Source organism: Echiichthys vipera (genome assembly GCF_963691815.1).
Source record: "Echiichthys vipera genome assembly, chromosome: 10".
Lineage (NCBI taxonomy): Eukaryota > Metazoa > Chordata > Actinopteri > Perciformes > Trachinidae > Echiichthys > Echiichthys vipera.
Window position 1 is genome coordinate 9,854,270 of NC_139835.1, and position 209,464 is coordinate 10,063,733.

A 209,464-nucleotide genomic window follows, 5' to 3' on the forward strand; every position below is an offset into this window, starting at 1 on the left:
AACGCTGAGCTGTAGTCTATGAAAAGCAGATATCAGATGTATAGGACCCACTTTGAAAACTTGCCCTAACTTTGGAGTTAATTTGGAGACTTGTATTTAGCCTCCTTCCTGGCATGGCATTGCTGGTAATATTGAATTCCTTAGAACTTCTAGTGTAGATTGCAATACTGAGTCCACTACAGTCTCTGAAAGACAACAAATTGTCAGAGAACGCTGGTGTCCTCGATGAGTGGAAGAAGTTGCATAATCTGCAGAAATAATCCAGCCATGAAAGAGTTAAGCAAGATGCCCTGCCCCCTCTTGCCATTAAACTGCAGACGTGTAGTCAAGGGAAGCTTTCAAGTAAGAAACAACATGTATTTTTCTCTCTCTGCTTTCATCTATTGATCTCTTCCTTTAAAATTGTAAATATCTTTGTACTTCCATGTTTGAGACTGCTGCCTGATTAACTCTGTAACTGACTGTAACCTCAGGGACATTTTTCTATTTGTCCTCACTTCAGGAAGTAAATTATTTCTGGCAGTAGTGCGTGTGTGTTCAGACTGAAAACTGCAGCAGGCTTATAACAAGGTGCAAGATAAGAAAGAAATTCTATAGAAGGTCAAAGAGGCTAAAGGAAAGGAAACAAAACGAAGGCAAAGAAGACAGGAGACTGAACGAAAATAAAGACCAAGGAGCAGAGGTAGGGAGAGAAACAGAAAAAAAAACAATCATGACATACCGGCTGTTTGAGGGGAAGAATCATGCCTCCATCTACCAAAAGTATCGCTTTACACCTCCAGAGGAGCTCAAGAACATTATTCTTCAATACCTTGATAAAAAGGTATGCCAAATACACTGTACCCTATGGTACATTATGTTATCATTGCGTCCATTCTCACTATTTGATGCAAAAATCTGAGACATTCAACATATTGATAAAAACTATTGCATGTCACCATTAGAATGGACAGCCACATATGCTAGCAGTGGATCTGGGATGTGGGACAGGTCAGAATTCCCGGCTATTGGCGCCGCACTTCCAGGAAGTGGTGGGCATTGATATCAGTGAGTGTCAACTGGAGGAGGCCAGAACTGTGCCAGGGTACCCTAACATCACATACAGGTAGGAGTGTGTGATATGTTCTATGTTTGTGCATGTAATTACCATTTGAAAATAAAGAATGAAGTTGAAATTCTAATTTTCCACAAGTATTTGGAGTTACAAGCCAGGTTAGGTTAGGTAATATTCTTTAATGTCCCTAAGGGAATGATCGTTTTCACACAAGTCAGTTCTTGTCAAGGCAGCATACATTTGAAAAGACACATGGACATTACACAAGGTTCTGGTCTGTTGCACCTGCAGGGAGGGGACAGCAGAGGAGCTGCCTTTTCCAGATGGCTCTGTAGATTTGCTGACAGCAGCGTCAGCAGCCCACTGGTTTGATCAGTCCAGGTTCCTGGTTGAGGCAAGTCGGGTTTTGAAACCCCGAGGTTGTGTGGCTCTGCTGTGCTTCACTTCTGCTAACATCAGACTCCACTACCAGGACTGTGGAGAAAGACTAAGTCACATTTATAAAGAGGTGGGTGCAGACTTAACCTGTTAAACCTGATCAGTAGGAGGAAGAAGTCCCCCCAGGGGAAATTTTACAACTTTTAGAAACTAAGGGAGAACTCACATTTGGCCCAGATGATCCATGCCTAGTTCTGCATGATCTTCCCTGTTCTGTTGATAAAAAAAAGAAAAGGTAATCTAATGAGCATGCCCGTAAAGTAAACCCCTGCAAAATACAGTCTATGCTCCACACAGGGAGAGTGTTTAGAAGCATTGTGACGGCCCATCCCACCTTTACCCACATCTGACAAGGCTCTGGACCTTGTCTTGCCACTGAGAGAATTTACAATGTAGATGTAGACAGTATATTGCCAAGTAAACAAAGTACAGTAACTAATACTTGTTGTGTCATAATTTCCAAGAAGGAAACTCACCTCCTCAAACTCATCTGTGCCTGCCCTGTTTTTAATGAGAGAGAGAGACAGAACAGGGTTTGACATTGATTGTGCTGAGTACTGGGGTACAGCAACATCACTTTGACAAACCACATGCAGAACTGCAGTACAAGTAGAACCGCAATTTGTTAATTTCATTTATGATGAGGTGTATATCATTTTGGAGCATAAGGGCATTTTGAGCATCAAACACTTAATTTCCTGCCCTCTGGTGAATTTTTATGCACAAGTTTGTGGCTTTTCTACAAAAAGAATAAATCTCTAGGCAGTTGCAATTCCCCTTTAATATCTATCAGCAACATTGGACTTACCATAGTAATGCCTATATTCTGCTGTAAAATAGCCAAACATATCTTCTGGAATATATGGCACTAATAGTTTTGTTTCTGTGTACTTGCACACATTCAATATACTATCTATTTATAAAAAAAAAAATCTAATTATTTAAATTTTTTTTATTGCGACTGCTGCTAGTACTATTATCTAACAAGATATCAACAGCAATATGAAATTAATAAAGCCTCCTGCATCACCTGTTTGACTTGTACTCAGCATCTTAAATAATGAAACGAGCGAATGAAACGCCAACTGTGCTCTATCCTTGCTTTTCCATTTGTATTATATATATATTGTATATAGACAAAATATACATGCAATAAAAATGAAATTCATAATGGAACATTTATATACAATCACTTCCAGGTGCGGCAGATGCTGTCAGCTTACGCCAGCAGTAGAGTGGCTCTAAATGAGAGTAAGCTGGAAGAGCTTTACTTAGCCATCCCTTTTCCTGACAAAGAGAGGTAACTACCACACAAACCTAAACACACCCCTATGAAATACAATACCATTTTTCTGCTGTCCCTACAAACACACATGCGGTACTAAGTTGTATGACTGTTGTTAGTCAAAGACAGGGTAGTAACATATGACGTTATTGGCCTATTGTCTTGACATAATGCTTAATGTAAAATTATGTCAAAGATTGTGTTATTATAACAGTATTGTTTAATTATCTTTATAGTCAATGTTATAAAACATCAATATAATGATACAACAGGATTGAGCGTATTCCAGAGAAGATGTCAATTTCAGTGAGGAACCTGGTGGGTTTCATTGAGTCCTGGTCCATGTTCCAAAGTTACAAGATGAAAGATCCCCAGACTGCTGAAGACCTGCTGCTAAATACTCAGAAGAGGTAACCTAGCCTGACACACACACACACACACACACACACACACAAACACACACACACACACACACACACACACACACACACACACACACACACACACACACACACACACACACACACACACACATTCTTGTAAATCTCTCTTTGTGAGGACACTCACTGACATAATGCTTCCCTAGCCCCTTACCCTAACCTTAATGATCACAACTAAATGCCTAGCCCCGACCCTTAATCTTAATCCTAACCTAAACCTAATTCAGACCTGAACCTTAAAACCAAGTCTTAATCCGCTTTGAAAAAGTGAGGACAGACCAACATGTCCTCACTTTGGACACTCTAAAATTGGTCCTTACAAAGACCGTTTTACAAATAAACACACACACACACACACACACACACACACACACACACACACACACACACACACACACACACACACACACACACACACACACACACACACACACACACATTCTTGTAAATCTCTCTTTGTGAGGACACTCACTGACATAATGCTTCCCTAGCCCCTTACCCTAACCTTAATGATCACAACTAAATGCCTAGCCCCGACCCTTAATCTTAATCCTAACCTAAACCTAATTCAGACCTGAACCTTAAAACCAAGTCTTAATCCGCTTTGAAAAAGTGAGGACAGACCAACATGTCCTCACTTTGGACACTCTAAAATTGGTCCTTACAAAGACCGTTTTACAAATAAACACACACACACACACACACACACACACACACACACACACACACACACACACACACACACACACACACACACACACACACACACTAACCCTAACCCTAACCCTTCGCTGTATGTTCCCTCTCTCTATCTCCCATTTTCACGCACATGCACATGTTCACCCAATAGCACACGCACACGCACGCACGCACGCACGCACACACACACACACACACACACACACATAATTTGTAATTTATTATAATATAAATAATCTGTAATTATAATAAATAATAATAAATATAATAATAATAAATAAAATATATATTCTTCATTTATTCTTCATTCTTGTGAATATTATCTGTGAATTTTTTTCTTTGTTGCTCCACTGAGTACTGGGCTGAATATTGATCATTTACAATCACTGCACTGCTTTACAGGTTTCTGGAGGAGATGGGAGTCATGTCTCCTGACACTGAAATAGAGCAGGAACTGGAATATTACTGTGTCCTGGCTTCAAAACCACAATAATCAACAGTGTTGTGGGGGTTAGATGTTGCAATTTATTGTTATTTGTGAACTTCAAAATGTTTAATTATTGATGCATAAAGGAGTGTGCTTATTGTATGTAGACATTTCTAAATAAACCATTTAGAACTTGTTTTCCCATTGGTTGGCTTGTGTAATTTGGAGTGTATGTTTCAGCTAACAAAACCTTTGACCAGACTTACAATATAATCTTTAACAGCATCTACTAAAGACTTTATATGTAACCTTTATACCAGGGGTGGGCAATTCCGGTCCTGGAGAGCCACTGTCTTGCATGTTTTAGGTTTCTCCCTACCCTAACACACCTGAGTCTAACAATAATCAAACTGTGACGAGCATCAGCTGCTTGAAAACGAGCACATCATTAGAATCAGGTGTGTAAGAGCAGAGAGAAACCTAAAACATGCAGGACAGTGGCTCTCCAGGACCGAAATTGCCTACCCCTGCTCTATACCGTACTGTAATTTGTTTCTTAAATTTTTATTTGGCAGTGACACTCAAAGCGTCTCCCAAGAGACCAGCTGATCCCTAACAGCCTTACATGCACTGAGAAGTTACATAACTGGACACTACTTTGAAATATAACCTACCTAACAGTGTTGTTTCACAGAAGGGATGCTAAAATACTTTGTCAAGTGAGAAGTCAAGTTTCAAAACATATGTTAGTGACCCATTTACTTGTTCTAAATGTTTCTCTAGTATAAACATATACTGTAGTTATCTTTTCAATAACAGATAATGAGAAATGTAATGAGTACATGAATGTTCTAGCACTCAATCCATTTTGGGCAATTTTGGAGAAAAAAGATACTCAATTGCGTGGGTTTTGAGCTGTAGTGTTAAAACTTTAACTGATTATACCTATTATCCTATTTTAAGTGCTGGTGTCACATTTCTACAATTCTGACAATGAGTAACAAAGAGCCCTTGGGTTAAAGACTATGAGATTCTGAAATACAGGATATCAGTCAGCAGATTCAGATGGAGGAGCGTCGCACACAGGATGATATTATAGTAACACTCTTGTTCACATACCATCCGAACATCATCCTCATCTCCAGGGCTTTCGAGTGGTTCCAACAGAAGTGCATACCATCACTTAAGCTGACCCTTGTTAACAAAGACCTTTGCACTTGACCTTGATTTTCATTAATTATATTTATTTATTATTTTTATCAATTACATTTGAAACATTGCATTGTTGTACAAAGTATGCACAGAAAAAAGGTTGTAACTACATTTGCCAAATCTTGTAAAAACAAATCATTTGGAGCTGTACCTTTAAAGGGCTTCATTGTTAAACATACCACGCACCAGTGGAACCTCCCTGTTCCCAGACACCCCACCGTTTCCCCCTTTTGTTTTTGAATGTGGGGGTCGTATCTGACTGCCAGCAGAAAGGAAGAGGCTACACAAACTTTTCAATATGAAAGTTAGATCCTCTTATACAGTAAAAAGCGTAAGATATAATAGACTGCTATAAACTCTTTTTAAATTTGTGCCGGACTAGCTGTTGAAAGAGGGCTCAACTAGCTATGGCTTACCGTCTGTTTGAAGGCAAGCAGCATGCTTCTTCCTACTGGAAGTACAGGATCTCTCCATCAGATCATCTAATACAAGAGGTGCTTGACTTCCTGGAAAAACGGGTAAGTGCAACCCTGTAAATGGAGAAGTTGTATTTGGTTGTGTAATTAATTTAAAGAAGGAATGATTACCATTGCCAGTGGATAATATAACCACTAACAGTATTAACTAATAGCACGTAATTTATAACACGCTGCATTTTTATCAGAAAGGACATCCCTTTGAGCTGGCAGTGGATGTGGGGTGCGGCTCAGGGCAGGGCACAGTGCTGCTAGCCAAACACTTTGCCTCTGTGGTGGGGACAGATGTTAGTCCTGCACAGGTGGAAATTGCTTTGCGGCATGGTAAAGAGCCAAACATCACTTATAGGTAAGCATGAACCTACCAAGAGTCACAATTAATCTTTTGTTTGACTCAAGTCTGAAAACAAACGTTTTACAGAGGAAAAGGGAAACGCATGGATGCATTCTGAAAGGCACTTAGAAGGATATATTTTATTTTCAACATAATTGTCTTTCCCTGGCTAAAGCAAATGAGAGAGTGAGATCAAGTAAGCCTTAAATTGTGAGTAATATTGTTAGTAATGTTATTAAAAGGAAAAATATACAATTAACATTGCATCATTTGTTCAGCTCTCAATATCCGGTAAGCAGCTTTCTTGAATCTTGGCCAGAGCCGGAACAATGGGACCCTTGTCTGGTGAAAATCGGAAATGTAATTAGACCTATACAATGGAAGAAATGTTCTGTCAGGACAGGACAGTGAGAGCCCCGTAGCACATGTGATGTGCCACACAGGGTTGGTTATAGGTACTATATATGAAAGAAATCTTCCAAAACCGGTTTTAGAAGTTATGGATTCTATTAAACTCTTTTGCCCATTACGTAGTTTTTTTCTACGTATACGCATCAGTAGGTTTGTATGATATTTTATGAAAACATAGCGCTTTTATGATAATTCACCTAATTTCCTTCTGTGCTCTGGATGCAACTTGAATATGTGGATTACAAATGAATGACAGTGTATTAGATTTCATAGGCATATCTTAAAAACTAAGAATGAGGAGAGCCTGATTTTCTTTAACTAAAAGTCACATACAATTAATCTGTAAATCTCAATGCAATAGTTGGCAATGAGTTGGAGGAATTGTACAAGAGGTTGTAGATGCTTTGACTGAGCCAATTGCCCCTGTGAGATAGGATACGATGACCATGCTGTGATTTGGAATTGCATTTTCTGTTATATGTTGTACATCTGAAACTGTGTTTAATGTGCCGCTGCTGTCTCTGCCAGAACATTCTAGTTAAGGAGATTGTTTAAATCTCCATAAGGCTTTTCCTGATTAATTAAATCCTAAATAAAAAAATAAAAGAAATCATTTTAAAAGTGATGCTTTAATATGAATTTGAAATTCATACCAACTACTGGAGAAGATATGCAAATAAATCACAGTTCAGTTAACAATCACTCCCCAGGGTTCAATACATAAATAATCATGAAATAAATATGTACGTTAATGAATAGTGTAAAATGTAAAAATTAAGAGAATTTGAGAAATCATACAATAAACTATACTCATTATAAAATGTTATTTCAAGTAGGGGACAGTAGGGGGCCCAGAGGGCTGATAATGTGGATGGTAGAGCCCCACCTGACTCCGCGCACTTCCATTGCAAGTGACGCACATCATTCAGTGATGAACACTGACCTATAGAATAGCTGCTTAGTTTTGGCTCTAGATTATGATTAGACTATGAATTTTCAGAAATCAAAAATATGCTTCTGAATACATTTGAGGCGAGCAATAGGAAATGAAGTAACATAATCACAAGAGTTCAAGAGTTCCAAAGTGGCCATTGACACTGGTTCATCCAGCTGCCTCGCCAGGCTGTGCTGTTTTTTGGTGCTGTGAGCACTTGATATAAAAGGGATTCGACAATTCAAGAGCTGGTGCCGGAAAAACTCCTAACTTTGATCCTTTATACAGAGGTTAGAAGTTTTGCCTTCATTGTTCCACCTCTAGACAGTGTGCGGCAGAGGAGCTGCCATTTGCTGACAGCTCTGTGGACTTGATGACAGCCATGTCTGCCTTCCATTGGTTCGACCGACAGCGCTTTCTCCAGGAGGCCCACAGGGTCCTGAAGCCCCATGGCTGCTTGGCTCTGCTCAACTACACTATTGACATGGAGCTCAGCTACCCTGACTGCTGCTCCCAAACACTCAACCAAGTCTGCAAAGAGGTGCTTACACATATATCCACCTGCGAAGTTATTGTGAATGTGCACTGATACACCCTCAACATAATGTAAAGAGATAGATTTAAGGCTGTTTGGCAATAAAGAACAGGTGTAATAAAATTAAAGATGACTCTGTTCTAAGTGTCCCAGTAAAGCTACAAACATACGTCTTGGATGATCCAATCAGAAGTGGTCACGCAAGATGCACATGGAGAAACATTCTAATGCCAGACATCAGGGTTTTCCGTAACACGTTACAGCTTAGGCAGCTGCCTAATCAACACACGCATGCCGCCTTAACTAACGTCTTCCAAAATATACTAAAAAATATAAAGCATGCGTCCTTACGGACTGTCGTGTCACATCAACACTGTCTCTCCACTCTTATTCATAGAATGTGTGGAACAAGCTGTAAAATATGCCCCTGAAAAACAGGTATATGTCCCCTGCACCATGGACTACTAATGTGTTTAACAAAGAGCGATCACCGTCACTTTGAAGTGGGTGCATCCAGCTTCACGTAAACAAACCGAGCTGTGAACCTATTTGACAGTCTGTTTAAAGTGTAGTTTAATTAACAATGGTCGTGTACCGATAAATATTAAGCTCAATTCAGTTCAATTCAATCCAATTCAGCTCGTGAGTAACGTTTTTTTGTAACTGCAGTTAGCTCTCAGATACCTAGCTACCGTTAGCACCTCTTCTGCTTCTTCTTCTCCTCTGGTAAGACACGACTGCATTGCATTGTGGTGTAAAGGAGTACAATGTACATCGTATGTACACTCAAAAGACTTGTGTACAGCCTGCATGAGAATCAGTATAAATGGTCCACCTGTGAAAGAGTTTAGTTCAGTTGTTCTTCGTTAAACCAAGCAGGATAGTCTGTAGCGATACTCCATGTCAGCTTTGCCATAAGTAGTGACTGACTACCTTTGCACATGTTTTGCACTTTCTTTAGTTAAAATTGCACAAATTCTTCTTGTTTCAGTTGTTGTTTAGCACTTTATTTGTTTATATTTGTGTTGTTCTTGTTCCATTTGTTATTTTGAAAAGCTCATTATTAATGTATTACAATATTTTTTATTATTATGTAATATTTAGTGTCTAATAAATAATTATTCAATGTAGTACCCTCCCACCACCTTAACTAACACATTTTCTGCAGGAAACCCTGCACATACTTAGTTCTGTCCACTTGTCATCCGATCACCCAAGACGTATGTTAATGCCAGGTAGGGTAGTAAGCCAGCATGAATAATACCAGGACCCCGGAACTGCCGTTATTCATTTTTATAATTTCCACCCATTTTTACTGTGACATGTCAAACTGTCTGCTGGGAAAACAGCCTACTATGCAGATGTGTTTGTGTTTGTATACATTTATATATGAAAAAACAGGTGCTTAATATGTTATTATCTTTTCACACTGAGAAAAAAGCAGTAAACTTGTTATAAAAGTTGAAAACAAACGACAATCACATTTCAACATCAGATAGGCATTTATAAGGAAAAGACATTTTAACACATAAACTGTATCTCCTCTTTGGCATCACCACTTGCCTCAAACGCCTTTCCATAAAGTCCAAATTAGGTCGTTTTTTCAGTTCCGTTGGTGTGAGGGATATGTACTGGCTGGCATCATCATCACACACATCCTTACATCACACTCTAGTGGATTTTCTGTCCAGAACAATTAATGGCCTTCAATAAAAAATAAACAATAGCACCACCTTGTGGATATTTTTGATAAATTAACACAGAGTGGTTAGAGTATCTCAATTGCCCTCAGTTAGGTTGCATATATATATTTTTCAACAAAACATTGTTGATGTCAGACACCATTAAAGTGTTAAAGTATAAACTTCAAAATATAGCTAAAAATATACATTAACTCTTGATAGATAATACATACACTTATAAAACTGTTTAATACTTTCATGGCTGAAGTGAACACATCAGTGAGTAAAACATATCTGGTCCATGAAATGTCATGCCATTATTATAGTGATGAACAATCTCATGACTACCTGTCTCTTGGTTTACCAGTTTTATGCAGCCTTGCAGTCTTACCGCAGTCCCCACCTTGGTCCCAGCTCTATCCAGTTATACCGGGAAGCCTATGAATCTATCCCTTACCCTGACAAGGAGTGGTGAGAGCATGATTTTGTTGTTGTTGTATGTTTTGTTTAGGGAGAAGAAAAACAAATCAATGGTATATGGGCTGTGTGTAAATGTACATTTGGTACATATGACTTTATTTAAAAAAGGAATGTATTGCAGGCAAGAATGTGTGTGGGTCAAAAGGCCCATGCCTCTGTCTGGCTACATCGGGTTGGTGGAGTCTTTCTCAAGCTATCAGGCTCTGCTGAGAGATGACCCGAAGAAAGCCACCACACTCTCCCAGGACATCTGTCAAAGGTATATGTCCAATGGCAGCATAAATACAGTGCAGTAGACATACATGCACAACACACACACTTGACAATGCTCTGTAAAAATATTTATAACCAGTGCACACATGATCATATATCCATATACTGATTAGATATTTTTACTGGATGTTTCACGGATCCTTAAAACTGACAGTAAGGATTTTGCCAATATGTTGTCCCAGACTACATGCTCTGACTGTATGAAAATACACTGTCTCCTCAGGCTGATGTCCATAATGAGGGTGACCTCCGCGGAGACAGAGGTGGTGGTGGCTGTGAACTATTTTTATCTTCTGGCCTGCAAACCACAGGAAGCCTGACAGCTGCCGTACTCACAGTTTCAACAAAGTCACAAAGAAACTTGTGCTAACCTTGAGTCTTTTCTCAACATTTCTGTGTTTCAAGTTTTATGTTGAACTAGGCCTAAACACAGGATGTTAGTGTGTGTGTTAGATTTTTGTTAGCCTACTTATGTAGATATAAGCTTGAACTTTATGTTTTGCATACACATGACATTTATCCAAAATAAATAGTTTGGCATTTTTGAGAAATACTCTTATGTACTTTCTTGTTGAGGGTCAGATAAGAAGATTGATGCCACTCTTATGTATGCTACCAGTTAGCTTAGCTTAGCACAAAACGGAAATGGGGAAAACAACTAGCTTGGAACAAATTATATATTTCTTTCACTCCGGTTTTTAATAACTGAGATGTGTGAATCAGTGTGCTCTAGAGGTGCTGGTAGGCAACATAAGTTAAGCTAAGCTAGCCAGCTGCTGGCTCCAGGGTACTGTACCTATGTTCCCCGCTTTGTATGTGAGGGTCCGATGTTCCCCGGCCTGTTATTTCTTTTCCACAATCTATGCCGAATTCCACGGCAAATAGGCTTATGTAGACCCTAATACTACCCCCTAACCCTGACCCTAACCGTAACAGTAAAAAGTAAATCAGCGAAGGCATAGGCTTATGCGACTGGGGAACACAGGGATGACCCCTGCTCCAGCTTCAAATTTACAATACAGATCTATAGAGAGTAGAGTGGTATTGATGGTGGTGATAGTGGTATTGATCTTCTTGTTAACTCTGAGCAAGAAAGCTTTCAGTAAATACCTATCTATTGCTTTAAAAACAACACCAAGGAAAGATGATCAGCTGTTTCTAAACATGCATGAATATACTTTTCAATATCTGCATCTAGCACTCCTCTGCCTCTCTTTTTAGGGAGCTGCTGACACTGCACTTATGTTAACATCATAAAGTAATTTGGTAAATTACACAGAAGATCAGTAACAGTAACTACACTTAATTTGTAAATGATCTGCTATGTGTCATTGGTCATTTTTTTCAGTTACTTTATGAACAAAGTTTATGTGTATTTTGAGAGGTTGTTTTACAAAATAACACTAGGGGGAGACATTTAATCAAAAGTGATTCTATATCTATACAACACTGACACTACATTGTGTTGATGTCAGAGATGAAACAAAAACCGTCTCCTTTCTGCTCCAGAGAAAAGTCAGGCTGAGAAGTCTTCGGACACTTGTCAGGCTTGAAGGTCTCATCAGAACCTGAGCTCCTTTTTAGTCAGTCTTGAATTGTAAATCCTCAGGCTGCCCTTCTGATTCCTATGAGTCTTGTCATCTAACACAGTCACACACCTGTGAATCTTGAAATACGTTAAGAGACATTTGCTACAAACCAATTTCAGTGTTGTTGGCGTGCAGAAGTGTTCAGCTTTCAGTTGTGCTATTGGTAGCCGATGGCATGACTTGAGGCCATGACCCGACTCTGACTACTGCAGGTGTTCTGAATGAACATGTTTGTATGGTAGCACAGAAGCGGGGAACTGCAAGTCAGGTTTAAAACGTTTTGCCTTGGGCTATTTCGTCTTCCATTTTTGGCCATCCTCTGCTGTAAGGCCTTCATAGTCATACCACACAATTCTTCTGTAACTGTGTCCTTGTGTGTGTGATCATTTCTTTGGTGAAATAGGTTCTCAAAAAGGGTGAATTTTGCGGCTTGTCCCTATCGGGGGTCGCGGGGGGCTGGAGCCGATCCCAGCTGACATCGGGCGTAAGGTGGGGTACACCCTGGACAGGACACCAGTCTATCACAGGGCACACAGAGACAAACAGAACCAGAAACCCTCTCTCTGTGAGGCAACAGTGCTAACCACCACACCACTGTGCCGCTAATGCAGTGTAGTGTACCACATATTGGTATAATAGTGCAAATGATGTGTCTGTCACTGAGTACCAAGAAGCATCTTCAGTGTGATTCCGTTATGGGCTGAGTGGACACTTAAAGTTTAATTCCGACGCAAAATCATCCCATGGTCTTTTTTGGCACTTACGTACAGCAAATAAGCCATCGAGGCAACTATTAACGGAGAAATAGGGCAGAGTCGCTAACAGCCGCTAAAAGCCGGACGTAAACACACAAACATTAGCTCGGGGCAGTACAGTGAAGGCATTAAAACAGACTTTTTTTAACAACTAACACTGCTCAAAATAACCCCAAACCTCTGCAGTAGCATGATACAAGTCCCTACACCTAAAACGAAGCATCAACAATGTAGTCAGTGAACCCGGAGTTTATTAAAAGAGTGTTTTGAAAGACTTTGAAACTGGGTACCAGCTCCTCTCGTAGTAAAGTCCATTCAAGTCAATTACCAAAATGCAATCGAAAAGGAAGTAGCCCATTGATGCTTTGTTTTATGTATAGGGATACATATCAAGCTTCTGCAGAGGTTTGGTTAAAAAAAGACATTTTAAAGCCTTCACCGTACTGCCCCAAGCTAATCAGTGTTAGCCACGTCCGACTGTTAGCGGCTGTTAGCAACTTTCCCAGATTTCTCCATTAATAGTTTATACAGTAGAAAAAATGTCTCAATGGCTAATTTGATTATGTAAGTGCCGAAAAAGACCATTGGATACTTTTTTGCCTGAATTACACTTTAAAGGTTGCAGATACATATTTCAATCAGTATAGCTTACTAATAAACTGAATCAGTGTCTGATTATATTTTTTCAATATTAAAATGAACTACATGATAGTTTCTATTTTAATGGAAAATCATCACAAATTGAAAGTGAGGTCATATACAGCAGCTCCAAGTTTTTATTTGAAAAAAACCCAAACAAAACGTTGAACCATCTGGTGAATCCGAGCCTTCCTCTCTATCTGTTGTTGTAGCTGTAGGAGTACAAAGCTCCATTCAGCTTTAAAATTGTGCTGTTGATGAAATTATTGATGGAAAATATTCAGATCCCTTCGCACCACACGCTCACGCTTACCACACATGATATGATCCTCCCAATAATACAGCGCATCAGTGTTTATCACACGCACGCACGCACGCATGCACGCACGCACAAACACACACATACACACACACACGCACACACACACACACACACACACACACACAAACACACAAAATCATTGGTCATCGTGCTTATACGTTTATTGAGTATTTATTGTGTATGCAGTATGACAAAAAGGGATAATTCAGGAGTCACACTAAACCCAAAGTTCACCACAAAGTCACTTCAAACAGAACTTCTTTCCATCACTCATATTTGAGTATACAAATATGAGTTAAAAGTCATTTGCAAACTCATTTGTATAAGTCACGAGAAATGTCTTTCCCTCCTCCTCCCATATTCAAATCAAACAGAAGTTAGTGCTCAAGATAGTTTTGGTACGTGTGTCTGAGAAAATGTTTACATAACATTTCTCTGGGACTGAAGAAGATGGACTGCCTAATCGCGTCAATGATGCCAGCCTGAGACAGTGACTCACACTTTTACTCTACTCTGGTTGTGTTCAAATACTGCAGCGTGAGTTGGACTGACTTCAGAGCTGCTCTGTCAAGCAGAGAGTATGTCTGGTGTGTCTGCTGTACAGATGTTCTCAGCCCACCATGTGAGTAACACTACTCACTGGATCGCTGTTAAAACTCAAATACATACTTGACTAGGCCTACTGCGGACATTTTCATGTGAAAGACATAAAAAGTTATAATTCCAAGTCTTTCTTAATTCTAAAGCAGGTCTGGGTAATATTCTGGGTAAAGTATCAAAATACTCAATCAACAAAGAAATGTGCACAGTCTGTATTCAGAAATTGTCTTTAAACGAGCCAACGTGACTTTTGTAAAGTTGTGATGTCACAACTTTAACACATATAGGCAGAAGGTGCTGCAACGGTGTCGTTAAAGTAATAGCGCAGATGCAGAAGACCCATGCAGAGACAGACCCATTCGCGCAAGTCCCAGGCAGTGTGAGTACAAACGGGCCTGGCCAGCAGGGGGAGAGGGAGGGGGGGACAAGTACCCTAAAGCACAGGGCACGGTACTGATGGACAGTGTGAGTGCGCCCTAAAATGTCGTGTTACAGACAGGTATATTCAGACAGACAGTATGATAATAACATAGATTAATGTGTTTTTTTTAACATTAAAGCATGTAAACATGTCCCAGTAGAAATCCAAAATCCAAATATGAACCTGATAATGATCAGAATATTTAACCTGACTCTGAAGTACTACATCAACTGATTTTTAGCACACAAGTAAAATAATGATTGAAATTGAAAAACAGCTGTGAACGCTAACCCTCAAACACAGGGCACACACATGCACACGTGCACGCACAATACTTGTTGTCCTTGTTTTTGTCATTATGTGTGTTGTATTTGATGTTCTGTATTATAACGTGTTTGTACTGTTTTTAACTTTGTCTGTGTAACTTTTAGTAAAGGCCTAACCAGGGAAAGGGATTGCAAATTAGTTTTGACTAGAAACCTGTATGCATGGCATCTATTTTATATTTTATATGAAACAATGTACAATGTATTTGTCCCTGCTCAATAAACTTCAAATAATAATAAATAATATTAACCACTCACATCAAAACCTGTGACGCTGATGAGAGCAACACATGGAAAACCAAACAGAACAGCCGACACAGTTTCCACCAACAAAAGCCTTCAGAGCCGTTCTCTGGTGTTCTTTTAAGAAGAAAAATTCGCTAGATTGGACAACACGGATGAAATGGCAGCATCGATGTTGACACCTGCTTCCTTCGATGCGAGCCGCCATTCTGTCTGAATCACAACAGTCGTTTCTCTGCTACGTCACATCTATAAAACCCCGCCCGGCGCTCCTGATTGGCCTGACCATTTTTTTCGGACCCTGAAATCACTCTGCTATGGATCCATCCCAGATGGATGAGTGGAGCTAGGCGGAGTCAAGACAGAAGCAAGGCGAAACAAAAGTCATCTGGTGAGAGTCAGGTTACAGAATATGGGACGTTTAATTAAACCATGTGTCAACGAAAGAATATGACAGAAGTGTATTATCCTCATATCATACAATTTTTGCATTAAGAAAGCAAATGTATAAATTTTCAATGAAATGTTTTCACCATTTGGAGTGCACTGTATTCCACAACAAGAGGCAACAAGAGACACAAAGGGGGCATGATTCAATACATGAGTCATGTGATGATATAAGCTTTGTTGAGCCTGTGACTCTTGGTACTTGCATACATTGCACATCACAGCAGATTTCCACATGCCTGAGGACAATTCAACAATGTATTGCCATCAACTTTTTCTTTTCTGTCAGTGCCCTATTGCTATCAAGTTACACACTCTATTTCTGTATCTCAGCTAGGCAATTTACATAATGGGACCCTGAGGAGCCATTCATCTAGCAGCTGTCCTGTAATGTGTTAGTATACTAACTACTATAGTAGTGTCTTTTTGTGACCTGACAAACTTGGTAGATGTTATCCTGACACACTAAACTAAGCGACTTACCCTCCAAGAAGCAACTGTGGCAGTTAATTTAACTCTGCTCAAGTTAGTGTAAAACAAAACCCAGCATATGATGATGATATTTGTTATTAATTATTAGTTTTCTGCAATTTATTTCAAATCGAGCAAAGCCCTATTTGACTTGTTTTAACAGCTTATAGCAACAGTGCAGCACAAGTAAAGCAAACACACAGTTAAAACAGGATGTGTAGTATAATGACATCTTGTTGAAGCAGATATTTTATTCCCCCTTAAACTGAGTAGACACTACTCACGGTCTGATCTAATTGACAGTCAGATGTTTTAATGTGCATTACTGGTATACCACTGATTATTTAAGAAAATACACGTAACAAGTGTTGTAAGTGAAATATTGACTCTCCAATTCTCTGTGGAAATTATACAAATTAGAACCAAAAAATTGCATTTCAGCTAATTAGCTCAACATCTATTAGATGGATTGCCTTGACAGCTTATAGAGATTTGTGGTGCACGGCGGATGAATCCTATGACGTTGTTGATCCCCTGAGTTTTAATGATCAGGTCATAAATTGTTCACTACATTGCTTTATGAACAAATACATGTCTCTCATCTCATCTCTCATCTCATCCTCAACCGCCTATCCGGGGTCGGTCGGGGGGCAGCAGCTTTAGCAGGGGACCCCAAACTTCCCTTTCCCGGATAGACTGTCCGGCCGGTAGTACATGTGACCGTTAAAAGCGTCAGCATTTTACGCTATTTTTTTCTGCAGTATTTTGAGTAGAGCACCCTTAAAGTGAAAATCCGGCGTAAGGGTATTTTCCAGCAAATACACTCATCAAATAAGCCATCAAGACAATAGTTTACGTGTAACAACTATTAACGGAGATATCCAGGAGAGATGCTAACAGTTGCTAACAGTCGTTAATTGCAGAATGCGGCTAACACTGGTTAGCTCGGGGCAGCGCGGTGAAGGCATTAAAACGGCTTTTTTTAACCACTAATACGGCTCAACATAACACCAATCTTTACAGAGAAAACAAAGCACCAATGGGCTCCTTCCTTTTGGATTGCATTTGGTGATCGACTAGAATGGACTTTACTATGAGAGGAGCTGGTACCGGGACCAGTTGTCTTTTAAAACACTCTTTTTGATAAACTCTGGGTTCACTAACTACGTCGTTGGTGCTTTGTTTTATGTGTAAGGACTCTTATCATGCTACTGCAGAGGTTTGGTGTTATTTTGAGCAGTATTAATGGTTAAAAAAGGCGCTTTAATGTGTTCACCTTAATGCCCCGAGCTAATCATTGTTGGCCACGTCCGGCTGTTACCAACTCTCCTGGGTATCACTGTTAATAGTTTCTACACAAAAAAAATTGTCTCGATGGCTTATTTGATGAGTGTATTTGCTGAAAAAGACCCTGGGATGATGTTATGCCGGAATTTCCCTTTAACTAAGAGAATGAACATGGTAAAAAAATCTATATATATCTTCTAAACTTGAGCATGCTGGCTTTGTCATTGTCAAGTTTGCATGGTGGTGTTAGCAAAACACTGCCCCGCCTGGGGTCATCCCATCCCAAGGGCGACATATCTAATGTCTTTTGAATGGTAAAATCTGTTCAGCCACTGTGGAGATATCAGTGTCTAAAGTAAAGTCAACTGTCTGTCAGCAAATTTGATATACATGGTTTCAAAGAGTATCATCGGTATGCTACATTTGACTTTGGGAAAACAATCATCGCTGCAAACATAAAACTCTTTGAAATGTCTCTTTAAAGTGTCACGTTAAGATATTGAGCTGGAGAACATAAGACTCTGTGAAAAAAGTATTACCCTGTGCCTAATCAGCTACACAGGGCTGCTAGCATGGCTTCTTGTTTAAATAATGTGCTTTATGCTACTGCCAGGAGAACCGTCATCATTGTTGCCCTGAGATGCAGCATTATCAATGTTTGTCAAAAACTTAGTAAATGTGCTTTTTTCAAACACTTGCTAAAATGGGTTTACAGCTGATTTCCTTGTTTATCTAATTACTTAAAAATTTGCAGGAAAAAGAAAAGGCAACCATCAAACATGCAGAAAAAATACTATTTTGTCTTTCAACTTCATTATTCATATCCTGTGGTTTTAGAGCTGAAAATGGTTAACAACATGATTAATTACCTTGCAATTAGGGATAAGTCAACATGTTAACGTAAGTTTGATGTTAAAATAAGTGTGAGTTTACTGTATGTATGTAAAGAGTGTAACCAAATGACCTCTGATTTCTTCAAGTTACTGATTGGACAATAAATATTGCATGACCCATTCATCCATCCAGTGAATGTCATGGACGGGAAGTGAGACCACTTAATTACCCTCAAGACAATCCAAACCATGGATTGTACATAACACACAAGCAGGAGACAAATCCTAGTATTTCTATATCCGGCATGCAGACCGTAGATGTTTTTGGCTTTAGGTGAACATTTTCCAAGTCACAGTTTTTCTGCAGGCATCAAAAGTTAAAAGCTAATTTCACGTTCCAGTTTTCAAGAACTGTCCAAAAAGATAAACAGAAGTCTGAAATTTATCCTCCGTCACTTAATTACCCCCTCTGGGTGCAGAAGAACCCCAAACGTCTTCTCATCCCCCTCTTTATGCTGTTGTTGAGCTTGAAGACCAGAAGTGACAGAAATATTTTATTTCAAAGTGAATGCCTTCATCTTCAGCACTGGATTTTCTCTGCACTGTGTCATCTGAGGAGAGGGTGGAAAGTTTAATTTGTTGATACCGGAATTACGTTCAGAAGAGTGTCCTCCCTGGCGCAAACTCTTGATCCCATCTGGATTTCTGACCTTCTGTTCTGTTCCTCCTCTCTTCCTCCTGACACAGCTTCACCTCTCCTCACTCAATGCTGATTGTTTATCTTTCCATTGTTTCCACTTTAATCTGCGCAACTTTTTTCAATATTCAGCTGATCAAAATTGTATTTGAAGAGTTTATTCGGCTGTTCTCTTCTATTTTGTTACAACTCTGCGACATAGTAATACCACTCTCCTATAAATGAATACAGATGTATGCTCTGTCCTTAGTCGGCATCCAAAGAATAACAAAAGCAATGTGTGAAGCACAGCACGAGAAGAGGAGTGAGTGAGGGGCAAATCCTTTGGCATAAGAGTATCACAGAAAGCCTGATGGCAAACACCTGTCTAAACAGATGTAGATGAAATACAATATAATCATCCGCTCCAAGATTAATAGACTCCTCTTTTAAAAAAACAAAAAACAAAAATAACCCTTCATCTAACCCGGCAGGTCAGTCAGAGCATGTTCTTGTTTACAGTGACATCTCCCATGCCCCAAGTCCATAACAACTGGCTGAGTGAATCACTTTTGTCCAAATACTTTGGGGTGAATTGGGTTTGCTCCAGGAACCCAATGAGCTGTTCTGTCAAACAGTAAGTCTCAGTTTTCCATTTTGCAAATGGTGTTGTTCTCATTTTCTCAATTTACTGTAGTTCTCGTGTGAATTGTGGATTATTTTCCAGTTCTTTTTATTGATTGGGTGTAATTGGCAAAGCAAAATTACACAAATACATAAATGATTAACAAAAGTAAATAAATTAAAATAAAATAAAAATAATTTAGTATGAAGTTGTTATCTTGAACCCTGTTCACAGAAAGTCATTGTAAAACCTGTGAAAAAAATAAAAATATTAATTCTGACTTAATATGTTTTTTTTTATGGAAAAAAAACCTTTAATTCTCTACCCCTCAAAACGCCCCGTGGGTTTATTTATTTATTTTTTTTAATTTATGGCTTTTAATGAAGATTATACAGATTCAACCTTTAAGGCCATAACTACCGTGGCCCTGAAGTGCAAATAACTATAAAACACAACGCCAAATAGGAAAGCACAACGCCAAATCCAAAACCACAACGACAAATCCTAAAAACAAAACAACATTAACTTCTTCCGGAAAGGGTAGGTCTCTCCAATCAGAGGATGGACCCTCCTGATTGGACAGACGGACTGTCTGTCTTTTAACAGGAAGGAGAGATGGAAACCCGCTGCAGCTGTACGTTAGGGCGCTCTCTGATTTTCCCGGTGATATGACGGGTTTCAGGGTGAGATATTGAAGCCGACACGACACACATGTGAGGCAGACAGCTGGCGCACCTCCTTTGGTGCAGCAGCTTCGTCAGCCTCCGGTGCTGCTGACGCCTCCGGTGCAGCTGGCGCCCCCGGTGGGAGGGATGGTCATGGCCATGAAGATTCAGCTGGACGAAAACATGAACTGTGCATCGTAAGTTTAATTTTTTATGTTTGTCAGTGTCCACATGAACCAGCATAAGTGTTTCAGTCATAAGAACCGAAGTGTGGTTAGTACTCCTGCTGTAAAGCAGCCGAAACACACCAGCTAACAAGCTAACTGTATTGTTAGCCCGCATTAGCGGTTAGCATTGGATTTTATCAAACCTATTGTTACAAGTTAATCCGGCAAAATCTGTAACATCAGTTCGCTAATGTTAAAACCCTGAAGTGTAGTTACAGAGCGTTAGTTTGAGAGTATGTTTGCACAGTTAATGTATTTATAATTTACGGTTGTAAGGACTGTTATTGCCTGGGCCCAGACAGCCCACAGACAGTTAAACGGAGCTATCAGGCACGTAACGTTAACAGCGATGGTGGTGTGTTAATGTCAGTTTCTAAGTTTAATGGAGAGACTGTCGGTAACGTTCATGTAGGGACAGATGCACCTACAGTTACAGAGCTGTTAGTGTTGTAGATTCAGAACAAAAACATGTGCATTTACTCTGCACTATGCATTTTACCAGAGAACCGTGCTGCCTGCCCTTTCCACATCCCGCCAAAACATCACTGGGGACAGTTGGACAGCCTGTCTCTCAGACATTTGCAGTTTAACACAGGAAATCAGTGTGAAAGTTTACAGCTTAAGATTATTATTCGTCAAGAAAAAGTCAGACCAAAGTCTAAAATTCATATGAATAAAAAAATGTTGCAAGATGTTTGATTTTACCTTTGTCACTATTCACGTTTGCATATTTTACTAGGTTGAGAAAAAAATGTTGCATATATCTCATGATTGTCTATGTATTTTGATCAATTAAAACATTTTTCTAATAATAAAATAGTTAATTTAGGATCGTACAAATCTAATAAGCGCTTTCTAGTTACAGAGGAGCGTGGACCAGGGCAGCTACTCGGCTATCTGCTGTCCTGCGTTTAACACGCAGCTAGTGTTTTTGCTGAAGTACTTCCCACATAGTCCAATATACTCATCCTGATGTTTAGGTTGGTTGACAACATATCATCTGTCACGCAGCACGGATGCCCTGCATCAAAAATAATCCTTAATAATAGCGAAAGTATCTTCGCAAATACTCATGCTTTAAAAATAGGCTCTTTTCCGGGTTTTCCATCTCTCCTTCCTGTTAAAAGACAGACAGTCCTTCTGTCCAATCAGTAGGGTCCATCCTCTGATCAGCGAGGCCTACCCTTTCCGGTCGAAGTTAATGTTGTTGTGTTTTACGATTTGTCGTTGTGGTTTCAGATTTGGCGTTGTGGTTTCCGATTTGGCGTTGTGCTTTAGGATTTGTTGTTTTGTTTTACGATATGTTGGAGTGCTTTCGGATTTGCTGTTGCGTTTTTCTATTTGCTGTTGTGATTTGCCCCTCAGGGCCACTGTACATAGCCTACTAAAACGTATTAATTGGAGATAAATAACATAAATAATTATGTTAATATATGCTACAACACGAAAGTTAAAAATATCCAGTCAGCATCAGCAGATGTAGTGCCTGTGTGTTCTTTTTCATTCCTCAAACCGTCTTCTTCTCAGCGGAACTGTTTATCTGCAGCCATGTCTACACGGACAACAATAACAAACGGCATTCACTGCGCTTCCGTTGCCCATGACACCGGAGCGAAGTTCTGACAGCTGATTCTCCAGTCAGTTTATATTCACTCCGAGCCCCCAAATAATCACTTTTGGATAGATTTACAGTCGGAAGCGCCTCATATAACACCCGGCTGGAGTCACAGACAGCGCCTTAAACAGAGGAGGCTGATTATGGTGTAGCACGGAGCGCTAGCTCTGAGACAGCAGGTAAAAAAACACACACGCTAACACCAACTAGCATAGATACTTCATTAACAATGTCCGTGCGTCTTCACTAATTGAACTAAGTGACATGTGCGAGAAATAAAGCCTGAGCTGAGGCTGGTTTGAAGCCTGGATACTGTGTCTTGTAGCTAGCTGTGACTAGCAGCGTTAGCTGTTTAAACCACTGGTTAACAAGTATTTAGCATTAATCAAAATCACAATCAAAATCAGAACCAACTTTTTTGTCAAGCATGGAAGCAGGTTACATACCAGGAATTTGTCCTGGTGATTTTTGCACAGCGGATACAAAAATACCAATATACAAATATACTCAGAAGCACAGAAAGAATACAAATCATTTAGCAAGAAAAACTGAGTAAAGACATTAAAATATCATATATACAGAATATACATTAATGTAGCCTTTATTCTTCTTGAGGTCTTGTCTTTAGACACACACTTGCTTGGCTTTGAGTTGCATAATTTAGCTGGACTCCTGTTTTATTGAACTAGTTAACTCACTCCATGCAGTATGCTCCCAGTTTATAATCATCCATGATTATTGCAAATATGCTCGATACTTTAAAATGATGTGTGCCTGTGTGGTAGACCAGGGGCACTTGGTGTAATAAGTGTTGCACAACAAGTAGTCAGAAATGTGGGCGTGTTTGTTTGCTAGCCCGTTGTATAAACCTGGATTTATTTTCTCTGTCAGCTCTGTTGTGTGCTCATGCTGCCTGGCCCTGTCCATACCCCTGCAGTGCTTTGACTAACATCCACGTAGTCTGTATCAGTGAGCAGCACCGGGCTGCAGTGACTGACAGCTGAGGCAGGTGGGCATTGAGTCAGACTCAGTGACACATTTTCTGGGCTTGCTTGATACCTGATACCTTCACTCTCTGCTGCTGCTGCTCCCCAAATGAGCTCCCCTAGTGATGCCAGTGGACTGCCTCCAAAGAGGTTAAAAGACCTGGGCAAACTTGAAGAATTGCAAAACCGTAAACAAGTAATAGTGGGCTTAGCACAGAACTCTAGGGGAAAGAGAACATTTTCAAAACAACAGAAGGGATCAGTGTTGATCATCAGGACTGAAACATTTTACATTAAGTGAGTGATGCAAGCAGTGTGTCAACATAGTTGTTAAGCTGTACGGATGTTGCGGCACCAGGCAAGTTGATTGCAAATGTCTTTAAAAATTGGAAATTTGCTCAAAGTTGCTTTTAATACTTATTTATTGGTCGTGTTTGAGGTTGACAGTGTATTCTGTTTGTTTTTAAATTTTCAGTTAGGTCACCATGATCTGTATTAAATTCTAGAATAGTGAGGGGGAAAAACAACAACTTCTGAATTATTCAATTTTAGGCAATTTGACTGTACAAGCTTTGATTTGATTTGACATTATCTTTGCCAGTTTTTCATCATATTGAACTACAACGGTTCTGATATAAAACTTGACTACTGCACCTCCTCTTGGCTCAGTTTTCAGGCTTAATAATACTATTTATTCTCTCACCATGATGCATTTTTTATGTATTGAGCTGTTTTACAGAATGTATTTGTATGATTTGTCGTTGCCCAGGGCCAACACAGTTGCAAGAGGTCTTATTGCCTTTCATATACTGCAGCTTTAAGTTGCCCCAGGAAATTAGTAAACAACAGCAAAGGCAGAAACCCACTCAGGTGGATTACTGTGGCATGGCATCAATAGTTACAGGAAGGCGTGTTTACAAAGAGTGAATGCTCTCATCTCTGAGTTTACCAATGTCATGCCACAGATGATGGCTTCCTGCTGCAGCTTTGATAGGAAATTTGGCAGAGGCATGGCGTCTAAGTATTCTTTTGGCTTCCTATTACTTTGCTGTTACAGTCAGTCTGTTTAATGTAATTTAGCAAAGGCAAATTAGCACTCATACTACCAGAAGATTTGTTATAATTGTATCTGTGGGTCCCCCTCTGTCTTGTGCAACCACTTATTTTAGATCATTAAAGTAGAGTGGAAAAGATGAGATGTGTTTTTTATCTTTTAGTTATGAACTTCCCTGTAAAGCTCCCTGTTGCATAAGGCCCCATTACTGAATAGTCACTATTAAAATAAAACACAGCAGTTATTGTATGACCATGAATGTTTTAAGCAGATGGTCAAAATTAAATTTATTTCAAACCTTATTTGTTGTAGAAACTAAGCTTTTGTGTCAAGGAAAGTTCCAGAAGCTGTGCTATTTAATTACAGTTTCCTGCAGGTCGCCTGAACACTATAATTAGACAACTTTTGGCCCTACACGTCTTTACGAAACAGATAATCTAATTTCAATTGGCTTCTCTAATCGATGTCAAGCACTCCATTATGCCACCATCATTAAATTGTGTCATAGATTATTGCTATAGTATAGGAATTAACAGACTTAAACCTGATCATTCCCCTGTCTCATTTCATCCATTAAATACCTGCCATTTCTGTCCTTGGCTACAAGCAGACTCAGAATATAGCCTAACAGGTCACCAGTCTACCATAGGACTGGCAACCATAGCAGACATCTAGACAGCCATTCACATTTTTAAAACGATGATTATAAACATTTTTGCATTTATTTCTATATTTTGCATTGACTCATATATTCTATATGGTGTATGTAATTGTCAGGCTTTTGAGCAGCAGTGCAGCAAAGTGCAGCGGGGGGCAGACCAAGGAAGATCACAGCAGCGTAGCCATGCTTACGTTGGCCAGTAAGCTGAAGAGGGATGATGGAGGAAAGCCTGGCCGTGCCTCTGGAGCCTCCGACTCCACCCACAGGGTGTCCATCAGGGACCGCCTCCTTACCAAAGGTACCTACAGGTCATCGTCTATGTCGTCCATTATGTATAATGTCAGTTGGAGCAAAACAGACAAGCTAAATATGTGAGGACTGAAATTGTAGCCCAGGAAATTGTTTCTTGGCTGCTTTCTTGTTTATTTCAGAAATTTGAATTTGTTCTTGCCCCTCTTCATCCATGGACTTCTCCTTCTATTTCTTTTCCTTTGTTTCTACCTCCCTCCTGTCATCGCTCCCTATTTCTCTGTCCATAATTTTGCTTCTGGCACCTTGGTTTTTATTTATAGGTTCCAATTGTTGCCTTGAGATGCAGCTTCCAGACATCAGCCTCCCCTCTCCTCCTTTAAAGTTCAGATGGTTGTCCATGTCCTCAGTTTTTGTTATTCCCTTTCACTCATCTCTTACTCACACACCTTACTCTCATCTGTCTTTGTTTTGCAGTGCAACATCAGAGTGACTTATTGTTTCTCTCTCATAGGCTACGTTCACTCTGCAAGCCTTAGTATTCAATTTCAAATTTATTGCTTGGATCCCCTTTTTTTGGGGGGGGGGGGGGGGGGGGGGGGGGCTTGTGACCATATGACAACGAGTATGGGGAGAGAGAGAGTCAAATCTTTAATTCTGAGTTTTTGTGGAGCAACGGTTCCTTTATCTGTACAGAGGCAAGTATGGATGCGGAGTCGGAGCCAGGAGTGGTGGGATTGTGACGTGAATGACTCCGACTTGTGCAGAATTGTGATGTATGACGTCGATTCAGCATAACACAAAGGTCAAATTAATTCTGATATGACTGTTCGTATATGACATTGCAAAAAAACCCCAGACCTGCAACTGATTTAGGACAACATTTAAAAGTGGCCGATTACATGTCAAGTTCTGCTGTCTACACCAATCTCTGTCACCTATGACTACGACTACAGAAAAAAATCCGATTTGGGGCATTTTGGCCAGCAGTCTGACCGTAGCCTAGTTTCTTTTGCTTTGTGAAAGTTTTTTCTGTGATCGTCATCATTACGGAATTACTATGGATTGATGATCACAAGGGTGAATATTTCTAAATGAGCTGACATGGGACCGGCACTTTATAAAACTCTCTTTGATGACATCTTTTTATTGCCTATCATTCCTGTTCTTGCCAGGACTGTTTTATTACCATGGTCTGTTCCACAAATCAAATCCTACTGATCATTACTCTTCAGAGAACTTCAATTCTATGCAAAATAACTAAATGATGATGTAGTGTTTGTCGAATAAAACATCTACCACTGGGAGTATACAGAAAAAGGGCAAAGCAGCTGGTGGACACAAGTGGACTATGGAGAATAGTACTTGTTCTGGAAGAGTCAGTTGTTGGTCTCATTGGGCAAAACGGTAACTCCCTGCTCCGAGGGTCCGGTTAAGTAGCTGACCCTATACTTTGACCTCCATGAGAAGGGTCTGAATACTGTAGTTGAAGTGAGCGAATATTTGTACAGATTTCTTTTCTATTTAGGTTTTTAATTTTCTTTTAAAGACGAAATCAGCTAAGTGTGCGCTTTGAGCATTTCTTCCGCTCTCTGCCATGATTCCTTCTTGCTGCAAGTTTCCAGTGGCGTATGAGTTTGACGTCAGTGTTTTGCAATGCACAACAGGCTGGAGGCAACGAATGTGACTTTTCAAATGCAACTGGTTCTCCATCCCTACTTGATCGTCTTTTGTTTTTCCCCCGCTACATTGTCGTATGCAGGTACAACTTGCATATCAGACATCAGGCTATATTTTTATACAGACTTATTTAAAAAGTATGAAAGTAGCAGCTCTCTGTGTTGATCGGTGTGCTCACATGGCACACCAATCAAATATTCTCCAAAAACAGGCAACATTCTAACGTTTTCAGTTGTGTAGAATGCATTTTTAAGGGCCTTCGCCGTTAGATATAAAACATGACACAAGGGAAATTTTCATCTTTGTCCTTTTTTCCCCCTTCACATTGTTCACCAAGAAAAGAGTTGAGCCATTGATTTGATCACACATTCCTTCCTTCCTCCCTCCATGTCTCTGTGACTTATTGAAACTGACGATGTTTCAATGAAATGTTAGCTGTTGACTATCCTATTATGTACGATAACGTTAACTCGTCCATATCTGACTCAAAGTAACTGACATAGTTGACAACTTTTCCTGAAACGGTTCCATCAAACTGACGATGTTTCACTCATAATGTTAACTATTTATATACTTATTTGGTCATACACATGTAATTTTAACCGGTTTATTCTTTGTAGCATTTTTTGTCGTCAGCTTATTTTGGTTGTAACAATCTAGTAAAGCTAACCTTATGTAATGGTAATGGACTTGTACTTATATAGCTTCTTTCTAGTCTTCTGACTACTCATGGCGCTTTCACACTACTTGTCACACAGACATTCACACTGATGGCAGTGGACATCTACATACCATCTAATCTAATCATTCACACCACATTTACACACCCATGCGCAGCACGGGGAGCAATTCGGGGTTCAGTGTCTTGCCCATCATTTCAGCTAAATCCCCTCACTCAACACAACAACGACAAGAAATTCACAGCTGGTCTAGTGAGTGTGCCACTAATATGGGGCATGGACAAGCTGTGGATACACGTACACACTGACCAAACTTCGTCAAACACAGACTGAACATGTTCAATCAGTCTAACATCTCCAAACAATTCCAAAACAAGGACTGACCGCCATGACGCACACAAACACCTGTTTGTCTGTGTTTTGGAGAATATTTGTTTTATGTGCCTTGGGATGGTATGTGGCTCTCTGTCTTTACCCTCTTTTCTGCTCCCTTATCCATGATTCTTTTTTTCTCTCAACAGAAGTTGCAGAACTTGAATCCCATCTCCCTAGTAAGTATGCTATACACCTCCATACATAATCCCATTCAGTTAGTCAGGTTCTCTCTGAGTTGTATTCAGGTTAGCCAGATCACTCAGCTCTTCCACATACATGTTTGCTGTGTTAAGCCAGAAATAATCCATGCTCTTCTTTAAGTATTAACACATGCGCTTTGAGCCCTTGAGCCCAACTTTTCATGCTTGTTTTACTTCTGGCCTCAGGAGATTTTGGTTAAAACAGATACCCAACTACTATTTAGTTCTGGCTTTTATTTGAGAATTATTTTCTGGTTATTGTTATGCATGAGTGTTGAATGAATTATGGTTGCTTTGGCTGAACTCAGCGTGCCTGTTGTTGTTTTTGTTTTGATGAGTTCACCCTCGCAGCTGAGAATCATGAAAGCCACAGATGTAAACAGTGTAGCACATAGTGTTGACAAGAACTTAACAACGCTGACCGGTCTGCTTGAAAATATGTAGTGTACGTATGATATCATACAAACCTGTTGATGTGAATACGTTGCCTACATCCCTTAAATAAGACACATGATAATTCAGAAATGGTAATCTCCACCAGGGGTTCCCAAACATCTTTAGCTCAAGTCCCAAAAGAGGAATCTGATGTCTCCCCGAGACCCAAATTTATAAAAATCCCTCATGAAATCACAGGTTTGAGAATGAGGGAATTACAGAAGTCACATCCAGCGTTACCTTAGCCAGACAGCATGAACACATTTTTTACCTGAAATAAGGTTCATGAGAAGAGAGAGACCAGGCGGTTAAACTGCCCTGCACACGGCTACTGAGACAAACATATCTGCTTAGCAAAAATTAACTCTCCTCTTCTATTTTAATTAGGACAATCAACACTTCATTTTACTCTGCTGATTGGCGACCCAATAAAACTGGTTCCTTGACCTGTATGTTTGCTGCACACTGCAGCCTGATCTGCACTTATAAATCTGAAATGCATTCCAGACAAATACTCTCAGTGGCCCTCATTTATCAATCTTGCGTGAAAACGGGCGCAGATCTGAGCGCACAATTGGTCGTAGGACAGGACACACGTGTGATTATGAAACATTCTTATCTGAGCAAGCGTACGAATGAGCGGGCCTCCGACACACAGATCTGCATCCGACACACAGATCGGCATCCTGACATCCGAGATGGAGCAAAATAAAGATGTGCTTTATGGCAGTCTTAAGAGTGGAATAAAAGGGGCCCATAAAAACGCTGTATGGAAAAGAATAACGGAGGCAGTCAACCCGTGTGCGTGTGCGCACTGCTGAACCTGCACTCCTGCTCTGTAGCTGGGTTTGCCAGCGGGGTTATTAGGTATTGCGTTATAGGATAACCTTTGACACCTAGAAGAACTATAACAAGATGTTAATCATCTGATACCTTGTTTGATTTAATGCAATTTAATGAGGGTAGCCACTTACCGAGGAGATGACTTTGGCTCTGCAGTGCGCATTCCTGCAGCCGCGCGCCAACACAGTCATTCATTCATTCATCTTCAACCGCTTGTCCCTGTCGGGGTCGTGGGGGGCTGCAGCCGAGCTATTTTGAAATATAAAAGAATCGCTTACACGATCTCAGACCTGACGTGAGATTTGATCGTAGCTCCCGCTCACGTCCAAATTGATAAATGCCGAAGTTTGCCAGGAAATGGTGGTACGCACGTTTTTCTGCCGTAGGTTTGTTGATAAATGAGGGCCACTAGCACTGGGGCTGTTTGACTACAACCTCTGGGAACTGAGGTGAACAAGGACTCTGCACTGTTAAAGAAAGCTCTCATGACTATTGTGCTCATCCAAACCATGCTTCATTACCAACAACAATGATAAAATATGGTCCTGTGAAAAGTATTGATTTTCAAGAGGCTTCAACACTATCCTTTATTGAAACCTGGCTTCATGCCGTGGATCTGGACTTGCTGTCTGATGGATTTTCACTGTAATGGGCAGAAAGAAACTCAGGAAAAAGGAGGAGGGGATCTGTTGATATATACTCCTGAATGAGCAGTGGTGCTGTAAAACCACACACAAGGGCCTCATGGACGAACCACTCGTTGAACAGATCTGTTCTTAAATTCCGTGTACAAGACTTTTAAGAACAAAGCCTACAAGTGATTTGAGGGAATTTTGTGGCTTTCACACATTTTCTCTTATTTAGATGTTTCTCTTAGGTGTGAAAAGGGCTGCATGCAACTAACTATTATTTTCATTATTTATTTATCTGCTGATTCTTTTCTAGATTAACCATTTGAAAAATGTCCACCCCAGTGTCTCAAAGTCCATGGTCTTGGTCCAAGGTCTCGGTGATGTCTTCATACCCAAATACATTCCGTTTAATATGCTATAAAACAAAGAAAATCAGGCAAAAATGAATTTAAGGATTAATGTATTTTGAAAATAGTTTGCGATTTATTTCGATTTTCAACTGATCATTGTGGTACATTACAGACAGTCCACTGCAGAATAAAACACAACGTACATGATGATAAGAATGTAAAGGTTAAAGCATATTAAGCCTTTGTTGCAAAAAATAAAAAATACATCATTATAATAAACTTAATCAAAAATGTATATCCTGTAAACCGTCCTTATCGTCCTTTCAAAACATTATCACAGACGTACACATACCATAAACACACATTTTTATACTTATATTGTCAATTTACACTTTAATGTGCTGTTGTATGATGTTATTCACTGATGTCTGATTATTGTTGGGACATGTGATGCTCAGGCCAAGATGGCATAGATGATCGGTGAGCTTGATGAGTTTGAAGACTAATTAACTTTCAGATTTCATAAAATGATCATCAGTTGTTTGTAGAGTGCTATATTTGATATGTTTTGCATGTAGCCCGCAGTAGATTATCTGCTCTGCCTGACTAAAAGCGGTTGAACTGTTGCATTTCATTAAGTGTTTCCTTGACATTCATTGCAGTCATTACCACTAATATGTTTTAGAAGTCACAATATGTGCAAAAGCCTTGTGCATCTAGAGTCTGATTCTACACAGAACAAAACAAGAAAGGGTTATTCAATGAAAACAGCTGAATTGATGTTAAGTTTGACTTAAAACCGCTCCAACATGAATATAAAAAAAACATTCACCCATGTGATGTCAACTGTCTTGAGCGCAGTACATGTCCTTGAACACCAGGGGGAAACGTGGTGCCACAGGGAGTACCAAGATATAAAACCCTGCAGTCTGTGTGGATGAAATGAACATACTGTGGCTCAGGAAGGATTTAATAAAAAAATAATATATTATTGATGTTAATGCCATGGCACGAAGCCAAGTCATTAAAAAGTAATGGTAGTCCTTCTAGCTGCTTTTGGCTTTAACCTTTGACTGTAATGTCTAACAACTTTTCCCTCATTTGTTCCTGTTCAGGTACATGCAAAGCCAGTTTCCCAGATGAGGACAAGCTGCATCATTTTCAGCTGGCAGTGTCTCCTGGTAAGAGAAAAGTCATTCATCTGTCCCCTTTCCTTACATGACTAACTGCTTTAATTAGTTCATAACTGCTTTGTTATTGGGATATCATGTTGGTTTCCAGCCTTGTGCACTTATTGTAACAGCGTTGTTGGTTGCTTATTATGTTGGTGGGCTCTGAATTTATGGTTGTTTTATATTTAAGAACATTTAAAATCAGACTCAAACTTAGGATTGTGATTTTATTAACCACTTATCAAAGCCTAAGTAAATGCAGATACTAATTGATAAAGAAGCCCAATTAAAGGGGGCAAAGGGCAAAAATGCCCCAATAAGTCTCAGAATGTGCCTGAAATGTGATCAATGGGCAAAAAATGCCCATAATATTAACTGATAATATTTTCAGACTGCTGTTATTTTCAGGTGATTCATAAGATAAACACGAGATCTGTGTCCGCACGCATACAATTACGCATGGAGCTGCCGTTGCTCACTCCACTACCCAGTGAAACCTTCACTGTGTCTGTGTGTCATGGTGGGGAGTGCTATTCTTAGCTTAAGCTAACCCGACATGTTCACGGAAGTAGTAGCTAAATCTCTCCATAGAAAAAATCTTTTTTCAGCTGATATCTAGGCTATAACAAGATTAAGCTAGCAAAGCAGTTTAGTGTTTGAGAAACTTCACGATTGTCTTCAAGCTAACGTTAGCTTAAGTTGACGGGTGACTCAATGGGCAGTAGAAATGATCTCTATTGCATAAATCTGTCCTTTGGAAAAAATATATTTTCCAGTATCTTAGTTGAAACGCGATTGAACTAGCAAAGCAGTTTAGTGTTTATATTTGTTGTATTTATTCAGTTTGATTAACTTCACAATGTGTACAAGCTACGCTAACACTAGGCTAAGCTCGTTATAACTAACAGGGCAGCAACGGGCTAAATTAAATCAAGATAGTACGTTCCATAGCAACCGCCGGCCAGGAGGGCCTGTTTCTTTTTTAAGAACAAAGCTTTATGGATGATTTTTGTCAATAGAAACAGTTTAAATTGAAATATGCCCTTCACTTTAATATTGCCATACTTGGAAAGTTTTATAAAAGCAATCATAATCTGTGTCCGGCAGAACAACGCCCCCTTAGCAGTGATATAATCCCAACATACCACTGCCTGTCGTGAGCAATTGCTCAAGTATACCCTTGAAATGGCACTCCAGTCCTCTCTGTATTCCATTACTGTGGCACAGTACAATATGCTGGCTCAGCAGTGTGCTCAGTACAAACCTGTGGGACTACCCAAGTCTCTGGAGGCTCTCTTGCCTCTCACCTCCTGCTCTCTATTTGTCATACACACTTTTTCTTGGTCTTCAAGCCCAATGTCACCTTCTCATTATCACAGAGAAAACAGGCCAAAGGGACAAAGGACAAAAGGAAGAGACAGGTAATTGAGTAGTGAAATCAAAGTAAACTATATAACTCTACAGGTACAAGTCCATCCCATAGATTTTGTCATTACCCTATTATCTTGTGCGTCTTATCTTATCCTATCTGGTACATTTGTTACGAGAAAGTTGTCAGAAGTCACTGCACCAATTTTTGCCAAGTATGATGTTTTGATATTTTGATGTTTTAGTAAGTGGTGGATTCATTTAAAGTTTTCAAACTATTCAAAGCCTTGTGTGTGTAAGTGCAAGAAAGTATATGTGAGCGTGTGTGTGTGTATGTGTGTGCGCGTGTGTGTGCGTTTGTGTGTGCGCGCCTGTGCGTGTGTGTGCGCATGTGTGCTTGTGTGCGCATGTGTGTTTGTGTGCGTGTGTGCGTGTGTGTGCGTGTGTGTGTGCGCGCCTGTGCGTGTGTGTGCGTGTGCGCATGTGTGCTTGTGTGCGCATGTGTGTTTGTGTGCGTCTGTGCGTGTGTGTGTGTGTGTGTGTGCGTGTGTGCGTGTGTGTGTGTGTGTGTGATTCATCTGTCTCCCTGCCAACCGAGAAGGCACTGCAACTTAGTTTTCACAAAGCTTTTTGTAAGCAAAATCTGCAGACAAAAGCAAAGATCAGCAATTAGAGACACTATATGGTGTCATGTTCTTTAAGAGGAGTTGTTAAGGAGATTGAGTTCTCAGAGAACAGACTTGCTCAATTATTCAGAACCTCTGGCTCTCCTGACGTACACCTCCCACGTACACACACCTCCCCCCCTTTTCCCTGCCTTTCACTTTTTTCTTTTAGTGTTTTTGTTTCTCCCCTTGTTAAATTTTGTTATTTTTCTGTTCTCTTCCTCTTCCCTGCTCTCTCTGTTTTCCCTCCACTAAAAGATAGGCAATCTGGTGTTTTAACACAGAGGTCATTTTAAGTCTATGGCCAAGGGACCATGTATTGAATTAGATCTAATACAGTACATTATCAAATGGCAGTGTCAGATCCAAAGTACTACTGGGCAGATCAAGTAGTGAGTGAACATACTGTTCTGTGGAAAGACTAATCAGGTAACTACATTTCTTGAGATGTTTTAAAATATATAAAATAAAATCCAAGCATTAGATGTAAGGAAAAAGTACCACCTCAAGTCATGGTTTTGTATGTCTCTGCTAGACGTAAGATGCAGGTGTCTAATTGTTCTATTATCCTCAAACTGTGCTGTCAAATTTCCTTTCAGAAGTTTAGACAATTGGTTAGACATTATACACACAGAAGCTTTCATTTTCACTGCAGGGACGTGGTCAGGGAAATTTGAAATGCAAAGGGAACTTGCCGCAGGATGCAGGTTGTCCTATATCTCTTATATCCAAACCTGCGTAAGGTAAAATCATCTTGACTCATGTGTAGACTTTCTAGCTCCAGGCTTACGTAAGTGCTTCTTTTCTGTTCTTTTCTTTTGTCTTTTGTGATTGTTTCAGTTTTTGTTATCTTCAGTGTCTCTCATGGGAATTGCTGTAGCTCTGTTTATTCTGCATGAGCTCATTTATGCCGTATTTTAAGCTTTTCATTGACTACGGTCGGCCCCCCAAAAAAACCCTAAGGCCCATGTTTTAATGGGTCCAGCAGCCACAAAACCAACTGCTTCACGAAATCTGTCAAAAACAGAACAAATCCACATGCCCAACTTTTTGGTAATCGGGGAAAACATGCTCAAACTTTTGTGCTAAAACTGATATCCTTTAGTCCCGTTCAATGGTTTTAACTTAGTCCTACGCTCAGATTTGTGACCAAATTACAAACGAGCTCTGCTGGCATGGTGCAATTCGCATCATGTCCCCCCTTCCTGCACCCTCTCCCCGATACCTCCCCTCGCCTAAACCAGAGGAAGTAAGTGAGAACATGCCTGACAGAGAATCTCCAGTTGTGTGCTGCATGTGTGAAAGAGACAGGCCGGATCCTCCTGTCATTGTCCAGGGTTCATATTGTAAACGTCATTACATCTTGTCAGCAACACTTTTTATTTTGCTTTATTGGATGCATGTGGTGCAATATTCATCCAGGCGATGAATTCACACTGCACTTGTTTTTCATATTTTCAGTTCTAAGCTGCTTTTTATTGTCTTTCTGAGACATAACTTAAATAACATCACCTCAATTGAAGACTAAAGGAATAAAAACACATTGGCTTGTTGCTGAGTGCAGATTATTTCCCGTGGCCTTTGTTTGTTTTTATTATTACACGACGTCTTATCAAAAAGTATTTTTACCAACATGAATCCAACATTTATTTTGATACATAAAAACAATTATTAGTGAAATCAGTCATCTTTTTCAAGCTCAGGTCAGTTGAAGGTCTCTTTCATTACTCTTTTTAGTTTAGTTTCCTCTTCCCATGCAAACAGTTCTGTGCCGTGACCTCGTAGCTCCAGACCCCCGTGTCTCTACGGAATGGGGGCAGCAAGAACACTCCCGGGCAAACACATTCTCACATGTTATTGTTTGGATTATTACAAATACAGTCAATTTGCATTGTCTTTTTGTTTCAGCTCTGCACTTTCTCTGCTTGATTTGCATATGAATAATTGATGTATTGTTGTGCATATTGCTGCCGAAACCTGCAAACTTTTAGTTTCTTTGAGTGGTTTGAGTGAAGAATGCTGAGGCCATACTTTGTTTGTGTTAAAAAAAAAAGTACATTTATGGAAAAAAGTATAGTTCAGTAAGTTTTTTTTCCAACACACAATGACCCATTAAAAGCATGTTGTTATTCTCTAACAGACCTTTCGGAGTCCTTTTGGATATGTCTGTAACACCTTGGGTGAGTTTTTTGTCCTGTTTGCTCAGAGGTTGTCAAGTTCAGTCTTCTGTTTACAGCTATTGTCATGTCTGGGTTTGACTCGTTTCATAGTTTGGCCTTGTGAACGCCCACACTGGAGATGTTTTTTGCTTTTGTTTGTGTCAGATCCCTCTCTAAAATTCAGGGACACTTCCTTTGATCTACGTATGTATACGTATGTATAATAAAAATCACTCTTTTTTGTTTTTCCATTAGTAAAAGTTGTGGATAGTACCTGCTACCTGTAGTATTTTTAGTAAGGTTCGAGGTTCCAAGTGAGCTCAGCAATATAAGGTGGTTTCTCAACTCATGTGCAGGAGACGGGAGAAAAGGACACTTTTAAAAGTTACTACTGATGAAAACACAACATTTTCTGAGTTTGGTACTTCATTATAAACCACTTTATTGTAAAGATTTTAAAGGAAATGTATCTTTCCACTTTTTTTTAGTCAGCAAACTTTGCGACGGAAGAAGAGTACAACATATCCGTCATTCAAAGTAAGTTTTATGAAACTAAAAATAAGGTTATTGTCTACTGGCAGACCTCTGTGCCGACACCCCTACCTTTTGACGGACAACTGCGGCATACAGAACCCATTCCAGAGTGATAAGAGCAGGAACAAAAACACACACCACCAAAAGTTTGAAAGTAACATCCACAAAGTAGCAGAAGAATCACTCTCAATGGTTTCTGTGACATGTTAAATACTTCATAGTAATGATGTTTAAAAATACAAAAACGGCCCAAATCTCAGAGCTGCCATAGAGCTGAAACCCTGAAAAGCAACACCACTGAAGACACACCTTCAACAGGTAGCAGCTGCAGTGGAAATGGAAACCCCTGCCTTGCTGGCGTGCCACGTCTAGTTGTATCATGCGGTGGAAAAAAGCCATAACAAATTTTTATAAAGAATCTATTTTCCCAGAAGATAAGGAGTGTGATTTTTAGGTTTCGTATAGTCGTCATTGACTATAAAGTATGGATTTAGTCTGTGACATCACCCATTAGTTTCTGAAGAGCCAAAATTAATCTCAGTGTGGATGGGACCATCTTTGCAGTGCCTGATGCCGCTGACTTGTGGCAAATTCTGAAATGGACAAAGAGGGGGAGCTGAGGTGAGTTTGAATGAAGCCTACAGTTTCCTCTGATCTGACCTACCTGTCACTCATATAAAGCCATGCCCTTAGCCTTTATATAAGCAATTCAAACAGGTGAGTTGTATGAAAATCCCCCCGTACAGTTTTCATGATCAGGGAAATCACAGTTCTTGGGGCCAAAACCATTACAAAATAAAGTTGGGCATTTTAGCATGGGGAATGACTCGCTTCTGGAGCCAGTCTTAAGTGGCCATTTTAGGAATCGCAGAGGTTGCCACTTAGTATTTATATAGGCCCAGTTGTCTCAGTAAGACTGATTGTTCCAGTATACTGAAGACAAACATGAATTATTCATGACCTCTGACGGTCGCTGTGACTCGGTGGATGCTCTCTGTCTTCTGCTATTCTTTTCCTCTTTCAGTTTGTTTCTCTTTGTGTCCTTTTTTCTGTCCATCCATCCCTTGATTTTGATGCGTAGCTGTTTCTTTATCCTCCTTTCTGCTTGACAGTTGTTCAAGCTTTATCTCTCTTTCACACAGTGTTTCTCTCCTCTCTCTTCTCATTTATAATACAGGAGAGACTGTTTGTGCTGTCTAATTAAAGTGTACCTCTATCTTTGTTGTAGTGAATGGAATCTGGGGGAGGGTTAGATTAGTGAGGCCCTATCTCAAATTGCTCTGTGTTTGAGTACTCAGACAGGGTTAGGGAGTCAGCGTGAGACGCTGCCTTTGTGCCAGTTTTGAATGTAACAACACTGAAAACAACAACCTTTTCCTCTGAAACATGATTTTAAGTGTTATTGCAATATTGAAATAACTGAGGTATTTTTGGGGGAAATTCGTATTGCATTATTTTGTAAGATGTAAAGAACATTCCCCCCCAGACCATGCGCAACTGCTGGGTGTTTTTAGATAAAATGGGCAGAACTGGATACTGGCTGCTCAGCGCACATACCTGTTGGATCAAATGCCTCTCAAAGAATTGAGATCAATCAGAAGTTCTCATGAGTATCAGTACCTGTGTAAAGTCTAACAAGCTCTGCAGTATTTCTTTCTGTCCAAATCTGACTCTTTTATCCTCCTCTTATCCCTGAAAGTGCTGTAGCCATTTTAAGCCATTTTAAGTTGCAGCGGTGTGAACTGACCCATCTAGTTGTGAATCTAGCCGGCAGCTGGTTTTAGAAGGAGAGAGAGAGAGAGGTTGTTTCATCACAACTGGAAATGCAACTGTTGCAAGTATCTCAACATCTTATAATGCTACAAATGATATCCAGCCGTAGCTCAATTACCCAGGGCCCCCCTGCAGAGTCCAACCATGAGGCCCCTCGCACAGACCAACACAGGCCGACCACTCACTTTCCATATTTAAGTTTATGTGCCTACGTTACATTTACATTTGCAATGAATATTCTTATGGAAATAAATGTCATAGGAGTGCTGTTTAATTAGTGTCCATATTCATTTGTGTCAATATTTGGCCATGTCTCTTCAGCAACTTTAGGTTCATTAAACTCAAATGGCTTATTTCTATTAGCGCTAGCCCATACAGACATTACAGAACATACATCTTTTTCAAAAGTTATTCAGAACATTGCACATACAATCATAAAGAAAATTAATAATTTAGGCAGGGCTTGAGGCTATATCAGGACAGGCAGGCAATGAATACAGTAGGCTTTACATCACAATCAGCATTTTTTTCAATTAGCATTTTTCTTCTCCGCTTTCATATCCCTTTCATTTTTGTTGTGTCTGCTTTTTTAAATTCTACAAACTAACGTGTATGTACATGTATGGGCACGAGCGAGTGCACGTGTATGAGCACAAGCATTGACAGTGGTCCTGATGTCTGTATACGTCTGTTCCTCGTGCCGGACATTTAAAAACATGCAGCTGAGCGGTTCACGTGGTTTGATGCGGAGGTGTTTAGAGTGTTTACAGCAGATTAGGTCAGATGAAATGTTCAAAAACAGTCTGACAAAACTAAATGTCCGAGGGGTGATGATGTATAAGCAACAAGCAGTCAAGGGGGAAGAGGGAGGATTATGCTAAAGCACGGCACGGGCCATGTTATATACTCACTTTGTGTATGTTGTGTAGACACACGATAACGAGGCAGACATTGCACAGAACTTGCTTTTACTGCTCCTAGGCATGCGTACACACAGAACTACAGGGTACAGCGAGGGACACACAGGTAAGCAGCTACTGAAGCCCAAAGTCAAACACAGCTACGAAAAAAAGCCTGAAAAGTCAGAGGTTAGAACTGAAGTACAGAGAGGCGTTGCTATGGAGACGATAAACCGCCTGGCCTCATCTCCTTGGTCTGAACGGGCAGGCTGCAAGTAGCTGCAAGTTTCAACTCAACTTGTTGCAAATCTTTGGTCTTAACTGGGCTATGTGGCCCCATAAGATGACAGCAGAACCCAAAATGTTATTCCACTAATTAAAGATCCTGAACAAAATAAATTAAAAGGCTACATGTGGGGAGGGATGGGAATAGTGGGTTGCATTGATTGTACAGCTAACAAAGGTGTACTGTATATATATATATATATATGCTATATATAAACTGGTCAAGAAATATCACTGCACTTGTGTACTGTATATGGATGATCTTGCATGTTTTCTGCATGCATTTGTGATGTAGGCTTGTAGGTGAGTGTTTGTTCGTGTGTACTGAAGTGTACCATTGCGAGATGAAAAGGGAGGATTAAGAAAGAAAGTAGTTTCCCCACTTGGATTAGTGTGTCAACCTGTTCTTCTAAAACCAGTGTTACATTTTCCACAGTGTAGTTCGACTGAAAGGTCACACATTAGGCCTTTACTCCCCTGATATTTCAACCTAAATTGAGATTGGGATTGGTCCACTCATTTACACTCCTGTTGCAGATTCATTGATCTTGGCTGAGCTGGTCGATCTCCTTTAACAACCTCCTTTGAGACCACAGGCATGGGAGAGCTCAAGCTGAGTTTAACCTGGCTCAGCGTTTGCTCTCAGTGCAATATCATCTGGCAGCATTTAGCTAATAAAATATATGTCCACATTCTGGATAAATTACTTTGTAGGTAGTTATAAAACAGGTTTCTCAAATCAAATAGTCTGATTGGTTCATAGCTCTGATATAATAACCTACAAACATACAAGGGCCATGATGTCATACTTCCTTTGCACAGTTACGCTGAGATAAAAAAAAATGTCACCTTGCCACAAGAGATTATACAAACAGCCCTTTCAGACAGGGAACTGAAGCTGCTCTCTTCAAAGCCACCAAACTCCTCACACAAACAGTCATTTTACCTCACAGAGCACAGGAGATGTACGTGTAGTGTTTGTGGTGGGAAGGAGGATTGGCTTTGTTTTTTTATCCATTCATTATCGTGTCAGACAGACCCCTGGAGGGAGTTCATCCTGTCAGCTTTAGAATACATAAGGTAACTGTACTCTCGCTGTGCAGTGACACTTGTGGACTATTTGTACAATTGAATGTGTGATTTGCTTATAGTTCTTGATTTAAAAAATGAAAATAGATATGTCAACTAGGGCTTGCTCTAAATGTTGGAAGTTTGGCCTAATAATACATATACGTATATATATTACCTTTATTTATTAATTTATTACCTTGATACTGTTTAAACGTGATTGTGTGTAATCGTGAAGCAGAGTGTCTCCGTACAATTCTCTGTTTTATCAGTGAAGCATGTGAAGAACTACACTGCAGACTGGAGTCTCTACTAACAGTGACAAACTGCATTTTAAAATGTTATGTTACATATGTAAAGTTTGAGATCACTTTTATTCTACAAGGTCATGATATGATGACATATCTAAACCCTGATTACTTGTGTATGATGATGATTAAAGGCCCTCTTTCCACAGAAAATTGTGAATTGATGTTCATCATAGAACACATAAAAAAGCCTTGTCCTCTTTCTTTCTTCTTTCATCTTCTTTCAGATGAGGGTTACTACCAGAGTGGAAGGTTTCAGTTTGAAATAGATGTTCCCGAAGCCTACAATATGGTGGTGAGTGGTCACGTTATTTTAAAGTTTTAGTCAGTCACCTCCAGATGTGGTTTGCTCTGTTCTGTAATGCTTTCAAACAATCAATTAGCTGCTAAAATTATGTGCATAGTGACATCAACATTTCCTTCCTCTTTAAAATGCATATAGGAATATTAAAGCACTGAGCTCTAACCTGGAGATAGATTGTTTTTAATTCTCTGTGTTAAAGGTCTGCAGTATACAGCATCTGTGTGTGTGTGTGCGTGTGCGTGTGCGTGTGCGTGTGCGTGTGTGTGTGTGTGTGCGCGCGCGCTTATCAGAGTCTTTTGTATGTATGCATTGTATTGTATCCTTTGTCTGAGTATTGTATCACACAAACACACACACTGTTTGCAGCCATCTTTGACAGTTTTATGACGCCTGCAACATAATTATAAATAATCAACATTCAATCATGAAAGGTTAATTTAGTCATAAAGTTGGGCCTACTGGTGATCAAGTAGACAATCCCTTCTCTGGCTAGATATTGGAGCAGAGCAGTGTGACCAGACACAAAGATTCAAAAGCATTCCGAATCAGTATATTACCTGTAATAAAGTCATGTAAAATCCTTATTAGGGTTAAATATAAATATAAATAAACAGTAAAAACGGTGCCAGGGGAATTGCTCTGCTTGTAATTATTGAGAGTAATTATGACAGAAAGTAAGTCTTAATAAACACATTCCCCTGCATGTTAGTCTACGCATCATATCAGTTGACAGAAGCAGTCTACAGCCTGGTTTAAAAACTTTCACAGAAGTCGTTTCTTTCACTCTCTAAATAGCTTTTCATCGATTTTTCTTCATACAAACAGGCTGTAGGTTAGGACTGTGGTGTAAATGGATTCAGCTGTCACACAATACAGAAAGTGCAGCAAGTCATAACTCAGAAATCAACATAAAAAACAGTTAGAAGGCCTTTTCCATTGGCACTTTTTGCAACACTGAGCCAAAGCCTTGCTGAATTGTGTTTCCCTTAACCAGTTTTAGGGCATTAAGACACACCACCTCTAATAACCGCAATAGCCGCAATAACGTCTGGCTAAAGTCAACTAGTTTTACACCCTTCTCCCCCTTTAGGAAGACTCAACTTGTGTCTGTGCAGCAGGACAGCAGACAGAAAGACGTTTTTTTAAAGTCTCTGTGTAGGGCTGAAATATTTACTCGAGTAACTCAATTACAAAAATGCATCAAGGCAAATTCTCTGCCTCGGACGTTATGCGGCCTGTCAGAGCAGGGATCATTGTTCCACACAGACCGTTTTTGCAGTTGCACATCACTATCTGGAAAAGGCAGAGAATAAGTTTGGGATCATTTCATACTTAAAAAAGAAGTCAAAAAGGTGCAATCTGTCCACTGCAAACTAGAAATGTTACCACAACAGCAGGACATCGATGATTTAGCGTCTGAGCCGAAAGCAGCTCGTTGTTAACGCCATTTCACTGAGCGCAGCTGTTCCGGTTCAAGGAGGGCGGTTGCAGGAAGTGATGTGTAACATTAGCTGTCCTTGTGAACGCCTCTATGTAGATTTTGCTGCTTCACAATAATAGCTTTTTAACAACAACATTAGGGGGGACTGTTATTGTGAAGAATGTATAGGAAATTCGATGTGTTTATCGACTGTTTTTGGTCCTGTTTTTTCGCACAGTGTCGAGCAAAAAGACAGTAAGTTCTTCACACCTCTGTTATTACTTTGGTTGAACCGAACCATGGAGGGTCTACCTCCCTGGTGTGGTTTGTTTGAGCACGTGAACGCAGCAATCACACTCGGGTGCAGACCAAAACAACCGGATGGATCCGAACAGACTCTAGAGAGCTCTCGACATTTTGTTTGTGGTAAGAGCGTGAGCTGGCCTGTATCCGACCCAACTACCCAGTGTACTCCACAAGTTTGGGCTAAACGACTGATGTTAAGCTATCCGTCACCTACTACGTCACCGGCAAAGCAGAGCAAAGAGAGATGGCTAGCTTAAAAGCAGTCAGATATACGTATGCACTAGTCCAGAACAAAGGACCTTCTCCCTGTATTTACACCCGTCTCAGACATATCTGACCAATAAGAGGAGGTTTGTGGTGATGCATTTTGAATTGCTTGGATTTTTCTCTGTGTTAAAATAAAACTAAACCAAGGGGAAACGCTCTACGTTTACAAACTCATGAACTTATTCCGACTAGAGCAAACCAACTGATATACTCATGCTCAAGTTGAATTGAAGGTTGAGAGCTGAATTGGAAATTGAAGGTCTGTATAGAAATGTAGAAACATGTAAGCTGGTAACTAATACTGTAGTTTCTTTAAATAGGTTATTGTATGGCCTTGTTGCATTTTATGGTGCTTCGTCTATTATTCATTACTGGAGTAGGTTTGATTGAAATGCTTTGAAAGTGTTTTACAAATGAGAATAAAAGGTAACCTTAGTGAGTCATTGAGGATCATATGTTGGTCTGATAATTATCAACCTGTTTTTTTGTAATTATATTGTTGTATTATAATTGAAGTAGCTTACAAAACTACAAGCATTTCAGTGGAAGTTATATAACTGTAGTAGTAGAAGTAAAATATTTGTATACTTACATAATGATAAAAACTTTATGTGGTATCTGATTTAATGTTGTGGACCTGAGGCCAAAGGTGCAGCCAGTAAGGCACTGGTTTTTTTGCAATAGCAGAAAAAGCACGAGTTAGCCCGTTTACACCTTCTGCACAGACCTATAATATTTAGTAGATATTGGTTATTACAAGTTTATCAAATAAATTATTTTTAATTAATTTATATAGTAAATACAAATGTCAAATGTAAAAATACTTGCTTTTCTCTCCAGCCTCCTAAAGTGAGATGTCTGACCAGAATATGGCATCCTAACATCACAGAGAATGGAGAGATCTGTTTGAGGTAATGCTGCTTACACCTCCATCATGACCCACTCATACAGCTCCTTCTCAAGTTGCCATATTTTATTATGTTGCATCATTGTTCTTGCTGCAAAGAAGTTGATGGAAGAAGCAAATAAAACGGCCACCTTTATACCCCTTTCACAATGAGAACACAGCCAGTGTTAAACCAGGGGTGATTTTGTGTTTGAAAGGGTTAACTTGTGTTGACTGACGCAGAGTCGATATCAAAGTGAAAGGCACATTACCAGGGTTGCTAAAAATCCGGATACTTAGCATGCTTAGTATATATTTTTTTTTTTACAAAACAAGGGTTGAACAAGGGTCAGGTAATTCAGTCTGACCCATGTCATTCATGTGAAAAAGGTATTGGATAACACTCAAATTGTTAATGAATATGTTTCTTTCTTCTTTTGTTTGTTACTTCAGCTTATTGCGGGAACACTCTATTGATGGCACAGGCTGGGCACCAACTAGAACATTAAAGGTAAATAAATGTCATTTATTTAAGAGAATGCCTTTATTAAAAAAAATGTTTCTCACTTTTAGAGCTGTGATATTTCAGGGAATTTTGACTAATGGGCCTTTTTTTTCTAGAACAGGAAAAGTCAGGGTGCTTGAAATCCTTGAAAATGCTTGATTTTTAATGTTGTATTTTCAAGGTTTAAAAAGTGCTTGAATTTTGGATAAAGTGCTTGAAGTTGTATCTGCATTTCTTTCACAACAAATAGCTTTAGAGTATAAATTTCCTTTCCTTCTGGTGTTATGAAACACAGTTGTAGTTATTCATAGCATAATACCATCTCTTCTAAAGTTTTTTTTTTTTAAAGTGAAATGATCCTTTTTTAATATATATGTATTTATAGAAATATGGAATTTACCACTGCTGTAAGGTGCTGGAAAAGCTTGAAAATGGACCTTGAATGTGCTTGAATTTGACCACGAAAACAGTGTACAAACCCTGAAAAGTAATTGTAGCTTGTATTCATGTTTCTTGGAAGGGATTGACTAACAGGACTCTACTCACTCTACATGATAGCAGTCTGTATTTCAACAATGTTTAGTTTCACAGTGAGGGTAAAAATATATTTACAGAACCTACAACCATTCTGTAGCTGAACAGACCTTTTTAATATTTCATAGTTGGCAAATAATCCACTCCAACATCAATGCACACTACTTTACTGTTTTCCAAATGTCTTCCAAATCAAACAACAAAATCCAAGAACAAAACACAGGCACATAATCGCCCCCACCCATGCCCTACAACCCACACAGCCTGAACCACAGAGAGAAAGGATTGGGACAATTCAAGAACCTATGGATTAATATGGTTTGTGTCAGTTTGCAACAATCCAGTGTCATGATAGACCAATTAATTGGATCAGTTAATGCCATCTTTAGATAATCTGCATTGGCTGATGTCTGCGCTCCAGAGGCCCATTTACAAAAACTGTCTGCAGGCAGCCTTGTCAGTGTCACTGCAGACGAATAAAACATTTATCAGATTTGTCATTTGAGATTGTAAGTAACTGTAACTGTGAAGGCTTTTAGGGGCCGTGCACACGACAATGGCTATGCGCTGCAAGTTATTGCCTGCAACTAAATACAGACTAACTATAGTCAATGCAGACAGGAACCGTGTTAAATAAACATGAAACACTAGTCTGATCCAATTGAGCTTTTATTTCTATGTTTTCTTTTTTGTCATTCATTGCTAGTTGGGGTAACCTATTCATCCTGTAATTATTCGCATTTGTTGTGTTAATGTGAGTAAATTTATCAAGAAATATAGCATCTGTTTAGGAAAATGCTTATAATTAGATGTTGTGAAGCAAGAAATACTGCTGAGGGCTTATTCAAGAAAAGGGATACCCGAATCTAGGCGTATTTCTTAATCAGCAGGGATGCGAGGACAGATCAACATTCCTATAAAAGAACTGCACTGAGATGCATTTGCACTTATACGTAAGTGTATGCATATTGTGTGCAGTTGCCTTTAGAACGGGCGGCTGTGGCTCAGTTGGTAGAGTGAGTTGGCCAATGTCCGAACTACTTGTGTCATGGTCGTTGCGTCCTTGGGCAAGACACTTCATCCACCTTTCCTCCGACCCACCTTGTATGACTGCTGTATGTTCGAGGAGATGGTTGGAGTAGGCGCTGATTAGCAGCCACGCTTCCGTCAGTCTGCCCCAGGGCAGCTGTGACTACTATCTTAGTTTACCACCACCATGTATGTCTGTGTGAATGAATGGAGCCTGGACTCTGTAAAGCGTACTGAGTACTGAGAAAAGCACTATATAAATCAATTCCATTATTATTTTTAGAACTTAAGGGGCAGGAATCTTTTTCAGAGGCATTGCATGGCCCTCCTACCTCCAGGACCAGATTTAATCATCCAGTAAATCCTCTTGGTACTTCTTTCTGGTGTTTTTTGCACACATTAGCAATAGCGTATTTTTCTGCTTTCAATAAAAAAATACATATTATGCTTCACCTTGTACAGAATGAAGAACATTTTCTATGTAATTGAAAATTGTCAAGCTAGATTAAGTTTGTTTTATCGCAATGTCATCATGACAAATTTAGTGTCTCCATTTCACTGAACACAGTATGTGTCTCTACATGATGTCAATTACACATTATACCAAGATGAAAGACCTTGCAATGAAAACATAGCTCCAACAAATTGTTTTGGTCACATCCACTGCTTACAGTGGTTGCATTTACAGACACTTGCAACAACTGGACCCTTTATGTATCATCTTTAATTTTGTCTCCCATGCTACATATCTGTATTTTGAACTAACTCAAGCATAATAAGTATCCAACAAAATTACAAACAGAATTCAGTTTTAATTATTTAGTAAACATTAGAAAGAGTTTTCAAAAGCCATAATTGTTTAAGTACAATGGTGGGGTACAGGTGACAAAGTAGTGTGTTAAGGCTCAAACATACTTTCCCCATTCAGTGAGGGCTGCTGACATGCACCAGTCACACCCACACATAAGCAGTTACATTCATACTCTATTGAGGTTCTGCACTTGCCTGCCATTCCATGCACATGCATTTTCCGACTACTGTTATTTTTTACCGTCCATAATTTGATAGAATATCCACTGTGGCTATACCACTGCTGTACAAGCATGTTTGTTTTTTTTAAATAACCAAGGCACTTCAACAAAAACCTTTATTTTGTGTAAAAGACAGTGAGCAAAAATAGAGACCACTTTCAGATATCTCCCAGTTATTGGTGTTAAACTGGCCCTTGGTGACAATTTACCTAACAGATGGCAAGCGGCTCTAAGGTGACTGAAACCCTGAGACAGCAGGTTGTCCAGATGAAGGCCAAAGAGATTACCCTCTCAGCCATCAGAGAGAGGTTGGACGTTCCAAGTCTATGATTACAAAAATATTGAAATTTTACAAGGACACAGATTAATTAAAATCCCTCAAAAAGGCTGGCCCCATGTAAAACAAGTGCAGGAGAGGACAGGATTATGTGAAGACTCTCAATGAGGAATCGGTTCAACACGGCAGCTGGAGTTGCTCGCCAGTTCAGTGCTGAAAAGGGCAAGGATCTGTCTCAGCACACAGTCTCTCGTCCCATAAGACAATTTGGACTGAAAGCCCACTCTGCAGTGACCAAACCTCTTTTCAGCAGGAAGAATAAAAAGACTAGACTTGCCTTTGCTGAGGAGCATGTTGTGTGGACAGAGGAGAACTGGTCCAGAGTAACTTCAGTGATAAGAGTACATTCAATTTATTTGTGTCTGATGGGAAACATTATGTTCGGGGTAGGACTGGAGAAAGACTGAACCCAAAGTGTGTAAAGAAGTCATTTGGAGAAGGAAGTTTCATGGTTTGGGGGATGTTTTCTGAAGCAGGAGTTGGGCCTCTTGTACAGCTACATCAGAATCAGAATCAGAAATACTTTAATAATCCCACAAAATTATTTTCGTTACAAAACTCCAGATAAACAAACAACAAATATTATACAGACAGCATATATACGAAAAACAGAATATAAATATATATATAACTATGTATAACTATATACAGTATATATACGGTATATATTAAATATCTAATTTAAATTTACAGAAATTAGTATTTATAGTAGTGAATTATATACAGGATCAAAAATACCAGACAAATGGTCAAAAGAACAGACTGTCTGGGAAGTAAACAGAACAGCAAGCTCTAGAGAACTTATGTGACTAATTAGTGTTTGCCCGGCTAGGCCAGCTAGTGAGTGAATGGTAAGCTTGCTAGCTACAGTAGTTCACCAACATGTAAGTAGTCACTATACGTTCTATCTATTTTACGTGAACAGCGGAACGTCACTTTAGATAGGCCTGTGAATGGCCTCATTTATCCAGGTCATCGTTATCCCCAAAGCAATTTCAGTCAAAAGCAACTGTACTTGGTTATTTGTCTAGGAAGACGTTTGACCTCTTATCCAAGAGGCTTCATCAGTTCATGTACGCATCTGACCAGACTGGGACTGATCAAACTATCTGGTGTGGAGATCCAGATATTTAACCTCTCACAAAGCAGATGATGTCACTGGAACCCTTTGTGCTCCAAGTGCCAACGACGACTGACAGTCGTTGGTGGGAAGTAGGTTTCAACTTCATTAGAGCCTACTCACACTGTCCTTTTGGCCGCGGCCAAAACCGTTTTTTCAGCTAAAGCCTAGTACCTTTAAGCAGTGTGAGTAGACCCGTTCCGCGCTCAACTGCGGCCAGCGGACCGTCCACGGCCCGCTTGAAAGAGGTGGGCTTTAGCGGAGCCGTTTGCACATGTACGAGCACGAGCGTGCGCACGTGTACGAGCACGAGCACGAGCCCTACGGCAGTATCGTTATGTCCGCCTGTTCGGACATGTAAATAGAAGGACGGACCATGCGCGGACATTTAACAACAACAACAATGGCGGTGAAAGGTTCACGTTGGTGTGGTGCGGAGGTGGAGTGTTTACTGCAGATTTGGTCGGATGAAAATATTCAAAAACAGTCGACAAGACGCACAAAAACTCCGAGGTCTATGGAACGATTTGTAAACAAAGCCACACACACGCGATCAATGCGTGTGACGTGTTACGGCGTGATGGCGTATGGACAGCAAGAAGCATTGGCCGGCCCTGGCAGTGTGAGTACAAACGGGGCTGGGGCGCGGGGGGGAGAGGGAGGGGGGACAAGTACCCTAAAGTCCGGGTCTCGGTCCGGGAGGACAGTGTGAGTACGCTCCTAGTGCTCTACTGAGTCTTAACGAAAGTCGTTGGGAGTCACATGAGGTCATTTGTGAACAGTTGTTCTTTGAGAATAGATTAATTGCTTTAGATATAAACTTTCAGCTCAATTATGATATGCTGGAGTGCATTTTTTTTCAGTATCTATTAAGGAATTAGTTTCTGCCTTAGCTGAGTTGAATCCTGGTCAGCATTTCTGTCCACAACAACAACAACAAAAAAAAACATACACGTTTTACTAGGGCTGATGGTGAGACAGCCTCAAGCCCTGCTGAACAGGCCAAGATCAATTTTCACACCAGGCATTCAGACATTCAAACAACAAGGTACAATGACCACTAAGGAGAATTGGTACAGTATAACTGAAGAAAGAATACAAAATGAACAATGGAAAAATTGCATGTGGTGTAAATATTTATGTGGTTGCATTCCTGGGAAAATTATATGCTTGTGCTTGTTTCTCATCACAGCCAAAACACGCTTATGTGGTTTACAGTGAAAGGTAGAATAGAGGAAATGGATGCTATAATAGCAACACACAATGAGCCTTCTATTGACTTAAAAAACCACACATCTAGATATTGATTACCGCTATGAAGAAACTTTCAAAGACCTTTCCACTATGTTCTGCCAAAACTAACAGCAGCATACAGGAGACCTCTCTTTATAGTATTCACATTTCATTCTCATATTATTTTGTCCTACTGTACAGTAGGTAGAAAGAAACACAATGGGGAAATCTTTCTTTTGTTTTCTTATACAACTTGTGCAGCCAATGTGGTGGTGGGTTGTGACAAGCATATAGATGCCATCACATCAGCTCTTCAAAGTCTGTAATCAAGCTGTGATTATATACTACGATTTGCAGTCGGAGCAGATGTGGTGTACATAAAAAGACACATTTTATCCCATATGGCTGTCCTTTCCTTTTTTTTTCTCTCTTACTCTGAAATGCCAATGGAGCCCCTCGAGTTATGTGGCCACACGAATACAGTGGGGGTACAAAGAGATAAAAATCTTCTCTTATAAATAATATTTTTTCAAACAATACTTTACTCTGAAATGCGCACAAATACCTTGTGGTTTTTTATAACAAAGTCCAGTCTCAGTTGCTTATTCTTGTTGATTTGAATCCTTCTCTAATACAGGCTTGATTTGATTAATGCACTGAAAGGAAAGCTTGCATACAGAATATGTGCTTATCTTTCTGTGTTTTTGTCCATTATATCAATGATAACCATGGAGCCCAGAGTCAGCACAAACTCTCAGGCATTGTAGCTTCAGTGTAATTGAAATGGATGCATTTGTACAACATTTCACTATACAGATACATGACTTAAAGCTGCTGTATCTCCCTACTGCAAAAGGGGAGAGGAGAAAGTGGAGATATTTTAAACTCCTCTGTGCTAATCTTCAAGACTCAATACATTACCATTACAACTTCATTGTTAGGGATTTGTCTCAGTGTGCTCATATAAACAGGCAACACATTCACAGCCTAATCTACACAAAAAAAAACACATAATATCTCCCCCAAACATCTTGTATAAAGTGAAAAAAAAAGTGCTAAATATACAAAGTGACAGTGGAAGCTGAAGCATTATAATAATAATAACTTTATTTGTAGATCACCTTTAAAAACAGCAGTTTACAAAGTGCTTTGACAATGTAAATCAAAATACACACACATACAGTATATATATATATATATATATATATATATATATATATATATATATATATATATATATATATATTATAAACAAAGCAGCAGTTGGCGATCTGAGCACAGAAGGTATGTTGTAGAGTTTGGGAATTGTTTAGTGATTTGATGGTTTTACAGTAGGTGCTGTTGAGGAAACGGGAAATCTTGGTTTTGATGGTCCTGAGTCTTTTCCCTGGTGGAAGAGGTGTGAAGAGGGTGAGCATGGTCCGTAGAGAGTAGAGGATTTTTAGACATTTCTGTTGTAAACAGGTTTCATGAATGTCATAGATCGGAGTTGGGTTGTTGTTAATGATTTTTTTTAGCTGGAGAGTAGCATTCCCATACCACACAGATAAATCCCAAACTTTTGAAGAGTCTCTGATGTGCTTCTTTCATGCGTGTGATGAAGTTGTTCCCTCTTTTCACCTCTACATCTTTGATGGACAGTTGTGAGCAGGCTTTTCTCTTTGTCTGCGAAAGTCAACCACAAGTTCTTTAGTTTTGCCGACATTGAGGATTAGATTGTGGTGTGAACACCAGTCAAGAAGACACATTACTTCATTTCTATATGCCAAGCCATCATCTTCTGAGATCAGTCCCACCAATGTTGTGTTGACAACACAAGTTGTTAGTGTAGACTGAATACAGGAGAGGTGACTGCACGCAACTTTAGGGGGGCACCCATGCTGATGTACTGTAGAATCTGTTGTTGATTTTAACTCTAATTAAGTCTATGTTCTGTTTTGAAGAAAGTCCAATATCCAGTAACTAACACCAAGCTGCCAAAGTTTGTTAAACAATTTTGTAAGAAGGATTGAGTTAAACATGGAGCATAGGACCCATGCACATGTAGCAGGGACTTCTAAATGCTGTAATATAGTGTGGAGACATAGAGACACAGCATCATCTACATACCTGTTTGCCCAATATGCAAATTGCTGGGGGTCAAGGCTTACCTTCCCGTATAAGTGCATATTATGCATTTTAAGATCTTCATTATTACAGAAGCAACATGTCTATAATCATTCAAGCAAGTGATATTGGACTTCTTTGAGTCCAGTATTATGACAACTGATTTAAAACATGCAGGTACTTTACATTCTTTAAGGGACCTGTTAAAGATATCAATAAAGACTGTAGCCAGTCCTTCAGCACAATGTTTTAGGGGGGCAGAGGATACCAGGTTAGGGCCTGCTGCTTACTTACTGCTCTGTCTGCGCAGCAGGTTCCGCACCTCAGACTCCTCAATAACAAAGGGAGGAGATGGGGAACTGACCTTTACCGGGTTAATTGTTTGGCTTTGGTGGATATGGAAATGGCAGTAGAACTCATTAAGGCTGTCAGGCAGCGCTGGGTCATCACAGACTACTGAGGCAGTGGTTTCTGTCTCTGTTCTAGCTTGCGCTTAGAGTCTGCTTTAGCTTTGTTGATAGCTCTTTCAAAATCATTTGTAGATGCCTTATACAGTTTCCTATTTTAACCCTTAAAGGTATCGTGCTTATTTTTCCATAATTGTTTAACCTCTTTAATGAACAATGGCTTGTTGTTACTGTAGATGGTCACAGACTTAAATGGTACACATATACACTGGAGATCAAAATTATCATCATTAGTCTATCACAGCTGTTATTACCACTACTCATTGATCATATTTACTACCATGATTTGTAATAGTCTATCACTCGATCTACCGGTCAATCTTCGTTCCTACCCTCACCTATGGTCATCAAAGCTGGGTCATGACCGAATGAACAAGGTTGCGGGTATAAGCGGCCGAAATGGGTTTTCTCAGGAGGGTGGCTGGAGTTTCCCTCAGAGATAGGGTGAGAAGTTCAGCCATCCGTACAGCAGTGGTATAGCCACAGTGGGTATTCGATCAAGTTCTACACATTAAAAAATAGCAGTGTTTCAGAATAAATCAAGTATTCATAATTTGTTCTCTAATCTCCAGTGTATTTTAATAACAGTTCTGGTGCAACATAGACGTTCTGCACCTTGAACATATAAATTGTAATGGCGTGATGCCTAATCCATAACTAATACACAGATTAAAAAAACTGCACTGTTTTGCAGCTTTGCAGCAACGCCCGGGAATCTTTGTTTTGCTATTGGGAGGTCATCCTTTTCCATCCCTGGCCTGTGGTCTGACAGTTGGTTGATGTTTGTTTGTTGTTCCTGGTCTGAGTTTAAATGCAGCCTATCATTGTTTACTCAAATGTAGATGTCAATGTGATCATATGCGTGAGAGCGGTTGGGTTTGGTTTCATGTGTGTGTCACCAAGAGTCCCTGAGTGCACCAAAATATGTGAGAAAAAGTAAGTGAAATTGCTGTGAGTCAGAAAGGATTGTGTTAGTTTTTGAGTGGGTGATGAAGTCCCTCTTTGCTTGTCACCACTCCACTTCAGCCCACACACACACGCACGCATGCACGCACACGCACACATACAGACAATGTATCACACAAAATACCTTTGCAATAATGGCTTTTATGGTAAATTCAACACAACGCACATTTGCAAAGTACAAAATTGTAATCAAATCAAATTTGCAATTTTGTTAATTTCAGTTTTGCTTTCTTGAGAAGATAAATGTAATTTGGATTTATTCTTTTTCTGTTTCTATCTAACTTTGTTAAACCACTGTATATATACCTATGAAACATGCTTTTAAGTCAAAATTGAAACAAGGTTGCACGGACTATTTGCTGCTGCATTAAAAGTATATGATAGTTCAATATTCCGATACAGCTCACCATGTTTCCATTGACTAAAATGTGGTAAATGGGATATGTAGACAACTTTGCTTAACAAGTTTTGATTTAGTAACATATAATTAACATGACTGATTCTGCTGTTGGTGTCTTCCTGATATTCCTATAAATGATCTTTATCCCCTGAACGTATGAAACATGGCCAATGCTAATTGACATGAAAAAACAATGAATTCACATTCGTTCTTCTCTCGTAGATAGGTTAAATGGCCTTTGCGACCTGTTTTGTTCTCCGTTTGCAACCTCTATTTCTTCTCATCTCTTTACTGGTGGATTACCACACTTATCTATAGCGCCGACTTCAGACAAAACCATGTTGTAGCCTAGTTTATTTGCTCTAAACCAGCTGACAAGAGTGTATTAGTGTTGTGTAGTGTGGTGCCTATTTGTATTTGAATTGTGTTCAAATTTGAATATTCATCATTAATGTTTTTTTCATTTGTTTTTTTCAGGACGTTGTCTGGGGATTGAACTCCTTGTTTACTGTAAGTTTTACTTTTTTTCACTTAATTAACACAGTTTTGTTTTTCGAAACTGAACTACCTAAAAAAACTAGTGGTGAGACACAATTAAAAAATCAATCTAATTAATCAGAGGCTTTGTATTTAATTAATCGTGATTAATCATATATCAATATTCGACACAAGTAGCAACATTTTTTCAATTTAAATGGATTTTAATATATGACTTTATATATTCTAAAAAATAAAACAGTACTTGGTACGGTATATTCAAGAAAAGTAGAAACCCAACATTGCAAAAATATTTAGAATAATATCCTTGGCATAAAATAAACAGTTTAACATAGAGTGCTTTTTCTCCCATGTTTTCAAAAACACAGAAACGAAAATAATCCATCAACTAATGACAGTCCCTCCTCAGAGCGTTGTCCTTGCTAACGTTAGCTGCAACATGTTCGGCATTGGGGTTGAGCGGAGGCTGAAGAGCTCCGGTGGGAGGTGAATTATTACACAGCCGTGCTCTTGTCCATGTTTTCACTTGGTCGTTTCTTAAGCCCAGTTCAGACCAAAGATTCGCAACGTCGCAGGTGAAAGTTGGAGCGGTGTGAACTGACGCGTCTCATTGAGAATCTAGCCGGCTGATGTCATCGCCAGCGATTCAACTTGTCAAATCGCCAGCGGCTGGTTATAGAATGTAACACACGTCAACTGTTTCAACAGCCGATCAAGTCTTAGCAAAGTCCGCTGGTCAAGTCACTTGCACTGTCCTTCCGTATCGGGCCCCAGGACGTTTCACGGCTAAAGTCTAGTTCGTTTGACCAGTGTGAGTGCTTGCCGGCCACGGACCATTTGGGAGAGGCGGGCTTTTGTAAAGCACGTTTGCACATGTACGAGCACGGGCGTGCGCACATGTACGAACGTCATTTCCTGTGCGCCTGTTCAGACATAGAAAAAAGGAGGGACCATGCACGGACATTTAAAACAATGGCGGCGAAAGGTTCACGTTGGTGTGATGCGGAGGTGGAGTGTTTACTGCAGATTTGGTCGGATGAAAATATTTAAAAACAGTCGGACAAGATGCACAACAACTCTGAGGTCTATGGAAAGATTTGTAAACAAAGCGACGTGTGTTACGTGTTACGGTGTGATGACATATAGACAGGCAAGAAGCATTCCGCCGAGGCCCAGGTAGTGTGAGTACAAACGGGCCTGGGGCGCGGGGGGAGAGGGAGGACAAGTACCCTAAAGCATGGGGCACAGTACGGATGGACAGTGTGAGTGCGCCCTTAGAGACTGTAAGCTCGCTGAAAAGGCTGTAATGAACGGAGGCTCAACGAGCGTGTGTGTGAGAGAGAGAGATGGTCGAGTGAGCAATACAATAAATAAGGTGAGCAGGCGCAGTGATCCAGAACAAAGCAGTGAATCAGGGAAATAAAACGGTATTTTCTCCTTTTCATCTCTATACAAATGCAGCTGTAGCGAGTATCACACTATCTCTCTCATTTATATTTTATAATGCTACAAATTATATCCAGCTACGAAAAAAGGCCTGAAAAGTCGGAGGTCAGAGCGGAAGTACAGAGAGGCGTTGCTATGGAGATGATAAACCGTCTCGTCTCGTCTCCTTGGTGTGAACGGGCAGGTTTCAGAACGTTACAGACCTGCACGTTGCAAGTAGTTGCAAGTTTCAACTCGTTGCGTTGCAACTCTTTGGTCTGAACTGAACTTTAGAACTCAAATGTCCGCCCACTTAACCCAGCAAAAACGTATCATTGCGCTTCTCATCGGTTTTAATTTCTCCTGTGTTGCGTCCTGTGCGTCAATATTATCGGTCGGGCGGGAACTTGTGCAATGAGCAACGTTCCGTACCGAGTGCAAAAATAAATTGTGTTTAATTGCGTTATAGGTTATTTCAGAGAATTTTTTCTGTAATTAATTAATTGTAATTAACACGTTAAAGTCCCAGCCCTAAAAAATACATTTTGAATTGTCATTACAGTGACCTGTCAAATGGTCAGCACATGAATAGTTCGCAGATTATGCAGATTTTAGAAAAATGTGTTCGTATGGACAGTTTTCCCTTAAATCTGTTCTTGAATAAGAACCATGACCAGAGATCACTCTCCTTTAGGTGGTTGGTTTATCCTCTGAGTAACTAAGTCCACGCTATTGAAGTTTGAAACTGGCTTAATGTATGTCGGTTACATCAAGCTCAGATTAGATGAACCAAAGCTAATGTTTATCTCTCTTTACAGTTGTAATAAGACCATAATTTATGAACACTTTGAGATGATAAAGAAATTAAAACAAGAAACACATTGTGGAAATGCATCCCAGTTTGTTCTGGGTATCCACTTGTGCCGGGTCTTGAGTTTGACAGTAAATGTTTCAGAACTTGTAAGATAACATCAGATATTGGGTTAAGTTTTTATGCTGTTTTTAAAAATGTTTTTTTATGTCTTTATGTAAAGCACATTGAGTTGCCTAGTAACCATGAAATGCGCTATATATATATAAAGATGGCTTTCCTTGCTTATGTTAAAATGTCGCCAAGTTTAATTGCTCTGAAGAATATTAAAATACAGGTATATGGAGGCTAAAAAGGATTTGTCTGTTAATATGAATGCAAACTTTTTTTAAATATATAATGGAATGGAGAAATTTGTTAAATTTTTAGACAATAAGACAATAAATCTTTTTTTTTATAAATTATTTTGAGATTGTGGATGTCCAAACCATTTACAGTGCCCATAGAACGTTATGATACCCTTTTGAAATAGTCACTTTTTTGTTTTACAGCCTGAAATGATAATACATTAAAAAAAAGATTTTTTTTTTTTTTCCAGTGTCATTTACACATTTCCTTACAACATCGGAGTGATTTTTTTTTTTTTATTAAAAAAAACAACTTTTGCTTTAATTACAGCCATCAGACTGTTTGGATTTATCTCTACCAGCTTTGTGCACCTAGACTGGGAAATATTTCCCCATTCGAGTTCAGTCAAATTCTGTGGTGAGCGGTGATGGACTACACTCTTCAAATCCATCCACAGATGTTCTGTAGGATTCAGGTCAGGTCTCTGACTGGGCCACTCTAGGACCTTCACCTTCCTGTCCTTTAGGCACTGTGTTGTTTTTATGGTGGTGCGTTTTGGATCGTTGTCATGCTGGAAAGTCCACCTGCCCATTTTCAAGTGTCTATAAGAAGGCTGCAGGATTTCCTTAAGAATTTGGGTGTTCTTTGCAGCATCCATTTTCCCTTCAGTCCTGACCAACTGTCCCTGCTGAAGAGAATCAAGCCCACAACATAATGCTGCTGCCACCACCATGCTTCACTGTAAGGGTGGTGTGTATTGGGTGGTGTGCTGTGTTTGTTTCCCGCCAAACACAGCACTTTGAGTTCAGGTCAAAAGGTTAAATTTTGGTCTCATATGGCCATATAACCCTTTACCACATGGCATCAGAATCTTCAATATGTTTTTTGGGATACCATAAATGATACTCAGTATGACATTTTTTCAGAAGAGGCTTCTTTCTTGCCACCCTGCCATACATGTACACCACAATTGATGTCAGGTGGAGGCCAATTAATTTGGTGTGTAATCTTGAAGGTGATACCTGAGAATGTTTATAATGGTTATTCCAAAGGTACTTTTCCAACCCTGCTATTCTAGTTTTTCATGTTTTATTAATTTTCAGAAATTTTAAAAAAACAAAAAAAATCCTGTGAATGTTGTGAGGCAAAATGTGTAAATCCCGCTGAAATTATTATTTTTTTAATTTTTTTTTTAATGTATTATCATTTCAGGCTGTAAAACAAAAAAAGTGACCATTTGAAAATGGTATGATGACTTTCTATAGGCACTGTAAGCAGCTGAAATTAATGTGATCATTTAGTTTAATGAAAAACACATGTATGAGTTCTTTTCTAGTGCAAGCTTGCATAAACATATCATCGATTGCCTTTTGACAGTATCAACACCCACACTACCCCGAAGTCATCACTGTGTCTATGATGATAATGGTGATGGTAATTTGAATTGATGCATGCTCATGCCCTAAATCATACCTCTTAATCAGGAAAAAAAACCTCTCAGGCTATCCTCCTTTTTATATCTCTAATAACACTGCATTTTGCCTTGCATGTTATGCATGGTATCTCTACAGCAACAGAATAATTATGATGTTTTGTTGTCACAGTTGCAGAATCCAGGGTGACATTGCAGACAACGAAAAGTGCTGAAGTGGGCAATATCTCCCTCAGCAGCTTTGTTTTATTGGCAAACAAAATGTGACCCACAGATAGAAGTATTGAACCATGCAAAGTTCTCTAATAAGATTACCAAACATTTGAGATCTTCTGGCTATGATCAGTCGCTTGTTTCATGATTGAGTCTCACACTTCAAATTCTGCCTTTTCTCTCTGCGTCCTTTTTCTTTACATCTTCTTTCTCTTTGCCTCTGCTCCAGGACCTGTTGAACTTTGATGACCCTTTGAACATCGATGCAGCAGAACATCATCTGAGAGACAAGGTGAGGTTTTACTGACACGCTCAAGGTGGTTGTATCTTTAACTCTGTTTCATCATCAAATAAGGTCAGTGCAGGCAGCGACTTTAGTCATTGACATGCAGACGATTCACTTCACTCCCATAGTGTCTCAGATATGCTTTTAGTCTTCATAATCATATTCATGGTTTCAGTTTGACAGCCTGCATAGAATATGTATTTTGACTTATAGCTGCAGCAAAAATGACATACAGTATAATAAATATATCTGCTTTCAGCGATGATTGTGTACAGTGGCGAAGGTAGTTTCTTTGACCAATTTTAAGGGCCATTGTTATAATTTGGCTAATTTACTGGTCTCCCTTGGAGGAACGCGCTGCGGCTGATGCTCTGCAGGCAGCGGGGAAAACTGTCTTACTCTGTGAATTAAGGCTTAATTTCGACCAAACAGTGAACAGTGGAAAGACTTAATATTTTGTTTGGTTTGCTGCTGCTGCATACACACCTGGGCGAATATATGGCCAATCGCCGCTTGGTGGGCTGATTCACTTTGCCATCATAATGTTTTTATTTCATAATTCAACACTGAATGGGTGACACTAATATTCAAGCCTATTTATAGCTAATTAATAGATCTTCTATGCTGCCAGGTTCAAGATGCGTGTGAATAATTCACCCAAATATACACCTAATAAATCCCTTCAAAGTCTTAGCTGCATATATCATGTCAGTCTGGACAGTTTGGATATAAATTGCTGGACTGGTTGGCGGAGGAATACAAGCACAAGGCAGTAATTCTAGTTTTAACACAGTGTTGACGTGTTACAATGAGCTGTTGAATGCCAGCCTTCCTCTAAGCAAAGCATATATTCTGGTTGTTACTAAGAGATAGGCACCCTGGCTAATTGATTCTTAACTTATTTTCCCCATTTCTCTCCCCATTTCCACTCTTCCAATGATTTTAATCTTGTGCATCAACTCTATTCCATTTAGTTCTTTATCAGTACATCAAGCAGTGTCAGAAATTGTGGAGAAACTGATGTTCTGAGTGTTTTGCTTACAGTAATTGCTTTCTTAGGATGCCAACCGAACTAATGTAACCTGGAGCCAGCTGACCAGGGTAATAGTTGTTAGTTGAGCAAGCTGAAAGCATTTTAAAGTACAACATTTAACCTTTGGCACTTTGCATGTACTCTTTCCCATGATGCATGGGGTATAACCCAGCAGTGCCTGATGATGGTTGCCATATGACCCCATTAAATGTGTATGTATGTGTGTGTGTGTGTGTGTGTGTGTGTGTGTGTGTGTGTGTGTGTGTGTGTGTGTGTGTGTGTGTGTGTGTGTGTGTGTGTGTGTGTGTGTGTGTGTGTGTGTGTGTGTGTGCTTGTATTGCTATCATTATGGGGACATCAATCTGTTTACACAGTCACGTCATGGGGACCTCTGACACCATGGGGACAAAAATTGAGGTCCCCACAAGGTAAAGCCTTTAAATGAATGCAGGAGCCATTCTGAAGGTGCCTGTGAAGTTTTTAGCTTTGGCCCATATATTATGTTTTTCCATCGGGACACACACACACACCTGCCCACTATCCCCCTCTAAAGGTCACCCTCCAGTACTGCACCCAGTTGTCCTCACACACACATCTTCCAAATATGGTAAGTACCGCCCCTTCCGTGTCCCCATTAAGAATGTTTGGAACATTCATAGTGTTAAGGTAACATTTGATAAGATAGATGGATAGATAGATAGATAGATAGATAGATAGATAGATAGATAGATAGATAGATAGATAGATAGATAGATAGATAGGGCAGAACCATTTCATAGAAAGGCTGCACACCAGAAAAACTACAGTGCTTTCTCTTGTTACTGATGTGTTTGTCACACATCCATGCATTGTAGCAAATAATCACACAAGCCTAAATGAAGAATGTAATATTCCACATCATAAACTGACTCAGAGCAAATGAAAGAACAAGGAAGGAACAGCAAAAAGCTCAATACTGAAGGCCAGAATGGAGCACATGGGTGACTGGATCCAGATCCATTCTATAACCCTATGACAACAACTCTATAGAGATCCAGCACAGCAATACTGGATTGCTATTATAATTAATTACAAACATGAATTATCCTGCTGTTTTAAATCTATAACAATATATTGTTCCATTTGAATAAAAATAATAAACATAGTGAATGCACAGACCAGCACAACAAAGGCAGCATAATTATGAATATGCTGTCACTCACCAATACTGGACTGCTGGATCTGTCGAACCAGACCAACACTGCACGCTGGCGCAATTCACTTCTATTCAAGGCATTCAGAACATGTCCTTGGTGCACACCGCAGTCTCGTGTCCGGTAGATTGGCAAACGTGAAATGTGGAGACTATGACAGCAGGTTTGCTATCCCCATTGTAGACTATTTCAGTAAATGTCCTTGACTCCTACTGCTACAATGCCTACTGCCATGGCATTCCTAATGCATAATAATATAATAGTAAACTTTATTTATATAGCGCTTTTTAAAAACAGAGTTTTACAAAGTGCTTTGACAAGACAATGCAAAATTTTTGGAAACAACAGATGTGAGGGAAGTAATGGAATAACATCATTAAAAACAGGAAAAAGAAAAAGAAATGGGTTACATAAAAAAAACAGGAACAACAATGTTGTCAACTCAGACGGTAGGAGCGAAGTAAAAGGAAGACGTCACATAAAAGCAAGCCTATAAAAATGTGTTTTAAGAAGAGATTTAAAAGAGGTTACTGATCCTGCAAGCCTTAGGCAGGGCGTTCCAAAGCCGAGGGGCCCTGATGGCAAAGGCACGATCACCTTTGGTTTTTAACCTCGACTTTGGAACGGTTAGAAGGGCCCTGCCCGAGGATCTAAGGCTGCGCGCTGTCTCATAAGGAGTTAAAATGTCTGTAATGTAACTCGGGGCCAGTTCGACAAGTGCTTTAAAAGTGATCAGTAAAATCTTAAATTCAATTCTAAAACGGACGGGGAGCCAATGAAGGGAGGCTAGAATAGGGGTAATGTGGTGTCGTCTGTTAAAACCGGTTAGAAGCCTAGCTGCAGAGTTTTGTATTTATTGGAGGCGAGAGAGTGATTTGTGGTTGATACCGGAGAGAAGGGAGTTACAGTAATCAGTAAATTTAAAGATGGCGCCGTGCTAGTGGCAGCCTATCGTAGCAGCTCCCGATACTTTGTACTTTTTACTAGGTTTTTGTCGTGTTTTTAGTGTGTTTTTTTATTTATTATCTGTACCCTGCGCTGTGGATATACACTGTCCACACATCAAGATGTCTATCATACGGTTTGGATATCTCTTAGTTAGCTTTTTCGTGCTTTGGTCTCTCCTGGTGACTGAAAGCCGTGCCTGCCCTACAGCCGGCATTGTTTACAGTCGCGACCAGCTGATCGCCCTGGGGCCCCAAAACCCCTTTGTCGGGGAGATACCCACAGTACCGAAGGAGCTAAGGAGGAGACGGCGAGGCTGCAGAGCAGGAGCTAAACGGAGGAGGAAGTTTAAACCCTGCATCCCTGCAGTTATTACTGGAAACGTAAGGTCCCTGGCAAATAAGATGGACGAACTGGAAGCGCTCGTCAGGACGCAGCGGGAATACAGAGAGTCCAGTATCATGTGTTTCACGGAAACGTGGCTACATGACCAGATACCGGACTCAAACGCCACCATCCCCGGCTTCCATACGGTCCGAGCCGACAGAGACACCGCCGCGAGCGGCAAGAAGAAAGGAGGAGGACTCACCGTGCTCGTTAACAACAGGTGGTGTCATCCCGGGCACATCTCCGTGAAAGACCGGTTTTGCAGCCCGGACATCGAGCTCATTGCCATCGGACTGCGTCCTTATTATCTGCCACGTGAGTTTACCAGCCTCATCGCCATTACTGTTTACATTCCGCCGTCTGGAAATGCCGACGCAGCGTGTGACGTAATCAGCACTGTGACCGCTGCATTACAGACGAAACACCCCGGAGCATTCGTCATCATCACAGGTCACTTCAACCACGTCTCTCTCTCTCATCCACTCTTCCAACGTTTCACCAGTTTGTCAAATGCACAACAAGGGACAATAAAACAATAGCTCTGCTGTATGCAAACGTTAAAGAGGCATACAGCTCCACTGCCCTCCCTCCCCTGGGAAGGTCAGACCACAACCTCGTCCTGCTTTCCCCATCATACATGCCTGTGGTTCAGCAGCAACCAGTGACACTAAGAACTGTGAGGAAATGGTCTCCTGAGGCCATAGAGTCACTGCAGGGTGCTCTAGAAGCCACTGACTGGTACGCACTGTACAAACCACACGGTGAGGACATTGATGGCATTACTGATTGCGTCTCTGATTACATTGGGTTCTGCATTGACAACACCATCTCCAGTAAAGAGGTCCGCTGTTACCCAAACAACAAACCATGGGTTACCAGCGACCTGAAGGCCCTACTCAACGAGAAAAAGAGGGCCTTCAGGTCAGGGGACCGTGCAGAGCTCAAGCGTGTACAGAGAGAATTCAAATACAGCATCAAGGAGAGTAAGGAAAACTACAGGAGGAAACACCAGGGACGTATGGAGGGGGATGAGTGAGATCACCGGCTTCCAGAGGAGAGGAGGAGGAACAGCAGAGGGAAATGAACAAAGTGCGAACGAGTTTAACCTGTTTTTCAACAGGTTTGACCCCAGCTCCCCCAATAGCCCCCCTGCTGCTCCTCCGAGCAACTACCTCTTCTCACAACCCCCCCACAGCTTTACACCAGCCCCACAACCCCACCCCAACCCCCGCAGCAGACACCAGGTTCCACCACCCCCAGCCCCCCTTACCCCACCCCCCACCTCCCTTCTGGCCCCCACCACAGTCCGTCTCACACCCCCCTCCCCCATGACCCTCGCACATCCCCCACTGCTACCATCCACCTCGCAGTCTGGTCTCAACATCACAGCCAGCCAGGTGAGGAGAGAACTGGAGAAGCTCAGCCAGAGATAAGCCGCCGCGCCGGACCGTATCAGCCCTCGCGTGCTGAAGGCCTGTGCCAGCCAGCTCTGCGGAGTTCTCCAGCACCTCTTCAACCTGAGCCTCCACCTTCAGAGAGTGCCAGTGCTGTGGAAAACATCCTGCCTTGTTCCAGTGCCCGAAAAAGGACATCCTGTGGCACTGGATGACTACAGGCCGATTGCACTGACCTCTCACATTATGAAGGTCATGGAGAGGCTGGTTCTTGCACACCTCAGACCCCTAGTGTGCCCATCACAGGACCCCCTACAATTTGCATATCAGCCCCATGTTGGGGTTGATGATGCTCTCATCTACCTGCTGCAGGAAGCCTACTCCTCCCTGGATAGACCCAACACTGCTGTCCGCGTCATGTTCTTTGACTTCTCCAGCGCCTTTAACACAATCCAGCGCAAGCTGTTGAAGGCCAAACTGGAGAACATGCGGGTGGATTCTCTTCTCGTCACATGGGTAAAGGACTATCTGACGGGCCGCAGTATGTGAGATTACGGAACTGTGTGTCTGTCCGCCTGATCAGTAACATTGGTGCCCCCCAGGGAACCGTGCTGTCGCCCTTCCTCTTCACCACCTACACTGCAGTTTTTAAGTACTGCACTGAGTCGTGTCATCTGCAGAAATTCTCTGATGACACGGCCATTGTGGGGCGTGTAGAGGGTGGAAGGGAGGACGAGTACAGGGACCTGGTCGGCAATTTTGTCAAGTGGTGTGAGGAGAACCACCTGCAGCTGAACGTGGCAAAGACAAAAGACATGGTGGTGGACTTTAGGAGGAACAAGCCCCCGCCCTCTCCAGTCTGCATTGGTGGGACGGACATCAACATTGTGGACTCCTACAAGTACCTGGGTGTGGTGCTGGATAATAAACTGGAGTGGACCACAAACACACAGGCAGTCTACAAGAAGGGCCTGAGCCGGCGTTACTTCCTGAGGAGGCTCAGGTCCTTTAATGTCTGCAACCGGATGCTTCAGATGTTTTATCAGTCTGTTGTCGCGAGCACCATTTTCTTCGCTGTGGTGTCACACTTGGTTGGACACCAAGATTTCGTGCAGTCGGTTTTATGTTTGCGGACAGTGGACCAAGGGCTTGGTGAAGAAGGCTGGTATGGTTTGGGGGGCCGAACAGTATTATTTCAGTTTTTGAGCTGTTAAGCTGTAAGAAATTTAGAGCCATCCAATGTTTGATGTCTGTGAGACAGTCTAAAACAGCAGCTAGGCTTCCAGGGTCACCGGGCCTCAGCGGGAAGTATATTTGTGTGTCGTCAGCATAACAGTGGAATGAAACATTGTGGTTTTGTATGATCTGGCCGAGTGGGAGCATATAAATACCGCAAGGTGATCCGCCCCGAGCGTGGGAGATGGAGGAAAGGAGAGGGCGGATGGACAGGTGTGAGTAATGGCAAATAGTCAATCGTGTGCATAACGCACCGCGTGCTGGAGTTTGGCAGCAAGCATGTTGCATCCCAACATGCTCAGGTGAAGTCCAACTTCTGTCTTTGCCCGTGAAGGGAACCCCTGTACTGTCACAACTGATAATCGGCCCCAGTTTGGATCCTCTGCCTTTGATGATTTACTGAGTGAATGTGGCATTAAGCACATTAAAACAAGCGTACAGTACAGACCAAAAGTTTGGACACACCTTCTAATTCAATGAATTTCCTTTCTTTTCATGACTATTGACATTGTAGATTCACACTGAAGGCATCAAAACTATGAATTAACACATGTGGAAATATGTACTTAACAAAAAAAGTGTAAAACAACTGAAAATACGCCTTATATTCTAGTTTCTTCAAAGTAGCCACCTTTTGCTCTGATTACTGCTTTGCACACACATTGCATTCTCTTGATGAGCTTCAAGAGGTAATCACCTGAAAAGGTTTTTACTTCACAGGTGTGCCCTGTCAGGTTTAATAAGTTGAATTTCTTGCCTTATAAATGGGGTTCGGACCATCAGTTGTGTTGTGCAGAAGTCAGGTGTATATACAGCTGATAGTCCTACTGATTAGACTGTTAGAAGTTGTATTATGGCAAGAAAAAAGCAGCTAAGTAAAGAAAAACGAGTGGCCATCATTATTTTAAGAAATGAAGGTCAGTCAGTCCGAAAAATTGGGAAAACTTTGAAAGTCACAAAAACCATCAAGCGCTACAAAAGAAACTGGCTCACATAAGGACCGCCCCAGGAAAGGAAGACCAAGAGTCACCTCTGCTGCGGAGGATGAGTTAATCCGAGTCACCAGCCTCAGAAATCGCAGGTTAACAGCAGCTCAGATTAGAGACCAGGTCAATGCCACACAGAGTTCTAGCAGCAGACACATCTCTAAAACAACTGTTAAGAGGAGACTGTGTGAATCAGGCCTTCATGGTAGAATAGCTGCTAGGAAACCACTGCTAAGGACAGGCAACAAGCAGAAGAGACTTGTTTGGGCTAAAGAACACAAGGAATGGACATTAGACCAGTGGAAATCTGTGCTTTGGTCTGATGAGTCCAAATTTGATATCTTTGGTACCAAACACCGTGTCTTTGTGCGAAGCAGAAAAGGTGAACGGATGGACTCTACATGCCTGGTTCCCACCGTGAAGCATGGAGGAGGAGGTGTGATGGTGTGGGGGTGCTTTGCTGATGACACTGTTGGGGATTTATTCAAAATTGAAGGCAAACTGAACCAGCATGGCTACCACAGCATCTTGCAGTGGAATGCTACTCCATCCGGTTTGCGTTTAGTTGGACCATCATTTATTTTTTAACAGGACAATGACCCCAAACACACCTCCAGGCTGTGTAAGGGCTATTTGACCAAGAAGGAGAGTGATGGGGTGCTGCGCCAGATGACCTGGCCTCCTAAGTTACCGGACCTGAACCCAATCGAGATGGTTTGAGGTGAGCTGGACCACAGAGTGAAGGCAAAAGGGCCAACAAGTGCTAAGCATCTCTGGGAACTCCTTCAAGACTGTTGGTAGACCATTTCAGGTGACTACCTCTTGAAGCTCATCAAGAGAATGCCAAGAGTGTGCGAAGCAGTGATCAAAGCAAAAAGGGGCTACTTGGTTCGTCTGCTTCTTGTTCCTGTACCTGCCTGCCTCTGTGTGTGTCTTGCATTTTGTGAAACAGCATCTGAAACGGCAAGCGTGTTGCGTCATTGCGTCACTTCCTGTTGTTGTGTTACTGACTGATAGCGTAACTTTACCGCTCCGTCTCGTGCGAGCAGATTATTGTTGTATTCCTTTCTGCAGCAACTGAGATCCCGCTTGTGTGATCGGGCACATGCTGGTCCACTAAGGCTTTCAACAATACTCTGTGTTTATAGCTTGGTCGCCGAGCTCGCTGCTGTTTGTAGCTCTCCTAGCTCTGCTGGCTAATCTAGCGTGTCCTAGCTTAGCCACTATCAGCTAGCGATGGCTACTCTCTTTCCCTCTCTTCCCCACTCAGCGACACACCCGCTGAGAAACCAACTCTGGTCATTGGCAGCTCCATATTACGAAACGTGAAGTTAGAGGCACCAGCGGCCAAAGTGAAATGCATCCCAGGGGCCAGAGCGTTCGACATTGAATCAAATTTAAAACTGCTGGCTTAAGCTAAACGTAAATACAGTAAAATCGTGCTACATGTCGACGGTAGTGACTCCCAGCTACGCCAGTCGGAAGTCACTAAGATTAATGTTGAGTCGGTGTGTAACTATGCCAAAACAATGTCGGACTCTTTTCTCTGGGCCCCTGCCAAACCTAACCAGTGATGACATGTTCAGCCGCATGTCATCATTCAACCGCTGGCTGTCAAGGTGGTGTCCAGCAAACGATGTGGGCTTTGTTGATAATTGGCGGACTTTCTGGGGAAAACCTGGTCTCATGAGGAGAGACGGCATCCATCCATGACCTGTAATTTTCTGCTGTTAAATTCAGATAAAAGGCCCGTCCTGTCTCAAAAAGATGCAGAAAAGCTAGTCCATGCATTTGTTACTTCCAGACTAGACTATTGTAACTCTCTATTATCAGGCTGCCCTAACAAGTCTCTAAAGGGTCTCCAGCTGGTCCAGAATGCTGCAGCACGTGTACTGACAGGAACTAAGAAAAGAGATCATATGACTCCTGTATTGGCCTCTCTGCACTGGCTCCCTGTAAAATCTAGAATAGAGTTACAGTTATGAGTTTAAAAACCTTCTCCTCACTTACAAAGTTGTTAATGATCAGGCACCATCATATCTCCAGGAGCTCATACTATAACCCAACTAGAGCACTACGCTCCCAGAATGCAGGATTACTTGTAGTTCCTTAAGTCTCCAAAAGCAGAATGGGAGCCAGAGCCTTCAGTTATTAAGCCCCTCTTCTGTGGAACCACTTTCCTGTTTTGGTCCGGGAGGCGGACACTCTCTCTACCTTTAAGAGTAGACTTAATGTAGCACTGCTACATACTATCCTTACCGTTAATCACTGCTGCTGTTGTCACTGGTAGTCACATTTCCATGAGCATTTCATCATTATTGCTGTAATACCTCTTTATGTACTTTAATTCCTGTCAACCATCCATTATGATTGTATACATTGTGATCTCGTTGATCTGCTCTGTACATGCGACATCTATTGCACGTCTGTCCGTCCTGGGAGAGGATCCCTCCTCTGTGGCTCTTCCTGAGGTTTCTTCCGCATTTTTTTTATCCCTGTTAAAAGGGCTATTTTTTGGGGCAAGTTTTTCCTCACTTAAATCGAGGGTCGAAGGACAAAGGGTGTCGTCTCTGTACAGATTGTAAAGCCCCCTGAGGCAAACTGTGATTTGTGATTTGTGTGGCTATACAAATAAAATTTGATTTGATTTGAAGAACCTAGAATATAAGACATATTTTCAGTTGTTTCACACTTTTTTGTTGAGTATATAATTCCACATGTGTTAATTCATAGTTTTGATGCCTTCGGTGTGAATCTACAGTTTTCATAGTCATGAAAATAAAACTCTTTGAATGAGAAGGTGTGTCCAAACTTTTGGTCTGTACTGTATATCACCCTCAGGCAAACAGGTGTGTGGAACACTGTGACAATGTTAAAATATATAATTCAAACAGAACAGGCTCCCTCGCAACCTGTGGTGACTGAAATGCTTCACAGCTACTGAGCTACACCCCATGCCACAACTAGAGAATCCCCTTTCCAGCTGCTCAGAGGACGCCAATGAGGACAAAGCTAAACAGCCTATAAGTATATGTTTAATTCTGAGGGTGCAGTATTTACTAAATGTTATAATGATGACATTAATTCCAGTAAGACTGTTTACAATATTGCAGATATGCTGGAAGTCATATTGTGAGGTGAATATACAAGTTACAAGTTATTGTTACTACTTGCACTCAGTTGACTGAGAAAGGAATGTTATTTGAGGAAAAGGGGAAATGGTTTACACCTTACATTAACTTTTTACAGCATAAGTAAGGAAAAATAAATTGCAAAAATATCTAGGGCTGCAGCTATCAATTATTTTAGTAATTGAGTAAACGAACGATCATTCTGGTGATTAATCGAGTAATCAGAAAAAAAATATTGCACGTTCTGCAATTTTTTCAATTTATTTAAGAACAATGGTATATACAAAAGACAAAATAAAATAGGTCTCTTAAATGAACAACTATAAATTGATTAAACAAACTACTTTTACTGTACTGTTTTTTTAAATTAATTTATCCCAAATATGGATATAGTACAAGGCTTTCTGATTGCTACTAAACAATTTCTTTGCACAACATAATATAGAAATGAGACTTTGAGTATAAAAACACAGAAAAAGAAATACATGACATATTTGAAAAGGAGTGAGCAGAAGCATAGCTTGCTAGCTCTCACCCCTTTGTCTAAAATGATATATATACATACATATACTGTTTAGACTTTACTTTTGCCTTTAACTTGCCTTAAATCCTAACTTCCGCTGGTGGACTTTTATTGTGAAATCGAAGAGGAAGTAGTCTCTACATTCAACCTGAGCTTGACGACTCACTCTCCATACACTACAAGACGAGTGGAAATCATTGGTACCTGGCGTGTTTAGTAAGTATTAAACATTTTACTGAAACGTAGCTATTATATTTGTGTATTTATTCGAACTATAGTCTTTTAAGTTTGAATGCTTTTAGCCAAGTAAAGCTAAAGATAGCATTAATTAGCAACTAACTAACTTTAGCATGTTTTTTTTAGCAAGCTAATTAGCAAGGCCCATTGTTTATGTGTAATGATTAACTTTAACTGTGCGTTCATTTTTCATGTAAATCATCTTAATATCAAATAACCAAGCTATATGTTAAGTGCAGGGACCAGTGCTTGAGAAGAGTTGTGTATTTCATCTTAAGTTTGTTCTTATTTATTTCACTAATTAATAGTGCTGTCAATTAAACGTGTTAATAATGGCGTTAAGGCAAACCCACTTTAACTCCGTCATCTTTTTTATCGCGAGATTAACGCTGTGTAGTTTTTGTCACATGCCATTTCAACATCTAGTGACGTTAGAGAACTACAACACCCACCGGATCTAGCTAGACCGGAAACAAAACAATAGCCACGCTGTTTGGGAGCAGCCAGGTAGCAGCCTCCATAGACATATATACATAGACGCCTCATTGAGTGGGTTGGCCCGCTGCTGCGATACGTCGACGTCGCCGCCATACTGGAGGAGGCAGATTCGCCCCATCAACTAATACAAGTCAAAGGAGGGAACTTTATAAAGCTGCTTCTACAAAGTGCTGTAAGTTAATGTCTCTCATTAGCACATTCACTTACACTTACGGATATATTCAGGGAACAGAGAGGAACAAAAAACAACGTCTGTAACGTTCTCTGAAGATTATAAACGTGAACTACTCCTCATGTGTTCAGTATACAGGTCCGCACCAAACCATTTTATAATGTTTTTATGAGTGTTTACAGCTGCTAATGTATGTAACGCTTTTACTATGATGATACATGATAGTTAAATATTGAATCTGTGTCTATAATACCCACATCCTGACATGTAAATGTGACATCTGTCTGCCACACTGTCAACTTGTTTCATTACGTTTAAGTTTAAATATGAAAAACTGACTTCGTAATATATGAATCAGAATCAGAAATACTTTATTGATGCCCGACGGGAAATTGCGGCATTACAGAAAATAGTACTACTAGGACTAACGTTACTACTGCAGCTTCTGCTGCTGCTGCTGATAATAATAATAATAATAATAATAATGATGAAAACTATATAGTGCATATTTATAATAGTAGACTGCTGCAACTTTACTTTTTTAAAACCATGAAATGTTATTGTATACATTATCATATGTTATAGTGTTCTGAAAAAAGCTCACTGCTGATGCAGTTTCTTATCTTGATTTGCAGACTTTAAGTTTTTGTCACCATGATTGTTATTATTAGTACGTGGATCATCAAAAAATACTGTATTTATAAAAACGACGTTGGTGTTTTTTATTTACACATATGCCATTTACATGTCAGGATATGGTTATGATAGACACAGATTCAATATTTAACTGTCATGTATCATCATAGTAACAGCGTTACATACATTAGCAGCTGTAAACACTCATAAAAACATTATAAAATGGTTTGGTGCGGACCTGTATACTGAACACATGAGGAGTAGTTCACGTTTATAATCTTCAGAGAACGTTACAGACGTTGTTTTTTGTTCCTCTCTGTTCCCTGAATATATCCGTACGTGTGTGAATGTGCTAATGAGAGACATTAACTTACAGCACTTTGTAGAAGCAGCTTTATAAAGTTCCCTCCATTGACTTGTATTAGTTCACGGGGCAAATCTGCCTCCTCCAATATGGCGGCGACGTCGACGTACGGTCCAACGCTCAATGAGGCGTCTATGTATATATGTCTATGGCAGCCTCGACACCCGTTTGAGTGTGAAAAGAAAAGCAAACAAAAAACAAAAATGGATGGCAAAGACACGATTTTGAACGGAAAGTTTTAATCGTTTGACAGCACAAGTAATTAACAAAAGTCACCATTTTATATCTTCAGTTTAGGCTTGACTTAACAGAAATTGAGTTGGAATAGCTCAGTTTAAAAGTTTATGTATGTCCTTTTTTATTAATTTCTCTTCAGTTTGACATGCCGCCCAGGCTCAGTCCTCTCGAAGATGCCTGCCAATATGTTGGTTTAAAGACCGACAAAACACAAAAACTGGAGGTGAAATTCATCAATGCAGTGAAAGGTAAGATGATGTCTTGTGTATGAATGAAAAAACACTCTCACATGTCGCAGGTGGTGCTAATTGAATGCTTGAAGAGAAGATTGGATTACTGGTAGGACATAATTTTGGGCTAAATGATGCGATGCAGTTAGGCTTTCTTTTGGTGTCTCTACTTTTATTACACACTAATTAAACTGAGGAAATTTTGCAGTGGATAGCTTGAGTAAGTAAGGATGTACCATTTTTATAGAAGCATCTGGTGAGCTCTGCTTCTGTCACCTCCACACTGACTCCACTGAGCATGGGGGGGGGGGGCGACGGATGAGTTTCTCTCACTTGTGAGCAACGAAGTCGCAGGTGATTAGAGTAATTTGTGGTAAGCAGTACAAGCAGTGCAAATCATTGAAGTAGCCGGCTGGACTTAATTGTGTAGTCAGCTACATGTCAGGCAGCTGGCACTTGTGGAAAGCCCTGCACTCTCTTTGGTCCTTGCTTGAACCAAGAAGTGGTTTGAGCTCCGCCATCTTTACAACTGTTTGATGTCTCGTATTTGTCCATAGAGGAGAGAGGAACAAAGATTGTAGTATATGATTTGGTTTCCTGTTTTGATCTAAATGTCCTATATTTTTCTGGCAGGACGTGGTTTGTTTGCAGTGGGTTCATTCTGCAAAGGAGACTTTGTGGTTGAATACAGGGGTGATTTGATAGATGGTGCTGAAGCTGACAGGAGAAGAAGAGTTTTCCACCCGTCATTTGCTGCATTTTTCTTTCTCTTCAAGTGGAGAGGGAAAGCATGGTGGTAAGATTTAAAATTGCACCTCATCTCTGGTATATTCTTTTATATACTTTGTATGAATTGTTGAATTTGATATAAGATTGCACAATCAGTATCTACCATTTAATATTGTGACACTGCGAGCTAAAGGAAATACATTGAATGTTTAAATATGGCAAAATGAAAAGAAATGTTATTACTTTTTAAGTAAGATTGTTTTTATTTTCCTCTTTCTCTTGTCCAAGTATTGATGCATCGCTAGAAGATGGTTCATTTTGCCGCCTAGTGAATGATGAACACAGACATCCAAATTGTCGTATGAAAAAAATTGAGGTGGAGAGAAAACCACACTTATGTCTTTTTGCTCTAAAAGACATAAAGGACGGTGAAGAAATAACGTATGACTACGGAGGCGATGACTACCCATGGAGAATGCAAGTATGTCTGATGACTACTATTTAAATGTGTTGAGTTTGAGAATGTCTCAGATTAACATTGTGTGTGAAGGTATCTGAATTTTGGACAGAATATTAGACTCAGACTCACTCATCCCCATTAAGCTTGTTGTATTGAAGATGTGTGACAGCAAACACAGGTTGACTCATTAGTCTGAAGTATAACAGTATAATTTTGAGATCTGTTTTCCTCTGAAGTCTGGTGTTTTGGCACGTGTTTAAGTTTATAGATCTTTAAGAACATGTATTTTTCTACTTGATTATGCAGTGTTGACATACATTGACCGAGAAATCTTCATATTTACATTGTTTTTTCCTTACAAATCATTGCAGATGACATTGTGTGCCATGGATACACGTCCTTAAATTGTGTTTTCCTTACAAATCATTGCAGATGACAGTGTGTGCCATGGATACTCATCCTGCAATGAGCTCCCATCCTGCTGTCATGTCTGAGAAACTGATGGAAGAAGCTTCATGTTCACACGACACTCCTCAACAGGTACATTAACCATCATCACTTGATGTTTACTTTTACAGCCTCTGTAAGTCTGGTTTTTGGCCATTAAATAAAGCAAATGAGCTCATTGTGAGGTTACTGTATTGTCAATCAGGTCTTCTAACAGTTGAGTCCAATGCCTCAACGAGTCCAAAGATAAAGGAACTTTTAAGATGGATGTGAACCTGTCTGGATAGTTTCCCTTGGCCCAATTCTTACTGTATTCTGGCACATTTACGATGTCCCCACAATGCACTTTTTATGTTACTATTAGTGTTAAATACGATCCAGAGATGCTTTGTCCCCACAAAGGATGACAACCTTTATGTTAAATGTCCCCATTAAGCTTGTTGTATTGAAGATGTGTGAAAGCAAACACAGGTTGACTCATTAGTCTGAAGTATTACAGTACAATTTTGAGATTTGTTTTCCTCTGAAGTCTGGTGTTTTGGCACGTGTTTAAGTTTATAGAACTTAAAGAACATGTATTTTTCTACTTGATTATGCAGTGTTGACATTACATTGACCGAGAGATCTTCATATTTACATTGTTTTTTCCTTACAAATCATTGCAGATGACATTGTGTGCCATGGATACCCATCCTTAAAATTTTTTTTCCTTACAAATCATTGCAGATGACAGTGTGTGCCATGGATAATCATCCTGCAAAGAGCTCCCATCCTGCTGTCATGTCTGTGAAACTGATGGAAGAAGCTTCATGTTCACACGACACTCCTCAACAGGTACATTAACCTTCATCACTTGATGTTTACTTTTACAGCCTCTGTAAGTCCGGCTTTGGCCATTAAATAAAGCAAATGAGCTCCTTGTGAGGTTACTGTATTGTCAATCAGGTCTTCTAACAGTTGAGTCCAATGCCTCAATGAGTCCAAAGATAAAGGAACTTTTAAGATGGATGTGAACCTGTCTGGATAGTTTCCCTTGGCCCAATTCTTACTGTATTCTGGCACATTTACGATGTCCCCACAATGCACTTTTTATGTTACTATTAGTGTTAAATATGATCCAGAGATGCTTTGTCCCCACAAAGGATGAAAACTTGGTGTGTTAAATGTCCCCATTAAGCTTGTTGTATTGAAGATGTGTGACAGCAAACACAGGATGACTCATTAGTCTGAAGTATTACAGTACAATTTTGAGATCTGTTTTCCTCTGAAGTCTGGTGTTTTGGCACGTGTTTAAGTTTATAGATCTTTAAGAACATGTATTTTTCTACTTGATTATTATGCAGTGTTGACATACATTGACCGAGAAATCTTCATATTTACATTGTTTTTTCCTTACAAATCATTGCAGATGACATTGTGTGCCATGGATACCCATCCTTAAATTTTTTTTCCTTACAAATCATTGCAGATGACAGTGTGTGCCATGGATAATCATCCTGCAATGAGCTCCCATCCTGCTGTCATGTCTGAGAAACTGATGGAAGAAGCTTCATGTTCACACGACACTCCTCAACAGGTACATTAACCTTCATCACTTGATGTTTACTTTTACAGCCTCTGTAAGTCTGGCTTTGGCCATTAAATAAAGCAAATGAGCTCATTGTGAGGTTACTGTATTGTCAATCAGGTCTTCTAACAGTTGAGTCCAATGCCTCAATGAGTCCAAAGATAAAGGAACTTTTAAGATGGATGTGAACCTGTCTGGATAGTTTCCCTTGGTCCAATTCTTACTGTATTCTGGCACATTTACGATGTCCCCACAATGCACTTTTTATGTTACTATTAGTGTTAAATACGATCCAGAGATGCTTTGTCCCCACAAAGGATGAAAACTTGGTGTGTTAAATGTCCCCATTAAGCTTGTTGTATTGAAGATGTGTGACAGCAAACACAGGATGACTCATTAGTCTGAAGTATTACAGTACAATTTTGAGATCTGTTTTCCTCTGAAGTCTGGTGTTTTGGCACGTGTTTAAGTTTATAGATCTTTAAGAACATGTATTTTTCTACTTGATTATGCAGTGTTGACATACATTGACCGAGAAATCTTCATATTTACATTGTTTTTTCCTTACAAATCATTGCAGATGACATTGTGTGCCATGGATACCCATCCTTAAATTGTGTTTTCCTTACATATCATTGCAGATGACAGTGTGTTCCATGGATAATCATCCTGCAAAGAGCTCCCATCCTGGTGTCATGTCTGTGAAACTAATGAAAGCAGCTTCATGTTCACACGACACTCCTCAACAGGTACATTCACCTTCATCACTTGTTGTTTACTTTTACAGCCTCTGTAAGTCTGGTTTTAGATATTAAATAAAGCAAATGAGCTCATTGTGAGGTTACTGTATTGTCAATCAGGTCTTCTAACATTTAAGTCCAATGCCTCAACGAGTCCAAAGATAAAGGAACTTTTAAGATGGATGTGAACCTGTCTGGATAGTTTCCCTTGGCCCAATTCTTACTGTATTCTGGCACATTTACGATGTCCCCACAATGCACTTTTTATGTTACTATTAGTGTTAAATACGATCCAGAGATGCTTTGTCCCCACAAAGGATGAAAACTTGGTGTGTTAAATGTCCCCGTTAAGCTTGTTGTATTGAAAATGTGTGAAAGCAAACACAGGTTGACTCATTAGTCTGAAGTATTACAGTAAAATTTTGAGATTTGTTTTCCTCTGAAGTCTGGTGTTTTGGCACATGTTTAAGTTCATATATCTACAAGAACATGTATTTTTCTACTTGATTATGCAGTGTTGACATACATTGACCGAGAAATCTTCATATTTACATTGTTTTTTCCTTACAAATCATTGCAGATGACATTGTGTGCCATGGATACACGTCCTTAAATTGTTTTTTCCTTACAAATCATTGCAGATGACAGTGTGTGCCATGGATAATCATCCTGCAAAGAGCTCCCATCCTGCTGTCATGTCTGAGAAACTGATGGAAGAAGCTTCATGTTCACACAACACACCTCAACAGGTACATTAACCTTCATCACTTGATGTTTACTTTTACAGCCTCTGTAAGTCTGGCTTTGGCCATTAAATAAAGCAAATGAGCTCATTGTGAGGTTACTGTATTGTCAATCAGGTCTTCTAACATTTAAGTCCAATGCCTCAACGAGTCCAAAGATAAAGGAACTTTTAAGATGGATGTGAACCTGTCTGGATAGTTTCCCTTGGTCCAATTCTTACTGTATTCTGGCACATTTACGATGTCCCCACAATGCACTTTTTATGTTACTATTAGTGTTAAATACGATCCAGAGATGCTTTGTCCCCACAAAGGATGACAACCTTTATGTTAAATGTCCCCATTAAGCTTGTTGTATTGAAGATGTGTGAAAGCAAACACAGGTTGACTCATTAGTCTGAAGTATTACAGTACAATTTTGAGATTTGTTTTCCTCTGAAGTCTGGTGTTTTGGCACATGTTTAAGTTTATAGATCTTTAAGAACATGTATTTTTCTACTTGATTATGCAGTGTTGACATTACATTGACCGAGAGATCTTCATATTTACATTGTTTTTTCCTTACAAATCATTGCAGATGACATTGTGTGCCATGGATAGCCATCCTTAAATTGTGTTTTCCTTACATATCATTGCAGATGACAGTGTGTGCCATGGATAATCATCCTGCAAAGAGCTCCCATCCTGGTGTCATGTCTGAGAAACTGATGGAAGAAGCTTCATGTTCACACGACACTCCTCAACAGGTACATTAACCTTCATCACTTGATGTTTACTTTTACAGCCTCTGTAAGTCTGGCTTTGGCCATTAAATAAAGCAAATGAGCTCATTGTGAGGTTACTGTATTGTCAATCAGGTCTTCTAACAGTTGAGTCCAATGCCTCAACGAGTCCAAAGATAAAGGAACTTTTAAGATGGATGTGAACCTGTCTGGATAGTTTCCCTTGGCCCAATTCTTACTGTATTCTGGCACATTTACGATGTCCCCACAATGCACTTTTTATGTTACTATTAGTGTTAAATACGATCCAGAGATGCTTTGTCCCCACAAAGGATGAAAACTTGGTGTGTTAAATGTCCCCATTAAGCTTGTTGTATTGAAAATGTGTGACAGCAAACACAGGTTGACTCATTAGTCTGAAGTATTACAGTAAAATTTTGAGATTTGTTTTCCTCTGAAGTCTGGTGTTTTGGCACGTGTTTAAGTTTAGAGATTCTTAAGAACATGTATGTATCTACTTGAATATTATGCAGTGTTGACATTACATTGAACTAGAGATCTTCATATTCATGTTGTTTTTTTCCTCACAAATCATTGCAGATGACATTGTGTGCCATGGATAATCATCCTGCAATGAGCTCCCATCCTGCTGTCATGTCAGAAACTGATGGAAGAAGCTTCATGTTCACACGACACTCCTCAACAGGTACATTAACCTTCATCACTTGATGTTTACTTTTAGCCTCTGTAAGTCTGGCTTTGGCCATTAAATAAAGCAAATGAGCTCATTGTGAGGTTACTGTATTGTCAATCAGGTCTTTTATGTAGATAGTGTCTGCCTCTCTGATCCATGGAGAGAGCTGGTTCTAAAGTAAAGGAGCCCAGTGACTAAAGGTTCTACCTCCCAGTCTTTTTTTAGAGATACTGGGAGTCACTAACAGACCTGCATTCTGGGAGCAAATTGCACTGACAGGACAGTAGGGAATGATGAAGTCTTTCAGATAAGGTACAGTATCTCAAAAACTAAAGCACTTTTGAGGGTCTTCCATCTGTCCTAGAATGTCATATGATCACAACTGGTGCCTCGGATGTAGGTTTATGTCAGCTGTAAACGGATAAACTGAGAGCTGAACACTGAACAAATCACTGAGGACAGATGCCTATATCAGCTATGATTAGCCTCATAATTTCACTTGTACTGTACTGATGCAGGACTTGGAACTTTAGCTTCTCCCTTATACTGTTACTTAAAACTTTATTTTTGTCTCCTTACAGGTAGAGCTCCACAGAAAAGAACACCATGGCAGGTGGCGGAGGTTAGGGCAGTAGAGAGGCAAATGAATCAGTTCATCCGATCTTGTACGGTACCATCAAAGAGAGACTGTGAGAAATGTTTGAGAGCTGAACCTGAAGCTCTCAGTAACAGAAACTGGCAGAACTTAAAATTTTATGTCTACAACAGGATTACAGCCTTAAAAAGGAAAATGCACCCCAAATAGTATGGCGAACACAAAGAAAATGGTTGTGGAGATGTTTAGTTTTTTCTTAGTCTTTTCTTCTGTCTGTGACTGATAACATCCACCCAGTTCCAGCTTTGTGGGAGTTGCCCTGTATTATTTGTTCTGTTCTGTAAAACTTTAAGGAGAAATCTGGTGTTAAATGGACTTGGGGTGTATTAAACATGATAATGAGTACGTGTTTCAATACCCCCAAGTCCATTTAACATTGGATTTCTCCTTTTAAAATGGAATTTCATGAAGCCAATTGTTCAGTCTGGCAGATAGTCTCTTAAAAGCTCAAGCCTTGAGGACACACGCAGAACTTGCGTGTGAATGTTTTTTTTTTTACACATAGTTTTACTGTCATTGCAGAATTATAATTTATGCAATGTAACCTATCGCTCTTTGACCTTGTGTCAATAAAAAAGTATGTTCAAAAAGTATGGTCAGTTGTGCAGATCATGTAACTTGGCAGTTATTTCAGGCTAGCGAGACCAAACACTAACTAAATTTATCAGGGTAGAGCAAAAACTTCACTTCCAGTGATCACTGGGACATTAAAGCTGCATATATGGAATCTGTGGTCAATTCTGGTAGTGGAAATGGTGGTAGATGGTGGAAATGTCCAGTAGTTGTGTCCCAATCTTCCCTGCTGTCTTAACCACGTTCTGGAGAGCCTATATGCCATTGAAATATAAAATTATTTCAATATAAATATGTCCCCACTAGTAACATATTAATCTGTGTGAAGTATGCAAATTTATGTTAATGTGGTCCCCTGTAAACAGGTTAACTAGTTTTTCCGGAAGTCCCCATAAAGCACACCAGGGACAGGTCTATACCCTTACTTCGACTTTTCTAAGATTTTAAGGCGTGTTTAGGCTCACTAACTAATGGCTACTTTACCTGATTTTTTTCACACTTGTAGAACCTCCAGAAAGGGTAGTCCCCACAAGTGATGATTGCAAAATTGGTCCCCACGAATTATGGAAACCAGTATGTGTGTGTGTGTGTGTGTGTGTGTGTGTGTGTGTGTGCGTGCGTGCACGTGTGCGTTGTGAGAGGGTAAGAAATGATTGCTGGTTTTTGGCAGAGGCTATGATTATTTAGGTAAGTCAATAGAAATTAAAATAAAAAATCAAAGGAATCATGGTTTTCATGTGTTTCCAACGCACTGTAGCGAATTGCCTGAATGTTCTCAGACAATTTAATGGTTAGGTTTGTATTGAAAGGTCAATCCCCACATGGATAAATTAATCAGTGTTAAAAGGCGTTAAAAACCTCCAGACAGAAGGATCACAATTATACAAGCAATAATCAGAGCCACAATGCATGTAATCAGTGTATTACACAATGAGCTACACTCGGTTCAGAAAATGTCTTTTAAATAATTGTCCAAAAGGTCGAAATAATGTTCCCCAATAGAAACAGTCCGAACTTTATATTTTCAAGCACAACAAACTAAAGAAAGAATTTCAGTTCAGCAACAATGTAGAGACAGAATTTACATGCTGCTGTGTAAATAAGATACATAACATAAAGCTGTTTAATTTGTTAACCAAGTACAAATTATAGAGCTGTTCTATAGGAAAATGATCCTTAAATGTTGTGATCTGACGCTATTGAGAAAATACAATTAGATAAAATTAACTTTACGTTCAAGGGGGCAGGGGGTGCCGTTTGGGGGGCGCAGCACTCCCCATAATATAATGGTGTAGACAACTACATTTATTGACTGCACCTGCATGGCGATAATTCCTATGCAGGTACTGTATATGAAAATGTAATGTCACGAATATCCTGGCCCAAATAATTGCTATTCACAATATTATCCCTATCATTTTAATATGTTTATAACTCTTCAAATGGCACTCAACATACTGGACAACAAGCAGTCTTAAACAAGGTAATCATAAAGCACAGAGAAGCCCGGTGGAAATGCTGTAGCATGTTCATCAATACAGCGTATTAAAGGATCAAGACTTCCATTTCTTGTTGTGGTTGGTACATATGCACAGCGATGTTGATTGTACATGCATCAAACACCTTCACTCATTCTTTTAATAGGCTACGTCAAATGAGATGATGAATTTTCTGTTAAACAAAATAAAGACGATCTGGACATATCCACTGTGGCTATACCACTTCTTTTTTTTTTTAAATAACCAAGGCACTTCAACAAAAACCTTTATTTTGTGAAGAAAAAAAAAATCAGTGAGCAAAATTAGAGAACAGTAACCACAGTGTCAAAAGAGAAGATTTTAACAATGTTTTCTCAGGGCTATAGGATTCAAAAATTAATAGAAGTGTAGAGGCTGTTGTTTTGAATGACTTCAGCACATCTGAGCCCACAGGACATCACTAGTTTCTCACACTGCTCTGGTTTGATCTTGGTCCATTTTTCTTTCAGTCTCTTTCACAGTTCAGTAACTGTAGTGGATTTCTTAGACATTACTTTGTTGCCAACGGGTTTCCAGAGATTCTCTATGGGGTAACTCTGTGGGTATAATGGTAAATGAATGACCAATTATTACATCAGACGTTACAGAACCTAGAAAGTCCTGCTTCTGATTTGACACCATCAACAAAACACTGGATGTTACATAAACACACCATACTGTATCTACATTCTTCAGCAAGAAAACATAATTAAGTTAATGTCAAAAGTACGGCATGAAATGGGCAATAGTACACAGTCCAAAACACTGCAAGTGGTGCTTAACAATCTTGATCTTCAGAACTACTGGTACAGTAGGATGTATGAAGACTATGTATGAAGAGTATTTTCAGTAAATCAAAGCTCTCAATAAATTCTACCTTAATTAACTTAATGGGATGTAATTCCTGTAGAAACAGGCTGATTGGCTGGAGCATTTGACAGGGTAGGATTAATTTGAATTATAAAATAGTCTCAGTCATGACAAGAAAAGCAATTTCACACAAAAAGCAAAATTGTTCAAATTGAATTGAATGACTTGATTTTGATTTTTACTAGGTGGCTCAGGCATCTAGTAAGGATGCCCCCTGGGCGCCTCCCTAGGGAGGTGTTCCAGGCACGTCCATCTGGGAGGAGGCCTCGGGGAAGACCCAGGACCAGGTGGGGAGATTATATCTCCACACTGGCCTGGGAACGCCTCGGTATCCCCCAGTTAGAGCTGGTTAATATGGCCCGGGAAAGGGAAGGTTGGGGTCCCCTGCTAGAGCTTTTGCCCCCGCAACCCGACCCCGGATAAGTGGTTAAAGATAAGATGAGATGAAGATGAGATGACTTGATTTTGCGTTATACCCCGAAATACTGAACCGATATCTTTTTATTGAAGATCGAAAAAATACTACTTCATTTTCAGTTTACAAAATGGAATCAGGGCAGGTTTTCCAAAGCAATTACAATTATTTTTACGTTACGTTTGCTGGCTACTTTGCTGCTGTTGTGGCTCTCTGGAGTCACAACAACTGAAAACATAAAATCATCCATCCATGACCCACTCCCACTGAGTCACAGCCTGCTGCAATCAACTTCAGCAGCTAGTGGGTGAGGCCGTGGGTGTGTGTCTCAGCACACTTGTTATTTGTAGATGTGGATGTGTGTCTTTGTGTGTGTTGAAGCTTTTGAAGTGGAACCTCTCCTGTGGCTGCTCTTTGAATACATTTGTTGGTTCAAGTGGCTGAAAGGAAGCATCCTCATTGGCAATTTAATATGCGTGTGTGTTTGCGTGTGCGTGTGAGTGTGCGTGTGGGTGTGGGTGTGCGTGTGTATTGTTAGCTGTTGGTGAATGTTGTACCATTGTTGGTTGTCAGTGGGTTTTTGTGTGTGCATGCAGGATGAATGGCACTAAAGTGGAATAGAATAATAGAAAGAGTCTGTAGTTCAGCATTAGCTGTGTACCTGTGTAATTATGAATTCTGAAATATTAATTGTTTCAGTCTTCATGAGACTGCTGACGTATACTAAGCTGTGAAATGTACATACCACTTTCACAGTTTGAAATCCACTGGAGCTATCTAGTAGTGCTAATAAGGCTTCTCCCTATTATCAAAATAATGTGTGAAAAATGGTAGCAGCTTCAAAACGATATCAGAAAACAAAAAACTAAGCAGAGAGACATTTTGCTTTCACTTTGTGATGATTAATTAGAATAGGAAGTTCAAGCACATGTGTGGAAGAACTCCAGAATAAATTGTTGCTTTACACCGTGTTACCCAGTATTAATTTGCCGTATGATATGAAATTGTCACATACCACCACACCGGTGCACGGCCACAAAGAGCACCGGGTATTGAGGGGGAACCCTTATTAACTGTGTGTAACTTTTAACACTACTGTCATTAACCCACAAATAACTCTCTTTAAAAGGGCACAGCAAGGCACAACAATTTATAACACAAATAATTGTATATAATACAAATGTATGATGAAGTAAGAGAGACCGGAGACACACCAGAATAACTTGTGCCTAAGAGTGGAGCTGTCTGCTATTCTGGCTAGTATCTGACGTTTTTGGTTTTAAAAAATTGAAGCCATTGTTGTTCCCGGGATGCTAACACTAGCAACTTACTCTGTCCCCTCAGCAGAAAGCATGTTGGAATACTGGAGAGTGAGATTATTGTGGTCTTCGGATATGAAGCTGTTAACTAGTAGCTCCAGAGAAACGGTGAAGCCAAAGGGTCAGACATCTCTTGGAGGCATTTGCATATGACAGGCAAAGCAAGCTGTGGAACGACATTACGAACACAATAACAATCTACTTACGCAAAGGACATGGTCTCCTGCTACTGGCAGTCGAGAGTGATGGGTTCGAGGTATGCTGGGGAGAAAATATTTAAGCCAAACTGCTTCTCAAAGTTTTACACCAGAGCAAGCTGGAAGCAGTCTCCCACTTTCCTACAACAACCTTAAAAAACAGTGCTATTCATTTTTGGTCATACGGCCCAGCACTACAGCAAGGTGGCTATACTGTACATACTACAGTATAGTACCAAAGGAAGAAGCAACATCATCAGCAAGTCACGCGAGATCTTGATTAAAAATAGAAAAAACTGTGTTCGCTGGTTACCTGTATAGTTTATTTTCTTGTTTTTCACTTCTAACAGTTTGTAGCCTCAGATATGTTTTGTAAGAGGTAATGAAACATGTCTCCAAATGTGTGCCAACCTAGTACATCCAGCCCTGTACATAGTTTGTTACAAGCAGTGAGATAATGATAATGACGCAGGGCTAAGGCATGGAAAATGTTCGAGACCACTCAATATTATATGCATCTTAGTGTCCAGAATTGATCAGTATACAACATTTAAAGAGTACAGGGAAATGTAACACCTCATTTTGGATTGTATCTGTTCTGTCAGTGTAACGTGGCAGCGAGGCAGCTAATGACAATAACGATAGGTCATCAGAGCAGCTCTTTTCTCTGCTGCTGTCTGTCTCAGTTTTGTTAGTGTGATAGCAACTTAACTGTCTTCTTAACTGTTGTGTTGTGAAGTGAGCTGCTGACGCAGGTGATGTTGAATGGGCTGTTAAAGATTTAACTTGTCGGCTATTATTTTCTGTAGTGATTAATTTGAAATTATTTTTCTTGTCTTGCTGTCAGTAAACCTGCCACTTGAATAGACAAGTAAAATACATTCCACAGGCGGAGGGCGATTGAAACACTTTACAAAATGAAAGTACTGAGTATTTTGTCATTTAATTAAGAACTTAATTGCAAAATGAACATAACAGCATGCACACAAATACAAAGTAATCAGATGAAAGCCATATATTGATTTTACTGTACTGGGGTACTCTTATGAGCAGAACTATTGGGTGTAGGCACGCAGGAATTGAGCAATAAAAATTAATCAATGAAAAAAATCCTGCACAATGCTGTTGAAAACCACTATTTGAACCAACATTTGGATTCCAAGTCGACCTTTGTAAATTATTTTCTACAATTAGTATCCATAGACGACCCTGTCCTGAACCATATGTTGTATTTGGTGGTAATGAAGCTTAAATGTTGGAGAAACTTGTGAGTGGAAGGTTTTATTGAACCGAGTGGTAATGTCAAGGGTAGTGGATAACAAAATCACATTCTTCAAGTTACATTCATTCAAATATTTCACATCAGATTTTCTGAGAAATTTGATTTAGTATTTGATTGTCATTATCAATATAGGTGATGAAACTTGTGAAAGGTTAAATACCTGGATCTCCACACCAGATAGTTGGACCATTCCCAGCCTGGTCAGATGCGTTCATGAACTGATGAAGCCTCTTGGAAGAGAGGTGAAACGTCTTCCTAGACAAACAACCAAGTCCAGTTGCTTTTTAACTGAAATTGCTTTGGGGGATTGTATATATAGGTTTGTATTTTTGCAGTCAATATAGACCGAATATAAATAAGACCCTCATTGCCAAAAGTCACTGTGGAATCTTAGAATATTTCAGCAATTCCTGCAATATTATCTATACATCTTCAGAGTAACTCAGGGCTCCAGAGTGCAAACAAAATTGTTGGGTCTCTGCCAAGTGCAACTCATTTTTTCATTGGTCGCAGCTGAAAGAGACGAGTTAATGGTTTCTATTGCATTTTGGCAAAAAGTGCAAGTGTTATCAGTCTATACACAGAGTAAACAAAGGACTGCTGGAATAAAACAGGAAAAAATGCGCTCAGTAAAGGAATGGAACAGCAGGTGATGTTGGGAGTCACACATACATGAGAAGGGGGGACAATCGTTCTTTGGGACGCAACAGAGGCAACAGTGCCTCAGTGAAAGCACCCTTAATCTCTTAGTAATTGTTCAGTATTAAACTGTCTGGGATCTTTTTCCAATATTTTTAGAGCTAAGGTTAACACCACATGGAGATCAGTTATTTAAATAAGAGTCTTATAGAGTTTAGTTTGAGTAACAGTTAAGACAGGGCTGAGCATTTTTACAATCCCACATTATAGTATATATATATATATATATATATATATATATATATATATATATAGTAGTAATTTTTTTCATTAAGTCTAATCCTATCATCCAGCACAGTTCCTATTTAGTCTGGGTAATTATACTATGAATTCCCGGAGCACTCACTTTAGTTTCTTTATTGTTATTGCTGAATGGATTTAAAAGAAAATCAGAGTTTGGAGTGGAAAACGTTGGCATCTGCTGAAGACCCCAGCAGACCTCATCAGAGTTACATGAAACCCACACCATTTTGAGGTAGAAATTTTTCTAGACCACAGCCAGCCATGACAGGTCTTTGACATTTTTACTAAATTCACTAAGACCTCAAAAAAAAAATCCTGAGTCAGCCCAAGTGTGAAAACACTTGGGACTGTTGAGTCTCCCTCCTGGCCTCCACACCACACCTTTGCATCCCTTGTCATCTCTTGTCATCACTCTCATCTCTATTCCAGTTTTTCTTCCTGTTCACATCTCTCTCCCTCTCCCTCTCTCTCTCTCTCTCCTCTCTCTCTCTCTCTCTCTCTCTCTCTCTCTCTCTCTCTCTCTCTCTCTCTCTCTCTCTCTCTCTCTCTCTCTCTCTTTTCATATTTCCCTTTGCAATCTGTTAACCTTATACATCCAGGGGCTTTCCGTTGCTTTTTTTTTTTTTGGTGGCATAGGGTTGTTACCATGGATATTGAGAGATGAGAGAAGAAACTTGAAACTGTAAATGAGGAGGTGTTTTTGTTGATGAAGTTGTTGTTAATGCCTTCAGCAGAACTGAATGCCTTCAGCAGAACTTCTGATGGACTGGAGAAATCACAGGGATTTTGACCTGAACTGCTGACAGCCTTTTTTCAACTGGATTACTTTACCTGATGAAAACATGGATTGTTTTTTCTTTGCTTTACTGACCTGAAAGCCGTGCAAAGGCATGTGGTGAGCTCACAACAAGTGATGTTACTATATGATGACTGTAGGATTCAAGGCGGCCATTTTTAGGTCATGCTAGCTCGATATGGTGAACATGTTAAGTCAACGTTAAGTGTGTGTGAGAACTTTACTGTTATGTTGATTTTCCTAGACTTAACTTTCTCTGTAGATTATAACGTTGCTGGCTGGATTTGTCTTGAGATATTGTAAAATGGGATTTAGGAGTGAAGACGAGCCCTTCCCGTCGTTAACATTTTGTATGTTTACACTGACAAATCAGCGGCTGCACGGTCACGTTAAACTAATATTAATAACTTTATTAAAACCTGAACACTACAAAGCATGTTTTCTGTTTAGCTAACATATCAATGCTGTTGAGAGCTAAGAATCAGCAATAACTTTGACTCAGAACTCAGCTATTACTAGGTAATGTTAGCTAACACTTAAGTTAGCTACCTAGCATAATTCACTAAGTTTTTGTAGTTTAAGTTAACCTATATATGTATACTCTCTATACTGATGTGTGGATGTGCTTCCAGCCTCCCTGGTCTCTTTGGTCCTTTTGGTAAAGCATAAGTGCTGCACAGCTGATAATATTGTTTCTGCCCATAGGTGACCATTGTAAATAATACCCAGGTAAGATGGTGGACAGTTATTTCATGAGTTATGATGTAATTTGCATCTATTGTTTTAATATCTATGGTTGTTACACTCATCCATCAAATGTATATTTGTTTATCTTTACTCCCTCTGGTGTCTGTGCACCCTGCAAACTTTCTACTCCCTCATTTTCACGACAATGGCATACTGTGGCATGCTGTGTGTCTATGTCAATGTTTAAGTCTAGTTGAGTTTATTGATGGATTTTCCCACAAACATTTACAGAAGCTTGCAAGAGACAGCTGGGTGGACAAAATATATGAGAAAGACAGAAAGATGGATGATAAGTGACAGTCAGACCTATATTCCATATTTACACATGGTTTCCATTTTACATAGCACAACTTGAGACAGGCAGATAGACAGAAAGTGGTATTCGATTGAGGCGGACCATGTTTTTCCCCTTTTTCCATATAGGTCGTTGGGGGGGGGGGGGGGGGGGTAACCACCAATAGGCACAAAATCAGTTTCTGGTATACAACATATAGTATATGGTAGTATAAGAACTGGTTTGTATCCCTTCACATCTTTAGACTCTTTATTGAACATTGCGTTGATTATCATGATGGTGCTCAGTCTTGAGATATAGGTTTTTGTCTGTGATGCATGCAGAATGGGTATTGCATTGCTAAAATGGAAATATTACATTGTATCTTCAATTACGTACTTTATGTGGATGCATGATAGCCATCAGGACGAACAAAATGTACATTGGAAGTTCAAAAATGCGTAATAGCTTTTTTGTGTGTGCATTTTAGCAGCGTGGTTCTAGGGATGGCTCTGTCTGTCTTTCTGTCTGTCTTTCTGTCTTTCTGTCTGTCTGTCTGTCTGTCTGTCTGTCGATGGATTGACATTGCCACTTTACTACAAACACAAACATTCATAGTGCCCGGTAGAATTCAAGTGACTATAGTGATCCTCTGACCTTTCCTCTAGTAAGTATTGACTCTTTTAGTGAAATATCTCAATAACTATTTGATGAATTTCCATTAAATTCGACATTCATGCACCCTCTGGTAAAATTACTGTTATGATGCTTCTAATTTCCATCGACTACCATAATCAGTTCAAAATCCCATACCATTCAGTTTATGAATAAATCCCTGTAAAACTAATGGAGTTCCCATCATACTCAACTGAACTTTGTGTTTAGTGCTATTTAGCACGGCAGCATGTTAACACCCTATATTAGGACTGGCGGAATATTGCATAAATATGGTCAAAACAATATTTACTATCCACGATAGTGACCCTTGTATTGTTTTCACCTTGTGAGCTTGTGTGTGTCCTTGTAGCAAGATTCTGGAGACACCTACTGTATTGGAAACTAGTACAGAAACAGTTTTGTGTGTTTTGCTAGGTGTTTATATCTCTGTATGCGGACCAATTTTGTCTCATAGATAGCGTTGCAACCATGTAAGACACGGCCACGACATGTTACAGTGTAGTTAAGATCAAAATGATGGCCAAGTTCGAAAATTGATGTGATCCAACCAAGGTAACTGAAATAGGGGGGCAGAAAGTTGGGAAGGGACCTTGGCCCCCCACTTTACGGCCCTGGCCTGATTACCATGCAAGGGGCAGTCAAAAAACTTTACTACAGTAAATAAAAAAGAATACAGTTTAAAGATGGGTGTCTTAGCAAGGGTAGGAGGGTAGAAAATAGGGATGGGGCAATTATTTAATTCACACAGCACAATACAAAAATAGACTTTATCATGTGGTTATTTCTTATAGACTTTATTTATTTATTCAATTACTAGAAAACGTGCTACATTGTGATATACGGTTACTGAGATATGAAATGACCTATATTGGTAGGGCTGTAAGATTTTATCGATTCAGCGATATAAATCGATGTTTTGGCCGCAAATATCGATACATTAAGTCCCCCCCTTTGAGTAGAGGCCTATGTAAAACAGTAATTCATGGCCGTGGTGGCCGATGTTGACTGCTATCCTCTCTGATCTCAGCGCATCAACTACCGGCACGCTGGGAGACTTGCTCCATTTGCTCCCTGTAGGCGCGCAGCCACAACACTCCGCACGCTCCCTGTAGGCGCGGCCACAACACTCCATACGCTCTTCTTCGTGGGTTTCTGAATCCTCTCGGCAACTGCTCGCCAAGCTCCGCTCTGATGTTGTTCTCAGTCGTTTCTGTCTGGTTAAATCTGTGGTTAAATCACCACATCAATGTCTCTTTCTACTCTAAAAAAAAAAAAGGTTGACAGAAAACCGTTAGTTCACCAGAAAATGGACAGAGAACTTTTTGTTTCCGTCACTGTGAAGCCTGTGTTTACTCTGCAGCCATATCGGTGTGAAAAGAGTACAAATATAATGCTAACTTCAACACCACTTTCCCACTAAACTGTAAAAAATACTCTGCATTTACTTTACATTCATTTTTGTCAGTACAGTTTTTGATGAATAAACTAATGTTTCACATGTGCTTGTAAGCCTGGTAAAGTAACTAGTTACTGAAGTAATCAGATCAATGTAGTGGAGTAAAAAGTAGAATATTTCCCCTGATTTGTAGTGGAGTAGAAGTATAAAGTAGCATGTAAATAAAATACTCAAGTGAAGGACTTCGTTTTATGTGTAGGGATACTTATCATGCTACTGCAGAGGTTTGGTGTTATTTTGAGCAATATTAGTGGTTAAAAAAAGTAATTTTAATGCCTTCACCATACTGGCCCAAGCTAATCAGTGTTAGCCACGTCCCAGCTGTTAGCGATTGTTAGCGGCTCTCCGGGATATCTCCGTTAATAGTTTATACAGGAAAAAAACTGTCTTGATCGTCTGTCTTGTAATTGCCAAAAGAGTTGACGCTGGAACTACACTTTAAGGGCGCACTCACACTGTCAATTCGTACCGTGCCCAAGCATTAGCACACGGAGATACCCACACAGTCTGAGCACCCCGTACCCACTGCTTTGCTTGCACTGTTTTTCTGCACTTGTGTTATTAAAATAGGGCCTAGAGACAGTGATCCCTCAGCAGCAATAAGGCCAATCCATCATCCTGCTGTGAACACATACTCAGATTGCTGTCATCACTGTTAAAGTTTTTATCACTGGGAGCTTTTCAGCATTCCTGTCTGTCGTCTTCCTGTCACACGCACACACACACACACACACACACACACACACACACACACACACACACACACACACACACACACACACACACACACACACACACACACACACACACACCATGCCTCTTTTCCCTGTCTCTCTCCCTCTCTCCCTCCTTCTCTTCCCTCTGACTCGTGGTCTTTCTCACGTTCTCTGCCTCTCACTCTTACACAGAAGCCCCAGTAGTACGTGCATGACTAGCTGACCTCTGGAGCTGTGGCGTAAATCAATGCGCTGATGTCAGTATGGGACACTTGTATGTGAAATTTCATGTTGGACAGCCGGACATGCCATTAAATGGCCCAGAACCCTGCTTTGATGGATGGGTGATAGGGTTAACAAGTCAAAAATGGGACAAGAGAGGGGTGCTAAGAAGGGGTGTTTGGCTGAGGAAGGAGGGTACGGACCACTAAACTAAACTAAATATGATGAACCTCTCTCTAGAGTACATGCAGCATACGATTGATTTAGTCACTAATATACTGCTTGAATCTGAAAGTAAATCTCTAGTTAAATTAATCCTCAATTGATGTGGGAAGGAATTAGCTACTTTGTGATGCCATACAGCCCGTCATGTTGTCTGGAATGACTTGATGATGCTGTGTGGAAAAAGGTATAACATGTAAAACTTTTTGGTTTCTCATTAGTCATATGAATGGACATAGTGTGCTTGACCTTCTGATAGGAGCAGTTCCACCCCACATTCAGAATCTATATGGATTTTTTTAGCAATTAACTTACAATGTATTAAGTTCCTGTGCAGTTTTGCTAAACTTTCTTGTACAGAAAGAATAAAGTACATACATTTGGAGAGCTGAAAGTGGCTGAAGCTCGCATTTACTGCCTACAGCCTTTGACCAACCCCAGGGTATTGTGTGTAGTGTAATGCATTTTTCCTGATGCATTAAAAAGACACTAGCAAACACAGTCAAATCAATAATGTCCTCATAAAGTGGAAGAGACACCTAAAGGCTTGAAATGATGGACAGAGCCAAGGAAACTGGAGGGCTGCCAGGAGAGGAAGGAGAGCAGAGGTCACACAGAGCTCCATCAGGCAAGATGTAACCAGTCGACCAGTCATTGTTTAAGAAAGTGACAGGTGGGGGAACATAGGATGCAGGAATAGATGTGGGCAGGGGATGGAAAGAAGCAAGAGAGCAAAACATGGGAAGGGGTGGACCAGAAGGCTTTTGGTCAAGGATAACAACTTCAACGTCAGACATCCTAAATAAGACATAATGTGGTTCTACTGTTTTCTTAACCAAAATTCTCATTTAAATCAGCTACAAAGGGCATAAGGCTTTATACTTTTGTATGGATAGACTTATTTAAAGTGTCTCAGACAAGCAAGTTATTTATGGGTAAATGGCTAGAAGTCATTATATTTGGTTAAATGAATACAATACGATCATTTGTATTTAATTACTCACCCCATGTAACCTTAAGTTCTTGAAGAAAACTTTTTGTGTGTCCATGGTGAACGAAGAATCCAAAAAACAAGAAAATACTTGATGAATTCAAGTCGAGATGGGCAGGACTCGATTTGGACGTCAGTATTCGTTCAACAAGTTATTTTAAGTTTGTTTTGACCATGAATAACAGTGCTGGGCTACCCCATGATTGAATTCTCTACATAACGTTAACTACAGCAGCTGTATGGGTAATCATCTCATCTAATGGTAAGTTAGCAGGTCAACGTTACGTTAGCTAACATTATTTGCAGCAATTTCATTAGACATAACACACATAAATGCTACTAAAAGGAACATGAATACAACTTTAATACATTGACTCATCTGTGAACATTATTTCACAAGTCACGTCAGATAGATTTCCATCGGCAATGGTGGTTGAAGACAACAACTCCCATGATCCCACGGTACTTTAAGATGTCATCAAAACAATTTGGACACTTTTCTTAGGTTAGATTTTTTTGGGAAGTGCTCTATAATAAGTGAATGCTAATACACACATATGGAAATTACTTAAAGTTGTACTCTGTAGGATTTCCATCTATTTAATTGCCTATTAAGTTAATATCTATTAAATATTTTGTTAAAACAATGACCATCATATGACCCTCTAATGAAAGCACTTCTACTTGCCTTTTTTGTAAAGTATTCACATCTGTTTGTCTGTGGCACCATGTTGGTGACGCTGCTGACAGCGTTTGGTCTGTCGGCCCAGATCGGCACCAACGGTTATGCTGCGTTCACTTGTAATCGGAAATCGGAAATTCCAACTTCTGAGACAGGCCTATATCAAGGGAAGAAGTGTAATAGGAAAATGTTTGTGTTTATGGATTTAAGAGGGTAACATATAGGGGACGGAGTGGAAGTAGAGAGGTGAATGTGTTTCAATAAAGTTTGCAAAAGAGCAAAAAAAAAAAAATACAATTGTCAAGACACATAGTGACCATGAACGTGGCAAGATGGAGGCTCTGAAAGAACAGGCTCGCCTGCAGTTACATGTTACCGCCACAGAGGCCGCTATAAACAACATATCTCAAATCTTATGGAGTACAACTTAAAGATGCCAGTCCTTGAACTAAAGTAACAGGGTTGTTCGTTCACCATAGGGGCATGTGAGAAAATCACATTTTTCTTCGAGAACTCAAGGAAATTTTGGGTGAGTAACTGATGCACAAATGATGGTTTTGAGGGTGAACTATGCCTTCATGTCTGTGTTGATGTGCTTTGTATTTATTGTGTTTTTTACATGGTATCATATTAGTTTGTGACACTTTCTTTCAGCTACTCACCTTCTATAAATGTTAGATAAAAGGCTTTTTCATCTAACACTTTTACTTCCTTTCCCTGTCACCAATCCAGGAGGACTTTCGAAATAAGGTTCAAGATTACATCAAGCACTACGCCAGATGATAGACGCATCGGCTACCTACATCAGCCTGCACCTACCAACAAAACTGCTCTACCTTGCCTCTGCTTATCTTGGCCAACTCCCTCCACATGTGTGAATCAACAGCTGACTCTATGACTTTTACCACTCCCCTCCTCTCGGCACTACAGCACTGCCCATGCCCTGCCGTTCACCAGATTGCAATAAACTCCACAATGCAATGAAAAAAAAAGGAAAAAAATCCGTGTCTGAGTAATGAATGCTTTAATTATCCTAATCGATTGAGTGTTGAGTGACCATGATGTCTGTTCATTGTGACGAGATCGCTGAATGTTGCCGCCTCCCTGAGGTGTCCCTGAGTCTGTCAGAAACGAGCCATGGCAACTACCAGGAAGGGATATGATGATTCACCGGCGCAACAAAAATAAATGAAAGGACATTCAGCTGTCAAAAAAATTGACGAATCAGGAGAAAGAATATCTGTTGCTATCAGTTCTCTGTTCCAGTGCCTGCTATTTTTGTGTCGCTAAGACAAATGCATGTGATTCACATTAACGCACAGTGTCACATCTTGTAGTAAAAGATATACATACACTGGTTTCTATACACTTGTCTATTATTCACACACACTTAAATTGGAAAGCCCGCTAGCCCCACTAGACAGCATGTGAATGACCGCCTCATCCAATTCTGTTGTCATTCTCCTCGCATGTGTGCACACACACACACATACACACACACACACACTCACACACTCACACACTCTCTCTCTCTCACATACAGACTTTTTGTTCATGTTTTCAGCTCCACTGGGATAAAGTATGACTACTTAAACTACAACCGTTTTCAGCTTCACTTCTCTTCTGTGCTCCAATTCCTCATCTCTTCACTTTCTTTTTTTTGTCTTTCCTCCATCTGTCTCTCTTGTTTCAAACAAACACACACACCTGTACCAACATGTACCTTTTGGGTGGAGAGGTTTATTCATACTTAGTGCAATCAGAATGGACTATGACAGTGACACATTTTTGCTGTGTGGTTGCTCTGAGTTTAGGGTACTGATTTCAATTAAATTGCACATCCATAACCAATAAACAGTGTAGGAACTGGTATCTCCTTTTCTACGTCAGGTTTGTTGGATAAAATGTTATTGAATGACAACGTGAAAGAGGTTGCATGTAGTAATGAACCTACAGAGAATTATCACCAGTATCTGCAGCTCCCCTGAGCTTAAACAATTTTTTTATAGATAGTTTCAGCTTATTATTTAGCTGTCCGACCCAAAACGTAGCTAAGTTGGTTAATTCTCAACACTTTCATGGAAGTGTTTCTGCAGACAGAAGGATTCTGTTGTAAGCTAAAGCTCTAAAAACCCAGTGTATGTTACCTGCTCAGCACCAAGCAGCAGACAGTCACACTGAGTGATTAGCTGGTGAACATAGTGGAACATTTAGCAGCTAAAGAGCCAGATATCATGTTGTGTATGTTCAGCATCATTGTTCTCTAGTTTTGGGGTTACAGTGGTATAACATGCCCACAAGTCCTACAAACTACCTTAAAACATAAATAAAGCTGAATGTCAGCACTTTAACCTCAGTTTTTGTTTCATATCATTGTTATTGTGCTGCTGACCAGAATAAAGCACATTTTACTGTCCCAAGACATTATAACTGCATTGTGAGCACCTTCTCATTCTGGTTGCTGTGGGAGATTACCCAAGTTTACATGTAGGTTGTGTCTCTGCAAGGACGGTACTCCATTCTCTCTTTCTCTGTGTGTGAATGGACTTTATAATGTCACTGTCAGGGTTTGAACCTCTAGTCAGTTGCAGAGGTTGATGAAAATCCAGTTAGGGGCGCAGTGTTGACGTAAAAAATTTATTCTGGGAGCAATAGAATAGAATAGAATAATATAGAAATACTTTATTGATCCAAGGCGCTGGTAGGGAGCTGTGGAGCGCCCTGTGGGTTTTGTTTCTATGACATCAATGTTAGCTAGATGGCTATCTAACTACGTTACCAAAGTGTTGACTACAGAGATAACAAGCTTACAATGCATTTATGAATAAAAGCAAAACACTTACCAGCAACGTTCAGTGCATTTACATGCACATCAGTAACCCGAAAATGGCCTTACCCTGGTTAAGGGAATGATCGGATTATTAAAGTTCCCCTCGTATACATGAAAGGGGGTTGAATGGGAATATAACTGAAAAGTAACTCGACCTCTGGTACAGCAGATGGCGCTCCGCCAACCTACAGCTGGACTAAATATGGCTTCTTTTCTGGTTCACCTTTGTCAAAATCACAAATGGCCGACTTTTGGACAGAATTACGACCTCGGTTCAAAGGTTAATCTCTATAGTTGTTTTTTTCACTTTGTTTTCAATTATGTTGCTTCCTGGTTTATTATATTTTTGGGTCAAAAGCCACCGCTGCAGAGTGGGGAGCATGCACAGATGAGAAACCCGATAATAATCTGGGTAAGATGCCAGAGAACTCCGGTTACCAAAGGAATTCTCTAGGTCTGTTAACCCGGATATGGTGTTTACACTGTGTTTGAGAAAATGGAGTATGCCCTTAACTCGGTTATAATTGGGTTTTTAAACTGCATGTAAACACACTGATTGAGTGTCTGACCAATCTGTCCATACAAATTGGCTTTTGTCTTTATTCTTTTTTGTCTTTGATGTAAAAAGGAGCTCCAGTGACAACACTTATCTAAAAAGTTTTACGCATACGTTCTCTCCTCATTATTAACAATTACCGTATTTTTCATATTATAAGTCGCAGTTTTTTTCATAGTTTGGCCGGGGGTGCTACTTATACTCTGGAGCGACTTATTTGTGAAATTATTAACACATTACCATAAAATATCAAATAATAGGCCGGGCTATTATTTATGTCAGTCACGTAAGAGACTAGGCGTATATCAGCAATCGTCACACACACGTCAACCAATCAAAATTGGGCGTGGGCGGGTCATGGCAGAAGTGCATTGTGAAAAAAAAGATGCTACCTGCTACTTGGAGTTGGCGGAGTTGTTCAGAAGTGACACTGAGGAAGAAGAGTTCATTGGATTTAGTGATTAGGATTGACAGAGTGTTTGGTAAACGTATAGTATGTTCTATATGTTATAGTGATTTGAATGACTCTTACCGTAATATGTTACGTTAACATACCAGGCACGTTCTCAGTTCGTTGTTTATGCGTCATATAACGTACACTTATTCAGCCTGTTGTTCTCTATTCTAGTTTTAGTTTAAATTGCCTTTCAAGATGAAATGTCTATTCTTGGTGTTGGATTTTATCAAATAAATTTCCCCAAAAAATGCGACTTATACTCCAGTGCGACTTATATATGTTTTTTTCCTTCTTTATTCTGCATTTTCGGCTGGTGCGACTTATACTCCGGAGCGACTTTTAATCCGAAAAATACAGTAAACAATTAAAAAACTACGCTAGCGCCCAGAATAAAACACTGTGGATGCAGGCCCTTAGATAGCATGCTAACTGGCTAGAAATCAGGCTAGCGAGGTAACATGATAATGTGTGAGCTTACTAGCTAGCTATTTAGCAATTGAGAGGTTTCCATTCGGTATGAGGGACTCATTTTCTTTTCAATAGGGGTATTGACATCCTTACAATGTGGAAGATATTGGAGATATCCGGTCTTTAAGTCTGACGTAACAGCCTTTCAAAACTTTGGGTCCAAGTGCTCTTGTCGAACAAAACAAACAACAATGGCGGAACCTGTGAACCTTTTATAATCACTTCTTTCCTCAGTGACACACCTTTTCATTGATAGGAAAGAGGTAGAACAACAAAAAAAGAGATAAAATTACAATTTCATCTTGTTTTAAAAAAAAAAAAAACTTGGATCTGGTTGAGCAATGAGTAACAGCACTGCGACACTAGAAATACAAGGCTTGGACCTGGAAACAGTACTTTGAAAGGATATTATGTCAGCAGGCGGGGGGCTCGGCTCTGGCAAGCATTGTTTATCCAGATTGAGTCCTATATTTGACCATCAACACTGCTCTCACTCCATTCAGCTTTGTGTTCAAACATCTGCATGAGGCAAAGTCTATTTGATCTGCCAGTGGTGCATTTTAGAAAGGATGTCAGAAAAGATTGAAAATGAATGTATGGGGTGTGTGTTAAATTTGAAATATGCTTGTTGAGCGTGCGTGTGCGTGTGCGTGTGTGTGTGTGTGTGTGTGTGAGAGATCAGTTAAAGTATGACCTGTTTAAATGATGTGACTTGGCTGTGGCTTGGTGGCAGAGTGGGTCGTCCTCTGTTCGAGAGATTGGTGGTTCGATCCCCATCTCCCCCCCACATGCCGAAGTGTCCTTGGGCAAGACACTGAACCCCGAATTGCTCCCCGTGCTGTGCATGGGTGTGTAAATGAGGTGTGAAAGGTTAGATCAAATTAGATGGTATGTAGATGTCCACTGCCATCAGTGTGAATGTCTGTGTGAATGGGTGAATGTGACAAACACTGTGAAAGCGCCTTGAGTAGTCAGATGACTAGAAAGGCGCTATATAAGTACAAGTCCATTTACCATTTACCATTTACTTGTCAGCATGCCCTGGTTCCCTCTTTCTCCTCTTTTTTGTTATTCTGGCCCAGGGTTCAACAGCTCAAAATATTATTATTATTTTCTAAGTGAAAGTAAACAGAACAGCAGACATCAGTGGCTTCTGCTCAAATAAAAGGACCTAAGAACATGATGAATACCAAGGATTTGCAAGCAAATGTGACTGTGGCCGCTCAACGGTATTTTCTAGCATACTTAAGCATCGTACTTAATCTCACCCTTTATATCCTGACTTGTCACATGTCCTTTAGTTTGACATTTTTTCCCACTGCTACAGGGAAATGTATCTGCTTGGGCTAACTCCATCTTTGGGCCACGGGAGAAGATTAACAATCTGTTCTTCTTCAAATCCTCAACATCTTCTTTCTCAGATTGAATATCCATTTTTTTAAGATATATTAAAGAGAATATAAATAGAACGCATGTGTCTTGTTTATTTCATTATGTTATGGTTATAACTGACAATCAGAGATGCAAGCTAAAAGTTTCAGTAAGTTATTAGAATTATAATTGCCAACCATGATTATGATCATTACCAAGTAATGTGCCAATTATTTTCTCTAGTAATCAGTTGGTTAGTAAAATGTTTAAAATAAAAGTTTAAAGGTCTCATGTTATGAAAAGTGAAATTTTCGTGGCTTGCCGATCCCCTGATGAAGGCCATGACTTGGCTAAAAGCTCCAGTTTTAATCTAGTAAGTGTACCTTGAGTTAAGATTTTTTAAGACCCATTATTATTATAATGATCTTTTTGGCTTTGTATGCCTTTATGCCTGTGTGTGTGTGTGTGTGTGTGTGTGTGTGTGTGTGTGTGTGTGTGTGTGTGTGTGTGTGTGTGTGTGTGTGTGTGTGTGTGTGTGTGTGTGTGTGTGTGTGTGTGTGTGTGTGTGTGTGTGTGTGTACTACTGACAGCTACAGCCAGGTAACGAGATGATTGAAAGCTATATGCATAATATTTCTGCAGTTCTTCAGATTTCTTAGTCACTACACACCTACCCGCTGAGCCAAAATACATTTTGAATGAAGTCTTCTTCGATTAGCTTTGATTCACTTAAAATATATATTCCCACTTCCGTTAACAGCTTTAATTGGGTAGAAGGTGAGAAAATAATGAGGTACAAAAATCATGTCCCTACAGAGTTCCTGTTGACCACACACCTGGCAGCTACATTAAGGAAAAGATGAATGGGTTTATAAGATGATCATTTTTCTCACAAATTGGCTGCAGGCAACACTGCTGGGAGCTACGTGATTGGTGGAGGAGGATAATGTCGAGACTTGAATCTATATGTGTGTTGTATTTGTCTTTCTTTCTTATTTAAAAGTAATGATATTGGATATGATAAAGTTTTTTGTTATGCTTTACTTACATTATATGAAATTAGTTTTTATTATGGAGAACAAAGAACATATATGGATTTAATGTAAAAATATATATATAAAAACACTATTGGACTAGAGTTAGAATAGATAAATACAACACACAAGTTCATCACCGAATAAACTAGAGACTATCTTGTGATGGGATCACACCAGCTGCGACTGCAGATTGGGCCAAGAGCATAAAACGGTGGGGCAATGGCCCCTTCCCTACTTCCTACCCCCCTACTTCCGCTTCCCTTGCTTGGGCCACACCCACCTATGAACTCGGCTTAATTTCTTAACGACCAACCTTTAAAGTTTTGTGAATGAATCTGGCATTGTACGACGCTATCACAGTGACAAAATCTGCCCACAGACGGTTATACAAACACCTAGCAAATTACTCAAATCTCTTCTACCACATTTTGCCATGATCTCTCTCTTCCTCTCCCTCTCCCTCACACACACACACACACACACACACACACACACACACACACACACACACACACACACACACACACACACACACACACACACACACACACACACACACACACACACACACACACACACACAAAATCACAAGGTGAAAACAACTTTCACGGCTGGTAAATAGCCCTGATTCTCTTGAGCTGCAGATTGAGGCTTCGTAAATTGGTCTAATTACAACTATCATCATTATGTCACTAGAATTGACCGTACTTAAGTACATTTATCTGGTTTACTCCTTTTTTTTTCTAATGACTCATCTCCTGAGTCATTTCCTCATATATTTATATTTATAGTTATGGTATCAATGTGTTGTTTCTTTAGGGCTGGAAGATCGTAGGATCATCAAGGGATGATGTTAACAGCAAAATACAAAGAAAAATCGTACTTGGGTGGATGCACATTTATTTGCAAGACCAAGAACTCTTGCCAACAGTTCACATCCTCATTTCCGCAGGTACACATGTAGTGAATCAAAAATCGGAATGTCTTTATTATACCAAGGTCCATTAAAACAAGTAAAACACTTTTGTAAAATGATCATGTTTTTTCATGCAGTCCGAGGATGGATTTTTTCAGTCTTAAATGAAGGTGTCTGTAATAATCATCACAGGCCAGGTTTGTATTGAAGAAATTACAAATTTTATTTTCTAGTAAAAATGACAAAAGAAAACACATATTAAGTTGATCGATCAGGTAAGCAAAGCTCTTTATAAAATGTTTTAAAATTAGCCAGTAAGTAGCAAATTGACAACTCACAACTGACCCACAACCAGCTCGCTGATGATGAGGTTACTGACACAAATCACACAATTCAGGTCGCGTTGTCGTGTGACAAAGCATGGGCCCGGACCCGAAATTAAAGCGTCCGAGATACGCAAGTAAAAAACATCTGACATGCTCACTGTTTAGACAGGGAGTAAGACATGGTCAGGCTTACAAAGTCGGAGACGATCACTCTGTGTAAACAACCAAGAATTTAAATTAAAGTGCGCTCTATCTTCCTCTGACCGCCCCCAACTATATAAAAAACGACTGCGCTGCAAAACAAAACTGTAAGGGCCCTGTAGGTCCCGTGGGCACATCGTAAAATGCAGCCCTCTACTCTGGTCAAATGTGTTCAATTGCAAGAAAAACAGAGTGCACAAATAGCTACACTAAACTCTGTAAGCTGTAAATTGCTGATAATGGAATGTCACACACTCAGATGCAGCCATTATAATCACTGACGGAAAAAAACACATATCTCCATATCCGCTGGTCAAAAACCTCATAAGTCCATTTGAGTTTGATTGTGGTTAAATATTTATTACATAAAGATATCTACCAATATATGAGTTTATTTTATTTCCTGAAAAATGACTGTTTTGGACATACAAGGTTCCCGCTCGACAGCGACGATATAATAAATAAGAATTTTAGAAAAGTCGCAGCTAAATGAACAGTAGTTCCATTGGTCTAGAGTTCAATTGATAGATAAAGTAGAATGACTCTTCTGCTCATCGTATCCTTAACTAGATTGAGATTCCTTTTTGAAATATTATTGAACTCTTATGGGATGGCCACAAACTCGTCACACTCAACAGGCCAATCATTTTCAAGAACCATCAGCAGTAGCAGTGAACTAGACAGTAGTTGACTACTTGTAGTAGTATTCTAAGGGTACGTCCACACGATCGAAAACAACCTTTTTTTTTACTCCTTCGTTCTTAAAAAGTTTTCCGTCCACACAGACTCGGCTCAAGAAATATCTGCGTCCACACGAAACCAGTGAAACCGGCTAAAGCGCTGTAATACACCTGCCAGGCCTGGATGTGGCACTGTAACTGCTGAGCAGAGGGTGCTGCTGTGTGCCCCTTTCCCGTCCCAAAGCACTCACAGGCGGGCACTATCTCACTCCTTTTTGTGAAATTCTTGGAAAGTTTATTTATAAAAAGCTACTAGCGACCAATTAAGCGACTTATTCAGACCATAAGGGAAAAGGGAGAAATATCTGGTCGGCCTAATTCTTTCACTTGCATGTTGCTCAGAGTCCAGTTCAGTCTATGTGTCTGTGGGTCCGTGTCTCTCACGCAGCAGCACTCTTGTTGTTATGTGACGCCGTGGGGGTTAGGGGGGGGGGGGGGGGGGGGAGGGTTTGACTGCATTGTTAACAAAGTTTGTGGTAAAGTTGTGCAATTACAGGAAAACGCGTCTTCGTGTGGATGAGCCCTGCAGATCCGTCGACAGTCTGTCCACAGCCATGTATGCTTGTGGAACCTGCTGACACCAGAGCTTGACACCAGCAAGGCAATCCCCACTGATGAAAAGATGATTGGAAAAATATAACACCCACGCTCTAGAATGGATGGAGATGGATGGAATAGCACTCACTGAATGCCTTGATAGGGGTCATGACCTGGCAAAATCGAAGTCTCTAAATAGAGAAAAATGGACATGGAGTACTGATGAAATCCTGTACAACTGAAACATGTGCAGCTGTGGATCAGTACAAACCATGTACCACCTGCTGGAATGGACTGATGTGCCCCTGTGTAGCCCAGAAGATCCCACCCACATCAGCTGTGGCCTGCACCAATATTGGCAGGAGACCGTCATTTGAGATTGCTATAGATTCAAAAGAAGACGTGGAACCAGTGTAGCAGCAAAGATAATCAGAGAACGTAAATGGTCTTTGTCACCATCATTATCTATTCTGACTAAACTGTGTGTGCATGTGTGTGTGATGGAGGATGGAGTAGGGTAATGGCTCACATCCGGAGTGCTTTCCTGTCTTCTTTTTAAAGTTTTCTGAAGTACACCACAAATTGGTGAACATTGTCAGCAGAACCATTATCTACCTGTACTTATCCTCCCACTTTCTGCTGACATGCAGATCAGGTTATTATTATGGCATATACCCTACTCCCAATTGTCTGTCTTTTCTTTCCTTTTTTCTTTTTTCCAATATGCAGTCGTTCCTCAGTGAGCTCTAAATTCATTCTTCTTTTCCTCCATGTCTCATATAATTACATGTTCATTTGATGTCTAGATCTATGGTTAACTTCAATACATTGCATCCTCTAAATATCTGTCTAAAATATAGCTACAAACAAATAGTGGATTAATGTGGGTATCTTGGGTGACTGTTTGGAGCAGCACAGGGAAATATGAAATATTATACTGTATGTCAAGTCATCCCTTAAGGCAGACAGTACAAGATTGTACAGGATTGATCAGATGTCAAATATTAATCTTTGTTTCTTAATTTATATGTTTATGTATATATATATATATATATATATATATACATACATATATGTGTGTGTGTGTTTTGTATGCAACTTCATCTCATCTGATTCTGTCCATTTCTAAGCAGCACCACATTTCTGCAACGCTTTACATACTTAATGGTTATGACCCAAATGTCACTCTGGAACTATCCATGCAGCGAGCACGCAAGTGAGATAATGTATAGGAATAATAGGGTACAGGTCAGAAATAGCAGGGCTCAGTGTCCATCACTGGGTTGATGTGTTCAAGTGGCAGCAATTTCAGAATGTGTTTGGGATTGAGGCCCTGGAGGTTAATTGCAGGGAGAACTCAGCCGGATATTGCTTAGAAAATTACCACATGAGCCATCTAACCATTAACAAACCCCCTAAAAAAAAAAAGATATAATAAAAGACTCAGACCTGACATGACCTTTATTATCAATTATTTTATCAATCGCAATCTGAAAGCGCCTGTTCTAATAAAACAGGGACAAGACTCTTTACAAAACAGAATAAAAGATCACAAACAACCTGGGTTTGAGGGTTTTACTTCAAAAATATAAATATATATTTATACATTTATACATAGGTTATAACATGAAATCACACACACGAAAATAACACAGAAAATGGATGGGCTATGGCAAAGCTATGGTATGGAACACTATTTGCGAAATCATACTTTTTTTTAAGGTTAACTTTAAAATCAAGTGGTCAGTGGTCACCAGATCTGCTCATTAAAGCTCATCTCCTTTGAAGAGGGGGAATCCAAGATGAAGGAGGTGTACTTCACAGCTCAAGAGCAGTTTCCAGGCGTTCATTCAAAATGTATTTTGGCCCTTGACAGTCTCTCGACTGTATCACTAGTATCACACCTTACAGAATAATATACAGTATGATGGCATGACACATGCATACAGACTAGGAAAAACTTAAACTATAATCCTCGATTTCTTCATGACAGCACTTATATTATCGTTTACCTTTACTATATTTGATGTCAGACAATTCAGAGTCCTTTCAAATTACACATTTTCCTCTCCAGGTTAATTCAATTCATGTTATTACACAATATACATTCCATTTAGTAGTTGTTTCAAAAACATACTAAAAATGAGTCTCTTGTTTCTACTTCAGATCAGACAAGGTGTCTGTGCTCAGGGTTATTAAAGGAGTTTCACAGATTTGCTGTGAGGAATGATGAGGAATCTCCTTGAGCAATAAAACTTGTCTCTCACTCGGAAGAGGAAGACGGTAAGAAGTGTGTCTTGTTCATAAACAAACTGGTTCATTTCACTTTTTGACAGTACATGTTCATTCAACTCAATTTTACTCTACTCAAAGAGGAGTCTCACAAGATGAGTTATTTATGAGCTGACGTCATTTTCTTCACTCTTTAATGAAAGATGTCAAATGTCTAATGTCAAAGGGTCATGAGCGTGAAGAAGGGAGGGGGATATCATAGGAGACCAAGGACAGAGAGGCTCAGTTCAGAGAGGCTCAGTTCAGTTTTGATAAGGCATTAGGGATTTCTGATCACACTGGCAGGGCTGTAATCACGAATAGTGTCCCCTGTCTTTGATGACGACATATAGGGCTATATTTCCTACTATTCCCTTAATAATTCCTGATCAATTTTGTGCGTGGATGTCATTGATGTTATTGTTTTGCAGTGTGCAACTTTCAGGAAAACATGCTGGCATTGATAAAAGGAATTGACAAACTCAGAGGCATATGATACCAGTTTGTTACTGGTTCCTAACTGGAACCGGTTTTTGATTCCCATCCCCAGTGACTCTACTGCAGTCCACTTTAGATGATAACACTGTGATTAACTCATAGACAACCAGTCAAATACAGTAAGTCTGTATATTTGTGTGAAATTACAGTAATCATATATTATAGAAAAGTTCTGTCTGTTTGAATGGTCGGGGACAGGTTAAAGCAGCTGTACTCAAAACTCTGGAACTGCCTCCACATGGCTCTCAGATCATTCCCCAATAGGATGAAATAACAACTTTTTGTCATGGTCACATTCAATGACATGATAAGTCAGCTGTACAGGCTATCAAACCAAACACCAGAGAAACCTGGATTATAGCACACAGAAGGAGAGTGACTTCATTCTCTGCTCAGGTTGCCATTACTCCACTATATCTTCACAAAGCATTTATTTGTTTGCTGCTATATTAATGCCCTGTATGTTGATTACTCTTCCTTTAAGCAAAGCCCCGTTCACATATGCATCTTTATGGTTTGTTCCTTTCACACACCGCCAATGTCCCACCTCAAGAGCCAGTAACATTCAGGGGAAAATGCTGTGTTGTGAAGGCCAGCAGGAACATTTCAGGGAGGGGCACTGTTGTATCCACTGACCCTGCATGTGTGAAAGGTTCTTTACCTGAAAACTTATCTATTATTCACCAGAACTATGTGTGAACGCTTAAGATAAATGCTTGAATCCATAGCTGTCAGATTATTGATTTATGTGTTTACAATGCATCATTATTGTGAAGAACACATGAAGGTGACACATTCAGTATCCATTAAACTCTGCATTGCATGGCTGACTTCATGTTTTTATTAAAGTGATGGCTTTGTGTCGTTCAGACAAAGGAGACTGTTCTATGAATGATCTGTATGGCTGACAGGAACTTTACAGAAAGAACGGTAGCACCGATGAATAACAGTGGTGAGTATGATAATAATTATGCCAAAGAAAAAACATGATTCCTTTCTCTCACAGCCTGCACCACTGTAGGACTTTTTAGACTTTGCAATTCAAGCCTCAAATACGGACCACCATGAGTGTACAGTATGGGGTTGAAATGCTAATCTGGTTACGATTGTGGTAGGAAAAGTTGCCAAAATCTTATAGGTCTGACCTGCCTGTATATAAAAGTGTTCAAGGTGCTTTATAAGACCAAAACAACGTTGAAAATTCAAATTGCCATTACATTTATGTTGCAAGGTGCATGTCAAAGAGGGATTTAATAATTGCTACAAAGTGTCTCCATCTATATTTTTGCATGTTCTGTGCCTATAAAATATGTAAGGGAAGAATGAACTTTAGAAGATAAAGCACATCTGAAGGCAGCAAAGCCTTTTTGTGAGAGTTTGTTTGAGAAACAAACAGCAACTTAATCTATTCTACATGATGAGTAGAGGGTACTACCCAACATCATTTCTGTCTCAGTTATTTGGTTTACTTTTTTAAGTATATAAATAAATAAACCTCTCATATTCTATAACCTCACAAACATATGCTAAAGCTTTTAACCATGCAAATCTAACTGTATTAATAACACATAGAACATGAATAATGTCTGTCAATGACTTTGCTTAAGGTTGAAATAGATGCAGTAAAAACTTATTGACAGTCAATAAAACCTAAAATAGGTAACGTTGAATCAGAACTTATAGACACCTCTTTTTGTTGTTTCCAGGTGTGTGCAATGAATGGGCAGATGTGTGCAGGCTCACACGTGTCTTGTGTATTTGACAGTGTGTCTCTAACAGAGAGCGCCTCTCTATTTCCTGTGTTCCGCTTCAAAAGCTGCCCACATGCTCATTCTAGCCGTGGGAGGCAATTCATTGTTCTGTGAGATTATCTTGGCAGGCTGCAAACAGTAATACATTTAGTCATGCCAACTTTTACAGAAGCAGAAACAATGAGAATATTACTGTAATTAAATAAAGCTCCATCTCCACTGTCATTGCTTTGTTAAACTGGAACAACGTTACTGTCAAATAAACATGCATTTCTTTTTTTCCTCCGAATTTTTTCTATTGAACTATGCAGACAAGTACACAAGAAAGAGTAGAACAGTTGTACAGTGTGTCTGCTTTAAGAACATGCATTTCTGACATGGACCTATAAGTGTTTGAGTGGTGGATGAGGTAGCGATCATTGGCATGCATTAATCACGCAGCGCCTTTTCATATGAATGCAAATCCGTTTCCTTTACATGGTGATGAAGAAGACAGAACCGTCAAATTGTTACATACACGTAAATAAGTGGAAAAAATAGTTCTTAATTTATTCCAACTTTAAAACATATACAGTCCTACTGTGAGCGTTTTACAGCATTATGCATATTTAACACATTATGAACGCCCACAGCAACATTATGCAGTATGTGTCCAAGGCATTCATACAGCAGCATTATGTACATTGACTTAGCTCTGTCAGCTGTCGCGTTGTTTAAATTTAAACTAATTCAAACAAATGAGATGAATCACAAACAGGATGAATCAGATGAGACTCGTCGCCAGCTTGGATGCTACATTTTTTGACGTCATCTTTCTTTTCTCGCACATAACACATCAGTATCTAGTAAACTGCAGCACATCAAAGATTCAGCTATGCATGGCTCAGTGAATGGATGTTCACTCAGGTTTAATAGAGGAAAATGTGAGTGAAGAAATCACATGAAAACAAGTGCACAATTGTTCATGCTATATCCTACAAATATCCACCAACACGAGCTATCGGTGCACATGTGCAAGCCCCTGCAGTGCAGAACCTGTTTCGGCAACAACACTGCTTGGTTAGAATTAGGTAAATAATAATTTTGGGTAAAATAACTATGTTTGTGCCATATGTACATGGCCTTAAGTTACATAAGTATGTACGTACATAAGTTTCTTAGCAAAAATAAGTTAAAAAAGGTCAGCCTTTCCTTTCACATGGGAAACGAACAGTGGCCTCCTGGATGAATATTCTCTTCAAAAGGTTTGTACGATATCTTACGAAACGTTATGCACAAAGATTCACAACTTACTCAGCAGTGACCACAATGGTTAAGTTTAGGCAACAAAACGAGTTGTTTAGGATTAGAAAAAAGGTTGTGGTTTTGCTTTGTACTTCTGGAACATGAACAGCCCCGCCAGGACACGAACCTCCTTTACCGAGTGAAAATCCTGTGTTTTGGTCATCCACCACTCAGACCTCCCTCCCTAGACCGAGCTTTGTGGTTTTATACTACGTCCTATGCTTTTAATACGTGGAATATACATAAAATAAACATGTGGAATAGGAATGAATGTGCATTACTTTTTGTAGTTACCGTATATGTACAAACAGTGAATGAGAACAGCCTGAGGTTATATCAGAAATGAAAGAGCGAGACATGAGAACTATTTCCACAAAGAAACCTGTATATGTTGCTGTCTGCTGCTTTCTACAGGGAAGGTTTCAAATGTTTGCTTGCAAAAAAGTTTCCTTCTACTTGGTGAGGATATTGCAATCAGTAGAGATCATGGTTTGGAGAGAAAATGAACTGCTGGTGAAGTCACAAGAGGTAGACTTGAGCAATTTAGACAGTGCAGAGAGAATATGTGGTGGACGGGATGGTGGAAGGACATATTAGCATTAAGGCTTTGTTTCCAGTTTTTTCTCCATGGACTATACCTTTACTAGGTTTCTGACTTCAATACATAAATAACAGATTTCTGGAGTTTTATTGAGAAAAAAAAACAGATTTCTTGTAGATGTGTTTTACGCTTGTCCTTTTCCTGCTTCTTACTTAATCAGCTCACTGAGGGCGTTCATATTTTTCAGTCATTAATATTTTGCCATGATCTCTGGTGTTGGCGGAATAACATTGCAGTAAGGGTCCAATCGACAAATATCCCTCATATATTTCTTCAACTTCTGTTGTGACCACTTTGTCAAACCAACTAATTCAATCACTCTTAACGCTGTTCTGCTTACCGTTGTCCTCAGGAATTCATTCCTACACAATATGATTTTATGAAATGTCTGTAAACAATCCAATCAGGTGCAGGGTGTGTCTGAGTGGAATAGAAATAACCTGACAGTAAATATATGTACATGTATATGAACCTCTAAGGAAATATATTTGATAGTTTTTTCAGGAAATATATAAAGTATATATATTTTTTATGAAAATATCCACTGGAATTCACATGCAAAAGACACAGGGGCATGGTCCAAAGAAGCCCAATCAAAATAATATTTATATTCTGATAGTGAGGACAGTGAGGAAGAATTCATCCCAGAGTCAGGTTTGAGAGTCCTTATGTTCTCCCAATGTATTACGCCTGGAATAATAAAATATAATCTATAATCTCAACCATAAAGTATAAGAAGTAATTTGAAACAGCATGTTGTAACCAAGTGTAGGGTTTGAATAAGGAGTAGGACAACAATTTGCAATCCTACAAATGAGCATTTGAGCTGATGTATCACCCCCTCTCTGTCTCTTGAGACAGGCCACTGTAAGGCCTCTGAGTGCAGAGCGTGAGACTGCTCTGATGAAACTGCTTAACGTGAATGAGAAGATAAATTGGCACTGACTCAGACACACCCATGCACCATGTGCTTGGTAATTTTGTTTAAACATACTGTAGACCATGCAGACTTTGAAACGATAGCAGTTATTTATCATGAGCCACCAGAAAAGTCCAGATAATCTACTTTCTTGGGCAGTTCTTGGGCTCTCATCTCCCAGACTGCCTGCTGGCAGATTGAAATGTTGCTTGAGGTTCCGCTGGGAAATTGCGAGCAAGACAAAAATACACACGAGGCACTTGGGAACAGGAGGAATTGAATTCTGACATACATACGAACACTGAAAATAACATGTTTTAATATTTACAGTGGACATCTGTGGATGACATTATGGCGTCTGACTGAACCTATGGGGACATCAGGAGGAGACGAGTGGGAGCACTTCTGACGTCAGCCACTTAGATGCGTCTTATTCCTACTCATCTTCCGTCATTCTGCTTATTTTTTTTATCACAAGCTTTCTTTTCATTTCCAACCTCACAGCTGGTTACAGGATGAAACGTGGCGCAGGAAACTTTAAAATGAAGTGGTATTCTCTATTAAGTGCTGTGCTATTTTTTCTTTTCATGGTGGAGGAACATGTTTTATATTGGGTGTTTCCTGGTCTCATTGTAAGACAGTCCATTGACAGCAGATTTGGAGCTTTTGTGACCAAAGACTTTCAGCTCCTTCATTCTGACAGTGTAAAATATTTAGGACCACATTCTTACAATGCGACTGATGCAATGACCCACATCTGCAAAACAGCCAATCAAAATTTGACAAGAAATTACGCACAGTATTTCATAAGCAATCTAGCCTGGCAAGCAGACATATCTTGCAGATATCTGGCTCCCCTCCCATTTCCAGCCAACTATACCCTGGTCAGCCCAATCCCAGCTGTTTATCTCTTGTGAGGCGGTTTTCAAATGATGACTGACAACTTGTGGAGCCTTTGCACTTTACACAAAATATGTGATGCTGTCATTTTTGGCTCATGCAACCTCACTGTGGGAACACAAGAAGCATAATCCTAGCTTATTAAAGAAGAACACAAGAGGTGCGTTTCCATTAGGGTAGGATATCTGAAATTAGGCGGGTCTATCTCGTCGAAATGCCCCCAATTTGCATGTCAGTCGCTTGAGCGGGCATTTGACCGGCCGTTTTTCTCCCCCGAGAGAAGCCCGGTTGCTGATTGGATATAATTCTAAGCGGGATGTGACGTGTGGTAGTACTTGACGCCACAGCAACACAGCGAAGTAGAGTATACACTTTTATCCAGTGGTGTAGTAGATCACGCAACTGAGAAAATTATCTGTGCATGTGCATCTTTGCACGGGCTTGTTAAAATGAGTGCTGCAGCGGCTGGGTTGGATTCTAACGTGCGGCCCCTTGCTGCATGTTCCCTCTCTCTCTGTATCTCCCATTTTCACACATAATTTTGGCTTCTGACACCAAAAACAAGGACTAACTTCATGAAAGGTTCACAACTGACACTCTCCTTCTGCCCCTGGGTTTATTGACTCATCTAAATAATCAGATTTAAAAAACACCAACTCTCTTTCACAGACATATTGATGCTACACCATCACAACTTTTTATATTTGTCCGTTTATCACGTTTTGTTACTCTGATGAGTAGTACGTCTATCCAATTGCGCATTTTGCTCTACAACAAAAAATTTCCAGACTAACTGGCATTAGTAATTTGGTATGGCAATGTTGAGCTGGGCACAACCTGTTATGTCTCAAATTGATAACGTACAGTTGGACGCAAGTTGTATCCAAGATTTTATACGACTCATCTTGCAGAGTGTGACATTCAATAACCATACATTATCATTGTTGTTTTTTTCACCTTGCTGTGTGTGCAGCCCTGTAAAACCAGTTTGTGTCTATTAAATTATTTATCCATAAAATAAGTCATGTCAATAAGTCAGTATGATTGAAAGTGCCAGAACGACTGCTAAATGGGGTTTATGGTGAGGTTGTTGTGTTAACTGTTTCCAAAATCTTTAAACCTTAACTTTTAACCCAACATAGATTAGAAGTTCTTTAAGTTCTCGGGGGAAAAAAGGAAGTTTGGACGATACGTGACATGATCAGGCAACAATTTACCGATAAAGGTCATGTGATATATGTGAAAGCTCCAGAACAGCTGCGAAATGGACTGTGATGCATCATCTCTCATTTTATTTCAGAGAAATCACAAGATTTAGTGCAGGAATAACTTTTGATGATGCCTTAAAAAGCAGATGACAGTTGAACTATAAAAGGAGAAAAAGGGAAGTCTTCGGGACGTTTTCATGTCATGAAAGTTGTATACTTTAGAGCAGCTTCCGTTTACTCTCTGCCCTGAAATAAACAGACCTGCTCTTATGGTTTACAGCTGAGACATACTGTACAGTAGCAACAGAGCCAATGTGAGAGGAAGAAACACTTAAGTGATCTGTGGATTATTCTTCAAAGACAAGACGCAATTAATCTAGACAAAACATTACAGCCGAATAAAGCCCTGGGTGTGTGATTTCAGTGTGGTATCTACTTAGATGACAGTGAAAGAACATATGTGTGTATGTGGGTGTCCTTGGTACTATCGGGTAGTGCCATCTAATCTTCCAAGCCACAGTAAACACTTTCATCAGGTCAGTGTCACGCTCTGAGGCAGTTGCTTTTTTCTCCAGATGGACACTGATTCCCTTGGCGGCAGAGGTGATGCAGAGAAAACGAGCTTGTCGTGATTCAAAATACCACTCATGTCCTAAGGAAAAAAGCAATATGTAAAATATACCAAAACAGTGCCAGTTCTCTTTCTAAACAGGAAAGAAAATTCAGCTCCATTTCCATGTGCAGGGTTTGGAATTCAAATATAAATATTACTATTTAACATTTAATGTTACATTTAAGTGTTAGGTACAGCCAATGTTGAAATTACAACAATATGTTGATGTCATGTGTCTTCATCTAGATTCATCTTTGCACCATCCTGCAGCAGAATCCCTCTGTTGCATGCCAGTTTATCATTATTTTAAATTGTGCTGCCCCTGGCAATGGGTTCTCTCTGCATGCTGGTTTTCTACATAATCTCATTATAACATCTATAGTTTTATGAACACTGGAGAGTAAATGGGGTCATTAAGGCATCGTTTTCGCTTAAGTTATCAGCTTAGAAAGCTGTAATTAACGGAGCAATAAATAAATAAAGGGTTATAATGATACAATGATATAATGCTAGAAAGTAAGGATACAGTGGCAGTGTGTGTGACCTAGATAGACAGGGTTGATATGGTGTGTGTCTCTGTGTGGTAAAACGGAACAATGAAAAACAATGAGACCTAATGTTGCAATGTCATATATCTCTCAAGCATTATTTGTATGCAAATTAATACTTTACTGATAAGAACTACTTTCCACTGGAAAAAAAATGTAGAAATAAAGTGACTCATTTAAGCTAAACTTCCCTCTGATGAAATTTACATTTTCATTCTTGTAGAAATCATTTTGCATATTCCTTTTAAACCTGTAATGTTGTTTTCAGTGTTTCTTTAGTCAGCCCTGTTGTGTATACAGTTGCAACACCAACACCTACTGTATGAATCACTTCAAATACATTTTAATGGGTCTGAATGAAAAATATTTGCCTGATCCCCTGGACCTCAACCCACTCACTGTCCTTGGTTATTATACAGTAATTAACAGTTTAGTGCATCATTGCTGCTGTCACAATAGCTGCTTTCCTTGCAGTCATGTGGGGATTCTGCATCTGTATCTCCTCGGGTTACCTTTCTCCTCCATAAATAATTCACCAGGGACAGTTCAGTCTTTAATAAGATGGGTTAGTGTAGGTGGAAAAGGTCATTGCTGACAGCAAACCCTCTTAAACACATTGTTTGATATTTGTATCATTTTAGCATGATATATATATATATATATATATATATATATATATATATATATATATATATATATATATATATATATATATGTTTTGATCATTTATCCTAATGAAAAAAAAGTGACCGTAAAGAAAGTGTCCGCACCCAAAGCAGTGAAGTGAAGTAATTATATATCCTTGGCATCAACAAATAGAGGGACTGCTGCAGGAATGGAACATAACAGAGAGGAGGTGACAAATCATCAGCAGTGGAGCCTTAAAAGTCATCTGGATTACAGAATGAACTAAATGGCATAGCAGTGCTCTTTTAGCTATGTGTACAATGGTGCCATGGTGAGCCTATAGAGGCAAAAGAGAGCACACAGCTTTTTAAAAATTATTATTATTTTATAGTGCAAGGACTGACAAGTTAACACAGTATGCATCTTAAGTAAAACAGTCACGGCACAGACAGTGTTAACTGCGCTTGAAAACATGACTGGCTCTGGCGGTGGGAGGGAGCACTGTCATTAAATTTCCATGAGGCAGGCTGTGTAGGGTTACAAGTTAAATGTACAAATTAGCGTGTCCTGAATGGGAGAGGACTCCATTGAGAGACCAATGCTATAACAGAGCTGTAGACTAAAGTCTTCAACTCATATGACAGCAAAAACACTCAAGACTTAACTGGTAAAATCCCAGAACAATAAAAAATGAATAGGGCAGCATGCAGCAGGCCTCACATCATTACACACCTTGAATATTTAATGATTAGGCCTGTGAAATGATTCGTCAGCTATACCCTACCCTAATGAATCAACTTGACTTATGTCAAATGACTTGATCATGTCTTGAATTACTTGTGGCGTAAACCTGTCTCAAATTAGGACAGTAGAAGTCTTCTTGAATTACTTGACTCTTGAATTAGATTAGTATCATACTTTTCTTAAAAGACTTGACTCGACTTTAACTTGTTTAGATTGACTTTAAACTCGACTTGACTTATCTGAAATAACTTAAGACTGTACTTAGACTTGTCTTGAATGACTTGACTCTTGAATTAGACTTGTCCTGACTGACTAGAGACTTAAGTTTTCATGACATGACACTTGACTTGGAGTTATCTCGAATGACTTGAAACTTGACTTATATCAAATGACTTGAGACTACACTTGAACTTCTCTTGAGTTACTGTCAACACTAATCTTAGACTTGCTTTAAACAAATTGAGACTTTACTTGTTCTTGTCTTGAATAAGTTGACTCTTGATCTATATTTGTCTCATGCTTGTCTTAAATGACTTGACATTTGGCTTTAACTTGTCTACATTGAATGGAGACTTGACTTGAACTTGTCTTACATGACATGACACTTGACCTGGCCTTAAACGACTCAACATTTTACTTTAACTTAACTTGTCTTTAATGACATCACACTCGACTTGAGTTATGTCAAATAACTATACTTGAACTTGTTGGCAACATTAGACTTAGACTTGCCTTGAATGACTTGACACTTGACTTGTTAAAAATGACTAGAGACTTCACTTGGACTTGTCTCGAATGGCTCAATTCTTGAATTAGGCTTGTCCACTTGTCTACATACTTGTCATGACCAAGCATCAACCCCAGCGCTTGATCCAAAATTGAAGTGCCAAAAAACTGCACTTTGCCGAGTGTCCACTAGGGGCAGGTTTCATATTAGAAAAGTTTCTTATTGAGCCCCATGTTAAAAAGGCCATTTTCGCAGCATAATTAAAGCTATTTAAGGCCTGGTAGAAAAAAACATTCTAATCTGTATGTTTAGGTCATATCTCCATGACAACACTGAGGGGGGATTTTTTTTTTGTACCAAGCTAGTTTTTCTTTTATTGGAGGTTAAAGTGTATTAATAATTAGGGGCGCGGCCTCTTGAGTGACAGCTAGCCGCTGGCCCTCACTTCGCTTCCGAGGTATACGTCAGCCATATGGACGTATCTCCCTCCCCCCAACATCACGTCAATGCCCTTTTTTGGTAAGAGGAAATGAGGAGGAGTGAAATCTGACAAGATAGCGACTCCTGTAGGTGAGGACGATTGGATCAAGTTGGGAGAAGGGACCTCAACGGAGAGGCTACGTACATTTTTTAAACAGTCTATGGTCATGACTTGACACTTGACTTGTATTGTTTGACCTTAAACTTAACTTGACTTGTCTTTAATGACATGGTACTCTGCTTGGGATTTTCTCAGATTGGCTTGACACTTGACTTGGATTTACCCCAAAATACTTGAGGACTTTGACTTTGAGGGGAAAAGTTGGTGCTTCCATCTAATAAGAATCAATAAAGAACAAGCTGTGTGCTCTACTTTCCTCCTGAGCTTAAATTACCCCTGGCTTGTGATTTGCGTAGACCTGTCCTCTGAAGGCACCAATACAATGGCAAGATATAATGCCCAGGCAACAAAGCTTTTCAATGCATCTATGTGAAAAGGGGAATGTGAGAAGATGTAATTCCAACATATGCCTATACCTCCCCAGGTCACGAATCTTGATCATCTCTGACATATAAACAGTAGGCTGTTGTTTTCTTTACACTTAACTTAATATCGTTTTTCCTTTCTCATATTTTTCACACCTCAGCAGCTGACACAGGGACGTGAACCCAGTGCATTCATTATGACTCAATATTGTGCACTAAGCCACACATACATTATTGCAGGATTCATCATTCATATGACACATAGTAACCAAAAGCCTTTTGTACCTTCCCTCCTAACTCACGAGTAATACACAGTAAGTGCCAATCCCCAGTGTATCACACAATCAAACGTTTTATTCAACTTTTCTTCATGATCATAGATTTTAAAATTCAATCATTAGCAATCACTGCAACAGAGAAGTAGACATATATCAAATGTTGCCCTCTTGTTTTCCATGAGCTTTTGGCACAAAAGTACAAAGTAAGATCATGTTGGGGACGTGTGGGTGAGCATTAAAGTGTGTTTTGCTTACAGGCAGGTTACAGGTCAATGAATCTATAAAGGAAAGAGAGCATTCAAAAATATCAATGAGGAAACAGTTTGCACCGCACACTCTACCACACTAGGAGATAATAAATCAATATAAACCTAAGGTCCATGATACACAAGCTGTGCTTTAGGCAATGTTCAGCAGAGATGTGCGACGGCTAATCCACTGGGTTCTGTTCTCTCTGTAGTTACATCTGAGATTTATTTCACAGTGAATGTTCTACTGTTTGTTCTCTCTTTTTAAATCTTTCAACATTTTCACGTAACTGCCTTAATTGGATACAATCAATATGGTAATTGTTGGGATAGGGTCTATATGGATAACACAGGTGTTTGAAAGAAAACATTTTTGGTTAATTAACTGTCTGCCAAACTAGTGCCTGTGTATGCTGGCCTTCAAAGTCTTTACTCTTAGCGGCTTCCACCTTTGTGTCTGCTGGCATTTCTTCATCTTAGTTTCCTTGGTGATGGAGGATGGAAGCTGCAGCACAAAATGGCATCACAGTCCGTGAAAATTAGGGTCTCAACCCCTGCGTAGTGAGCATCTTGTCTGTGCTGTGCTGTCTCTTACCTTTACTGCACATCTACCGATCTTTTTAGTATGGGACATCTTTATCTCTTGTGTTTTTGATTAATTTGAGCTGCAGGTATGCCAAGCGATTGAGGACTTGATGGCAGGGTGTCTGATAGAGGAAAGGAAATAAAAACTAAACAGACAGATCTTCTCCCACTAAAGCTTGGCAGTTTGAACATAAGCCGTATGCATGACTGAGAATATATATTTTAAATAGAATGCACAAATCAGGTTTCTTTGCATGACATATAAACACAAAATTTGCATCTGAGAGAAGTTAAATTAGTGTGCTATGAGTTGATGCCATTGTGTTACAAATACACTCTGACAATCCACACAGATACATTTCATAGTGTACATACCGTGTGTATTTACAGTATGCTTATATACACATAAAAATGGATATACCAGTGTTCCCTAACAGGGGTGGGAGTAACTGTCCTTTTGTAGCCTAGCAATAGTGTAAAGCAGGTCTCCTGGCAAGTTCAGCACGGTGTTCCATTCCTGTGTTGTTGTTGTTGTAGGTAACAGGCCTGTGAATGTTTTTTTTTTTTGTCCAGGTCATCGTTATCCTCAAAGCAATTTCAGTCAAAAGCAACTGGACAAATAACCAAGTCCAGTTGCTTTTGACTGAAATTGCTTTGAGGATGCAACAGTTATCAGCACGTCTGAAATACTTTGAAGTAGTTTCTCTCAAGAATTTATTTTTTTCTATATTTACAATATTAGTCCACCAGTCACTTTCATCGTCCGCCAGGTGTGCAGTTCAGCTCTTGTTTGCTCTGTAAAATCTAAAGGAATTATTTCAATGCATGTCTGACTGTTAGTGTAACAATAGATCAGAGCTGCAAAGGCTTCATATTGGTGTCAGTGCAGTCAAGCATCACTGAAGTAGGATCTGATTTTGAAACTATTTCATCCAGCTCCTCTTCCAGGTCTTTCATAAAATGATTCTGGTCCGGCTGAAACCCTTTCCCCAAACAATTACACTCAGGCAAAGAGATCTTTTGGTCACTGAGAGAGAATATGATGCAACCTTAGAGACCAAAGGTACCTCTTCTCTTGAGCTTTGTTACCCTGGCTCCCTCTTTCACTTCACTACACAATCCCCTCGCTACGTTTGCTCCTCCACACCACCAGGGCCGTCATGAGGAGGGTGACCAGAATGGGCACTACAATGAAGGGACCCAAGATGCGATTGGGTGGGTCCTTGAGGAGCCGTCCAGACATCGAGCAGTCGTGGAAGTAGTGCTTGTGGACTCGGATGAAGAACTCATCCACCAGCCTGTTGGGCCAGTAGCACTCCATCTTCAGCGCCACCAGGAACGTGCAGTTTGTCAGCTCACCGTAGAGTCTGCATGTTGGTGACACAAAAAAGAAGATACAAAGTTACACAGTGAAAACAGTTAAGATCAACTGACCTTTTGTTAACCTCCACTCCCATTGCCAGCTGATACAGCAGCTGTTTTTATTACCTATTCCGGCTGTTAAGTCTGACGTAACACCTTTTCAAAATACGATATCTGGGTCCAAATGCTCCATTGAAACAAAACAGACAACAACGACTGAACATGTGAACAATTACAATCACCCCTTTTTTATCATTTAGACATCTTTTTCATCCACAAGAAAGAGGTAAAATTACAATTACGTTGTTTTAAAAAAAACAACTCAGATCCGTTCAAACAACAGGGAACACGGCCCTGCTGCGTTGTAGAAATACGGGCTTAGAGCAGCTTGGACCCAGAAATTATATTTTGAAAGCTTGTTACGTCATGTCTTAACAGACAGATATTTATATAGCTAATTAAGCTTATGGCTCATTGAGAAAATGCTGACAGATTTTCCAATATTTATTTTGTTTTAAAGATTATTTTTTCTGCAGTTTTCAAGCCTTTTATTTGATAGGACAGACAGGAAATGGGATGAGAAAGAGAGAGGGGGAGACATGCAGCAAAGGGCCGCAGGGCGGCCGCTGCCTGGAGGACCTTCAGCCTCTTTACATGGGGCGACTGCTCTAAACCACTCAGCCACCAGCCACCCCCAGATTTTCCAATATTAAAACTAGAATCGCAATAGTCTACAGCATTTCATGATTGGCATGGTTCAAAAATTTGAATTATGTTGTCAATGTGTTGTGATACGTCCCCCTCCTGCATGCCTCCTGACTTTTCCTAAATATATTGTGCACATGCCTACAGTACATTGTCACAATGATAGAATGATGGTTATCAATGTTTTTGTTGCTGCCAGAAGTAGCACAGATTAACAATGCCCTACTCTGGCAGCCAAATAAACACATTGAGGCAATGAATGGGATTCAGAAACTATTTTTCATGACAATATTTACTCACATGCATTGATAATCACACTACGGTGTGTAGGAAAATAGTATCCATTTTATTCAAATTGTAAAATATCAGAAATAAAAGTCATTAATGACCATTAATGTGTGTGCACTAGACACATTATCAGAAATATTATTTATGTGAAGCCACTTGTGAACAAAATACTAATGTATACATTCTATTGGTTTTCTAAGTTGGTATGGATGTGCTCGACCAGATGGCAAGTTATGTATTGACTGTTAAACAACATGGCACACAGGCACTTGCGTTGTTCTTTAGTTCACAAAATGTAAAAAATGTAATAATTTGCACTATTATTTATGAAAATATTTACTGCATCAGGTAGCAGCGTGAAAATATTATTTTCTAAATAAAGCATATGAAAATAGAGAGAGAGAATACTAGTTATGTATTAGTGGAACTGTTAGATAAGATATCTGGCTGTGTATGGTTTGTGGGGGCTGTGTAGGTGTGTGTCCTTGTGCACTTACAGGTTGAAATGCAGAGGTGGAGAGTGATGGCAATTTAATGGCCCATTGGCACGGAAGGATAAAGATTCTCTTGTGCGTCAGATGTAGAGGAAATAGTACCCCTAAAGAGCCTGGTGGTATTGTTAAAATATAGTTTGATAAAACAAGATGTGTAACTAGGAGCTCTTGCCCAGGTGGCTCAAACACACAACACTTGTACTTCACCGTTAGAAACACCGAAAAAAACAGCAAGAGGGAGGGGTTGTACTCAGTTTGTTGTTTTGTCCTATAGCCCATGTGTGTGTGGGTGTCGCTTCTCCATGGTGAGTTAATCTTCACTATAATAGAGGTAATGACCCGTGATTATGACTGAGCAAACAGAGGACAGTGTAACTGCACAAAATAAGGTCATGACACATATAGTATATAAGGTTCCGGCTGCAATTCACACTTGCAGAGACCACGACCACGACCACACACACACACACACACGCACACACTCACTCACTCTCACACACACACACACACACACACACACACACACACACACACACACACACACACACACACACACACACACACACACACACACACACACACACACACACACACACACACACTTGCACAGTGATAGGTTATTGACTTCAGTCCATTATGGAATCGCCAGGTTGCCGCCCTACTCTTTTCTCGTAAATATAATTATTTACAGCTAGAGTATGGCTCATTGATTTTATAGCTAGAAAAAAGATGCAGATTTTTATAAAGGGTCAAACTATTTTTTCCCCATTGACAGACCTGCAATATGCTAAAATGTATGGATCATTTAATGTAAAACTGAGGGGAACTGCAGAGTTAGTGATAATTCTACATGAGTGTATCGCTGCAAATTACATCTTAAAGCATCAATTAGTGCAATATACAATGCAATGCAATATATTTAATATCCAAACATTGTCTCCAGTGTAGAATATCTGCTCTGCTAGTTCTCAGATTTAACATGTTTGTTTAATTTTCTACACCTTCCCAACACAGAGTCTTTCTTTGTGGAAGTGTTGTAAGTGTAAACAGCTCAGGGCTGGTTGGCATGGGACTGGCAGTGCAGAGCACTAGTGTTTCTTCCGATGGCAAGTTGACTCTGTCTGGGTGTGTACTTCCTTCCAATATTTTTTTTTCTTTGAAGTTTTACAAATAAGTTGTGGAGAAGAAAAAAAACGAAATTCTTGTCCCACTGCTGGTCTAATGAGCACAGAGGTTTCTGGGGAGTTTTATGAGTCACCGTTTGAAAGAAGTCGCTGCAGAGTGGAGGCAGGGGCGGTGTGCACAAAGAAATTGGTATAGTTCAACTAAGGTGAGATTAAACCTAACAGTGTGCAGCTCATCATCAAGGGCAAAGAGATACACTACAGGAAAGAGGTAGACCTTCTGACCAAGTGGTGTAGGAACAACAACCTCCTGCTAAATGTCAGCAAGACGAAGGAGATTGTTATCAACTTCCAAAGAGACCACACCGACCACCCACCACTAACCATTGACGGTGCTGCTGTGGAGAGAGTGAGTAGCACCAAATTCCTGGGGGTGCACATCAGTGAGGACCTGTCATGGACTAAAAACACTACATCACTGGCAATGAAGGCACAACAGCGCCTCTACTTCCTGCGGAAACTCAAAAGGTTAAGTGCTCCGCCACCCATCCTGACGACATTTTACAGAGGCACCATTTAAGAGCATCAGCCAGCTGTATCACTGTATGGGGTGGGAGCTGCGCTGAGTACAACAGAAGAGCCCTGCAGCGCATAGTTAATACAGAGGGGAAAATCATTGGTGCCCCACTCCAATCCCTCAAAGACTTGTACACCACCCGCCTCATCCAGAAAGCGGTCACAATAGGGAGCGATCCAAGCCATCCCACACACAAACTGTTCAGCCTCCTGCCCCCTGGAAAGAGATATAGGAGCCTCCGCTCCCGCACCACTAGACTCAATAACAGCTTTGTCCACCAGGTTGTTAGGCTGCTGAACTCTCTCCCCTCTCTACCCTCAGCTCGACCCGAGCAGGGCGTCAGGAAGATAAAAACCCGCCCTCCAAGAAACATCCTGAACTCATAACAGACACACAGAAAATGACACATATGGACCTGCTGCTATCAGTCGTTTTTGCACTTATTATGCCAACATCTGCACTTTATTATTATTTTTATCATTATTTTTACTATTGTATTGTTTTGTTGTTACTATAGCAGTTAGATCATTTATGTTGTGTCACTTACCATTGTGTCTTGCCACTTTACTAATTGAGTCTTGTCTAGTCTCATCTCATCTAATCTTCAACCTCTTATCCGGGGTTGGGTCGCGGGGGCAGCAGCTCTAGCAGGGGACCCCAAACTTCCCTTTTCTTGGGCCACATTAACCAGCTCTAACTGGGGGATCCCGAGGCGTTCCCAGGCGAGTGTGGAGATCTAATCTCTCCACCTGGTCCTGGGTCTTCCCCGAGGCCTCCTCCCAGCTGGACGTGCCTGGAACACCTCCCTAGGGAGGCGCCCAGGGGGCATCCTTACCAGATGCCCGAACCACCTCAACTGGCTCCTTTCAACGCTAATTGAGAAACAAAATTTTGAAGCCTTGTATGTCTTGTTCATTTAAAGAATTGACAATAAAGCTGACTTTGACTTGACTTTGACTTCTATGAGAGAGAGTGTGTGTGCGCAAAATGTATTCCACTATGTAATTTATTTTTAGTTTTTTCCTTTAAATCATCCAACCCTACTAAACAGTACAGTGTGTAAAACTGAATTCCCATCATTCTCTTTTTCTTATTAACATTTCTGACTGTCATGTTGTCATCCAGAGCTGATCTCCATGCTAACTTTAGGCGTCATGACCAATAGTATTTCCACAGATAGTCAGGCTTTAATTGTAAACCAAAGGAGTGCTAATTGAGAAAGTGTTAGTAGTACTGATACTGAGAGCTAATGGACTATTTTACAATGTAATACAAATTCCGAATGAAACAGATTTTAAAGAGCTCAATGATGGAGATATGGATACTCTATACTGTAAAACAGCATGTTTTCTGCAGGAATCAATAAACAGCAACCACTGCAGAGTGCCACTGCTGGCTGCTGTAGGTGTAGTAAATGGACTTGTACTTATATAGCGCCTTTCTAGTCATCTGACTACTCAAGGCGCTTCACAGTGTCTGTCACAATCACCCATTCACACAGACATTTACACTGATGGCAGTGGACATCTACATACCATCTAATCTGATCTAACCATTCACACCACATTTACACACCCATGCGCAGCACGGGGAGCAATTCAGGGTTCAGTGTCTTGCCCAAGGACACTTCGACATGTGGACCGGGGGAGATGGGGATCGAACCACCAATCTCTCGAACAGAGGACGACCCACTCTGCCACCAAGCCACAGCCGCCAGTAGCATTACAGGTTGCCAAAATTATAGTGTAAATGGCCCAATTTGAAAGCTGGGTCAAAAAAAATGAATAAAAATGTGTATAAGACTGGAGCCTTTTGATTACATCACTGGGCTTAACAAAGTTCAGTGTGTTACATCTACTCAGAAAGCCAGACACCCTCATCCAGTTGCACACTGGATGCTTATGTTAGCACTAATGGATGTTGAGATAAATCATTCTCCAACTGGTCTGCTCAAATGAGCATGAGCAGCATTGCCTGAGTTGTCTATTCCAGATTGGATTTGCCATTTTCAGTTTAAATCTTGGGATGGAGAAGAGGTTTACATAAACTGGCTCATCATATTTAGACAAAGAAACGGGGCAGCGTCACACACGGTTTGCTATTCTAAACAGTAACAAAATATCTTGCCTCGGCTCTTGTTTAAAATCACTTTAGATCTCCTGATAATCCTTCTGGTGTTCTTCTGGTTAAAGGTTAAAGCATTCGTTATAGTCAAAAGTATGAAAGTGGATCAGAACTTTTGAAGCTCCCTGCCAGAAAAAGAGAGAGCATGGTCATTTTGTTTGGTTTATTAGACAGAGGGCATATTTACTCTTTCACCAAAGGGCGGCCTCCACAGTTCTAGAACTTTTAAAATAAGGTTGGTGAGGCTGAAAACCTTTTATGATATATTATCAATAGGAAAGCTATACATCCTCACTGCAGTGAAATGGCTACTGGCCACTACTGGTTAATGGGGATCATTGAATTTACAAGGGTCTCAGCTTTCCCGTCATACCTAATTTATGCAGCTCCAAGACAGCTCCAGTATACAGAAATATTTAAACACACACCATTTTAGAAATAGGTGAAAAATACACATCTGTACTGCATGAGATAAACGGCAGAGTTGTCATGGCTGACAGTGGTTTGCCATCACTGCCGGTTATGCTGCGTTCACTTGTACTTGGAAATCGGGATGTAGTCGAAATCGCTGTAGTAAGGGCCGGATGATAATATGAACGCGTGTGTGTGTATGGATTTAAGAGGTTAACATAAAGGGGAGGGACTGGAAGAAGAGAGGTGTAGGTGTTTCAATAAAGTTTACAAAGAGCAAAAATAAAGTAAACACTCATAGTGACTGTGAATGTGACATGGCCCACATTTGGGGTGATGAACATTTCTATGAGACAACATTCAAAACACAGTTCCACGATGGCAGTCCTTGGAAGGGAAGGTGGCTCATACAGGGAGTCAGTGTTTATCTGGAACCTAAAACTGTTGTTGATCTCTAGAACAACAAGCTGAATCCTTTAAATGTTACTGGACTACACATACACATACACATACACATACACATACACATACACAAGGGGTTTACAAGAAAGAATAGTTGTCAGTTTGAGTACTTAACTGCATATGTATACTCTTTTCTGCTGTTGTGAGTGCAGCAATTTGACAGAACAGTTGTCACATTGCATGCATGGTCAAGGCTGTGTGTGGATGTGTGCCCACTTTAACGTCAAGTGTTTTATATATATATAAATGGGTGTTACAAAGAGATGAAGAGTTAGAGCCTGTGAAATTATGCCTGCACTCATATATCACCAGTGAGCATATGCAAAATATATATTCAGCTGCAATTTCAGTTTGGTATCTCATGATATAAACATGTAAATATTCTATTTTCACAGAAATTATATTTGTGTAAAATCAACTCTTTATCACCTCATAATGTAAAGACAGAAGGAGATGGAAAACCAGAGCATGACACAGCTAGAGGTATAGAAATAAGGAAATAATACACATGCAGGAGACTGATTAACTATATTTATTTGTGGAAACATCCCATATGTAAAAGATGAAGGACAGAGGGAGCTGGATAAGACGGGGGCATGCTGTTTTAGCTAGTTTGATCTGTTGACTGAAGAGCACATTGTGAATAAATAAAACCTGCAGTAATGAATAAATAAAGTAACACGGAGCAAAGCTGCTCCAGTGACTGGAGAAATGAGTCAGGACTGGACTTTTATTCCACTGACGGACACTCACAGAGTGTGTAAGGTGGACAAATTTGACCACGTAATTGATTTGTTATTATGCATCTGCTTTTGTGTTGCTATTATTTGTTTTTTTTTTATGCTTATGAATTGTCTTGATTTGTTTGTATGCATTCTACGCTACTTTTAATTGTTTTTAAAGCACTTTTACTGGCGTGACAGTGGTTGTGTAATGATTCACATAATGGCAGCCCCTCCCTCTCCCTTTTGTGTGTGTTGTCATTACCTGTCTGTATTATTCCTCCTGTGTCTCTCCCCTGTCTGTTCTGTGTTTGTCCATGGGGGCGTGGTTTACTCTCCACAGGCAGTGCAGGTGATCCCAATCAGCAATCAACCCTCCATAAAATCTCTGGATTCTCTCCTACTTGTGGCATGATAGTTTCATCAGTTCTACGTGGTAGCGTGAAGCATGGCTCCCTAGGTTTTACTCTCTTGTCTCTATATTTAGCTTGTGTAGCTAGTGTTTCTTCTGTGTTCCTTCAACCTCAGATCATCCTGTTTGCCTTGTGATCTTGTGTTGCTTCATTCCTGCCTGCCTGCTTGTTGAGCAACCTGCCTGTTTCCTGCTCTCCTTTGTCTCCACGTTGTGTGAGTACGTCTGAGAGACAGACATGACTGCGCCGTGTGGCAGAGCCGCCATTACCATGTGGCAGATGCCACACCAGAGATACTCACACCCCCACTCACACTGGTGACTTCACTTTGGATCCCGGGACTACGCACCACTCCTCCACCTTGCTCTTGTGTTGAACATTTGACATTAGTCGTGCATTTGGGTCCAGTTCTCATTCAATCCCCAACAGGTTGCCCACTTCAATCCATCCGCAAGTCAGGCAGATCGGAGGGACTCTCAAATTTCGATTTCAAATGTTTACAACTCTCACACTCTGAGTGCTCGTCGGTGTGCATGCACCAAAATCCTATGAATGCACGCGTGTCTTCTCTCATTGATAAACAGCATGGAGTACACGCTACACGGGGGTAGGCTTGCTAACTTTCTCATAGATAGCAATTGCTAAGGTCATTAAGCTTATGCCTGGCTTGAGGTGTGTGCATGTGATACGGTAACATGTGTGAGGGGGGGGATCTGTGGTGTGTTCAACCACTGTGCCTGAGTGTCAGCTCTGTGCTGTGAGTGGACAGGATGATACGGTTGCGGTGGAATTCTGCAAAACAAACAGGTTCTAGGTTCACGTAGAGGCATGGTGTGGCTTTTTAAAAAAAATGGATATATATGTAGCATGCAATAAATAAGTTGTGTTTTTGTTGGAAGGTTAAGACGCGAGAAAAGAGTTTTTGCAGAGACCTGTCACTCAGTTTGAAATAATGTTTTTAAAGTGAACTAATCTCATGCTGTCATTTTCTATCCTTTGTTGGCTTTCGATGATGTCATATAATCTGAAAAGTCTGAAAAAGGTAGGTGCCTCTTGGGAAACCCACTTAAAGTCTAGCATTCATGTTTTGATAGCTACTGCCCTTTTGACAACCTCTGAGTCATATTATATTCAGGAGCAATTAATATTTAGCAGTGTTAAACCTCTTTTGGAAATTACCATCAGAGGCACAAATGTTTTTTGGGTCCCGCTGTGCTGTTCAGATTAACTTTAACCCTGCGTATGAGGGCACAGCGGGGTGCTCTGACAAACACGTTGAACCAGGCTCAACTTTTTCTGCAAATAACTGCAAGGTCACATTCCTGGTAGATTACTTTGTAACATGAACATATTTTTACAGTTTACTGTTAGGACCGCACTCAAGATGTCATAATTCCACAACTACCTTGCATGGAAATAATTTTGGAAGTTTTTGGACAGTATTGGAAATTTAAAGTTGTACTATTGAGATACGTTGTTTCTAGCGGCATCTTTGGCAGTAAGATATTACTGCAGGCGAGCCTGTTCTCTCAGAGCCTCCATCTGGTCACATTCATGGTCACTATGTGTGTTGACTTTTTGCTCCTTTTGTAAACTCTACTGAAACACACTTACCTCTCTACTTCTAGTCCGTCCACTACATTTTACCCTCTTAGATCTGTACACACACACACACACACACACCTATTACACTTCTGCCCTTACTACAAGCCTGACTCAGAAGTTGGAAGTTGTTGATTTCCAATTACAAGTGACCACAGCATAACTGATAGTGATGATCTTGGCTGGCACACTAACCGCTCTCAGCAGCGTCACAAACATGGAGGCGCATTTGAATATAGGTAGCACATGTCTACACACACACACACAGATTGGAATGCTCGTTAAAGAAGCAACAAGTGCTTTCATCAGTGGGTCGTATGACCATTCAACATTGTTTTAAGTCAGTCCTTGATAGTAACTTATACATTTTTTTTAGAGTACAATTTTAATGCCCCCCACACTCACACCATTCATCAAAAACTGAGAAAGAAATTTGCAATTAAGCTTTGTCAATGTCTTAAGATTGTTCTTACCACAATGTATGTGGCATTGATGAAGCTCAAATGCAAAGCTTTTTAGTCTTTGTTGAATTGTTGAGTGGGTGTGGCAGGGCCTTAAATTTCCAACACCTCCGCTATATATCGCTTCACAAAGCACCCTTGAGCTGTATGAGACGCACCAGGCTACCAATATGAGATGCTTAAAGCAAGTGCTCCAGAAGTAAGAGCCACAAAGTCTGTATAGGGAAGATTCAGAATGTTGTATGGGTCAAACAAACATAGGACCTTTACCCAGAAGACCATGGTTCTAAACATAGTTATTTTTACCCCACCCACAATCTTTTCCAAACCCTAGCCAAATGGTTTTGTTGGCTAAACCAAACCATGTAGTTTTATTTGAATTCACAATGTTCACCACCTGTTTTATTTAGTTATTGTAATTACGTATTTGAACTTATATCATGTTTGTAACAAACTTAACTTAAGTATGTAACTTGAGTTATGGAACAAACATACGTATTTAACCAAAACCATGATCTTTTTCTAAACCTAACCTGTTGCCTAAATGGGTTTTTTTGCCGGCACTGTGTAACAGTATTAAGAGGTTGTGGTGGTTTCACTTATTTCTGTGAAATCTGGTTGGAAAAACAAAAACTCATTACATACATTAATGCATGATATGTATTCCTGTAGCCTTAATAATTAAAATGCAGACTGAATAGACTTTGTTTTTTTTCTGTGTCATGAGGCAGTTTTTGTGTGTAGTATTGAAACTAAATGATATGTTACTGACAGACACAAAGCAAACACTACATGCTTTGAGGTGAGCTGTGTGTTTTGGGTCATTGTCATGCTGGAAGGTGAACCACCTGCCCATTTTCAAGTACAAACAAAAGGCCGCAGGTTTTCCTCAAGAATTAAGGTGTAGCTACTTAGCAGCATCCATTTTCCCGAATTCAGCCCAAAAAGTTCAATTTTGAGCTCTGACCTTTTGCCACGCAGCATCAGAATCTTCAATGTGAGACTCAGTGTGATATTTTTTCAGAAGAGGCTTCTTTCTTGCCACCCTGCCATACATGTTGAACTTGTGAAATTGTTGTCACATGCACAGATCAACCTCTGCCATTCAGACTTGTGACTCCTTCAAGGTCACTGTGGGCCTCTTGGTAGCTTCCCTGATCGATCTTTTCCTGGCTCGGTCCTCCAGTTTGGAGGGGGGGGGGCCCGATCTAGACCAGGTCTGGGTGGTGCCATATGCCTCCACTTCTGGACAATACTCTGAACGGTACTCAGAAGGAGAGTTAAAGCCTTTGAAATCTTTTTATATCCTTCTCCTAACTTGTGCCTATCCACAACTTTATCCCAGAGCTCTCTTGAAAGCATCTTTCAAACCATGGCGATTTCTTTGTGTTATCATTCGCCACTAGGAGTGAAATCCTCAATTAACAGCTGATTTTATTCTGAAGTAAAATAAAAAACACGGCAATTGATGTCAGGCCAATCAAATGAATGAATGAATGAATGAATGAATGCTTTATTTCCAACATATGAAAAAAAAAAATTACACTTGAAGCACGAGTCATTGAAACCCTTTCAGGCCAATTAACTTGGTGTGTTATCTGAAAGGTGATCGGCTTTTCCTGAGAATGTTTGTAATGTTTTTTCTAAAGGGGCTGGTCACATTTTCAACCCTGCTATTCTAGTTTTTTAATTTTTTGTATTCATTTTCAGAAATTTTGAAAAAAACAAAAAAAAACACTTGAATGTTGTATGGCAAAATGTGTAAATGACGCCGCAAAAATATATATTTTTTATGTATTATCAATTCAGGCTGTAAAACAAACAAACAAAAAAGACTATTTCAATGGGGTATCATGACTTTCTATAGGCACTGTATCTCGTTTTGTGCTGACCAACTTGTCTGAAGAACAGATGGGAACAGATTAAATCATTGAATACTGAGTGCTATAATACCCTCCTGAAAATAAAACACATTTCACCAAAAGTACATAAGAACCAAATGACACTCGATGCCAGCTTGTGACCAATTCAAAGATGATCCAAATATAGAACGCATAAGATACAAAACACTGCAGGTTGTCTTGATCAATGGTGATACTGCCTTCATATTATGTTCATTTTAACTGAGGAGAACATCTGATAAGAGGTCCATTAGAAAAATGGATCATGAAGCATTAAAGAAGTAGAAGAAGAGTAACGACCCACAGAGATGAATCTACTGAAGATTAAAGAGTATTGTCTTTTTTCACAAAGGTACATATCTGTGCTGATTTTGACCTAAGCCCTATTCTCAGGGGACTAGTATTACCTGGGGACCTGGGACATTCTGAAATCCTCTGAGGAATTTGCCTATGATCTTAATCTCTAGTGTCACGCTTCATCTCCCCTGTCCTGTAATGTGCAATGGCGGGGCATCACCTTACTCTCATGTTAAAGTTTGAGACCAGAAAAGCCCCTTGTCATCACTTGCTGTTGAGAAAGTTTCTGCTGCTTGAAGAGACCACCAGAAGCAGAGAGGAAGAGATTCCTCCCTCTGCCAACAAAGATATAAATAAATAAAGAAAACAGGCCAGACTGTCACTACTAAACACATCAGACACAATTTTCTCCTTTTTCTTTCTACTTTGTTATTCTGCTAGCCTCCTGCATCTCTTTTCCTCCGGGGGAGATTGAACATATTTGTGCAAAAATGTGTGTGTGTATGTATGTGTGCAACTCTATCTCTTTCCTACATGAGAACAAAAGTGATCAAATATTTTGCAAAGTCTGAAAGATGCTTTTTTTTCAAGTGATGTAGCAGTTTTTGTTTTGGTTCCCCAAATAAACACGCGCAAATACACAGTCTTCTGTCTGTTCACAGTTGTTCTCACTTTTCTCTTTCTCTCCCTCTATATCTGTCTCAAAGTTCAGAAGTGAACAGATGGAGCTCAATGTGTGTTGACGTTTGTTTTTGACATGCATGTGTTTATGTCAATAATTGCATGGGTACTGTATGTGTATGTTTATATTGCGCCATAGATCTGCTTCTGTGACTCTTTATACAGTTTATACGTGTGTGTGTGTGTGTGTGTGGGTGTGTGTGTGTGTGTGTGTGTGTGTGTGTGTGTGTGTGTATAAATGTTTGTTCTCTCTCTACTGAAATGTCATTAATAGATCAGCACACATACAGTAAACTAACTCAGATGCTACAGCACGTTGTTTAAGACCAAATATTTACAAAGCTTGTAAACATGCTGACCTGCTGCTGCTGGTCCAAAACACAGACTGTCAAATAACAAGCAAGAAACTGTCAGGGTCAATGATGCATGTCTGCATAAAATGTCAGTGCTCATTTCCAGCTCTCAATAGCAAAACAGTCAAGAGCCCCAAAAGCATGTTAAGGTTTACATGATATCCACTAGGCTGAGAGCATCTTAAGAAGCTCTGGAACCTGCAGGATGAACCAAAAACATGTAACATGTTATTGTTATTTTTTAAGTTCTTAATGTTGTACTCCGTAAGATTTTCATCTAGTTAATTATCGATTATGACTTTAAGGTTCTGTATCTCCTCTTTTCTCATGTTGCATAGGTCTGTGTTGTTTGCCACATGTTTATGTACATGTGCTCTAATACAGAAGCGATGACAGAATGGCATTCATCATAGATGACATGAATATTCATTTAGCCTACACCTCATTATATTCACGAAACTTATAGGAACTACCACTGCTGCATTTTATGTTTCAGAGTATAAGGGCGCACTCACACTGTCGTTCTGTACCGAGCCAAAACCGTTTTTTCAGCTAAAGCCTAGTACCTTTAAGCAGTGTGAGTGCACCTGTTCCGCGCATAACAGCCGACAGCGACTTGAAAGAGGTGGGCTTTAGCGGAGCCGTTTGCACATGTACGAGCACGAGCGTGCGCACGTGTACGAGCACGAGCCCTACGGCGGTAGCGTTATGTGCGCCTGTTCGGACATGTAAATAGAAGGACGGACCATGCGAGGACATTTAACAACAACAACAATGGCGGTGAAAGGTTCATGTTGGTGTGATGCGGAGGTGGAGTGTTTACTGCAGATTTGGTCGGATGAAAATATTCAAAAACAGTCGACAAGACGCACAAAAACTCAGAGGTCTGTGGAAAGATTTGTAAACAAAGCCACACACACGCGATCAATGCGTGTGACGTGTTACGGCGTGATGGCGTATGGACAGCAAGAAGCATTGGCCGAGGCCCAGGTAGTGTGAGTACAAACGGGGCTGGGGCGCGGGGGGAGAGGGAGGGGGGACAAGTACCCTAAGCCCGGGTCGCGGTGCGGAAGGACAGTGTGAGTGCGCCCTAAGAGTCTGACTCGAGCAAAAGTTTACTTTCTCAAACATTTTTCTACCCAGTGACATAAAGGGGCAGCAAGTTGTAGACTGTCCACTGCACATTTAGGCACAGTTCAGACAGACCGTCTTTAGCAGTGTAGGGTGGCCTTTTGTGGTCATTGCCTAATCAGAAGGATTGAGAGGCTAGCCTTCTGTGGCAGTGATGGTGGTTTGCTAGCTACAATAAAAAGAAAAACAAGACACATGCTGCTCTTTTCAGGCACCTCACGCCTCAACCAATCAGAGCAACAAAATTTGACACACAACTAATTACAGCAACAAAATGAGCTGAGCCACTCATGCAAGTTGAGCTAAGCTGGTCATTAAAATGTTCTGAAAACATTTGAGGTGAGAAATAGGCAACACAGTAAAATAATCTTGGTTCATACATCTGTGCTGTCTAGTTTGAGTTCGATCTGAGTTTGAGTTGAGCAGTTGTGTTCAGCAAATGAATCCAAGCATGACGCTCCTCTGTGACTTATCGAGTTAAACCCGCTCCACTCACTGAATGTGAACATTCTTTCTTTTCAACTTTTGGCTAAAAAGCCCAAGTCAATCTGGCCCGTATGTTCACATGGCTTAAGATATTTGGTAGTTAGACAATATTGTGTTTGAGTTTAATCCATGCGTTTATGTTTTTGCCACTTAAACCGAACCACAGAAAATACAGAAAGCATGGTAATATTTTGTCAATGTTTTTTCTTGTATCATGGGCACTTTTTTGAACAGTTTATTTTTATTTTTAGTTTAATCTTTTTCTGAACATATAATAACACACAGTCACATCAAAACATACATTTAATCATAATTAAAAAGTCTATAAAAGTCTACAATGAATGAATCTAAGTTTCTCTGACTGTAGAAAGGGAACAAGACGTTTAAAATAAAAAAACACTGCAGTGGAACTGCCTTAAAACTTATGTGTGGTGCAATGGTAATAGTACACAAACAGGGGAAGAAAACTCATTCTTAATTCCTCTTCTGCCCCTATGGAAACCCAGCGAGACCGATGAGACGTCAAAGTGATTGTTTGCAGTATTGACGCAAAGGCTCAGAACAAGGAGACGGCTCAGAACAAGGAGACGGCTCAATTGGAGCAGGGAAACCCTTTTTGTTTTGTTTCTTCTTTTAAAGAGCCCCATATATACTCAGTTCTAAATCTAATTTGAAGTGTTTTCAAAGACAGTGCTGTGTGTGAATACCAATTTACTAAAAGCAAGTAACAGCAGTGGGGACTTTATAAATAATTGGTCTTTTCACAGCAACAAAGGAAGAGAAAGGGAGATTCTATGTTTGTTCCTTAGGAACAAGATCAATGCAGAGGTTTCTCCTTTCTAGCATCTGAAGACAAACATGAATGGAAGGAAATTCATGTCAGCCAGTTTGACCACTTTCATCAAACTCTAATACAAACGGAAAACCTCCCTAACCGAGGCAAATATTCAAATCATTGTCCGAAAGCTATGAAGGATGTGTTGCGTAACAGCTGCAGCCGCGCGGCAATCCAGGCAATTCTGGATGTTATCCAGTCATTATAGCTGTAAAAACATACGGCAAACCATTTCTAATCACCAACTAATCAGCTGTTAAATCACAGAAAGCTCCACAGAAAGGGAACTTCAATTAGCTTTCCACACTGCTGAGCTCACTGGATTTCTCTGGCCTGGGTTCGCACGTAACCCCGATGTGGGCTTACTGACAAAAGGGTTTTTTAATTATTACAGACGGCTGACAGGCATGCATGACTGACTGACCGAAATACCCTCAAACAATCATGCAAAAAAAGCCCTTGTAAAACTAAGGAACAGAGCTATTTTTAAACTAAGAGCCTGTGGTGTGAAAAACAGAGACCAGGGCAAAGGGAGAGGATTAGACCTTAATTAAGATTAATCAAAAACATTGTTGGTTTTATTGGGCAAAATCTGCTGTGTTCTAATCCTGCATTAATGTGACCCCAGGGGCTGAAAATAAACAGACTTTTAAGATTGACTTTGTTTACAAGGTCACCAAAAACATTATATAGCTCTTTTGCATTATGTGAAAGGGGCATAGTACTTCATACTTTACAAATGAGAAAATAACGACTTGTTATCAGCATGTAACTAAGATACAGACAGGGATTAATAATCAGAAGAAAAATACTTTTGGAAAATATCTTCTTGGAGAATTTGGGCCTAAATGGTTTGTTTACTCAGTAAAGCTGAAGTTGTTTTTACCATGGTTATGAACTATGCATAAGACACAGTGGATGAATGGATACAGCCTACAGGGTTGGGAGATGGATTGACTAAGCATAGGCTACTTAATAGACCCCATACATATTTATAGCCTACACAGCAGATTATCTCGAGATGTTAATGTTAAAGTTTTAAGAACAAGATGAAAGGCGGCTGAACTTTTTGATGCAGATAAGTGTTGTTGTACCCCCCCCCCCCCCCCACACACACACACACATACACACACAGACAAACACACACACACACACACACATACACACTGTTGGCGCTCCCCATTTCCTCGACCCTGTCACTCCCTTCCTGAGCACCAGTCTCCAACTGAAACCCAACCTGGGATCCGGAATGAGGCGGGTCTATCTCTCTGAAAAGCCTCTAAATTGCATGTGAGTCTCTCAAGTTGAGTTCCAGGTCCAAAAAACAGTGAGGGCAATGACTGCAGTGATTCATGCATCAGTGTCTCCAAAACCCCACAAAAGTCTTAAATAACACCTGAAACAGTCGCTAGATTTCTCTTTAGGATGGATGAGGATTTGGGAAGTAGCCAGATTTAGAAAGAAACTCGTCGATGTTTGTATTGCACGCAGCGTCTCCCCATCTCTTCTTCTCCGTTGTTGGTATCTCTGTGGCAGTTACAGCACCACATCCAGGCCTGGCATGTGTACTACAGCGTTTTTAGCCGGTTTTACTGGTTTCGTAAATCTTTTTAAAAAAGAAAGAGAAAAAAGGTAATTTTCGATCGGAAGTATCCTGAGACAGATTTTAAAAAAAAAAGCATCCTGCCCCCTCCCGACCAAACCCCTCCCCTCAGTGTTCCACGATCCCTCCCTCCAAGCTCGTGTGACCCTCTCTCACCTCCTAACGACACGCCCCTTATGGCAGAAGAAGAGAGGCTGGCCGGCTAAAAATAGCCTTCTCCACCGCTCAAAGGAATCCCCGATGTTGACTCGTCTTTGGTTCCTATGTAGGTCACATTTCCTCTTGGTTTCTGCCTTTTCCTCATCGACATACATTTTCTTCGAACCTTCGCTGTTGGGGCAAGAAGAGGCCACTTGCTGGTATCGATCCTTTCCTTCTCCATGGTAATAGAAGCCCTGAGCTGCTGAGCTAATCACTAGCCGCTCAGAGTTTACAGAGAGGGGATGAGGGGATGAGGCTGGATGCTGAGCAGCAGGGGAGACGAGAGGATTTGATGGAGGGTACAAGCCAATGGGAGCCTTCCGTGACAGATGGATAGCATTGGTCAATTTCTATAAAGGATCGAACTACAGGACCATAATGGCCGTATAAACAATGTAAATAACAATTAGCAATATTGCAAATGGTAGATCATAGCTTTAATTTGATGTTCTGCTAATATTCTTAGCAGAAGGGTAAACTTCTGAGGGTGAACAACCACAATTAAGTCGGATTTTGTAATCACTGTGGTCATAGGATTTAAAACAGATTGTCGCCCCAGTTATTGCCAGAAGGCATTTTCTGTTACAATGGTTGCTGAAAACATCTACATTTCTGACATTTAATAATGAGTTGTGCCCATCGGCTTGAAACAATTAAACTGTTACTTTCTTTGTTCAGAGATGCCATTGACACATTGGACATGACAGCTGAGTAGCAAATCCTTTATCATTCTCTATTTTTCTCTGCAGCTGTTTTATAATGAGTCTATCTTCTCCTTTTTTTTCTTTAGCTCACTGATTCTTTCACATGAAATAACTGCAGTGCATACATCTTCTTTGGTCCAAAAGAGCCTTTACAAACCATTAGCTTTACAAAGACAGACTAAATCTCTGCACATATTCCTGACGTAGGCAGTGACCGAGGTGGCATGTGTATTATTGAGGAGTCTGTGGTACTCTGACCTCGCATAGTGTCTCAAGGGAACCAAAAGCTATAAAACTTTAGTGAGAGATTTAATGGCTGAATGAGAAATAAGCATGATGTAAGTAAAAGATGGAATGTGAAAAAAAGAGACGGAAAACGATTTATGGGTAAGACTGTGATGAACTGTTGGCTGTCTGTGATTCTGATTGTATGGAAGTTTCCGAATCTCGTCATTGCATAATAGGAATAGCATCAACACGCCCATTCGCTCGCCATGAGTACATTGGATAATGAGCAGCTCTATTCACACATGGGATATTAAACAGACTGACCGGGTAAAGTCCCTTTGATGTCTGACCCAACTGATTCGGATATTTGCGTTCTCACATACAGCTTACCTGGGTAATGTTTAGAAAATGTAAGGTTTGCAGTGCATGTCTGTGGCCTATGATTACATTTTAATTTATTATGTATCCATCTTTTTATTTCTGTCATCTGGAGACAAATGCGGACCCTAAGAGATTTAATTTTTAAAGCAACATGCTGGAAAAAGATCAAATTGAAGGTAGATCGTGACATGTTATCATTTCTGTCTCCAGCTGGATGTCTTAGTCTTTCCATCTGCATTAGCAGTCTTGTCATATTTTCCATCTGCTAAGTGTCTTGTACATACCTGAGTGCTAGCACACTGAATCATAAACTGCAACAGCGTTCTTCTTAGAATTATCATACAAACCCCACGTTTTTCCCAACAGAGCCAGTATCAGAATAGTTTGACAACTTACAAATAAAGATCACTTTGCCCAAGGCATGTCCGGTAGCCAGAGGCAGTTTTGAGAATATTAAAAATGCACTATTGAGTTTTTCCCTTTCCCAGCTACACTTTTGCATGTATATATACATGTGTTATGTCTTGTATGCTGTCAATAACGAAGTGAAATTGCCTTCTGTTTTAGCCCTCTGTCAGGGTAGAATGACACGTTTTATAAAAAAGACTTTCAAAAGAGGTGATGTGACTGATTGAAGGTACATTGTATATTGCTTTATTGAGCTGTTTATCCAGCCGTAATTGTTTGAACATGACTTTGTATGCATTGGGTCTAACCTGGCAGCCTGTGATTCTGAGTCATGCAAATTGCATGTAAGCAACTGTCTGTTATTGATAACTTTAGCTCAGATTGTCAAATCAATGTTAGTTTTTGGAGCTCTCAGATAAAAGTATGGGGAAATGAACAATGGCTTTGGACTTGCAAATAGGTTCTCGAGCGCTTTGTGAACTGTTCAAAGACACAAGCTAGCTTGCGTGCCTCAGAGACACGTATATGGACCTGTTGTGGAGCTACAGCCAATGAGAGACACAGGTTGAGTGAAAACCCCGGGGGGATGGGTTTCCTGTAGGAACTTTACTATATGTGTCACATTCACAACAAAGGCCAAAGCGGTTCTTGCACCTTTGTGAACATGTGTGTCAACAACAACATCCTTTAGCACTTCTTTTCTTTTTCGGCTTTGTTTTAGCGCTGAAAATGAGCCACCAACATCTCACCAAGAGCTTCTTTCTGAAAGAAAAATGGGGTTTAGTGTGAACAGAACTGTGATCTGAAACTAAACTTAAGCAGCATTAATCTGGGGTGAAATACCTAAATATATTGATGCTTTTCGACACCTTTAATGTTCTAAACCATATGACATTTTATAAATCTTGCTGTCTTTTTCATTTCACTTGTCTGAGTGCATTTTCCCTTTCTTCCAGGAAAACCCTTTATTTCCATATATTTCCATAAAATATAGATTGCTTGATAGACTATTGAACTGGATTGAGCTGTGTACCGTATGTGACCACAGCAAACAGCAGAATCTAAATATGCAAATTCAGCTCAGACCTTTCAAATCGATCTGCACTTAAATGCATTAGCATACAACAATTGAACAGCAAAATCAGCAAAAACATATGCACACATGATGCGTCCTGTAATGGAGCACACAACTCGAGCATGTTTCAAGAGTCTTCTAAAAGATCACGAAATACGAAATTAAAGCAAACATCATTTAAATATTGTCAGCATCAATGTAAAATATTCAAGATTTGTAGTTATGGCGATCCAACTTGCAAGAAAACCGGTGTGGAAACCCTGTCTTCTAAAAGTACATTACTATACAGACAAACTACATTCTCATTTACATTTCAGAGGAAACATGTGTTCTCCCGGATTAAACCCCCAGGTTGTGAAACAGTTGCAGATTTAAACACGTGGTTCATGTTGTGAATTGAAACAAATCTACTTTGTAAGGTTTAAGCAAAGATTCCGGTTTGGCTTAAAATAAGTGTATTTGTTACATACGTTACATACGTGATGTTATGTAAGTTTACGTAAGTTAAAATAAGTCAACGTTGTCTTTAGGTTTCACATGATCACCAGTGTCCTGGGTGAAAGTCATCCAGCCCATCTGCCTTCCTATGTATTTTATCCAAAGTAATTTGTGATACGTTTAAAAAAAAAAAAAAAACATCATCCAGGACAAAATACATGTCCCTCAGAACATAAGTGAGAATGCATTTAAGTTGTACGGGAATTAAATATTTAGGAGACAGGGTCTCTCAGTTATGAAGAATGTTATGGAATGGACCTGTAGGATGTTTTATAAACAGGCATCTCAAAGTTCACCCATATACAATATTGGTGTCTGTAATGTTGGTAGCAAAAAGGAACTGTCACATCATCTAACGACTTGAGGTATTGTGAAGGCAGGTAAAACATTTTCTTATTATAGCCTTTTGTCTTTTTATCATCTGTTCACATTTTGACATGTCAAAATAGGAAAAGCACAGGTTTAAATATACATCCGATGTCAAAATTAGAGAACAAGTATTAATACTTGAAACATTAAATTCAATCTAATATTAATAGTTGAAACATTAAATTAAATTAAACATTAAATATAAATATTCAATTCAATTAATTTCAGATTATTGGACAGGTAAAACCAGAAGGGAAATGCTCAAGTTACTATCCAGTTGTGCATGGTGCCCTACTAACACATAACCCACATAAAACACATACCCCATAAATATACCACATAAACAAGTAATGCTTTTACAAGTAAAGTGACCAATGCCATTGAACACCTTCGATGGCAGCATGTTGCATCCCGTTCAGTCCCTCCTCATTCTCTCTGTGTCAGCCCTGAGCAACCGGTTCCATTTCCGCGGGGGAGGCAGGGACATCACTCTGTTGTGGTGGTGAGTGTGGTGCTTGATAATCCTCCTGGCTCCTGTCCTGCAGCGCTTAGTGTAAATGTCCTGCAGGTGGGGAAGGGTGGTTTTGATGGTTTTGATGGTCTGCTCAGCTGAGTGAACAACTCTCCTCAGAGCCAGTTGATTATTTTTGGTGGTGTTCCCCATCCAGGTGATCATGCTCCCACTCACGTTGCTCTCCACAGTATGGGTGTATAAGTTCTTAAGCACCCTGAAGGGGAGCTTGAAGTTCCCAGCCGTCTGAGATGGTAAAGATGCTGGTTGGCCTTCTTTACCAGGCTGCTGAGATGGTGTGACCATGTCAAGTCCTGGGAGAAGTTTTAACTACTATTACTTACTGATTTTAATAGCTGCCAGCAGGACATTTGTTTGTTTGCATCTCAAATATCCTTTTTAGATTAATAGCTCAAAAGACAGGAGTGACTTTCTGCTGATGAGCTTTGCAGTGGCTGCGTGATTAACACTGTCACATGCAAGTTAGATAGGCTCATATTCATTTCTTGATCGTGTTGTTCTGCATGCTCCTTTTTCCTCCCACAGTCTAATGCACAATTGCATCTGAATGGGAACGAATCCTTGTATTGACTTGGTAATGGTGTGGTGACCTGTAAAGGGCAGTTCTCTGCCCTTTTCTCATTGCATGCTGAGATCTGATGTGGACACTACAGCTGCATGATTTTGGAAAAAACTGACATTGCAATCTTTTTACCCTTGTGATATATATTGCAATATAAAACAAATAGCCTACAGTAATTTTCAACCTCTAGGGGGCTCCCTAAAGATAATTTTGTACATTTTTAAGTTAAATTCATCAATCCGGTGTCCTTTGGGAGCAGAGTTAAGAGGCTACATCTATGAAGCACTTTGTGCTCTAATCATAAATACATGTACAGTGTATACATAGATATTTGTATCCTGTGCCAGTGTAATTGTCCATCATGGACATATCTGTATTTTTGTCTTGATCTTTTTTGGTTTAATTTTAATTCATCACTCATTTACTTTCAATGACTATTATTCTTTTGCCCTTTTCAATCTTAAGCTGCTGTAACAAGTGAATTTTCCAATAAAGCATGATGAACGAGACTGTGTATTTTACAACGCTGGATCACTGCAGACACTCGCACCTGAAGGAAGAGGTTCCAGCATGGCCCGGGAAGTGGCAAGCTCTCTGCAGGGCGCGCTGTCAGACCGCAGGCACCCGTTGAGATGTGTAAAAATATTTTATGAAAATGTGATGGACCTGATGTTACCTAGACTGTCGGGAAACACTTGACTAATCATGGGGAATGAGAACTGTGTCCTTTTGTATCAAACAGCAATAAAGTTGTAGTATGACGTGTTTGAGTTCATTTTATATCGCACATCCTGCGATTTGTGACTACTGCGCACATCGTAATGTCGATGCTGAAACGATATAGTTACAGGAGAACAAATACAAATACCATGAGACACTCTGCAATGTCTGCTTGTGGGGCTGGGGAAGTATGCCAGTTATTAATTTGCAAGGGGACAGATACACATGCAATATCTTAGCATTAGCATCTGTGAGACACTGCTATTATAACTACAGCTGTAATGCACACAGCGGAGCAGTTTTAATGTAGAAACAAAGACAGTCATGCAAAGGCTTATTGAGTGTTTGAAAGCTTGTTAAGTAATTTGATTAGGTGTATTCTGGGATTTGAGAAGAATACACACATGCACTTAATAATGTTTGCTACATTGACAACAATTCAACAGAACAGATGGGACTGTCATGGCACATACTAGACATTTATTTTAGGAATCATAAGTCTGTGAAAAATGTAAAAGGGTATTAAAAATGGTAAGAGCCGTGATTATAGGAGCATAATTTATCATTCTACTCATGGTTTCTGCTTCAGTGAGAGAGAATGGGATAGATTTCATGCAGAGACGAAGAGATTAGGACCAAGGCAGAGTGAAAGACAGTTGAGCTACTGCACAGCACAATGCTGAGTGTGTTATATGTTGGGAGCATGGTATAAAGTCAGGCTGATGTGACAGTGATGAGTGACAGCTGAAGAGAGAGATGAGGAAGAGAGGTAGGAAGGCCCTGAATACAACACACACTCACGGAGACATATAGACACCATCAACATGTTTTCATGCTTCACAGTGATGACCCACACAGAATTGTGGCTATCAGCTGACAAGTCACATCCAATCATATTCATGCAGGTGTGCAGCGCGGCTCATCATTACCTGACACTTCTCACTTTACTCTGCTAAAGCTGGCTCCTTCCACTACCCATTCTGCTCCATATGAGCTTTTGGTATTGTTGATGTAGTTAAGATGTTATGTTTGAGTATGTTTAGTAACAGGGGCATTAGTTCTCCCTGCAGATTCCCTGTTGCTCATTGCTGTCTGCATTCTTTGAGATCTCTCTCACCATCTGCTATAAATGGTCAGTGGCTTGGGGAAAGTAGCTCTAACTGAACTATACTTGCCACAGTTGTGTGTGTACTTTTACTGTAATAAGAGACTGAATCTCTAGCTGCCGTCTTTTCAGTTTCAGTGTAATATGGATAAACGGTTGGTCTGATTGTGTGACTGCCCACGTTTCAGACTTTGTTGTAATGATATTGTTGGAATGTGAAAAAAATGAGAATGAGTAAATGCATGTTTAATTTCTGTGTTACCAAACACTACTGTAAAAAAAAGTAAATCATTTCAAGTTGTAATGCATTAGAAATAAGTTACGTTTTTTTCTGGTGGTCACCTTGGCAGTAAGATTCAATTGCAGGCACACCCCTCGGACCTCATCTCCCAGAGTTCCTTTCAAAACCAAACAGCGTCACGCTTTCACATTCTCCACATACAGGTGATAAAGAAACAGACAATCTGCAATTAACCTAAAAAGATAGACAGCTTAAGTAAAGTTTATATTTACAAAAAAACAAAACATAAGCTATACCTACCTGTTGAAGAAAATTAGAGCCACATCGATATCTACCCTCAGCTCCTTTTGTGCTTTCAATGCCCTCTATCTTGGCAAGGCACCCCCAATTGTTACTCTGTTTTTTTCTGTGGTCGCTTTGTTTTATGCCCTTCTTCAGTTCATTTTGTTTTTTGTTTCTTTTGTTTTGACTTGAAGATGAACCTGTCTGTTGATCTGCAATTATGAGTTACCAGTAATGAGATGGACCTGCCCTGGTCAGACACAAAAGAGCGAGTCTGATTCGAAATTCCAACTTGCATTTTTACTCGTTGAAGTTGGAACTTCCAGAGGTCCAAGTTTATTAAAACGCAGCATAATCACCAGTGATGAGCTCCACCAGAGCAAACAAACTGCTACTGACTGATGTGAAAAGCGCTACTAACTCTGCACCGCATTTGATTTTAGTGAGAGAATGTCGCCACAAACACACAGATCGTACTTCTCAGCAAATACAAGCGCTAAGTGGGTTATCTGATCAATCTTTTGACTAGATCTTTGACAGATAGTAACTAAACAGACAATTAATGAGATGAAAATCGTACGGACTACAACTTTAACTCTAAACCTCAATGCCATATTGTTGTATTTTTTGTACATTCACATAAATTATACAAAACTACTTGTTCAGTACCTGTCACTTGAGCATATGTGACTGTGTCATCTGCATATATCAGGATATCCACATAGATGGACACTGACTAACACATGCCCCAAAATAGAGCTCTATAGCACTCTCAATTTATTATTTATCCAAACATAAATGGGGCTGTGTTTGAGGGATGATTTTATCCACTTAGAGCAATAACATACTTCTTAGTGCAATGTACTGCCTGAATGACTATTACAGTAAAAGCCTAACGTAGGTCAACAAAGGCCAACTGTTCCTTTACCTAAATTAACCTTGCAGCTTGGTTTTTCCAAACCTACTATGACATAGTTGGCTCTGGCCCAAGCAACAGTTTGTACTTCCATGAGAACAGAGACAATGCTGCTTGTGAGACTAGAACAGCCAGTCAAAGGTCAGGCCTATTGGAAACTTGCTTAATTGGGTTCCTCTTCTAAGGCTTCTGATAGTTATGAGCTTTCCGAGGGCCCTCAGGGAGGCAGTATGATATTATAGCCAGGTAATTCAGGAAAGGGGTTTTAATGTTTGAATACAAAACAGTTTGATGGACAATTTTAAATTGACAGTCAAGTGGGGGGTGGGGGTATAATATATGTAATTAATTAATTGTACAAAATTATGCTGATAACTGGCGCTCAAATCCTATAAGCAACTGTGAAAACCTGTGACGCCAGACATGTTTTGCATTGAGTGCAGAGAAAATTGTATACAAAAGATCCCTGTTTAAGCCAAAGGCATACAGCATTTGTTTTTCTACACTATCTCTGCGTATCCCTCTCATCCCTCTTCATTTTTTCCACTCAAGCTCTTTCTCTGTTGCCTCTCACCCAGTATCTAATCAGCTGCTGGAAGGTGACCAAAGTGTTGGATGATTGTATAGACCTCCAGCCAGAAACAAACAAAATCTACTGCTTTTTTTCCCCACAGGAGTTGACATCCATGTTGTTTACTTACAATGAACCAAAGATGATGAATGAAGGCAATATTTGTGCTATGTGGAAATCATTGTGCTATTTGCTTTTAGGGGACATATCGATCGCATTTAGGCGTTTAATGCTTTTACTGAATTAAAACTAACAAATAGAATTAATCTGCTGATTCAATTCCTCATGCACATTTAATATGGTAAGCTGATTATGCTGTTGTTTTTATTGAATGTCCAACTGTTTGCATTGGGATCTGGATGTGTGTGTGTGTGTGTGTGTCTCTCTCACTATGTGTTCATCCTACTCACTCGACTGTGTCCTCCCAGCTACACCAGTGTCTCTGATCCAGCTCTTGCATGTCCAGTTGGAATTTGGCCAGGCAGAAATCCTCGATGTTAGACTGATAGTGGGGTCCACACCCAAGCGCAAAAACACACTGGGACACTGTTGATAGAAGGAGGGGAGAAAAGACGGATGTGACTGAGTGAAGAGAAAGAGAAAATGGCAGAAAACTAACATTTTTTTGACCCATTGTCACTCTTAAGTGTGTGAGTAGTACAAAGTCAGTTGATGCAGCCTAATATGGCCCGGTTAAAGTCTATAGCGGCGTGAAAGCACAGGAAAACACACACAGGATAGAAAGCAGCTACGACCTTAAATGTTGTCATCTCTTTTTGGGTCACTGCAAACTAAGATATTTCCCCATCTGTGGGACATGACACTGAAGAACCATCTGCTATCACAGTGTTAGGTATGTCATGGCCTTAGAAGACCCCCAAAATAACACACATATATAGACACACATCATTTGAACTTGAGCCTTCTGTTAACCATAGCTGTGAGTCTTAGTTGTGAGCCTTTCACTACGGTTAGCAACATTTCCTCTCCATTTCTGCAACGCTTCACTGATATTGACATGTTTTATTATTTTCTTTACTTTTATTGTCATCTCATGATGGAGTCATAGGTCCATCTTCTTTTTTGTGGGTTGCTTTGAGTGTTGGCAGTCGTTTTCAACGCTGGAAATGTTTCCGTAGGATTTTTCTGCCATTGAATCAGCCTTTCACCACCTGAAGGGATGCTGACACACATTGGCATTTGTACAACAGCTTATAGGAACACTCTGTCTCTGTAGTGACTGTGATTGGCCAAAGCCTGAAATCAGACCCAAGAGAAGGATTATGGATTTTTTACCCAATGATGCCAAAACTAAACGGCGTGACCCAGCTTTAATTTGGACATACAAATGTGTGAAATAGAAACATAATATGTCTTTACAGTGTGGTTTATCTGAAAGTAGACATTATACATAATATACATAGTCTTTCTTGTTTTTACTTCCTCTCCCTGTTTCCCTGCAGCCTCCAATTATGTCCAATGCCTCTCACCTTTTTGTTTTTCTCCCTTATTCTCATAACACTCCTCTCTCTCTCTCACTCTCTCTCTCTCTCTCTCTCTCTCTCTCTCACACACACACACACACTCTCCCTCCCTTGTTTTCTTCCTAACCTGCTGTTCCTCATGTTTTGCTTCAGTGAATTTGCATACTTCTATATACTGTACATCTCTATTCACCCCTCCTTCCCCAGCTTCCCTCTTGATTTCTTACAACTTCTCTCTTGTTGTTCTCTGTGAAATTGTGTTTATATGTCTTATGATGCAGAGAAGAAGCTAGAAACAGAGATATAAGGAAAGATCCAAGATCAGACATCAAGCTTGAGTGTATGTTTGTGAAAGACACAGACATAAATGATGAGCAAAGGAGAGAGAGAGAGAAAGAGAGAGAGAGAGAGAGAGGGGGAGAGAGAGAGAGAGAGAGAGAGAGAGAGAGAGAGAGAGAGAGAGAGAAAGACAGAGAGAGTTTTATTCTGCATATCATACTCATACTAGCAGTCTAGCTTTTTAAGTTGTCCAACCTAAATGACTGTTCTAAAACCGTTCTAAAGCTGATGCATATAATTGTTTTCTGTGGTTAAACTGTGGTAAGGTTTAGGCAACTAGGACCTCTTGATTGTTTAGGGGAAGCTAATGGTCATGGATGAAATTGCAAGAAAAAAACATGGAAATTGGACAGGTCTGTAAAATGATTTTGTTCTACAATACCATACAATAATGTTGTAGCTACAGTTTGGTTAAAGTTATGGAGAGATTGTGGTTATTGCAAATAAACTCTTTTACGGTACAGTTAAGTTTATAAAACTGGAAACTGGTCTCTCCTCACTTCTTACCCCTTTTAGCTCTGGCTAGTTGACGGCTCCAACACATCACTCCGTTGCGCCATGCGAGGGAATGTTGCCACATACACCACAACTCTGGTACACTGAGAAATATAGAGAGCTTTCTTTGGTGATGATAGGCTTAATTAGCACTGTGTGAACTACTTTGGCAAGAACCTATAAAAAAGTTCCACACTCCAGTTTTAAGGTTGGAGAATGATTGTGGTTAAGGTTTTTTAAAAGTGAGGTTTAACTGCAAGTCTGTGCTGAAACATAAACCTGCGTATTCAAGTTACTTACTCTCTACTTTGCTGCAGAAAAGGCACACTACTTCCTGTGTTGGTGATGAATGTTGATATTGTGCGCAAATTGTGTTGCAAATGTGTTCAATATAAAGGCAATTGCTACAGACACTGAATAAATGAAATTAAGTTTGAATCAATGAACTGATACAGTATTTAAATAAACTGGCTCAGTTTATTTAAATAACTGAGCCAGGCAATGTGTGAGGCTAAGTGTGTTTTTGATTCATGTTTGTTTTAAAATGAGGCAAGGTAAAAAAAAAAAGTATCAGTTTGAATGCAAACTTAAAGATTAAAAAAGGCCAGACTAGATGCTCGATGCCACTTAACCACGTTACTGTTAAAATAATGTTATATTGTAAATTTGCAAAAGAGTAATCATTCCAAACATTCAATGAAACACAATAATACAGTGAAAGGTAAAGTATTTTATGTATATATAACCTAAATCCCAGGTGGCTGCAGGGCCCTCAGGCCGGCTCTGAATATTCACATAATAATTCCATTCTACGTGAGTGGGCTAATTGAACTGTGTCAATGTTGGTACGGTTGCATGCATGATGATTTGTCAGAAAGCCTGAAGGACACAAACATTACATAATGATGTCAACAGTTTCTGCACTCCAATCAATGTTTCAATCCTGCACCAAAACAAAAACATAGTGGGAGATAGTATTCATTGATAGTGAAGCTGTGATCTTAACATGTTTTACTTGATTTGTAAATTGCCTGACCATAATAACAATCTAGAGTGTAAAAATTAAATAAAGGAGCCACAATCTGCAGGATAAACACAAAGAAAGCCCTGCCTTTTTAGCTGAACACGTTCTTACTAAATGTGGAGCCACATCCAAAACATTTGACCTCAATTTTGCCAGTTATGTTATCACACGTTTAAATAAAGGCATTGCCGCCAGCACAAGGCAGCAGCATAGCCAAAAGCTTTCTGTTAGGTTGCCTTGAAACAAAAACAAAGTTGTTCAGTAAGTGTATATCTGAGGCTCCTGGTTGTGAGGAAACTGAACATTTATCCATCAGTAGCTAAATGGAAGAAAAATATTTGTGTTACAGAGAAAAACACCTGTCTAGCTAATCTTTGCTCCTGGAACTTGACAAAATGTTATCATGAAATATATATAACCAATTCTTAAACACATCTGTCCTTGTGAAACTGATGTTATATACCAGACCTTCACACTCACTGTGAGACAGATGAATATGGAGGAAAGGTCATGATTGATTGAAGATGTTCCCATTTCCTCCTGCAACATATTGATTTGGAGCTGAAACTATGTATAGTGAGATCGCCTTTCAGCCTGACAGACCTTTGCACACCAAATCCTAAGCTTTCGTTCGAAATTGTCACCCATTTAGTGTAAAAATAAATATGACCTCAGGCTGTGTCAATCACATTTACACACAGACTACAAATCCTTTCTTTTTTTCAAATTCTTCGGAACAGGTTTGATGTTCTGCGATTTTTAGAATCTGCCAAAAGCCTTTAGAACTTGAACGTCATCATCCAAAATGGCATCTTGTAAATTCACACACGTCTCCCAGCAAGCTCTTTACGACAAACAAAGTAACAAATACAAAGATGCACTTTAAAGACAACTGTGAATGTGGATGGTACTGCTTGCACAAAAGATGTACAAAAGATTAGAGAGTGGCGATTGTGCCCCAGGCAAACAAAAGTAAGGGGAACACAAAGTGTGCAAAGTTTCTGTGGGTTCTGATTTTTAGCAGATGACAGATTATAAAGGCTTAAAGTTTGGACTTCGACACCCGAGATTTTACATCCAAACTAAAACGGCAAAAGACTGAATGTTATATCACGGTTTTGGGGTCACGGTTTTTTGGTTCGGTTGTTTTTTTCTATTTCTTTTAGATTCTAAAAATACCATGTATCAGATCTGTAGCCTAATAATTAAAAAAAAAAAATTCAGATATTCTTAAGGAAATGTCATGCAATCATGCAAAAACTGAAATAATAAGGCAGCTTGCTTAGGGATAACTGTAACAATCTTAAATGAAAGTGAAGTGAGATTTTAAAACAGTAGGAGACACATTGCTGCATTTACGCGTTTACATATTTAGTTGGCAAAAAGGTAAACAATTGTTTGCCTTCTAGGTAAGAATATAAACACTTATACATTATCAAATTTCCCCAAAAATTAGGAAAATAGGATTTCTTTCACTAAAATACGCACAAACAGCAATCACGGAATTGACTGAATAAAGGCTACATCAGGGTTATTCAATTAATTTTGAATTGAGGCCGGTTGATGAAAATGATCCAAAATGAGGGGCTGGAAAAATATGAGCATCACATTAATGGATATTGTAAAACAATGCAGTGACATAGGAGTACATACAGTATATTGTCTTTATTTTATCAGTGTAAATAGTAGTCATAGACCTCAAAGTGCAACAAGTTAGTCAAAAAAACAAACTTTGTTAAATGAACAAACCTGTGAACCAGTGGTTTTCACTCAATTATTGGACTAAAGTACAAGTTTGAGGTTCTTCTCCTTTACTGAGTATTTTATTTGCATGCTACTTTATACTTCTGCTTCATTATAAATCAGTGGAAATATTCTACTTTTTACTGCACTGCATTTATCTGATTACTTCAGTAACTAGTTACTTTACCAGGCTTATATGAAACATTAGTTTATTCATCAAAAACTGGACTGACAAAAATGAACGTAACATAAATGTAGAGTAGCATGATTTTTATCAACTTATCCTCTTTCCACTCAGATATGGCTGCAGAGTAAACTCAGGCTTAACAGAGACAGAAACAAAAACTTCTCTGTCCATTCTCTGGTGAAGTTTTCTATGTCAACCTTTCTTTTTTCAGAGTAGAAAGAGACGTTGATGTGGTGATTAACCACGGATTTAACCAGACAGAAACGAACAAACAGAGTGGAGCTTAGCGAGCTGTTGCCAAGAGGATTCAAAAAACCCACGAAGAAGAGCGTAACGGGAGCATGCATAGCATTGTGGCCGCTTATGTCAAGCTTTAATATAATATAAATGTGTGAGTTATATAAAAAAATAAATTGCCCGTAGGTGTGAATGGTTGTCTGTCTCTGTTCGTCTCTATGTGCCCTGCGATAAACTGGCGTCCTGTCCAGGGTGTACCTCGCCTCACGCCCGATGTCAGCTGGGATCGGCTCCAGCCCCCCCGCGACCCCGACAGGGCCAAGCGGTTGAAGATGAATGAATGAATGAATGTAAATGTAAACCAATAACGAATGCAACTGTGGTAATCAACGTTTCTATGCTTAATGCTGATACTAAGTGCTGTTGAACCCCAACCCTTTGTAGATTAATAAACATGTATTTTCTAGGAGACAGGGTTGCCTCCCTCAGACCACATACCCACACTTTTAACCCCAATTACACATTTTTGGATGTGTGTGTGTGTGATGAGTTTCGGAGTGGAGCCCACTGAGACACTTTGTAGGCTACATAAACTTGACTTAACCTGACTTGACCCACACATCAAGCTTCCTTCTGTAAATACAAACATGCTCTTAGTCAAATTGTCTGATTTAATAAGCCACAAGAACAAGAAAATGCACTTGAAGTCCATGGCATTCTTAAACATCGGATGACCTTTGACCTGGCACATGCTGGGTCCTCTCTCCTCTCTGTGGGGTCTCTAACCCATGCAGATGTTAGCTTCAGGGGGCTCTGTGGACTTTGTGTGTTTGTGTACATGTGTGTGATTGTGTGTGTGTGTGTGTTTGTGTGTGTGTGTGTGTGTGTCTATTTATAGTATGTTATGCGCTCACATCATCATCATCATCATCATCATCCAAGATGCACAAGAAACTCGGAAATAAACTAAATTAAAAGCCTTTCGGCAAAACAAACAAAGCTGCATACTCACACTGAATTCTTTTACCACATTGTCCTCTTGAATGCCTCAAAGGTCATATTTGCATATTCAATATTTAAGCACATGTATGCCCATACACACACTCCAGTCTAAAAGTCTAGTATGACAGCTGTTGTTGGTGCTACGAGCTATTGCTTTTAAGTAAATCTGGAGCTTTTCAGAGCAATAGCCTGGGGTTATGTATGACTTTAAAAATGTTGAGATGCTCTGAAATAAACAGAAACATGCACAAGATGTTAAAAACACAAGTTGTCACAGGGAATTAGTATGAAATGAAAGCAAATAGACCAAGATGGAACACAGATGAAAGATTCAGGTACTATGGTTACATGCATATGAAAGTGAGCGCAGAGCGATGCAGCAGATGTGCAGCATATGATGAGAGTCATGCAAGATGAAATGATGATCTTAATATAGACGAGGCAGGGGAAACGCATGACTCATGACTTCACAGCGTGTTACAACTCTATGGAATTAAACTAAGGTTCTGGGCAAAATACAGCCTCCGTAATATTTACAAACAATGTTGTAAACCCATTACCCACTAAAAGAGAGCTGTCCATTGAACATGTTCATGTTTTTTTGTGCAAAAGACTGGATGCAGTTTCCATGATGTCACCATTGGTTTCCGTAGAGCCATTGTGAAGTCCAATGTGGGTGGCTCCAGCTGTTGCCATCTTGGCAGTGCCTGAATCCACCTACCTCCAGGCTAATCCAAAAATGGGTAAAGAGGTGGATTGGGGGTGGAGCTGAGGCGGGCCAGATGAAGTCTCCAGTCTATGCTCGTCTGTGACAGCTCCTACCTATCACTCAAACAGCTATGCCCTTAATCATGCAGAACTTTCTAAAAGCTTTAATATAATATAAATGTGTGACTTATATAAAAAAAGACATAAAAATTGTACCAGGCTGTAAACATGTTTATTTCTTCTGTAAAGTTGGGCTTCATTTTTCAGCCCCAACTCCTGCCTAGCCGGCAAACTTGCTGACCTCTCCACCCCAAACCCCGCCCAGGTCCACATTCTCTACATCTACCCTTTCCCCCTCCTCCCCTCACTTGGAGCTCACTGACCACATGAAACAGCTAGTCACTGCTGGGACCAAATTCACACCCTGCCCCACTCCCATCTCCACAGCCTGATCACAGCATATTACTAGACCGTCTGGAAAACTAGGCAGGACTATCTGGCATGGTATTAAAATGGTTTGAATCCTACTTGAAGGACAGGAACTACTTTGTGTCTAAAGGTCACATCTAAGCGGGCAAAAATTACATGTGGTGTTCCCCAAGGATCCATTCTGGGGCCTCTTCTGTTTAACATCTACATGCTTCCACTGGCTTAAATCATGAAAAACAACAACATATCTTACCATAGCTGTGCAGACGACACAGAGTTTCAATACATAACAATATCAGCGGATATATTTCAATACAAGCACTGACCAGATGCATTGAGGAAATACATGATTGGATGTAGCAGAACTTTATCAAATCAAACAAAGAAAAAACTTAAATTATTGTTTTTGGAGCAAAGGAAGAATGATCCAAAGTCAGCAACCAGTTTCAAATGGTAATGCTTAAAACCACGAACCAAGCCAGAAACTTAGGTGTACTTTGACCTGAACTTCAAAACTCACATTAAAACAATTACAAAGTCAGCTGACTATCAGAATATACCAAGGTTAAAAGGATTTATGTCTCAGCAGGATTTGGAAAAACTTGTCCATGCATTTATCTTTAGCAGGCTGGACTACTGTAACAGTTTCTTTACAGGCCTAGCTAAAAATGTTTTATGGCCCCCGGCATACCACTGTGGTCTCGAAGACCGTTCCCCCATAGATATGAGTAACCTGAACCAAATTCTCTCCCTTACGATAACTACATATTTTAACAGGAGGGAAACACTGTTTGATGGTTGTACAGACTTGGACAAAAGTGCAGATGTTGTTAGCGGAACTGGCAGAAACAGGTACTGCTAAAGCCAGTTCATATCACTATTTGAGGGAGTTTTTTCAACAAAGCAGTACAGATTCTATTTTAAAAACGTAGGCCACAGTTTGAAACAAAACTGTTGAAGCATCCAGAAGGAGGTTCTACTCAAACAGAATAGATCAGAGCAGCTCATTAAAAAAAACAAAAATGGAAGAAATGTACGTGAACTGGATAATTGGGACTGCAAACTTCTAGGCTAAAATAACACTGTGAACTATGAAAGTTCATTTTAATCTGTGTGAACTATAGTTTACGTTGCATTAGCCCTTTTTACAGTAAGTTTAAACTTGCACACTGCTTACCAATTGTTTTCTCCTCTCAAATCTCCCCATATATCACAAATTAGCATAGGGATCAGATTTTAGTTGCTGCATGTATCTCCAATGGAAATTTGGTTTGATTTGGTTTATTTATGGATATAGAAAGGATCCAATGGATAACATGTGAAAGTGATGACTAACCAGTCAAGATAAAATCTGGAGAAAACCAACAGCCATCACAAATATTCATGAACAGAAATTTGTTATCTGTCTTGTAATTTACTGTTGAGTTCAGTGAGTTTTTTCTCATGAATATCTAACATGTTCCTCTGCAGCACCCCACAGTAATACACACAGCAGCAGGCTGGCAGTAAGTCAACTCCTGAGAGAATAATGCAAATTTCAATGTACTGCTTGAGGATGCTTTGACGAAGCAGATTTGAGATGTTTTGAAATGTTTCAGGCGTGGCCTCTGCAGCAGACAACAGACAGGTCCTATTTGACAGGAAGCAAGCATATTCAGACTAAATAAATTACAACAGATGAAACATTGTATTCCCTTTTTGCCATATTATTTCCCATCTTCATCCTGTGAATTTTCTCTTTGATAACCCTGTCACTTTTACTCCAAATCCAATTCCAGTCTAGAGTAATCATTTCCCCTGCTGATTATTACACTGTTTCTACCCCTCTAATGAGATAAGGCATTTAAATTTGTTATGGACCTATGCACTGAGCATCCAACTCCAGTGATCATTCCTCTCCAATTTGTGAAAAAAGCCAATATATAAAAGCAGCATGCCTTAAAGATATCAGATAACAAATGCCTATGATTCGACATAACTGCTTTCCATGCCCAAGGCTTGGATTTCGACTTCCATCCTGACAACCAGTAACAGTATTCCCATCGTCAAGAGATTCACTAGGTTGTCCGTCAGCTCTGGGAATATTTCACCACATGACTAAATGATTAAACATCGTCATGTTGGTCTGTTCTGGTATTTTGCACTAGTTAACAAACATGTTGTGAATGCATCAGTTCGGAGTGTAGATTTTTTTTTTTGGTAGACATTCCAAGCGACCTTATGCCCTTGCATTCTGGATTATTACCTGGGGTTGCATTGAATAGTTCTCAAGCTTCTGACATATTCTTCATATATATATATATATATATATTCATATACTTTGTGCTCAAACTCACTCGTTTTTCCTGTGAAATGAGGACTTTTTATATTACGTTCACTTTTCAGTTTTAATAAAGAAATTTGGCTAAAGCGTTTGCTTGTTACAGTGCAACACTCTTAACAATGGGTTTGTACGATTTATTACAAAGATTATGCACAACAATTCATATGATATCTTAAAATCTGATATCTATTTAACACGGTACAAAAGGTGACCGTTAAATGTAGGCACTAAAACAACTTAGTTACGATGAAGTTTGTAGTATGGCAAACAATGCTTCCCCAGTTGAAAGTCCTGTGTTTTGGAACCCATCCAACACCCCAACCCTCCTCCCTACGCAAATTTTGGTGCTCTTACACTACGTCATCCGATTTCCTTATTTGCTCAAGACGTAATTTCTACAGTAATAAATATGTCGATAACATATGAATTATAGTGCATTACTTACAGGTATATGTATGAAAAGTGAATGAGGAGAATCTGTACCGTAACAACCTGTTTTATTTTCTAACTGCTTCTGTTTATTGCTCTGACCTCATCATGGAAATGTCGCTCACATCTCAGAAATGACAAGTACAGTGAGTACAGTGTTATAAAAATAACAGATAGGAATGATGGCCACAGCTATGAAAATAAGCTGTGGCCATCATCATTATGTACACCCAAGTTGGTACATAAATTAAACTACTAAACTAAAGCAGTAAATGCTACAGATTCTCTAAACTGCCTCATAAATAGTGGACTCTGTGTCTATGGCATGTAGCAGCTGTTCTGGCATCAGATTCACTGAGGACAGACAGTTGAGTCAGTCTCAGTAGTGGCAGGCAATTTCAGGAAGCTGGTCATCCTTGAGTCAACAACTCAAGGATGACCAGCCTTCAGAAATTGTTCACCGATAGCAGCATATTTAATCCTTACAATTTGAAAGTGACAAACAGAAGCAGGCAGATGTTTTCTGACTAAGGCAAAGATTAATTAGGCAGCCAGATCTGATGCGCACAAATGAACCGGCATCCTTACTCGCCACCTTTCTCTCTCACTGTCGTCATTTTCTCAGCGATGATTCACAGAGAAGGATATCTTCATCTTTGGCTTTTGATCTGATTTATTTCTGACCACCACTGGCCTGTGGCCCGGTCTAACTTCAAAACACCCACTTCCTTGACTTTGAAACACTTTTTAGACATGAATCATCTCAGTTCATGCAGAAGTAGAGGAGAAAGAGAAAAAGAGCGATCTGTTTCTCTTCCCACCAATCTGACAGCTCCATTTAGATCCTGTAAAGTGACACAGTTTTCATGCATATTTAAAATACCCACACATTTAAGGTCTTCCTGTGCAAACTTTGTCTGTCTGATGTTCACACTCTGAGTCTTAAACACTTGGATGATTCAAAGTCATAATCCTTAAGAATTGAGATAGGTTGTTTCTAGCGTCCTCTTTGGCAGTAAGATATAATGACCTTTTTTTGTTGCTATTTTGTAAACTTTACTGAAACACATTCACCTCTCTACTTACGGTCCATCCCATACATGTTACCCTTTTAACGCCCCCCTCCCCTCCCCCCCACACACACATACACACTATTATGCTTTTTCCCTTTTACTACAAGCCTGACTTAGGAGTTGGAAGATTCCAATTTCCAATTATAATGAAACGCAGCATAACCAGCAACCTTGCAGCGCGAGGAAATGTCTTCACAGAAACACAAATTGGAATTCTCTGCAAAGTACAAGAGCTTTCATTAGTTGGTCATATGAAGATGAATGGTCTTCTTTTCCTGTCTGTTGATCCGCAATTGTGAGTTACCAGTAATGAGATGGACCTGCCCTGGTCAGACACAAAAGAGCGAGTCTGAGTCGAAATTCCAACTTGCATTTTTACTTGTTGAAGTTGGAACTTCAAGATGTCCGAGTCCAATGAAACGCAGCATAATCACCAGTAATGAGCTCCACCAGAGCAAACAAACTGCTACTGACTGATGAAAAAAACGCCACTAACTCTGCGCCGCATTTGATTTTAGTGAGGGAATGTCGCCACAAACACACAGATCATATTTCTCAGCAAAGCAGCAAATACATGCGCTTAGTGGGTCATCTGATCAATCACCATTGTTTTAACTCACTCTTTGATAGATAATAATTTAGCAGACAATTAAATAGATGAAAATCTTACGAATTATATCTTTAACTCTGCATCCTTGTCTTTCCAGAATCAGGGCATGTTCCCGTTGATGCGTTGAGAAAAATCCCACCAGTGTTCTTTTCTTTTTCTTTTCAACAGTAAATGTAATCTCCGTACACTTTCAAGTTGAGCAACTTTTTCTCCCCTTTCCTCAATCTCATGTGCTGAATGTTTCAATAGCTACTTGTATTTGTATTTGTGTAGAAAAGAAGCTTCCTCCTTGCAGATGAAACATGAAGCAGTCGAACTAAATGAAAACAAGATTCATTTGTTCTCCTCTTTTAATACCAACCATGTTCCAGGTTAACCTTTCCTTTAGGTTTGGAAGAAAATTACATTTTGGTGTCTTTGTTGACAAGGTGCCAACTTCGGGTCCCTGTTTGATTCATTCTATCTCCTGTTTGTTCTTTGGGAACACCTGTTCTATCTGCTAATATTGTTTCTGCCTTTTTGTTCTTCCACTGTTCTCTCATCTCTCCTCATGAGCAGAGATGAATAAATACGCACAATGTAATGTTCCTTTGAATATTCGTGGAAAATGGTTATCCTCCATGTGTCACATGTTCATTCAGAAAGATTGTAGACATATACTTTTTCACTTCTTGCTAAATTGTCCTGCGGTCTGCATGGTGCAAGCTTTCAAAGTACTTTATGAACATGCACGTACAAAAATTTGACCACCTGCTCGGTGAAAGAGCCAAGATTTTTGGTTCGGGGGTCAAAGTTGTGAGAACGCAGATTAGAAGTGACAATTTTTATTTAGTGATATATGTTCAGCATATCTAAAATAATTAAATATTAACCTCTTTAACTACTTTTTGTGTTTCCATTTGATGTTAAGCCAATGCATCATGTAGCCTAACGCTAAAATAACTCTGTTCATCATCATCTATACAAAGCTAATGATATACCGTTATTTCCCAAGACACCCATAAACCAGCCAGTACTCCAGTGTTTAAATTATACTGCCTTGCCCCAGGTTTTGTGTGTTAATTAATATGAAGCAATTTGGTAAAACACAACTGTATTTAGTTATATTAATTTTTACACATATTAGCTACAACAAGTAAGGTCGTAGAGGAATAGTTCAATATGTTGAGATTTAAGCTAAGTTGCTTTCTTCCTTTAACCTAGTTTCCTGGCAATGTCCCTAAGTCAAAAAACTGTCTGGTTAGAGATAGAGTTATAAGAATGGTATAGGTATTTTATCATCTACCTTTCCACCATGAAAAGATTAATCTTATTCAATGTGTTAAACAGTTGCTTTAGATTTTGATTTTGACACAGGGTCCTACTATCAGGGCCACAACATAAGAAAACCAAGGACTCTTATTAGTTGATATTGCATTTTAATAATGCCAATGCCTTTAAAAAATGATGAACAGCCAACTTATATTGGAGGCCCTTAGAAGTCTGGAGCTCCAGGACAGGTGCCCTTTTTCCCCACTAAGAAATCCAGCCTTGGTATTAATAGCCAAGTCTTTTGACTTGATGACACTAGTGGTGACGTTATCATGATATACTGTATGTCTACAGTGTGTCATATGACTGATACATCCAGTTGCAGCACTTTCTCCTGTCAGAAATCCGAAAATTCTTTTAAGAATGAACAACAATGATGTATTGCAAGCAATTCAATTTTCAATTTTGTCTCAATGTTCACTCAACATGTTCATCGATCAATTAATGTCAGAGAACTTGCTGTTATACCCCTTTGTCATAAATTATGGGGCAATGCAGGCAGCAAAAAAAGGTCAAACTAATTTTCCGTGCAGTGGCCACAGTGTGAGGTCAGCAATTACCTACCAATTCACTTTTTTCAGGGGGGGTTCTGATTACAAAGAGACCAAACAAATGAAAAAAACCTCAGTGAACTGCTGACATGTACAATAAATTGGCTGTTTTTCACAGTTGGATACATGTGAGTCATTGTTACTCTTCCTCTGTTTCACGCACTGTGCATGTTTTGATGAATTAGCGGAGGGGAACGCCAGTAGCAGAGCGTCAGCTGCCATCATTACATCGTATTACAGTTTTACCTCTAGCGCTGTCACTCACCCTTACGTACACATAATAAATGCTTTCCTCCCTCTGCAGTCCTAATCAGACTGCTGTAGACCTAGGGGGTGAAGAACACTTAGAAGATAAAAGTATTCACATAATTAAATAGACAGACAGAGCGAGAGAGGAAACATTTCCCCTAAGGAATTACCAAAAAGACCAATTTACTCCTTTAATCTCTCAGTTCTGGTCTAACTTTATTGCAACCTTTTCACAAAACGCAAAGTCTATCCTATATTCACAGCCAGTTTCACATATGAACTTCAAACAATGTCCTCACAATCAGGTCCCGACATTTTCCGGTGTTTCCCTTTCTCATATGTAGCACGAACATGAGATTGTCTGTGTCAGATGTGTTCTCACCTATTGGAGATACTATTTGGTTTAGACGATTGTTGGCACCAGCAGGAGGCAAATCATGATGCCAGTTACACTGTGGTCATGTAATCGGTGAACATTTCTTGAATCTATTCTTACCCTTACCAACAGAGGTTCCTGAATCTCATCATCGCTACAGTTAGACATTTTCGTTGGTATCTCTGTGCAGGCTTTTTGCAATTGCTGCTCAAACTATTTTTACTATATTACTAATATATTTTGTTTGATATCAAACTAATTGTTGTGCGTAACTTTTTGTAAGATATCATATAAACCTCTTGATGACAATATAGGTGCTTCATGTAAATCAACATTTTTTCTTCACCCGGGGATGTTTGTTTTCCTTCTGACAGAAAGATCATCAACATACACACTCGCTCACACAACGAGCGGCTCCATTCGCAAATGGGCTTAATTGGACATTACATCGATTTTGCAATCGGGAACTGGCAGGGTAAAGTCTGTTTAATGTCAGGTCCAACTGATTCAGACATTTGTGTTCTCACGTACAGTTCCTTCTGGCAATGTCTTCATAAGTTCAGGTGTTACAGTGCCTATGTGAAAGGGGCTTGTGACACAGCGACGGCCGTGGAGATTAACAAGGCACTCTGTTCCTCCCAGGTGCTCTAAGTGTTCTTATTAAAGCCCAGAGCATGCCTCACTGCAATGTGTGTCAACTGAATTTGAATACAGCCTGCAGCTACTGGGCTCAAAATACATGCAAACACAGTGAGGCTACAAAAAGCTGGTGCATTCACTCTCATAGTGCTTTAAATACTAAAGGTAACACCAGAAAAAATTGCTCTAACCAATCACCAGTGACTGACAGGTTAACATGTCACCTAACAGACAGTAAGGGGTTAAACATATTCCTAATTTTAGTTTTGAGATAGTAACAAAGTTGATCTGGCAAACATAACAAACAGATATAATCAGACATAAAATCTGACATAGAGCAACATTAACATTTGTTGGATTCATGTCCTCTGGCATCTGATGAATGTAAGTCTAAACCCCCATTTAGCTCTATTTTGGTCTACATTTAATCCTGAGGGAAATATCTTGCTCTTTAGCTGCCAAATGTTCCACTATGTTCACCAGCCAGTGGCTAACTTTGCCTGTGAACTGTTTGGTGCTGAGAAGGCAGTGGACACACTTTTATCAGTGCAGCCTTAGGGTATTACACACTTCTTTATTCAGTAGCTTATTCAGAAAAATGTTAGTGTCCAACAGTGCATACAATCTGCTTCATGGTAAAATAGCATTGATATTTTTCTCCAGATAAATTGCAGCAGAAAGTAATAAAACTAACTGCTCAGCATCTTCCACTGTGTTTTAGAGGGGAAAATGCAAATCTCAACTGCCTACAGAGTACAGAATAAAGAGAAAGAACTGTGGACAAAGTATACTGCTGATGTGCATTTTACACAACTTAAGCCTTGTGAATCTGGTGCTGCTGCCTGTTACCGATAGTTCAGACGAGTATGAGAACAAAAGAAACAGTGAAGTGTATTTTCACATTTCCCCACTTTATTTACTCCAGAACTATACTGCTCAGAAGAAACAGAGGAAAAAGAGAAAGGTTATCTACCTAATCCTGAATGTGTTTTACTAAACCAGGCACCAAATAGCTATAGTTTGGGCAAACAAATGGAATCTTGTAATGTGCTATAGAGTGATGTACCTCTTCTTTCAATGTGCCCACAGCTCCGATGTCAGGGCGTAAATTATTCATTAATCTTTGACGGTTAAGGAAAGTGCTGCTGTCAAAACAAATCACTGTATTTCAAGATGAGACAAACCCTGTGAATACATGACTGTCCTGAAGCTGTAAGGTAAGAATATAACCCAGAGATTCTGAACTCTGAGTATTTATTGAGTACCAGTAGAGATACATGTGGTTGTATATAGGTCAATAAACAAAAACTGGACATATGAATTTCTCTTTTTATTTTATACTTGATACTTTATACACAAATGAGTTATGGCAATTAGGGAGCTTTAGAGGGGCTGCTCGGTGCATTTTCCCAGTCTTTGTGCTAAGCTAAGCCAACCGGCTGCTTTATCTAATCTCTGCAAGAGAGTCAATACACATGTTTCCCTTCATATCAAACTTTTAGTGGTGTGAGACAGATTTTCATGAATGTTTCACAGATAACTCAAAGAGACTCTTTAATATGAAGCCACATCCTCTATTACATCACTGCTTCAGGCTCTCAAAGAAAACAAACGCTACAAGTGTAGAGCAAAAACTCACTACCAGGAACTTCTACATAGTAAGGGTCATGAAAATGATTTATATTCTGAATCACAACCACATAGTCGTCAGCAGAAACCATGAAAAAAATTGGAAAGAAAGAGGAAAACGAGAGAAGCCTTCATATGTATTTTTCTATGACAGAAGATTACAATTAGAATTCAAGAAGAGTGCCTTAAAGTATGGGTGATAAAGCGAGGCGGTTAAGATATAATGGCTCACTGATAAAGTGCATGTACAAATATTACTTGATTTGTATCCATAAAGTTGCCTAAATATCTCCAAAGCTTATCTCTTTGTTTGCGTAACCTGCCCAAACACTTGTTTTCATTAAATATTCAACATCATTAAGCTATTTTTGACTTTAAAATGAATGATTCCTGGGAATCTTTTCAGGTAAAACATGATTCATGATATAACATACGATAAACTCACCTAACTCTCTTCTGTTTTGCAGTTGTACAAAAACACTCATACATACAGACCTATTTGTCTCTATTACTATTGTGGCCAGTCTCCTGTCTGAATTGGTTGGTGGAATAAAAAGTACAAGTAAAGCCTGAACAATTTAATCTTATCTTTGTTTGTAAATATTTTCTTAAAGGTTTAGCTGATAAGAAAGCACAAACCGGGGAAAACTAACCAAATAAATGGACCTTGTACTGTATGCCCGATCACAAATCACAAAAATGTGTTGAGAATTATCATACTTGATGTGATTAGATAACCCCTCCCCGAAGGTGTATATATAGCGCTGTAGATGACTGAAGTGGTGGTACAAGTGGCACGGTAGCGATGAAGAGGTTTCAGTCCGTAGGCTGAGAGCTGCAGCACTGTTTTGTGTGAAAAGTGGTGAAGAAATTACATTAATTTGTAATCATTCTAATTCATACCTTTTTCATTACTGGGACTAATACGCCATCCAGGATCAAACCATGTTAAATTCCCTGCATTAGACTCAGCAACAAGGCACAATAATGCATGATCCCATGGTTACCCTCATATCAGTATGATCTGGGAGTTAATCAGACTGTTATCACAGGGATTAGGCTGTAGAGATTGCTAGCTCTTCGGTGTAAGAGGACTTTAATTGCATTCATAACTGATTTTGTATTAAATAAAGACTGGACAGATAGATAGATAGATAGATAGATAGATAGATAGATAGATAGATAGATAGATAGGTAGATAGATAGATAGATAGGTAGGTAGATAGATAGATAGATAGATATAGAGAGAGTGTGTGTGCTGCAGTGCAATATACAGCAAGGCTAGCTGAAACTAATAAATCTTCCTCTCTCTACTTTGTCTCCATTGAAACCGTGAAGATACATCACAGAGAAGCTTCATTATCACATCAGCATCACAGAGAAAGACCAGTGCTCTATATCAGAGAAAAAAAACAGTGCATTGGTTGGTGAACACATGGTCTCTCTCCTCCTTATACACAAGGGTATTTTGAGGATGACATATTAGGGACTCGAAAATGCCAGCTCCAATAGACTCAAGGCATGGACATAGCTAAAGAATGTAGTAGTGTGGACAGAGACAGATGCTTTTACACCATTTTAACATCTGGCTAGAATCAAATTTATGTCTGTCTGCTACATTTAGATTTATTATCTAATAATAATACCTAATAATAATATTATTTATATCTGACAGCGACGCATGACTAATCTATAAATGTAAATGGGGTCTTTGACATTGATACTGAATCTGCAAGCCTTGCGCTCCATGAAGTCCACAATCTTGTTTTTAACTCTGACTTTTTTTCTGAATTCGTAATGGCCAATCCACTCAGCTATCTTGTCTGACTGCACTCCTGAAATGGTTTGGAAAAGTTTGGAAAAGTTTGAACTCACAATAAGCACTTGGCAGTCAAAACGGTCATAAAAATCCTAAAAGTAGTCATTTAAGGCAGGGACACACCATCATCCTAGTTTTTGTAAAGTGTCCCACACCATTGTCAGTAGTCAGCCCTCGTCAGCAGCTTTTCGGCAGAGCATATCAGTGAGAGAACTCACTCAGTTCAGCTTAAGCGAATCAATGTACAAGAAGATAAATAGAAGTGAGGACACTAAACAAACAACTGTGTTTGAAGACACACTGCATGGGTTCAGTGCCCTTTCCCTCCCTTTGATAGAAACCTCATGCAAGTGAAGATGTCTGAATGCATGTTTTTTCACACTTACACATGATAGAATAATGAGTGAAGCCAGTGTGTGTCTCCTCTTTGACAGACAGCTCACATTTATTACACATAGCAAATAGACACACCTTTGCAAACCTACACCCACCCTTACACCTACACAAAGAGACACATATACTCTATATGCATGCTTTTCCACCCCCTCACACAAAGACACGCACACCATATATTGTGACAATTACTGAAGAGGTGGACTATATGTGTGTGTGCCTGCCACATCTATCTCTGTCAATTTGAGTCCCATCCATCACCAGCTTATTATTATAGCAAGCAAGGCTTTCAACACAGATAAAGGTCTGCTCTGACAGGGTCTCTCTGGTTATATCATACAATTAACATGGATAAAAAGGACACACAACAATAGGATGAGCTGCAGCACCACTGTAGCACGTTATCTACAAAGACCAAAGGGCCGTTAACAGGCAGTTAAAGACACGCTGTGATACGTGTCTGTATTCTTTCAAAGGAAGAATAAAGTCATATTTTTCTTCCTTGCAACAATTAGATATTAAAGGTGAACTATTTACATTCAACCAACCTTACTTAGCAGAGCAGCTACAGGAAACAGAGTGCTGCTATGCATAAGAAATGTGTTGTCAAAGTCTCAGTGCTGACAAACAATCCCTAGAGTCATCACGTGCGATTGATGATATGTAAAAAACAAAATTAGAACTAAAAGGAAGAGGAAATAGGAAAATCTAAACACACTTGTAAATTCATCATGGCAGTAAAAGTAAAGGAGAGGGGAAAAGTTTGTCAATTTAGTATGCAGAATAAACTAAATATCATTGCAAAACAAAAAAAGAGAGATAAAAAAAAAAGAAGAAAACTCCAAGAAGCACAAGAGCACATGCAGAAACACATCAGCTCCAAGCTGTGAGAAGCATCCTTGAGCTGTTCATTATGTTGATGAGAAGCTAGTTCCTTGAAAGCTGGCACAAAAGCATTATAACACCACTTGAACTCGGTTGTTGCACTCTAGTAAAGATGTTTTGTTGCACCCTAATTATCAGGAAAAAGTATATTTCTGAATGAAAATAAAGGTGGTAATAATAATTATTCAGATAAAATGTCTCCTTCCTAGATTGCACTCAACACAAGTGTTGACATGGGCACACAGCACAGGTGTCGACACTTTGGCTTCAACACGTTTCAACAGACAGTTATTTAAACCCTGCTGCAGCGTGACACTGCTACCATCTGTCACTGCAGTCAGGGACTGACCGTAGTGGAGTATAGTGGCACTTTCGACCATGAAAAACATCAATAAATGCTTCTAAACCAAAAGTTACACAATCGAACATGTTCCAGCAGGAATTTGATCCAAAATTTGGGAGAGATCAACAACAGTGGCAACCCAGATTACAGGTTATCCTGGTGTTAGAATGTTGCTTTAAAGCCCAAGTGCTGACAGGGTTTCTGCAATGTACATTGCCCTCTGCAGAGAGCTCAACTTCTTCCTCCTTACCTTTCACAATAAAAGCTCTAGTCTGTGAACAAAACACTGCTTGTAACCAGACATTGCACTCTCCCTGTCATTTGATTAAATTAGAGCCCAGTGAATGATATTACCGGTAACGTAACTATCAGTTAACGTCAGTAAAAACTACTGCTGTTTATATAAACTATAGATTCAGATATTCCTGATTGAATTTCAGATAAGTTTGTTAAAATATGTGTTATAAGTTGCTACCTGCCCCTGCTGCTAAAAAAAAAAACAACAGTCCTGGTAAAACCCCGGGTGATGCCTGCACGTTATGCCAGTGTTAACATGGACACATGTGGGTACGATCTAATGAAAGTTATGCTGCAGGTTACTTTTAAAATATCTTTCTTTCTAAATATTTGCCAATTTGACACCATTAAAAGAATGCTTACTTTACTGTTAGCAGTTCTTGTTTGAAAATGACCCATCATGGAGTCATATTGATTCTAAAACTGATTGTCTGTGTGTTCATTTGACTGAGCTCAGATTTAATGAAGTAGCATGAATTTTGTAACTTTAATGCCTCCATGAGATGTGTGTCACGGCCACTGCCGCTGCTCCAACTGTGTTAATGAGCAAGTCGAATCTTTCACCTCACACTGTTAGGAAGTGCATCTGCCCTGACAAAAATAGCTTTACATTGGTGAAAGAAACCAATGCAGCATAAATGAAAAAAACAAAAATGACTTGAACCAGTGAGGATGCAGTGTGAGTTGGTCGAAGGAGAGGAAATTTTAATCATGTACTGTGAGCCTACAGTATGCCGACACAGATTGTCAACTGGAACACATAGACAACAAACGATGAAAATGGAAGATCATTAGAGAAAAAATATTTGAACAAGCACACAACAGTCACAAAGGAGATGATTTATAAACACCAAATGAGGTCTGAGAGTGAGCGAAGACACAATCATGCGTGTCAATTGATGTCTTGAGTGTCAGTAAGGCTTCCTTCGAGTGCTCACAATCTGAGAAAACAACTGGAGGAAACTGAGCAGATTTTGAGCTCGGTGCACACAAACTCAGGGATTTGCTCTCAAAATATATATATATATTTTTTTTTTCTTAGTCTGTCCTTGTGCACTGAAATCTCTTGAGTTACAGATTCGGGAAAAGCTTAAATCTGTTGTGTTTTCAGTCAGTAGTGTTGGTTGAAATAGTTTTAATTGAAAAATGCCTATGTGTAGTAAAGTGTACCATAAGTCCCTGGTCGTGAGTACATCACAGCCAAAATAAGGAGATTGGGCTTGAAACAGATGAGTACAATTACACAGAGCATCAGTTGGAAATTAGCAATGACCAATAGCCAAATGCTGGTAAAATGTGCTGCTGGTGGACATAAAAGTTCATTTTTAACCATGTAGTTTACCTGCGTCTACTCGAAAATGACTGAATGACTAATTTAAATAACATTAGGCTGGAAAACAAAATACTTTTTTCTATCTTGTGATACAGGTAAACTTACACCCTTTTAAACCCAAATAGTTCAGTGAGTTTAGTGTTAAGTCGAATGGTTTTTGAATAATAACTCTGTATTGGTTTAGAAGTCACATGAACCCTTTTGGCAGTAGAAAGAGGTAATCAAGAGCTTTAATTTGATATGTACTGTATATCTAATTTTTGCGCAAAATGTCACTTACACCCAGCATGGCTTACTCCCATTCAGCGTAGAGCTTGCACACACATTGCATTTTTCTCCAGAAAAGTTTGGGTTTTGTGTGTGTGTGTGTGTGTGTGTGTGTGTGTGTGTGTGTGTGTGTGTTTACATGGTCGCGGTTCTGAGGGGTGTATAACGAAGTGCGCTGAACATACCCAGGGTTTCTTTGGATAAACAGGATCGACATATACAAAACTCTCAATCAGTGTTAATGGTACCACGAAGCTCACTTAAGAGTTAATTTGTCAAGCCAGCGTTTCCGCTTTAGTTTCAATGCGCGTTCTCATAAAAATGGCCTGTATTGCGTCATTTGACTCACCCTTTGGATAGATCAAGGAGGAGCAGATCATTGTAATGAACTCCTATGAGTAGTTGAACAGTATGATAAGAGCAAGGGGCAACACAGTTGCACAAAATAAGGCTACGGAGCTGCATGCTGGAAAAAAAAATTGCAGATCATGCAAATCTGTAAGTGAAAAGATTCTGCATATTGTCTAAAAATAACTATGCCAAATGCATAATTGTTCGCCATTAATCAAAAAAGAGTGATGATGATTTTAAAAATGCAAACGCAACGTACAACCTGACTATTTTATATTTGAGGGACTGCAAAGTCGTAATACATCACACTGGCCATAATTCCACAAACTTAAGTGAATAAGTTTTCCATGTGACATAAGAACAGGAATTTTTTAAATTACACATTGCACATTACATGGGAAACAAACCCCGCAAGACTGACAATATCTTCGGGGCCTCCACTCTACCATTGTGCCACAAAAGCAATGAATTAAGCGCAGCTACAACCTTGCGGATAGCACGGCACATGATTTTCGGCATCAATAATTGCATGCATGCAAATATGTACCCATGGCAAAGAATCACGGTGAAACACAGACACACTGCGCAACACTAAGTACACAGCTTCTTTGTGTAGCATTGCTCACATACTGTAAGGTACATTAAGGATGATCAAATAGTGAATACCCTCTGATGGTAACCTGTCTCTCATAAAGGAAGTCTAGGAAGCTGGACTTAAGTTTAAGTAGCCGATCTAACACGAAGGTCTACGTCACTTAGCTCTAAGTCTTAACTGAAAACCTCCTCTCGACCAGGTTTGGTTGAAAGCATAAGTTACCATGGTGATACAGCGACGCTAAAAGAGAGCGCTTTTGTGCCACAGCTTACCCAGGCTTTGAGCGCAACATACCTCGCTGACCCACTAATCGAGCTTGGTGCTCTGGTGTGTTCAAATGGTGTTGTTGTTTTTAACAGGAAGAGAATGTTGTTGCTGGTGATCATATCCATGTGCTTTGAAATTGATGCTGTCTGTGTAGGCCATGATGGTGTTTGTGCATTGAGTCAAGCATAGATGGCTTTTACTTAACATACGTGTTTTAGGACATATTAAGTACGATTGATCTGAGGGGCTTTAAGCCCACCTATTTTCTCTGGGCCTACCCATACTTTGATTTCTGCCCATGCTACTGGTTACACCCCTGTGGTTCTCACTAGAGCTTTGATTCTCTGTCCAAGCATTCATTTCTCAAAATGAGTGGGTTGGGTTACCACACCACACATTTCATATCATGAATAAATAATAACATGAATGAAAAAAGCAGTGTAAATTCAGGTATTTAAACGGGCCAAAAACTGTTCCTATGGTCCGGTTTTGGATCAGGCTTTGACAGAAATTATGCGGGCTCATGTAGGGTCAGGGGGTGACACGGTGGTGTGGTGGTTAGCACACTCCTCCCACAGTCCAAAGACATGCCCGTAGGTGTGAATGTGCATGTGGATGGTTGTCTCTGTTTGTCTCCATGTGCCCTGTGATAGACTGGCATCCTCTCCAGGGTGCACCCCGCCTCACGCCCGATGTCAGCTGTCCCCGATAGGGACAAGCAGTTGAAGATGGATGGATGGAGGGATGTAGGGTCAGGCCTGGTTTTTTGAATCCGATCATAGGTCTAGTTCTTCCCCCTTAATACTGAAAACTTAACATATAACAACAAGACACTGGCATTTAAACATTTCCCTGAGGTGATTAATAAATAATGTCTTCTTCCATCTCTCTGAAGAATAGACCAAAAGATAATTAACTTGAATTAACTTGTTTATTTGTCTGTGTATGATACTTTAATTTTGTTTTCTATTTTAATTTGTTTAACTGAATTACCGGTGGATTGCCTTCTCCAGGTAGGGAATGAGTCCTTACCCCAAGTGAAGGAGTTAAAGTACCTCGGGATCATGTTCACGAGTGAGGGGATGATGGAGCGTGAGTTTGGCCGGAGAATCGGAGCAGCGGGGGCGGTGTTGCAGTCACTCTACAGCACCGTTCGTTCCTACCCTCACCTATGGTCATGAAAGCTGGGTCATGACCGAAAGAACGAGTTCGCGGGTACAAGCGGCTGAAATGGTTTTTTTTCAGGAGGGGGGTTTGAGATAGGGTGAGAAGTTCAGCCATCCGTGAGGAACTCGGAGTAGAGCCGCTGCTCCTTTGCGTTGAAAGGAGCCAGTTGAGGTGGTTCGGGCATCTAGTAAGGATGCCTCCTGGGCGCCTTCCTAGGGAGGTGTTCCAGGCATGTCCAGCAGGGAGGAGGCCTCGGGGAAGACCCAGGACTAGGTGGAGAGATTATATCTCCACACTGGCCTGGGAACACCTCGGGATCCCCCAGTTCGAGCTGGTTAATGTGGCCTGGGAAAGTTTGGGGTCCCCTGCTAAAGCTGCTGCCCCTGCGACCTGACCCCGGATAAGAGGTTGAAGATGAGATGAGATGAGATGAACATCAAACATAATTAAAGGGATCAGTGGGAATAATAACAGTGTCGACTTAAAACAAGAGAAGCATCAATAAAACATAACTTCTAACCCTCCTACTGTACAAGACAGCTGCTCATCTACAACCATTTATAAAAGTGTCCTAATTGGTTTGCGACAACAAAAACGCACAGTTTTCACACTGTTGAATGTGTGAGGACATAAGCACCATAAATTATCCTCAGCATGACCACTACACATGTCAACAGTTTCTATTGGATTCTCCTGTTAAAGGGGAGAAACACACATTTTCAAAATTCATACTTGTTATTTCTGCTCTAGGACAGTCCAAAAATAAGAGCACACATGAACAACTCTCTCCCAAATCCCAAAAACTTGAGTGCTAAAACTTAGGCTGATCTCATGCATTTTTCAAACATACAGTTTTAATTTTCCACGTATTGAAAACAGGAGACATAGTATAAGATGACGACTGGACGGATATAAGGGTATAAGATTGGGGTGGTGGACGGGTCCCAAAACTCATGACTTCAATGTGGGTAAGTGGGGTTCGTTTCCCGTTGCTGTTTATGTCCCAGACATACTAAACCAAACCATAATTTTTTTTTCTAATTGTTAAACAGTGGTTTTCATGCCTAACCTCAACTTCAACTTTTGTAGAACAAAGCCGGTCACGTAATGGTAGTTTTTAGGGATAGGTACGAGTAGTAAATTCTAGGATCAAGGGATTGCAACGATTCCTCAAGGGCAAATCAAGTACTCATTTTTCCAAATTTATTTTTACAATTAAGACACTGGAATGCCTGGTCCTTGTCCATCTCTGCCCCCCTGGTAAGCCCATCCATGGACCCGCTTCAGTTTGCCTACCAGCCTGGCATCGGGGTGGATGACCCTGTCATCTTCCTCCAACACCGAGCTCTATCTCACCTGGAGAAGCCTGGGAGCGCTGTGAGAATCATGGTTTTTGATTTCTCCAGTGCAAATATTTATTTTTCCGTACTGATTACTACCTGTACAGTATGCATGATAAAACCAACTGACACACTGTATCCACATTTCTGTCAAAATGAAAAACTAACATAGGAAAACAACACAAACATACAAGCAAACAAGCATAAATAAATATGCCCAAGGTCAGTGAGCCTATTCCTGTCTGTTTTCATAATTTGGTGTAATGCAGTCAGCTTTTGGCACACTCTGAAGCAGCCAGAGTTTGGGGATTACAGAGCCAAACTTGCTGATGGAAAAATGCCATGCAGTTTGAGGGCTGATTAGAAATGGTTGGGTGGAAGTGATTTTGGGGAGCTGATGGTTGTCTCGCACCATGTCACAGCACCGCCTGCACCTGCCAAAACCAAACCACTCATCCACTCCAACGCTGCAGTGGAGGATTTATGAAGTGGCCAACAGCATGACTGAAATTGCAGAGCTGCTGCTGAGGCTGTATGTTTTATTATTTTCTATCTTTAAATGAATCCATCACATCCATTTAACTGACTAATAATGCTTTGAAAACACAGTTTGATTCTGACACTCACTGCATGCTGTAAAATAAATAAATACATACATGAATAAATCTGTTTTTAATCAGTTTTCTGCCAACAGGGGGAAATATTACTTGTTTTAGATTAAGATGCACTGGAATTAGGAATCAAATTTGTGTTTTTCTTTTCACTTATTTCCCAAAAATGTGGCCTTTACACAGAGGCAGTGAAACATACAACTATAGATTATGTTGAAGTGAGAGACACAGACACCACTCCACTGAATTCTCTCTTCTCCTGTTCTGCCCTTAAACCAAATGAAGACATAAATCCTCTGCCTTTTGTTGTTTTGGCCAAGTATCTGGTTCAACACCGGAGACCCAGAGGAGAGTAAAGAGGTTCTTTTAGTGTCACATTCCTGCCAAGGAGGCCTCTCTATATTTGTTGTTTCAAGCTCTGAATTAAGTTAATCTTTACCTTTAAATGGATGTTCACACAGTCCATGGCACAGACTGTTAATAATGTTCATAATGACAGTTAGAGTTGTATGCTCTGATTTCTTCAAAATCCAGTGGAGAAATTTAGTTTTACTCTTCAAATCTTTTAATTTCTCTGTTAAAAACCAATAACGAGTAAAAACAAACGCTGCCAAGTTGTTCATTTTGTTTTACCATTAGAGCAAAGATACTCAAGTTGTGTTGCATGTTAGGTGATTCATTGTTCTTCAAATAGGCTAGTTGTCCCTTTCCTTAAAAGGAAAAATATAGATTTAATAGGCTTTAATATGTTAATATGTTTAATATGGGACCCGCAACCATCACATCCCCATCCCCCACCCCACCAGACACCAGAAAAAAAGGTACAGAAGAATGAGACCGACAGAGACATGTCTGTATGGCATTAACAATGTCCAATTTAGGCTAATAATATAATATAATAACACCGGTGTGCAAAAACAGCATGATGCCACTTAAGTAAAGGAGAACAGAGACAAGAGGGGAGAGAGTAAAGCTGTGTGTGTGTGTGTGTGTGTGTGTGTGTGTGTGTGTGTGTGTGTGTGTGTGTGTGTGTGTGTGTGTGTGTGTGTGTGTGTGTGTGTGTGTGTGTGTGTGTGTGTGTGTGTGTGTGTGTGTGTGTGAGTGAGTGAGGGAGACAGAGAGAGAGAGAGCTAGAGTATTAAATTATCAGAAAGTGTAATTTCATTGAACACTGCGGTGAGAGGAGAGCATCAAAAAAAATGAATGAAAAATGACACTATAAATTAACTCGATGCTACCGCTGATGCTGCTGTTTGAGGCCAGGACTCATCTGTATATTGCATAATAGCTCAAGTAAGGGTCTGTCATGTATGACCCTCATGCCAGCGCTCTCTTACTGTGACTAGATTGGAAACTCTACAACCAACATTCAGACTGCTTCCCTGTTCTTAGTCTGAACACTGTCTGCACACTGTCATCTAAATATTTCTCTTTCCTCATCCTCGCCCCTTCGCTCACTTGCAAAGGTCGGGTCTAAAGTTTTCATTAGACACTCAGATTACACCTGTAATATTTACGTACAGCGCTGACAGAGGCCTCAAATTACATGCTTTTTAAATGGTTGATCACTGTTTTAGAAGTTCCATTTGACTGGCAGTGTTTTCAAGGTGTAATGTGAGTCAACCGATGAGGTGATGAATATGGATGATCCTGTTAAGGCGCCCCAGAGTGGTTGTCCTATTTACAGGAAACATTACTTTATCTGGGAGATCAGGTAGCATTTTTGTGCCTATAATTATCAAAGCAGTACTGCTAAACGCTTTTTAAATGCCAGAAATGAGATTACACCTCACAAGACTCACCTGTGACACCATCAGCTGTAATTACTAGGTAATGTTCTTATAAGAAGACATACAGCAGCATGAATACACATAATAATCTTATTCATAAAGGTCACAGCATTAGGTAGTGTTGTCAAAGTAGCAGATGTATAAAAAGGGTGAAGCTCAATGGAGGGCAATCACAGTACAAACAGTAAAAGGAGGAAAATGTCCTCACGTGATTTAGATGCTTTTATGAAACTTGAAACTGCATGAAATGGAGAAACTGCGCTGGCATTATTTGTAAGGAAAATACTTGCTGGAAGAACTCACAGTGAAAAAATGAAATATTTGACTTTAACACGGTGTCAGCAGCTCTACCTTTAAGGTAAATCTGCCTCAAAGTTTCAGTTTTCATTTAAACACAATCACTTTTGAAGAATCTTTATGCTTTGGGGCTTTGTTGATATCGCTCTATCACAGCTCAACAAGGAAACACATACACTAATAATTAAAGAAAGTTACTTTGCATGATACCCACTTGATATGATTAGATCAGACTGCTGATGCCTCGTATTAACTTCAGATAAACTTTGGAATACATTTTTGTACAAAACGAGAACTGTGGATTTTGTCCCCCATCGCTTATATTGAAAGTGCATTAGGAAATGGATCTATTAAAGGCCAGTATGAACAGGATGGAAGATTAGGTCGGCAGCTACTAAAACGGTTGCAATTTTCATATGGGCTCCATCATTTTTGTTTTAAGTCAGACTTTAAAATAGCTGCTAACATATCCTTTAAGGTGCACTCAGATAAGTTAATTTCCGCCTAGCTTTATTTGCACAAATGTGGCTGCTGCGTTTATTTGACACAAACAGCCAAATGCTCATCTGTACAAACCTTAGGTGTATCAACCTGTGATGAATCTCAAAAGTCATACAGATTATTTTTTGTTATTTTCTTCCAGTCTTTCTCCTTTTTCATCTCATTTATGAGGAAGATTTATTAAGCCCTGCAAAAAGTGCACACAATCTCTAATTTCCATCTATTCACGCCTATTCATCTTTCCATTCACTTTGTCAACATCATGTCGTGTTCTGTCTGAATATCAGAAAGTCAAATCTAAAGTCTTGAACTGAATCTGACTCAAGTCAAAGGCATGTTACTCAAGAACACTGTACCTCTGATGGGAAAACTGACTGTTCATTCTTATCTGGATAAGAAAAAAAAGGTGTAAACAAAATGCAACTGAAGGCCATATAGCCTGCCCTGTGATCAGCTTTCAGTCAATTGTAAAAGCAATCTAAACAGTTTGGTCACATGTATATGGAAACTTTAGCTCCGCAAATGGAAAGTCACCTAACCAAGTCTCATCCTGCCAAAAACCTACAGACGACCCCTGGTCGGTGTCAGGGAGTGGAAGAAATTTCTGGCTAGTGCCATGATGTGCAATGTAAGCACAAATTTGGCTGTAAAGTATATGTTTTGTATGTTTGTAAAATGTCCTTTGGATTTGCCCAGCAGTGCATACTGTCTAATGCTGCTTTTGGTTGATGAGACATTTATGGTGTGATGTGTGTGTTTGCACTTAGCCATTCATTTGTGCACTTGTGAATACATTTATGCACATGTGGTCCCACCATGTAACAGTTTATGGGTGGTTCAGGATGTTGCCACTGAATGCATTTGAAAATGCAGAAGTTTAAGATGACATTTTATGGTCCGTTTAAACCTTTATCGCAACAACTTACACTTGTTCCTTGTGGGTCATAATGTTTATCGGTTAATGGGTTGAGTGAAGGCAGTAACATTACCAAGGCTCTAGAGCTTGAGTCCAAATGCAATCCCACATGGTTAATTATGTATAAAGTGGAATGGTACAATATTAATATTAATAAAGCATCCATCACTTGGCATATGGAAATATAATTTGCTGCTGTCTGAGGAAGAGGGAAAATCATAATGGAAGTTGTATGTTTCTGTTGTTTCCTTATATTTTCTAGTTATAAAAATGTCATTTACGGCACTCAGGTTACTACCTTAAATACAGCTGTATGTGTAGATACACATCCATTGCTCCCCTTGTCCACACTTGAATCTCGTGTCTTGCTCGAGGGCACCGCTATACCAGGAAGAGCATGTCTGATTCACTACGAGCTTGCATGAAATGTGTTCACACATTTATGTGTGAGACTGTGTGTGCTATATTCCTTTGTGTTTGTCTATATGAGCTATGTGAGGCTGTGTGTGTGTGTGTGTATGTGTGTGTGTGTGTGTGTGTGTGTGTGTGTGTGTGTGTGTGTGTGTGTGTGTGTGTGTATGTGTGTGTGTGTGTGTGTGTGTGTGGTTTTGGCTAGGTGCTGAAATACTTGCTGGCTCCATGGTGCCTGGATAATTGCGAATGGCTATTCCACTATGGACAGGGCACGCACATATGCATACACACCAGTCACACACACACCAGTCACACACACACACACACAAACACACACACAACAATACACATGCTTCACTAACTAGCGGTGCCTCAACACTGCTCATTAGCTGCTGAGGCGTGACTGTGAAATCTGGGTTACTGCTCTGCACGTTCACACACACGTATGCCATGCACGTATTAACAAACACACACACACACACACACAAATCCATAGGCACGCCATGCAGCCATATTAATGTGAAGAGAAGGCAGAGAAGGCTATTCACCTTTTTATTGCTAATTAGGAATAAGAGAGAGGGTGAGTTAAAAGGAGAGAGAGAGGGAGAGAAGGCGTGAAAGTGAGATGGAAAAGGCGAACTTGCTGGGTGGAAAAAAAGATTTGTCCTTTTGATGACACGAAATTATGTTAATTTTGTTAAAGCTCTTATTTCTGCAAGATCAATTGGACAGAGAGTTGTGGAAGGAGAAGATTAGTGCTTTTGTTCATCTCTTAATATCCATGTGAGGTTAATATTGTACATGCAGCCAGAGCAGTGAAAAGCCTGTACCTCTTTTACCTGAGGTCAATGAGGCAGGACCGTCACAGACTTATGTGCCCTAAACGCAGGCGATCAGTATGTAGTGGTGTGGAGATTAAATCCCCTGTGTTTTGAAGACTGGTGTGTTACTGAAACTACTGCTCGGATCTATCATTGTTTGAACACTGACACAAAGTAGAAAACAGTGGATCTTTCTGCCCCAGCTGGTTGGTGATGCACAGCATGACAGAGCCAAATGAGCCATAATGACACACAACATTCATCTTTACACCATATCTGATCCAAACAGTCAAGAAGCGACAGACAGGTGTCTGTGTTTAAACCCACAAAATGAATAGCTCTCTCTCATTTGGTCCAATTTGGGATTTTCTGCTGCCTCGCTGAATTCCATACAAATTCCCCTTCAGTCAATTACACATCACAAGGAGCAGAGAGAAATTGCTGAAGGAAGGCACTTCAGTGTGTAACTTGCTGTAATAGAGCGTTTTTATTCGATACATATAAGGGTTGTTTTTGAATGTGACTTTTGAGGGAGGATTTCCTCAGATAAATAGGCTGTGAAATCACATCTGCAGTGTTCACTGTAGCACCACATAACATAATGGTGCTGGGTGTCGGGAATCTAAAGCCGCTTTCACAAACAGCACAGCGGAATTAAAGGTCACTAGTACAAATCCCTTACCTAAAACAATCTGTATATATCTGGCCTGATGGCACCAGAAATATTGTTTACCCTAAAAGAGCATGTTTATGATTTAAACCCTTGGAGAAGATTAACTGAGCAAGCTCTTGCACATGCAAGTGAGCAAATTAGAGCTACCTCGGAGGTACTTAATCCAATACATATGCAGCAGCATACACTATATTACTTTATTTAAGAATAATTCAAGATAAGTGCAGCATACTTCTTTATTTAGAAAAAAATAAAATCCAACCTCATGGTTTCCACAGAATTAAATTTCTATGTAATTTTTTGTCCCTTCAGTCCCTGCAAATGGACAACTAGAAATTGTATGATACTTAATGTTGACTTTAAAATAAAACTGTCCTGGACATGAAGGTCCTATATCATGCTCATTTTCAGGTTTAAATTTATATTTTTGGTTTCTACTAGAACATGTTTACATGCTTCAATGTCCAAAAACACTTTTTTTTTTTTCTCACGGTGTCTGTCTAAATATACCTGTATTCACTGTCCGTCTGAAATGCTCTGATTTAGCGCCTGTCTCTTTAAGACCCCTTCCTGCAAAAGCTCAGTCTGCTCTGATTGGTCAGTGTTTCTGGGTCTTCCACATCTGTGCTCCCAGCGTCTCTGTACCATCATTGCATTTTGGGAATGACTGCACTGTAGCTTCACTTTATACCTCTATTTAGCATAGGTGTGTCATCACAACTGTACAGAAGTCCTGATGGCTCATTTACAGGCACAGTTTCTGAAAACAGGCTGTGTGCATTTCTCTGTGGATTGAGTGTTGTGGTACTTCCACAGCATTTATATTCCACCTCCACCTGTATATTATAAAAAGGACATGGAAATCTCACATTTTAAAATATGAGACCTTTAACCTCTTCATGGAGCTAGAGAAAAAGTCAGGATCAAGTTAGATTAATACTCTGGGGAACAATCTGTCCAACAGATATTGAGATATTTCAGTGGGGGACGAAGTGACATTTCCATCTAGTCTTAATAATAGCATGGCTAAGGGCGCACTCAAACTTGGCCCAGATGATCTGTGCCATGCTTTAGGGTGACGTTCCCCCCTCCCTCTTCCCCCACGGCCAAGGCCCCCAGGTCCAACTGTTTTTAAAAATTTTCATCTGACCAAATCTGCAGTAAACACTCCACCTCCTCTTTTGAAATGTCTGTCGTAGGGAACAGTTGTATATAAATAGTCTCAGGACATGTGCAATCCTGATTTACCCACCTCTCTCAACAGGGCCACAGCTGGGAAGTATACGGTTGTACTCACACTGGTCAAATGAACTACCCTTTAGCCATGGATCATGCTTGGTACGGTAGGAATGGTAAGTGTGAGTAGACCCTCAAAGCACCATAGTTATAGGAATTGTGTGTTAGGTCTTCTAGGCTAGATAAAGACACATATGGAGCAAAATTTACAACTTTGTGTTTTATGTTTGTGTCAAAGTTCACAACTGATCATCTTTGTATGTCTGATTGCTGCTTTTTAGGAAATGTAATAGCATCTGAAGTATCCTTCACGATCCTGCATTAGGGAACCTACAGTATATTATTTTAGATATAAGAGACCTTATTGTTTCAAACTTGCTTCTCCAATGCTCATTTCAGCTACTGTACTTTGCCACCCCGAAGAATGATTATGAATTTAAACAACCAAGGAAATGCATCTGCAACAGATGAACCTGCTTCTCATGATTTATGTGCAGTGCCAATGTTGTGCAGAATCATTTAATATCAAAGCTCATGTCTGGCAATAGGGCTTGATTTAAAAGGCTGCTGTAGGACTGGGCTATGATTTTAGCCACTTGTATGTTCCCAGCACGTCATGGGATTGAAACAGAAATCAGTGAGACTGCTGCTGTTCTGTACTGTAGCCCAGAAGCCACAAACTGCTCCAGCTGAGCAGCTCAGTGGTCAAAGCCACACATCAGTGGTCTCCCAACTACACGCAGTGCATGTTTCCACGCCTCAGTCACTCCTCCTTCAGGTCATTTGCTATAAATATCAATGTGTAACCATTTGACCAGTCTGGTTAGGTAAATGCTAGGGGAAATCCCTCACCGGCTCTTGGGGGGCTTTACATGACTGTGTGTCACGGGCTCCTGATGCTGTGAGCCACTTTGACGTTTCATCATGTCATTTCTGCCTCAAAAAAAATTCTTCAAAGGACAATTCCAGCCTGGTGCACTGGTTGAGTGAACCGCTGCGACAGGCTCTCTATGTCACTGTTATGTAAGGTTAAATGTAATGTATGAGAGCAGCGGCCCGCATAAACGGACTGTAAAATCGGATTCTCTGGTTCTCTGTGAGAGGACTGAAGTCTTGGACAAGGAGGAGTTATGTTCACAGTCTTTAGTTTTATTCTTCGAAAATTTGACAAAATAATTGTGCGCACACACACACACACACACACACACACACACAGGCACACACACACACACACAATAAGATTTTCTGTTTTGTTTTGTTTGAATTTCACTGCTCTTTTTAATTTATAGTAAGCAGTTGTTTCCAGAAAAACCTCTGATACCCACTGACTTTATACTCCTTGTGAAGCAAATAGAGAGTAAAAAGTAGTAGGTAAAGGGAGAGTGAATATTGGATTTCAATGTGTCAAGTGGACAGACATTCAACACCAAATGAATGCTCATGTCTGCTGTTTTGCTATGTAAAAAGGTTGAGGTAATAATGTCCTGTTCCATCAATGTCACACTCATTGAAAACACATTTAAAGGAGCAGTGTGTGGACTTTGGACTTGGCAGCAACATCCATCCATCTTCAACCGCTTATCCCTATCGGGGTCGTGGGGGGCTGGAGCCGATCCCAGCTGACATTGGGCGTGAGGCGGACAACCATTCACACTTACGCAATGTAGAGTCATCAATTAACCTAACACGTGCACGTCTTTGGACTGTGGGAGGAAGCTGGAGAACCCGGAGAAAACCCACGCAGACACGGGGAGAACATGAAAACTCCACACAGACCGCCACCACCGAATGGACGAACCAAACACTGGCCTTTTGCGTCTTTTCATTACCTGAAAGCCACCGTAGATTCTCCTACACAGAAGGTGAGGGAAGGGGTTTTCATTGGGTTGCAATCTGCAAACTCATTGCTAGAGGCCAGTCATTCCTACACACTGCTCCCTTAATACTGCTGTCCAAGTTGCTTAACTTAACTTCACTGTAGCTGCTTGTTTAATGATGGAATAATTACTGACAGAAATGTTGATATTCAACATTTAACACTTTCCATCACTGAACACAAACCAACACACACACACACACACACACACACACACACACACACACACACACACACACACACACACACACACACACACACACACACACACACACACACACACACACACACACACACACACACACACACACACACACACACACACACACACAATAGGCAGTTTGTTAGCTTTTAGAAATCAATATGACAAGAAAGACATTGATGTCTTCATAACCAATGACCTACAACTAATTAGAGTTGTTCACAGTCTGAGTTAGCGAGGCACTCTTGTCACCGCTCAAACTTCACCGTCTCACACAAAACAGTTTCTACTGCTCACAAATTGTGCCTGGGCCTTTGGGCTCACTAATCCTCTCAAAGGAGTATGGAATAGGATCGTTAGAAAGTTAGCAATGGTTCATCTATTGATGAGCATGTATTGATTGGAGTGCAGTAAACTGATTCTGCTGCAGTGAACTGCACTACAGCCAGATTTCTGAATAAAGAAAACCTTCAAAAAGTGCATAGGCATGACTTTAGGTCATTATTTGAATTTCCTGTCTTTTGAGGACTTCGCTTGCAGAACACATCTTTCAAACTTAAGCATGAAACAGTGTTATTATTTCATTCACCTCCCCCATAGGGAACTCTCAGTGGATAAGGACGGCTGGGAGAGAGATGAAAAAGAGACTTACTGAGAAGAAGTGCATGAGGGAAGGGATTTGGTATTATACATGAAAAACAGCTCCATCAAAACAGGGGCATGGCTACTTTTTATGGCTGTCTTCTTCTCCTTTCATCCTTCATCCTCCGCTTATGTAATTATCTAAAGTCCGGTGGGCGGGTCGGTCACACAGGATGCACGCAAACACACATGGAAACCCATACCATACAAAACAGACACCGATATATATCAGCACTATTAAAACTTTCACTATCCAGCCCCGCCTACCTCGTTTATCACTCTCTGTCTTGTTAGACTGCTCCTTACTCTCCCACCCTCTCTTTCTGTCGCTCTTTCATTGCTGATTTATAGAGATTCTTAAAAATGCCCCCTTGAGTCCTTCACACCAGAAATATGTGCTCCTCTGCCTAAGCAGAACAGGGACAGAAATGAGCCCAGTGCCTTTCTAAAATTCATGCACCACTGTTCTCTAGATAGATAAGCGCTAAAGTAGGACAAAAACCTGATAGAAATTAGCATTACTGTGCTGGTAACATCACAGACTCCTGAAATGTGTCTGTAGCAGTGGGAGGTCAACTAACTCTCTGTCTCTCTCCCTTTCCAGGACAAGAAAGCGAGAGGGAAGAAATGGCCTTCCTCTCCTCCGGCTTTCACATTGTTGCCTTAAAAAACCCTGCCTGCTGGTACGGCAGGATGTCAGCCAACCAACAACATCTCCCCGTTAGTTTTTGATAAACAGTCAAACCATTCCTCACTGCTGCAACAAGCGGTTATCTGTTCAAGAAATATGTAGCATTTCATCGAGAAGCCTGTATCTTGTCTCCTGTCCTAGACTTTTCAATGCTGAGAAAACATTGGGTTGAAGGATAATACAATACTTTTTTGTCACAGGCCATGAACTGAGTCCTCCATAGATGGGTTAGTGCAAAAATGCATTATTAAAGCCGCTCAATAATTTTATGTTAGGAAATTATCAAATCACTGGGAAATGAATAAGTCTCTCACAAGCTTTCATTCGCATTGTTTTAAGCTACAGCAGGCTTATAATTTCAGCGAAAACATCTCTTAAAACCCACTGTACGCTGCCTCCCAAGCGGCAAACAGCAGACAGGAAAAGTTAGTTACGTGCCTGTAAACATACTGAAGCGTTTAGCAGCTTGACCCAGAGCCAGATATGTCCCTGAAGAGTTGATAGAGACCAGAATAGAGCTAAAAGGAGAGTGAATATTGGATTGATTGGATTCATCCGGTGGACACAAACATGCCTCGCACCAAATTAACACTAATGCTAAGCTGTTTCTGCTCGATGTTTAAATAACTTTATTAATTTAATATCAGTGTTGCGTTTACAACATAGGCTGTATATACAGATGGATTGCTTTACAGCTCTGCTCATTATATTTTGGGCGTTACTTTTGTAATGTGGGAGGACGCTTCCATCTTCATTCAGTCTGTTTACAGCTTTTGGCGCTTCCCTCAAGTGGCCCAAAAAGGTTCAGGTATAAGCTAATATAAGGCTTCAGCAGTCAGAGTCAGACTCACAATCAAATCATCATTACCCCCTAAATATATTACGTCATGATGTGACGCATTCTCATCAAAAGGTTAATAGGATATCGTACGATAAGTTCTGCACAAAAATGTGTACGATTTTGCGAAACAGTGAACGGAAGGTGACAGCGATGGTTGCCTTTGGTGTCAGTTAGGATTAGGCACCAAAACTACCATTGCGTGACCAGTTTTAACCTACAAAAGGTGACGTTGGGGTTAGGCATAACCCTGCTTTTAATATGTATACACAGGTATACTGTAGTAGGACTCTTCACAATTCACTTTATTATGCACCATGTAATAAATGTATTTTTCGCTCTAATGAAGTCTCTCCTGATTGAAATTAAGTTGTTGAGAAAATGTTTTGGCCTTTTGAAATGAAAACTTGTCGTTTTGTTTTCCTGGTTAGTGTTTTGTTGAGCAGCAGTACAATTACACATGACTGCCAGGACAAATATACCCACTTTATTGGGCTAACTCTGGGCTTTTCACACTGCATATGCTTGGCTAAGGGATATCCTCAACCCTGGGATAACTTGGCCCCTTTTCACACACACACGCACACGCACACGCACACGCACACGCACACGCACACACACACACACACACACACACACACACATACACACACACACACACACACACACACACACACACACACACACACACACACACACACACAGTTTATATATGGTTGACCTTAGCCCAGGGCTATACGATTCACACTTTTACTAGCCCTGGGTTAGTCTGGCTCACTGGATGTTCAATTCTTGAATAAGACATCTGGCATGTGAGCCATGCACTGGATCCCCTTCTGTTATCTCTGTTATCGAATTTACAAGGGCACCAACACTGCATCCGGGGCTTAGCCCCATAGAAAACGATTGTTATCGGTTTAAAGAAATACAAAAAGGCCAGAAGGTTTTTCCTCTATCCCAGAAATGTTTACTTGTGCAGCCAGAACTTACCCCAGCACTGACACAGCACTGTGGAGATACAGTAGGTCTGGCAAAGCAAGACTAGCCCTGCGATAAATGTCCACTGGAACACGTAGTATAAGTTAACATTCTAGAATGTTATCCCCGGGTTGAGTTGATTTTAAGGAGATAACGCCACAAAGTCAACACTAACCCTGCTCTGGAGCAGGGCCAGCAAGCCATAGGCTAAAGTCGGGGTTAGCAACTTTACATTGTGCAATGATTGTGCCAGTGTGGAAGCTTTTTTTAGCCCCAGGCTAACAGCTCTCTTAGCCAGGGGCTAAGTGCATTGTGAAAAGCCATACTGCTGAAGCCTCATATTAGCTCTGGCTGTGGTTTCTTTGAGAAAGGATTACAATGGCCAGTAACTAACAATGTAAGCCATGTGAATGTTTCATTAAGACTTCAAAGAATCTGAAACCATATTTTAAATGAGCTGGATTTCTGAAAGCTCGGCTGAGTCTGAATAAAGCCACCTAACCAAAATGAATCAACTTGAGCTTTTCTTTTAATAATTGTTTGTAATTTTGGAAGAGGAATTGATTAAAAACTTGAATAAAAGACTAATTTAAACAAGATAAGATTGCACCCACTCTTGCTATGTATGTAGGGACCTAACAGGCATTGTCCCATGACCCAATCTGAGCCTCACACTTTAGTTGGAGTACACTGCGTCAACCATTTTGATTCCTTGCAAGATATTCAGTCATCCCAGTCAAACTGACAGAATTGCCAGATGTTTTCCCCTGAGTTGTTTCTCAAAGTACTTCCCTCATGTCATTTTACTACCATCCAGTGAGTTTTGAATTGAATCCTGAGGCATCAGATAAAAGATGATCATGTCAGGGAAAGCCAATTAAAGTGTCTCTCTGCATCAATCCCTTCATATCTATGAATCCCTTTACCCATTCTTCACTCGTTGGCCCATTAACAGAGTCAATTAAATATCACTTCTGTCACTTCTTATTGTGATTTGTATCAAGTCTGTGCTCCATTGATTTAAAGTATGATGTCAGTCTTTAAAAGTGCATGTTAGACTGATGGAATAAGAGTATCCTAGACTGATAAATGAACCGTCTTGGGACATAAAATGCTTTTGAGAAGAAGATTGGTTTTAGAACAAAAACTTTGAAAACTGCTGCTTCAGGTGGGAATGTGGTGTAACAGTAATGAGGCAACCTGGTGCTGCTGTGATGAGTCATAACTTTCTCTCCCTGTAAATATAGAACACTTACGTGGAGCTTTTGTAACAGGAAACAAAGGGCAAAGAGTAGAGCAAGCTTGCCTGAAAATCTTTGTCAGAGAGCGTCACCATGGGCATGTGTTTCCAGTGCGTATTTCGACTGTGTGTTCATTTTCTTTTTTCATAACCACTGAGAAGAATATAACTTGTGTTACTACAAAACAAAAGTGAGGACACTGAGTACATTTTTGTAGGACTCCATGATGCTTGGTTTGGGGGTAGAGGATGAGATTCACATTACAGTTCAGCTGAGGGTGAAGCATTCAGTGGTTAGCATTAGTGTCAGAGATTGGGAAATGGACATGAGTCAACTAAGGGTCTTCATGAGCTTAAAATGACACACTGGAGATCAAAATTAGAGAATGAATGATTAATGCTTGATTTATTTTGAAATATTGTAATTTTTTTATTGTTCAGAATTTGATCGTATATCCACTGTGGCTATACCACTGCTGTGCTAGCATGTTTTTTTAAAGACCCAAGGCACTTTATTTTGTGAAAAAAAGCAGTGGGCAAAATTAGAGAACAGTAACCAGTGTGTCAGAAGAGAAGATATAAAAAATATTTCTTAGTTCTATAGGATTCAAAAATGAATAGGAAGTGTAGAGGCCACAGCTTTGAATGACTTCAGCACATCTGAGCCCACAGGACATCACTAGTTTCTCACACTGCTCTGGTTTGATCTTGGTCCATTCTGACTCAGTCTCTTCCACAGTTCACTTACTGTAGTGGGTTTCTTAGACATTACTTTGTTGCCAAAGGTTTTTCCAGAGATTCTCTATGAGATGCTTGTTGAAGTGCCTTGGTTATTTAAAATAAAACAAAACAAAACATGCTAGTACAGCAGTGGTATAGCCACTATAGCGGTTATTCTATCAAATTCTGAACAATAAAAAAAAAACAATACATCAGAATAAATCAAGTATTAATACTTTGTTCTTTAATTTTGATCTCTAGTGTGAGTGTACGTGCAGCAGAGAAAGCAACAGAAAGAGAGATAAGAGGATGCTGTTCAGTGAACTACAGAGCGGTTAATTTCTGGCGTGAACACCATTTGAAACGAACACAAGAAGCATACCATTTTATGTGTCATTTAATTGGTTAAAAAAGGGTTTTGTGACTGGTGAAATAATATCTAATACCAAGTGTCTTCTAAGAAATGATTGTGCACAATCTTCTAAAGTCTATCGATATGTGCTCCAGATCAACACCAACATGAACAGAACCTGGGGAGCCCTCGAATCAAATTGAATTCCAGTCAGAAAAATGTGATTCGATATTCTCCTCAAATGGTTCTTATAGGAGAAGACTGAGCTGCTCTTCTATAACACACCACAAACCAAAGAGTCTGTGTTGACAGCTGCCAACAGATGGAGATTCATTGTTGCTTACTTATTCCTCATGTCTGTTATTGTTTACTTGACACGTACATTTGATAAACCCTTTCATAAACCTTTCAGCTGAGTGCCGCACACCTCAGCTAGAATTAATATGTTTGTTGAATTCAAAAGGCTTAATAGAAAACATGATTGCAATGACCTGGTAATACTACCTTACATGATTGCACGAATGTTAGAAAAGGTTAAAATAAATGATTGCCACTCCAGTGGGAGAATCTGACATTTAGAGCACCGATCACACAGATTTACTTAAACAAACTAAACACTGCTGGATGAGCTGAATGTCAGAGCACTTATTAACAGCAATAACATGAGGTGCCAAAGTGTTATTTTCCTATCACTTTGACTTTGAAGTGAGCGTGACCTTGGACTTCTACGATTTTCATCTTTGTTGTATTTTTCATTCACCGTGTGTTTTCAGTATAGCCCTCAAACTGTATTCCATACTTTCAGTCTCTGAGCTGGTTCTCATGTTGCTATAGGTGGACATGCGGTAGCAAGCTAAAAATAAATTAACAAAAAAAACACTACAGATTAGTTAGGGCACACCTGTGAAAAATCACTCCAATAAAATAGTTGACTTGTAAGGTTAGGGATGTGAGTGGGTGTAGTGTTATTTCGTGGAGAATGATAAATTCAGTCTTTTGCGAATGAAGTGGTTTTTCTTCACATTCAGACATAGAGAAATACAAAGCAACCGAGACTCTGAAAAAAAAACAAGATAGATAGCTAGATAGATAGATATAATTGCATATATCCTAAACAATATTAATACACAGCTAAACAAAGCCCTGTGTTGGTTATTAAGGACCAAAGACTTATAGAATATGTGGTCTGCCTCACACTTTTCCCTAACTGGAGCCACTTCCTCTTCCTACTGCTGCGCTTCAGTTTAAACAAGGATTATGTAGTTTACACTTCACCACATGGTGACAGGTATAGGCTATCCCTACTTATCATAAAATAAATATTATTTTAAAAAAAACTTCAGGTTAGGTAATGAGTATAATGAGAGTAGGGGAGATAATAAAGTATGTTATTGTCTACACAGCTGAAACAATGAATGAAACAATTAAAACTCACTTGAATGTGATTATTGAGTATCACAAGCACATACCCTCTGGCTCAATATTGCATTTTGTTTCGTTGTGTGGAAATCAAACCTGTCATTCAAAAACCAACCGAAAATGACACCTGTTATTATTGCAGGGATGTTCCTCTTTCTGGCTCTGGATGTGAATGAGAGTAACTGGTCTCATTGACAAATCTTGTTAAGCCTCAGTAAACACAAAAAATGCATCTTAACTCAAACCCATACACGGGAATATTTTGATTTGTCTGATATTATGCCAACAGAGATCATAGTTTAGATTGACCACCTCTTTATCTCTTCAGTACACACAGGCACGAATGCAGCAACACAGTGTGAGAGACTCACCTACAATGAACCACAGGAGCGTCTGTTTCTGCAGAGCTGCCCCGGTCTGCGATCCCATCCTGGCCGCTCTCAAAATGGTCCACTCACTGAAGTTTGGGGGGGAAGTGAGCGGGAGGTGAACTAACAAGAGTTCAAAGCGTAGTGTGTGACATTATCAGTGACAGAAGGTGAGGAAATCCATGGAACGCGTTCCTCTGCTGCCTTGCGCAAACTGCTGCTGGGGGGAGCCAAGACTCGTCCTTGCTCCGGCTGTACCTGCACTCCCCCGAGTCTTCCTGTCACCGATCCTCTGTCATCCACACGTGAAACATACTGACTTGTAAAGTTCTGGCTCTTTTTCTCAACAGCAGTCCTGAGGTTTTGAAGAAATCCGGAGCGCGCCTGTGAAGTGTGCACTGTTGAAAAGTGTGCTGTGCGCAACGGGACGCACCAGCCCGGGACCGGTGGAGCGGAGAGATTGTGTGTGAGGGTTCACTGCTTCTCTCTGAAAGGACACGGAACGGCGGGGACACGGGACAGACCCAGACATAGCAATTACAGTGCGGGGAGGGGAGGGGAAGTGAGGAGAGTAATTTGGATGAGGGAGGAGGGACTGGACTCCGAATGGTACTTTTCCATTGGTTAATCGGATCCATATTCAGCGGCCAAGGCAGGATATGACAAAAGGCTTAATGAACTACATTTACAAATAAACAAACATAATCACTTATACTAAATGTAGGCTGAAGGATGTTGTGACGCCATCTGGAATATAATACAGGCCCATCACTATTATGGAGAGAGACCACAGGCTTCCTTTTTCATAAAGGTCGGTGTTACCACAAACGTGTTCACAGGAGTCACAATTAGACCTAATAGGAAAAACAAAGGGTAAACTCCATAAACAAAACTTTTCAGGGAACATCATTTCACGAATCTACATAATACTGAGAGTTAATAGCTCAACATGCATCACATGTGATACTAAAAATAGGTCGTCTACCTGTGGTGTGGCTCTGAGGATAGGTGCAGCGTGGATGCAGTGTGGATTTGTGCGCTGGCACAGGAATGGATGCAGGTTTGTCCCACAGCGCCATCTCGTGGTCAACTGGAGCGCTAAAACGCAAGTTTTTATTCATGCTTTCTTTAAATGAGCAAGTTCCTTGGACTGATATTGATATTGTTGATGTCTTCTTATATAACGTTTCTCTTCTCCATTATTTATTATGTTCTTATATATGAGGATGGATGATTACACTTCTCTTTAGCAGACTATTAGGACTCAATGTCTTTCCAACTGTTCAATTATTTTATGCTCTTTAGTCAATTTCTCAGTCTGGTTCGACTTCTTGTAAACCCTTGTGCCTCACTAGAGAAATCGTCAGCTTTTAAATGTTTCACTTTTCAATTATTGTCGCTGCAATAATGCATATGGCATCAATTTTGGCAAGGGTGTGAGTGGCTTTTTTCTCTTTGAATTTTGGAAGTTCAACGTCAGCTCCTATAATAGGTCTATAATAAACCGTGGAGCCAAAATGCAGACACTCAGACCCTTGAGGAACACATTAAAACCACAATTTCTGATCCAACAGCCATTATAGCATGCCATAAAGTAATGTATTCTATTATATTTTAGAGCACTGGCTTCAAAATTGTAGTTTGTACTATTTTCAACCAGATTGAGCCATTTTATAATGTTTGCCCTTCAGGCCAAAAACATGCTGTTTTCCTAGTTTCCACTGGGAGCATTGTTGCTGCATTATGGAGCCATGCACTATTATTGCTAATCTATGACACATTCCAGACTGTGTCGTATAGTATGTGTTTAGTATAGAGGAAATCAATTCATTTTGTGTGTTGTTTTCATATGGAATTTTAAAGGAATAGATGCTGTGAATGTAAATGATTGCACACTATCCTGTGCTCTTTCATCTGAAGTGCACTGTTCATTTTGTAAAATCCTGTTACTTAACTATTCTCTAACTTTTTCTGTGACTGACACAATCATACATACTTTATATTGCAGATCATCTTGTGCTAACTCTATGTTAAAACTAAGGTTTACTCTGCATGAAGCATCAACATAAAAAAAAACATGGGGTGTTCACTAGAATTTAAAATAAAGTTATTTAACTTCAAACTTGTTTGGCCTCACACGATGGTTAAAAGATTTAACTCTATATTAATAAAATTATATATATATATATATATATATATAATATTAATGTATGATTGTATGACAATTGCTTTTACATTTCTGTCCTCTAAATACATCAGAGAAACTTTTTTAAGGGATGTACAAGGGTTAATGAAATCCAACAGAAGAGGTAAAAGATGTGTGGTTTTAATCACGACAGACTTTTTTCTAAAAGGAATAGACGTTTTAAATGTAAGACTGAAAATCTTCGCCAGTTAACAGTTGTATAAACGTATAAACTAAAGCAGAAATGAATAAAAAACAAAATGCCTCCTGTGCAGCACTCCTCTGCCCAGTATGACCCACTGCGGTTATGATGAGAAGCAAAAAATATCAATACATTATTTCACTTCACTACATTTCCCTGCAGTTTATATTTGGATCTGAATTGCACATGTATTCTCATACTCCAATGTTTGCACAATATACTGTGCTGTTTCATTTTGAGTGAACTTTTCACCATGTTAAATCAAACTTCTCCCCTGTTTCCTCATATGTTGTTTTAGCATTGGGAAAATAACTTTTTTCTGTCTGACACAATGGCATATACAATATATTGCGTATCAACTTGTTCCAACTCTATGTTGAAACCACAGCAGGTTTACTCTGCATGAAACATAAACGAATGAATGAAATGTGGGATGTTTGCTAGAACTTAAAATAACATTACGTGAGTTTCTAATGACTTCGGCTGAAGAGGTTAAAAACCATATCAAACTCAATGGCATGAACTTTATTTTGGTTCAGTTTCTGAGGATCATTACAGGTCTAAGAAGCCAAGACTTATTACTGTTTTCACAAACAAAATGTCAAAGTTATATATTATTCATTTCACTTGAAAATGTGTAATAAATACATCTTTTTATTATTCACCTTTTATTTCTCTAGCTGAGAATATAGTTTTTGAACCCATTTGAAGTGCATATAAAGTGTTGTTTTGCTGCAGTTTGCTTTGAACCCAGTGTGAGACATGACTCATCCTCTGCGTGGGTTGGTGTGGACTATACCTTTGTGTGGAATCACGATGCCAGACAACAGAAACGGTAAAAATGAAATGACTGAATGAAAAAGTTAGCCGGTCAAATCATCCAACTGACAGAGTCAGGACCTGAGGAAGGTCCATCAGGAGGGTCATATATATCACTGGTACATAAGAAGGAAAAGAGGAAGACACGAAGGCAACACAATTACCAGTGGTTGACTTTACAGGATTCAAAGTGTTTATTTTCATATGCACAGCAAAAAAACATGTTTCCTTTTACAATTAAATTATACATGTGCTGTCTATAGAATGCTAAACAAGTATAAAAAAGGAAGAAAAGGATAAAAAATACAAAACAATGCCATCTTAAAAGGCAGCTTATTCAACAGATAAATAAAACAACAATAACAGTGAAAGTGTAAATGTAAACAGTGTAATTATGCATGTGACCAATGTGCAGTTGTAGAATGTAGTCCATGATGATACTCCCGTCAGCAGTTGAGGAGTCTGATGGTAGTTGGAAATAAAGACTTCTTTAGTTTGGTGTCCCTACATTTGACGCTTCTGTACCTCCGGCCTGCGGGCAGAAGTCTGAACAGTGTGTGCTGGGGGTGGGTATGGTCCTTGAGGATGGAGGCAGTTCTGCTGTTAACCCTGCGGAGATAGATGCTCTGCAGAGAGGGCAATGGAGTCCTGGTGATCTTAGCAGTCTTTCCCACTCTCTCCACAGCAGTAGTGCTGCCATACCACGCGGTGATGCAGCTGGTCAGGACGCTCTCCAAAACGAAGCTGTAGAAGTTGAGCGACATGCCTCCACAGAATATACAGCGGCTGTTGTATAACAATCCCCTCAATCTCGAAGGTTAATTATTACTTTTATTTATTATTTAGTTTGTGAGTTACTGCAAAAGTATTTCCTTACAATCCCTAGTCAAGTGCCACCGTACTCTAAGGGGGAATTGTTGGGTCTATGTAAATCATAAATAAGTCATAGGGTCTGGTATATACCTAGTCTGTAAAGTGTCCTGATATAACTTTTGTTATGATTTGGCACTATAAATAAAATTGAATTGAAGTAAACAAATTAGGTTCTAATTTTAACACCAATAAGTAGAATCTCCCAGCATTAACCACCAAAACATTTAAGTGTTCAGTAATCCAGGCACTTATTCAAACAAAAAAACAACGCACGTTCAAAAATCATAATGTCCACTCGAGCCTAGAATATTCTACTTCAGCTGGGCCTTTCCACACAGTCCACTTAATCCAAAGGAAAAATGTTCAATGAAAAAACAAAAATGGTATGTTAAATCCTTCCCAAGCGAAAAACAAAAACACAAAGTCCAGCAATGCATCGCAAACTCCCCCAAAAAGAGGGAAAACAGTCCCAGAGAAACCAGACTCACCAGGCGTAGCTTCTAGAAGGAAATAAGGAAATAAATAAGGAAATAGGAAATAATGCCTAGAGCTTACTCTCCAGGCATCAGTTTAATCGTCCCCACACATGTTATCTTCTCTACAGTTCCGAGGTGAAGGAAACACCATAAAAAAAACCCTGAATCCTTCAGTTCCCAGGCAAAAAAAACACCTCAGCTCCTCTCACTACCCCCACTGAAGACCAAAAAAAATAGCCCTCTCAAACAAGCATTTTCTACCCATTGTTCTCTAAGCGGGCGGCACTGTGTTCTGGTGGTCACAGCAAGAGGGTTCCTGGTTCGAATCCCGCCTGGGGCCCTTCCATGTGGAGTTTGCATGGACTCCCCGTGTCTGCGTGGGTTTTCTCCGGGTTCTCCGGCTTCCTCCCACAGTCCAAAGACATGCACGTTTAAGGTTAATTGATGACTCTAAATTGCCCGCAGGTGTGAAAGTGAGTTCATGGTTGTCTGTCTCTGTTTGTCTCTATGTGCCCTGTGATAGACTGGCATCCTGTCCAGGGTGTACCCCGCCTCACGCCCGATGTCAGCTGGGGTCGGCTCCTGCCCCCCTGCGACCCCGATAGGGACAAGAGGTTGAAGATGAATGGATATTCTCTAAGCGACACCTCTGCTCACCTGTGATTGCCACCTCCCATTAGGACACAGAACTTCTGTCTGCCTGACCATCTCCAGGGCATATAATGCAGTCAGGTAATTTGACCTTGCAAGGGTTTTTTTAATATTAAACCACCTAATCCCAATTTAGGGTGCATCTTCCCCTTCCCCTTGTGGCAATGTCACAGATCAACTGTGTGGTGTAAAGTGTCCAAGTGAGGTCCTCACTGATGTGGATGCCCAGGTATTTAAAGCTGCTCACCCTGTCTGCTTCAAGCTTCCAGATGGACAGTGGCTGATGAGGAGGCCTCTTACACCTCTACAAAACAACGTAACAGAGAATGTTTTACATATTCAATGTCTTTAGGGAAAAGCAGAGTAGTCAGGGTCATTAGTAGTATCACTGAACAACAATGACAGTGTTAGAGTCGGCCTATAGATGGCGATAATTTCCCAGTTAAAGAACTTTTGCTCCATTTATTTGCTTGTCCAGTCAGAGAGACTGAGGGGACATGACACAAAGCTTAAGTTGTTTTCAAAATCTAAAACATTTGGGGGGTTTGAGAAAACGTTTGGGACAGGGCTGGAGCCCCAGAATCCATCCCTCTGCTGAGTGAATGTCAAGGTCATAGAAAAGTGGTGGAGAAGTAAAGAACGAGATCAGAATCTACCATCAGGTTTAAGTGACTGTTTCGTTGTTTTAATTAGCAAAAAATAACATGTATAATCACACAAAAATAGAAATTACTTTCTATTATTATTTTTATTATTTATGATTATTATTATTTATATTATTATTATTATTATTGTTGTTGTTATTATTATTATTATTATTATCATTACAGTGCATTACAAGGACAAACAACATCTGAAGAAAATTGTGTTTATCTTTAACCTCCAGAAGTTCAAGATCAAATGCGGAGTTATTCTTTAAACGGCTTCATGTCTGTGAGGATCCGTCAGGGGAAGTATAATATTACTGAAAGGTATCATATCAATTTGCTGCATAAAAGACTTTGATATATTCTATTATGTGATGCTCATAGCTTTTATGTTTTGTTCAAGAACTCCTTGTAGGTTTAATCCAAGTGATGATGTTGGAGTACATCATTAATGGTTCCTCATACATTATAATCCTCATATATATAAATCAGTGGGTTTACTGTGCAAATATCTGGAAATTAGCATGACAAAGTAATGTTAACAGGTGTAAAGACTCGTACAAGCAAAGCGAGGTGTATCAAGTCTAGCTCCATAACTCCACAGCTGACTAAATGATACTCAAAGGAAAAAACGTTGGTATAATATAGATATCCAAGCTCCCACTCAGTCTAAATGTGTCAGGCAACAATACAGCCTGCTGGCATTTAAACCCCAGTCTGTCTGCCTGACCATCTCCAGGGCAACCAAATGTAAACCTACAACAGAAGGCGTGCGGGGGGATAAGAAGAAAGGAGAGGAAACACTAGAGTGCAGAGCCTGTTAAAAAGGATCAAAGGTTTGCTCGTCAAATGTTCACAGAAGACCGGAGAAGACATATGGCTGGATTAGCTCATGGAGGAATGTGAAGAACAGCAGATAAACGAATACAATGATATCAAACAGTAAGTGAAGAATAGTTCAGTTCAACAGCAGATTGCATTTTGTGGTTGTTAGACTCATTCTAAAGCTGTTGACAAATATTGAATTTAAAAAAAGTCCCTTCACATTTTTTGAAAGGCACTTTTCTAATTGATCTAGGTTATTGCTTTTTACCAGTTCATTAGACATGTTAGCCATCTTGACTGTTGCTCTGTTAATGTTGAAGTTGGAAACTTTCTATGAAAAACATGTTTTTTTAATATTTGCTGAAACTGTCACTATATCCCGAAAGAGATAGACCTGATCAGTAAAAAAGTCATGTATCTCTACCTCCACCTTCTGTTCCTGTTTGCTTCCAGAGCCCCCTCCGTGTGCTCCTGATGGCATCTGCTATAAGATAATCAATGTCTGACGCAGTGTCAATAACTGCTCTGAAGCCCCATCAAACTGTGAAACAAGGTGGTGCTGATCACATATGAATCAAGATTGTGTTACTGTATAGCCTATTTCTCGCATAAAGTGTTTTCACAAACATGTTTTAATGTACCTCTTAGGATGAGAGGGTTAGTGACCAAGTGGAGTCGAAACCAAGCCCCGCCCACCAGCATGAAGGTGAAACACTTAATGCGAGAAATATGCAATACAGTAACATACTGTCATGAAACATCACTTACTGGTTGTTGGTCAGACGCAGTGGATCTAGCAGATCACATTAGGAGCAGACAGAAAGAGACAGAGAGAGAGAGAGAGAGAGAGAGAAAGAGAGAGAGATACATTATTTTTTCACAGATCATTTTTACAGAAAGATACCAACTATAGCTTTAATGTTGTTAAACATATTATACTAATTTCAGGGTCATACTTGTATTGTGGGTTTCTACTAGAACAGTGGTTCGCAAACTTTGTACATGACATACCACAAATATCAGGCTGTGTCGAGTACCACCACTAAGAGTTCAAATACAGAGTTAAAATATAGCAGCGTACACTATTCAGCTGTGGGCAGCTAGTCAAAAGATTATTTATTGTTGACTGTCTTCAGCCATGACTTCAGCTTCAGATAAATATTCTCCTCCTGATCCACACTTCCCTTCCTAATAGTTCCCATTTGGAGCCATGATCGCAGTGTTTTTAAACTAGTCATTTTACCTCTGCTTACTCTCTTGCCATCACAGTTTAGCTCCTAACTCATTACGTGAGTACGTAGTAGGCTGATGTTGAAACAAAAATATAACAGGAAATGCCAAACTTATTTTAAATTACATTTTCTTTCAAAATGTTGTAGTATTTTGATAGTATTCTAATTATTTAGTAATAATGTTTCCTTTTTTATTTTGGAGATTCTTTCAAGTACCACCAGAGAGAACTTGAGTACCACAGTTTGAGAACCAGTGTACTAGAACATGTTTTCATGATTTAATGTTTAATGTTCAATTCACCTTCTTTCTGATACACGTGGTTTTAGATCCCGTCTCTTTTAGACCCTCTGAAGAAAAAACTCAGTCTGCTCTGATTGGTCGGTTTCTTTCATGTCTCAGTGCAATCTTTGCAGACTTTAACGACACTGAGCTGCACTTTCTACCTATATATAGTATACTTGTGACATCACAACTGTACAGAAGTCCTGAAGGCTGGTTTAAAGACACAGTTTCTGAATACAGGCTGTGCACATTTCTCTGTATATTGAAGTTTTGATACATTCCGAGTATTTATATAGCACTACGACCTGCTTTATAATTAAGAAAGACATGAAAAGTCTATATTGCTTTTAACATGTTTACGTATTAGACACGTCAGCCAGCTTGACTGTGGCTCTGTTAGTGTTATCATCCATTAAACCAGCGGCCATGTCACACACACATACACACACACACACACACACACACACACACACACGCACACACACACACACGTGCACGCACACACACACACACACACACACACACACACACACACACACACACACACACACACACACACACACACACACACACACACACACACACACACACACACACACACACACACACACACACACTCACACACACACAGGGCCATGGCCTCCCTGAACTCACTGTCATCAGTGGACAAGCTCATTGAAAGCATAGTGATGTATGCAGTAATAATGTGAAAGAATAATTCCCATCACAACCTCTGTGCTGTCTCCGCTGGGACTAATGGAGCATTAGAGACTCACAACTCTAATGATTTTTCCCTCTCATTTGTCTTTTCACATCACAAAAAGGTCAAGTTGTGTCTGACCTCCTGCTTAGTCTCTGCCTTTCTGTCTGGCTGCTCCTCACACAGATTTGACTAAGACCATATGATCTATGGAGAGAAGAGAGGAAAGTAGTGTTGTTGAGATGCTGGAAAGACAGCAGGAGGAGGAAAATGAAGAAGTCCTGGTTGTGGAGGAAGAGGTGAAGGGCAAGGAAGAGGTGGAGGTCTCCGACACTGAAGATGAGGAGGAGCAAGGATCCACTTCACTTATCACTGCCTGTCTTACAGGCATGACTGAGGTAAATTACGCATATATGTGCGTGGAAGTTTGACATGGGGATGTCTATTCTGCCCTAAACTGCAGTACGATGAAATTTGAACGGTAAAAAACAACTTTTTTGTTTGTTTACTGTCCCAACGAATTAATAGTTGGCACATCTATGTATGATAGATTATGATAGATTATGGTTTACTGGTATCATTTTGGCATAATTTTTTATCCAAATCAATCTTAAACTCCATACTTTCCGGCCCCAAACTGTGCAGTTAGTTCCGTAGTTACTGCACTCAGGCTTTGTAGGGCAGTATTGTTGTGTAATTATGGTTAAGCTGTGATCACTGAACTGTTATATATTGCTTAGCAGATCTGACATCAGTCTATTGTTCACTGGGAAATTCATACAGTTGAGCATGTTAGTCAGACAGTTGGTATTTTTCCTCTCAATAACAAAAACACGTGTTTGCGCATGTTCAAAACAAGCATATGACTATTCAGTAACTCGGGGGAGACACTCCCCGACTCCCGTATTCCCTTGTGAAGTGAGATGAGCTGCATTAAATAACAGCTGATTTGATTGAGAAACTCATTTTTTATCAATGAGGATGTATGTCTGTAGAATCAGCTGTTTTAATCTACCAATGTACATGATAAAAGTGATAAAAGTCTACTGATGGTGTGTTTGTGTCACTTATTATTTTACCCGCTGCTGTTAACAGGTGGTGCAGCGGCTGCTGAGGGATAGGGCTGACATCACCCTGTGTAACTGCAGCAGGCAGACAGCGCTCCACGTAAGCCCTCCTGAGCTCCAGGGGAAAGTGTTGGGGTGGATCTGGAGACCTCATCTGCCTCCCCAGACACAGCTGCTGCAGGCTGCCTGGCAGGGAGACCTGCACTCCTTACAGCACCTGCTGGTAAGACACACATACAGGGGGGCAACAACTGCGTTTTTTTCACATTGCAAAAACAGAAGTGGGTATTAACGTCTCTTTGTGTAACCAGATGTGAGACGTATGATCAGGTGCATTTCACTCAACAACAACGAGTGTAATCTAAACAGCAGGTTGTATGTGAATAAGGTCCGATTGTGTGTTATCAATCTTTGGCCACAAAAGTTTTTTTTAAAGGTGTTTAAACATGAATTTAAATTAATCAAAATGATGATTTAAAGACCTTGAAAAAACATTTGCTCAATCAGCGTCTTACTGTGAGTGATGGGGTCCTACATGAACACAAGATTATCTAACAGTTTAACATGTTATTTTGTCCTTTCTTTGAAGTGGGCGGGACTCAGTTGGAAAAGGTGATGTCATGTTTATTTTTTAGTGCGCCAATCAGGATTTAGCAGCATTCAAACCAGAATCTGAGGAGAGTTGTTAGATTGTTGCTTATGTTGACCGGGCTTTAATAAATAACTCATAGAGAAGGCAGTTTCAGTTCACTTTTTCAGAGTTGTACATCTTGTATGTTGTCATTAATTCTGGGGGAAAATAGTATTTACATTTTGTTCATGTTTTTTTTAGTTAGAAAACTCTTGATTTTATTTCTACTTCCAGAGCAATTATGTCTCTGAAAAATGTTCACTGCAAGTCTATTTCTTAGAAATAATTAAAACTGTTCAACTTCTAAACTTCGACAACAAACCAAAGTATAACAATGCATAGGGATGTGAGGCATTAAAGATGAGTTGTCTATTTATATGTGTGTGTACAAGTGCCAGTATTATCATGTCATTCATGTTTGTGTGCATGTCTCAGGCTCAGATGGACGAGGTGGATGTGAATGTTCCCAACAGTGGCGGTGTGACGGCTGTGATGCTCGCTGTTAGGGATATCGACCTGTTTGAGGGCATAGTAACCCCGTTGCCATGGGAACACCAACCTGTGGAAGTGGTCAAGGAGCTGCTGGGACTGTCGGCGTAAGAAAACACACATTCATGCATGCATTGATATGTAGGCTTTATACTGTGCAGACAAGGAAATTCAGACACGCAAACATTTCTTGAGAGTCAGTTGCTAGCTGTCTATTTGTTTTGTCTTTGTCAAAGAAGGTTGTAGCTTAACTTACTAAAATTCTGATTAGTGGTCCAACAAGGCTTGATGTTGCTTTGGCATCAAGTAACAACTTTTTACTTTAACACACCAAATTAAATGGAAGTATATATTCCAGGGCAACACATGTTTAGATATCTTAAGTTCTGTGTACTTTTTCGTTCTTTGTTGAATTGTTTCATCTGTCTTTAAACTTCTCCATCAGTGATCTGCGGGTACGTGACCACAGTGGCTATACTGCTCCCCAGTACGCTGCAAACATTAACAGCCCTCTGAAGGAGGAGATCATTCATATGATGGTTGAGGCCCTAAGTCGTACAGGTACACGTCTACACACAAAAAAGCACAGCACATACCAACATGAATGGAACATTTTAGACCAATTAATTATTCTATTAACACTGGATGAAATTACTACTTTGTATATATTACTATAGCTATGCGAAAGGGGTCACTCATAGTGTTATTATCGTCAAACTTAACAGTTCACCTTAGCTGTGCAGAGTATTTTATTAATTAATTAATTAATTAATTCAGCTCATTGTTTTGGGTTTACGGCCTTGGAAACTTAACTGTTTTGGTTCTGAAGGTCAGATAGACTTACTGTCTGCTCAGCACCAAGCATCAGGCAGACAAAGCTAGCGACTAGCTAGTGAACATAGTGGAGCATTCAGAAGAGTGCAGTGTCTGATTAGTGAGATGAATATGCAACAATGGAGTTGTAGTCGAAAGATGATATCTCTATAAACAGATATCTGTTTATGAATGCCCAAAAAATGAAAAAGCTAGTCGTCAGATAATGGCCTGTGGGTTCCAAGATTGCATTTTGGCCAATGTGTTTTTTTGCTCTGCACGCAGACTGTTCACCTGCATGCAACCAAAGCCTGCTCAAACATGATTGGTCAGTACTATTTGAACTAAAAACACAAACCATAATGTTTCTGGCACCAAAATCTGGTCCTGTTGTCTACAGATTCTGCATTCATACAGATATCTGTTTATAGAAATGACTCAGGAGTTTGTGTAGACCAAAACCCAGCTAAGAGAGAGAAAGAAAGAATAATCTGTCAGTTGGCCAAAGACATAACCTAAAGCGAGTGCTAATGTTGCTCTGTGTCTGCAAACTGTGTAAGTAGGTAACTGTTTGCTGGCAAGTTAGCCATTTTTAGCACAGATATTAATGCTGCTTTAAAGCCGTGGGAAAATTCTGATCTAAATTCCAACAGTGCATGTGATCTGCTTTGGTAAAGTACGGTTTATCCAGTTATTTGTACATTCCCATGTTTCTTTCAAAAAATAATTATAATCTGATTTGAATTATGCAATTAACAAATGTTTTTGTAAGACACACTTCCACTCTATATCACCGTTTCCCGGCATTACTCTCTTTTGTTTACTTTTTCTCCATACAGAATCACATACAGCATAAGACCTGAACAAAATACTAACTGAGACACAGAACACGATACTTCTGTATTACATATATTAACCTGAAGTAACACTTAGTGTATTCGTCTGTTCACATAATTACCTTCTCATCACATTAAATTAACAAATGTTGCTCACATGTTATTGGCTTCACTTTGGTTACTGATTTATTGATCAGTTACTTATTAAACAGGGTGTTTAATGCAGCATAAATGTAGCATAGGCACACATGTAAACCCCTCTAAACATATCTCCCTATTCATGATTATGCATACGCACACGCACTTTTTTCTCTCTTCACACACGTACAGACATACACAGACAGCATACCAAGTTCATTCATGATCCTGTTTTTCAGAGTAAAACCTCTTTAGCAGCTCTGAAAGCCTGCACTTATGTGGGAGGGTATAAGAAAGGCTTGTTTGTGTGTGTGTGTGTGTGTGTGTGTGTGTGTGTGTGTGTGTGTGTGTGTGTGTGTGTGTGTGTGTGTGTGTGTGTGTGTGTGTGTGTGTGTGTGTGTGTGTGTGTGTGTGTGTGTGTGTGTGTGTGTGTGTGTGTGTGTTTGAGTGAGCATCCTGCTGACAGCCTTCATGAGAATGTGTGGGTCAGTTTGTTTTGAGGGTGGCGGTACAGAAACAAGGTGGCACAAAGACGATAGAGAAAGAGAGATGAGAAACAAACAGAGGACGGTAAAAAAATGTTGTTTTCCAACTTTTAGAACTACTTCCTCACCTTGTGTAAACAGTCCAGGGTTCAGGGGTGTGGACCCTGTGCAACCAAACGTGGATTTGGAGATTTTTAAATTTTTGAACTACTCTTGTAGTCAGTGGGAGAAAAAGTTTTCCTTCTTTATGTGTCAATACAGGCCAATCTGCAGATGCTGACTCAACGTCACTCCTAGCCCTTGATAAATACTCATGCCAGGATTTGGACTTGGAGTTTGGAGATTCGGACGTAGACTTGGACCTTGAGAATCAGTCGACTGCTGCCTCCCCCATGCAAACATCAACCCATCAGCACAGCTTTCTACTATACAGCCACACAGGGGTGAGTGCTTTGGGATTGAGGATGCTTGAATTCAGCAACAGATTTTAGTTCATTCTGTTCAAGCGAGACTAACATAAAAACAACAAAACCCTTATGAAATGCCTAGTTTGCGATCTGTTGTATTTAAGCATGTGTGTGCGAGTGCAGAGGTCTGTGTGGTTCACTGTTGCTCTAATGAAGCCACAATTAACAGACACACAGCAGACTGGCAGTGACTGGTCACTGATCACCCAGAAGACAAATATGTGGAAGCAGTCATTGGCTGTTTTAGATAAGTGTGTGTAAATATATGGAGGAGGGGTGCTCTGAAAAGCTGAGACTTAGCGGCCATACCACTTTATTGTGGGTGTCCTTATGGAACAGACAAGCAGGGCAGCTGGTTAGTTGGAAGAGAAGAGCAGGTGGTATGCGTGGCTCAGAGGCCGACTGACACACTCAACTGTAATGTATGTGTACTTGAACTCTACTGAAAAATGTATACCAAGGGTTTACTTAGAATAAGGCAAAATCAATAAATGTCCAACATAGAAAGAGGAAGATCCCCATGTCTTTTTTTATTATAAAGCAGGTGGAGGTGCTGTATAAATACTGTGAAGTTATCGAAACGCTCAATCCACAGAGAAATGCACACAGCCCGTATTCAGAAACTGTGTCTTTAAAGCCATCCGGACTTCTGTACGGTTGTGATGTCACAACTATACTATGTAAACTGTAGGTATAAAATGCTGCTACAGTAGTGTTACAGTCATCCGTCGACAATGACGTTCGCCGGCTGCAATGTGCAGAGACGCCAAGAGCACAAATGCAGGAGATGCTGAAACGCTGACCAATCAGGGCAGACTGGGCTTCTCCTGAAAGGGGCCCTTAAAGAGACAGGTGCTAAAACAGTGTTCCAGAGGGTGAATACAGGTACATTTAAAAAAAAATGTGTTTTGTGATATTAAAGCATATAAACATCCTCTAGTAGAAACCAAAAATATAAAAAATATATAAATAATAAAAATTGGAACCTGAAAATGAGTATACAACTGGGACCTTTAAAATCATAATGTTTAATGCTATGTTAGTTTGACTTAGGCTACTAACCACCAAGAGAGCTATCTAAATCTAAAGCTTTACTCTATACATGTGCAAAAGCACCATTGTATTAACAATTTAAAAATAAAATGCATGCCTTTGTGTGTTTGTTTGTAATCTCCTCTTGCTCTGCATTCCGGACAAGCTTTGAGAAAGTATTCATCGAATACTGAGAACAAAGGGAATTAAAACATTCATTAAAAGATGAAATAGAGGCACTATTTACTCCAATTTGTAAATATATTCAAATAAATAAATTACACTACTGCAGAACATCTGTAGTTTAAAGTATGGGACATTTAATCAATGGCTCACTTTTGTTCTTTCCAGGAAGTGCTGGAGTCTCCAGGGTACCCTCCACTATCTGACCATAAGAAAGACCTCAGCCAAGGTAAGGACTATTCATGGACTTTTAGTGGGCTATGGTGTGGATCATTAATGTATGAAATTGGGGTGATGCTTGAAAGAAGGGGCTTAAGAGCAAGCACAACTAGGTGTTACGGGTGTCTTGGATACCAATACCTACTTTAAACAGGTCAGACTTTTTAATTGCTTTTGGCCTTTTATAGTGACAAAGAAACATACTGGTCAGCTCCCAAATAGTCCATCAGATCACCTTCTAAAGGGAGAGGAGTGAGGGAGGCGTGACTGGTTGGGAGGGGTCTCACACACACAATACCACCTCTCGGCTACTTGTATCTCAACCACAACAGCATGTCTGAGACGCAGAGAGAATTGAGCAGACCAGTAAAAGACAGTGTTACAGGGAGGAATGGACATACTGAGAACACATAGAGAAAAGGAAAACAAGGCTGTCATCATTAGGTTGTGAAGAAATAAAGGAAAAGAAAGAGAGGAACTATCTGATTCAGTTCTTAAACAGGATCTCAATATGGTAGCAGAGTGGACCAACAGCCTCAGAAACAGGTAATGCCGGTTGCTTTCTCTGTGATGAGTATCAGTATGCTGTGTATGAATACTGTGTATAATCAAGGCATAATCAAGTTAGAGCTCACCTGTGGTTATCAAGGCACGTTCTAGTTTGAGCTTTGTCTGTGTGTCTGTCAACTGATACAGTTGTTACAGAGACTTTAACCTCAGAGTAACATTGTTCTTTAACATTTATGAACCCCCAGTCTTGTTAAGGAGAGTAAATATGATCTTTTGTTGCTATCTAAGTATTTCAGGTGATGTTAGCATTTATTTTGTAGCAGTGAAAACAGTTTACTTTTCTGAACAAATTAGTTGAATGGAGAAAACAGTATTTGGCCAATGACAGGCTAGGAATATAGTATATGTAACTGAGTTTTATATCTATTTGTAGCTGTGAACACTAAAAGAATAAAATGGATTTAGGATTGGTGGGTATAACTGTGTGTGTGTGTGTGTGTGTGTGTGTGTGTCTGGCGCAGATAAGGGAATCCCCCTCTGTATCCAAAACGCCATGGAAACACTGAGAGACATCAGGCAAGCCTACCAGGACACAGGGAGGGGAAGCAGGTGGGCAGGGCGAACACACACACACACACACACACACACACACACACACACACACACACACACACACACACACACACACACACACACACACACACACACACACACACACACACACACACACACACACACACACACACACACACACACACACACACACACACACACACAGTGCATTTTGGCCATAAAAAAGTGATAATTTAAAGCTGATGGCACTAAGCTGATAGTGTTGACAGTGCACACATGTGAACACATCAACATCTGTGCATACGTATCCACAAACAGTTGTGTAGACACAAACATTTTTTCGTGTACAGTTAACACCCCCCAGCCAGCCCCCAACACATAGTCATTTGTATAAACAGCACACTATCCCTGGGCTTGTCAACAACTGCCTCTGACTTTACACCAACCAGCAGAATAGTGTCCTATCCGGTTACACTCCTGTCCTGTATGCAGGCACCTGTCACTGTGTCCAGAGGACAACCTGTTCTACCAAAGCAGGTTAGAAATACAGGGATGGAGGGGAGAGAGGGCTTTGGTGAATCAGCTCATTGTCTGCTATGTGGAGCTCTCACCGCTAAATCAAGTCCAAGCTCTCCAAGGAGAATAAAGGTCTTTGAGCAGGTCTCTAATTTCATAGCATCAGCTTCCAGTAATGGGGTGAGATGGGAGTAAAATGAGGCATTAGTTTCAATTCAGCACAAGGCAATAAAACTCTTAGAATTTCTCAGATGAATCCCAACAAACTCCCCTGAGTGGCCTATGCATATACTCTCTTCTTGTTAAGGGCAAAATGAACCACATACTTTTCTGTATTCTCTTTTGTCTGTTCAGCAGAGGAGGTTTGTCTCTGCCGAGCCTGGGGGACAACAGCAGACGCTGCAGCCATGTGGATCCAGCACCTTCACCTGGTTTGCTGAGTACCAGGACTTCCTGCCTGCCAGTACCCCCTAAACACAGGTACATTTGACACTTCTTAAGAAAGACCAATTAATAGCAGATAGCCCGTTTGTTACCCTGCTTGTCAACATCCCATATAAAGTCAGTGGAGCAGTGATTACTGCCAGCCACATGTGTTGGGTGGAAAATATCATTGAAGACTTGAAGACTGAAAAATGTTTTTATAACCCTTCCATAATCTGATAATTACACCTTTTTTTTGTGGCACTCACATAGACTGGATTTGGATGTATCCACCGTTACATGACAAGTTGGTTTGTGGACAACCATTTTGAAGCCATGTGTCTGGCATTTTGGTCAGCATTGCCATCGTCATCTTGTTTTTTGGAGCCAAAAGTGACGTACGCTTGGCACTAAGCTAAACATTAAAGAGGGAAACGTTGCCAATCACCTGACGCGCATCATCCTGCAGATGCCATCAATCTGCATTTGAAACAGAGCTGGTTGAAAATGGGCAGTTTCAATTAAGTTACCAGCTAACACTACCGCTAGCAAGCAAGGTGGTAACCAACGCTGAACACGACGTTTTAGGTGATGGTAGTGTCAATCACAAAGTAGCTATGTTCCAAAGCATGCCCTGATGGTCAATTTTACTTTAAATAGACCACAATTAACAATGCTGTGGAGAAGACTTTAAAACTAGCGACTTAGACCATACACTCATTACCATCATGCTTACTGAGGTAATAAATCAAGTGAGAAGGACAATTATTTTCCCAATGACTTCTATAAAATCTTGACTTTTTTTTTGCAACCGCTGGAGGCCATTAGAAAGAATACAGGTTTAAACCTTTAAATCAAGAAGCCACGTCCATCTCTTTTACACACTCTAAGGAACTCACATAAAAACAAAAAATAAGTTTGATCATTTTATTTGTTCCTCACAGACAGAGAACAAGAAGTGTGGTTGCTGCGTCCCCATCGTCCCCTGGCCTGCTGTCTGTGGTTGAGCCCAGCCAGCTTAGCCAGTCAGCCCCCAGCATCATGGAACCACCATTGTGTTCAAACACTATGATGCAGGCTAGAGCACACATTAAGACCCGTATGTAAATGTCGTTATTAAAGCTTTATTCATTTATTTTTTAAGAACTACAAAGATGTTTTATTTTTTAGATCAGAAGAGTTACATTTTATTTCCTTATATGTTCTAAAGGAAACTGTTTGGTATAATATATGATATAGTAGTATGAATTTTGAATAGTGGGTCATTTAAAATCAGACATGTAATTTAGTCTGCAGATTATAATTGTGTGCATTTTGTTTTAAATGTATCATTTCTTCCTGTCTGCAGGACTGGGTTCTCAAGACAGTGTAAATGAGCAAAAGGTGAATTTCAACCATAAATAACTATATTAGTTTAACCTATTTGTCTTGTCATACTTACAATGGCGATCAAATTTGAGAACTGATAATTGATTTATTTCTGAAATATTGTTATTTTTTATTATTCACAATTTAAATGAATGGCTATACCACTGCTGTACTATCATGTTTTTTAAATAACCAAGGGACTTCAACAAAAACTTTATTTTTGTGAGAAAAACAGTGAGCAAAATGAACCACTGTGTCAGAAGAGAAGATTTAAACTTTGACCTGCATGAAAATTGCAGCTGATTGGGAGACAATTGTAGTGAGGGTATTGCATGTTGCCAAAGGAGGTTCACATAAACATTTTCATTCACCCTGCCATGTAGCTATAAAAGAGGCCCAACTCTTGCTCCAGAGAACATCCCCCAAACCATGACATGACATTGCTAAAGTTCAATTTATTGGGGTCTGATGTTCAGCGTCGGGCTGGGAACGACTGAACCTGAAGTGTCTAGCTAAAGTCAGCTAAAGTTGGAGGAGGAAGTGTCAGAGTCCAGATCTAAACCCCATAGAGAACATTGGAAAATCCTTGGCGACAAATTAATGTCTAAGAAACCCACTACAGTTAGTGAACTGTGGCAGAGACTGAAAGAAGAATGGACCAGGATCAAACCAGAGCAGTGTGAGAAACTTGATGTCCTGTGGGCGCAGATGTGCTGAAATCATTCAAAGCTGTGGCCTCTACACTTCCTATTCATTTTTTAATCCTATAGAACTAAGAAAACATTGTTTAAATCTTCTCTTCTGACACAATGGTTACTGTTCTCTAATTTGGCTCACTGTTTTTTTCACAAAATAAAGTTTTTTTTGTTGAAGTGCCTTGGTTATTTAAAAAGCATGCTAGAACAGCAGTGGCATAGCCACAGCAGATATTCTATTGAATTCTGATTAATAAAAAATAACAATATTTCATTAAAAGTATTAATACTTTGCATCCATATAATAGTTTTTCTCCCTCACCAGTCCTAACCATTGACTTACTGTCCTAATTCTATGCAGTTCTCGCAGGGTCCCTTGCTGGCTCTGCATCCCAGAACACCCAAGCTGTTGGCACCATTAGACAGCAGGCCCAGGGACATTGTGGCTCTGCCAGCTCTAAAGCCCCACACTCCCCTGAAGCCCATCAGCCAGAGCCCCCTTTGCTCCAGGACTCGGCTGAGGAGAGAGAGGCTGTCCTGGGGCACCCCACGCATTGGCCCTCTGACCACTAAGGGTGGTAGTGAAGAGAGCGGTTCCAGCAGCAACAGCAGCAACAGCAGCAGCCAGAGTTCCATCGACCTGGAGGATGAGGAAGATGAGAGGGATATACACAAGAGAGTTTCAGGAGAAAGACATCTGAAGTTTGTTGGAGACAGGTTGTTGCCGTATTTAAATGCCGTGAGCTCCACTGAAGCTGATTTGGTTGGGGAGACTCTGCAGCATTTTAAAGTCCAGTCAAGGATCAATCATATTCCACCGATCCACAGACCAGCACATGACCAGGATGGAGAGCCTATCATTCATATAAGTGATCTTCTCAGCGCTGAAAAAGCTGAAATCTCTCACAGTGAAGGCAAAGTCGACAATATGAATTATACAAAGGATCCTGTTGGCGGACAGTCCTTCATAAAATATAACAATTCACAACAAGGAGACACTATGAACAATAAAAAACCTATCACATCCAAGTCTAAGGAGGATAAGAACAATGTAGGCTGCACCCCAGAGCCTGAAATTAGCCTTGGGATAACATTTAATATGAATAATGACCAAGGTGATGTTGTTGCATCCTCTCAAGGGACTTACGGAAATGACTTGCAGCATATCAAACAGAGAGACCGAACAATGAAGGATTCATGCTGTGAAGAAACCAGGTTTGATAACCCAATCCATTGTAGGGAGGACGATAAGTTAACTACTAGCACTACTGAGGAGATAATTCAGTTATTTACTACAGCTGCAAGCCTTCCACAGTCAGACACAGATCCCAAGAGAGATGAGAGGATGTCGAAAGCCTTAACGCCTGCCAGGAACAAAGAGAGAAGAACTAACATGAACTGTGACCTAAAAGCAAACATTCAAACGAGCCAGCAGTCCTTCAACGTACTAGCACACAAAGACCGAAGCATCCTAAATCGGAACAAGTCCAACATCAATCTGAAGAACTTCTCACTTTCCACACAAGTTAAAGAGAAAACAAGGAAAAGCCCTGAGCAAATGATCAGTGGAGAGGCAGTCACAAAAGTAAAGCTTAAATCTGTCAAAGGTGCTCATTGTAACACTGGCACCCCATCACCACGAAAGAAGCTTATTGATAAGGGAAAAAGAGCAAATCCTGACAAGTTGAACAGCAACAGAGCACAACAGCATCAACCGATGAGGGAGCCAAAGAGCATCCGGCAGTTGAAGAGACCAGGTCCAGTAGGGACACCAAGGTCTAAATCTGCAGTGGACTACATCACCTACAAAGACATGTTTCAGCAGATACAGAGTCGGGATGAAGGACCGGCCATCTATGAGATGTTTGCTGGTCCAATCTACGATAACCTACGAGTTTCCAGCTCCTGTGAGAAAGTAAAGAACAGACAAGTGCATTCTGCTCCGCCTTGGAAGACACAACAGTGCCATAAAGTCAAACACAGACAACTGAAACAAGCTCAGAAGAGAAGTCCGGGGGAGAGTACGGTGGTTGCAGCTAAAATCAAACCGAAACTTGTGTCGTCCAGGGTGAAACTTAACCTCACACCTGCGTCAAGGAAGGGCACACATGAAATGAACGATGTGCCTAAACTTGATGGACGCACAGAGGCTGAGTTAGTTCTCCCTAAGGATGTTGACATTAGTCAATGTAGAGCTCAAGAAACTATTCTAGCTACCATAGAGGAAGCTCTTTCTAGATATGGATCTGAAACAATCAAATCTGATGACCAAACATTGACCATGCCAGCAGCTTTATCTCCTTCTGAAGATTATAGTCCCATGCAAATGAATATGCAAGAAATAGGAAACCCAAACCGCCCGGTTTCTGAGCCTGTTTTAACTCAAAGCCCCCAACAGCTCAAGATAAACACCTGGACGTCTTCCAGTAGCAGCATCAGCCACACCATCATGTCACCGGTTTACCAGAAGTTTCTGGATGAGGTGGGGGATGGGCCGCTTACAGATGACCTGCTGCAATGCCTGGCTGAGGAGCTAATCTCATTGGACGAGAGGGATGTATCCGTAGGACCTGAAAACCTGGAGTCCAACAGAGAAGATGATCCCGTATCAGGAAGAAATACATTCCCTGAGGTAAACTTTTAGTGTAAAAATTTAAGACTATTATTTTTTGACACAGGTGTTTCTTCAAGTCAAGAGGAGGGTGCAACAAAACATTTTTAATCCTGGCGAGGGTTTTGCTTTTTTCTTTTTATTACTAATAATCCTTTTCCAATGGTTTCCATTGCTAAAGAGGGCGCTGCTTTTAAGCGTCAACGACTTAAGACAAGTGAGCTGAACCAGCCCCTTGTATGTAAAAAAGCCTTAAGTGAAACACTTTCAACAATTTAATCATTTTTGTACAAAAAAATAAGAATCGATGATGTTCACATGTATATTGCTACTTTATTAAAAAATAGACTAAATGTTTTCAACAACATCTTAACCCTGAGAACCCAAATTATTCTGATCCAGTAAAGCTCCAAAGACCCAAATGATTGTTTCATTCATTCTGTGTATTTTATTGCAGGTTACTTTAACAGACAGCGCTCTGCTTGGATCTGGCTTGGTTGTAGATGACACCATCACATGGACAAAGGGTGAAGTACTCGGCAGGGGAGCCTACGGAACGGTAGGTAGAATTACAAAGCAAAGCTACACATTCAAGCATGAGAAAACAATGCAGACACTGTAGACACAAACCTTGGCGATACTGCTGCCTTCTTTCCAGGTGTACTGTGGCCTGACCAGCCAGGGCCAGCTGATAGCCGTGAAGCAGGTGAGCCTGGATGCTTCTGACCCAGACGCTGCAAAGAGGGAGTACAGTCGTCTGCAGGGGGAAGTGGAGCTTCTTAAAACCCTTAGACACACCAACATTGTGGGCTTCCTGGGTACTTCACTTTATCAGCATGTGGTTTCCATCTTCATGGAATACATTCCAGGAGGATCCATCGCCAGCATCCTTCACAGGTTAGGTTGATTCAAAACAGCTTGACAACTCACTCAGAAGTATCTGTTGAGACACTGAGCTTTAGAATATCAAGGGGTTTAACAATAAAAGGTCTGTACTAATGCCTTTAACACTATCCCTTTTACTGCCCTAAGGTTTGGTCCTCTGCCAGAGCGTGTGCTGGCTCTGTACACCCATCAGATCCTGCAAGGGGTGGCCTACCTCCACCTTAACAGGGTGATTCATCGTGACTTGAAGGGAAACAACCTCATGCTGATGCCCACTGGCGTCATCAAGCTCATAGACTTCGGCTGTGCGCGCCGTCTCAGCTGCCTGAACCACACTGCAAGCAACAGTGGAGATCTTCTCAAGTCTGTCCACGGCACACCTTACTGGATGGCTCCAGAGGTAGATGTACAGTTCATTTAGGCAGTCTTTTTCTGTGATTTTTCTTTTTTTTAACTAAATGAGTTATATTAATTTCGGCAGCTAAATGTAACATAGCCCTTTTAATCTTACGTAACTCTTCTGCTCCTTAGGTTATCAA

General features: G+C 40.0%; 4 protein-coding genes across 5 annotated transcripts; 3 read left to right on the forward strand and 1 right to left on the reverse strand.

Moving 5' to 3' along the window:
* The first annotated feature begins 323 nt into the window (after nt 1-323).
* Nucleotides 324-4,520, forward strand: LOC310952960 (putative methyltransferase). The gene is made up of 7 exons (XM_083921826.1): nt 324-342; nt 503-823; nt 945-1,105; nt 1,346-1,562; nt 2,692-2,792; nt 3,050-3,187; nt 4,319-4,520. The coding sequence occupies exons 2-7, from the start codon at nt 713-715 to the stop codon at nt 4,407-4,409; spliced, it is 819 nt and encodes a 272-aa protein (XP_083777952.1). The 5' UTR covers nt 324-342; nt 503-712; the 3' UTR covers nt 4,410-4,520.
* A 1,415-nt stretch (nt 4,521-5,935) lies between these two features.
* On the forward strand, nt 5,936-11,016 carry LOC310953117 (putative methyltransferase). The gene is made up of 6 exons (XM_083922052.1): nt 5,936-6,073; nt 6,220-6,380; nt 8,035-8,251; nt 10,295-10,398; nt 10,529-10,666; nt 10,904-11,016. Exons 1-6 carry the CDS (start codon nt 5,963-5,965, stop codon nt 10,998-11,000), a joined length of 828 nt encoding a protein of 275 aa, XP_083778178.1. The 5' UTR covers nt 5,936-5,962; the 3' UTR covers nt 11,001-11,016.
* An 11,396-nt stretch (nt 11,017-22,412) lies between these two features.
* Nucleotides 22,413-94,880, forward strand: ube2f (ubiquitin-conjugating enzyme E2F (putative)). 2 transcript variants are annotated; one of them, XM_083921649.1, is made up of 10 exons: nt 22,413-22,600; nt 25,239-25,420; nt 28,253-28,282; nt 31,682-31,747; nt 41,025-41,092; nt 43,935-44,005; nt 44,434-44,491; nt 54,186-54,218; nt 58,665-58,727; nt 93,312-94,880. In XM_083921649.1, the coding sequence occupies exons 2-10, from the start codon at nt 25,306-25,308 to the stop codon at nt 93,360-93,362; spliced, it is 555 nt and encodes a 184-aa protein (XP_083777775.1). In that variant the 5' UTR covers nt 22,413-22,600; nt 25,239-25,305; the 3' UTR covers nt 93,363-94,880. The 2 variants fall into 2 exon arrangements, with proteins under 2 accessions (XP_083777775.1, XP_083777776.1); XM_083921650.1 differs by lacking the exon at nt 22,413-22,600 and adding an exon at nt 23,579-23,704.
* A 23,017-nt stretch (nt 94,881-117,897) lies between these two features.
* Nucleotides 117,898-186,152, reverse strand: ramp1 (receptor activity modifying protein 1; the record flags this gene model as incomplete). Its single annotated transcript, XM_083922236.1, has 3 exons — nt 117,898-118,153; nt 144,022-144,157; nt 186,095-186,152. 3 exons carry the CDS (start codon nt 186,150-186,152, stop codon nt 117,898-117,900), a joined length of 450 nt encoding a protein of 149 aa, XP_083778362.1.
* Between the last annotated feature and the right edge of the window lie 23,312 nt (nt 186,153-209,464).

Excerpts from the sequence above, each read along its gene's own strand:
- ube2f (XM_083921649.1), top strand. The coding sequence starts at position 25,306 with ATGCTTACGTTGGCCAGTAAGCTGAAGAGGGATGATGGAGGAAAGCCT. Across the intron at positions 44,006-44,433 it reads AATGGAGAGATCTGTTTGAG|CTTATTGCGGGAACACTCTA; the intron begins GTAATGCTGCTT and ends TTGTTACTTCAG. Across the intron at positions 54,219-58,664 it reads GATTGAACTCCTTGTTTACT|GACCTGTTGAACTTTGATGA; the intron begins GTAAGTTTTACT and ends CCTCTGCTCCAG.
- LOC310953117 (XM_083922052.1), top strand. The coding sequence starts at position 5,963 with ATGGCTTACCGTCTGTTTGAAGGCAAGCAGCATGCTTCTTCCTACTGG. Across the intron at positions 8,252-10,294 it reads TCAACCAAGTCTGCAAAGAG|TTTTATGCAGCCTTGCAGTC; the intron begins GTGCTTACACAT and ends TTGGTTTACCAG. Across the intron at positions 10,667-10,903 it reads TCCCAGGACATCTGTCAAAG|GCTGATGTCCATAATGAGGG; the intron begins GTATATGTCCAA and ends CTGTCTCCTCAG.
- LOC310952960 (XM_083921826.1), top strand. The coding sequence starts at position 713 with ATGACATACCGGCTGTTTGAGGGGAAGAATCATGCCTCCATCTACCAA. Across the intron at positions 824-944 it reads TTCAATACCTTGATAAAAAG|AATGGACAGCCACATATGCT; the intron begins GTATGCCAAATA and ends TGTCACCATTAG. Across the intron at positions 3,188-4,318 it reads CTGCTAAATACTCAGAAGAG|GTTTCTGGAGGAGATGGGAG; the intron begins GTAACCTAGCCT and ends ACTGCTTTACAG.